At 41.5% G+C, this 288,358-nt stretch overlaps 3 protein-coding genes across 8 annotated transcripts; 2 read left to right on the top strand and 1 right to left on the bottom strand.

Annotated features, from left to right (window-relative positions):
* The first annotated feature begins 17,365 nt into the window (after positions 1–17,365).
* p2rx2 (purinergic receptor P2X, ligand-gated ion channel, 2) lies at positions 17,366–107,991 on the top strand. Of its 4 annotated transcripts, none has more exons than XM_063034471.1 (13): positions 17,367–18,290; positions 40,708–40,855; positions 42,771–42,842; positions 55,645–55,720; positions 58,495–58,588; positions 60,815–60,895; positions 68,129–68,270; positions 73,218–73,327; positions 80,677–80,767; positions 92,102–92,167; positions 99,005–99,082; positions 103,970–104,100; positions 107,295–107,991. In XM_063034471.1, exons 1-12 carry the CDS (start codon positions 18,064–18,066, stop codon positions 104,063–104,065), a joined length of 1,281 nt encoding a protein of 426 aa, XP_062890541.1. In that variant the 5' UTR covers positions 17,367–18,063; the 3' UTR covers positions 104,066–104,100; positions 107,295–107,991. The 4 variants fall into 4 exon arrangements, 3 of the variants coding, with proteins under 3 accessions (XP_062890541.1, XP_062890540.1, XP_062890542.1); XM_063034470.1 differs by having other exon boundaries at positions 17,369–18,290; positions 103,970–104,088; XM_063034472.1 differs by lacking the exon at positions 17,367–18,290 and adding an exon at positions 19,838–20,046 and having other exon boundaries at positions 103,970–104,088.
* Positions 107,992–124,116: 16,125 nt separating this feature from the next.
* pole (polymerase (DNA directed), epsilon) lies at positions 124,117–259,343 on the bottom strand. 3 transcript variants are annotated; one of them, XM_063034149.1, is made up of 49 exons: positions 259,224–259,343; positions 255,778–255,913; positions 254,507–254,587; positions 253,016–253,060; positions 252,537–252,629; positions 252,280–252,434; positions 248,088–248,226; positions 247,330–247,410; positions 246,684–246,791; positions 245,433–245,543; positions 245,120–245,205; positions 243,808–243,927; positions 241,042–241,174; positions 239,870–239,983; positions 236,298–236,510; positions 234,576–234,683; positions 216,775–216,903; positions 214,176–214,278; positions 209,115–209,261; positions 208,682–208,827; positions 206,489–206,637; positions 204,404–204,496; positions 203,163–203,307; positions 202,626–202,783; positions 201,794–201,989; positions 197,828–198,042; positions 197,215–197,317; positions 195,271–195,351; positions 194,749–194,871; positions 193,748–193,966; positions 183,447–183,653; positions 179,705–179,848; positions 178,602–178,742; positions 169,286–169,439; positions 161,668–161,774; positions 159,281–159,457; positions 157,660–157,883; positions 155,956–156,176; positions 154,147–154,351; positions 150,041–150,214; positions 144,760–144,885; positions 143,299–143,431; positions 140,389–140,578; positions 137,435–137,566; positions 133,515–133,708; positions 131,887–132,087; positions 129,635–129,763; positions 125,634–125,723; positions 124,117–125,318 (listed from the first exon to the last, which is right to left on the bottom strand). In XM_063034149.1, the coding sequence occupies exons 1-49, from the start codon at positions 259,286–259,288 to the stop codon at positions 125,205–125,207; spliced, it is 6,858 nt and encodes a 2,285-aa protein (XP_062890219.1). In that variant the 5' UTR covers positions 259,289–259,343; the 3' UTR covers positions 124,117–125,204. The 3 variants fall into 3 exon arrangements, with proteins under 3 accessions (XP_062890219.1, XP_062890220.1, XP_062890221.1); XM_063034150.1 differs by having other exon boundaries at positions 129,635–129,760; XM_063034151.1 differs by lacking the exons at positions 255,778–255,913; positions 259,224–259,343 and adding an exon at positions 255,112–255,417.
* A 5,904-nt stretch (positions 259,344–265,247) lies between these two features.
* On the top strand, positions 265,248–284,682 carry pxmp2 (peroxisomal membrane protein 2). Its single transcript, XM_063034612.1, has 5 exons — positions 265,248–265,404; positions 270,194–270,310; positions 275,336–275,498; positions 281,619–281,738; positions 283,281–284,682. Exons 1-5 carry the CDS (start codon positions 265,298–265,300, stop codon positions 283,347–283,349), a joined length of 576 nt encoding a protein of 191 aa, XP_062890682.1. The 5' UTR covers positions 265,248–265,297; the 3' UTR covers positions 283,350–284,682.
* The last annotated feature ends 3,676 nt before the right edge of the window (positions 284,683–288,358 follow it).

The following is a 288,358-nucleotide window of genomic DNA, read 5'->3' as shown; positions in this document are numbered from 1 at the left end:
CTGGAGCTGTTGGAGCCTGTGATTTGCAGTTTGGAGATCGTTTGGGTGTTCCAGCGCTCTGCAGTCTCTGAGAGGGTCGAGCGCAAGTCTCATGGTGAGGAGACTACGGGGGCGGTGGTGGGCGTAAGCCCATGTTTGACTCTTTTCGCCGATTAAAGCTTCCATCGTTTGTCAATGAAAACGATGATGGAGATTGAAACATCGAGGCAAATGCAGAGGGTGAGAGCCAGCTGCCTGCCTTTTGATGGGTGGTGAATGGCTCTGCTTCCAGAGAGCGGGGAGTCTGCTACTCTGCCTGGAGAATGTTACCCAGGTTTTTTTGCATCTTGGATATGGATGTAGACTTTTTATCCATCTCATAGTTTTTTTATATTCTCTGTTTATTGCCCGAACTTTCTTTCTTGTTTGTTTTTGTGCACGGGAGGGGGATGGTCCTGTTCTGTTTTTTGTGTGGGGAGGGGGATGGTCCTGTTCTGTTTTTTGTGTGGGGAGGTGGGATTTTGGGGTTGATGATGATGCGGTCGTTCTTTTCTTTCTTGGTTTGGTGGCTATCTGGAGAAGAAGAATTTCAGAGTCGTATACTTTGATAATAAATGAATCTTTGAAGTTTATAAAGACAAGTTGCTTAGGGCTGCAACCAGCACAGGAAAATGTTTTACAGGTTTCAACTAAAGGTAAGTAGCACGAGACACCAACCTCGGTTTCTCGACTCCTGCTCTTGAGATGTAGTTGGAAGAGGAGGGACGAGTATCCTCCATTCAGAGAAAGGCAGAGGAGGGGGTAGGGGGGATTTCTGCGAAACCAGGATTCGAATCTAGCTGTAAGGATCCGGATCAATTTCAACAACAGGTCTTCTGTCTCTCACATGGTTTCTCTTCTCCTCCTCATTAATGTACTCATGCGCCATTGCCTCAGAGACTCTGACACCTCTGTCGTCTATGTAGCCAGATTCTGAAATTACTCTTTGTGAGCTCATATACATAAAATTATTCCAACACATAATAATCCGTCACAACCAGGGGTTGCTTTTTAAAAAGCGTTTTTTTTTCAATTAGTATGTGGATTGCATTTTCTCAAGTATGCAGTGTCCCTTGGATCATTTGTCTTTGGACTGGCTCTGGGTTTTCACTTTGTGTTGCAAAAGGTGTCTCGTGGGATCATGGGGATTGTTGAGCTCTCTTTGTACTTACCGCTTTTATTCAGTTTAGGGTAATTGAATTAGCATGATATGTTTAACGTCTTTGTCTTTGGGGGTTATTGTTTCATCTGGACACCAAGGCTGTTGGATTGGTCCTGCTTTCCTATGTGCTCCAGGGTGTATTTCAGAGGGTCTTACCAACCCCTCTTTGCTCAGTCATTGTGGATCCTTGTCTGGTGAAACACTGACCGAGTTCTTCTATGTATCGTGAGTGCTTTCAGTTCGTCAAGGTTCTGCATAGTTTGCTTGAGTCCTTGTTAGTTTTTCTGGCTAACTTAAGTAATAAATCTTCTGTTTTGTTTGAATTGCCAATGCCTCTGGGATTCCTGCCCTCGAGTTCACTGGTGACCCTGACATAGCCACAACACCGGGGCTTCCCTTCATTACCAGCTACTCAGCTCTGAGATTTCCAGCATCTGCAGATTGTCCCTTGTTTGTGGTTCAGCTGTGAGTACATCACATTGCAACTAACTCACTAACATTTTGCCCTCTCGCAGACGAAGGTGACACGGAATCGTAGGTAGCAGACTAGTGAGAAACAGTCCGACTGGCTTGCAAAATATGGTACTTAATTCCTCTGCAAAGAGCATGATGCCGGAAGATGCCAGGAAATAACTTTGCTCCACAGCCAAATTTAAACTCCAACTTAGATTCCAAGAATCTGCAAATAAATAAGAATCTGTTTAAATTGTGCTGGTTGCCGTGATGGTGTGGGAGGGGAGGGTGTAAATACTTCCTGCCCTGATTAGAATCCTCTTCCAAACACCCACCCCATCCACTAGACATCCTTACAGCTCATAGACAAAGTTCAGCAGGGCATTTTCTGGAGATGCCGGTGCAGGTCTCTCTGTTCTGAAATAGACGGGGCCCACAGCAGGAGCAAACAGAATTCTAGGCTGATCATCGAACAGGGTAGCTGTGGATTTGAGCGCATCATCATCAGCCATTCTCTATCGGTTTCCTGCTCTATTCAGTTCCCGACGAAGGCACACGGGAGCCTGTCTCCTTGTTTCTGTCTCGGTGTTCACTCACTTCCTCGGCACTCTCCCACAATCAAGTAGCACTTATTCCTCCTCAGTGAGGTGGGCTTTGAGGTGCTCGATCAGGCTAATGTGGGACCTTGTCTCTACCACAGGAAGTGTGTGTAATGGTTGGGTACTAGGAGAGACATCACAGCCTTCTCCTGTTTACCCAGGGTTCCTCCCTCCTCCCCAATAAAGTTTTCATCTCCCCCTCCCCTCTTCTTCTATTACCCACTCTGGCCTCTTACATCTTCCCACCTGCCTCTCACTTCCCCTGAATCCCCACCTCTTTCTCTTTCTCCCATGGTCCACTCTCCTCTCCTATCAGATTCCTTCCTCCCCAGCCCTTTATCTTTCCTACAGCCCTGGCTTCACCTATCAGCTTCTACCTGTCCTCCTCCCCCTCCCACACAACCTTTTTATTCTGGAATCATCCCCTTCCTTTCCAGTCCTGAAGAAGGGTGTCGACTGTTAATTCGTTTTCTTTAATGCTGCCTGACCTGCTGAGTTCCTCCAGCATTTTGTGTGTGTCTTGCTTTGGATTTCCAGCGTCTGCAAACTTTCTCATGTTTAGAATTATCTTTTTTCCATTATCACAGTTCACTGTGGATTATATGTCTTTTCAAGAAAGCTTTGAGAACATCTTTGAATTATTTCTCTGTCCTCTCCATAACTCCTTGCTCATAGTTGGACATTGGGCGTGTGGGATACATTGACGACAGAGGGTCATGAACATAATGATAGGGATGTTGGCCTAAGAGAGCATCTGAACATCAAGCTGCTCTGTGCAGATGACACCAGTGTGCATGTTGCTTCTGGACATTGTCAAATCATTCATATAAGAGAATCGTGCTTCACAGTATCCACGAAACTGAGCTCCTCTACCAATCTGCTCCTGCTGTAAACAAACAAACAAATAATTAAATAAATATTGCCTCCAAACCCACTGTTCATTAGACTAAGACTGCTTTACTCTCTTTTATGAACATACTTTTCTTAATCAAAATTATAAAGATTGGAACATGATGTGTTTTTGATCTGAATAGATTTTAGATGCAATTACTGAGAACTTAGTAAGATTTTGAAGCATTATTAAGCTACTAAAGAATCATCATCATGATTATATGCTGTCTCGTATTACATACGCGATCATGGTCTCATGACCATGATTGATGTTGGAAAATGTTTCTATAAAAGTGGTTTGCCATTGGCTTCTTCTGGGCAGTGTCTTTACAAGATGGGTGACCCCAACCATTATGTAACAAAATACACTGATGAAGGTAGAGCAGTGGATGTAGTGTATATGGATTTCAGTAAGGCTTTTGACAAGGTTGCCCATGCAAGGCTCATTCAGAAAATAAAGAGGCATGGGATCCAAGGAGACCTTGCTTTGTGGATCCAGAATTGGCTTGTCCACAGAAGACAAAGGCTGGTTGTAGGTGGTTCGCATTCTGCATGGAGGTTGGTGACCAGCGGTGTTCTGCAGGGATCTGTTCTGGGCCCCCTCCTCTTTTCAATTTTTATAAACAACCTGGATGAAGGAGTAGAAGAGTGGGTTAGTAAGTTTGCTGACGACACAAAGGTAGGGCATGTTGTAGATAGTCTGGCGGGTTGTGGTGTCAGAGGCTACAGTGGGGCATCGATAGGATGCAGAATTGGTCTAAGGAAGTGACAGATGGAGTTCAAACCAGATAAGCAGGATGTGGTTCATTTTGGTAGGTCAAATTTGAAGACAGAATATAGTATTAATGGTAAGATTCTTGGCAATGTGGAGGATCAGAGAGAGCTTAGGGTCTGTGACCACAGGACACTCAAAGCTGCTGCACAGGTTGACAGTGTTGTTAAGAAGGCGTATAGTATGTTGGCATTCATCAATCATGGGATTGAGTTCAAGAGCTGTGAGGTAACGTTAGAGCTTGGTCAGACCCCACTTGGAGTACTGTGCTCAGTTCAGGTCGCCTCATTACAGGAAGAACGTGGAAACCATAGAAAGGGTGCAGAGGAGATTTACAAGGATGTTGCCTGGATTGGAGAGCATCCCTTATGAGAATAGGTTGAGTAAACTTGGCCTTTTCTCCTTGGAGTGATGGAGGATGAGAGGTGACCTGATAGAAGTGTATAAGATGATGAGAGGCATTGATCATATGGCTAGCCAGAGGCTTTTTCCCAGGGCTGAAATGGCTAACACAAGGGGCCATAATTTTTAGGTGCTGGGAAGTAGGTATATAGGGGAAGTCAGGGGTAAGTTTTTCTCACAGAGAGTGGCGAGTGCGTGGAACGCATTGCCAGCGACGGAGGTGGAGGCGGATACAATAGGGCCTTTTAAGAGACTCTTAGATAGGTACATGGAGCTTAGTAAAATAGAGGGCTATGCGGTAGGGAAATTCTAGTCAGTTTCTAGAGTAAGTTACATGGTTGGCACAACTTTGTGGGCTGAAGGGCCAGTAATGTGTTGTAGATTTCTATGGTCTATAATCAATTCTCTTTAGAGATTGTCTGCCTGGCATCAGTGGTTGCATAACCAGGACTTGTGATTTGCACTAAATGCCATCCACCACCTGCTCCCATGGCTTCACCTGACCCTGATTTTGGGGGGTGGGGGTGGCTGAGTAGGTACCACACCTTGCCCAAGGGTGACACCTGCTTGCCAGCAGAGAGGAGGAGTGCCTTACATCATCACCCCACTACCCTTAATAAGGAGTATAAAATAACATTGAACATATCTTTTTGTGAAGCCCATTTCCTGTTAAAAAAAAACGACAGCTGGAAAAAATAGCTTTTTTTTAAGGTGTAGTGTAGTTACTGATTAATGCGACAGTATGTTTGCCACAGAGAATTTGCATGTGTATTGTGGTATTCACATAAACTTTAACGTGACCTTTCACCAGTTAAAGTTTGTTTGCTCTTGAAAGGCAGTTGCAGTATTAGAAAACAACGTTCAACACAGAAATCCCTTTAATTTTTTTTTATATAGAATAGTACAGCACAGTACAGGCCCTTTGGCCCACAATGTTGTGCCAACCCTTAAACCCTACCTCCCATATGACACCCCCCGACCTTAAATTCCTCCATATACCTGTCTAGTAGTCTCTTAAACTTCACTAGTGTATCTGCCTCCACCACTGACTCAGGCAGTGCATTCCATGCACCAACCACTCTCTGAGTAAAAAACCTTCCTCTAATATCCCCCTTGAAATTCCCACCCCTTTCCTTAAAGCCATGTCCTCTTGTATTGAGCAGTGGTGCCCTGGGGAAGAGATGCTGGCTATCTACTCTATCTATTCCTCTTATTATCTTGTACACCTCTATCATGTCTCCTCTTATCCTCCTTCTCTCCAAAGAGTAAAGCCCTAACTCCCTTAATCTCTGATCATAATGCATACTCCCTAAACAAGGCAGCAGCCTGGTAAATCTCCTCTGTACCCTTTCCAATGCTTCCACATCTTTCCTATAGTGAGGTGACCAGAACTGGACACAGTACTCCAAGTGTGGCCTAACTAGAGTTTTATTGAGCTGCATCATTACATCGCGACTCTTAAACTCTATCCCTCGACTTATGAAAGCTAATACCCCATAAGCTTTCTTAACTACCCTATCCACCTGTGAGGCAACTTTCAGGGATCTGTGGACATGTGCCCCGAGATCCCTCTGCTCCTCCACACTATCAGGTATCCTACCATTTACTTTGTACTCTGCCTTGGAGTTTATCCTTCCACCTCACACTTCTCTGGTTTGAACTCCATCTGCCACTTCTCAGGCCACTTCTGCATCCTATCAATGTCGCTCTGCAATCTTTGACAATCCTCTACACTATCTACAACACCACCAACCTTTGTGTCATCTGCAAACTTGCCAACCCACCCTTCTACCCCCTACGAAAAATAGAGGTCCCAGAACAGATCCTTGTGGAACACCACTAGTCACAATCCTCCACTCTGAATGTACTCCCTCCACCACGACCCTCAGCCTTCTGCAGGCAAGCCAATTCTGAATCCATCTGGCCAAACTTCCCTGGATCACATGCCTTCTGACTTTCTGAATAAGCCTACTGTGTGGAACCTTGTCAAATGTCTTACTAAAATCCATGTAGATCACATCCACTGCACTACCCTCATCTATATGCCTGGTCACCTCCTCAAAGTACTTTATCAGGCTTGTCAGACAACACTAGGAAATTTTCTTGCATAAAACAGGCTGGATAGATTATGGCAGAGAATTAGTTTTCACCAGCATATGTTGTGAAGTTTGTTGTTATGCATAGTAAATTACAGTAAGAAGTATATAAATATAGTTAAATCTAATAGGTAGTGCAAAAAGAGAAAACGATGAAAAAGTAGTGAGGTAGAGTTCATGGGTTCAATGTAAAATCTCCATTCAGAAATCTGATTGCAGAGAGGAAGAAGCTGTTCCTGAATCACTGAGTGTGTGCCTTCGGGCTCCTGTACCTCCTTCCTGACAGTAGCAATGAGAAGAGGGCATGTGCTGGGTGATGGGGGTTGTTAATGATGGATGCCAACTTCTTGAGGCTTCGCTCCTTGAAGTTGTCTGGGGTGCTGGAGAGGCTAGTGCCCATGCTGGGCAGCATTTGGAGCGGGCAGTGCAGTGAGGGTAGCAGAGTGATAGGGCTTTGGCTCAACGGGCTTAGGTGGTAACAGGACGAGGCGAGGTAGATTTACCTGTGTTAATCGCGGAAAGGAAGTGTGTGTGTGAGGCCGGTGTTCTGTGCTCAGTGTCAGATGTGGGAAGTCCTGGAGTCTCCCAGCCTCCCAGATGGCCATATCTGCACCCGATGTGTCGAGCTGCAGCTCCTAAGGGACCGCGTTAGGGAACTGGAGTTGCAGCTTGATAACCTCCGTCTGGTCAGGGAGAGCGAGGAGGTGATAGAAAGGAATTATAGGCGGGTGGTTACACGGAGGCCACGGGAGACAGACAAGTGGGTCACAGGCAGGAGAAGAAGGGGAAGAGTCAGGTATTAGAGAGTACCCCTGTGGCTGTACCTCTTGACAATAAGTACTCCTGTTGGAGTACTGTCGAGGGGGACAGCCTGTCTGGGGAAGCAACAGTGGCTGTGCCTCTGGCACAGAGTCTGGCCCTATGGCTCAGAAGGACAGAGAAAGGAAGAGGATGGCAGCAGTGATAGGGGACTCTATAATTAGAGGGTCAGACAGGCGATTCTGGGGATGCAGAAAAGAAACTCGGATGGTAGTTTGCCTCCCAGGTGCCAGGGTCTGAGATGTTTCTGATCGCATTCATGATATCCTGAAGTGGGAAGGAGAACAGTCAGAGGTCGTGAAACTGACTACAGGGAATTAGGAAGGAAGGAGAGAAGCAGGACCTCAAAGGTAGTAATCTTGGGATTACTGCTTGTGCCACGTGACAGTAAGTATAGGAATAGAGTGAGGAGGAGGATAAATGTGTGGCTGAGGGATTGGAGCAGGGCCAGGGATTCAGATTTCTGGATCATTGGGACCTCTTTTGGGGCAGGCGTGACCTGTACAAAAAGGATGGGTTGCACTTGAATCCCAGGCAGACCAATATCCTGGTAGGGAGGTTTGCTAAGGCTACTGGGGAGAGTTTAAATTAGAACTGTTGGGGGGTGGGAACCGAACTGAAGAGACTGGGGAAGAGGCAGTTGGCTCACAAATAGAGAAAGCTTGGAGACAGTGTGTGAGAAGGGACGCACTCAGACTGACGGTGTCTAATGCAAGGAGTACTGTGAACAAAGCGGATGAGCTTAGAGCATGGATCAGTACTTGGAGCTATGATGTGGTAGCCACTGCAGAGACTTGGATGGCTCAGGGACAGGAATGGTTACTTCGTCGGGTTTTAGATGTTTCAGAAAGGACAGGGAGGGAGGTAAAAGAGGTGGGGGCATGGCACTGTTCATCAGAGATAGTGTCATGGCTGCAGAAAAGGTGGACATCATGGAGGGATTGTCTACAGAGTCTCTGTGGGTGGAGGTTGGGAACAGGAAGGGATCAATAACTCTACTGGATGTTTTTTATAGGCCGCCCAATAGTAACAGGGATATTGAGGAGCAGATAGGGAAACAGATCCTGGAAAGGTGTAATAATAACAGAGCTGTCATGGTGGGAGATTTTAATTTCCCAAATATCAACTGGCATCTCTCTAGAGCAAGGGATTTAGATGGGGTGGAGTTTTTTAGGTGTGTTCAGGAAGGTTTCTTGACACAATATATAGATAAGCCTACAAGAGGTGAATCTGTACTTGAATTGGTATTGGGAAATGAATCTGGTCAGGTGTCAGATCTCTCAGTGGGAGAGCATTTTGGAGATAGTGATCATAATTCTATCTCCTTTACAATAGCATTGGAGAGAGATAGGAACAGACAAGTTAGAAAAGCGTTCAATTGGAGTAAGGGGAATTATGAGGCTATCAGGCAGGAACTTGGAAGATTAAATTGTGAACAGATGTTCTCAGGGAAAGGTATGGAAGAAATGTGGCAAATGTTCAGGGGATATTTGTGTGGAGTTCTGCATCGGTACGTTTCAATGAGACAGGGAAGTTATGGTAGGGTACAGGAACCGTGGTGTACAAAGGCTGTAGTAAATCTAGTCAAGAAGAAAAGAAAAGCTTACGAAAGGTTCAGAGAGCTAGGTAATTTTTGAGATCTAGAAGATTATAAGGCTAATAGGAAGGAGCTTAAGAAGGAAATAAGGAGAGCCAGATGGGGCCATGAGAAGACCTTGGAGAGCAGGATTAAGGAAAACCCCAAGGCACTCTACAAGTATGTGAAGAGCAAGAGGATAAGACGTGAAAGAATAGGACTTATCAAGTGTGACAGTGGGAAAGTGTGCATGGAATTGGAGGAAATAGCAGAGGTACTTAATGAATACTTTACTTCAATATTCACTATGGGAAAAGACCTTGGTGATTGTAGTGGTGACTTGCAGTAGACTGAAAAGCTTGAGCATGTAGATATTAAGAAAGAGGATGTGCTGGAGCTTTTGGAAGCATCAAGTTGGATAAGTTGCCGGGACCAGATGAGATGTACCCCAGGCTACTGTGGGAGGCAAGGGAGGAGATTGCTGAGTCTCTGGCGATGATCTTTGCATCATTAATGAGGACGGGAGAGGTTCTGGAGGATTGGAGGGTTGCGGATGTTGTTTCCTTATTCAAGAAAGGGAGTAGAGATAGCCCAGGAAATTATAGACCAGTGAGTCTTAATTCAGTAGTTGGTAAGTTGATGGAGAAGATCCCGAGAGGCAGGATTTATTAACATTTGGAGAGGTATAATATGATTAGGAATAGTCAGCATGGCTTTGTCAAGGGCAGGTCATGTCTCACGAGCTTGACTGAATTTTTTGAGGATGTGACTAAACACATTGATGAAGGGAGAGCAGTAGATGTTGTGTATATGGATTTCAGAAAGGCATTTGATAAGGTACCCCATGCGAGGCAGATTGAGAAAGTAAGGAGGCATGGGATCCAAAGGAACATTGCTTTGTGGATCTAGAACTGGCTTGCCCACAGAAGGCAACGAGTGGTTGTAGACGGGTCATATTCTGCATGGAGGTCGGTCACCAGTGGTGTGCCTCAGGGATCTGTTCTGGGACACTTACTCTTTGTGATTTTTATAAATGACATGGATGAGGAAGTGGAGGAATAGATTAGTAAGTTTGTTGACGACACAAAGGTTAGAGGTGTTGTGGATAGTGTGGAGGGCTGTCAGAGTTTATAGTCGGACATTGATAGGATGCAAAACTGGGCTGAGAAGTGGCAGATGGACTTCAACCCAGATAAGTGTGAAGTAGTTCATTTTGGTAGGTCAAATATGATGGCAGAATATAGTATTAATGGTAAGACTCTTGGCAGTGTGGAGGATCAGAGGGATCTTGGGGTCCGAGTCCATAGGATGCTTAAAGCAGCTGCCTAGGTTGACTCTGTGGTTTAGAAGGTGTACGGTGTATTGGCCTTCATTAATTGTGGAACTGAATTTAGGAGTCGAGAGGAAATGTTGCAGCTATATAGGACCCTGGTCAGACCCCACTTGGAGTACTGTGCTTAGTTCTGGTTGCCTCATTACAGGAAGGATGTAGAAACCATAGAAAAGGTGCAGAGGAGATTTACAAGGATGTTGCCTGGATTGGGGAGCATACCTTATGAAAGCAGGTTGAGTGAACTCGGCCTTTTCTCCTTGGAGTGACAGAGGATGAGAGGTGACCTGATAGAGGCGTATAAGATGATGAGAGGCATCGATCGTGTGGATAGTCAGAGGCTTTTTCCCAGGGTTGAAATGGTTGCCACAAGTGGACACAGGTTTAAGGTGCTGGGGAGTAATCACAGAGGAGATGTCGGGGTAAGTTTTTTTACACAGAGAGTGGTGAGTGCGTGGAATGGGCTGCCAGCAACGGTCGTGGAGGCGGATACGATAGGGTCTTTTAAGAGACTTTTGGATAAGTACGTGGAGCTTAGAAAAATAGAGGGCTATAGGTAAGCCTAGTAACTTCTAAGGTAGGGACATGTTCGGCACAACTTTGTGGGCCGAAGGGCCTGTATTGTGCTGTGGGTTTTCTATGTTTCTATGATGGAGGTGACTGAGTTTACAGCTCTCTGCAGCTTACTGCAGTCCTGTGCAGTGCTCCCACCCCCATAGCAGAGGGTGATGCGGCCAGTTCGAATGCTCTCCACGGTACATCTGTAGAAATATGTGAGTGTCTTTGGCAACATACCAAATCTCCTCAAACTGCGAATGAAATATAGCCAGTGTCACACCTTTTTTTGTACCTGCATGGATATGTCGGGCCCAGGATGGATTGTTGGAGATGTTGACACCTGGGAACCTGAAGCTGCTCACCCTTTCCACTGCTGATCCCTCGATGAGGACTGGTGTGTGATCCCTTGCTTTGCCCTGTATGAAGTCCACAATCAATTCTTTGGCCCTACTGACGTCGAGTGCAGGGTTGTTGCTACAACAGCACTCCACCAGGCGATTGGAGTTGAAGTGGCAGATTGAAAACTTCCCATCAGAACTGGGAAAGAGGAAGAAAACAATTTTCAGTTGTAGAGAAAATGTGGGTAGGAGGAATAAATAGGAAAATGGAATATCTGTGATAGGATAATTCAGAATTTCAGCGGGGATAACTAGTGGTTGATGCTCTCTGACATCAAATTTCTAATGGTGGCGGTAATGCACCATTAAGCTGGATGCCAACCGCCGTAAAACAAGATACAGACAGACAGAAATTTCTAAATGGACATTGAACCCACGACCACTACTCACTACTTTTTTTTTCTTTTGGCACTATTTATTTAATTTAACTTTAAATATATATATATATACTGTACCGCACTTCTTTAATTATTGTGTATTGCAATGTACTGCCGTACGTACCTGCAAGCGGTTAACAGCACGAGAGAAGACGTGGGAGTGGATTGAGTATCAGAGCGCACTTTCTGTTGGGAATTCAATGCAGTTCATCACCTCCTCGGCCCTGTTCTACTGAATATCAACATTACTTCTCAAGGGATTCTTATCTGTTAGGTCTCATGCAAGATCGAATTAAACTCGGTTTAAGATTTTGCAGCAAAGTGCGCTGGACATACAGATGGGCAAACGTGAGTTATCTTACAGGAATTCAGTTATTCAGATTAGCGAGCTCTGCTTACCATAGGAGCAGGCAGGATAAGTACTTTCCTTCCTCAGAAATTCCCGACCACGTAAACTGAGAAGGAACTGATTCCAGAAAGCACCACAGTGGCTGGGACGATTCTGGGAAGTGTGCTATTTATCTGTTACTGAGAAATTACATGAAATGTGGGCATCTCCATTCACCAAAGCAAGCAGCAAGATTGCTCCGGAAGACAGGGTCACCAGGTGCAACTCCGAAACCCTACTCTGTTGATGCTTCCTTATTACCAGCAAGGGCCGTGTTGTAGTGGAATTATACCTGTTGCACAAAATGCTGATTGTGATGTTCTGCCCCACCCGTTCTTTACATTTTTCCACAAAACAGAAATTTCCGAGGGGATTTTGAACGGAGGTACGAATTTGGGATATTAATGATCTGTACAGTTCCAAGGAACTCGTTAAATGGCGGTAAATATAACAGTGGTCAGAAACAGGCCCTTCGGCCCATCGGGACCATGCTGACCCTTTCTTCCCATCTACACCAATCCCATTTGCCAGCACTTGAACAACACCCGTCTATGGCTTTTTACGGGGAATGGGATTGGACAGGAAAGTGGGGAGGTTCTAGAAATCTCATCGCTGATTGGTTGTGTGGCAAACTTAAATTCTTGAAACTTGGGTTGTTTAATACAATTTAATAGCGTTAGGTATTTCTATATTTATTTATTCAGTGATTATTATTATTATTAATAGTAGTAGTAATTCATCTTGGGGGTAATGAAGGTACCGCAATCCCCTCCTGAATCCTTCTCACATTGCAGTTCAGTAGGTGGCGGTAATGCACCTTTTTAGTTGGCCTGCCTGCCAACCGCCAATAAAAAAAAACCAAGAAGAAAACGGGGAACCAGAATGAGGAATAAATTTTCCCACTTCCTTTTCAGTCCTGATGGAGGGCCTGTGGAGTGTAGACTGTTTATTCCCCTCCATACATGCTACCAGCAAGGGCCATGTTGTAGTAGGAGGCTATGCCACAGTCGGGGAGGGTGAGAAGTGGTGAGGAAATGACCGCTAGGCTGATTCAGTGTGCTGCGTGCATGTTGTGGGAGGTCAGGGACACTGACGGTGCCTCTGGCTCCTACACCTGCGGAAAATGTGTCCAGATTCAGCTTCTGAAGGACCGTGTTGCAGCACTGGAGAGGCAGCTGGATGACGCTAGGTTCATCCGGGAGAACGAGAGCTTTCTGGACAGGACCGACAGTGAGGTCGTTACACCCAGGATACCGGAAGAGAGAAAGAGGACGACGATGAGCAAGGAAAGGATGCTTGAAGTACAGGAGACCCCGGGAGATGTGCCTCTCGTAAACAGGTTCTCCCTCTTGGAAGCTGTCGGGACAGAAGACAGTGCCAGTCTCAGAGGCGGACGGGTCTGCGAGTCAACAATTGGCGCTGAGGCAAAGCCGAGGAGACAGATGTCAGGCAGAGCAGTGGTAGTAGGGGACTCCATAGTGAGAGGTACAGAAAGGGGTTTCTGTGGCAACAGGCGAGATTTAAGGATGGTGTGTTGCCTCCCTGGTGCTGGGATCCAGGATGTCACGGACCAATTGCAGGGAATCCTCAAGAGTGAAGGTGAACATCCGGAAGTGGTGGTGCATGTCGGAACAAATGACGTGGGGAAGAAGAGGAAAGACATTCTACAGCGTGACTTCAGAGAACTCGGAAGAAGGCTGAAAAGCAGGACTTCCAGGGTGGTTATCTCCGGTTTGCTTCCAGTTCCCCATGCTGGAGTGGTCAAGAACAGGGAGATAATGGTTCTGAATGTGTGGCTGAGGAACTGGTGCAGGAAGCAAGGATTTACATTTTTGGACCACTGGGGTATGTTTCGGGGTAAGGATGAATTGTATGAAAGGGATGGGTTGTATCTTAATAAGCGGGGCACCAGCATTCTGGCAGGCAGGTTTGCCTCTACAACACGGGTGTGTTTAAACTGAGTAGTGGGGGAGGGGGCGGGGGAGGGAACGAACTGGAAACATAAGGATGGAGATAAAGAGAAAGTGAGAATAAGAAAAGTTAAGAATGACAGCAGAATCAACAGAGCAGAAAGCTCAAGAAGGGATAGTACAGTATGGCCAAGTGATATAGGAACTGATATGGGAGGTGAGGGGAGTAATGAATTAAAAGTATTGTATATGAATGCACGGAGTATAAGAAATAAAGTGGATGAGCTTGAAGCACAGTTGGAAATTGGTAAGTATGATGTTGTGGGAATAACAGAGACATGGCTTCAAGTGGACAGGGCCTGGGAAATGAATATTCAAGGTATACGTCCTATCGAAAGGACAGACTGATGGGAAGAGGGGGTGGGGTGGCTCTGTTGGTGAGGAATGATATTCAGTCCCTTGCGAGGGGGGTCATAGAATCAGGAGACATAGAGTCAATATGGATAGAACTGAGAAATTCTAAGGGTAGAAGACCCTAATGGGAGTTATCTACAGGCCCCCAAACAGTAGTCTAGATGTAGGGTGTAAGTTGAATCAAGAGTTAAAATTGGCATGTTGCAAAGGTAATGCTACAGGTGTTATGGGGGACTTCAACATGCAGGTAGGCTGGAGGAATCAGGTTGCTACTGGACCCCAAGAAAGGGAGTTTGTGGAGTTCCTCCAAGATGGATTCTTAGAACAGCTTGTACTGGAGCCTATTAGAGAGAACGCAATTCTAGATTTAGTGTTGTGCAATGAACCGGATTTGATCAGGGACCTTGAGGTAAAGGAGCCATTAGGAGGTAGCGAACATAATATGATAAGTTTTAATCTACAATTTGAGAGGGAGAAGGGAAACTCGGAAATGTCAGTATTACAGTTGAACAAAGGGAACTATGGTGCTATGAGGGAGGAGCTGGCCAAAGTTCAATGGAACAATACCCTAGCAGGGATGACAGTGGAACAGCAATGGCAAGTGTTTCTGGGAATAATGCGGAAGGTGCAGGATCAGTTCGTTCCAAAGAGGAAGAAAGATCCTAAGGGGAGTAAGGGGAGGCCGTGGCTGACAAGGGAAGTAATGGACAGTATAAAAATAAAAGAGAAGAAGTATAACATAGCAAAGATGAGTGGGAAGCCAGAGGATTGGGAAATTTTTAAAGAGCAACAGAAGGTAACTAAAAAGGCAATACGCGGAGAAAAAAATGAGGTACAAAGGTAAACTAGCCAAGAATATAAAGGAGGATAGTAAAAGCTTCTTTAGGTATGTGAAAAGGAAAAAAATAGTTAAGACCAAAATTGGGCCCTTGAAGACAGAAGCGGGTGAATTTATTATGGGGAACAAGGAAATGGCAGACGAGTTGAACAGGTACTTTGGATCTGTCTTCACTAGGGAAGACTCAAACAATCTCCCAGATGTAATAGTGGCCAAAGGACCTAGGGTAATGGATGAATTGAAGGAAATTTATATTAGGCAGGAAATGGTGTTGGATAGGCTGTTGGATCTGAAGGCTGATAAGTCCCCGGGACCTGATGGTCTGCATCCCAGGGTACTTAAGGAGGTGGCTTTAGAAATCATGGACGCATTGGTAATCATTTTCCAATGTTCTATAGATTCAGGATCAGTTCCTGTGGATTGGAGGGTGGCTAATGTTGTCCCTCTCTTCAAGAAGGGAGGAAGAGAGAAAACAGGGAATTATAGACTGGTTAGCCTGACGTTGGTGGTGGGAAAGATGCTGGAGTCAATTATAAAAGACGAAATTACGACACATCTGGATAGCAGTAACAGGATTGGTTCGAGTCAGCATGGATTTACGAAGGGGAAATCATGCTTAACTAATCTTCTGGAATTTTTTGAGGATGTAACTATGAAAATGGACAAGGGAGAGCCAGTGGATGTAGTGTACCTGGACTTTCAGAAAGCCTTTGATAAAGTCCCACATAGGAGATTAGTGGGCAAAATTAGGGCACATGGTATTGGGGGCAGAGTACTGACATGGATTGAAAATTGGCTGGCTGACAGAAAACAAAGAGTAGCGATTAACGGGTCCCTTTCGGAATGGCAGGTGGTGACCAGTGGGGTACCACAGGGTTCAGTGCTGGGACCGCAGCTGTTTACAATATATATTAATGATTTAGATGAGGGAATTAAAAGTAACATTAGCAAATTTGCCGATGACACAAAGCTGGGTGGCAGTGTGAAATATGAGGAGGATGTTATGAGAATGCAGGGTGACTTGAGTGGGCAGATGCATGGCAGACGCAGTTTAATGTGGATAAATGTGAGGTTATCCACTTTGGTGGTAAGAACGGGAAGGCAGATTATTATCTAAATGGAGTCGTTAGGAAAAGGGGAAGCACAACGAGATCTAGGTGTTCTTGTACATCAGTCACTGAAAGCAAGCATACAGGTACAGCAAGCAGTGAAGAAAGCTAATGGCATGCTGGCCTTCATAACAAGGGGAATTGAGTATAGGAGCAAAGAGGTCCTTCTGCAGCTGTACAGGGCCCTGGTGAGACCACACCTGGAGTACTGTGTGAAGTTTTGATCTCCAAATTTGAGGAAGGACATTCTTGCCACTGAGGGAGTGCAGCGTAGGTTCACAAGGTTAATTCACGGGATGGCAGGACCGTCATATGTCGAAAGATTGGAGCGACTGGGCTTGTAGACTCTGGAATTTAGAAGGCTAAGAGGGGATCTTATTGAAACATATAAGATTATTAAGGGATTGGACACGCTGGAGGCAGGAAGCATGTTCTCGCTAATGGGAGAGTCCAGAACCAGAGGCCACAGTTTAAGAATTAGGGGTAGACCATTCAGAACGGAGTTGAGGAAAAACTTTTTCACCCAGAGAGTGGTGGATATATGGATACTCTGCCCCAGAAGGCTGTGGAGGCCAAGTCTCTGGATGCTTTCAAAAAAGAGATGGATAGAGCTCTTAAAGATAGCAGAATCAAAGGTTATGGGGATAAGGCAGGAACTAGATACTGATTGTGGATGATCAGCCATGATCACAGTGAATGGCGGAGCTGGCTCGAAGGGCCGAATGGCCTACTCCTGCACCTATTGTCTATTGTCTACCTGATTTGCTGAGTTCCGCCAGCACCTTGTGTGTGTCTCTCCTTTAATTCATATTTTCTTTAAAGGCAGACTTTGTTCTCAGAACAATCCCGTCTACCCATTGTTCCCTACCACATTCACCTGAAGGCGCTTCGACTCTATCATGATTTCCTGCCACCCACCTCACTAGGAGTAATTTAAAACAACCGGCATTTTGCTTGCAAAGCAGTGAATCTTTTGTATGCATCTGTGTGTGTGTGTGTGTGTGTGTGTGTGTGTGTCGGTAGCCAGGCGGGGGAAACCGGGCCCGAAGCACTCGGGACAAACTCACTCGGTCACAAGTAACACACATCAAAATTGCTGGTGAACGCAGCAGGTCAGGCAGCATCTCTAGGAAGAGGTACAGTTGACGTTTCGGGCCGAGACCCTGGGGGTCCCTGGGGGTCTCGGCCCGAAACGTCGACTGTACGTCTTCCTAGAGATGCTGCCTGGCCTGCTGCGTTCACCAGCAACTTTGATGTGTGTTGTTTGAATTTCCAGCATCTGCAAAATTCCTCGTGTTTGCGGTCACAAGTAGGATGCCCTATCCACAGCCAGCTCCGAGGATCGGGATCGAACTCGTGTTGCTGGAGCTGCCAGCCTCCACCCGCCCGTTATCCACGGCATGGCTGCAATATAATAAACAACTCGGCAAAGCCGTTCAGGTGGAAGTCCAGTCGCTGTTGTGCTGCGAGACTAGCGGCATTGGCGCTGTCTGAAGAACAAACGAAAGTACTGTGTAATGGATCAAGCGGCTGTGGGATGTCCTGCGCAGGCCAGGAGCCCGGGCGGAGACCGGCTGAATCCTGAGCTGCACATACTCTGCAGATCCATGCAAACGAGAGCTGACATCATAGAACTATTCCGGGTTCGAGGTGGTGAGCAGATCTGCTTTCACTAAATTGCCCGGGGACAGAAAGGCAAATTTGGACGAGTACGTGCAAAGTAAGATTAAAAACTGTTTTCCGCACAAATAGGTAAGATCTATATCGAGATTGGGAACTAAAAAAAAAATTAAAATGGAGATTCGGGGAAACTAAATGCGAACTGACCAAAGTCCCTCGTTGCGACTTCTCTTGATACTGGATGAAAACAACAGTTGAACCCTCCAGGGTATCCATGTAAATTGCGAGAATCTGGCCGGGCTGGTGGAGAATGTGGAAGTAACCTGTGTTCAGATGTCAATCGCCCTTCAAACTCAGCGCCAGTGTGCAGCTGGAAGAAGGATAAGAGAGGTTCGTTTCGCCAGAGCCCATAAACCGAACACCATGGGTTACAACTCAGTGTGTAATATGTGGTCAGAATTTTGGAGTTACGAAACGCAGAAGGTTGTGGTGGTTAAAAACCGAAATATAGCAATCATCTACAGAATTTTCCAACTTGCCATCGTGATGTACTTTATCGTGTAAGTATACTGTGGAATTCGGGCTGGTCGCATTAAGTTTGAACGGAAGAAAATGACGTTAGCACCGCGGTTATTTTGCACAACTCTCTTGTTTTCTTATTTTCTGTTCTGACGAAGGTTTTCTACCTGAAACGTTAACTTGGTGTCGATTTCCATTTTGTCCAACTTTTCCCTTATTTTACATTATCGAGGCTTCTTTTTCGCCCGGTACAATCGGGTTTCTGTGGCGTAGATCCGTTCGTAAAGTGGCACTTTGATAAAACTTTGGTCATCCTGGGGTTGTTTTGGATTTGGTGTCAGATAATTTCCGACCACACACACACGCACGCACAGCTGATCTTCAAGGTAAACAGTAATACCGCGATGTTCATTTGAGTTGCCGGGAGCCGATGGGGGGCAAATTGACTCCTTGAGCGGTAAATCCTGGGACACGTAGAACTGGATACAACTTCTCAGATTAAACATTGAGTTTCATGAGTAAGTTTAACGGAGCGGCGACGTGATCTTGTTTATAGCTCTTTTGAACGCGGCCATCTTGTGAAATATTCCCAAACACCTCAGAGAAAAATATTATCTGGGTTGATATCCGCGGCTTGTCAATTTACCAACATTACCCACATATAGGGACTATCAGTTTGCCCGGTGCCTGTGAGGTTAAAGGAACAGAGGGAGAGCGGGTCAGCAACTTTGATTTCCTTGCTGTTATTATTTCGGTGGAACTATCCCGGGTCAGCGCGGGATTAGTGCAATTAGGCAGAAAGCATGGGAGCATCTTTACTTCCTTAGGACTCTGTGAAGACAAACTTCTTATAGATCTGTAGTGGAGAGCATACTAATTGACTGCATCACAGCCTGGTATGGAAACACCGATGCCCTTGGACGGGAATTCCTACGAAAAGTAGTGGATACTGCCCTGTCCATCACGGGCAAAGCCTTCCCCACCGTTCAGCACACCTGCACCGAGCGCTGTGGCAGGAAAGCAGCATCCATCATCAGGGACCCCCACCACCCAGGACATGCACTCTTCTCGCTGCTGCCATCAGGAGGAAGGTGTAGGAGCTTCAGGACTTAACCCAGCAGGTTCAGGAACAATTACCCCTCAACCATCAGGCTCTTGAACCAAAGGGGGTTACTCAACTTCACTTGCCCCATCATTGACATCTTCCGACAACCAATGGACTCACTTTCAAGGACTCTTTGTCTCATGTTCTCGAAGTTTATTGCGTAAATATTTATTATAATTCTTTCTTTCTTTTGGTATTTGCACAGTTTTTTGTCTTTTGCACACTGGTTGAAAACCCAAGTTGGTGAGGTCTTTCTTTGATTCTATTTATTTATTAAATATGACCACAAGAAAACTGAGATTCCCGGTCTTTCGGGAAAGCTATGTGGACTGACTAAAGTCCCTCGTTGCTATTATCTTGATACCGTACGAAAACGTTTTGAAGACAAGAGCTGAAGCCTCGAGGATGTCGATGTAATTTGCATGAACCTGGTCGGCGCGGTAGAGGATGTGGGAATAACCCGCAGTCAGGTCTCGCTCACTCTTCACATTTGACAGTGACAGTGTGCAGAGGGTAAGAGGTTCATTTCGCCAGAGCCCGGTAGGATTTAACACCATGCGTTGCAAAGCATTGTCTAATGCGTGGGCAGACTGTTGGAGTTACGAAACGACAAAGGTAGTGGTGTTTAGAACCGGCAATATAAGATACATCCACAGAGGCTTCCAATTTGTCATCATAATGTACTTTGCCGTGTAAGTATATTCTGGAATTCGGTGTGTTTGCATTAAGTTTGAATGAAAGATAATGACGTTAACACAGCGGTTATTTTGCATGACTCCCTTTTTTTTCACTCGGTTCTGACGAAGATTCTGTACCTGAAACGTTAACTCGGTGTCGATTTCCATCTTGTCTTATTTTACGTTATCGAGACTTTTTTTTCGCCCGTTACAATCGGGTTTCTGTGGCGTGGATCCATTCATAAAGTGGTACTTTGATAAAACTTTGGTCAACCTGGGGTTATTTTTAATTTGGTGTTAGATCATTTCGGATTCCCACCTCACCCCCACGCTGCAGACAGCCTGATCTTCAAGGTAAAACCGTACCACCGCGATGTTCTTCTGAGTTGCCGGGAGCCGATGGAGGGCAAGTTGTCTCCTTGAGCGGTAAATCCTGGCACCTGTACAACTGCATATAACTTCTCAGATCAAACAGAGTTTCATGAGTGAGTTTAATGGAACTTTTTTATAGTTCCTTTGAACACGGTCATCTTGTGAAATATTCCCAAACACCTCCGAGAAAAATTATAAACTGGGTAGATATCTCGCAGCTTGTCAATTTACCAACACTAGCCAGATCTAGGAACTATCAGTGTGCCCGGTCCCAGTGAGATTGAAGAGTCAGAGGTGGAGAGATCAGCTACTTTAAATCCCTCGCTGTTGTTATTTTTGGAGGACCTGTCCTGGCCCAGTAAGTGCAACTAGGAAGAAAACACGGCAGCACCTCTACCTAGGAGTTTGTGAAGATTCAGCATGGCATCTAAAACTTCGACAAACTTCTGTAGATGTGCAGTGAAGAGTATACTGACTGACTGCATCACAGCCTGGTATGGAAACATCAATGCCCTTGAAAGGAAATTACTACAAAAAGTAGTGGTTATGGCCCAGTCCATCATGGATAGAGCTCTCCCCACCTTTGAACACATCTACACTAAGTATTCTGGCAGGAAATCGGCATCCATCACCAGGAACCCCCTACCACCCAGTTCATGGTCTCTTCTTGCTGCTGCCATCAGAAAGAAGGTACAGGAGCCTCAAGACTCACACCACCAGGTTCAGGGACAGTTATTACCCCTCAACCATCAGGCTTCGGAACCAAAGGGGATAACTTCCCTTGCCCCATCATCAAAATCTTCCCACAACCAATGGACTCACTTTCAAGGACTCTTCCTGTCATGTTCTTGTTTCTTATTGTACTCGAACAGTTTGTTGTGTTTTGCTGACTAGTTGAATATCCAAGTTGGTGCAGTCTTTCATTGATTCTATTATGTATTTGCTAAATATGCCCACAAGAAAATGTGGCGATTTGGGGTCTTTTGGGAAAGCTAAATGTGGACTGACTGAAGTTCCTCATTGCCCTATTTATGTTGATACTGGATGAAAGCATTTTGAAGACAGCAGATGAAGCCTCAAGGGTATTGATATAACTTGTGTGAACTTGGCCAGGCCTGCAGATGATGTGAGGGGAACCTGTATTCAGATCTCAATCGGTCCTTCAAACTAGAGAACACATCGCAGTTTAAGTGATGATGTCGTAACGGGGGTGTTGATGGTTTACCCAAATGCAAGACACAGACACTGAAGTACTAGGAGCAGGACTAGGTGTGTCAAGAAAGTAAGGGAAGTGGGGAAGAAATGACGCTGGACAAGACATAGGCCGTGGACGAGACTAGGATACAGGGCCTGGGCTAGGACTAGACTAGGAAAGCAGGACCTGGATGAGGAACTAGGAACTTTGAACCTGGACGAGGACTCTGAGCCAGAGACTGGACAGGGATCCAGGACCTGGGTCTTGACTTGGGCTCGGACTTTGGATCTAGGCAAGGACAAGACGCAGCTACAGGATGTGGCATGGCTACAGGACTGAATGTGGCAGTCCTGCACAGGATGAGGCACACGGACAGGATGAGAACCTGAAGCCTTGTGGTCTTGGCAGAGACAGGAACACAGGGACATGAAACACAGAGCCGGGACCCCTCTTAGGGAGCAGGACATAGAGCCGGGACTCATACACAGAACACTGAGAAACAGATCTCCACTCAAGGTAGCAGCAAACGGCTGTACCTACCCAGCAGAGGCGAGGACACTAAGAGACGGTTCCCAATACAAGGTAGCGGCAAATGACCCGACCTACCCAGCGAAGACGTGGACACAGAGAGAGTTCCCAACAATATAACAGCAAATGGCCAGACCCACCTTGCGAAGGCGTGGACACAGACGGTTCCCAACACTAGATGGCGGCAAATGGCCAGACCTACCTAGCGAAGGCAAGGACACAAAGAAACAGTTCCAAACAATGAAAGACAGTTCCTTATCTAGACACAGCAAGGCTCTGGTCTTGCTCTGGTGGTAGAACTTGATAGCGATACAGGCAAGGCTTCAGGCAAAGGGTGGCTTCAGAAGGAAGGGGAAGGGAACAGTCCAGCAAATGAAGATGAACCAAGGAGCTATTTATGTAGCCAGCCCAAAATGTGAATCAGGTGCCTCAATTAGAGCACCCAACAGAACAAGGGAAAACTGGAAAGCCTGGAATAAGGAACGATGGACCGGACCGTGATCTGGAATGCAGATTTCACGGACTGGACCATGACAGAGGAATATGGTGACATATATGTATTTTGGTAATAAATTTATTTTGAACTTTGAAATAGCCCCTTCATCAGAAATGGGGAAGAGAGAAAGCTAGTTAGTTCCAAGTTGCAAAGAGGATGGGGAGGGGTGAATAATGACATTCTGATAGCGTTAGGGTTGCTGTTAGTGAAGCAGATTTGATATTGCAATTCTGCCCCTTTGTCTTGTGCTCTAAGCAAAAGAAAAAGGGCTCAATGGAACAAGAGAAAAGCTAGGTGAAACCTACCGGTGTGTAATCCACAGCAGAGGTGGAACCATTCTGAAACCAAGAAGATGGCAGAGGAAGTGGTTAAGTGAGCTATGCTAACACTTAAAAGTTAGATAAGACATAGGAAAGACTTAGAATGAGATTGGCCAAACATAGACAAGTGGGACGAGATTATAAGGGCATATCATTCAGCCTGGAGTTCCTGCTTCTATCCTGTATGACTCCAGGGCTATATGAAATCAGAATCAGGATCAGGTTTAATATCACCGGTATATGACATGAAATTTGTTAACTTTGTGACAGTAATACAATGCAAAATATAATAATCGAAAAAAAACTGAATTACAGTGTGTATATATACAAACGTTTGTATATATATAAATATATAAGAGGTAAATTAAATAAGTATTGCAAAAAATAGGAATAAAAAGGAGTGAGGTAGTGTTCAACGTCCATTCAGAAATCTGTTGGCAGAGGGGAAGATGCTGTTCCTGAATCATTCAGTGTGTGTCTTCAGGCTCCCGTACCACCTTCCTGAAACATAGAAAATAGGTGCAGGAGTAGGCCATTCGGCCCTTTGAGCTTGCACCGCCATTTATTATGATCATGACTGATCATCCAACTCAGAACTCTCCCCCTGCCTTCCCTCCATACCCTCTGATCCCCGTGGCCACAAGGGCCATATCTAACTCCCTCTTAAATATAGCCAATGAACTGGCCTCAACTGTTTCCTGTGGCAGAGAATTCCACAGATTCACCACTCTCTGTGTGAAGAAGTTTTTCCTCATCTCGGTCCTAAAAGGCTTCCCCTTTATCCTCAAACTGTGACCCCTCGTTCTGGACTTCCGCAACATCGGGAACAATCTTCCTGCATCTAGCCTGTCCAATCCCTTTAGGATTTTATACGTTTCAATCAGATCCCCCCTCAATCTTCTAAATTCCAACGAGTACAAGCCCAGTTCATCCAGTCTTTCTTCATATGAAAGTCCTGCCATCCCAGGAATCAATCTGGTGAACCTTCTTTGTACTCCCTCTATGGCAAGGATGTCTTTCCTCAGATTAGGGGACCAAAACTGCACACAATACTCCAGGTGTGGTCTCACCAAGGCCTTGTACAACTGCAGTAATACCTCCCTGCTCCTGTACTGGAATCCTCTCGCTATAAATGCCAGCATACCATTCGCCTTTTTCACCGCCTGCTGTACCTGCATGCCCACTTTCAATGACTGGTGTATAATGACACCCAGGTCTCGTTGCACCTCCCCTTTTCCTAATCGGCCACCATTCAGATAATAATCTGTTTTCCTGTTTTTGCCACCAGAGAGGATAACTTCACATTTATCCACATTAAATTGCATCTGCCATGAATTTGCCCACTCACCCAACCTATCCAAGTCACTCTGCATCCTCTTAGCATCCTCCTCACAGCTAACACTGCCACCCAGCTTCGTGTCATCCGCAAACTTGGAGATGCTGCATTTAATTCCCTCATCCAAGTCATTAATATATATTGTAAACAACTGGGGTCCCAGCACTGAGCCTTGCGGTACCCCACTAGTCACAGCCTGCCATTCTGAAAAGGTCCCATTTATTCCCACTCTCTGCTTTCTGTCTGCTAACCAATTCTCTATCCACATCAATACCTTACCCCCAATACCATGTGCTTTAAGTTTGCACACTAATCTCCTGTGTGGGACCTTGTCAAAAGCCTTTTGAAAATCCAAATATACCACATCCACTGGTTCTCCCCTATCCACTCTACTAGTTACATCCTCAAAAAATTCCATGAGATTCGTCAGACATGATTTTCCTTTCACAAATCCATGCTGACTTTGTCCGATCATTTCACCGCTTTCCAAATGTGCTGTTAATCACATCTTTGATAACTGACTCCAGCAGTTTCCCCACCACCGACGTTAGGCTAACCGGTCTATAATTCCCCGGTTTCTCTCTCCCTCCTTTTTTAAAAAGTGGGGTTACATTCACCTTCCAATCCTCAGGAACTAGTCCAGAATCTAATGAGTTTTGAAAAATTATCACTAATGCATCCACTATTTCTTGGGCTACTTCCTTAAGCACTCTGGGATGCAGACCATCTGGCCCTGGGGATTTATCTGCCTTCAATCCCTTCAATTTACCTAACACCACTTCCCTACTAACATGTATTTCGCTCAGTTCCTCCATCTCACTGGACCCTCTGTCCCCTACTACTTCTGGAAGATTATTTATGTCCTCCTTAGTGAAGACAGAACCAAAGTAATTATTCAATTGGTCTGCCATGTTCTTGCTCCCCATAATCAATTCACCTGTTTCTGTCTGTAGGGGACCTACATTTGTCTTTACCAGTCTTTTCCTTTTTACATATCTATAAAAGCTTTTACAGTCAGTTTTTATGTTCCCTGCCAGTTTTCTCTCATAATCTTTTTTCCCCTTTCTAATTAAGCCCCTTGTCCTCCTCTGCCGAACTCTGAATTTCTCCCAGTCCTCAGGTGAGCCACTTTTTCTGGCTAATTTGTATGCTTCTTCTTTGGAATTGATACTATCCCTAATTTCTCTTGTCAGGCATGGGTGCACTACCTTCCTTGATTTATTCTTTTGCCAAACTGGGATGAACAATTGTTGTAGTTCATCCATGCAACCTTTAAATGCTTTCCATTGCATATCCACCGTCAATCCTTTAAGTGTCATTTGCCAGTCTATCTTAGCTAATTCACGTCTCATACCTTCAAAGTTACCCCTCTTTAAGTTCAGAACCTTTGTTTCTGCATTAACTATGTCACTCTCCATCTTAATGAAGAATTCCACCATATTATGGTCACTCTTACCCAAGGGGCCTCTCATGACAAGATTGCTAATTAACCCTTCCTCATTGCTCAAAACCCAGTCTAGAATAGCCTGCTCTCTAGTTGGTTCCTCGACATATTGGTTCAAAAAACCATCCCGCATACATTCCAAGAAATCCTCTTCCTCAGCACCTTTACCAATTTGGTTCACCCAATCTACATGTAGATTGAAGTCACCCATTATAACTGCTGTTCCTTTATTGCACACATTTCTAATTTCCTGTTTAATACTATCTCCGACCTCACTACTACTGTTAGGTGGCCTGTACACAACTCCCACCAGCGTTTTCTGCCCCTTAGTGTTACGCAGCTCTACCCATATCGATTCCACATCTTCCTGGCTTATGTCCTTCCTTTCTATTGTGTTAATCTCCTCTTTAACCAGCAACGCCACCCCACCTCCTTTTCTTTCATGTCTATCCCTCCTGAATATTGAATATCCCTGAACGTTGAGCTCCCATCCTTGGTCACCCTGGAGCCATGTCTCTGTGATCCCAACTATATCATAATCATTAATAACAATCTGCACTTTCAATTCATCCACCTTATTACGAATGCTCCTTGCATTGACACACAAAGCCTTCAGGTGCTCTTTTACAACTCTCTTAGCCCTTATACAATTATGTTGAAAAGTGGCCTTTTTTAATGCTGAAGGTAGCAATGAGAACAAGGCATGACCTGGTTGACGGGGGTCCTTAATGATAGTTGCCTCCTTTTTGAGGTGTTGCTCCTTGAAGGTGTCCTGGATGCTGGGGAGGCGAGTGCCCACGATGGAGATGACTGCGTTTACAACTCTCAGCAGCTTACTTTGATCCATACGAGGTGGCGATACAGCCAGTTAGAATACCCTTCACGGCAATTCAGGTTATGGTTTTGTGATACAGAATCACACAGTGAAGAACACCAAAAAGGCCATTCAGCCCTGCAGAGTTTTGCTAGTATTTATCTTTCTGAGGTTCATGCCTCTCTCTTCTGTTTATCCTACAGCCATAACCTTTAATTCCAGAATCTTTCACATTTTTCTCTCATTTCCTAATAAATAGGGTGATGCTGAATGCCTTGCCTATCACCTGTGTTAGCAGATTCCTCATTCTAATCACTTTTGGATTTAAAAAAAATCTCTCTCAAATTCCTTACTGACATTACATTTAAGGCCCTTGTTTCTTTTAATTATTCAAAAATTGAAACACCTTTAAGTCTATCCTATTAAACTATTTTAAATTCTTAAAGACATGTATCAGGTTACACCCCAGACTATCTCATTCCTTTAAAAAAGCTTCAGTCTGTTCAATATAAACACAAGAGATTCTGCAGATGCTGGAAATCCAAAGTAACATTCAAAATGCTGGAGGAACTCAGCAGGTCAGGCAGCACCTATGGAAATGAATAGACAGTCGATGTTTTGGGACAAACCCTTCTTCCGGACTGGAAGGGAAGGGGGAAGGTAACAGAATAAAAAGGTTGGGGAAGGGAAGGAGGCTAGCTGGAAGGTGATAGGTGAAGTTAGGTGGGTGGGAAAGGTCAAAGGCTAGAGAAGAAAGAATCTGGTAGGAGAGGAGAGTGGACCGTAGGAGAAAGGGAAGGAGGAGGGGACCCAGGGGAAGTAAAGAGTGGTGAGAAGAAGTGAAAGGTCAGAGTGGAAAATAGAGGGGGGGGGTGGGAATTTGTTTGCTGGAAGGAGAAATCGATACTCATGCCATCAGGTTGGGGGGTACCCAGATGAAAAGTGTTTGCTCCTCCAGCTTGAGGGTGGCCTCATCTTGGCACAAGAGGAGGCCATAGATCGACACATCAGAACAGAAATGGGAATCGAAATTAAACTATTTGGTCCCGCTTGCAGTGGATGGTGCCGAGGTGCTTGACGAACTGGCCCCCCCACCCCAATTTACAATGGGTCTTACCAATGTAGTGGAGGTCACATCAGGAACACCGGTCACAATAGACGACCCAGGCATATTCACAGGTGAAGTGCTGCCTCACCTGGAAGGACTGTTTGAGTCCGTGAACGGAGGTGAGGGAGAAAGTGCAGCACTTAGGCCACGTGCAGGGATCAGTACCTGGAGGGAGTTTAGTGGGAGGGTAGAATAGACAAGGGAATCAGAGAGAGAGCGATCCTTGCAGAAAGCGGAGGTGAAGACATGTTCAGTGATAGGATCCCTATGGAGATGGCAGAAGTTGCGGAGGTTAATGTGTTGGATGCAGAGGCTGACAGGGTGGTAGGTAAGGACAAGGGGGACTCTATCATTATCACGGCTGCGGGAAAATGGGGTGAGCGTAGATGTACGGGAAATGGAGGAAATGTGGATGAGGGCAGCATTAATAGTAGAGGGAGGGAAACTCCATTCGTTAAGGAAGGAGGACATCTCTGATGTCCCCCTTCTTCAAAGAACAGGCTTCCCTCCCTCTACCATCTCTGACGTCCAACGATGGAAAGACGCATCCTGGGAAGAGATGCAGTGGAGGCAAAGAAACTGAGAAAGGGAGATAGCACTTGTACAAGAGACGGTGTGAAGTGGTAACCATGGGAATCAGTAGGTTTATAAAAGTTGTCAGTAAACAGTTTGTCTCCAGAGATGGAGACAGGGAGATCAAAAAGGAGGAGTGAGGTGTCAGATTTGGACCAAGTGAATTTAAGGGCAGGGTGGAAATTGAAAGCAAAGCTGATAAAATTGACAAGCTCAGCATGGGTGCCTGAATCAGCACTAATGCATCGTCAATATACAAGTGGGGAAGGCTTCAGACATAGACTGTTCTACTTAACTGACGAAGAGGAAGGCATAGCTGGGACCCAAGTGAGTGCCTGTGGCTACCCCTCAGGTGTGGAGAAAGCGGGAGGAGCTGAAAGAAAAATTGTTTAGGGTGAGGACCAGTTCTGCCAGATGGAGGACGACAGGGTTGGGTGGAGATTAGTTGGTTCTTTTGTCAAGAAAGAAGCGGAGGGGTTTGAGGCTTTCCTGATGGGACATTGAAGTATATAGGAATTGAACAGGCAGGGTGATGATGAGGCAGTCGGGGCCGGGAAATTGAAAGTTACTGAGGAGATCGAGGGCATGAGAAGTGATGTCAGTGGGAAGGGGACTGAACCAAGGGAGACAGAATGGAATCGAGATATGAGGACACGAGTTCAGTGGGGCAGGAGCAGGCAGAGACAATAGGCCTACCTGGACAGCCTGGTTTGTGGATCTTGGGTGGGGTGGAAGCGAGCAGTGTGGGGTAAGGGAACCATGTATTTGGTGGGAGTTCTCCAGAGTAAACAGAATTATAAGTAGAATTTAGAGTTTTCATAGCCAACATCATCCTTGTAAACAACAGGAATTCTGCAGATGCTGGAAATTCAAGCAACACACATAAAAGTCGCTGGTGAACGCAGCAGGCCAGGCAGCATCTCTAGGAAGAGGTACAGTTGACGTTTCAGGCCGAGACCCTTCATCAGGACTAACTGAAGGAAGAGTGAGTAAGGGATTTGAAAGTGGGAGGGGGAGGGGGAGATCCAAAATGATAGGAGAAGACAGGAGGGAGAGGGATGGAGCCAAGAGCTGGACAGGTGATAGGCCTTGTAAATCTTTGTAATCCTTGTAAATCTTATTTTGCACATTCTTCATTGTCTGTATGAAACCCAGAAAAATATATTTTACTAAATGTTACCTATACTTCAATAATATAGTCAACTAAAGTAAACCTCCTTTTCTTCTTTGGTTCTTTTTCTCTGTAAATTGAGCTTTTGTATTATTTGACTTTTTTTTTAAGCCTAATTAACGTGCTGCTCAACCTTAAGTAATTTGCTAATATACATCTCAAGATCTGTGTTCACCTGCACCCAAATTAGACCATTAAACAGTGCTTACAATGAAGTGCAATTATCTGAGGTATTTCAAAGAAGTGTATGCCAGGAAGTTTAATATTATGTGTCTCCCAACATGCCATTGTAACTATGGAAACCACCCAGTAATGAGATATGTGTATCTTCTTCGTATCGTCTAGCAGAATGACATTGAGCAGGACATTAACTGATTTAAACATTAGGTCATTTCACTCATTTGAAAATCAAACTGGTGTGTGGAATTCTTATTAAATTGATATGTAATTGGTCTTAATAATTGAAGCATTAATTGAAAAATGTTCCAATTGCTGCCATTTTGCCCTATATGATTACCACAAGAGAGCCTTAATATCTGTGCAAATGGAAATTGTACCTGATTCTTAAATATTTAATGGCATAAAAATCAAATTATCCTGATCACAGTATACAAAAGCATTATAGGAAATTGTTTGTTAGCTAACGTAGTAGCCATCGGCCCAGTTATATAAAAAAAGGGATAACATCCTTATAAAACAGCAAACAAATTTCCTCTGTAAACTTATACATTTTATCAAACCTTTGGCTATGATAAAACTCACAATTTTGTGCTGAACCCTCTACTTGCCTATAGTCCATTTCCCTCCGTTCTCGGCATGTTCATATGCTTGTCCAAGAGACCTGTTGAATCTATCTCTACTACCATCCCCGACCCTCCGAGAGGACCACGACTTTGTCATAGGGTTTGGAGGCTTGCGTGCCTCAGTGACCCAGAGGGCTCTGTTGCCTGGAGTCAGGACTTTGTGTGTTGACTCTTGGGAGGGTCACCCATGCCAAACAGGTCAAAGGGTAGAGGCCAGTCTAAGAGTGGTCCACCAGTCCACCAAGCTGGGAGATTCAGCTCAAGGCTAAGAACCCTGACTGGTAAAACAGAATTATTATGGAAGCGGCAATGAACAATCCTCCTACATCTGAGTGCGACAGTATTCCTGAGTCTCCACCCGGGACTTGCATGACCGACGGTAATGAAAACTGAGAGGAAGCTATTGACGTGATGAAAGAAGCTCCAAACACTACCAGAGATGGAGGACCTTCAATGCTGCCCCAGATGGCAGCGGTGCAGTGGGCAGCAAGTACCATCCCTGGCAGTGCACTTCAGACTCCTTTCCTGTAAAAAATACGAGTTTTCTATTAAAAAAAAACTTGCCTCACACATTCCTTTGAAATCCTCCCCTTTCACCATAAATGCATGGCCTGTAGTATCGGATGTTTGAACCCTGGGAGGAAGATATGGGCTGTCTACTCCACCTATGCCATCTGAGAAAGCAGGCCTAGTTTGCCCAGTCTCTCTTTATAAGACAAGTCCACTAATCCAGACAACATTGAGGTAAATATTTTCCAAATCGTCCCCATAACCTCCACAGATTTCCTGTAATGGGGCGATTGAGATTGAATACAATACTCTCAAGTATGGTGTAACAGTGTTTTACAAAGCTGCAACATAATCTCCTGACCCTTGACTAACAATGGCAGGCCTGCCATTTCCATTTTTATCATTTCATCAACCTGTGCAGCCACCTGCAAAGAAGCTATGGGCATGGACCCCAAGATCCTTTTGTACTTAAACACTGTTAAGGATCCTGCGTTATTTGTGTGCTTTCCCTCTACATTTGATTGCCCAAAGTGCAACACCCCACATTTGCCTGGATTCAAAGATTCAAAGTACAGTTACTATCAAATTATGTATACAGAATACACCTCTGAGATTCATCGTTCCACAGGCAGCCACAAAGCACAAACACTGAAAACGCAGACAAAAGAACAAATTGAGCCAACGGCAAAAAGGAAATGAACTACATGGAGCATACCAAACGTCAAACCAGGATGTCACCTGCCATTTCTGCATCCACATGTGGAACTGATGTCTATCCTGCTGTGTATCATTCACACTGTCCAGAATGCCACCAGTCCTTAGGTCTGATTAGCCTTCCCATCCACATTTTCATCCAGATCATAAACAGCAGAAGCCCTTGTATGGGTTCATGTGGACACCACTAGTCACAGACCTAGAAGCCAGAAAATAAAATGCAATGCACTGATTCTGCTGAGCAGTCACGAAAAGGAGCTGTGTTGGAAATGTCCCTCAGAAACAGTGATTCAACACAATCCATTGGCAACGTTTATCTTTTATTTGATTGGCAATTTTAATCCAGCCATCTCTCTCCTATTCTCTATTCCTTTGTTCTACGTTTCCCTAACAACCACTTAATGTGTTTCTTTAATGTGGTTATCATCCCTGTTTCAGAATCAGAATCAGGACCTGGTTTAATGTCATTGGCATATGCCATGAAATTTGTTGTTATGTGACAGCAATACAATGCAATACATAATAATTAAAACTGTGGATTACAGTACCATTTTCTATTCTTGTTTCCCTCTCATGCTTTCTCTTATTACCTGTGCATCACCTCCCTCCATCCCCTTCCCTTTCTTCCATGGTCTTCTGTCCTCTCCTATCAGATTCCCCCTGCTCCAGCTATTTATCTCTTCCACATATCAACTTCCAGCTTTTTAATTCACCCCTCCCCCTCCCAGTTTCATCTATCACCTGCCACCTTGTACTTCTACCTCACCCCCCCCCACCTTCTTATTCCGTCCTCTTCCCCCTTCCTTTCCAGGGTCTCGGTTGGAAACGTCAGCTGTCTATTCCCATTCATGCTGACCTGCTGAGCTCCTCCAGCACATTGTGTGTATTGCTCTAGATTTCCAGCATCTGTAGTACCTCTTTATAAATAAAGAAAGTTAAATTAAATAACTAGTACAAAAGTAGTGAGGTAGTGTTCATGGGTTCAATGTCTATTCAGAAATCTGATGGCAGAGGGGAAGAAGCTGTTCCTGAATTGTTGAGTGTGTGCCTTCAGGCTTCTGTACCTCCTTCCTGATGGTAACAATGAGAAAAGGGCATGCCCTGGGTGATGGGGGTCCTTAATGATGGACGCTGCCTTTTTGAGGCATCGCTCCTTGAAGATGGTCCTGGATACTATGGAAGCTAGTGCCCATGATGGAGCTCACTGAGTTTACAGCTTTCTGCAGCTTATTTTCATTCTGTGCAATATCACCCCCGCCCTCCAACCGCCCCACCCACGCCAGACGGTGCTGCTGCCAGTTTGAATGCTCTCCATGGTACATCTGTAGTAATTTGTGGGTGTCAGTCAGTAAAGGAGTGATTTCTGTGCAGTCGCCGGCCTATTTACAGCCAGTCATGAAGGGAAGGAAAAAGAAAATTGAAAGGCTGTGCCAATTTTCCAATGTTAAACTGCATGTTTGAAATATCCAACATTTTTAAAAATCTAAATTGGCTTAGTTGGAGAAGCTGGAGAGTGGCAGTAGATGACTGTCTCTCTGACTGGAGGTCTTTGACTAGTGTTGTGCTGCAGGGATTAATGCATTGTTGTTTATCATCTATATAAATTATTTAGATGATTATGTGGTAAACTGGTGATAATATGGCATGAGAAATTCTGCAGGTGCTGGAAATTCAAAGCAACACATACACGAAATGCTGGAGGTGCACAGCAGGTCAGGCAGCATCCATGAAAATAAATAAACAGTCGACGTTTTGGGCTGAGACCCTTCATCAGAACTCTTGACAACATGGTAAATTTGCGGATAAATCTGGGGGCAAATTGGACTATCAAAGCCTGCAGCATGAACTCAACCAGCTCGGAAAATGGTCTGAAAACTGGCCGCTGGAATTTAATGCAGACAAGTGTGAGGGTGCCCTCAGACATAGGAACCTGATCCATAATCCTGTGCAAATGACATCACTGGATAGGGCTATAAAGAGCTTTTAGCACGTTGGCTTTCATAAATCAGGGCACTGATTACGGGAGATGGGATATCATGTTGAAGTTGTGCAAGACATTGGTGAGGCCTAATTTAGAGTATTGTGTGCAGTTCTGTTCACCTACCTGCAGGAAAGATATTAACAAATTTGAAAGAGTGCAAAGTAAATGTACAAGGACGTTGCTGGAACTGAGTTATAGGGAAAGGTTGAATAGATTAGGATTTATTCCCTAGAGTGCAGGAGAATGAGGGGAGAGCTTAAAGAGATACAAAACATCATTTGGGTATAGACAGGGTAAATTCATGCAGGCTTTTTCCCCTGAAGTTGGATGAGACTGGAACTGGAGGTCATAGGTTTAGGGTGAAAGATGAATTCTTTAAGGGAAATCTGAAAGGAAGCTCCTTCACTCAGTTGGTAGAGTGAGTGTGAAAAAAGCTGTAAGCGGATGTGGTTCAATTGTAAAAGTTAAGAGAAGTTTGGATAGGTACATAGATGGGAGGAGGGGTTTGGAGGGATAAGATTGGCTTTTGGGTAGATGGAACTAGCCGCGGGGCTCCAAACCTGACATCCATGAACCCCTCGGTGAATGCTATAAAAATGGCTGAACTAGACAGAAAATCAGGTTGGTATGAACTAGGTGGAGCAAAGGTCCTTTTTATCTATGATCTAGTTCTCTGTGAATCTAAATATTGAGAATTCCCATGAAAAGAAGAGTTTTCTGATGCATCGAGGTTAAATGTCATCATTGTGAACCCCAACTTGAGTTTTGACTTGACGGTTGAATGCCAGCTTTAATTCCTGATCTTGCCCGCAAGCCATTTCCAAGTTGGAAGGTAACCACTGTAGAGGTATCGACAGGGTGAGTCTTATCTTGGTATCTTTGTTGGCTTTCAAATAAAATGAAGGAGAAGGAGATTTGGAAAAATGCTTTGCTTCTGTTACATAGTGATTTTAAAAATATTTTCCTCTGTGTTAGGCCAATTTCAAAGTGCTGACTTTCACTCTAAAATGTTTTCAACTTCTAAGGGTCTTTTATTAATGCACTGGTGGTTCCTTCCAACATTTCCATTTTGTTAGGAGGATGTGGAGGAAAAATGTTTTTAAATGTTTTTATTGTGAAGCAACATCAGCCTAACTGCAACCGACAATGTCCTAAAGTACAATGTTTCTTTTTTCTTTTCTTTCTTATAACAACATAATGAAAATCAAATGAATGTATGTATAGTAAACAAGCAAAAAGCAAAGGAAACCCTACCACCCCATCTCCATTCCCCTTCCCAGCCCTCCCCTCCCCTCACCCCTCCTGTATGTGCTGTTTAGGTCCTACCACCCCCCACACTTAGTTCAGCTGTCGGTCTCTTCTAAATACAACAGTAATGGTTGCCAGGTTTTTTCAAGTTCCTTGAGTCTGTCCTTGATAACGTATCTTATCCTCTCTAGATGCAGAGTATCCATTAATACAATCAGCCATTGTCTGAGTGATGGAGTTTCTTCCTTTTTCCAGAACATCAGTATGAGTTTCTTTCCATTAAGTACGCCATAGGTCAGGAGTTGTGGCTGGGTAACCTGGAATTTATTTGACCTCGCAGAAGTTCCAAGAGTTATTAAAATGGGGTCTGGTATTGTCTGAACCTTTAGTACCTTCGATAGGACCTCAAATATTTGCATCCAATACTCTTGTATCCTGGGACATAAAGCATAACTATGTAACAAATTTGCCTCTGAAGACTTGCATTTCTCACCCATTGGGGACACCTCTGGGAATATTTTATGAATCCTTACTTTTGAGTAATGTAGTCTATGTAGGATTTTAAATTGTATTAAACAATGCCTGGCATTGATGGAACAGGAGTTAACATACTCCAAAGCCTCATTCCACATAACCTCCTCTATCTCTGTATCCAAATCCTTTTCCCACTCTTTTTTAATATTATCCATTGTTGTATAGCAATTGTTTTGTATGGCATCATACAGATAGGCGATCATGTGTTCTGTCCCTAAACATGATCTTAAATGACTATCTAATTTATCAGGTTCTGCCGTCTCAAAACCAGAAAGATGTGATCTTATATAGTGTCTTAGCTGGAGATATCTTAAAAAATGATGCTTTTGCAATCCGAATTTGTCCTGGAGCTGCCGAAACAACGCAAAAATCCCTTGTATGTATAAGTCTCCAACGCTGTGTATCCCTAATTCTCGCCATGCATCAAAGGCCCCATCTATACTTGAGGGGATGAAAGAGGGGTTCGCTGATATAGGTACAAGAAAAGATAGGGTTGTGAGTTTCAAATGCTTCCCCATTCGTCTCCACGTCTCTATGGTGCTATGGATAATGGGATTGCCTCTATAACAGGCTTTATTTAACCAAATGGGGGACATAATGATTTCCCCTATGGAATATGGTAGGCAATCCTCACGCTCCATCTCCAACCATCTGGGAAGTACAACCGTATCATCTATCCAGTATGCTATATGGCTAACGTTAGCAGCCCCGTAATAAAAAATAAAGTTCGGTAGTGCCAGCCCCCGACTAGTCTTATTCTTGCAGGGATGTTTTCTCCTAATTCGATGGGCTTTATAATTCCATATAAAAGGTAGAATTATCAAATCTAATCCTTTAAAAATGGTTTTGGTAAGATAGAGGGGCAGGTTCTGAAATAAATAGAGCAGTTAGCAGTTGGGGAAGAAAGATCATCTTGACTGCATTTACTCTACCCACTAAAGAAACTGGGAGTGTCTTCCAAAATTCTATTTTCTTTTTAATCTTTTCAATTAGAGGGGTAAAATTTTCTTCAAATACTTTTTGGTTATTGCAATTCCAAGGTAAGTAAACTTCTCAAGGGTTATTTTGAATGGAAATTGTTTAAGCCCCTCCTGTTCTTCTACTCGGACCGGGAAGAATTCACTTTTCCCCCAATTAATCTTATACTCCGAGAAAGTGCCAAATAAATTGACTACTTCCAGCAAAACTGGAATAGTAATATATGGTTTCATTACAAACAACAAAACATCGTCCGAATGAAGGAAATTTTGTTGATAGTATATTCTGTATTATACCCACAGATTTCGGGGTGAGAACGTATAGTCTCCGCCAGTGGTTCCAGGCCCAACGCAAACAATAAGGGACTTAATGCACAGCCCTGTCTTGTGCCCCTGTGCAAACTGAATGGTTCTGAGAGGGTCTGATTAGTTAGTATTTTAGCACTAGGGTTACTGTACAGTAGCTTAATCCAAGTTATAAATTTGTCTCCCATTCCAAATTTTTTGAAAACTTCATAGAGGTATTGCCATTCCACTTGGTCAAATGCTTTCTCAGTATCTAAACTTAATATTGTATGGTCTTCCTTAGGATGTCTTGGGGAATGCATTATATTAAGAAGGCGCCTGATGTTATGGAAAGAATTCTTTTTAAGGAATACCCTGTTTGATCTGAGTGCACCAATTTATTTACCTGTTGACTGAGTCTCCTTGCCAGCGTTTTAGCCAAAATTTTCTGATCTGAATTTAGCAGTGAAATCGGCCTATAAGATCCTACCTCCTCTGGGTCTTTGTCCTTCTTCGGAATAAGCGTGATAATGGCCTTGTTCAGGGTTTGGGGTAACCTGCCAGTTTCAAACGACTTTCTATACGTCCTTACCATATAAAGTGCTAATAAGTCACTAAACTTCTTATAAAACTCATTACCTATTCCATCCGAGCCTGGACTCTTGCCATTTTTCAGGGATCTTATTGTTCTTACTATTTCGTCATTTGTAATCTCTGCTTCCAAAGCCTGACACTCCGTCAGATTGAGTGAAGGTAACCTACAGGTATCCAGAAATGTATGCACGCTCCTCGTCAGGACATTAGATCGAGATGCATGCAATTTTTCATAATACTGACGGAATCTTTGATTAATGTTTTTGTGTGACATCAACGGAGCGCCCGAGTCTGATTTGATGTTATGAATGGCCCGATCACTTTCCAATTTGCGTAGCTGTCTTGCCAGCAATTTGTGCAGTCTATTACCAAATTCAACGAAATTCTGTTTCGTAAACATAAAGGCTCGGCACATCCCTTCTAAGAGTATTTGGTTAAGTTTGTATTTTAATGCTGAAATTCTGTTGTATTTTTCCGCGGGTGGTTGTCGCGCATTCCCTGTGTCTAGTTTACGTGTTTGTTCTTCTAGTTCTATTTGTTCTGTTCTACTACGTTTCTTTAGGGAAGACTGAAAAGAAATGACACATCCTCTAACATAAGCTTTAAATGTTTCCCATAGTAGTCCTGGGGGTGTTTCACTATCATCATTTGTATGAGGAGGAAAAGTGGAATTAGTAGACCGATGCACGGCAAGGATGACAGAGAGAGGCACAAAGAAGGAGGCAAGACTGACAAAATTATAACCTTCCATTATATTGCAGAGGCCTGGCCATAGCAAGAGCTAGAATCAACTGCTGAAGCTACCTGTAGTAGTCTGTTAGCTCACCTTTCCACTTTTCCTTTAGTCTGTACAGATTGTAACAAATGTACTAACAAACAGTACTAACTAATATCTGTTTGTTCTTTCTTATTGTGGTTTGGCATGATTTTTCAGTTTTCTTTGTGCGAGTAGGGGGGTTGTGCAATTTTTTTTGTGTAGGGGTGTTGATCATGTTGTGGGTCGTTCAATTTTTTCTCACATGGGGATGTTTTGCTCATGTTGCCATTTGCAAGATTTGTTTTTTTTTCGTGTGGGGGAGGGTTGATGTTTTCTTTTGAGCAACTTCCGTGGTTTTCTTTGTTCTGTGGTTATCTGGAGAAGTTGAATCTCAGAGCTGTATGCTACATACATACTTTGATAATAAATGAACCTTTAATACAGACTGTGACAAACTTACTAACTAACGAACAGAACTAACTAATGTCTGAGGTATTCTGAAAGTAGTTATTGGGGAAGTTTCAATTGACTACCCATCCAGATATCACTTGAAAAACAAATTAATTGTACCCAATAGTCTAGCATGATCTTGTGCATATAATTTGCCTATCCAATCAACTTTTTGGGTACTCAGTCATTCCACTGAAAATTGGCAGAAAGTTGTTTAAAGAAATCAATGCATCTGTGAGACTACAACTGCAATTGAGAGATAACTAAATTTTCCAGGCAGTGAAAGGTATGACTGACGTTGCTTACAGAGACCTGCAGAGACTTTTTGCCAAAATATATACCGTTGCAAGTATTACTCTGTGGACCTTTAATAAATTCAATGTTATTTGCAATCATGAATACAGGAAACTTTGTCACATGGTGTGAGCAGAATTATCTGCAGCTTAATGTGAAAAAGACTAAGGAGCTGGTGGTAGACCTGAGGAGAGCTAAGGTACCAGTGACCCCTGTTTCCATCCAGGGGGTCAGTGTGGACATGGTGGAGGATTACAAATACCTGGGGATACGAATTGACTATCATCTGGACTGGTCAAAGAACACTGAGGCTGTCTTCAAGAAGGGTCAGAGCCGTCTCTATTTCCTGAAGAGACTGAGGTCCTTTAACATCTGCCGGACGATGCTGAGGATGTTCTAAGAGTCTGTGGTGGCCAGTGCTATCATGTTTGCTGTTGTGTGCTGGGGCAGCAGGCTGAGGGTAGCAGACAACAACAGAATCAACAAACTCATTCGTAAGGCCAGTGATGTTGTGGGGATGGAACTGGACTCTCTGACGGTGGTGTCTGAAAAGAGGATGCTGTCTAAGTTGCATGCCATCTTGGTCAATGTCTCCCATCCACTACATAATGTACTGGGTGGGCACAGGAGTACATTCAGCCAGAGACTCATTCCACCGAGATGCAGCACAGAGCGTCATAGGAAGTCATTCCTGCCTGTGGCCATCAAACTTTACAACTCCTCCCTGGAGGGTCAGACACCCTGAGCCAATAGGCTGGTCCTGGACTTATTTCATAATTTACTGGCATAATTTACATATTACTATTTAACTATTTATGGTTCTATTACTATTTATTATCTATGGTGCAACTGTAATGAAAACCAATTTCCCCCGGGATCAATAAAGTATGACTATGACTATGACTATTTCAGATATACTGTGTATTCTATCTACTGTGTGTGTATGCACAATATCAGTTCATTCTAATTATTTCAGCTCTTAAAATATTCGGATAATCTATTTGGATGCTTTTAAAAACTGAAAGCAATACAGAGAAAAGCATGCTATGTTGCACTTGAAACGTACATCCAAAGAAACCGGGTCCTTCTCTAGCCTTGATTTGCATATCTAAATTAAATAGATTAAGAATCAAGAAATGCAAAACTCGTGTAAATAGGAATGAAGATGTTTTGCTGCTCACTGGGGTCAGAAGAGTGGCAAAACCTGGTACAAGTGCAAGGAAGGTAGACAGAGGACAGACACACACAATTAGCCTTTCTGCGGGATTCCGTAAAGGTTAATTTGCTGCTTGAGTCGATGGTGAGGAAGGCAAATACAATGTTAGCACTCATTTCAAGAGGACGAGAATATAAAAGCAAGGATGTAATTTTGAGGCTTTATAAAACACTGGTGAGGCCTCACTTGGAGTATTGTGAGCCCTTTTTGACCCTTATCTAAGATATTGGAGGGGGTTCAAAGGATGATCATGAAAACGATTCCAGGATTGAAAGGTTTGTCATATGGAGGGCATTTGATGGCTCAGGGCCTGTACTCACTGGAATTCAGAAGAATGAGGGGGTGACCTCATTGAAACCTATCGGATGCTGAAGGACCGCGATAGGGCAGATGTGGAGAGGAGGTTTCCTGTGGTGGGGAAGTCTAGGACCAGAGGGCAGAGTTGAGGGGCATCCTTTTAGAATGGAGATGAGGGGGAATTTCTTTAGCCAGAGATTGGTGAATCTGTGGAATTAGTTGCCACAGGTGGTTGTAGAGGCCAAGTCACTGGGTATATTTAAGGAAGGGGTGATAGGTTCTTCATTATTCAGGGCACGAAGGGATACAGAGAGAAGGCAGATTGGGACTGAGAGGGAAAGTGAATCTGTCATGATAAAATGGCAGAGCAGAACCAATGGGCCAAGTAGTTTAATTCTACTCCTATATCCTATGGTTTTATGCTTGGTGAGAACAAAGTTGGTGCAGAAACAAAGAAAACCAAGGTCTCTTTTCAATGTTGTTGGACCAATAGTACTTGGTATTAGGATAATCCGTAGTCATTGAGTCATAAAACACAACAATATTACTATTCAGCTGAGAAATTAAAACCCTTTTCCTGGAAGAATAAAGAATTAACTTGCAAAAAAAAAACTGCTTGATTTAATACTCAGATTAATAATTGTTTCTGATTTATACAGGTATGTTTTCATCATCCAGAAATCATACCAAGATAAAGAGAATGCTCCTCAAAGTTCAGTCATCACCAAGGTCAAAGGGATAGCAATCACAAATTCCTCTTTTGAAGGTGATGTTTGGGATGTGGCAGACTACATTAATCCACCAGAGGTAGGTGTACTTTCTGCTTCCCTCTCTCACTTCATCTCCTTATCTGCTCATCACCTCTGGTGCTCCTCCCCCCTCCCTTTTTTCCATGGTCTTCTACCCTATTCCTTCTCCAGCCCTGTATCTCTTCCACCAATCCACTTCCCAGCTCTTCACTTTACCTCTCCCCTTCTCCCGCTCACACCTATCAGTTGCCACCTTCTCCTTCTTCCTCCCCTCTCCCTGCCTCCTTACTCTGACTTCTCGTCTTTCTTTCCAGTCCTGAAGAAGGGTCTCGGCCCAAAACGTCGACTGTTTCCTCTTTTCCATAGATGGTGCCTGGCCTGCTGAGTTCCCCCAACACTTTGCATGTGTTACTTTGTGTGTGCTGCTTTCTGTTCAAGGCAGGTCGTGGAGCTTCTCAGTTGCTGGAATGGGGATCATGGTGCTTTCTCTGCCCTAGTGAAACCTAGTCATTGTTGGAAGAAACTGGATCACCCAGCATTCATGTTTTCAGATCTTGTGTGACGCCAAGTTGATTTTATCTGCAGTGAATTGCTAAGCGGTTGTGGCATCTGTGAAACCAGACTGGGCATAGCTGGTCAGATTTGATCTATATGCAGATGTGCATGGAATTATGTAACAAGTTGAGGACCACACTTACTAACCAAAACTGAACCTGCCACTGCATGAGAATGGTTGATAGTGAGCCACAAAAATGAAGGAGGAGCACAGTACCTTGTCGCTTTAGTGCGGCAAATGAGAGGGGAATAATTCTAACCCTACTGGCGTATTTCTGAAGATAAAATACGGTGGCATAGTGGTTAGCACAGCCCTTCACAGTGTGGGTGATCCTGGTTCAATTCTTGCCGTTGCCTGTAAGGAGTCTGAACGTTCTCCCTGTGACCGCATTGGTTTCCTCCGGGTGTTCCGGTTTCCAAGAGCCCGGTTAGTGGGTTAGTCGGTCGTTATAAATTGTCCCGTGATGAGGCCAGGATTAAATCGGGACATTGCTGGGTGGTGCACTTCAAGAGGGCCAGAAGGGCCTATTCTGCACTGTACTGCAAATAAAATAAATAAATAATATATGTGAAATTCATTATAGTGTGGTCCACCAATGCTGGGCAGCACAGAAACGTAGCATAGCATCGCAGCAGCGGTGATCACTGATTGGGGTTCGATTCTTTCTGCTGTACCTTCTCCCCGTGACTGTGGGTTTCCTCCGGGTGCTCTGGTTTCCTCCCACATTCCGAAGTTGCACGGTTAGGGCTAGTGAGTTGTGGGCTTGTTACGTTGGCACTGGGAGTAGCGGTGACATTTGTGGGCTGCCCAGCCCAATCCTCACTGATTTGATTTGACGCAAATGACGTATTTCACTGTATGTTTTGATGTACATGTGACATATAAAGATAACCTCTCTCTTTAATGATTGCGTTTTCGGCACCTCAGTGTAACATGCTGTGGCCTTGGCCTCACTAATCGCACCTTGCCACGCTGTGGGAGCTTCAATAGAGCAGGATACTTAGAGAACAGACAATCACGGTGAGGGTAGAATGGTCAAACACAACCATCATTTAGTCCTCCTTCACCAATATCCATCTCAGCCTTTTACGGAATTAGTCTTGGTTGCCACATAGAGGGGGTCTTTATTGTCTGGCAGTCTTTCCTAGGAATGGCCCACTAGTGAAGTGGCCTTTGTGGGTTCCTCATGCACATGAAGAAGTATGAACTCGAGACTTGTGCTTCATTTAACACAGAGCTCTGGAGGCCTGCTTTGTGTGAGCTTGTCATCCAGCAGCGAGGGACCCGAACTGGTGTTGGTGTTGCATTCAATTTGAAAACATGTTCCCATAACTCACATGGGTCCATTTCAATAGTGTTGATAATATCCAAGTTCACCAAAGGCTCAGAATTAACTCTACAATCATTTTCATTCCAGGGTCAAGATACTTTCAGCATTACTGTGCAGACTAAAACAACCCCTTATCAGAAAATGATCACTTGTCCTGAGGTAAGAGTGATGGTCAAGCTAAAAGTCAAAATTCACTATCAAAGTACCATATACAACCCTGGGATTCACTTTCTTGCAGGCATTTACAGGAAAATAAAGAAACACAATAGAATTTGTGAAAAGCTGTATATAAACAGGGACTGACAAACAACCAATGTGACGAAAGAGACAAATCTCGCAAATAAAAAAAATGCTGAGAACATGAGTTGAAACGGGTCCTCAAAAGTGAATCTGTGGGTTGTAGAAACCAGTTCAGGGTTGTGGTGAGTTAGGTTAACCACGCCACTTCAGGAACCGGGTGGTGGTAGGGTAATAACTGTTCCTGAATCTGGTGGTGGGGATCTAAGGCCTCGGTACTGTTACGTACCCCGTAACTGGGTTGCCAAACCAGCAGAAATGGATCACTCAGTTGGAGTCTGGATTACTAGAACTAAGAAAGTTTTATTAAAGAAACAAACAACACAGTAATCGAAAGGATAATAAATGCAATGGTTCAGCAATGATAAACACACATGTGCACAGAATTAAGATAACAGGATTAATCAAGCTCTATCGTTGTCTAGGGGTAAATGACCAGTTTCAAAGTGACACAAAGTCCAGTTCAATTTAGTTCAGTTCGCAGTAATCGTTGCCATGGCGATGGACAGTGTGGGGGGGAGGGAGAGAGAGAACGAGAACGACTGATCATTCAGAACGGCTTCCACTCACAGACCTGCGATATTGCTCACAAGCAGCTTTCCGGGCGGGTCCTTTGTGATGTCACCTGAGGTCACCAACTGTGACCCCTCCTCCGGATGCGGTCTATCCTCTGCAGTGAACCCGGCACCCAAGCAAGGGCGGACACCCACCGGGTTCCGGATGATCGTACCTTTCCACCCTGTGCGTTTGTGGCCCGGTACTTCCCACCGACTCGTGAGAGGCGCACCGCTTCCAGGGTCTCGTTACCTCGAGTGTCGTGTGTGTCCTGCCTTAGCGAACCTGTCCCTTTTTATCCCCCTGCTGGGGTATCGCCTGTCCATCACTTCAAACAGTTCAGGGTTCAAAGGGGGAGTCGCTCTAGACAGCTCTCTCTCCCGTCCCTTCATTACATATCTCCAGATTGCCCGTCCATCACTTCAAACAGTTCAGGGTTCAAAGGGGGAGCCGATCTTGACAATACCCAGACTGATGGCTCCTTCATTAACATCTCCAAATGCTGCTTCATTGTTCCTTATCTCTCCCTCCCCTGAGGACAGGTGGCAGACCACTGCTGATGCCACTGGTGTAAGCCCAGGCCAGCAAGCATCTTAATTTATGTGTATTCTCGTCACAGTACCTCCTGAGAAGAGAGCATGGCCTGGATGATGAGGGTCTGTGGGGGAAAAAAAGGAGGGTTTAAACTAATTTGGCAGGGGGATGGGAACCGGACTGATAGTGCTGAAGGTGAGGTAGTTGGTTTACAAACAGGCAATGTGCAGTGAGGAGAGGCTGATGATAGGGCAAGATTGCAGTCAGCAGGATGAGTTGTAATGTAAAAGGTGGACAAAATCGAAAACGGTGAATACAGGACTGAAGGTGTTGTATCTGAATGCGCACTGTATACAGAATAAGGAAGGTGAACTTACAGCACAGTTACAGATTGGCAGGTATGATGTTGTAGACATCACTGAATCATGACTGAAAGAAGATTATAGCAGGGAGCTTAATGTCCAAGGATACACATTATATCGAAAGGACAGGCAGGAAGGCAGAGGGGGCGTGGTTGCTCTGTTGGTGAAAATGAAATCAAATCATTAGAAAGAGGTGACATTGGGTCAGAAGATGCTGAATCATTGTGGATAGAGCTAAGGAACTGCAAGGGTGAAGAGACCCTGATGGGGTTGTATACAGACCCCCAAACAGTAGTAAAGATGTAGTCTACAATGGGAGATAGAAAATGCATGTCAAAAGGGCGGTGTTACAATAGTCATGGGGGATTTCAATATTCAGGTAGATAGGGAAAATCAGGTTGATGCTGGATTTCAAGAGGGGGAATTTCTAGAATGCCTTCAAGATGGTTTTTTTAGAGCAGCTTGTTGTTGAGTCCACTAGGGGTCCGCTATTCTGCATTGGGTGTTGTGCAATGAACCCTTAGGTGCAAGTGATCATAATATGATGAAATTCACCCTGAAATTTGAAAGAGAAAAGCTAAAGTCAGATGCATCAGTATTACGGTGGAGTAAAGGGAATTACAGAGGCTTGAGAGAGGAGTTGGCCAGAACAGATTGGAAAGAACACTGGCAGGGATGACAGCAGAGCAGCAATGGCTGAAATCTCTGGAAGCAATTTGGAAGGCATGGGATAGGTACATCCCAAGGAGGAAGAAATATTCTAAAAGCAAGATGACACAATCATGACTAACAAGACGGGTCAAAGCCAACATAAAAGCTAAAGAAAGTGTATATAATAGAACAAAAATTAGTGGGAAATTAGAGGATTAGGTAGCTTTTAAAAACCAACAGAAGGCAACTAAGATGTCATAAAGTAGGTGAAGATGGAATATCAAGTCAGGTCAAGTCACCTTTTATTGTCATTTCGACCATAACTGCTGGTACAGTACACAATAAAAACAAGACAACGTTTTTCAGGGCCATGGTGCTACATGAACAATACAAAAACTACTCTGAACTACGTAAAACAACACAAAACTACACTAGACTACAGACCTACCCAGGACTGCATGAAGTGCAGAAAACAGTGCAGGCATTACAATAAATAATAAACAAGACAATATACACAGTAGAGGGCAGTAGATATGAAAGTAGGCGAGCCAATAATATTAAAGAGGATACCAAAAGTTTCTTCAGATACATAAAGTGTAAAAGAGAGATGAGAGTGGATATCAACCCGCTGGAAAACAATGGGAGGACAGAGAAATGGTGGATGAACTGAACAAGTACCTTGCATCGGTCTTCACTATGGAAGACACTAGCAGTATGGTGGAAGTTCCAAAGTTCAAATACATTTATTATCAATGTATGTACACTTTATACAACTTTGAGATCTGTTTTTGTTACAGGCAGCTATAAAACAAGGAAACCCAATAGAACCCATTAAAAAAAGACCATCAAATACCCAATGTGCAAGGGGAAAGAAGTGCAAATATTAAAGTAAGCAAATAGCATTCAGATTTGAAGTTCACAAAAGTGAGTCTGCACCTTGATAGTTGCAAGCCACAGCCAAAGTTCAGTACAGCAGTGAGTAAACCTCGCAGACCATCGAGCTGAAGTCCAGTGCAGAGTTGAGTAAAACTCACGGAGCAGCAGCTGAACTGGTCATCCGTTGCCTCTGGCCCAGACACCCTGACCTTTTTCAATCTGACCCGGTGCTTAAATCGTTCCAAGCTCGGGCTATTCCTTGCACTCGGACTCAGGCCGTGTCACTTCGATACGCTCTCAGGCTGGTGCCCTGCCGCCTTAATTCAGCCCATTCCCAACTTTTCCAATTTGACTCGGCACTTAAATCGGTCACTCGTTGGGTCTTTCTTCGCTCTCAGGCCCTGCCACCTTGACTGTCCATCACCTCTGTTCTCCTTGCCTCGGCTCTGCCAAACCAAATTGCCTCCGCCCAGACTCGGCTGCTCTGATTCAGCCTGCACACACTGCTCCACAACCGTACTGCTTCCTGGAGATTTCAGTCCCTACCGCGAAAATACCAGGTTGTACAGGCAGTTCAAAAGCTCAACTCCGACCAGGAACTTACAGGGTTACTGTTCGCAGTGATCGTTCAACAGAAAAGGTGTGATTAGTAAAGTACTTAGTTGTTTTCTTTCGCAAACAACAGGAATTCTGCAGATGCTGGAAATTCAAGCAACACACATCAAAGTTGCTGGTGAACGCAGCAGGCCAGGCAGCATCTATAGGAAGAGGCGCAGTCGACGTTTCAGGCCGAGACCCTTCGTCAGGACTCCTGTGCCTCTTCCTATAGATGCTGCCTGGCCTGCTGCGTTCACCAGCAACTTTGATGTGTGTTGGTAGTTGTTTTCTTTGTTTTCTTTGCCATCAGCAAGTAGTCACTGAGCTTTTTTTTTCCTTTTTTAATCTTTTTATTAATTTTCAAGTTCATAAACATAATAACAATAGTGATACAGAGAGATTGGAATTACCTTATTGTTAATAAACATATACAAAAAAGTCTACAAATAGTACAAGTGTTATAGACATCCAAACTCTTGCTATAGTTAATCATGAAGAAAAAAAGACATAAAAAGAAAAGGATATCGCAAAGAAAAACACCAAAAAACAAAAAAAAACTAAAAAAAAGAACTAATAGCTAAACCCCAAAAAAAAGCAAACGAAACAAAACAAGACTGAACCAATATATTAGATCAAATACATCCATTAATGTCGTCAACTCTGCTCCTCTATTCACAGAGGTCAAACTACGTCATATGAAAATGTTGAATGAATGGCTTCCAAGTCTCTTCAATTTTAACCGAAGGATCAAAAATGACACTTCTGACTTTTTCTAAATTTAAACATGATATATTTTGGGAAAAGGCACTGAGTTTCACTGGTACCGTCTTAAACCGGGTTGTCAGGGGTCAGGAGTGTGTGAAGTTACCATCACTGGAGAAAAGGCTCTTAGGCAACTGAAAAGTCTGAGGGTAGATAAGTCACCTGGGCCAGATGGTGTACACAACAGGGCTCTGAAAGAGGTGGCTGAAAAAATTGTGGAGGAATTAGTAACAATCCTTCAGGAATCACTAGATTCTGGAATGGTTCCAGAAGACCGGAAAATTGCAAATGCCACTCCACTCTTCAAGAAGGGAGAGAGGCAGAAGAAAGAAAATTATAGGCCAGTTAGTCTGACCTCAGTGGTTGGGAAGATATTGGAGCCAATTATTAAGGCTGAGGTCTCAGGGTACTTGGCGGCACATGATAGAATAGGTTGCAGTCAACATGGTTTCCTCAAGGTAAAATCTTGCCTGGCAAATCAGTTGGAATTCTTTGAAGAAGTAACAAGCAGGATAGACAAAGAAGGTCCGTTGTGTACCTTGTTTTTCAGGAGGCCTTTGACAAGGTGCCACACATAAGTCTGCGTAACAAGGAAAGATTCTAGCATGGATAAACCAGTGGCTGAATGGCAGGAGGCAAGGAGTGGGATTAAAGGGAACATTTTCTGTTTGGCTACTGATGACTAGTGGTGTTCACAATGGTCTGTATTAGGACAGATTCATTTTACGTTACATGTCAATGATTTGGATGATGAAATTGATGGCTTTGTGGCCATATTTGCTGACGATACAAAGGTAGGTGAAGGGGCAGGTAATTTTGAGGAAGTAGAGAGGCTGCAGGAGGACTTTCAACAAAGTAGAAGAATGGACAAAGAAGTGGCAAATGGAATACGATGTCAGGAAGTGCACTTTGATAGAAGAAATAAAAGTGTTGACTACTTTCTAAATAGAGAGAAAATACAAAAAACTGAGGCTCAAAAGGGCTTGGGAGTGCTTGTGCATGATTCCCTAAAGGTTAATTTGCAGGTTGAGTCTGAGGTAAGGGAGGCAAGTATGACCTTAGCACTCATTTCAAGAGGACTAGAGTATAAAACAACCTTTCTCAACATCTTTGGCCTGGAGGAGCTCTTGAATTAATTTTCAAATCAGCTCACAGTACGTTAGTTAGCATGATCAGTAAGTTGTAGATTAATAATCCAAAAATAATTGTCAATGCTTTTTTGAGTAGAGAATGAATTTTTAGCCAACCTTTCTTGAAAAAAAGAGATAGTTAAGCTTAGCTTGCCCTTCTTGAAATTAATCTCTTTATTTCCCTTTCATAAATTTTAGAAACTCATAAGGCAAAACATTATATATTTCTCAATTCTGGGTCGAACTTGAGATAAGCACACATGGATTTCAACTTCAACTGAAATGTGATTATTTCTATCCTTGCTCTTGATGGTTGTTGAACAAAGAAAAGCTTGCTCACACATGTAAGAAGTTGAAAACTGCAGCAAAATGTTCATTGTTTTCCTATGAATGGCAGGATACTCTCCTTTCACAGAAATCCAGAAGTTGTCCCAGGGCAGGTCAGTAAATCTCATCTTGAGGGCATGATCAGACCGCAGCTCACAAAGTTCTTCCTCCTCTCTCAAAGTCATGTTCTCAGGCTGAGCAGAAGATTCAGGGAAAGGGTCCCTCACCCAGTCATACACTTGTGTTGAAAGGGAGGAAAATACTTTTCAATTTTGTTCTGCGGTTTTTCCAGGTGGTTTTCAATAAGACTCGAAACTTTCTGATATCCTTCCTCAGTCTCAAGCCCAAGCAGCAGTGGAAACATTTCAAGATTTCCTTTAGCAACATGATTTTTTCAAAGATTCAGTTTCCTTTGAAATCCAAGAATCTTGTCACTTAAAGTCAAAACATTTTCTCCAGGGCCTTGCAGGGTCTTGTTCAACAGATTCATATGATGAAAAATGTCTGTTAAATAGGCGAGTTTCTGCAGCCATTCTTCATCTTCAAAGTACTCAGAAAAATCTGGCTTACTATTTTCTGAAAGTTCTGCAATTCACCTTTCAGCTCAAACACCCTGTTGAGAACGTTTCCTCTGCTAAACCACCAGATTTCTGTACATAGCAGGAGACTGGTGTGCTCTTTGTTCAGGTTCTCACAGTTTTTTAAACATTCTCAGTAAACTGATCTTAAAGCTACTAAAAAACTAGATTTTTGAGTCTTTTTACTGACAGCAACTTTATTTTCAAAAGCTTTAATCTGTTTGTTTTGAGATTCCAATAGTCGTTTAAAATAACCAGCACTTTTATGTGTCATATGGCTGTGATTTGTCATTAAGTGTCTTTTCAGTTTTGCTGGAGCCATTGCTACATTTGTAAGTCGTTTGCCACAGACTAGTCACAATGGAATAGGTCCACTTGAATCACCAGTCCACATAAAATCCATTGATAAGTAGATTTCATTGTAAAGATAGACTTTTGTGTTCGTTGTTGCACTAGTGCAGTGAAATGACTCAGAGGATTGTAATTCTTCATCATTAACCTTATCAGAATTGTCCGTAGGCCTAGGGCTAGAATCCTCCTCTTCCATCTCACACCTCCTTTTCAAAAATAGCCACACTGGACCATCTTTAGAATGAAAATTTCTCTCCAATTTTCTACTACACCGGTAGTTTGTTCACTCTCATAAGTCAGTCGGTGGCACGTAAGGGGAAGTGCGGGGAGGTAAATTGGGAGGGAGAGGCTGACATCACAGCCCAAGTTGGGCGAGTCCATTCAATGCTCAGAAAACACACTTCACGCTTCTCAACAGCCTACCGTCCTCCCTTCCTTGCCATACAGCATTCACCAATTACCAGCCCACCATCCTCCCGTCCGTCCCTGCAATACAGCACTCACCAATTATCTATGGTCTCAACCAAATAAACACGGTCCAACTGCGCACTGCCGCACTGGCTCAGCGACCTCCAATGAGATTGCTAACAGGGATGCTCAGTCACTGCCCACCACTGTGAGCACTAGCATCACACGCTGCGCGGAGTTCAAAAAGCTATGTTTATTTTCAACTGTTTCCTGTGGCAGAGAATTCCACAGATTCACCACTCTCTGTGTGAAGAAGTTTTTCCTAATCTCGGTCCTAAAAGGCTTCCCCTCTATCCTCAAACTGTGGCCCCTCGTTTTGGACTTCCCCAACATCGGGAACAATCTTCCTGCATCTAGCCTGTCCAATCTCTTTAGGATCTTATACGTTTCAATCAGATCTCCCCTCAATCTTCTAAATTCCAACGAGTACAAGCCCAGTTCATCCAGTCTTTCTTCATATGAAAGTCCTGCCATCCCAGGAATCAATCTGGTGAACCTTCTTTGTACTCCCTCTATGGCAAGGATGTCTTTCCTCAGATTAGGGGACCAAAACTGCACACAATACTCCAGGTGTGGTCTCACCAAGGCCTTGTACAACTGCAGTAGTACCTCCCTGCTCCTGTACTCGAATCCTCTCGCTATAAATGCCAGCAAACCATTCACCTTTTTCATCGCCTGCTGTACCTGCATGCCCACTTTCAATGACTGGTGTATAATGACACCCAGGTCTCGTTGCACCTCCCCTTTTCCTAATCGGCCACCATTCAGATAATAATTTGTTTTCCTATTTTTGCCACCAAAGTGGATAACTTCACATTTATCCACATTAAATTGCATCTGCCATGAATTTGCCCACTCACCCAACCTATCCAAGTCACCCTGCATCCTCTCAGCATCCTCCTCACAGCTAACATAAATATCCTTTGTTTTCATAAATATCCTTTCAGTGCACTTGGTACAAGACAAGGGTCAGCCAAAGGACAGAGTAGTGGAAAGAGCTTCAACAATAATCTCCAGAATTTCAGACACTAGCACGGGTGTGCACAGGAGGGGATGCGCTTATGCAGAATTTGGCCTCTGTTGAATTATCCTGTTTCTATCTAGTCTTGTATCTCTGCTAGCATCTGGCTGACCCCGACCTGTACTATTCTTACAGATTTTATTCGATGTAAACAGGACTCCAGTTGAATATACCCTTTTCCCAGTTTAGTATCGGCTCTGTATTCTAAACGCAATTGTAGACAGAAAATGCATTCATCCTACATCAGTCAGCTCAGACAAGTGATAAGTTACCTCAGATGCAACCGTTAGCTAGCTAAGCAGTACATTAAGTTAAAAATGTTGCCAGTGAGAATAGTCATTCTGCCCATGTTCCCCAGTGGTTCCTCTTCAACTCTCTGTCGTTTCCTCACTTGAAGCACCGGGGAAAGCATCCTGTCTGGATACATCAAGACTTGGTACGGCAACTGCTCTGCACGTGATCGCAAGAAACTGCAGAGAGCCGTCTGAGGTGTTGGTGAGGCCAAAATTGGTGTACCGTGTGCAGTACCTCCAGGAAAGATGTAAATTAGGTTGAAAAGTACAGAGAAAATTTACAAGGGTATTTCCGGGTCTGGAGGACCTGAATTATAAGGAAAGATTAGGACTTTATTCCTTGGAACATAGAAGGTTGAGAGGAGATTTGACAGAGGTATACAAAATTATGAAGGGTATAGATAGGGTAAATGCAAGCAGGCTTTTTCCCACTAAGATTGTGTGAGACTACAACCAGAGGTTATGGATTAAGGGTAAAGGGTGAAAAATTTAAGGGGAACATGAGGAGAGGCTTCTTCATTCAGAGGGTCGTGAGAGTGTGGAATGAGCTGCCAGTACAACTGGTGCATGAGTGCTTAATTTCAATGTTTAGGCAAAGTTTGGATGGGTACATGGATGGGAGGGGTATGGAGGGCTGTGGTCGCGGTGTAGATCGATGGGTGTAGGCAGATTAAATGGTTTCAACATGGACTAGAAGGGCCAAACGGCCTGCTTCTGTGCTGTGCTTTTCTATGCATCTATGACTCTAGTTGTGGACACAACTCAGCACATCATGAATCCCAGCCTGCTCTCCATGGACTCTGTCTATACTCTCACTGCCTCAGTAAGACAGTGACATAATCAAAGACCCCAGCAATTATAGTAAACATCAGGATAGCGGAATGCTCCTTGTGTGGGAAGTGGGAAGGCGGCGAGACCTCCAGTGTCCCTGATGACTTCACCTGCAAGAAATGCATCCAGCTGCAGCTTCCAACACTCTGCGTTAGGGAGGTGGAGCTGGAACTGGATGAACTCCCAGATCATTCAGAAAGCTGAAGGGGTGATAGGTAGGATATATAGAAAGGTAGTAACTCCCAAGGTGCAGGGCACAGGAAACTGGATGGCAGTCAGGAAGGAGAAAGATGGTAAATAGCCAATACAGATTACCCCTGCTGCCATCCCCCCCTCAGCAACAGGTATATCACTTTGGATATGGTTGGTGGGGGTAGGGGATGGCCCAGCAGAGGAAATCACAGTAGTCAGGTCTCTGGGACTGAGTCTGACTCTGTGACTCAGATGGGAAGTGGGGAGAAAAGGTGAGCTGTGGTGATAGGGGACTCATTAGGGGAACAGATAGGAGATTCTGTGGACAAGAACGAGATTCCCAGCTGGTATGTTGCCTCCCAGGTGCCAGAGTCCAAGACATCGCGGATCAAATCCTCAGCTTTCTTAAGTGGGAGGGTGATCAGCCAGAGGTCGTGGTCTGTGTAGGTACCAATAACAGCAGTGAGAAGAGTGACGAGGTTCTGCTAAGTGAGTTCAGGGAGTTAGGTGCTAATTTAAAAGACAGGGCCTCCAGGGTTGTGATCACTGGATTGTTACCTGTGCCACATGCAAGTGAGGCCAGAAATAGGAAGGAATCGAAAGGTTGAGCACAGTGTGACTAGTGTCCTGAGCTGCATATATTTCAGTGTAGGAAGGAAAGACAGATGAGCTGGGCATGGATCAGCACTTGGAATTATGATATTGTAGCCATTAGTAAGTCATGGTTGCAGAAGGGACAGGACTGGCAGCTCAGTATTATGGGGTTCCATTGTTTTAGATGCAACAAAGAAGGGGGAGTGGTGTTGCTAGTCAGGGACAATGTCATGCCAGTGTTCAGTCAGGACAGACTGGAGAACCTGTCTACTGAGGCTTTATGGGTAGGACTAAAGGTATGACCACATAGATAGATTAACAGACCACCCAACCGTCCGTAGGATTTAGAGGAACAAATTTGTAGAGAGATCGCAGACTGTTGCAAGAAACATAGGAGTTGTTATAGTAGGTGATTTTAACTTTCCACATATTGACTGGGACTCTCATATTGTAAAAGGACTAGATGGGATAAAGTTTGTCAAATGTGTTCAGGAAAGTTTCCTTCATCAGTACATAAAAGTCCCACTGAGAGAGTGTGTGACACTTGATCTGCTCTCCGGGAATGAATCAGGGCAGGCGACAGAAGTTTGCATAGGGGGACACTTTGCATCTGGTGATCATAATGCCATTAGATTCAAGGTAAGTATGGACAAGGATAGGTCTGGGATTCTAAATTGGAGAAAGGCCAACTTTGATGGTATCAGAAAGGATCTGGCAAGTGTGGATTGGGACAGATTGTTTTCTGGCAAAGGTGTTTTTGGTAAGTGGGAGGCCTACAAAAGTGAAATTTTGGGTGTACAAAGTTTGTGATATGTCTGTCAGGATAAAAGGTAGAGAAAACAGTTTTAGGGAACCTTGGCTTTAAAGAGATATCGAGGCCTTGGTTAAGAAAAATATGAGGTTTATAGCAGGTACGAACAAATGAGGTGCTTATGGAGTATAAGAACTGCAAGAGAACACTTAAGAAAGAAATCAGGAGGGCTACAAGAAGGCATGAAGTTGTCCAGCAGACAAGGTGAAGGAGAATCCTAAGGGCTTCTACAGATATGTTAAGAGCAAAAGGACTGCAAGGGACAAAATTGGCCCCCTGAAATTGTATGCGCCCTAGCAGAGATATTTAAGTCTAGGGACGTAGTGCACAGTGAAGAAGACTATCAGACCATGCAGTGGAATCTGGACCAGCTGGAACAATAGGCTAAAAAATGACAGATGGAATTTAATGCAGACAAGTGCGAGGTGTTGCACTTCATTTGAACAAACCAGGGGAGGTCTTACACAGAGAACAGTAGGGCACTGAGGAGCATGGTAGATCAAAGGGATCTGGGAATACAGGTTCATAATTCATTGAAAGTGCAGCACAGGTAGATAGGGTCGTAAAGAAAGCTTTTGCCTTCATAAGTCAAAGTATTAAGTACAGTAGATGGGATGTTATGGTGAAGTTGTATGAGATATTGGTGAGGCCTAATTTGGAGTATTCTATGTGGTTTTGGTCACCTACCGACAGGAAAGATGTAAAGAAGGTTGAACGAGTAGAGAGAAAATTTACAAGGATGTTACTGGGACTGGAGGACCTAATTAAAAAGGAAAGATTGAATAGGTTAGGACTGTATTCCTTGGAACATAGAAGATTGAGGAGAGACTTGATAGAGGTATACAAAATTATGAGGGGTACTGATAGGGTAAACGCAGGCAGGCTTTTTCTAGTGAGGTTGGGTGGGACTACAACTAGAGGTCATTACAACTAGAGGGTGAATGGTGAAGACTTCACTCAGAGGGCCATAAGAGTGTGGAATGAGCAGCCAGCACAAGAGGTTCATGCGAGTTTGATTTCAATGTTTAAGAGAAGTTTGGATAGGTACATGGATGGCAGGGGTATGGAGGGTTATGGTCCTGGTGCAGGTGGATGGAACTAGGCAGTTTAAATGATTCGGTATAGACTAGATGGACCAAAGGACCAGTTTCTGTACTGTACTTTTCTATGATTCTATAAAACTATTAAATGGTCCCCTAGTATGATAAAATAGATTTATGAGTGCACAGTCTCCCTTGAGAAAGCCATTTATCTTATAGTCCACCTGCACTGCACTTTCTCTGCAACTGTAACACTTTATTTTGCATTTTGTAATTGTTTTACCTGGCACTACCTCAATGCACTGTTGTAATAAAGTAATATTGAACATAGAACACAGTTTAGACCCTTTGGCCCATTAAGTTGTGCTATCCTTTAAACCTACTGCTCAATCAACCTAACCTTTCCCTCCTACACACCCTCCATATGGATGACATCTGTAATGATCAATATGCACGGCATGCAAATCAAAGTGTTTAGCTTATCTTATTTCATTACACACTCTTTATTATAGTGCTCTGAGTTTTTCTTCAGATGATAACATTTTTGAATTTTTCCAATGTAATTAGCTATTTTAGAATGTTAATTGGAATAAGTGTTAATTGGTGCATTTTTAATTTGCGGTCTTCTCTTTCTGGTTTAAAAGAAGTTTCTTTAACAAAAGTAGTCAATTCTTGTTAAATTGTTTCCTAGCACTATGATGTACCTGGATCGAACTGTACGAATGACTCAGAATGTGTGTCTGAAGAAATGAATCCTTTTGGAAACGGTACCGTATCAAGTGACATGGTTGTGGGAAAAGGATGGTATAGAGGGAGAAATGAAATAACCTGCAAAACTATTTTAGCATTATACATTATTTCTTACTTACTTACTGCCTGTTCCACTGCTTGCATTTAGGGGCAGCAATGAAGGTCCTCCATCTCTAGTCACAAACCAGAAAATATCTCCAGATGCTGGAAGTCCAAGCAACACACACAAAATGTTGGAGGAACTCAGTAGGCCATGCAGACCTATGGAAAAAAAGTACAGTCGATGTACTTATTTTCCATAGATGCTGCCTTGCCTGCTGAGTTCCTTCAGCATTTTGTGTGTGTTGCCTCCATCTCTGCTGGCGTTCAGAGTTTCCTTCATCATTGCAGCAGCTTCTTCTCAGTTTTTACTGCTGTCGGTCACGCAGTCCCGGGTGGAGACTCAGGAATACCGTCGCTGTCAGATGTAGAAGGATTTTCATTGTTCTTTCCATAACAAGTTCGTTTTAACCAATCAGGGTTGTTACTCCCGAGCTGAGCCTCCAAACCTGAAGGACTGGTGGACCACTCATAGTCTGGCCTCTACCCTTTGACCTGTTTGGCATGGGTGACCCTACTAAGAGCCAAAGCACAGCTCTCTGAGTCATTGCGGCACGCAAGTCTCCAAACCCTATGACAAGGTTGTGGTCCCTTTGGAGGATTATACATTGTAGATGAAGAAATAAGACTTGATTTTTCAGGAAATACTGGCAGTTTTGCAAAGAACCATTAGTGTATCCCCATGAAAATGCCAGGAAGTTTAGGATTTTGATGCAGGTATGAATAAGTTGGAGGTCCCATTCTCCCAGCTGCCTTCTAGCAGTAGTTTCATGACTATGCTGTCCAGTCTGAATCCTCACAGAGGACAATTTTGGAACAAGTCCCCAGCACTTGTAGTGGAGAATCCATTCTTAGAGTCAACAAGGTAGAAGGTACATGCTTAAATTTATTGATTTTTTTAATGCGTTCATTTTATATTTTAAGTCTTTTAAAATCGTTCAACAATTAAAATCTTCAGCATGATTATTAATGTTTATTTAAACATTTTGCACTCCTACGACTGGGTAAAACAGAATCAAGTGGCCAAGCCAGATGTAAGGAGTATTTTTTAGCATTTCATGAGCAGAGCTATTCTTGTTCCCCACTACTGGAAGAACTGGCTTTGCCTCAGGGACATCATTCCTGAGGTTGGAGCCTGTCTGTACTTTCCATCGCGTTGCCCTGGGACGTCTTCATATGCACAAGTCTTTATAGTTTTAGCAGGGAGCTCACTGCTGATTGCAAGTTTTAGATGATGATTTCAAGTTCCTAGTTGTGTGGAAGATTAAAGCCAGGACTGCATTACATCGCAGGCTTCAGTGACATGGTGCTCTGTATTCTAGTTAGTTGATCAGAAAGACCTTTTGCCCTCTCTCCCCAAAAGTCATATCAAATTCTGTTGACCAATTCCTAATTTGTGTCAAATTCCATTCAGTTAATGCCCGTGTCCTTGCTGTCCAATATTGATCACCGGTTTGACAAAACCTCACTTACCATCATAGTTTTCCTGCAGACTAACAGATTCTGAGATCTTTCTCATTCTTGAGTTCCAGCCTCTTGCAAGTTCCATCTCACAACCTCACCCCTCAAGGACACCTTCTACCGTGGTGTTATAAGATGACTGAGTGGTTCCTGAGTACAATAATATGGACACTTGACCTAACAAGCTACCTTGTTACGATCTTGCCCCTTGCTGTCTACCTGCACTGCACTTTATTCGGGATTTTGTTATTCTTTTATCTTGTACTACCTCTTTGCACTGTGTGATGATTTGATCTGTATGAACAATATGCAAGACAAGTTTTTCACTGTTATCTTGGTATATTTGACAATAATAAGGCAGTTCCATTTCTAATGGCAAAGCATTATTCTTTCAGCTGCCTAGATTTAAGTTGTAGATTTTCCTTGCTATAAGACCAAAAGATATAGGAGCAGAATTAGGCCATTTGGCTCATCAAGTCCGCACCACCATTTCCTCATGGCCAATCCATTTTTCCTCACAGCCCCAATCGCCTGCCTTCTCCCTGTATCCCTTCATGCCCTGACTAATGAAGAATCTATCAACCTCTGCATTAAATATACATAAAGACTTGGCCTCCACAGCTGCCTGTAGCAATGAGTTCCACAGATTCACCACTCTCTAGCTAAAGAAATTCCTCCTCACCACCGTTCTAAAAGGATGTCCCTCTACTCTGAGGCTGTGTCCTCTGGTCCTAGAGGGTCCCACCATACGAAGCATGCTGTCCACATCCACTCTGTCTTTCCAAATCTCTCTCATTGAGATGCATCTTACATTTTATCTCTTTGAGAAGTTTTATCATGCCATGTAATATTTTCTTATTTGATTCAAGAGTGGCAAATTTCTAAAATTTGTGACCAGTGAGGCTTGGAAATATGAAAGATATAATAAAATCTATATTGTTGCTCTTATCCATCAAAACTAGCCCAGATTTCAGTTCTTAGTGTTGGGATTGGGGGTGTTATTATCACTGTTTTTATTCACCCCTGAAAACTCCAGGTTCTGCCAGCCTGATTTACAAAGACTGGCATCAGGTATACAAAGGAAAGTCAGGAACCGGATTATCTTTAGGGCTTGGTCTCCATTGAACCAATGAGTTTCCTAAGTTATTACTTACCAAAATAAATTGTTGCAATAAACAGGATAAAGTTTCAATTGCTTTTAATCATGTTTACAATCACTCTTCCTGCACAGGGGTAAAGACGGGGAGATGTGTAACTTTCCGTGACTCAATAAAGACATGTGAAGTCCGTGCCTGGTGCCCAGTCGAGAATGCAGCGTCAACGAGGTTTTTATAAAACTCTTGCTAACTACTGCTTGTTACCACCACCGTTCTTATGATTAGCTATCTGTAGTGTTACAGCTATTATTAGGCAACTACTGCCGATATTAACGTCAAGTAACTTTGGCTGGGGGTGACAGTATGCATAAACACAATAAATTACTGGAAAGAATCAACTGGTCAGGTAGCATCTGCAGAAAAAAAAACAGAGAAAGAAAGAGCATGTTGAAAATACACTCTAAACTAATTCACCTAACTAACTAAATAGTTAGTTAATAAGCTGAGCAAGTGATACTGCAGTTCAGAGTGATCATATCTCAGCAAATGTTGCCTGCTCAGGGGACTTCTTCTAAGGAACTATAAGGAGCCTGAACTTCACACATTGTGACACATCAAGAAGGACAGGGCTCCAGTACTGTGCAAAAGTCCCAGGCACGTATAGCGTCGGGGGCAAGCTAACGTAAGGGGTGGTACAGTAGCGTAGTGGATAGCTCAACGCTTTGCAGTACTGGTGTCCTGGGTTCAATTCCCGCCACTGCCTGTAAGGAGTTTTCACGTCCTCCCCATGACCGTGTGGGTTTCCTCCGGCTGCTCTGGTTTCTTCCCACAGTCCAAAGAAGTACTGGTTGGTAGGTTACAAACAAGAGAAAATCCGTAGACGTTGGAAATCCGAGCAAGCCACGCCAAGTGCTGGAGGAACTCAGCCGGCCAGGCGGCATCTTTGGAAAAAAGCAAACAGTCGATGTTTCAGCCTGAAACGTCGACTGTACTCTTTTCCATAGATGCTGCTTGGCCTGCGGAGTTCCTCCAGCATTCTGCGTCTGTTGCCCGGTTGGTAGGTTAATTGGTCATTGTAAATTGTCCCGTGGTTAGGCTGGGATAAATTGAGGGTCTGTTGGGCAGCATGGAAGGCCTGTTCCACACTGTATCTCAATAAATAAATAAATATAGCTGGGGTGCTAAGACTTTTGAACAGTACTGTATATTTTCTTCCCAAATACCAAATAACACTGAGCTAATACAAAGCTAATTATCCTAATTTCTGTTTCCCAACCACCTTCCTATTTTAACCAATGTACAGTACTGGTTATGCGACCACTGATGCCAGGCAGACAACCTCTGAAGAGTATTGGCAATGGCTGGGGTCACCCATCCTTCTAAAGACACTGCCCAGAAGAAAGCAATGACAGATTGTTTCTGTAGAAAAATTTGCCAAGAACAGTCATGATCACAGAAAGACCATCATGAGCCATAATACACAGCATATAACAACTGAATGAATAGTACTGTGCAAAAGTCTTAAGCACCCTAGCTATCTATATGTGCCTAAGAAATATCATGTTCCAAGAGGTAGTCCCATAGCATAGACTAAGTTCCACAAGTTTGACCAGACTTGAAGAGAAGCAGGTGGAGGGATCTGTGGGGTAGCAATGGAGAAGCTTTAACATTTACCCTTCTGTAACAGGTACTGAATTCTTGCTCTCTGAACGGAGGTGAGGACTGCAGACAGGATGTGCCTCATACCAGAGGCCATTCCAGAGTGGAGAGAAAAGTCATAAAGGACAGCATAGTTAGGAGAACAGACACTGTTCTCTGCAGCAAGGGGGGAAGAGTCCTGAAAGCTGTGGGACTAGAATTAAGGACATCTCCTGGGTTGGAGAAGATCTTGGAGTGGGAGGAGAAGGATCAGTTAATGTGGTCTACCGAGCCTCAAAAGGCATGGGTAGCATGAGGCCAGTTTTGCTGAGCGATTAAGAACAACTCGTGGAAAAATTAAAAAGCAAAACTAAAAGGGTGAACTCGCAGATACTGCCTGAGCCACATGCAAATTGGTATATAGGATTAAAGGACTAAGCACATGTCTGAAAGATGGTTAAAGGATCCCAGGGAGTGGTAGAATTCCAGATACAGTTGACTGAGAGCACTAGACTCCAAAACTAGTGTCTTCAACTTCAATATGGGCATTTACAAAAGTAAGAAGGTAGTTTTCTCCAAAGTGAACTGGGTCAACAGGCTAAGGGATTGGTCAGTGAATGAACAATGAATGGTGCTGGAAAGGTGGTGCATGGCACATCATCAAATTAAAACTCTGATTTAAAGATTAATATGTGTGATCACAAATTTGGTTTGATTTCTCATGATCTCCATTGCCTCCATAAAGAAACTGCTAAGCTTTTCTATTGGATCTTCTTCAGCTTTTTAAAAACTTTGTTTTTCTCCATCTTTTTGTAGGATCTCATCACTAAAAGGGATTGAGAATTTGACATTGTTCATCAAAAACAGTATACATTTCCCAAGGTTTGGGTTTTCAAAGTAAGGTGAAAGCTGTTCCTTCATGCTCAGGGTATACCATGTATTTAAAGATCATTGATTACACCGGACAACAGGTTCTTTCAAAAGTATTGCTTCCTCAGAATTTTTTGTTTTGCTTATGATAGACCACTTGAAGCTGAACACAAATTTTGGAATAATTGTATCACATAGGGATTTGGAGAAACAAGAAATTAAATTTTATTGAATATAATGTGTTTAATTGCATTTTGATGCTCAAGCTTTGCAATAGTTTAACAAGCTAAATATGTTCTGTTGATGATTTTCGTTTGTGCTCAGTATGTGAGGCTTCTCACTTAAGTGTCCAACGATAATCAGTCAGCATTGATGGATTCCAGTTGCCCCGATACCATTTCTCAATGACTGCAATGTCCTGGTGAAACCATCACGGTCAGTGCCAAGATTTGCAGGGAGAAAATCTAAATGGGAATGCAGAAAATGAATCTTTAGTGACACATCGCCCTTCATGGTTTTGTATGCTGGAAGCATGTTGTCAACCAGTTGCATGTAGTTTGCTGCTCTGTAGTTGCCAAGAAATTTTCAACAATACCCTTGAATGCCTTCCATGCAATTCTCTCTAGTCTCACTAGAAGTTCTTCGAATTGCCAGTCATTGATGATCTGTTTGATTTGTGAACCAACAAAAATGCCTTCCTTAATCTTGGCATCAATTATTCTGACTTGAAATATGAATTGAAATAGTAAATATAGGCGATTTCAAAGAAGTGATGGATGATAGGGAAATTTCATCGTAATTTTCATCATCAGCAGTCCAAAATCCACAAGGAATGGGTTCAGGAAGCAGAATAGTTGTTGTCCAGTGTTGTCTTTCTTTTATGATCTGGAAAGGCACAGCAATGGTATGTTAACTTTACAGATTTTAACGGAACCTAATTGAATGCTATTTGTATTTCTCACACATTGCCTAATGTACAGCTGAATTTGATATGTATTTGAGCTTTCATTGGGATTATTGCTGGGAATTTCCTCTGGATAACTCTGATATGCTACTGAAACTTTGAAAGATTAGTGGAAATGTTGGTACGAGTATATCTGAGGTTTCTCCTGAAGTTCAAGTGGATAATTGGCAGACTCCCTCAGACAAGTTAACACCCAAAGCATTAATTTATTTAATAACATTACTGAAGAGTATGTGTATTTGTAGAACTGACGGTCATAAACATGTGAAAGGGTACCACTAAGGTTTACGTATGTGCGTTGCCAACAATCTTTCCAAAGCGCTCAGGTATGACCCAAGTGCAGAGAAAGAGAGAGAGACACACACACACTGAAGCTGGTTGACAGGTCACTGACTTTAATGAGAACCATTGCGGAATTTAAAGAAAAAGAAAAGCAATAAATGCTAGGCCGATAGAGCCATTAGCTACCAAAACTGAAACTTAATGCCAGCTCCGCGGCTGGAAACAATAACTAAACACTAAAGGAATACCGTCCCTGACAGCATCAATCCAGCTGGTAGTCCTTGTTCCCCGCACAAGGCCAAGGGTAAGCAGGGAGCGTAAGTGTTGCTCAGCAAGACTAGGAAGGAAAAGCAGGGGGTTAAATACCACCATAATGAAACAGTAATTGGCTGGAACGCGCGTTCTCATGAGCGTGACTGCCAAACCAGCCCACCTGTGCGGGTATGTAGACTCTGTCGTAGAGTCCATGGTCATGCCAAATCTTGAGGGTATGTAGGTGAATAAAGTGAGTGTATACTTATGTACATTCAGAGAATATTAGTGCTCCTTACAAATATATATATACGTATATGGTATTTTAGATTAGATTAGATTCAACTTTGTTATCATTGTGCCGGGTACAGATACAAAGCCAATGAAATGCATTAGCATCTAACCAGAAATGCAAAGAATAGTGTTATTTACAAAATAACTGCGAATAAAAAGTAAATGCTATAGCACACAAATATAAAAGTACTGAGACGGTACAATATGGGTGCAATACTGCTTAGCGCTGTGTTGTGAGGTTCAGCAGGGCCACAGCCTCAGGGAAGAAGCTCTTCCTGTGCCTGCTGGTGCGGGAGCGGAGGCTCCCTACAATACTTATTCTCTCCCCTCCTCAGCGTATCTGTAATTATGGTGACAGGCTGATGTCTGTTGAATGGTAACAGGCCAATTATGTTGTCAGCATATCAATATCTGCAGTTGCTAATTGTGGCAGAATCCCAATCCAGTTTCTCACATCTTATTCACAGCTTACCCAAACCTGTTTCAGTCAAATTAGTAAATATCACCCCCTTCTGTAACCAGATCCTAGACTTCTGGATCAACAAACTGCAATCAGTAAAGACAGGCAGAAACACCTCTGCCACAATTACAGTAATGTTACCAGTTGTGTCCTCAGTCCCCAACTCATGATGACATGGCCAGATTCTGCTCTAGCTCCATCTACAAGATTGCAGAAGATACCAACCATAGTGGGCCTTATCTCAAATAACAATAAGTTGGAGTACAGGAAGGGGGTAGGAAGCTTTGTGACCTGCTGTCATGGCAACAACCTTAAATGTCAGCAAAAGCAAAGAGCTACTCATTTACTTCAGGAATGGTGGGTGGTGCACATGTCCATATTGTAATCAATGGGACTGAGCTTGAGGGGGTTGAGAGCTTCAAGTTCTGAGGAGTGAACGTCACCAATAGTCCGTCCTGATCCAAACACATAGATGCCATGGACAAGAAAGCTCACCAGCGTCTCTGCTTTCTCAGGAGACTAAAGAAATTTGGCATGCCCCCATCAACCCTTACCTGTTTTTGTCAACGGACCATGGAGAGTAGTCTAGCTCGATGAATCATGGTTTGGAAAGGCAACTGCTCTGCACGTGTCTGTCAGAAACTGCTCAGCTGTGGACACGCCATTCAAACCAGCCTCCCCTCCATGAGCTCTATCTATACTTCTTGCTGCTTGCATAATCAAAGACCCCACCCCCCTGGAGATCCTCTCCTCCCCTCTCTCATCAGGCAGAAGATACAAAAGCCTGAAAGCAGGTCCCACCAGACTCAAGGTTGGCTTCTTCCCCACTGTTCTAAGGTTATTGAACGATTCCCTAGTATGATAAGATGGACTCTCGACCAGTGTGTGTCTCAATAGGGCTTTCCCTGTGGCTGTTGCATCCTGTCATTGGTTTTACCTTGTACAACCTCAATGCACTGATCTGTATGAACGATATGCAAGACAACTTTTTCACTGTTTTTCAGTACATGTGAAACCAATTACAATCTTTAGATCATACCTAAGATAGTTCTTATCTGTACATCACAGTTAAACAGTATCATACTCACCTAATCCGTAATGGATTGTAGTATTTACATCCTCATAAGGCATAAATTAAGTCCTTTTAGCCAATTAAGTCAATACTGTTCTCACAGAACTCTCATCAATTTCACTTGGGAGCTTGATGATAGAGGAGGGAAAAATTCAGTTTCACAGTGACTAGTTTCTATGGCTGTAGAAAAGGTGGACGTCATGGAGGGATTGTCTATGGAGTCTCTGTGGGTGGAGGTTAGGAACAGGAAGGGGTCAATAACTTTACTGGGTGTTTTTTATAGGCCGCCCAATAGTAACAGGGATACCAAGGAGCAGATAGGAAAACAGATCCTGGAAAGGTGTAATAATAACAGAGTTGTCGTGATAGGAGATTTTAATTTCCCAAATATCGATTGGCATCTCCCTAGAGCGAGGGGTTTAGATGGGGTGGAGTTTGTTAGGTGTGTTCAGGAAGGTTTCTTGACACAATATGTAGATAAGCCTACAAGAGGAGAGACTGTACTTGATTTGGTACTGGAAAATGAACCTGGTCAGGTGTCAGATCTCTCAGTGGGAGAGCATTTTGGAGATAGTGATCATAATCCTATCTCCTTTACAATAGCATTGGAGAGAGATAGGAACAGACAAGTTAGAAAAGCGTTCAATTGGAGTAAAGGGAATTATGAGGCTTTCAGGCAGGAAATTGGAAGCTTAAATTGGGAACAGATGTTCTCAGGGAAAAGTACAGAAGAAATGTGGCAAATGTTCAGGGGATATTTGTGTGGAGTTCTGCACAGGTACGTTCCAATGAGACAGGGAAGTTATGGTAGGGTACAGGAACCGTGGTGTACAAAGGCTGTAATAAATCTAGTTAAGAAGAAAAGAAAAGCTTACGAAAGGTTCAGAGAGCTAGGTAATGTTAGAGATCTAGAAGATTATAAGGCTAACAGGAAGGAGCTTAAAAAGGAAATTAGGAGAGCCAGAAGGGGCCATGAGAAGGCCTTGGCGGGCAGGATTAAGGAAAACCCCGAGGCATTCTACAGATATGTGAAGAGCAAGAGGATAAGACGTGAAAGAATAGGACCTATCAAGTGTGACAGTGGGAAAGTGTGTATGGAACTAAAGGAAATAACAGAGGTACTTAATGAATACTTTACTTCAGTATTCACTATGGGAAAGGATCTTGGTGATTGTAGTAACACATCACAAAAAATGCTGGTGAACGCAGCAGGCCAGGCAGCATCTCTTGGAAGAGGTACAGTCGTCATTTCGGGATGAGACCCTTCATCAGGACTAACTGAAAGAAGAGATAACTATCTGCCTGGACTGCTGCGTGACCAACTCTTCTTTCAGTTAGTCTTGCAAAGGGTCTCGGCCCGAAACGTCGACTGTACCTCTTCCTATAGATGCTGCCTGGCCTGCTGCATTCACCAGCATTTTTTGTGAGTTTTGCTTGAAATTCTAGCATCTGCAGATTTCCTCATGTTTGGTGATTGTAGTGATGACTTGCAGCAGACTGAAAAGCTTGAGCATGTAGATATTAAGAAAGAGGGTGTGCTGGAGCTTTTTGAAAGCATCAAGTTGGATAAGTCGCTGGGACCGGATGAGATGTACCCAGGCTACTGTGGGAGGTGAGGGAGGAGATTGCTGAGCCTCTGACGATGATCTTTGCATCATCAATGGGGATGAGAGAGGTTCTGGAGGATTGGAGGGTTGCGGATGTTGTTCCTTTATTCAAGAAAGGGAGTAGAGATAGCCCAGGAAATTATAGACCAGTAAGTCTTACTTCAGTGGTTGGCAAGTTGATGGAGAAGATCCTGAGAGTCAGGATTTATGAACATTTGGAGAGGTATAATGTGATTAGGAATAGTCAGCATGGCTTTGTCAAGGGCAGGTCGTGCCTGATTGAATTTTTTGAAGATGTGACTAAACACATTGATGAAGGAAGAGCAGTAGATGTAGTGTATATGGATTTCAGCAAGGCATTTGAAAAGGTACCCCATGCTAGGCTTATTGAGAAAGTAAGGAGGCATGGGATCCAAGGGGACATTGCTTTGTGGATCCAGAACTGGCTTGCCCACAGAAGGCAAAGAGTGGTTGTAGACGGGTCATATTCTGCGTGGAGGTCGGTCACCAGTGGAGTGCCTCATGGATCTGTTCTGGGACCCATGCTCTTCGTGATTTTTATAAATGACCTGGATGAGGAAGTGGAGGGATGGGTTAGTAAGTTTGCTTATGGATAGTGTGGAGGGCTGTCAGAGGTTACAGCAGACGCAAAACTGGGCTGACAAGTGGCAGATGGAGTTCAACCCAGATAAGTGTGAGGTGGTTCATTTTGGTAGGTCAAATATGATGGCAGAATATAGTATTAATGGTAAGACTCTTGGCAGTGTGGAGGATCAGAGGGATCCTGCGGTCCAAGTCCATAGGACACTCAAAGCAGCTGCGCAGGTTGACTCTGTGGTTAAGAAGGCATACAGTGTATTGGTCTTCATTAATCATGGAATTGAATTTAGGAGCTGAGAGGTAATGTTGCAGCTATATAGGACCCTGGTCAGACCCCACTTGGAGTATTGTGCTCAGTTCTGGTCGCCTCACTATGGGAAGGATGTGGAAGCCATAGAAAGGGTGCAGAGGAGATTTACGAGGATGTTGCCTGCATTGGGGAGCATGTCTTATGAAAGCAGGTTGAGTGAACTCTGCCTTTTCTCCTTGGAGCGACGGAGGATGAGAGGTGACCTGATAGAGGTGTATAAGATGATGAGAGGCATCGATCATGTGGATAGTCAGAGGCTTTTTCCCAAGGTTGAAATGGTTGCCACAAGAGGACACAGGTTTAAGGTGCTGGGGAATAGGTACAGAGGAGATGTCAGGGGTAAGTTTTTTATTCAAAGAGTGGTGAGTGTGTAGAATGGACTGCCAGTGGTGGAGGTGGATACGATAGGGTCTTTTAAGAGACTTTTGGATAGGTACATGGAGCTTAGGAAAATAGAGGGCTATGGGTAAGCCTAGTAATTTCTAAGATAGGGACATGTTCGGCACTTCTTTGTGGGCCAAAGGGCCAGTGTTGTGCTGTAGGTTTTCTATGTTTCTATCTAAGGCCAGGAGGTCATTCATTTCCTGTTGCTTTATCACAATTCATGTGGTTAATCTGTACTTCTGTTCTATTCATTTACGATGCTCTGATATCTTTATCTTCTGGCCTGCCTAAAACAAGCAGATGTCCCCAGATTCATTTTCTTGGAGACAGAAATGGATGGGCAACAAAGGATAAAGCCACTCTAATTCAAAATTTATTATCAAATTATATATACGTCACCATATACAACCCTGAAATTCATTGCCTTGTGGGAATATCCAATAAATCTATCGAATAATAACCATAATAGAATCAATGAAAGACCACCCAACTGGGGCATCAACCAGACTGCAGAAGATACCAAACTGTGAATATACAAAAAGAAAGAAATAATATTAATAAATAAGCAATAAAAATCAAGAACATGAGATGAAGGGTCCTTGAAAGTGAGTCTGGTTGTGGTAACATTTCAATGATGGGGCAGGTGAAGTTGAGTGAAGTTATCCCCTTTGGTTCAAGAGTCTGATGGTTGAGGGTTAGTAACTGCTGAACCTGGTGGTGTGAGTCCTGAGGCTCCTGTGCATTCGTCCTGATGACAGCAGCAAGAAGAGAGCATGTCCTGGGTGGTGGGGATCTCTGACGATGACATGTAGATGTGCTCAGTGGTGGAGAGGAGTTTACCCATGATGGACTATATAAAAAAAAGGAATTACTGAGATTTTGTTAGAGTTCTTGTTGTTGGCTTCACAGAGCAGAGCACAATTTTAGACATGAAAAGATGTTGAATTTATTTTCAATTATCTTCCAATTTACAATGCTATGAGCAGTATTGAACTTCTAATGTTATCATATTTTTTTTCTTTTTTTTATTACCAGAGGAAACATTCTGACAAATGGAGGCTCACGGTATTTGAGAAAATGCATGTTTGATGAAGTGGCCAATCTCTACTGCCCTATTTTCCCACTCAAATCCGTTGTTGAAAAATCTGGGATGACTTTCAACAGCATACTCCAAATGGTATGACAATTTATGTAAACTCTTTTTTTCAGTTTAGTTTTCGTGAGGATACTGCTTTATATTTTTTTACCTTCTGGAAGCAAATGCCAGAACTTTGACTATTCACTGCCTTTCTGACCCATACTACCTCTGATAGTAGGTATCACTATACTCCAGATATCTGTGCCCTTTCCTCTTTGAACTCCTGCTATGTGACCACCTCATTCATTTTAAAATTGATATTAACTAGACAACTATACGTTCTCCAGTCACCAACTTCTTCATTTCAGTTCAATTCAATTCGTTTTGATTATTTATTTATCTATCTATTGGCCTACAATGTGAAGTAGGCCATTCTGGCCCTCTGAGCTGTACCCCGATTTAATCCTGGCCTAATCACAGGACAATTTACAATGACCAATTAACCTACCAACTGGTATTGTCATTCAACCGCCAGTGAATACAGCCAAATCAGACAGCGTTACTCTGAGGTCACGGTGCAAATCGCAGTACCAACAGTCATACACAGCACAAAGCACACATAACACATATAAGATAGAACTATACAACCACTCAATAAAAGACACCGATCTTAAGCTTTCCAAAATCTGCAGATGACCACGACAAAGCTTGTCTTTTGACGAGCGAATACTGGCGGGTGTGGGGGGGGGGGGTTGTGCGGGGATACAGCACCATCTTCGGCCTGGACATCGCACCACACTGCCCCTGATGGCACCAGCTCCTCTCCCTGGCAGCTGTGAACAGGCAACACTGTGGCTTGAGGCCCAGTCCTTGCACGTACAAGATAGCAAGCAGATATAGTATATTAGTAAAATACAATCACTTAAAATATATATGTATGTAGCATGGACCCTGAGTCCATTGTTCTGCCGAGCAAATGTGAAGGTGTGGGGGTCGCCCATAAAGTCCATCTCTCAGATTGACTACCCAAAATGATATACAAGCCAGAACTACAAACAGGAGGTTCAATTTCTCTCCCCCCAATAAATCCAACTCCGATTCATTTGACCTCAGTGGTGTCCAGTCTCACTGTACAAACTAAAGAGTTTGTGGTATCAGGGCAAGTGTCTAAACTTGGATTGAAGACTAGTTGCTACCTAGAAGACCGAGGATTAGAATAAACATGTTTTATTTTGGAAGGGTTTAATTACTGCAGTGTCCCAAGGACGAGTTTTTGGCCCTCATTTAATTACAGATGATATTAGTAATCCAGCGGAAGAGGCATGGTGTAACGTAGCTGATGCCATGAAAATAAGTTTGTAGGTGAGAGGGCATATTGTGATGAGGATAAAATAGGTTTGGTGATTGGGTAAGAACTTAGCAAATGCAATTTAAACAAGAGAACATCTGCAGATGCTGGAAATCCAAGCAACACACACAAAATGCTGGAGGAACTCAGCAGATCAGGCAGCAACTATGGAAAAGGGTGAACAGTCAATGTTTCGGGCTGAAGCCCTTCATCAGGCCTGGAGAAAAAAGATGAGAAGTCAGAGAAAGAAGGTGGGGGAGGGAGGAGGAAGAAATACAAGGTAGAAGGTGATAGGTGAAACTGAGAGAGGGGGAGTGATGAAGTAAAGAGTTGGGAGTCATCTCTCCCAGTTTCACCTATTACCTTCTTCCTCCCCTTCCCCCCCCCACCCCCACCTTCTTACTCTGACTTTTCGTCTCTTTTTTCTCCAGTCCTGATGAAGTGACTCGACCAGAAATTTTGACCGTTTACTCATTTCCATAGGTACCGCCTTGTCTGCTGGGCTCCTCCAGCACTTTGTATATGTTGCACAAATGCATTTCAGTATGGGAACAAGCGAAGATATGCACTTCTAAGTGGGAAGATATGCACAAGGGCGGCTACACTTCATTAGGAGTTTGAGGAGATTTGGTATATCACCGAAGACATAGAACATAGAATAGTACAGCACAGTACAGGCCCTTCGGCCCACAATGTTGTGCCGACCCTCAAACCCTGCCTCCCATATAAGCCCCCACCTTAAATTCCTCCATATACCTGTCTAGTAGTCTCTTAAATTTCACTAGTGTATCTGCCTCCACCACTGACTCAGGCAGTGCATTCCACACACCAACCACTCTCTGAGTAAAAAACCTTCCTCTAATATCCCCCTTGAACTTCCCACCCCTTACCTTAAAGCCATGTCCTCTTGTATTGAGCAGTGGTGCCCTGGAGAAGAGGCGCTGGCTATCCACTCTATCTATTCCTCTTATTATCTTGTACACCTCTATCATGTCTCCTCTCATCCTCCTTCTCTCCAAAGAGTAAAGCCCTAGCTCCCTTAATCTCTGATCATAATGCATACTCTCTAAACCAGGCAGCAGCCTGGTAAATCTCCTCTGTACCCTTTCCGATGATTCCACATCCTTCCTATAGTGAGGCAACCAGAACTGGACACAGTACTCCAAGTGTGGCCTAACCAGAGTTTTATAGAGCTGCATCATTACATTGCGACTCTTAAACTCTATCCCTCGACTTACGAAAGCTAACACCCCATAAGCTTTCTTAACTAACCTATCCACCTGTGAGGTAACTTTCAGGGATCTGTGGACATGTACCCCGAGATCCCTCTGCCCCTCCACAATACCAAGTATCCTGCCATTTACTTTATACTCTGCCTTGGAGTTTGTCCTTCCAAAGTGTTCCACCTCACACTTCTCTGGGTTGAACTCCATCTGCCACTTCTCAGCCCACTTCTGCATCCTATCAATGTCTCTCTGCAATCTTCGACAATCCTCTATATGATCTGCAACACCACCAACCCTTGTGTCGTCTGCAGACTTGCCAACCCACCCTTCTACCCCCACATCCAGGTCGTTAATAAGAATCACGAAAAGTAGAGGTCCCAGAACAGATCCTTGTGGGACACCACTAGTCACAATCCTCCAGTCTGAATGTACTCCCTCCACCACGACCCTCTGCCTTCTTCAGGCAAGCCAATTCTGAATCCGCCTGGCCAAACTTCCCTGGATCCCATGCCTTCTGACTTTCTGAATAAGCCTACCATGTGGAACCTTGTCAAATACCTTACTAAAATCCATATAGATCACATCCACTGCACTACCCTCATCTATATGCCTGGTCACCTCCTCAAAGAACTCTATCAGGCTTGTTAGACACGATCTGCCCTTCACAAAGCCATGTTGACTGTCCCTGATCAGACCATGATTCTCTAAATGCCCAGAGATCCTATCTCTAAGAATCTTTTCCAACAGCTTTCCTACCACAGACGTAAGGCTCACTGGCCTATAATTACCCGGACTATCCTTACTACCTTTTTTGACACTCACTAATTTCAACAGATGTACCAAAGAGAGCATTTTAAATGGCTGTATCACTGTCTGGTATGGGAGTAGGTGAGGGAAGGAACTGCTGCACAGACTTGAAGGAAGCTGCAGAGAGTTGTAAATTAGTCAGCTCCATCATGGCCACTAGCCTTTGTGGAATCCAGGACATCTTCGAGGAGAGATGCCTCAAAAAAAGGCGGCGTCCATCATTAAGGACCCCCATCACCCAGATGCCCTCTTCTCATTGGTACTATCTGGGAGGAGGTACAGGGGCCTGAAAGCTCACACTCATTGATTCAGGAACAGCTTCTTCCCCTCTGCCATCAGACTTCTGAATGGACATTGAACCCATGAATACCACCTCGCTACTTTTTTAAAATTCTATTATTGCGCTACTTATTTAATTTAACTATTTTTTATCTTCCATGTTTTTCTTCTATTATTATGCATTGGATTGTACTGCAGCCACAAAGCAAACAAGTTTCACAACGTATGCCTGTGATATTAAACCTGATTCTGATTCTGTGAGAGAGATCTCAGGTAAACTATCATCTAAGTGGAGGGGAAGCAAAGTACATCCAGGTGTTCACCTGTGTGAATTGCAACAATGCAGCAGGCAGGTGCAGCAAGTGGGGAGGAAGGTAAATGGCACATGGGCCTTTATGACAAAGAGGATGAAGTTTAGAATAGGGAAGCATTGTTACTATTGTACAGTGTGTCACTGAGCCACACCCAGAGTACTACATCCAGTTTATGCCCCCTTATTTAAGAAAAAAATATAGTAGTATTGGTGGTGCTCAGCTTTTAATTTCCTTTGGAGTTTAGAATGGGGAAGCATTGTTACAGTGAGTTGTCGGGACCACACCCAGAGTATTGTGCCCAGTTTTGGTCCCCTTGTTTAGGAAAGGATGTAGTAGCAATGGTGGTGATCAGCCTTCAATTTTCTTTGGAGTTTAGAAGAATGAGGGGTGTTCTTACTAAAACATCTAAGATCCTTGGAAGGCAGTGGGGGATTCTCAGGCAAGGTGACAAGATTAGAGTTCGGTCATTTAAAATTGAGGTACGGAGAAATTTCTTCGGGCAGAGGGGCAGTGAATCTCTGCAGTGCACGCAGCAGAGACAATATTATTGTATAATATTAAGGTGGAAAAAAACTGCAAACGTTCAGAAATTGAGGGCTCAGAAGAGGTGATGAGGCCTGGGGCAGGACAGCCATTATCATATTGAAGTACAGAGCAGGCTCGAGGGGCCGAATGGTCTACCTCTGCTTCTATCTTGTTCAGCTCTAAATTTTGAGGGATTGGATGGCTGTATTTTGACAACTTTTTTTTTGGGTGTGTGTGTGTGTGAGAGAGAGAAAGAAAGAAGAAATGAGGGAGGGAAAGAGATGGGAGGGAGGGAGAGACTGAGAGGGAGTCCTTCACAGGGAGGTGTCATGGAGAACATCATCAATTTTATGAAAAGAGTGTAAATGGAGCAGTGGTCTGTTCCCACAAAGTTTATGTTTAGGTGTTTCCAGTCTTCCATGCAAGCAGCAGGAGACATATATCACAGGTTACCCAACCATCAAAATCAAATGGGAGATCTGTACTCTCTTTACACTGATGCAATAATTCCAATTTTCCTTTAATTGTTTGTTTCTGTGCACCACAGGGAGGAATTCTAGGAGTAATTATAAACTGGAAATGTGACCTGGATAGGGCGGCTTCAGAATGTAAACCTCAATATTCCTTCAGAAGTCTCGATATAGGATATAACTTCAGGTCAGTTCCTCCTTGGTTTACAGGTGCTTGCTGTAATGCAGGGATTGCCAGCCCAGGGTCCACAGACCCCCATGCTTAATGGTATCGGACCATGGCATGAGAAAGGGTTGGGATCCCCTGTTCTATTTTGTGTCCATTTGTGTTACGTTACTACGGAAGAGTTAAGATGCAGATCAAATGAATAAATAAAAGAGGTTCTGCAGGTGCTGAAAAACTGGAGTAACACATGCAAAATACAGGAGCAACTCAGCAGGTCAGGCAGCGTCTACGGTGAGGAATAAACAGTCAACGTTTCAGGGTGAGACCCTTCTTCAGGACTGGAAAGGAAGGGAGAAGAAGCCAGAATAAGAAGGTGGGGGTGGGAGGGGAAGGGTTGCAAACTAGAAGGTGGTAGGTGCTGTGCGAGCAAGTCTGGGTGAGCACGTGGCAGGGAGCAGCAGAGAGCACAAGGGAGGGGCAACGAGTCTCACTGAACTTCCATCAAAGAGAAGGTTTAAACTTCTTCTGGAGTAGCTTTTGTTAAAACCGCAAAGAGCCTGGCTAGATGGATTAATGTGTGCAATGAAGATGAGGACATTACTGAAGCTGTAACTAATTTGAAGCAACAGATTAATGTAAATTGGTGTGCAGTGGTTGGATCTAAACTACCTTCTACATGTAGCAACAGCAAGTGAGATAATGAACATGAAACTTAAAAAGAGAAGAGTAACATCTCAAAAGAGTAGGTATGTAAAGATGTGGTTCTTCAAACTCATTACTGCCTTAGACAGTTCATGTTCTAAATGTGAGCAAATGGGGTGGCATGGTAGCATAGTGGTTAGCACAACGCTTTACAGTACGGGCGACCTGCGTTCAATTCCCACCACTGCCTGTAAGGAGTTTGTACATTCTCCCCGTGACCTCCGGGTGCTCCAGTTTCCTCCCACAGTCCAAAGACATACCAGTTAGTATGTAAATTGTCCCGCGACTAGGCTAGGATTAAATCGGAGGATTACTGGCTCAAAGACCTGGCTGGTGGCGTAGTGGCATCAGCGCTGGACTTCGGGATGGAAGGTCCTGAGTTCGAATCCAGCCGGCTCCCCTGCACGCTTTCCATCCATGCTGGGTTACGAGCTGGTGATCTCTTTGGAAACTCACCCGGTAGAAGGCAATGGCAAACCACTGCTGTAACTTGACTGGTACACGGTTCCCTACTATGTCAAGAGAGGCGTGGAGGGAAATCATCCACTAACCAGAGAAACTCCAGATTTCCTACTAGCTCAAAGGGCCTGTTCTGCTCACTATTTAAATAAATAATTTCTTCCTTACTGTAAGCTCTGATAGGGTGGGGCTGAGTAAAAATAACATGGAGAAGTCTGCAAAAGCTCACTAGGTTAGGTGGCACCTAACAGACAGAATGGCAGTGATGACGTTTTGAGTTAATAAATGGAAGAATCGGAAGGTGTTTCCGAAAAAGCTTTACAAGAGCCAGGAAAAGGGGACCAGAAGAGAGAGAAGAGAATATGACTGCAAGGAACAGAGATGATGACTGGATATTGGCACAAAAATGGTTAATAATTAGAAACGTTACAGAAATAAATGGTTAAAGCAGGAGAACAGCAATAAGGAGTTGGAGCCTGTGACATCAGACAGTGAGGATAAAGTCAAAAATAAATTTGGCTAGTTACTAAGGTTTCACTTTGTCTATTTGTACCTAAAGCATAAGGCCAACCATCCCCCTCCCCAACACTTTGTATCTATCATTCATTCTATGAGATTTCTTGTTTTGTGGATGTCTGTGAAGAGTAAGAATTTCAGGTTGTATACTGTATACATTCTCTGACATTAAATTAAACCATTTGAACTTTGTATCACTCCATTATCTTCAGTAAGAATAATAGATACATCTTACAACAATCATCGTCATCATCATCATCAGGTGTCATGCCCAGTTTGAGCTTTGACTGCCATGGCTTGCACACTCCTGTTTCGGGTCAAGTGGATCAATTCATTGATATTCATTTCCAGTTCTCTGGCTGCTGTCTCCATCATCATTTGTCTTTGTCTTCCTCTTGCTTTCTTCCTTTCAATCTTTCCCATAATTACCATGCATTCTAACTCCTCTTTCCTAATCACATGTCCAATGAAGTTATGTTGCCTTTTCATGATCTCATACATTACTTCTCTTTTTATGTTTGCTCTGTTCATGACATCCTCATTAGATATTCATTCGTCCATGATATTCTTTGCATCCTCCTCAAAAACCACATCTCTGCTGCTTCAATTCGTTTCCTCATGTTACTAGATATTGTCCAACATTCTGAGCCATATAACATAACTGGATAGACATAACATTTCAGTACCCTGAGGTGGATTGTCATGCCTAGTTTAGTATTGGGCAATATACTTTTCATTCTCATAGAGGTGTCTTGCCATCCCTATTCTTCTTTTGATGTCCAAGTCACATCTGCCATCTGATGTCACCCAGCTTCCTAAGTAGCAAAAGTTCTTTACTTGTTTTATGTCTTCCCCATTTATTCTCAGCCTGCAGATAGAATTCTTCTTCTTTTTGTATATCACCATACATTCTGTCCTTTTGCGATTGATAGATAGACCCATTTTTGCACTTTCTTCCACAACTATATCAATTAAGTTTTGTAGTTCTTCCTCCGTACTTGCAATTAACACAGTGTCATCCGCATATCTGAAATTATTGATGTTTTCACCGCCAACTTTGATTCCCAAGCTGTCTCTTATTTTTTGTAATATTGTTTCACTGTACACACTAAATAAATCAGGGGAGAAAACACACCCTTGTCTAACGCCTCTCTTGATTTTCGTAAACTGACTCACTTCTCCATCTATTCTTACAGTTGCAATTTGTTCCCAGTACAGATTTCTGATTAGGCGGAGGTCTTTTGAATCTAGATCTAGAGTTTCCTGTAATATTTCAAATAACTTATTGTGCTTCACTTTATCAAATGCTTTTGTGTAGTCAATAAAACAAACAAACAGATCTTTTTGCATTTGAATAGTTTACAACAATAGCACCTGAAAAACTAATAGAATCTGGTAAGGGATGATGTTGTTGGGGAAGAGATTCTGCTTTGATAATTTGGTCTATATGCCTAAAATGCAGTCCCCTCAGCCTCAGTATCTGTATATTGTCCATCCAAACTTTACCCAGAGCCTCAGGAACTGAGCAACATTTTGAAATGTATTTTATAAATAAAAATCTATTTAGTTTAAAAACTTTCTGCTATACATTAAAATTTTCTGTCTGTGTGTGCCTGAAATTGCACTTGTTCTAAAAAATGCAGTCCCTTTAGTCTCCACATTTGTATATTCCCAATGCAAACTCTGCCCAGAACCTCACCAATTGAGTAGCATTTATATACAGTGTATATACAAAAACAACTCGTCAGCATCATCATTATGTGCCATATTGTACATGGACGTTCATGGTCTTTCCATGAACATGATTGTTCTTGCCAATTTTTTTCTACAGAAGTGCTTTGCCATTGTCTTCTTCTGGGCAGTGTCTTTACAAGATGGGTGACCCCAGCCATTATCAATACCCTTCAGAGATTGTCAGCCTTGCGTCAGTGGTCGCAGAACCAGGACTTGTGATGTGCACCAGCTGCTCATACAACCATCCACCACCTGGTCCCATGGCTTCATGTGGCCCTGATCGGGGGTTGATGGGAGGCTAAGCAGGTGCTACACCTTGCCCAAGGCTGACCTGCAGCCAGTGGAGGGAAGGAGCACCTTACACCTCCTTTGGTAGAGATATATCTCCACCCAACTACCCAACAAAACAAATCAACTACTTTGTTTAAATATCCCTGCTATACATTGAAATCTTGCAGATTTAATTTATGCATCTGAAAATGGGCTTGGCCACAAAAGTTAAGCATTTTAAATCAGTGTCAATCCAGTTACTGTGAGGTACCCAATTATAAATGTTGGAATTTACTTTTAAAGAATGCAAATATTTTTGGTTAGTCTAATGCACGTTACCCAGTTATTAAGAATCAAATTTCAAAAAGTTTTGAATGATATTCTTTGAAATATAGATAGTATGCTTGGGTCCAGAAATCCCGACTTTAGTTTTTATGCCTTCTTGCAAGCAATCAGAATTAGCAGAAACTCTAAAATACAATTAATTCATCCTTGTATAGGGCCAGTTTTGCAGCCTAAATTTATTGCAAAAAAAATGGAAGCTTAAGTTTCATGGAATATAATTTCCAGTTTTTCAATAAGATACTGGAAGTTGAGTGTTCTTCATTCCCAGACTTTTACCAATGCACTGCTTGTCACTTTCCCACATCTTACTTTCTGATCAGCGACAAACTCAGTCTGTGTCTATCATGCACAGCACTGTTCAATAACACCCCTCTTAATGCTGCCTCCCATTTTCAGCAATACTGTCACCTTACAATTCTGATTCTTTTTCCAATACATGGCTCAAACCTTCCTTTCTCTCTAAACGTCTATGTTAAATTCCCCATGACTTCTACCACCCTGCAGTTGTGTTTTCTTAAGCTGTCTAACTTTATTCATTCACGCCTGTATCAACATGCCTGTTAATTTGCCCACATTCCTGCATGTTAACTAATCATGAAATATTTAGCTACATTGTGTTCACATCTGCTTCTGGCAGTGGTGATTAAATTTGTTGTCAGTTGTTACGTACCCCGTAACTGGGTTGCCAAACCAGCAGAAATGGACCACTCATTTGGAGTCCGGATTACTGGAACTAAGAAAGTTTTATTAAAGAAATAAGCAACACAGTACTCTAATAGTAAGGATATAAATGCAACAGGTTAGCAATGAATAAACACACATGTACACAGAACTAGGATAATAGGGTCAATCAGCTCTATCGCAGTCTAGGGGTAAAATGTTCAATCACAAGTGACAGAGTTCAGTTTAGTTCAGTTCGCAGTAATCGCCGTCGTGCCGTTGGGGAGAGAGAGAGCGAATGTTGATATTCAAATCGGATTCAACAGACCTTTGATATTCCTCGCAGTTAGCTTTCGGGCGAGCCCTTTGTAATGTCTTCTGAGGTCACTGACTGTGACCCCTCCGTTCCAGATATGATCGTTCCTCTGCAGTGAACCCGGCACCCAGGCAAAGGCGGACACACACACCAGGTTCCCGCCGACTGTATCTTTCCACCCTGTGCGTCTTTGGCTGGTCCCGTGATCAGTCCTCCAAAACTCCCACCGACTTGTGGGGGCACACTGCTTCCAGGGTCTCGTTACCTCGTGGTGTCATGTGTGGTGTCTGTTGCCTTAGCGAACCTGTCCTTTTTTATCCCCCCGCTGGGGTATCGCCTGTCCATCACACTTCAAACAGTTCAGGGTTCAAAAGGAGCCGGTCTTGACAATACTCAGACCGGTGTCTCCTTCCGTTAAACTCTCTCGTCTCTTCATTAACATTTCCAAATGCTGCTCCATTGTCTTACTTATCTCTCTCTCCTGAAGACAGGTGGCAGATCAACTGTTGATCCCACTGGTGCAAACACAGGACAGTTAACATCTTAGTCTATGTGTACTTTTGTAACCCTCTTTCATCACACAGTCAACTCCAGATCATTTCTCAGCTAAGGCTTTGTAAGGCACTGGTCAGACCGCACTTGGAGCATTGTGAGCAGTTTAGGGCCCCTTATCTAAGAAATGATGTGCTGGGATTGGAGATGGACCAGAGGAGATTCATGAGAATGATCCTGGGAATGAAAGGGTTAATGTACAGTATAAAAAGCAGTTGATGGCTCTGGGCCTGTACTCACTGGAATTCAGAAGAATGAGGGAGGATCTTATTGAAGCCTATCAAATATTGAAAGGCCTGGATAGAGTCGGCATGGAGAGGATGTTTCCCATGGTGGGGGAATCTAGGACCAGAGGGCATAGCCTCAGCATACAAGGATGTCCCTTTAGAACAGAGGTGAGGAAGAATTTCTTTATCCAGAGTTGTAACAAGAGAGCTATAGATGGTGGTGAAAGTGTGGAGTAAGGTCTAGAATTAACTTGGACTTGAAATCAACAAAGAAAATCCAAGGGCGAAATCACGAATTGTAGTACTAGAAATAGAACCCCTACAATTGAGCACTGAGTGCTCAGTACGAGGCCCTTCAGAACAGAGATTCCATGAAAGAATGTGGCAAGCAATAATTGGCAGTCTGAGTCTTAAAGGGACAGTGGCAACTAACCACACTCTGGGGAACTGGAGCGCAAAACTTGATTTCTGGCAGTGTTCAGTCAGGACCATGACAAGAGAATGGCGAATCTATGGAATTCATTGCCACAGACAGATGTGGAGGGCAAGTCATTGGATATATTTAAAGTGGAGGTTGATAGATTTTTAATTAGTAAGGGTGTCAACGGTAAGGGGGAGAAGGCAGGAGAATGGGGTTGAGAGGGATAATAAATTAGGTATGATTGAATGGGAGATCAGGCTCGAAGGGCTAAATGACCTTATTCTGCTCCTATGTCTTTATGGTCTCATTTAGTCTTACGGTTGATCGAGGCATAATCCTACCTTTATCTGCTCAGTTTACTAATCTATCAACCGGTGAAGTCTGCTTCTCTGTAACAATGTCAAAACTTGTATTAAATCTCACCTTGCTCATCATTGCTATGATAGGGTTCAATAACGACAAGAGTCAGAGATTTCGGCAACAATATGAGATGCTGAAATCTATGCCTCTCAATTTTCTTCATGTAACATGAATTACATTTGTAAGGAAATCTTCTGTGGAGCCTATGTAATTCTGTGACATATTTCCTCAAGTGATCTTGTGAGGGTGTTTCCCCTCACTGGGAAAAGCCCTGAATGGAGTGGGGTGGGGGCTTACTCTCAAAATAAAACATTTCTCAATTAAGAATGAGGTTTGCAGGAATGTTTTGAGAATTCATATCTTCGGAATCCTCTAACCAACAGTGCTGGAGGTGTCAAGCCAGAGCTAAATTGGTAGATTTTGTGGAGAACAGGAAAGTCAAGAGTTGTGTGGATTAGACAGGTGGAGTGGATACCAGGGACAGATTAGCTATGCTTTTCTCAGAACTGCAGAGCAGGCGATTAATTTACGAATAACTCCTGTTGAAATTGATTATACTATTGTGTACGTATGATATTCAGAAATGAACACAAACCAGCAATTTATTTTCAGTTGTTCTTTTTTCTCCTGATGAATTTATAGTAATCACTTTAAAATTTGCACAACCACAAATTCAAAGATTATGCAACATATTGTTACTAATTAACTTTGTCAAGCACAACTAAAAACATTCAGGTGTGATTTCAAGCAAACTCTGTCACCATAATAAACTCTCTTCTCTTCTTGCAATTTTCCATCTGACTGATAGAAAAACGAGGTACTTCATGGAGAACGGTACTGAATATAGGACCCTAACGAAAGTATTTGGGATAAGAATTGACGTTATTGTTTACGGTGAGGTAAAATCAATTTTATATTCTGAAGTATTATTGAATAACGTAACTACTTACATATTATTTGACCTCTGCAGAAAGACGGTTACACCGATACTCATATGATTTGTTCTGTGAATAAGTTTGGCTAAAGGTTGGTGCTTCAAAAAGATCCCATTGATGCTTCTCTCTATTTCAACATCATTAATTTATGCAGAGTTACGCGGCAAATAGGATTGGTGTAGATGGTCAGCATTGATGTGATGGGCCGAAGGGCCTGTTTCTGGGCTTTATAACTTTATGACTTCAATTGCTCCTTTGTTTCAGTAGCCTGTCCGATTAAATCTCTATCTCTATTCTCCTTTTTCCTGTCTAAGGTCCTTGGGTGTATCTGTACCAACCCCATCCCCAATCGCTGTCCTGATGAAGGGTCTTGGTCCGAAATGTCGACTATTTACTCTTCTCTGTAGATAATGCCTGGCGTGCTGAATTCTTCCAGCATTTTGTGTGTGCTGCTTTGGATTTCCAGCATCTACAGATTTTCTCATGTTTGTCACTGTCAATCTTTTCCCAAATTTCATGTTCCACTGTAAAATTTTAAACTAGTGATGATAACACATAACTTTGAACTGGTCTAGACCAGGGGTTCACAACCTGGGATCCACAGACCCCTAGGTTAATGATAAAGGTCCGTGGCATAAAAAGGGTTGGGCACCCCGGTCTAGGTAGTACAGGTGCTGGGATGATGCTTTCCTGTGGCTGGGGTTTCCAGAACCAGGTTCAGTTTGAAAACAGGAGGCTGACCATTTACAATTGAAATGTGATTTCTTAACCCAGAGGGAAAGCAATCTTTGATTTTCTCTATTCAAGAGGACTGTGGCAGTTTTGTCACTGAAGACTTCAAGGCTGAAACTGATAGATTTTTGGATAAGGAAATCGAGGAATATGGGGTTGGTGCAGGAAAGTGTTGTTGAGGTCAAAGATCAGCAATGTCTTATTGAATGAGATTTTGAACGGTGGAGACGGCAGGAAAAGACTGAAAGAGCCTCTGTCTGTTTCATTTCTTTTGCTCTTACTCACAATAAATGGGCACATGCCTCAACTTTGTACTTCTTGAACTCCCTAACTCTCTTGCTTTTCACCTGCTTGACCTATTTCTACAGAAAATCATGGACACTGGAAGTAATGGATTTTTGAACTAATCATTATTTCACTGGCAAGTTCAGAAACCAAGTACGATAAATAAAAGTCAAACAATGACCTATGATTTGTACTTTGGATATGAATCCAATAGAAGTATGTGTAAGAGAGCTATTCAGACTACAATGATATGGACTATCGTTGTAGTCAGTAACATGTATTGGCTGCCCTGGAACTAAAGCGTTATTTCCTAATACCGTTGCAGTTTAGTTGTGTTCTTATTTTTGGATGACTCTATTTAAAATGAAATAATATTAAAATATCTTGATTTTTGTTTACTTAGAACATAGAATACAGAAACAGGCTGTTCGGCCCACAGTGTTGTGTTGAACCAATTAAATTAGTAATCAAATGGCTAACTAATCACTTTCGCCTGCACATCCTTCCATTTTCCTCACATTCATGTATCTATCAAAATGTCTCTTAGAAGTTCCTAAAGTTTCTGCCTCTACCGTCGCCCCTAGGCACCCACCACTCTCCGTGTAAGATAAGTTGCCCCTCAAATCTCCATTGAAATTACCCCTTCTCACCCAAAATGCATGCCCTCTGGTATTAGACATTTCAACCCTGCAATAAAGGTGTTTCTGTCTCCTCTATCTATGCCACTCGTAATCTCATAAACTTCTATCAGGTCTCCCCTCAGCCTCCGTCACTCCAGAGGAAACAGCCCAGGTTTCTCCAGCCCTTCATGATAGCACCTGCTCTCTAAACCAGACAGTATTCTGGTAAACCTCTTCTGGCCCCTCTCCCAAGCCTCAACATCCTTCCATTCGTGGCCAACCAGAACTGTATGCAATACTCCAGATGTGGCCGAACTAGGGTTTTATAAAGTTGCGACTTAACTTCCTGACTTTTGAACTCAGTGCCTGGACTAACAAAGGCAAGCGTTGCAGATGTCTTCTTAACCGCCCTACTAACCTGCACAGCCACTTTCAGGGAGCTATGAACTTGGACCCCAAGATTTCTCCGCTAATCAACACTGTTAAAGATCTTGCCCTTAACAATGTACTGTCTCTTTACATTTGACCTACCAAGTTGCAACACTTCATATTTGCCTAGTCAAGTCAGTCAAATTTACTTATACAGCACATTTAAAAACAACCCACGTTGACCAAAGTGCTGTACAGATCAGAGCAGAATAGCTAAAATCACAAATACAAGAGAAACAGACATAACCAACAAGGCACACAGCTTATCGGCACAAAAGAAACAACACAAGGGCCTAGGCACAAGCCAAAAATGAGCCACATCAGGAGGATTCAAACGCTAGTGAATAAAAGTAAGATTTGAGCCTGGATTTAAAAGAGTTGATGGAGGGGGCAGATCTGATAGGGAGGGGAATGCTGTTCCACAGTCTAGGGGCTACAGTAGCAAAAGTGCGGTCACCCCTGAACTTAAATTTAGATCGGGGGACAGCCAGGAGCCCCAAGTCAGCCGACCAGAGGGATCTGGAAGTAGAATAACAGGTTAGACCGTCTGTGATATAAGGGGGGCGGGGCAGCCCATTTAGGGCTTTATAAACAAACAGGATTTTATTAAAGTCAGTTCTGAACCGTAGTGGCAGCCAGTGGAGGGAGGCCAGGATAGGAGTAATATGGTCCCTCTTCCAGGTACCTGTCAGGAGCCTGGCTGCGGCGTTCTGGACCAGTTGCAGGCGGGACAGGGACGACTGACTAATCCCAGTATACAGGGAGTTGGAGTAGTCCAAGCGGGAGGATATAAGGGTGTGGATGACTTTCTCGAGATCTTTGACCTTGGTTAATCTCCTTATGCCAGTTCTCCATCCATATCCGTAACAGATCTATATCCTGCTGTGTTCTTTGCCAGTCTTCTATGCTATCCACAACACCACCAATCTTCATATCATCTGCATACTTACAAACCCACCCATCTATATTTTCATCCAGGTCATTCACAGTACATACATCACAAACAGCAGAGATCCCACTACGGATCCCTGCAGAACACCACTAATCACACACCTCCAGCTAGATCAAGTCCCTTCCACCACTACCCTCTGTTTTTTTACAGGCAAGCCAGGTCTGAATCCAAACAGCTGGTTCACGATGGATTGGGACCTATTAAAATGATTAAATATTAAATATTTTGCTATTAAAACTTTAAGTATTTGACACCAGCTGCCCTTTCCTAATAAGAAGCGTTCTTCTGAAGAAGAAGCTAATTTTCTTGGCATCTGATAAAATATGATATCTAGTATTAACTCACAAGGATTTATGGATGTGTATCCTTTGTTAGCTACCTTTAAAGAAAGGTATGTCCTGCTCTGCATTACCAGATTCCTTACTTAATTAATTCAATGCAACTGAATTTTACATAGACTCACAAAATATTTCACATCAATTGAATTTTCTTGACGATTTGTTGCTCTTGTAATTTAGGAAATAAGCATGACTTAGCACACAGTGGTGTGCTTAAATCATCAATAATGGCCTCTTCTGCTTTTTCTGTCAGCTTTTGTTTTAGCTCCTTTCCTTGGTTTGTTCAAACATGCAGACAGTAATCAAAATTCAGTCAACATCTGAGCTGACTTCACAGTTTACGTCTAACTTACCCTGTGCACAATTTTTGTGAACAATATGTGACTCCTACACTGACAATATAGGCCGAATTATTACATCATAAGTGTCTGTTGCTGGTTTTCTCTGGTTAAACTCAAAAGAATATTTGTAAACATATGGTAGTCCCTTGGCTCAGCTAACCAGCAATTTAGTTGAGTGTCACAAACACAAGAAAATCTACAGATGCCGGAAATCCAAAGCAACACGCACAAAATGCTGGAGGAACTCAGCAGACCAGGCAGCATCTATGGAAAAAAGTAAACAGTTGCCATTTCAGGCCAGGACCTTCATTGGTGCTCTTGGAGGGCCGCAGAGATCACAGAGGGGGAGCAGTGAGAGAGGGTTTCACTGAACTCCCGTCGAAGGGAAGATTTAAACTTCTTATGGATAGGCATCTCTCAACGAGACTTCACAGTGGTAGCAAAATCACCAACAGGAGAAAATCTGTAGGTGCTGGAAATCCAAAGCAGCACAAACAAAATGCTGGAGGAACTCAGCGGGCAAGTCAGCATCTGTGGAAAAGAGTGACCAGTGGACATTACAGTCCGAGACCTTTCATCAGGACTCAGTTTAGTTTAGCGTCCCTGCCAGTTTGGTGCATTAATTTCTCAGTTTCTTAACTTTCAAAGAAAATGAAACTCAGAGTGAAACTGTGTTTGTCTGCAAAGGTATCTGTGTTACAGTTATTGGATTTCTGCTACATGTAGATACTCTACAAACCTCAAGCCTAGAGTTACATAACAGGAACACTATGTAACTGTGTTCTCAGCATTCTTTGCAAAGAGTAGTACAAACCTCAAACCTCATTATAGTACTCTGCTGTTCGCAAAGAGTTGCTATTATGCCACTGCCTCGTCCACATATTTCCTCCTGTGTGTTCCATTTAAGTGTAAGCTAAGACAAGGTCACACACCCATCAAATTTACTGCTTCTCCAGTGTCACTCATACAGTTAGAGACAGGTGAAATCTCCTTCTCAAACTCTTCAGCAAAATATCCTGGCTTTTAGTATAATGTAATGAATATTATTCATTATGATGTTGCTTTCCAATCTTCTATTTGCAATGTGGATGTGGATAAGTAATTCAATAAATTATTAAAACACTCAATCATTTTCACAACCATATATTGATTCAGTATCTTTATGAAAAAGTTTATCGTCACTATGACTATCCCCTGTCAGTTCAATGTTCAAAGTTCAAAGTAAATGTTATTATCAAAGTACATAAATGTCACCACATACAACCCCAAGATTTATTTTCCTGCAGGTACACTCAGCAAGTCTATAGTATAGTAACTATAACAGAACCAATGAAAGATCAACCAGGGTGCAGAAGACAACAAACTGTGCAAATGCAAATATAAATAAATAGCATTAAATAACAAGGGCATCAAAGAACAGGATAAAAAGTCCTTAAAGTAAGATCATTGGTTGTGGGAACATCTCAGAAGATGGGCGAGTGTGTGTAGTTATCCCCTTTTGTTCAAGAGCCTGATGGTTGTGGGGTAGAAGCTATTCTTGAACTTGGTGGTGTCTGCCCTGAGGCTCTTGTATCTTCTACCTGATGGCAGCAGCGAGAAAAGAACGTGGCCTGGCTGGTGAGGATTTCTGATGATGGATCAATTGATGAGAACAAAAAGTGTATTCACCTCAGCCAGGGGATGTATCCCACCTCCATCTACCCTGCAAAATCATCTCAGTTTTCTGTATTATTCAATGCTAACAAACTAGAGAGAACAAACTTCTAGCCTCTCAATTTCCAATAGGCAAGAACCAGTCTACTGCAAATATATGCAAACACAAGGAATTCTGCAGATGCTGGAAATTCAAGCAACACACATCAAAGTTGCTGGTGAACACAGCGGGCCAGGCAGCATCTCCAGGAAGAGGTACAGTCAACGTTTTGGGCCGAGACCCTTCGTCGGGACTAACTGAAGGAAGAGCTAGCAAGAGATTTGAAAGTGGGAGGGGGAGGGGGAGATCCAAAATGATAGGAGAAGACAGGAGGGGGAGGGATGGAGCCAAGAGCTGCAAATATATCCTCAGGAAAGAAGACCAAAATAGTTACAGTGTTCAAGTTTGGTCCAGAAAAAACACCATGTGTTGGAGAATTGGTTGTTCAAGGTTTATCATTGCATGTTACCCAGACACAAGATGAAGTGCTGTTCAAGATTGTGTTAGGCTCCATAATTACAATGCTGGAGACCACAGATGGGAAAGGGATGGAGATGGAGGTTGTATTCCTATCGACTTTTGTAGTGGCTGTATCCAATATAAGAAGTAGTGGATACGGCCCAGTCCATCACAGGTAAAGCCCTCCCCACCATTGAGTACATCTACATGAAACACTATCGTAGGAAGTCAGCACCCATTATAGGAGGCCCTCGCCACCCAGGACATGCTCTCTTCTCACTGCGGCCATCAGGGAAAAGGTACAGGAGCCTCAGGACTCACACCATCAGGTTTAGGAATAGTTACTACCCCCTCAACCATCAGGCTCTTGAACCAAAGGGGATAACTTCACTGAACATTTGCCCCATCATTGAAATGTTCCCACAACCTATAGGCTCACTTTCCAGGACTCTTCTCCTCATGTTCTTGACGTTTATTGATTATTTATTTATTATTATTATTTCTTTCTTTTTGTATTTGCAGTTTGTTGTCTTTTGCACACTGGTTGAACACCCAGTTAGGTGTGAATGCCCAAAATTTTGATTTTGTTATGGTTATTATTCTCTGGATTTATTGAGCATGTCTGCAAGACAATGAATTCCAGAGTTGTATATGGTGACATATCAAGTCAAGTCAAGTTTATTGCCATTTAACTATATACAAACATTTGTACATGCATATAACATATATAATGTATATGGAAATGAGACAAAGTTTTATCGAACCAGGGTGTAAAGCACATAACACACAATGACTTATGAAGGTAAAGTCTACAGATGAATCACACATAAATAACAAACTAAAGTGCATTAATATTAAATATTGTAAGGTACGGAATAGATTAACCAGTGACACTTCGAATACGGTTCAGCCGGGAGTTCAGAAACCTAATGTCCTGGGGGAAGAAAATTTTTCTCATCCTGACCGTTCTTGTTTTTATGCATTGTAGTCTCCTGTCTGATGCTAGAAAGTCAAAGAGAACACTGGATGGATGGGTGGGATCCTCAACAATACTAGGGGCCCTGCATAGGCAGCATTCCTGATAAATGTCCACGATGGATGGTAGGGAGACCCCTATGATCCTCTCCGCTGTTCTCACAGTCCTTTGTAGGGAGTTCAGGTCAGATGCTCGACTGCTCCCATGTCAGATGGAGATGCAACTTGTCAGGATGCTCTCAAAGGTGCTCCTGTAAAATGCAGTTAAGATAGGGAGGGGGTGGGTGCCTTGCTTGCCGCAAAGTATATGTGCCTTGATAATAAATTTACTTTAAACTTTGAATTAGGGTGGCACCATCCTCCACATTGTTCCTCATCCACTTCTGCCACCAATATCCCTTAAAATGCCTTTGTTCCATCCTGACTAATCACATCCCCATTTTGTTTTGAGTCATTAATTTGACATGTCTGGTCTTCATTTGGAAATGTTTTGATTTCTAGTCTTGCCATTCTTGTTATACTTTATTGTAATCCAAGGTAGACAATTTAAATTAATTTGGAAACACCCACATTATCTATGCAGCAAAGTATCTTTAAGACTTAGATTACATCTCAACTCAGCTTTCTTCTCCAGGTTGAATAAAATTGCTTTAGCAACAACATATTTTTATAGATAATTGCTTGGAAGGAAATACTAGTCAATTGGCGTGAAGCAGAATTTTATCCACTCCTTACAATAATATTTTGAGATGTTAGACCTCTTTTGTTTGAGAGCAATGTTACACTCCTGATTTGGCAGTTTTACAAGTCTCTCTGCCATGTGAGTGGAATTGGGAAATGACTGGAAGCTGTTTTTCAATCAGAAGTTCCCAAGGTTGTGTTGCTCTTGATTTCAGTGAAATTGGCCAGCAGCAGGTGAGATAACCTAGCTTTGCCTTGGCGTGTCAGTGACCAGTCAAGTCGTAGACTCAAAGTTTGTTGAAGCCCCTGTCCATGCAATGAGGTGGAATGCCTTGACAGAGGATGACAAAGTCAAAATTGTGCTCATTTTGATAAGTGATTTATTTTCAGAATTTTTAACTGAAACACGTTTACATCACATCAAATGCAAAATCTGTCATGGGCCAATGTAATCGAGCAGTGTTTAGGGAGAGCACAGCATTAAAAATGCTTTAAAATCTTTCTTTGATACAGATTAATAACACGATACAAATAATATATTCCAGGGTGTCACCTAGTTTGGACTAAACTTATCACATTTTGGCTTGATATACCAAGTTTCATTTAGTTGGTTCATTTCTGGCTGTTGACAAGTTTATGAAATTGCATAAAATCCAGACTTTCCGTTAGCCACCAGAAGTAATTAGGACTTGATCTCGGAGGTTCTGCACTCATGAAGTATTATTCAATTAACTCAAATTCCTACTGAAAACACATGGGCTGGTGTGGATGTCAGAGAAATATTTAGAAATAATAGCAACATTCATCAGCTCTCTAGTTGGCTATTTAGCAATTTGTTCAAAGTTTGAAGTTCAAAATAAATTTTATTAGCAGAGTACATATATGTCACCAGATACAACCCTGAAATTCATTTTCCTGCTCGCATACTCAGCAAATCTATAGAGTCATAACTATAATGAGAACATGAAAAAACTAGAGTCCTTAAAGTGAGATCATTGGTTGTGGGACATCTCAATGGATGGGCAAGTAAGTGTGGTTATCCCCTTTTGTTCAAGAGCCTGATAGTTGAGGGGTAGTAATTGTTCTTGAACCTGGTGGTGTGAGAGCTGAGGTTCTTGTACCTTCTACCTAGTTACAGTAGCAAGAAAAGAGCATGGCCTGGAATGTGGGTAGTCCCTGATGATGGATGCTCTTTTCCTATGGCAGTTTCATGTGGATCTGCTCAATGGTTCGGAGGGCTTTCCCTGTGCTGTACTGGGCTGAATCCACTACCTCAAGGACATTGGTGTTTCCATACCGGGCTGTGATGCAGCCAGTCAATATACATCTATAGAACTTCGTCAAAGTTTTAGGTGTCGTGCCAAATCTCCGCATAGTTTGTTAAAATACAACAGGAAATCTATCCAGTGCAATAAAAATCTTTCACCCAACATTTACGATGGCTCTAAACATGGATCATTGAGCGGTACAGAATGGGAACAGGCTCTTCGGCTCATTAGATTTGTACCACCCATGATGCCAAATTATACTAATCCCGTTTGCCTGTACATGCTGTATATCATTTCATTTCCAGCATATTCGTGAGCCTGTCTAATTGCCTCTTAAACACCACTATCATGTCTATGTTTTTTTCTCTCTTTCAACTTGTACTCATATGTTTGTATTTGTTGTGCAAGTTATGTATTATTTATGTTAATTTATGTTTATTATATCTGTAATGTATTGCAGAAAGCTTATTTTCATGGTGTTTATATCCTATGATAATGAACTTGAGCCTGAGGCTTCCACACCACCCTGGTATAATGTTTCAGGCAGCTACCACTCTGTAGAGACAAACTGTGGTAAATGAAAAAGGATCTGGTGGTTTCCGGACATGAAACTTCTTAGGGCACTTTACATGGGTGTTATTAAACAATTTATTATTAACAGTAAGCACAAGAGATTCTGCAGCTGCTAGACATCCTGAGCAACACAACAGGTCTGTAGACGGCAATGAACATTCAGTCGATGTTTTGGACCAGATGAAGGGTTGTGGCCTGAAACATTAACTGTTTATTCCTCTCCATAGAAGCTGCCTGACTCGCTGAGTTCCTCCAGCATTTTGTGTGTGTTATTAACAATAACTGTTTATTAATTAAAAATACAATTTACCATAAGACATAGGAGCAGAATTAGGCCCTGTGGCCCATCGAGTTTGCTCCACCATTCAGTCATGGCTGATCCTCTCTTCTCTCCTCCTCAACCCCAGTTCCCAGCCTTCTCCCCGTAACCTTTGATGCCATGTCCAATCAAGAACCTATCAATCTCTGCCTTAAATATACCCAACAACCTGGCCTCCACAGCTGCACGTGGCAACAAATTCCACAAATTCACCACCCTTTGGCTAAAGAAATTTCTCCACATCTCTGTTTTGAAAGGGCGCCCCTCTTTCCTGAGGCTGTGCCCTCTTGTCCTAGACTCTCCCACCATGGGAAACATCCTTTCCACATTTACTCTGTCGAGGCCTTTCAACATTTGGAAGGTTTCAATGAGATCCCTCCTCATCCTTCTGAATTCCAGAGAGTACAGAACCAGAGCCTTCAAACATTCTTCATATGATAACCTGTACATTCCTGGAATCATCCTTGTGAACCTCCTCTGGACCCTGTCCAATGCCAGCACATCCTTCCCAAGATGAGGGGCCCAAAACTGTTCACAACAGTCAAGGTGAGGCCTCACCAGTGCCTTATAAAGCCTCAGCATCACATCCTTGCTCTTGTAATCTAGACCTCCTGAAATGATGCTAACATGGCACCTCACCACCGACTCAACGTGCAAGTTAACCTGTTACTGTTTAATTGTTTGTTATTAACTTCAAACGTTAAAACTAGTGTATTTAACTGAGAATAGAGAGTAGTTGCCTGGACACCCTTGAGCTGTTTTATCACTTTCAGTGTCATCTGAGTCCATTGCCCAGTCCAATGTGTTGTATTTTCTTGCAGATTCTTAATAATAGGAAATTATATGTTAACCTGCCATTTTAACAGAATGTCAAGTTCTCGAATTTCTATCTTCCTCCATACATAGGTGATCATTTTCAGTGGTCAAAGTTCCATCTCTCACCTTCGAAGGCAATGCCAAGCAAAGCCCAAATCTCCAGACCACTGTGTTAGAGCATATTCTGAACTTGGGGCGTACAGCAAAATATTAACTTCAGCAACCAATCTTCAGGTCTGAATATGGACTGTAGATTAAATGTAAAGTGCAGCTCCGGATAGTAGGTTCCCAGAGATGCGAACCACAGTTCATTGGAAAAGCAGACAATGCGAGCTAACATTCGTTTTGGTTGTCTGGAGCGTGGGTGTGAAGAAGAATGTGTGAAAGATGTACGCAGTTCAAAGGAAGCAAAGTAGATACATTGCAAATGCAGAATTGTCCTTTGATCTTTAGCATATAAAATATCATGTAATATTGGGTGGACTAGGCCTCTTCCTCCAAAAGGGTCTCAATATGATACCTGCTCTGCCTCATTCTGTCAAATAAAAGACTACTTCAGATCTACAAGCTCGGTCTCTCCGGTGACTTTGTTCACACGAAACGCGCTGTATCCAAGATCTGTGTGTCGATGGGTTAGTGAAGCACCAACCTAATAACTTCTGTTCCATACTTTAAAACTGCTATGGTGCCATGTTCAAAGTCAGAAGCTTTCTAATTAGTGTTCATCATTTTAATTCAAATGTAGTAAAAAGTGGAAATAACCAAATTTATAATTAAAATAAATTTAAAAACTAAAGTATTTCACTTTCCATTTTAGGCAGGAAAGTTCAGTATCATTCTACTGGTTATTAATGTTGCTTCAGCCCTCACATCAGTTGGGATTGTAAGTACCTTTGTTTATATATAACACTGATTAATTACGGTATGTGCGGTATCGTTTGAAATCATACTATGTACATTTTTGCAGTGCCAAGAATTTCATATTGAAGTGGGATTATTTAAATTGGACTGGATTATTACACCTGTGTAGTAAATATCTTTATACAAACTCACTCTGGGCTGATGCAGAGTTCCAAGGGGTCACTTCATTCCCCCCTCCTCTACCCACTTGGCTTCAGCTATCAACTTTGACCTTGTATTCCTTCCCCTCTCCAACCCCCATCCCTCCCCTTCCCCCTTCTGGCCCCCTTCCCCCTCGTCTCTCTTTCCAGTCCTAATGAGGGGTCTCGGCCCAAAACATCAGCTGAGTTCTTAGAGCATTTTGAATGTGTTACTTAAGATGGAGATGGTGTAGGGTTAAGTGATAGTCACTGAGAGGTTTGAATGATCTTACAGTTAATTGGTAGTTCTGCGGAGTGGTGGTGGGGTAGTTCGGCTTGCTCTAGTTTGCGTATCACAACATTCCAGACTTCTGAGCCTGTGCATTGCAAGGTGTGATTGGTAAAAGAGATGTCAGAGCATCTGATCCACTGCTGGATCCCTGGACTCAACACAGGAGCCTGGGCAGCTCCTGATCACAGTGAGCTCAGGGGCAGGATGAACATCAGTACTCTCTTCTGAGCTTGTGTATAAATGGCCCATTCATTTGAATGGGATTATAACCTTCATTAAAGTGGTAAGAGGGGCAAAGGGTTCTCCGACTTTTATATCCATTAATATTTATGCTTTTAATTTGAAGTTATGCATATTGTCTTGTGAAATATTATTAAACTAATTTATATCTAAACTATTTTAATGTTAAAATGTCTTTCAACTGCTTCTAAGTGTCTGATAATCAGTTTCCTGGAGGTACATGGACACGTGTACTGTAGACCAGCTAAAAGTAGATGAACATGCATTCAGAGAAATGGTGTAGGAAGGACGGCTATAAATGGCAGGGCAATTCGGGCCACTTCATGGGAAGGATAGGATCTCTACAAGCCAGATGAGCCACATCTCAATTTCCTCACAGGACATTTTTGCTCGTAACTCTGCGAAGGTATAAAGTAGTGGGAGAGGACCTGAGTTATGAGGAAAGATTGAATCGGTGAGGACCTTAGAATGTAGAAGGTTGAGAGGAGGTTTGGTTGAGGTATACACATTTATGAGAGGTATAGATTGGGTGCATCCGAGCTTGATTTCAACATTTAAGAGAAGTTTGGATAGGTTTATGGCTGGTTCAGGTATGGAGGGCTATGGTCCTGGTGCAGGTTGATGGGAGTAGGCGGGTTAAATGGTTTTGGCACAGGCTAGATGGGCCGAAGGGCCTGTTTCTGTGCTGTACTTTTCTGTGACTCCATGACTCTGGCTAGGATTTGGGATGGGAACCAAAAAGAAGAATTAGGAAAGAGGGAAGCTTGGCTGAAAATAGAAAGAGGTTTCGGTGAAGTGATTTTCAGGAGGGCAAAGATCAAAGGAGTTGGCAACCATGGGGTTAACAAAACCAGAGTGATTCAGGGACAGAGCCACCCCTCTATCCCTACCCAAACTGATTCTGCATTTTCAAGCTGATTCCTCATCACCGCAGTAGCCTGATTCTTTATTTGACAGCCTCACTCATTTCAGTTTTCTTATTGCCTATCCTGAAAATATTACATACTCCTAAATATTCACTCATTTGTTCTACCTCAGGCCAATTATGGCTTGAGAACCTTGCAGCAGAGCCTTTGGATTGTTGAGAAAGTGCTGCAGTTAAAGACAGGCATCGTCAGTGAAAGACAAAATGAAGTAAAGTCTGGCCCAAAGAAAGATTTGAATCATTAGATTTGGTTTCTGCCAAATGACTCTGCCTTATGAAACAAGTACATTTCTGACCACTCATTTATGGGTTTTTTTCCCTGATCTGAGCACCCTCTCATCTGCTCACACTGGAGGTACAGCATATAAACTCACTGGCAATTTTATGAGCTGCAAGAGTGGAACTCAGTGGGAGCCAAAGTATAAAGCCCCGACTCCGGCCAATATAGCTCTCCAGAGCATCTAGACATGCAAGCCTCCAAACCACAGGAGGGCAACACTGTTGTAATGTGTGGATACTTGTGTTGATTTCTTACTTGAACCAGTCTGCCATTCTGCTCTGACCTCTCTCGTTAACAAAGCGTCTTCACCCACCGAACTGCCACTCGCTGGTTGTTTTTTAGTTCCTTCTCTGTAAACTCTAGAGACCGTTGTGTGTGAAAATCCCAGATCAGCGTTTTCTGAGATACTCGAACCACACCATCTAGCACCAACAGTCACAGTCACTTAGATCACATTTTTTCCCCCATTCTGATACTTGGTCTGAACAACTGAACCTCCTATGTCAGCTTGCTTATACGCATTGAGTTGCTGCCATGTGGTTGAGTGATTTAGCATTTACATTAACAAACAAATGATCCTAATAAAGCATGTAACCACTGTCTTACTACTCTTCTTAGAGTTCACCTGAACTGGAATTGTAGGAAGTTAACAATTATGATCACCAGCCTGATAAGACCACAAGATAAGTAGGGCAGTACTCACTCGTTTCAAATCTCCACCCTCTCGTCAGCTCCGGGCTTAGTTTCAGCTTCACTTTCTACAGTATCCACAATCGTGGCAAAGGTATTTCCTTTAGCTAGAGAATGAGTTTGTGACCCAGTTTTGATCACTCCTTTACTTACTGTCGGTGATGTAGCATTGCATTTCTTCCCACCACACTAGGTGTGCAGCAATCTCCACTTGCCTTTCAATAAAATCAACAATGTCGGCAAAACTAAGATTACGGTCGTACCTTTTCTGCAGCTCGTACATGGTCGATCTCCATTCTTTACTAAGTTCATTGGACAATTTATCTACAAACGTACAACGATCTTCATATTAGCAGGCACGTTCAACTCATGCATGTCTGCATGTCTTCCATGGCTTTGCAACAACTTCTAAGAGAAAGACTGTAGTCTTGAAGAGCTTTCATGTCCTCTGATTTGATATGTGGCCAAGAAAGAGTCTTTTTCCACGTTGGCCACAGCGATCATCTGCTCATCACCAAAACTTTCCTGTAGTAAATCTTGGGCCTTTAGATACCCTTGCTTTGGTCAGGCCTGCTGACGACTTTTGACAAGCTCTCCAGGAGTGTACTATTCAAGAAAATGAGATGGTAACCAAAATCCTCAGTCTTACTTTCAATGCTAGTCATGAATTCCCTTATAAGTGAATGATACTGCAACGGATCGCCGTCTTAGATTTGAATCTCTCTTTTGGGCAGAGATGCAATGAGTTGTTGTTGCATGATTATGCTTGTTATTTCCTTTCCTGTCCTTCTGGACTCCAGCATGGCATTTAGATCTAAAATACCAGTGTCATCGCACTGTAAGTAAATGTTCTTTGAAGTACCTTGTGCTATTGTATATGGGCTATGTTCAGAGTACCATCAGAAGGCCTTTTTGGTACAAGCTGAGAATGAACGACCCCTTAGGGTTCAAACTCGTGGTTCATAGACTTTTAATTCTCAAATGTATCCATTTTGACATCGATTATGCTGGATTTTCTCTGGTCCATGTCAACATAGGACCTCTCACCAGAGAGCTGCTCTGCTGGAGCACGTTTCTCACTTGAAGCCCTTAGCACTTCCAATCTGGCCATCTCGGCTGTGATTTCGTCTTGCAACTTAAGCTCCTTCATCTTCCTCCAAAACTTTTCCGCCTCTTCTTCCTGGCTTCTTCGAAGTTGGTTTGGTTGTTCCCCTAAGGCTTGCTTATCCCTGAATATCTGATGCCTTACGTATCAGTCAGCTAAAGCAGCCTCCATTCTGATGTGTACCGATGTGATTTTAGCCACACGAGACATCCATCTGCTACCAACAGAACATGCACCATGCATGTCAGACACACTGTCCGCAGCACCTATGCCGTCCTGTGACTGTTCAGTTGTCACAGCTTGTTCTTTGTCTTCATAAATATTTTCGTTTCCCTCAGGGGACTGACCTTCACATTTTTTTTTAATCACTCTCTCAGCCTCAAGGTTGCTGCTTCAAACTGAAATAATTTTGTCTTCCAAGTGCACCAAACAGACAAAGCAATGGCACCTGTTATATTTACTGAGGGAGTTCTTATCCATGGATCCTCGCCAGATTTTACGTACCACTAGCAGCCGACTGTAATCAAGTGCTGAGATACTGCACGATGTTGTCTCCAAACAAGAAACAATGCATCTTGATGCATTTCAAATCATAGTCGGGGACTTCAACAAAGCTCCTTTGAAGAAATCCCTGCCCAATTACCATTGGCATATAACCTGTAGCACCAGAGCTTTCAACACACTGGACCACTGTTATACTAAGATAAAGAATGCCTACCATTCCATGCCCAGACAGCGCCTTGGGAAATCTGATCATTTGGCTGTTGTTCTCCCACCAGCATACAGGCAGAGGCTAAAGAGCAAAGCTCTAGAGATTAGGACAACAAAGAGGTGGTCACAGGAGGCAGAGGAGTGGCTCTGGGATTGCTTTGGTTCGGTGGACTGGGCTGTATTCGAGGACTCTTTTGTGGATCTGAATGAATACAATATGGTAGTCGTGGACTTTATGAAAACAGTTGTAGATGAATATGCCCCCACAAAATCATTCAGAGTCTTTCCCAATCAGAAGATCTGGATGAACCATGAGATTCGCAATCTGCTGAGGGCCAGATCAGAGGCATTCAAGTCTTGTAACCAAGAAAGTTACACGAGGCCCAGGTATGGTCTTTGGAAAGCCACCTCACAGGTGAAGTGGCAATTCCAGGCTAAACTTGAATCAACAAAGAATGCTCAACAGTTGTGTCAGGGCTTGAATGTCATCACCTTTTATAAAGTAAAATCAAATGACACAGGCAAGATCAGGGCTTCACTTCCAGATGAGCTCAATGCCTTGGCTTCTCACTTTGACTGTCAAAACATGGAGAAACCTTCACAAACTCCCAGAGCCCCTCATGACCCTGTGAGGCTAACCTGAGTAGCCTTCTGGAGGGTGAGCCCCCAACAGGACTTGGCCCAAACGGGGTAGCTGGCCAAGTGCTAAAGACCGTGCTGATCAAATGGCTGGAGTGTTTTTCTGAGACCTTCAACCTCTCACTTCATCGATCAGAGGTACCCACCTGCTTCAGATAGGCTTCACATATAACGGTGCCTAAGAAGAAAATGGGAAACTGCCTGAATGACTATATATAACCATATAACAACTATAGCACGGAAACAGGCCATCTCGGCCTATCGTCCAGAAGCACTTGCATCCACAGTTCTGACAGGTTGTTGATGAAACATATCAACTCCTGCCTGAGAAGAGACTTGGATCCATTCCAATTTGCCTACAGAAACAATAGGTCCTCAGCAGATTCTGTCTCTTTGGCTCTTCACTCAACTCTGAAACATCCAGACAGCAAAGATACATACTTTTTTTATCGACCACAGCCCAGCATTCAATATCATCGTCCCTTCAAAGCTAATCAATAAGCTTCAAGACCTTAGCCTCAATACCCCCCTGGGCAATTGGATTCTCAATTTCCTCACTTGCACACCCCAGTCATTTTGGGTTGGCAACATCTCCACAATCTCATCCAGCACAGGTGCCCCACAAGCCTGTGTGCTTAGCCTTTTGCTCTGCCTGCTTCACGCTTGTGACTGAGTGGCTAAGCACAGCTCCAATGCCATCTTCAAGTTTGTTCAGTCATAGGACACATCAAAAGTGGTGATCAGCATGAAGGAGGGAGATATAAAATCAGGCTGAATGGTGCCACCTCTTACTCAATGTTAGGAAGACCAAGGAGCTGATTATTGACTTCAAGAGGAGGAAATTAGAGGTCCATGAGCCAGTCTCCATCAGGGGATCAGAGGTGGAGAAGGTCAGCAATTTTAAGTTCCTTGATGTTATAATTTCAGAGGACCTGTCCTGGGCCCAGCACGCAAGTGCAGTTGCGAAGAAAGCACATCAGGGCCTCTACTTCCTTAGAAGTTTGCAAAGTTTTAGCATGACATCTAAAACTTTGACAAATGTTTATAGAAGTGTGGTGGAGTGTATCTGGACCGGCTGCATCATGGCCTGGTATGGAAACACCAATGCCCTTAAGTGGAAAATCCTACAAAAAGTAGTGAATACGGTCCAGTTCATCGTGGGTAAAGCCCTCCCCACCATCGAGTACATCTACAAGAAGCACTGTCGCAGGAAAGCAGCATGCGTCGTCAAGTACTCTCTCCACCCAGGACATGTTCTCTGCTCACTGCTGCCACCAGGAAGGAGGTACAGGAGTCTCAGGACTCATACCGCTAGGTTCAGGAGCAGATTATTATCCCTTAACCAACAAGCTCTTGAACCAGAGGGGATAACTTCACTTGCCCCATCATTGAAATGTTCCCACATCTGTGGACTCACTTTCAAGGATTCTTCGTCTCATGATCTCAATATTTATGGCTTGTTTGTTTGTTTATTTATTTATTTATTCTGTGCGTCTGCATAGTCTGTAGTCTTTTGCACACTGGCAGAGTGCCCAACTTGGTGTGGTCCTTCTTTGATTTTGTTATGGTTATTATTCTAGTATGGATTTATTGAGTATATCTGCAAGAAAATGAATCAGGATTCTATATGGTGCCATATATGTACAAACAGTACTTTGATAATAAATTTACTGTGAACATTGAAAAATAAAAGATATTTTACGCGGTTTTCAAGTGTTAACCTGTGAACTACTAAATTTGCTTGTTTAGTTTTCAGTGTAAATACTTGGAGTAATTAGTTTGTCTTCCCTGCATTTAGGCGTCATTCCTGTGTGATTGGATTTTGCTGTACCTCATGAAAAAGAGTGATGTTTACAAAGAAAAGAAGTTTGAAGAGGTGAGTGGTCAAATATAAAAATTACTATTTTCTGTGGTGTGTAATTAAAAATAGTGCTTGTGTGCCTCTAAGCCAGGGATTCTGCAGTTGTCCATTTCTGCTTTGGTCAGATATCAGGAAGTGTTTGTGATCAAATTGGCTTGAACTGACTGAGTTTATTGTTAAGAACTAATATTTTAGTGACCATTGAGTAGCATTTTAATTTGCCAGCGTGATTAGATAAGCTTTAGTTGTCGTATGTAAATTGAAACATACAGTGCAATGCGTAGGTGGCAGCCAGTTAAGTCCATGAAGACTGTGCTGGGCACAGTGCACCAGTGATGCTAAGCTTTCTGCGTCAACATAGCACATCCACAACGTACTGACCCTACAACGCATTTTTTGGATGTAGGAGGAAATTAGAACACCTGGAAGAAAGCCATGTGGTTGCAGGAAGAATGTACAAGCTCCTTACAGATGGGTGATCACTACGTCACCAAACCACCCTCGCTAGAGAAATGTAGCTTTCCAGTTGAAAAATTACTTGAGCTTATAGATTACCCACAACAGACAGGTAGCTCACAATTTAATAGCCCACAGCTAGATTCAAATAACCAGGAGATTTCTGCCTGTGGCAGGAAATGTTCTTCCTTAAACCAACTGCAAACGTTGGAATCTCCTGCTAGAGTGGGTCACTAGCTGTGTGGAGCAAAAGAACTGTGGATGTTTGGGGTTGAGATACTACATTAAGACAAGGAGCTGAGAGGAGAAGTAGTTAGTGTAAGAGGAGAGTGAGGGTAGTGGGACAGGAGCCAGAGGTGTTTGGCGGACCAAGGAGGGGGTGAAAGATGGAAGGATGGTGGGCAGATCAAGCTAGGTGGGGGGGGGTGGAGGAGGGAGGGAATTTGGAGAAAGAGTCATATGGATGGTAGATGGAGGCGGACAAAAGGAAAAACAAATAGGGAGGGGAGTCTGAAGGTAAAAAATAGCTGGGAGGATGAAAAACAGGAACATAAGGGGTAACACATACACAATGCTGGAGGAAATCAGTTCAGGTAGCATTTATGGAGGGGAATAAACAGTTGAAATTATGAGCCAAGACACTTCATCGGGACTGTTTAAACTGGAACGTGGGAATGAGAGTGGCGGTGCTGTTAACCGGATGAAGGCAAACATACAAATGCAAGACGCAAGTGCTGATTAGTCGGTACTGTTGGGAGGTGAGTATTTGGTTGTGGTGGAAAAAAATCAGTGTATTTAGGCTAGTGGTGTAACTGACAGGATGTGAACTCAGTTACTGATCTTGAAACAATTGTACAAGTCTGCTGTATTTCACACTGCTGGTCTGCTGTCTTTAGACTCCTAATACTGATTGGCTTCTGCTGCTTTTTGAATGCAAGATTCCCTGTGAATTCAGATTTCCATTTTATTTTTTTTTAACTCCACATCACAATTCCCATTTGTTTATGAAAACCATGCCCTCCCTTCCTTGTTGTAGGCCTAATGGTTTCTCCAGAAAGCCACAGTTCCTGCCCCCTTTCCCAAATCAAAGGATCAGGCCAGCTTTAAATTATGCAACACTGCTGAATGCTGTTCACCCAAAACATTAACTCTGCCTCACTTGAGCTGCTGCCCGACCTACTGAGCATTTTTAGCACTTTGTCTTTATCTCAGATTTCCAGCATCTGCAATTTTGGTGTCAGAACAGTGCAAGTTAGATTTAACTGATGCTAGAAAACAATAGTGGCCTTCTGCTGATGTGTAGTTGGAGGCTGGCTGTACCTATGGATCTCTATTTGTTCATTTCAGCCCAGTTTAGTCCCTGACACTCTCCCCCCCCACCAAGACAATTTTGACAATGCATCTGTAGAGCTGTTGTCATCTTTCACTGTTCACCATACAATAAGATCTTTGACTGAAGCAACACACACAAAAAATGCTGGTGAACACAGCAGGCCAGGCAACATCTATAGGAAGAGGTAGAATCGACATTTGGGAATGGGATGTGGAATTGAGATGTGTGGCCACTGGGAGATCCTGCTTTCTCTGGCGGACAGAGTGTAGGTGTTCAGCGAAACGGTCTCCCAGTCTGCGTCGGGTCTCGCCAATATATAGAAGGCCGCATCGGGAGCACCGGACGCAGTATATCACCCCAGCCGACTCACAGGTGAAGTGTCACCTCACCTGGTAGGACTGTCTGGGGCCTCCTCTACTGTCACACATTTTAATTCCACGTCCCATCCCCATTCTGATATGTCTATCCACGGCCTCCTCTACTGTCAAGATGAAGCCACACTCAGGCTGGAGGAACAACACCTTATATTCCGTCTGGGTAGCCTCCAAACTGATGGCATGAACATTGACTTCTCTAACTTCTGTTAATGCCCCACCTCCCCTTCGTACCCCATCCCCTATTTATTTATTATCATTATTTTTTTCTCTCTTTTTTCTCCCTCTGTCCCTCTCTCTATAACTCCTTGCCCATCCTCTGGGTTTCCCCCCCCCCAACCCCTTTCTTTCTCCCTAGGCCTCCCGTCCCATGATCCTCTCCCTTCTCCAGCCTCGTATCCCTTTTGCCAATCAACTTTCCAGCTCTTAGCTCCATCCGTCCCCCTCCTGTCTTCTCCTATCATTTCGGATCTCCCCCTCCCCCTCTCAAATCTCTTACTATCTCTTCTTTCAGTTAGTCCTGATGAAGGGTCTCGGCCTAAAATGTCGACTGTACCTCTTCCTAGAGATGCTGCCTGGCCTGCTGTGTTCACCAGCAACTTTGATGTGTGTTGCTTGAATTTCCAGCATCAGCAGATTTCCTCGTGTTCGAGATCTTTGACTGATCAAGCTTTCAGTGCATAGACAAATAACAGGCCATTAGCTTACCAATGGGAAGTCAGGAAACAAACTCCAAATTTTGCTACAACCAATTGCATAGCAAGACAGAAATACTGTGTTTATCAGAGAGAGAAAGAATGCCCTATATTTTGAAATAGTACAGTAAATATATCAATGCTAGTAATTGTAAAACTGCACTTAATCACTGCTTTGGGCAAGAACAAATTTTCACTGTCATAAACTCTACAATCACAATTAATCACCTGGGGCAACTGATTGAAAATCTCTCCATCTCTTGTAAGTAACTAAGCAAAGATCTATACAGTCTTCATGCAGTGCAGTCACCTTGGCTGGTTGTTTCACACAGACACTACCTCTATGCCTCCACCTTCAGATGAACGGTAAAAGTCTGTGGGTTCTTGATTACTTTTGTGATTTGCTTGTCTGTATGACTTTTAAGTCCTCCTCTTAACTTGCCAATGAAAAATTGCATACAGAGGGATCTCAATGCTGAGGTGCATTCTAGGATGCACAGGAGCACAATAATTAGTGATGTAACCTGGGGTCCTGGGTGATTTGAGTCTTTCAACATCAAAGACCCTTACCTAGGCAACCCAGCCAGGGTTGACCAGGCCCCGGCTTGTGTCCCCTGCAGCATTCACCCATGGGTCAAACCTCTTGATCCATAGCCCCCTGGTGGCTCTTTTCTTTGCAGCCCCAATAGAGCCGAGGGCTGTAGGTTCTGCAAAATCTCTGCACCCCACCTCTAGAGGTACTGGTTCAGGAAATGGGTCAGGTAGACATGCAGATACAATCAGCAAGTGGAAAGGCAAAAATTAAATGGGATTTAATTGCAAGATAGTTGCACAGAAGGAAAGTAATCTTTCAAGTAATTGTACAGTATGCTGGTGAGAGACTACATGTGAAGTACCCGGAGTACTAAGCATTGGTTACATCTCCATCCAAGGGAGAATATAATTCTGACAAAAGATCTTTGACTTGAAGCTCCAGCTCTGTTTCTCTTTCCACAGATTCTTCCCAACTGGCTGAATGTTTCTGACATTTTGTGTTTTTGTTTAAGATTTCTAGCATCCGCATTTTCTTTTACACTTCTGAAGAATGTAGTTATTTTGGAATTGGTGTAGCATTGATCCCCAGGTTTGATTCTTGGGACGTAATGCTGACCCACTGAGTAGAGACTGAATAAGACTAATTTGTACTCACTGGAGTTTGAGGAATTCTGAGCCGATCTCATTCAGACATAGAATATTCTGAGAGGGAGAGACCAATATTCTGAGAATGTACACTAAACGGTTGTTTCCTCAGCATGGAGAATTTAAAACCAAAATAAATTGGAAAGTCTGCTCAAAGGGTTGTAAATTACTGGGTTATTTTTAATCCAAAAAAAAACCCCGAATACAAAATGACAACAGTGTGTAGGCAGACATCTTCAATATTCAGCAATATGGGGTTTCAATGACATACGATCTAAAGTTTAAACAATTAGCTAGAGTGTTATTGTCATTGTTGAGAACGAGATTGCAGTGCTACTCCATTCTGTGCAAAACAGTTCAATTACTAAAAACGCAATGACTAAATTTAAAATAACATCTGAGCTATTTAGAATGGCATCCAAGTTACTACTGAACTAAAAACAAACAACACTCAAACTAGGAGAAATAGTGGCTGCCTCATTCAAGCACTGTACACACCCAAGTTATAAAGTACAATCATTCAACATAAAATATCATCAAGAATCAAAGCTGAAATTTAAAAAGAAACACTGAAATCAAAGGAAGGTCGCTGCCCCATTTAAACCAAATATTGTACACGCCCATGTATTTAGACTTTAGTAAAGACAATGGGTGGGTGGGGGGCATTATCAGTTGCACAACAGCCCTAGGAGAAAAGTTATTTTTCAGTCTGGATTTTGAAAATACTTAAGATCTGAAAGTAAAAAAACTGAAGTTGCAAATATAACTTGCACCAAGATGTTCTTCCGTCCATACCTGGTATGATGGTTCTATTTGCGTTTAGTACATAGGGATATTCATGAAACTTTATTTTTAAACTACACAGGTAGTCAGCGAAGAAGTTAAACAGGCAAATGATGGTCCTGGAACTGCAGAAAAGGAATCGATGACAGGAACTTCACGAGATGACACAAATTGTTGATTTAGATAACATTACCAGCAATGGTACGTTGCAGGGTAAGGTACATCGAGGTGGAATAACTCTTGGGCAATCAAATTAAACAGATAGATGACATTGATTTTTTGTTTACAGAGTGAACATTGTTTTCATGTTTTCTCCAGAGTCTTTGTATAGAGAGCCATCACCCACCTGTGTCTTGGACACAACCTAGTTAATCAAAGGCAAACAGGCCCTTCCCCAATTGTATGCTGACATCAGTAACAAATGTGACAATTCAACTACAATGCTACCGTCATTTGGTCCAATACAATGCAAGATACGTTTAGGCATTTTGTTTTAAATAACTGGATTTGCAAACTGCCACTGTCGACTGTTTAATATCGTTCTGGTGGCCAAAATGGCACTGTCCGAAGAACAGATCACTTGGTCAAACAAGAAAAACTGCACTAACAAACCTACTCACTAATCAATACCACTGGAGATTTTTTTTTAAACTAGACATTCCCTTTCTCTTGTTAAGAGCCAATAAATTACTCCAGGCAATTCTCTCCAGCTCTAGGAACTGATCAGATAAATCTTGGTGGGAAAATGGAACAAATGGAACCTACAATAGTGGGATAGGTTCTTGATTTGCCAGGGCACCAAAGGGCATGGGGAGAAGGCAGGGGAGTGGGGATGACTGGAAGAATTGGATCAGCTATGATTGAATGGCGGAGCAGACTCGATGGGCTGAATGGCCTATTTCTGCTCCTATATCTTATGGTCTTTAATTCCCTCGTTCCCAGTCAATAACTGATCCAGCTCCACCTGGTTTCTACTTAATCTGTTAAACTGGAGTGGGTCTTTCAGCTCCAAGTCTATACATCTCCAAAGTAAATGACTATTGTTCTTAATACCATATAACTAAGGTTTGTTAAACGAGAAAATATTCTTACAGCTTTACTCTTGACCTTTCAAAGGCCACTTTTATCAGACCCTGTAAAGGAACAAAAATTGATCACGTGTCCCTGATGTGGTCCATCTGTCTTCCAAGTGACAGGTAACATCAGATGACATATAACAAATAATACCTTAATGCAACATGCTATCTGTTGGGTATAACACTTACACCTAGGCAATAAACCCTCTGTGCATTGTGTACAACAGAGAAAACTTTTTTCTTCATGGCTGGTTCCTGCAAAGACACCCCAATGCAGCGGTTCCCAACCTGAGGTCCATGGTATAAAAAGGTTTGGAACCCCTGCTCTAATATGTATTTATTTATGCCTTCTCAGTTCAGCTAGTACCCACACAATAACTCAAGACGAACATTTAAGTAAGTTGCTATCATTCAATAGGTGTCAATTTAAGACAGTGCATAGAATGGACAGTGATAACATTTTCATTATGATGGATCACTGGGCATAGATAGGGCAGAGGGCATCTGAGAATTTTCTTTTCCACCTGGGGATGACCACAAACTGGGACATATTGCCTGAGTTTATATAGAGGCAGATATTGTTACATTTTTAAAAAGGTATTTGGACAAACAGTTGAATAATGAAGGTGAAGGTTGCTACGGACTACATGCTGGTAAATGTTGTTATAAATGGATATTTGATAACCAGTATTGATGTTGTGTATCCGGCCCGGCTGGTGGCGTAGTGGCATCATGCCGGACTTCAGGACGAAAGATCCCGAGTTCGAATCCAGCCGGCTCCCCTGCATGCTTTCCATCCGTGCTGGGTTACAAGCTGGTGATCTCTTTGGAAACTCACCCAAACTCACCCGGCAGAAGGCAATGGCAAACCACTGCTGTAACTTGCCTCGTACGCGATTTCTGTCTACGTCACAGCGGCGTGGACGGAAGTCGTCCGCTAACCGGAGAAATTCCGGATGTACCTTTCCTTTCCTATTGATGTGGTGTGGTAGTCTAAGAGCCCACTTCAGCACTGAACGACTCTTTGCTGATGACAAAGGGGGAAAAGTACAGATGTTTAAAGGCAATGACAACCCTGTTGATTTTGGATTTCATGTTTGTATACTCAAAGGGCTGACTAAGACTATGTTTTATCATAAGATCATACTCCTATAAAGGATTATTTGTAGATTATTGCTTAATTTTTACATGGAATCCACCCTTTCATTTTTAAAGAACATTTTTAATCCTTGAAATCCTCAGAAGAATGTTTATGGAAGTTGGAAATAAGGGAAAGGTGGTTGTGGAATAAGAACATTTATACAGTTTAGCTGACAATGAATGTACTGCAGTTACGAAGTTTCTTGCTGCTAAGGATGAGTGGGCAAGTGTGAAAGTTTAGTGCAGAAATACATCAGAGCAATAAGAATCAGTCTTGGGATAGCACCAAGTGAGTTCATTTGGCTGTTTGAAAGCCTTTGATTACTTCCAGTACTCTTAATTACTATCTGTTGAATCTTTTTTTTTGAAAATATTGCTATCTGTATGCTGGTTTAGAGCAAAATTAAGCTTGTTTGTGATTCTTCTCAGGAGAAACCAGCTTAAAAGTCACCATGGGGCTCACACATGAAAGCAAGCCACCAGATACCTGAAGCTTGGCATGAGTCTCAAGACGTATAAGATTTCTTTTAAACAACTGATCTGGATTGCACATATCAGAACTTCTACGTGTGTAATTTCAGTGTTTTCTCATCTTGCAAGCATATCTTTTTTCTCTTCTTTGTACTTCCTTGACACCTCTTTTCTGAATTATGTGATCCATTTATTGGCTGCCAAATCTTCTGTCATTTTCTTAATCTAATGCAATAATGACAGAAGACAGTAAAACTAACCCTTTGAGGTCTTCTAAATTGTGATAATATCAAAATCCAACTTCATGAAAATCCCTTTCAATCAGGGCCGCTTGGCTTCTGCGTCAAGTGACCATGAAGTCCCAATCATCACCCAATAGTTAGACTTTTGCAGTGTTCAGTATGGTAATAGGGAACAAACAAAAGAGCAGGGCAGACTGGCATGCTTTTTATATATAAAAATATAAACAGGCACAAGCACAATAGGATGGATTATTTCCTTTAACACAGTAAGATTCTAATGTTAAAGCAAGGTGAATGGTTCTTAGCTTTTGCTTGATTATGTAGTAAAGAGATAAAAATACATTTTCATATTGAAAATTAAAAATCAAGAATTAATTCAATGTAATAAGTTAAATGGCACCAGTAGATACTGCAGACCCAAGCAACTTCTTCCAGTTCTTCCACGTAACAGCGTACTTCTCTTGTCTTTCTTTACAAGGTGGTTGTGGTTCTGTTGGAATCCGTGATCTACAGTTCAAACTACAGTTCTTTGCAAGTGGCGGGGTTTTTGGACCGACCGTGCGGCCTAGCACTTCGCTACCTCCTGGAACGGCCTGGAAGACGCGCACCCTCGGGGCTGGGAGGTCAGAGGTCGGGAGCGGCCCCCCCCCCCGGCGGGCGACCTGGTTCCTCGCCTGTTTCGCTGGCCGAAGTGCGGTGGAAGACTGAAGCATCGGGACAGCAAGCAGTGTACCGGCTGATCGCTGGCAGCTGTTGGAGGGAGACCCCTGTACCCGAGCAATTTTCCCCCCCTCCCCACTCTTTCGGTGGAGAAAGAGCCTGTCGGTCTTCAAGATGGGGGTCTTGGAGAAGTGATGTGGAATATTGTAATATTGGAACAGTAAATTGCTGGTCTCAGCTCTCAGGGTTGCAGGAGTGACCTCTCTTCCCCCCGCCCCTCACTGGAGAGGGGGAGAGAGCCTGTCAGAGATAGCAAAGTGCTGGTTTGTGAACTGTAGTTTGATGGACTCTGGATCAAGGACTCTTTGGTGCTTCCGCTGCTTCTCGTGTGGTGGGGGGTTTGATGCATTTGCTGCTGTTTATGCAAAGGGAGGGGTAGCTTTGGGGTTTAGAGGTTTCTGTTATGGGGTTTCTTTGTTTCATGGGTGTCTGTAAATTTCAGTTGCTGTAAGCATACACCGATATTAAATGTTCTTCAAATTTTATTTTACAAATAAAGTCTAATCGCTTTCAGTTCCTGCCACCTCCACACAACGTTGCAACCGAACCACACGCCACACTTAACTACTTGCGTATCCCAGTTGCAGCCCAGTCACACTGGGCCAAATCCTTGAGGGGAAACACTCCAGCTTCAAAAGATGACGATTTGCTGGAGATCAGTAACCTCACAGCATTCAAATAATGCTTTTAAATTAATATATTTTTTACATAATCCAGCTCTATTAATAGTATAAATCACAGATCAATGTCACATTGAGCTGTCCGTGAAAAGAGAATCTCCATGAGCATTTTGGTTCTATCACATATAATTCCTATAGAGCAGGGGCAGGGGTTACCAACCTGGAGTCCATGGAACCCTCAATTAATGGTGGGGGGTCCTTGGCATAAACAAAGGTTAGGAACCCCTGCTTTAGAGTGAACACAAGTTCGGAAAACTTCTTCTATTGCAAATGAAAATGGAAAATGTAGGTTGAGAAATTGGTTTAAATATCTTGCAATAATAGATACTCACAATTTAGCAGGAATTCATGTTACCTCCAAAATAGATAGGGCCGGAAAACATAGTTGTTCGTTCATAACTTAAGTATACAGTAATGATGTTAATCCTTCTATAATGCTGATTTAATGCTAGTGCAGCCACACATTAAACCAGGGGTTCCCCAACCTTTTCTATGCCATGGACCAATACCATTAAACAAGGGGTTCGTCGCCTCCAACTTGGGAACACTTGCATTATACACTCATAGGATTCCTGAGGGTTCAGTTGCAGAAAGCATCAACCCTTGCATCATTTATAGGAAATTAAAGTTTTATTCCTCCTCCCCCACCGCCCCAAGGTTTGGTGGTGTGTATTAGAAACCACTATCAGAATCACTCTGGTCAGAACCTGGGGGGCACATTTATTGTACAATGGGTGATTCACTGTCTAACTTCTGAAAGCTTCTCCACAAGACACAAGCAAGTCTAAGTGGAATATATTTGAATTCTCAAACAAGAGAAAATCTTCAGATGCTGGAAATCTGAGCAACACACACAAAATGCTCGAGGAACTCAGCAGGGCAAGCAGCATCTGTGGAAAAAAGTACAGTCCAGCCACCGACCGTACTTGTTTCCATAGATGCTGCCTGGCCTGCTGAGTTCCTCCAGAATTTTGTGTGTGTATATTTGAATTCTGAGGGCTTGCATAGATTAATAAAGCAATGCTGGAAACCTGATATCCGGGACTAAGTTGCTCATTTGACTGGCTCCCATTCAATGTCCTGAAAGCTTCTTTTTCCTCTAGATGTGCACCATGCCTGCTGTGCACCATTACAAAATGCATTGCAGCAAATGCAAGGCTTTTTCAACAACGTCTGCCTCAAAGGATGCTGAAGAAGCACAAGAACAACTTCACGTGAAAGTTCCTTTCCAAGTACTATACTGTCGGAAATAAACCTCCATTATAAATTGGGTTCAAACCCTGGGGCTTTCTGCCTAACAGAATTATGCAAGTATCTTTACCATAAAGATAAGTCAGGAGTCTTCCTTCACCACCTCAAAGGCAGCGAATGTTGGCTTTGTCAATCGCACTAACAAAATGGTGTGCGTGGGGGAAGATTGACTGGAGTCTGTTTGGTGGAGATTGGTGAATGGTGGCTGTTGCACAGGCGAGAATGGCATGGGAAGCCTAGAAAGGAGACTGCAATGCATTTGTAGACGTGATCTCGGAAGGCACTGGGTAGGTGAAATAAATATTTAGAATGGAAGATGGTTAAAAGACATTAGGATATTAGGAGATTAGTGCCCATAGGTCACATAACCTCTGACCTGATCTTGTATCCACAATATTATGTGATTGCGCTAATTAAATTTGATCAATGGTGATGGGGCATTGATGTCAAAGGTAGGTGTTGGAGACTCAGTGTCTGGCAACTGTCTGGCATGCTAGTTACTGTTTTCATCCTATTGCCAAATATGGTCTACATCTTGCTGCATACAGGTGTGGACTGCTTTAGTGCAAATAGAATTAAACATTATGCAATCAACAAATATCTTCTTCCAGCATGATGATTTTCAGATAGTTCGGGAAAGAAGCAACGTAAACGCTGAAATGGGTTAATTTTTAGTGCTGTTCATAAAAGTGTTTTTGTTGCTTGAAATACAGACTGCTGACCTGTCAGCTATGTGTTTTATTCTCAGAAACTTTTCTGGTTTCACACCACTTCCTCTCTGACAACTGTCTAAACCAGACCATTTACAAACATGGGGCAAATGCTTGCCTCAGAATGAATTTCCAGCATATTCATACCATCATGAAGAGTGCCTACCTTCAACTTCACGACAATGCCCAACTCCACCACTGCATCAACCTTATTGTTATTGAAACCCTCGACTATGTTACTATTCTAATTCCTTATTGATCAGCTCCTTTGTTCAATTCTCTATAAACACATGATCATTGAAGTTGCCCACATATACAGTTAAACCATACAACCTGGAGGTTGAGGATGAAAATATCTGTAAGGGAAAAAAATTATCAAAGTTTCGTTTCTCAGTTTCAATGTAGAACGCACTACCACAAAAAAGTTGCATCAAAAAACACAAATGCATTTCAGGGGAAGTTAAGTATGGGTCAAAATACTGGTGCATGACACACCATAAGTCTCAAGAAGATCCTCTGTATTCTCCAGCCAAGAAAGAACTTCGACCATGCCCTACTCTTTCAGAGGCCAATTCCATCATCAAGCCAGCACTCCATTGGACCTCTGAAGGGACAGGAAATACAGGAGACCAAAGACAACTTGGTGCCATACCATAGAGGCAAAAAGATCCTGAGCCACAATAGAGAAGATGGCTGAGGACCGACAGAGATGCAGGACCTTCATTGCTGCCCTAAATACCAGTGGCGTAACAGGCAGTAAGTAAAGTAATAAAGGGAAGATAAGGGATTCACAGCGTGGAAAGTGGTTGATATGGAGGATAAATATCAAGAAAGATCTATTGCTCAAATTGCCTTGATACAAAAGGTTTGCAAACATTAACAAAATGCCTACATTTTTACTGGATACAATTGTTCAGTGGAATACAAGCTGAGCGCAAACCAAACTAAAAGAACGAATATGTCCCAAAGTAGTAAAATGTTAATATTTTATTTGCATTGCACTGTAAGTCAATGAAAAAATATTCAACTGAGAATAAAAAAATATTCTGATCATTCAAGTGTAGTACTTCTTGCTAAAATTAATCCCAACAAAAAAAAATAATATTCTAATTACAATTAAAACTCAAAGTAAATTTATTATCAAAGTATGTATACTTGCACAGCCTTGAGATTTGTGTCCCAACAGGCAGCCATAAAACAAAGAAACCCAAAAAAACCCATTAAAAAACTGTCAAACACCCAATGTGCAGAGAAAAAGAAACAAATCATGCAAACAAATTGCATTCTGAACTGAAGTTTACAAAGCGTTTGTCCATGAACCCTTAGTTCAGCGCAGAGTCGAGTAAACGTAGCGGAGCAGCTAACTGAACGAACCCTAACCCGCGCCTCGAGCCCTAAAGCCCTGACCTTTTCAATCTGGCCTAGAGCTTAAATCTTTGTCCAAGCATCGGTTCAGTCACTTCAAAATGCTCTGGGGCCTGGATCCCGCTGCCTCTATTCGGCCTGTATCTGACCTTTCCGATTCAGCCCGGCACTTAAATCAATCGAACCTCAGGTCTTCCTTGCTCTTGGCGACACTTTATTCTCGCCTCATTTCTGCCACATCAAACTGCCTTCAAATGGATCTTACAGACTATTGCTTGCGATGATCGTTTTAATTACTCTCTGCAGCTTATCTGCACAATAACATGGGAACAGATGGGAGCCAGCACAACAACTGAAGAACTTTACATAGTTAAACTGCAAGCTAAAAAAAAAGAATTTGGTTCTCTAATAAATAAAAATAAGCTATTTTCAGTCAGACTCAGAAAAAGCATGCAGAAACTGGATTATCTCCCCACTGATCTCTCTCTCTGTATATAGTGAATTGCTTATCGGCCGCATTCCTCCTTTGCTTATCCAAGCCTTCCAGCAATCATAGTTAAAGGTACAGGCAAAATCTAACCAAGTATACCCGAAGTACTTTTGCATTCAAACATATTGCAATTCCTCCACTCTTCAGATGAATACAAGATAACATTAGTCCACCAGATATCAGTGTCATTTTTCTTTTGTTTAACCAAACATTTCTGGTGATTTTCAAGCTTTTCTTAAGCAAGCTCTGTTCCCTCTAATCAGCACAGGTGCGTAGGTGTGTGTCTGCGCAGTAACTGAAATGCTCCCATGCACATACCCTTTGTTGCCACGCAGCTGGAATTTTCTTCTATATAATGTCAATATAAAGTGCTGTGCAGTTTTCAGGCCATGTAAACATTTCCTACTCAGAGCAATTGTTGATCCACGTAAATGTAAAAAAAATAGAGAGAACATTGCATGCAAGATCAGAAGGGCAGGCCACAAACATATTTAAAAGATTGACATTAAAGATTACAGAAGAGGAAAGAATAGTGCATGGGCTGCTAGCCATAAAACTAATTGCATAACTATACCACACACAGAAAATGCTGGAGGAACTCAGCTGGTCAGGCAGCATGTATAGGAATGAATAAAAACTGATGTTTTGAGAGCCCTGTTGGCAGCTGATATCGTTATATCATTATCTTAACATTGTCTTAGATTGCTCCTACCCTGTTTACTTAATTGTCTCCTACCAGTCTTTTTTTTGAAACCTTATTATAATGCTTTAATACTGCTCTACTATGGCTGGGAAAAGAACAAATCTTCTGCAAAAGAAAGAGAAAAAGATGAATCCCCAGTCACTTTGGATTCAATCAATGACTTCCTTAAACGGCAAAAATCGGAATTTTCTGAGGAGTTTCAATGACTTAACGGCAAATTGGATACAATTCAACAAACTTTATCTGAGCATGAGAACGGTATTCAGGAAAATACTGTGAAGCTGGTGACACTTGAAGAAGACGTTGATGATATAATTAAACTCTGCAAAGAGTTATCTTTATCCAATGATAAAATGATGAAAAGGATTATCAGTCTAGAAAATAGAAACAGGAGAAATAACTTGCGAATTCTGGGTCTTGAAGAATCAATTGAAGGCGCTGACGCTATGAAGTTTTTGCAAACTTTCTGAAACAGCTATTCCCTGCTTTATTCACTTCTGAGCTGAAGCTCTATCAAGCATATCGCTCCCTGACTTCGAAGCCATTGCCATCGTCGGCGAGACCCAGATCGGTCATTCTAAGTTTTCATGAATTTTGTATTAAGGACCTTTTAATTTGCCATAGCCATCGACAAGGAATGATCGATTTCCATGGTTACAAGGTCAGATTTGTGGAAGACTATTCGCCTGAAGTTATGGCTGGTCGCATGAAATATAAAGAAGTTATGTCGGAATTTTATAATAAAGGGTATAAACCATCCCTTCAGTTTCCTGCCTGTCTGAATATTGTCTTGAAGAGCGGATTGCAAAAAAGAATAAAGTTGGTTGAAGAAGCAAAAGAGTTTCTGAAGGATGAAGTCTAAAACTGTTATATTTCTTAATTGATCAGATTTTTTCTTCTGTTAATATGAACTTGAAATAAGGTTTCAATAAGCTTACGTTTTGGCTGTTCATATATTGTCTTTTGTTATATTCTTTTGATACTTTTATATCCCTTTTTGAGGCTTTATTTTAATACAGCTTTCTTTGAATTTGTTTAAACTGATCCTTTAATATTTTTTGAATACTGAGTTATTTTTCTTTTTATGTTGTGTCTTGGTAGGGACATAATGACCTGGTAGGATCAGAGTTTTTGTCAACAGGAATATTTTTGGGGAGGGAACTTAGTTCTTAGCTTGCCAACTGCCTATTGGTCAGCTTTCTCGCTTTGGCTGGGTGCGGGGGCCTATTTCTCTCTGGGTGTTGTGTTGGGTTGATTATATGATTGCTTGCTTGATTACCTTACCTTAAGGTTTCCTTTCTAGTTTTAATAACTTATAGCCAGATCTTTTAATTACATGTTGATTGGTATTTAAAATGGTTCAAAATATTAACGTATTTAGTTTGAATGTGAAAGGGTGAATCACCCCATTAAACGGAACAAAATGTTTGCTTATATTAAAAAATTAAAAGCACCCATTATTTTCTTACAAGAAACATACATATGCAGCCGTGATAGCATATGTTTTTTTACTCGGCGGAAGGATATGCAATTCCATTCTTCGTTTAATGCAATATCACGTGGAGTTTCCATTTTTGTAGATAATAGTTTCCTTTATTCAGCATAAAGTTGTTTCGGACCCTAATGGTTGATTTTTTTATTGTATCAGGGAGTTTAGACAGTAAATTAATTGCTTTGCTAATGTATATGCCCCCAACGTAGACAATCCAGGAATTTCTGAATGTCTATTTTCATTTTTGCCAGATTTGTGTACTTACTCTCGTGATGGGAGGAGATTTTAATTGCTGGTTTGATCCAGTATTAGATCACTCATCTGTCAAACCAGCCACACTTAATAAATCAGCTTTGCTAATTCAATCCTTTCTAACTAAATGTGGTATAGTTGATGCTTGACATTTTCTCTATTCAACAGACAGGGAGTATTCTTTTTTCTCTCATGTTCAGCGTTCTTATACCAGGATTGATTTTTTTTTATTGACAGTCAAATGATTCCATCAGTTCGATTGATCGAATGTAAAGAGATTGCTATTTCTGACCACTGTCCTGTACTTCTATCTTTAAATCTTCTTGGTCCTATCTCTATGAGTAGATTTTGGCGATCTAATTTAACTCTGTTATCTGATGAGGACTTTAAAAAAATTATGGAGAATCAAAGTACTCTTTTTTTCTGAAGAAAATACATTGGAAGAGATGTCTAGTCTTATTATATGGGATACTTTTAAAGCATACATCCAGGGTCAAATTATTTCTTATACTGCAAACATCATTAAAAAAGTTAACAAAGAGAGAAATAAACTAGCTAATCAATAAAAACAACTGGACCATAAATATGCTTCAGTACCTGATCCTAAAACCTATAAGAGATGTATTGAAACTAAAACTAAATATGATCTTCTTTTAACGTATCCAATTGAAAGCCAACTTTTAAAAGATAGAAGTGAATTTTATATTCACGGAGATAAAACTGGTAAGCTACTGGCTAATCAATTGAAGCCATTTATAGCCAAGCGGCAAATCAAAGAAATACGTAAAATTAATGGGGACATGACAACTGACCACCTTGAAATTAATGACTTTTAGGGAATTTTATTCTAAATTGTATAGTTCTGACTCTGTTAATGATAATATTGCAATGAATAATTTTTTAGATCAATTAGATATTCCCAATCTTTCGATAGATGGCCATAGGCAATTGGATCAACCCATTTCCCAGGAGGAAATTGCTCAGGCTATTTGAGAATTGCATTCTGGGAAATCCCCAGGACCCGATGGATTCTCTGGAGAGTTTTATAAGGCTTTATCCTCCTTGCTTATACCACACTTAAGTTCCACCCTTACAGATTCCTTTAAGGCAGGAAGATTACCGCAGTCTTTTTACGAAGCTTCTATTTCGCTCATTCTCAAAAAGAATAAGATTCCTACTGAATGTTCTTTGTATAGACCTATCTCTTTATTCAAATTTGATACTAAAATTTTCTCTAAAGTGTTGGCTTGCAGACTTGAAAATATTATATCTTCTATAGTTTCGGATGATCAGACAGGATTTATTAAAAATCGATATTCTCATTTTAATATATGGCATTTATTAAATGTTATGCACTGCCCATCTAAGGAAATATCGGAATGTGTGATATCTTTGGATGTAGAGAAGGCTTTTGACAGAGTTGAATGGAACTATCCATTCACATCCTTAGAAAAATTTAATTTTGGACCTAATTTTATTCATTGGATTAAATTACTGTATCTATCTCCCTCCACTCAGGTTCTTACTGATTTTCAGAATTCTAAACCCTTTAAACTGCAACGTGGAACTAGACAAGGTTGCCCTTTGAGCCCTCTGCTTTTTGATTTAGTATTAGAACCCTTAGCAATTGCTTTTTGAGAGTCTAAAGAGATTACTGGTATTTTAAGGAGAGGTACTATTCATAAAGTGTCACTCTATGCTGATAACTTAGTGATTTTTATATCTAACGTTACAACCTCCTTACCATTTGTGTTCCATTTACTGACTAATTTTAGTCACTTCTCAGGATATAAATTAAATTTACATAAGAGTGAACTGTTTCCTTTAAACAATTTAATACCAACTGATATTAACCTTCTTTTTAAAATTTTAAGAAAACTATTTACGTATTTAGGAGTAATAATTACTAAGAATTATAAAGATTTATTTAAGGAACATTTTTTTTTTAAGTTTAATGAATTATGTCAAAAAAACACTTTCTAATTGGTTGCCTCTCTATTACTGAATGGCCAAATTAATTCTATTAAAATGAATATCTTACCTAAATTTATATACCTTTTTCAAGTTGTGCCTGTTTTTATTCCTAAATCTTTTTTTGACTCTTTGGATTCAATTCTTTCTTCCTATATATGGAAGAATAAAAACCTCGTATAAATAAAGCTCACCTTCAAAAAACCAAACAGAACAGAGGCTTTGCCTTACCCAATTTTAGGTTATATTATTGGGCAGTTAATACATGAAATATTACATTCTGTTTATATTACATTAACCATGAGAAGTGCCCTATATGGGTTTCTTTGGAAGTCAACTTCTGTTATGAAATTTTCCATTATTTCTTTACTTGGATCCTCGCTTCCTTTATCTTTAAATAAACTAACTGACAATGTGGTGGTCAAACATACTTTGAGGATTTGGTTACAGTTTAGAAAACATTTATGTTTATTGAGATTCTCCCCTCAGGTCCCATCTTTTCTAATTGTATTTTTAAACCATCTTTAATTGACTTATCTTTTTAAAAATGGGATAGATTGGGTATTAAACAATTTCAGGATTTGTCTGATGGAGGGAATCTCTCTTCTTTTGTACAACTTTCAATGAAATTTAACCTTTCCAATACTTACTTTTTCAATACTTACAGATTAGAGATTTTTTAAGATCTCAATTACATACATTTCCTACAAGTCCAGGTAAGAATATAATAGATACATTTTTCAATCTGAAACCCTTTGATAACAGTTCAATATCTTACATTTATGGTCTACTGTTGGGACTGAAAAAGGCCTCTTTAGATAAAATTGGGAAAAGGATCTACAGATTTTCATATCTGAAGACAGCTGGAAGATTATTTTAAAATTGACTAATTCTTCATCATTATGTGCTCGTCATTCTTTATTACAATTCAAAGTGGTACATAGAGTTCATATGTCGAAAGACAAGCTCTCTTGTTTCTATGCAAATATTTTCCATTACTGTGATAGATGTACCAATGGAGTGGCCACGCTAATGCATATGTTTTGGACAAGTCTGAGCCTTGAAAAATTTTGGAAAGATGTATTTCAAACTTTTTCTGTACTTTTCAATATCAGTTTTAAGCCCAATCCTTTGACTGCCATATTTGGTATTGCTGAGGACAGTGCTACAAAATTGAAGCCATCTAATTTGGGGGTATTGGCCTTTATGTCTCTTATGGCCAGGAGAGTGATCTTGCTCATGTGGGAGGCTGCCCCGCCCACTCATGTTCAATGGCTATCTGATTTTACGTTGTGCCTTGATCTAGAGAAGATTCGTTGTTCGATTTCTGATTCTAAACATGATTTTCTAATACTATAGGGACCCTTTCTGAATTATTTTCATAATCTTTGAACTATTATTATTATTATAGTATCATATGGTAAGGTACTTTTCTTTTTTTTAAACCAACCAGCTCATTTTGGTAGTGGGGGTAGATTTTTTTTACGTTTATAAATAAAATACAATTATTTTATTTTATTTCATTTCATAATTCAATCTTTTCTTCTACATGATTGATTTGGAATATAGAATACTGTGGGATACTGAAGCTCATGGAAGAGAGAAGGAAGCACGAGAAGGACACATCTAGGAACAAGGAATTGGACCAACAAATAAGAGGAGAATGTGCAAAAGCTAAAGAACAATGGTTTATCAAACAATGTGAAAAGAGAGAGACCATGGACATGTTGCATCATTCAAGGAATGTGCACAGGGAGATTGCAGAGATGACCAACTAGAACAAGAAACAACCAAGGACTGGCATTATTCAAGACAAGGACAGGAACATACTCTTTGAGAATGACAAGGTGGAAAGTAGATCGATGGAATACATTAGGGAATTATACTACAATGCTAGAAATGATCAAGTGAGTGAGAAGAACACGGAAGGTCCGGAAATTTTGGTAGTGGAAGTAAGAGCAGCCATTGGGAAGTTAAAAACTGGTAAAGCTTGTGGTGCAGATGGTATTACAGCCGAAATGTTGAAATGCCTTGGCGACTCGGAGGTTGAGGAGATCACGAGGCTTTGCAATACAATCTACTCAACAGGAAAGTGGCCAACAGATTTTGTGGTGTCGGAGTTTGTCATAATCCCAAAGAAAAGTAAGAGCACGAAATGCTCAGACTTCAGAACTATAAGTCTTATAAGTCATGCCTCCAAGATCTTATTATTAATACTTCTAAGCAGAATAAAAAGGACAGTTCTTAATGAAATTAATGAGTGCCAGAGTGGATTTATACCGGGTAAGGGTAACCGTGAAGGGATTTTCAATTTGCGAATGATTGTGGAACGAGGCCTAGAGGGAAAAAAAAAAGACATTTACATGAGCTCTAGGAAGAGGTGCAGTCGACGTTTCAGGCCGAGACCCTTCGTCAGGACTAACTGAAGGAAGAGTGAGTAAGGGATTTGAAAGTTGGAGGGGGAGGGGGAGATCTAAAATGATAGGAGAAGACAGGAGGGGGAGGGATAGAGCCGAGAACTGGACAGGTGATAGGCGAAAGGGATACGAGAGGATCATGGGACAGGAGGTCCGGGAAGAAAGACGGGGGGGGGGGGACCCAGAGGATGAGCAAGGGGTATATTCAGAGAGACAGAGGGAGAAAAAGGAGAGTGAGAGAAAGAATGTGTGTATAAAAATAAGTAACAGATGGGGTACGAGGGGGAGGTGGGGCATTAGCGGAAGTTAATGTTCATGCCATCAGGTTGGAGGCTACCCAGATGGAATATAAGGTGTTGTTCCTCCAACCTGAGTGTGGCTTCATCTTTACAGTAGAGGAGGCCGTGGATAGACATGTCAGAATGGGAATGGGATGTGGAATTAAAATGTGTGACCACTGGGAGATCCTGCTTTCTCTGGCGGACAGAGCGCAGGTGTTCAGCAAAGCGGTCTCCCAGTCTGCGTTGGGTCTCGCCAATATATAAAAGGCCACATCGGGAGCACCGGACGCAGTATATCACCCCAGCCGACTCACAGGTGAAGTGTTGCCTCATTTGGAAGGACTGTTTGGGGCCCTGAATGGTGGTAAGGGAGGAAGTGTAAGGGCATGTGTAGCACTTGTTCCGCTTACACAGATAGGTGCCAGGAGGGAGATCAGTGGGGAGGGATGGGGGGACGAATTGACAAGGGAGTTGCGTAGGGATCGATCCCTGCAGAATGCGGGGGGGGGGAGGGAAAGATGTGCTTAGTGGTGGGATCCCGTTGGAGGTGGCGGAAGTTACGGAGAATATGTTGGACCTGGAGGCTGGTGGGGTGGTAGGTGAGGACCAGGGGAACCCTATTCCTAGTGGGGTGGCGGGAGGATGGAGTGAGAGCAGATGTACGTGAAATGGGGGAGATGCGTTTAAGAGCAGAGTTGATAGTGGAGGAAGGGAAGCCCCTTTCTTTAAAGAAGGAAGACACTTCCTCTCTTACCACCATTCAGGGCCCCTAACAGTCCTTCCAGGTGAGGCAACACTTCACCTGTGAGTCGGCTGGGGTGATATACTGCGTCCGGTGCTCCCGATGTGGCCTTTTATATATTGGCGAGACCCGACGCAGACTGGGAGACCGCTTTGCTGAACACCTGCACTCTGTCCACCAGAGAAAGCAGGATCTCCCAGTGGCCATACATTTTAGTTCCACATCCCATTCCCATTCTGACATGTCTATCCACGGCCTCCTCTACTGTAAAGATGAAGCCACACTCAGGTTGGAGGAACAACACCTTATATTCCGTCTGGGTAGCCTCCAACCTGATGGCTTGAACATCGACTTCTCTAACTTCCGCTAATGCCCCACCTCCCCCTCGTACCCCATCTGTTACTTATTTTTATACACACATTCTTTCTCTCACTCTCCTTTTTCTCCCTCTGAATATACCCCTTGCCCATCCTCTGGGTCCCCCCCCCCGCTTGTCTTTCTTCCCGGACCTCCTGTCCCATGATCCTCTCGTATCCCTTTTGCCTATCACCTGTCCAGCTTTTGGCTCCATCCCTCCCCCTCCTGTCTTCTCCTATCATTTTGGATCTCCCCCTCCAACTTTCAAATCCCTTACTCACTCTTCCTTCAGTTAGTCCTGACGAAGGGTCTCGGACTGAAACGTCGACTGCACCTCTTCCGAGATGCGCTCCCTGGCCTGCTGCATTCACCAGCAACTTTTATGTGTGTTGCTTGAATTTCCAGCATCTGCAGAATTCCTGTTGTTTGCATTTACATGTGCTTCCTGGATTATGAAAAAGCTTTTGACCGAGTCAATCATGAACAGCTGGTCAATTGCCTGAACTCATTGGGGCTGGATGGGAACAATGCTTGACTGATTGAGAGTCTGTACTGGCATCAGAAGGCTGTAATAAGAACTAGTGGTGGGAATTCACCGGAAGTTGAGATCCAAAAAGGGGCTCGCCAGGGCTGCATTATCTCCCCTTTATTATTTAACATTTACTCAGAGGTAATCTTCAGGGTGTTGAATGATGAAGCTGATGTCCAAATTGGTGGAGTGATGGTGAAAAACTTGAGGTATAGTCATAGTCATACTTCATTGATCCTGAGGGAAATTGGGTTTCGTTACAGTTGCACCAACCAAGAATAGAGTATAGATATAGCAATATAAAACCATAAATAATTAAATAATACATAATTTATGCCAGATGGAAATAAGTCCATGACCAGCCTATTGGCTCAGGGTGTCTGACCCTCCAGGGAGGAGTTGTAAAGTTTGATGGCCACAGGCAGAAATGACTTCCTATGATGCTCTGTGTTGCATCTCGGTGGAATGAGTCTCTGGCTGAATATACTCCTGTGCCCACCCAGTACATTATGTAGTGGATGGGAGAGATTGTCCAAGATGGCATGCAACTTGGACAGCATCCTCTTTTCAGACACCACCATGAGAGAGTCCAGTTCCATCCCCACAATATCACTGGCCTTACAAATGAGTTTGTTGATTCTGTTGGTGTCTGCTACCCTCAGCCTGCTGCCCCAGCACACAACAGCAAACGTAATAGCACTGGCCACCACAGACTCATAGAACATCCTCAGTATCGTCCGACAGATGTTAAAGGACCTCAGTCTCCTCAGGAAATAGAGACGGCTCTGACCCTTCTTGTAGACAGCCTCAGTGTTCTTTGACCAGTCCAGTTTATTGTCAATTCGTATCCCCAGGTATTTGTAATCCTCCACCATGTCCACACTGACCCCCTGGATGGAAACAGGGGTCACCGGTGCCTTAGCTCTCCTCAGGTCCACCACCAGCTCCTTTAGTCTTTTTCACATTAAGCTGCAGATAATTCTGCTCACACCATGTGATGAAGTTTCCTACCATAGCCCTGTACTCAGCCTCATCTGCCTTGCTGATGCATCCAACTATGGCAGAGTCATCAGAAAACTTCTGAAGATGGCAAGACTCTGTGCAGTAGTTGAAGTCCGAGGTGTAAATGGTGAAGAGAAAGGGAGACAAGACAGTCCCCTGTGGAACCCCAGTGCTGCTGATCACTCTGTCTGACACACAGTGTTGCAAGCACATGTACTGTGGTCTGCCAGTCAGGTAATCAATAATCCATGACACCAGAAAAACATCCACCTGCATCGCTGTCAGCTTCTCCCCCAGCAGAGCAGGGCAGATGGTGTTGAACGCACTGGAGAAGTAAAAAAACATGACCATCACAGTGCTCACTGGCTTGAACAGGTGGGCGTAGACACGGTTCAGCAGGTAGACGATGGCATCCTCAACTCCTAGTCGGGGCTGGTAGGTGAACTGGAGGGGATCTAAGTGTGGCCTAACCATAGGCCGGAGCAGCTCCAGAACAAGTCTCTCCAGGGTCTTCATGATGTGGGAGGTCAATGCCACTGGTCTGTAGTCATTGAGGCCACTGGGGTGCGGCACCTTCAGCACAGGGACGAGGCAGGACATCTTCCACAGCACAGGAACCCTCTGGAGACTCGGGCTCCGGTTGAAGATATGGTGAAGGACTCCACATAGCTGAGGGGCACAGGCTTTGAGCACCCTGGTGCTGACACCATCCGGGCCTGCAGCCTTGCTTGAGTGGAGATGTTTCAACTGTCATCTCACCTGTTCAGCTGTGAAGCCCACTGTGGTGGTTTCGTGTGGGGGAGGGGTATAGTCATGAGAGCAGGGTGGGGGACTATGAGGAGGGGTAGAGTGGAATATGCGTTGGTTGAGGGGACAACAACAGATGAATCATGTGGGGGATGGGCAGGGGCCACAATGTCAAATCTGTTGAAGAACAGGTTAAGTTCGTTGGCCCTGTCCACACTGCCTTCAGCTCCTCTGTTGCAAGTTTGTCAGAATCCAGTGCTGGTCCTCATCCCACTCCAGACCTCTCTCACGTTGTTCTGCTGGAGGTTCCACTCAAGCTTCCTCCTATACCTGTCTTTAGCCTCCCTGATCCTGGCTTTCAGGTCCCTCTATATTGCCCTCAGCTCCTCCCTATTTCCATCTCTAAACACCCTCTTTTTAGCATTCAGGATGTCCTTAATGTCCTTTGTTACCCATGGCTTGTTATTTGAATAATAAAGGATAGTTCTTGCCAGAACATTGCAGTCCACACAGAAGGTATGCAGATGATTCAGTGTTGTTAGCTGAGACTGAGGACGAGTTACTCAGAATAGTAGATAAGATAAATGCTGAAAGTGAACGATTTGGAATGAAAATAAATGCAGCAAAGATGAAGATGATGGTAGTATCACGGAAGAAAGAAGTCCCCAAAATCAGTATCAAAATTAACGGCGTAGGCATAGAGCAAGTCAAGAAGTTTGTGTACTTGGGACAGATGGTCACAGAGGATGGGAAACGTGATACAGAAATTAGACGAAGAATTGAGATTGCAAGATCAATTGCTTGAGTGAGTGACAATGCTATGTGGCAAGAGGCTGGACTTCGGGCTGTGTTGTAGAATTTGGAAATGCTACGTCTGGAGCAGTCTGTTGTATGGAGTCGAATCGTGGACCTTATGCAAGGAAGTGCAACGACGACTGGAGGCATTTGAAATGTGGTGTTTAAGGAGAATGCAGAAAATTAGATGGGTGATGCAGGTCAGTAATATGGAAGTGTTGAAGAGAGCGAGGAGAGAAAAGGAGTTGCTGAAGAATGTGCAGAAAAGGAAGCTGGAATATGCTGGACACTTGTTAGGAGGTGGTGGACTGCAGAAATTGTTATTGGAAGGGATGATACAAGGAAAGAGGGAAAGAAGGCGGCAGTGAACCACTTGGTACGATAATGTGAGGCAATGGACTGGGTTGAGTTATGCTGAGGCCAGAAAAAGAGCGCAAGATCAAAGATGGAGGTGCATAGCCGCCAACCCTGGATTCGGGACGGCACCCACTGACTGACTGATATTGTGATCATATTACTGAGATTTAAATGTAATGTAATTCGTATTATTTACTTGTATCCTTATGAATTTTGCATTTGTATTCAGGCAATTTATATAATATCAATAAAAATATTGAAAAAGAAAAAGAAAACTGATGTTTTGGGCCTTTCTTCAGGACTGGAAAGGAAGGGGAAAGACACCAAAATAAAAAGGTGGGGGGATTGCATAACTATACAATTGTGCTCAAATCAGTCATGGAACCTGAACTGGCTTGAAAAAAATTAAACCAAGTGCAATTTTTTGTTAGCTGCTGCTAGTGTATACTCTTTATTCACAATGCCTACATGGATAATTTAGTACTTAGTTTTATTATTCCTTTAGAAATAAATGCTAAGTCCATTGTATTTCAAGTCAAAAAAGTGAAACTGAGAATTATTAAAAGGATAAAAGGAACTTATTTTGCAGCTTAGTCATGAAAAATACATTTGTGAATTACAGAGCAAGTTCTATAATACATTGTGCATTTCAAAAATATACAAGATCACAAATTAGGATATCAGATACTTCCACAAATGCTGCTGACTCTCAGGAGTTTAGCTGATAAGTATATTTAAATCAATTTTCAACAGTTTTCTTTCAGCTTCTGTTATAAAATTACTAAAGGATTGACACTAAATATGTACAGTACTTACAGCTAGCATAGAACACTTACTTTTCAAGCAATTATAGTCTACACTATTTGGAAATGTCTCTTTCATTTCCTGCTCACGATGCACGACTGTTCCTTGATTGTGTTTTTACAAACCTGTGTTAAACATTTTGGAAAAAGAAACACCTTTTATGAATGTTGTTCAAAACTTGATGAAATTTGTGCGAGGTTTATAAGCTGATAATCGCACAAAATTTTACACACTTTGTCAATTAAACGTATAGCAGGGACAAAGTCCAGGAGTTGACCTCTTCAGTTTGAGACAAGCTTCATAAATTGATTATCTTAACTGGAGAAGTTTATGAAACTTAAACCCTTTCAAACATTGCGCAATACTAGATAGTAGTTCCTTTTTGGACGTGTAGCTTACATCCACAGATATGAATATGAAATGTAAGTTATAGAACAAAGTAAATTTTAATTTATTAGTATCAAAAGGGTGCACCAGGATGCAATTGTGTCTTTCAAAAAAAAATGGTTTCAGCTAACCTTTTTGTGGCACTGTTAGAAACTTCCCTATAGGAAGAAATTGTTTTCCTTGGATTGTTCAGCAAGTCAGCTGCTGTCACGGAGCTGGGATAGTGCATTAGTTGCCGAGAAAAAAAAACATTTAACAATGCTTCAATGGACTACAAGCTGTGATGCCCATCATTTTGTTACATGCCAGCCTTCTATCTTATTAATTCTTCTGTCTTCAGGACTTCAAGTGTATATTCATCTTAAACATCCAATCAACAGTCTCCATCAGGAAGGGCATGTTGTAATGTCTTGCAATGTTCCTAAATACCTGGATTTGCTCCATAAATCCCTGTATGTACATACATAGAAAAACAAAAGGGACAAATTAGGCAAGTCTTTTTGTGTTCCATGCCAGCAGGGATGGTGATGTTTTTTGATGGCTAATCTTGTGTCACTGTTTTGATCTTTACTAAGTTTCAGTTAGGCTAGTGTTTGCAGATCTGAGCAAAATGAGTAAACTTCCGAAAGACAAAAACAAAAGTGAAACAAAGAAGTAGTAAAGAAAGGGAAACAATTTTCAACCAATATCAGAAAAAAAAATTCCCACTGTAAAATCAAGCTTATTCAAACACACCAGAAGATACTGGTATGGAGTGAAACCTACCATCATAGAAATAGTCAAATCAAAGTCCCGGGCACAAGGACAGTAGATAGGCATGTTAGCTTCTTTGACACCTTTACATTTCGAACAAACCTAAAGATACAAAAAGGAAATTAAATCATTACATTTTTCAAGTTTATTCCAAGCAAGCAAACTTTATAGTTGCCATTCTATATCAACAAATAGAAAAGTACTTTAACTTGGAAGATGTGGCAATTCACTATTTAGATTCATTCATTCATTATGTGCTTTGTCATAAGATGTGGGCGATCATGGTTTTGACCATGACTGCTCTTGACAAATTTTTCTACAGAAATGGTTTGCCATTGCCTTCTTCTGGGCCGTGTCTTTACAAGTTGGATGACCCTGGCATTACCAATACTCTTCAGAGATTGTCTGCATGGCATCTGTGGTCGCATAACCAGGACTTGTGATATGTACCAGCTGCTCATACAACCATCCATCACCTGCTCCCATGGCTTCACATGACCCTGATCGAGGGGCTAAGCAGGTGTTACACCTTGCCCAATGGTAACCTCCAGGCTAGCGGAGGGAAGAAGCGCCTTACATCTCTTTTGATAGAGATGCATCTCTACCCTGTCACCCTATTATTTAGATTACATATCAATACATACATTAAAATAGCACAGGTGGTTAAGATAGAAAAATTAAGCAGATTAATAAGTTAATATACACAGATTTGCAACAAATACCATAATAAACACAGTTCCCCAAAAAATAAATTGTACCAAATGAATCTGAAAAACACAGATCTGGTCAAGACATAAGAGAGTTCGCAGATGATTGATATCTGGAGCAACACACACAAAACACTGTAGGAATACAGCAGGAATGCAGAAAAATGTACAGCTGCTGGTTCAGGTCAAGACTCTTCAACAGTATTGAAAAGAAATAGGGCGGAAGCCCAAATAAAAGGGTGGCTGGAGGGAGAGGAGCACAAGCTGAGGGCTGATAGGTGAATTCAGATGAGAGGGAAAAGATAGGAAGGTCACGTACAGGGAAAAGAGAAATGATGTGAGAAGCTGGGAGATGATAGGTGGAAGAGGCAAAGGGATGAAAGAGAGGACAGTTGATCATGGAGTAAAGGGAGAGAGGTGAAAGACCAGAGGGAGGAAAGTGTAGGTGATGGGCAGATTGTGAGGGTGGGGGAGAGGAGGAGAGGGGGTAAAAGAACCAGAGGGATAGAGGGAAGGCATAGGGGAAAACAGTGAGGTGATGTTATCAAAAATTAGAGAAATCAATGTTGGTGCCATTAGGTTGGAGACTACTAAAACAAAACATGAGCTGTTAGTCCTCCAATCTACATTTGGCCTCAACGTGGCAATAAAGGAGGTGTGGAGTACCAACTCTTTCTCCGCTACATTGATTCCATTGCATTGGTGCTGCTTCCTGTAACCATGATGATGACAATTTCATCAATTGTTATTGAAAACAATTGGATATCTCTGACACCTTGCTCTCTTTTCTTGATCTCAGTTTCCATCTCCCTTTTCACAAACCCACTGACTCCCACAGTAACCTTGACTACGCTTCTTCCCACGCTGTCACTTGCAAAGATGCTATTCCCTTATCTCAGTTCCTCCATCTGCACTGCATCAGTTCTCATAATGAGACATTTCATTTCATGATATATGAGCTGTCTTCTTTATTTTTCCTTCAGAAAATGGAGTTCCCGTCCATTGCTATCAATGCAGCACTCACCCGCATCTCCTTCATTTCCCACACATCAGCCTTCACCCCATCCCACCGTTCCTCCTCCCTCCCAAGACATAACGGGTATAGAACTCCCTTTATCCTCAACTACCACTCCCAAGATTCTGCATTCAACTTATCATCCTCTGTACTTTCCACCTTCTCTAACGAAATCCTACCACGAGGCACATCTTTTCCTCCCCTCTCTGTGCATCCTTCTCCACTGATTCCCATCCAGGCACTTATCCCCGTAACTGTGCTATATGTTAGACCTGTCCCTACACCCTCACCATCAATCAGGGCTCCAAACAGTCCTCCAGGTGAGGCAGCACTTGTGAATCCATTGGGTCTTGCATTGTATCCAATGCTCCCAGTAAGGCCTCGTCTACATCAGCAAAACTCGATGCAGATTGGAGAAATGACTTCACCGAGCATCTGCACTTTGCCCACCATCACAACTAGGATGTCTTGGTGGTCAGCTATTTTAATTCAGCTTCCCATTCCCACACTGACATGCCTGTCCATGGCCTTGTCTAGTGCCCAGTTAAAGACAGATGTAGAATGGAGGACCAGCACCTCATACTCTGTCTTGGTAATGTCCAACTTGTCAACATCAATACAAGTTTCTCTAATTTCTTAATTTCTGGCAACTACTCCCCTTACTCACCCGCCGCCCCTCCCCCCCATTTTGTGGTCCCACTACCTTTTTCTTTCTATGTCCTCATGACCTGCCCACCACCTGCACCTTCCTCTGATTTTCCAGGTCCTTTCCTTTATTCCATGGTCTACCTCCTTCTCTTCTCAGATTCTTTCTTTTATAGCCCTTCGCCTCTTCCACCTGTCACCTCTCAGCTTCTCACATCATTTGGTTTCCCCTCCTATCTCCCCAGCTTCCTACCTTACCGGTCACCTGCATTCACTCATTACCTGCTAGCTCATGCTCCTCTTCTGGCCTCTTTCTTTCTAGTCCTGATGAAGAGTTTCAGCCCGAAACATTTACTGTCCATTTCTCTTCACTATGCTGCAAGGTCTACTGCTCTCCTACACCATCTTATGAGGTTGCTAAAGATCTGGTCAAGGTCTGTAGAGTACTTTTCAGTACACTTGTCAGAGCCAAATTACTGAGTTTGGATGATGACATGCGGATCAGGACTGGTATTGGAACTATTCATTATCATCATTATGTGCTATGGTCTTTCCATGACATGATTGCTCTTGGCAAATTTTTCTTCAGAAGCGGTTTGTCATTGCCTTCTTCTGGGCAGTGTCTTTACAAGACGGGTGACCCCAGGCATTATCAATACTCTTCAGAGATTAACTATCTGCTTGGGGTCAGTATTCGCAGAACCAGGACTTGTGATATGCACCAGCTGCTCATACGGCCATTCACCACCTGCTCCCGTGGCTTCAAGTAACCCTGATCAGAGGGTGCTAAACAGGTGCTACACCTTGCAGGTGACCTGCAGGCGAGCAGAGGGAAGAGACACATCTCCACCCCGTAACCCAGATTGGAACTATTAGTGTTTCTAAATTGTATCCAAGAACTGATCTCAGGAACCAAATGTTCAGAAGAAACAAACCAGGGAATTGGGACAATGGGTGTGAAAATTAATTACATCATGACCTGTGCAAATGCATAAATGGACAGATAATAGTAGACAAAACTTATTACTGATAAATCTAACACACAGGGGTAAGCTTTCATTGCCAAAATAATCAAATGGAAGGTCTGAGGACTTTTTGATCCATTGTAAACTGCTCTGGTCTGATCACTTTTACACATAGTTATCAAGATGCAAGTGAAATGTTCAAGTTCTGAAACTGAAGCAAAGAACCTGATGTTCTTGAATATTCAAATTGAGTTAATATTAACTAAATTTGAATAATCTAAGAACTTCCATTTCAATATCATAACTATTTATTGCAATTCTTACAACGGGGTATAGGCCTATTGTACAGCATTTCAGCAGATCTTTTTTAATACACTTTTAAACATTTAAAAAGTAAGCATTTTAAAATTCAGGAAATTAAGATTTTCTGTTTTCCATGTTGATTTGCTTGCCGATATTACCACAAACCACAAATATTAAACTACTGCTTTACCATCCCATTTTTATATTTGTGAATGTTACACAAGATTTTCCTGTGTCTGATGTATGTCATTAAGGAACATATGTCAATATGACAGAGGTAATCTTTTACAACTTATATGAATGACCTGGATCAATAATACAGTTTTACTCAATAGCTGGTGCTATGTAATGGTTGGAGAATGTGGATGATGTGCATACCAAATCCTGAAGCGTATAGGCCATCATTTTCTTTTTCAGTGCTTCAACCAGTGCCATTTCTATAGCATCCGAGTCATACGTGCCCTGGCAGTTAGTGCAACACCACTTGGGTAATAATGTGCCATCCTGCTGAAAAAGCAAAAAATATAATTGATTAAGGTTGGTTGGTTGTTCGTCCATCGTTGACGTCGATGAGGACCTCGACACCATTATGATGGTGTCGAGACTAGTGTGTGATTTGGATTTAAGTGAGGGAGAGTTGCGCTCTCTCTTCCCAATTCCCATCTGGATCCAGTGGCAAGACAGAGTCTAGACGGCTGGAGATGGGACTAGGCGCTGTGGATGACCAGGACGTCTTCTGTGTCTTGTCCTGCTCTACACGTTCCACGACGCTTGCAGAGACCGCCTTCGTGACCGTTGGACCTTCCATAGGTCTCGTCCGCTCAATCCACCGGAGCCTGTCTTCACATGCTGGGATAGACAACTCCCTATCACACCGAGGGTTTGAGACCCGTCGGCTACCCTCACCTGGTTTAGCCGGCTTGTCGAAGCAGTTGCCCGGGGTGTGGCCGCTGTCGCATGCAAACAGCTACGGGGAGCCACAGGTGAGAGCTGAGTGCCAGGTGGGGACCAAAGGTGGACTAACCGCCCTGAAAAGGACACGACATGTTCCCCCACCTGAGGTGCTACCCCTCCCTGACGCCCCATACCCCATGATTAAGGACAAGTTCCATAAACTCATAGACTGACGCAATTTTAGAAATAAAGTTGTTGGTTTTATATTGTAGAAATATTTCACAATCTTAAACAAAATCATGGGAAATAGACAATTAGTTGCATAATCAGCTTCAAATATTAATAAAATATGGCCAGTGATAGAAAACTAATTTATTCACAAGAAAAATTCAAAAAATTTCAAATTATGAACATATGTTGTACATAATTCAATCCATCCTTATGGTTTTTACAAAGATTTGGAAATGAGCTATAATTGTGTCTTGCATTTATTTTATTACAAACACACTTACCTTAAAAAATATCATTATTTAGTGTTTCTGGCATTTTTTGTTCATCCCTCGCTACACTGCTGAACCACACATGTCCTCTCAAGTTTGCTCCACCATTTCATAGCTGGGGCTGTAACTCGTTCATTTTTGATTGATTCACTGTTAATTGAACCAATAGTTCAATCACTATTGATGAGATACAGCATGGAGTAGGCCCCTCTGGCCCTTTGAGCCATGCTGCCTAGCAACCCCCAATTTAACACTAGCCTAATCAGGGACAATTTACAATGACTAATTATTCTACCAACTGGTGGGTCTTTGAACTTTGGAAGGAAATTGGAGCACTCAGAGGAAATCGGAGCACTCAGAGGAAATCTTCACGATCAAGGGAATAACGTACAAATTCCTTACAGGCTGCGGTGGGAATTGAACCCTCGTTGCTAGTACTATGAAGCGCTGTGTTAACTACTATGCCACTATGCTGCCCCATTTGCTTTATGTCCTTCACCATCACTTGGTTAAAACTCTGGAATCTGTCTCTGACAACTTTGAGGGTACTCCCACAACTCAAGGGCTGTAGTTCAAGGAGGAAATTGAACAGCATCTTCTCAAGGGTAACAAGGGATAGGCAATTAAATACAGGCTCAGCCTGCAAAGCCCATATTCCTCGAATGAATAAAAAATTATTGCTTCTTAGTGAAAATGATGAGCACAGAAAATATTCCATGTGACAGAAACGTTTCAATGAAATAAGATCAATTCCTCAGTTGTAATGTAGCAGTGTAGCCCAGTACAACAGGCTGCCCTTCATACTGTCCACTGACAATTCACTAATGTCAAAGGGACAACAAAATCCTATTTTCTACCATATTTATGACAGGTTATGTCATGTTTAGACTCAATGCTCCCTCCCCTCTTGAAATACTGCCAAAAATGATAAAACCACAAGGATACGAAACGGCTTCCTCCCACAGGCAGTCAGACTGCTAAATAGCTGCTGTACCTGACTCTGCTTTGGACACTTTTAACTTGCAATGGACACTTATAACTTGATTTTAACTGACATGTGGCTGTTGTGTTTTACTATTTATTGTTATGTTTATTATTTAGTGTTGCGTTTGTTATGTTATGATTGCACTGCTCCTGGGAAACGCTGTCTCATTCTGCCCTGCAGAGCTGATGTATGGTTAGAATCACAATAAAGTTTTTTGAATCTTTGAATCTTGAATCTTACTCCTTACTAACCTGCAAGATGGAAGGGTCTTTGCAGAGGTCCAAATCTCGGCAAAAGTTACAATTCCTGCAGATGATCTCGGGCACTATGTAGGACCGGCAAGGGTCCTTAAACTGTGCTTCTTCAGAGAATTCCCCCACATCGATTAGACGCAAAAGATCCCGTTTCAATTTGTTAACCTGATTGGTTATGTTTGAATCCAGAGACAAAATCTGTTTGAAGACAACAGTGCATTAACAAACATAGCTTTTGTACACATAACAAACAGCAGCCAGGTTACTTATTTATAATAAGAGGGGGATTACTTATCCAAACTTTATCCTTCAGAAATGATTAAAGATGTAAGGGAATGGGAAGTTTTCTGTGAACAATAAGATCAGATACCCAAGAACAGCAGTCAGATGAAGCATGACCCCTATATTATACATCAAACCTAAAGTACATGTTAAAAATGTTATAGAAATAACATTTCTAGGGGATACAAGAATCAGTATTGGTATTTTTGCTGATTCATAATATTTCAGATTCAAAACCCCTTTCAGAGATCTAATTGGAAATTGTCACTCTTTATTTTGTATTGAGAGGTGCCTGGCTTAGAGAGATGTTAAATTTGCCCTCACAGATTAATGTTACAAGATATTTTGGCATTATTTTGGAAGCTAAATCTTTGAGTTGTGTACATATTGGCTGGTACTTTTTTTTTCCAAATTTACTTGCCTTCAAATAGGATTTCACGTTGTGAAGTTACTCTAAAACTATTTCCCTAAAGGGAAAATGATGCAAGTTCAATTTAACTGATTTACTGGTGGATGGCAGGGGAGCTCCATGGCCTCAGTTGTAGCGAGGACTAGGCCTCAAGCCGTGGTGTCTCCTGTTCACAACTGCCCAGGAGAGAAGCAGAGTCATTGCACTCCACCAGAAGCGATGTGGCGCGGCTTCCAAGCTGGAGTTGATGCTGCCCCCTAGTGTTTGTTTGGCAGAAGACAAGCTGCATTGTGTTCAACTGCAGAGTGCTGCAACATTCATGGACTCAGGGTCCTGGACTATATCTTTCGTGTAACTGTTGGTACTGTGTAATGCACCTTGGCCCCAGAGTATTGCTGTTTTGTTTGGCTGTATTCATACATAGTTGAATGACAATTGAACTTGAACTTTGAACCTGCTAACCATTTACAACTGCCCTGCAGTTCATGGTCAAAGTGTTTTGTTAATTCCAAGTTTATCTACTGTCTGAATTAAAAATTTCTCCAGTAGGAATTTGAACAATAATTCAGAGAAATGGATTACTAACCCAATCATTAAATCAATATGTTACTGAATGCAAGTGGACAGCTACTAGAGGAAAAAAAACAATTTATAGGACTAAGGAGAAAGAATGCTGGATTGGGAGATTGCTCTACCAGCGACTAATCTGACCATCTTCTGTACTGTAAGAATTCTGTGATTGCATAATAGATTCAAAAGAACATTATGACAGAGTTTCTGTCCAGAGAATAAACATTTATGTTCATCCGCAGTGAAATGAAATTTATCTAAAATGAAAACGCACGTTTTAGTTTCGCAACCTTCCTTCCAAAATAGCAAATCTAAAATAACATTTATACCACTCGAGGTAAATTTGCAGCTCCATTTGCCTCACCTTGCAGACTGATTTGATGAATTCCAGAGCTGGATTATTGAATGGAAGATAGGAGCCCGGCAGAACTGGGAACATCTCAGAGGATTCAGTGGAGTGCCTGTTGCTGCTCACCTTCTTCTGAATCTTTTGGGTAATAGTGAAGAAGTTCTGTGTGAGCTCATTAGATACATATTCCTGAGAGAAGGTGATCAACCCTGCAGAATTGAAGAGTAAAAAGACATCTTTTGTACGCCCACCACATTGCATTCTTATGATAAGATTCACATTCTCATATGCTTAGCTAAAAAGACTTCTCTAAAGTACTTTAGAAAGTTATTGGTGACTACCTTAAATTAATTGATGATATGGGTTGCTTCACGCTGCTCTACACCCAGTGGTTTGTAGAGAATCACTGGCTAGCTACAGCAGACTCGCGCCCGACTTCCACACTGGCGTTGTGCAATATCAAAGTCAGGAAGGAAGTGGGAGGTCAGACAAAACTGCAGTGGCTGACATTCTGATTGGAAAAGTAAGTGGAGTAAGAGTTTTGGTTTCATTAGCAAATTGTAAAATTAGGCAGCTCTATCATGGATACCAGCCTCCAGAGTATCCGAGACATCTTCTAGGAGCAGTGCCTTCGGAAGGTGGTGTCCATCGTTGTGGATCCCCACCACCCAGGACATGCCCTCTTCTCACTGTTACCGTCGGGAAGAAGGTACAGAAGCCTGAAGGAACCCACTCAGCAATTCAGGAACAACATCTTCCCCTCTGCCATCCTATTCCTAAATGGACATTGAACCCATGAACACTACCTCACTACTGTTTTTATTTGTTCTTTTGCGCTATCTATTTTAACTTCACTATTTAACAGACATATTGTAATTCAGTATTTTTCCCTCTATACTTATTTATCATGTATTTCATTGTACTAGAAACAGAAAAACTACAGCACAATACAGGCTCTTCAGCCCACAACTCTGTGCCAAACATGTACTTACTTTAGAAGTTACCTAGGGTTACCTATAGCCCTCTATTTTTCTAAGCTCCACGTACAAACTGTTGCCATAAAGTCAAACTATTTCACGACATATGCCGCTGATATTAAATCTGATTCTTAACGTACGTAGTTAATTTAGCATAAACGGCAGTTTAAAATTTATAACAATTTTTGATCATAAACTATTTAGCTCCTTCTAAACATTTTAAAATCTGTCAAATGGTCAGCGGCATTTAAATACAATTTCAAGGCCTTTGCCTCTGGATCACTATGATAGCATTTTGACAGTTTGCTGCTATCAAAATGTCAGGAGCTACTGCTTGAGGTCACGTCTGCCCAACATGACGACCATGGCAGTGACTCTAAAAGTACAGCCAAGTTGGCAGGTTCATCAGAAGGAAGGATGAGGTACAAGCCAGTACAATGATCATAGCTGAGCTGTTCGCACCCTCTCTGTGATGTTGTATAGCCATAAACTAGGTAACAGTGTAACCACAAAGGTTCCATAAGTAGGCCTGACAACAACCTGAAATCATTCTTCCATTAAAACGAAAATGTTTGCGGCCGGATAAAGTATTCTTTAGACAGAAATCTGCTGAACACCTTCCAAATAGTGCCTTCAGAAATTTTACATGCAGCTTAGATGGGGTGTAGTGCCTTGGTTTAACACTGGCTTAACATCTCAACTCATCAAACTCAGCACTTCTTACAATGCTGCTTCCCGGTAGAACAGCATTGGCAGATCAGCCTGGACTTCATATTTCATTTGTGTAAAACAGCAGAGGCAAATGTGCTGTCATTTTGATGCATCTTGCATTAATAATTGAGAGCTAATAGAGTGGAAACCACTACAAAACAGAATTTACTTTGATTCCTGCAGAAAATCTTCATTTCCAAGGTGCAGGTAAAAAAAAAAGCATAATTCTGCAATAATAAACACAAGAGGTTCTGCAAAGTTCAAAGTTCAAAAGAAAATTTATTATCGAAGTCACCATATGAAACCATGGGATTCATAGGTTTATTCTCTTGCAGGGATACTTAATAAAACTGATAACCATAATAGAATTATGCAAAAGATAAATGGTACAAATACAAAAAGAAAGAAGAAAAAAATCAGCAATAAATATTGAGAATATGAGATGAAGAGTCTCTGAAAGCAAGTCCACAGGCTGTGGGTACGTGTCAGTAATGGGGCAAGTGAAGTTGAGGGAAGTTGACTCCTCTGGTTCAGAAGTCTAATGGTTGAGGGGTAGTAACTATTCCTGAACCTGGTGGTATGGGTCCTGAGGCTCCCGTACTTTCTTCTTGATGTCAGCAGTGAAAGAGAGCATGACCCGAATGTTAGGGGGTGATGGATGTAGCTTTCCTGTGATAATGCTCCATGCAGATGTGCTCAATGGTGGGGAGGTCTTTACCCTTAATGGACTGGGCTGTATCCACTACTTTTTGTAGCAGTTTCCATTCAAGCGTATTTATCGGTGTTTTCATACCAGGCTGTGATGCAGCCAGTCAATATACTCTCCACTACACAGTGGTGATGGAGATTATGGAGGAGATGTTGCCAATCAGAGTTGACTTGGGGTCTGCAAGTGAGGAAATCAAGGATCTAATTGCATAAGGTGGTATTGAGGCTAAGGTTTCGAAGCTTATTGATTAGTTTTGAGGGGATAATGGTACTGAATGCCGAATTATAGTCAATAAAGAGCATTCTGAAGTATGCATCTTTGCTGTCCAGAAGTTCCAGGGTTGAGTGAAGAGCCAATGACATGGCGTCTGTTGTAGACCTGTAGTACTGGTAGGCAAATTGAAGCACATGCAAGTTGCTTCTCCGGCGGGAGTTGGTATGCTTCATCACCAACCTCTCAAAACACTTCATCACTGTGGATGTAAGTGCTACTGGCAATAGTCATTGAGGCAGGTTACTATGTTTTTATTAGGCACCAGTATAATCGAGTCCTGCTTGAAGCAGGAAGGTACTTCAGACTGCCTCTGTGAGAAGCTAAAGATATCGGTGAACCATCCAGCCAGTTGATCAGTGTTGGTCTTTAGTACTCGGCCAGGTACCCCATCTGGATCGGATGCTTTCTGAGTGTTTACGATCTAAAAGATGCTCTCACATCAGCCTCAGGGACTGAAATCACAGGATCATTGGGGGCTGTTCATGAAGGGTCCTCCATGTTTTGACAGTCATAACGAGCTTAGAAGGCATTGAGCTCATCTAGAAGCAAAGCCCTGTTGTTGCCTACGTCACTTGATTTGCCTTTATAAGTAGTGATAGTATTCAAGACCTGCCACATCTGTCAAGCACCCGTTGATTCAAATTTAGCCCAAAATTGACACTTCGCCCATGGGAGGCTTTTCAGAGATCATATCTGAACCTGTTGGAGCTTTCTTAGTCACTATCTGATCTGGCCCTCAGCAGATTGTGGATCTCATGGTTCATTGGGGCTGCTGGCTGGGAAAGACTGAACGATTTTATGGGGAACACTTGTTTACAATGCTGGAAATCCAGAGCAACACCCACAAAATACCGGACGAATTCAGCAGGTCAGGCAGCATCTATGGAGAGGGATTCCCCTCCACAGATGGACTGACCTGCTGAGTTCCTTCAACATTTCGTGTGTGTATTCCTGTAATAAGTACAGCCTAAAATGCCATTACATGGCTCATATTTAACATAATTTAAAAACTCTTTTAGATGTATTCAGCCATAAGTAACAATATCTGTCTTTCTAAAACTGCCCTGTCTTAATTCATTAATTAAACAATTTGCCACCAATCGTTTATTTTTGATTTCTGACATAATTCAAGAGATATTCTGATCTTCAAAATTATTTCAAAGTTACTTCAAAATTATTTCAAAAGCTAAAGAAACATGCAGAATGATATAAAATCTAATGCTTCACTACAAGCAGCAAGAGTTTTATGTTTTAAAATTTCCTACCTGCTGAAGTACCGGTTTCTCCTGCCGGATCTTGCGAGATTTGGCTGACTCCTCGCTGCTTGATAGGAGTGCACCCTGGGGCACTGCGTCTCAGCTCTTCTTTCATGCTGTGGTACACTGCTACAATATATGCTGTAATAATAGATTCCATTATAGTGAGGTATATTAGATTGTGTAATGAGTGATAAGCAACTCTAGTTAAGTGATCATTTGACTATTAACAACAATATAAACTCTGCAGTATCTGAGGTGGAGAACAGTTATTTGGATTCAAGGTGGCAGACTTCAATGTTGAAATAAACATAATACACAGGAAACAAGGCAAGTCTCTTCAGGATAAAACATCAGGGAGATGTTTAAATTATTTTCATTCTGATCTGATAACAAAAATTGTACCATAAGTTATACAATAAAAATGGATCAAATGAAACCACACAATGTCCACAAAAATTTTAAAAACTCATATATTGTAGATACTGTTCAATCAGCAAGGAAAACTCTAAAAATCGGTTTTTTTGTTCTAATTGTGTTCTTTCTTGTAAAAGCTGGGCAAATTTTATGCTTAATTTACAGATTTATTATGAATGCAACTTACAAGATGCTATGCGCCTGTGATGCTGCCACAAACAAGTCTTTTCGTTGCTTCTCTGTGTAAACATATTGTGTATTTGACAATGAATGGGCAGAACAGATGAGGCAGATAGGGCTCATCAGTCGTGGTTGACAGCTGAACTCGGGAGAAGGAAAACTCTGATCTTAAACCTCCGTTTTCCTTGCAGCCATATCCACCCATGGGGAAGGTTTCGGGAGTAAACTCAGAGGAAAAATCTGGAGCTGGAGTCCCTAAGGCAGCCCTACGTTAAGTTCAATGCTGACTGGCAACTCCTACGACATCACTGGTGCCAAACTATTGAAATCTGCCATTCCTTTGGGTTCATCAGCTATGTGTAGAGGGGGAGCCTGCTGCATGGGCATCAGCTTTCTCTTCATATTGGTTTGCATATTGTGTAGACAGCTAGAATGCAAAATCCATGGTCAACCCCAATCAATGGGAAGAACATTCCAATAAACCAGAGAGCAACAGTAACAGCAAAACTATTTCTGCTGTAACCTGCAATGTCATAACCTGGTAAATCCCTCACTAAGTTAATAAAGTGCTAGGCATCCATGACCCTGTTCAATGAGGGGGGTTGAAAATAGCACCTAGGTTCCCTTAAAGTGAATGTCAAATTCACTGAGCTGCAATACAAGAATTTATGATAAGAGAAGTATCTGAACTTAGGGCACAAGGTTCTGTCTAGAACAAGAGAAGTCTTTAAAGTGACCAAAATCCTGACAAGTCAACCCATTAGACATTTAGAAGTGGACTTCGGTCAGTAGAAGTTTGAGAAAGATGTCCGTTTAACTTCTAGTTGACCATATCCTCATCCTTCCATACTATTAGAGATTGTGGGATCTTTCTTTAAATCAACTTTAATAAAAAGGCCATGAGCCGAAGGTGTGGCACAGAAAAAGTCTCTCTGTCCACAAACAAGATGTAGCCAAGGACATAATTTATGTTAATCATTCTCTTCATAGCCTGTTTGTGCAATTTCAGAAAAGGAAGGACTTTTAGGGAAACTGAACATATGACAGTAATGTCAGAATAAAACTGACTACAAGCTTATCATATATGGTTGACTCATGCCATTAATTGAATGTTTGTCTACTGGATGAAGACATTGTACCTAATCTCTAAATGTGTAAGAATGCCTTGTTTTGTACAATTGTTGAATGCATCAGAAGAGATGCATAATGAGATGAAAGGGTCCCTCTCTCTTCTGCATATAAATATGCAGGTAAACTTGGGTGATTCCTTGCTCCACATCACTCTCCATTTCCTTGGATGAGTGCAGCACCAATAGCACTTTAAAAGCTTGATACATCCAAGACAAAGTAGCCCCAGAACTGGCATCCCATTCACTAGCTTCAACAGTCACTCCCTCCATCTTAGCAAGCAAGGACTGTTGAGCATTACACTATAGGTTACACTCAACGTTAGCTTAGGCTAACACTCTGCAAATAAATGTACGTCCACATTGAAAAACAGAGGGTTCCAGTGGCATGACTTCATCCACTGTGATGAAGTGCTTTGGGAGGTTGATGATAAGGTTGGAACATCTGGACAGCAAAGATGCATACATCAGGATGCTTTTTATTGACTACAGTTCAGCATTCAATGACTGAAGTCATAGTCTCTGAGACGTAATTCATTAACTAAATCAACTTAGGAGTAACTCATTCACAATGTAAATATAATTAAATGCATACATCCAAAAAGTAACTTTTGGACTGCATATAGCGTGTTTGTCTTTATTAATTGAGGCATCAAGCTCAGGAGTCAGGAAGTTACATTGCAGGTTTACAAAACTCCAGTTAGGCTGCACCTGGAGTACTCCATGGAAATTATGAAAAGGGTGCAGAAGAGATTTAGCAGGATGGACAAACTTGCTTTTTTTTCTGGAGCGGTGGAGGCTGAGAGGAGATCTAACAGAGCAGAGGTTCCCAACCTTTTTTATGCCATGGACCCCTACCACTAACATGGGGTCCGTGGACCCCAGCTTGGAAACCCTTGTGATAAAGGGTTATGAGATTATGAGAAGAATATATAGTATCTTCCCCACCCCCAAGTCAATATGTGTTGGGTATGCATTTAAAGTGAGAGGAGGAAGTTAAAAGGAGATGGACAAGTTTTTTTTTTACATAAAGAGTAAATACGATGCCTGGGTTTTGTGGTGAAGACAAATATGATAGAGGGATTCAGAAGGCTCTTCGATGGGCACATGAATGGGCAGAGAATAGTTGGATATGGACTTTGTGTAGGCAGAAGGGACCAGTTTAGTTAGGAATTTAATTGCTATGTTAATTAGTCCTGTACTCTACTGTTCTATGTGCTATTGAGAAATGCAAATTACCTGAGACAATCATGAGGAAATAACTCTGGCACGAAGCATCCTGTGGTAGATATTGCATGATATTCCAGTTATTATCCAAAAGGTCTTCTACATCACTACTGCCTTCATCGTCCTCTGAATGAACCTCTTCAATATCACTGTCACTGTTTTCATCACCGTCAAGTCCCTCTGCTTCCTTATTACTCTCAGCCTTTGCAAAACAGAAATCATCACACAGATCAGTTTTGTTATAAAAGCAAAAACCAGAGTTATTAGCAAAGCAAACTATTTAATGCTGCACTCACTACCATCTTCTTTGGCGGCAGAGTTGAAACTGTTCCATAATGGGCACAGCCATCCTTATGAACTCTCACTGATTAGAACCCTATTTCAGGGACACGGTTGGTGTCCTTTGTCTTTGCTTGCTGATCAATAGCAACTACTTTGGGACCTCAACTATCTAACAGGTAAGTGCAAACAAGGGAGTTGTAAGTGTAGATATTTTGCTACTGTACTGCCCTCGATGACGTGCTGTAACATCAACTAGACAGTCAGCCAAGCTTCATTCAAAAGTGTCATGACAGTCAGGAACTGGCCTCCTAGCTCCTTTGGTTTATTGCACTCAATGGCATAACATAGTGAATAAGGAGTGAAATATCAATGCTTCTGCCGGGGAAACAACGGGATGGCTTTAGGTAGAAACTTCGGATAAACCTCTGGCTTACAGCCAGACAATGTGCTTTTATATTTTCTACTTCCTGGCTGCATAGGAAGTAACCTGATACAAATCTGAAACTGCTTATTAAAATAAAAGCTGAATGAACGCATAAATCAATTGCTTGAAAGGCAGAACAGCTGATTTCCAGGGTGAGCTGCATGGAACTGTGTCACTGGCCTTGTGCACTCACTGTGGTAGATGTGGTTATGGGATTTTGCATAATCAGCATTTGGGTGACATCACTAAAATGTAGTGATGCAAATTCAAGGCTAATAAGAGTAAAATCAGATGCATCACTCAGGACTGATCAAGGCACCAGGTGTATATACACGTAGTAACAATGCTCTTGGGACATTTGACCTTCTACATTTCCCCAGCACCACCAATAACCATAATCAAGCTGAAAAGGCTACACAGTCTGGTACGCAGTCAGGTGAACAGTAAGCAGCTCGCTGTCCCAGTGACAAGACCTTGTGGAGGCAGGGTATTCAACTGGTCTCACAGCATGAGGGAGAAAGCTGTTATCCAGTCTGGAAGTCATAGTCCTGATGCTCATGTACTTCCTTCCCGACGGTAGTGGGTCAAAGAGATTGTGGGATGGGCGGTAGGGATCTTCAATAATTCTTCGGGTCCTTTATCTGCAATGCTCCAGGTAAATGTCACAAAATGGGAGGGAGACCCCCAATGACCCTCTCAGCGGTTGTCATCAACTAGTAGGTGCCACAGGGATAAATGGTGGGACTGCAACTACTTACAATCTATATTTATGGCAAGGATGAAAAAAGTGTAATGTAAACAAATTTGCTGATATAAATATGGATGGGTTTGCATGTTATCAGGAGGACATGAAGAATGAGCAAAGAGTATAGAGTTGTTAGGTGAATGGGCAAGATGTTAGCATAATGTGGAAAAATCTGGTTATCCACTTTGAAGGAAGAATGAACAAGCAAGTTGTTATTTAAATGGAATTTGGCTATAGAAAGTTGAACCATAAATAGATCTGTGGCTCCTGGTACACGAATTACAAAAAGATAGTGTATGGATATGGCAAATAATTCGGAATATACAAGGTGGCACAGTAATGCATTAAGTAGTGCTTCACACCTATTTTAGCCAGGGTTCAATTCTTGTCTCCAAAGCTGTTTTGTATGGAGTTTGCATATTTTACTTGTAATCTTATACAAGTTTTTCCACTGGGTGCTCTGTTTCCTTCCACACCACAGATAGCCTGATTGGTGGGTTATTTTGCTACTATAAATAATCACCCAATGAGGTGGAAATATTCAATATAGGACTGATGGGCATGCACAAGAGAATAGATTACTGGGATACAAGTAGTGCAATGGGATTGCTTTGAGAGCCAGTATAAACTCAATGGGCCAAATGCTCTCCTCAAATATATGAAAGTTCATGGAATGTTGGATCTTCATACCAGGGTACAGAATATAAAATTAAAGTGAAATTATGATACAATTTCCCAGGGTGTTGTTGAAACAACATTTGGAATATGGTTTTGGTTTGCATATCTGAGAGGGTATGTACTTGCACTGGAGCAGTGCAGAGAAGGTTTACGGAGTTGAATCTGGGTTTGAGCTTTGGTTGATATCCACAGCAATGTGACTGACTCTTAAGCATACTCAAATGTCACCCAGTTTTAGGAAATAAGGGACAGACTATGCTAGCCTTGCTCATGACACTTGAACCCTAGAAATGAATATGTTTCAGAACACAGCTGAAGCACTTTGTTAGCAACCCCCCATGAATCATCTCCTATATAAATGTCACGACTCCAAGTGATTTGTGGTTTTGGTTCCTGATGTGCTTTCTTGTACCAATTGTAAGCCCATAAAATATCGTTATCCTGTGCACCATGAGATCCAGCAGCGTAGTTATAGGTCTTTTCCTTGAGCTTTTTATGAGTCATCACATGTGTAATGGGAAGATGAAGTATACCAATTATATTAATTAATGGTGGTATGAATGCAATAATTCAATTAGAAATAATATTCAGCCTTGAAATCCATTTACTGTTTCAATTCATCATTGATCAGAACCAACCTTTTAAATAATCCCAATGACAATTGAGTAAAAGGTTTCTGGAAGTTGCAATCACTTATTCTTTTATCAATATATACAGATGGACATTTCAAAATCAAATTGAATAATACATGACCTGCAAGGACCATCTAATAACTTTAGATTAGACCACATACCTCTCCATTGAGATTGTCAAAATGAATTCTTCCCTTAATACCTCCATAATTGGCTGGATCCATCCAAAGCATGAACTCCCAGCAGCGAGAAAATGAGATGGAGAGGGAATGAAAAATCTCACGGGAATGAATGCTGCAATTTTGAGTTTTTTAAAAAAAAAGAGAAATTATATAATGTATTTTTCCACAAATGCCATAGAACCTCCGATTGCTAAATTAGGACACTAATTCCAAAAGACAGAAAATATAAAACAAAGATCAATCAAATTTCCCAGATCCCTCTTCTAGTGACATGAGCTCAAGACCAGTACTCAGCTTTTCTCTAACCGAGTCTTATCTATAGTGAAATATGAAATCAGTACATCAAATATGAAACTACAACATCAACAACTATTTGAAAAACTGAATAACATCCAAGAAGCACCACGGTGCTATTACAGTTCGGGGTGGAGTCTGCAGTTCAATTCTGGCACCTTCACTAAGGAGTTTGTATATTCTCCCCATGAGAGTGGGTTTTCCTCCAGGTGCTCTGGTTTCCTCCCACAACCCAAAGACATACTGGTTAGTAGGTTAACTGGTCAATGTAAATTGGTCTGTGTTTAAGCAAGGGTTAAATAGGTATGTTGCTGAGTGCTTTGGTTCATTGGGCCAAGACAGCCCGTTCCATGCTTTTAATCGATAGATAGATAGATAAATAAATAAATAAAAGCAGATTTATTGAATCGTTACCTGGGCATGTCTAAATCAAAGAAGAAACTTGTAATTGTACAACAATTTACTATATGCCCCAAATAATCTGATGAATTGAGTATTGTCACTGCCGAACAGGTAAATTGAGCAGAAAACTTGGATATATTATAGGTTGGCAATAAAAGGCTAATTTTAGTAGTGGTGTTTACCGGAAGATATTTTAATCTAGTTTGAAGAGAGCTACAAAATCTTTTACATTTATCTGAACAGGAATTAATGCCTTGTATTATGATGTCACTTAAAATTATTAGTTACTTCAGATAAGTCAAGCAACCTTCCCTTTCACATCCAATTGCAAGCAAAGATTCTGTATTTAAGACCATTGCTTGTTTTGAAATAACCGATTCAGAAGAAAGAGTTATGCCAATAAACAGTTGAAGCCAATCATTCTGAACAGCACAGCCACAGATGCTAGGAGCTTGGTGGCTGGGTGTAGCAATAAGAATTTGCCATTGATTTTGACCAGACATAAAGCACTACTATATAGATGCTCAAACAAGAAGAATGAAAAAAAAAATCAAAAAAGTATACATGTACTTTTCTGGTATTTTCAGAGCAATACAAATATAAACTTCCAATCTGAAATAACATGTTTTTTTTGGAAGGGAAAAAAATCCATCTCTGCTAACAGGCAACTGCTTAAAGCATGTTCTTCCATGTAACTTTTGAAAACTCATCATTGTTAATTAAAAAGCCTATTTGCATTATTACCTTTTTGTGATATATTCCACGTATCCTATTGAATCCTCAATACGTCGCTTTTTGGTGCACAGTATTATACGGTTGAAATTGGCATAGATCACAGATGAACCCAATCTTTTGAACTCTGCTACCAGCCTATGTGATTGAAAAATATCAAAATAACTTTTAGCCACCTTGCATGTACACTTGATGGGTAACTTGTTTCTTAACAATTTTACCTTTTCACTTTATAGTGCAAGTTGAAATTCGTACTATAGTTCAACACTAACGTAGGAACAGTGACTTATTGGATTTTTGTATATATTTCTTATGCTAACACAAATTGAATATTTGAACTCATTTGAACTAACTTGTTACATAACCTCTTTCACTAACTTGTTATATTTTTGCCAATTAACTAATCTATTGTAATCTCTTCAGTTCAATTTACCAGTTGCTAAAATATGCTTCTTCTCTTTATAAAATCTGTTTTTCAGTTAAGGTTGCAGAGGATGTGATAAAATATTAATCCAGAAATTCTGGTAAAGGGTGTTTGTCTGATTTTTACCAATGAGTGAATATATGTGCAAAAATTTCTCTAGATTAGAATAACAGGAAGCTGATACTTGCTTTGGAGGTGGTATTTATCACAGTGCACAAAAGGAACCTCAAAGGAAATACTGTACTGAAAAGATTAACATGATATGTTGCTACAAATCTTCCATGTTGTGGTGGATTGTCAGTTAAGAATTTACAAGAAAACGAAACAGCAATAAGAAAATAAAATACAAAAGAAAAGTTTTGTCGCTGTACACCTTCCTTGCAGATGCAGGATGCATTAACCTAAATTATTCAAAAATCAAAATAGCTGATACTCGAAAGGATGCCAAGTTTTCCTTACAATGCAACTCTACCACCATCTTTTTTTTAAACAAAAGCTAAATACTGCTAGTATTATCTCAACTTACTTGTGCAATGATCCATGAAATCAAATGACAAAATATATTTTTTCCTCATAAGGGTTAATACATCCTGCAAGGAAAATGTATGACAACAAAACATTTTTTTTCTATTTGATTTTGTTATTGTTGTCTTGCTTTCTTGTAGGTTGTTAATTCACAATCCACCAAAATATGGAAGATTTAAGACCATAAGATATAGGAGCAGAATTAGGCCATTTGGCACGGCGAGTCTGCTCTGCTACTTCATCATGGTTGATCCATTTTCCCTCTCAGCCCCATTCTTTTGTCTTCTCCATGTAATCCCTTCATGCCCTGACTAATTAAGAATCTATCAACCTCTGCCTTAAATATATCCAATGACTTGGCCTCCATAGCCGCCAGTGGCAACGAATTCCACAGATACACCACTCTCTAGTTAAAGAAATTCCTTCTCATCTCCATTCTAAAAGGACACCTTTCTATTCTCAGGCTGTGTCCTCTGGTCATAGAATCCCCCTACCACAGGAAACATTCTCTCCACATCCACTCTACTGAGGCCATTCCACATTCAATAGGTTTCGAAAAGGTTACCTCTCATTCATCTGAATTCCAGTGAGTAGAGGCATGGAATCATTTTTATGAACCGCCTTTGAATCCTTTCCAATGTCAGCACATCCTTTATTATCAAAGGGGCACAAAACTGCTTACCATATTCTAAGTGAGGTCACATCAGTATTTTATAAAACCTCTATATTACATTCTTGCTTTTATATTCTTTTGAAATGAATGCTAACATCTCATTTGCCTTCCTCAGCAATGACTCAACCTGCAAATTAACCTTCAGGGAGTCCTGCACAAGGACTCCTTTGTTGCTTTGCACCTCAAATTTTTGGATTTTCTTTTCATTTTGAAAATAGTCTACACTTTTATTTCTTCTACTAACGTGCTTGACCATACACTTACCAACACTGTATTCCATCTGCCACTTCTTTGCCCATTCTCCTAATTTGCTGAAGTCCTTCTGTAGCCACTCTGCTTCCTCAAAACTACCTGCACCTCCACCTACCTTTGTATCATCAGCAAACTTGGCCACAAAACCATTAATTCCATCATCCAAATCACTGACATAGAGCATAAAAAAGTGAAAGAAGTGACCCCTGTGGAACACCACTAGTCACTGGCAGCCAACCAGAAAAGGCTCCCTTTATTCCTACTCTTTGCCTTCTGCCAATCAGCCAATGCTCTATCCATACTAATACCTTTCCTGCAATACAATGGGCTCTTATCTTGCTAAGAAGCCTCATGTGTGGCACCTCGTCAAAGGCCTTCTGAAAATCCACATACACAACATCTACCGATTCCCTTTTGTGTATCCTACTTGTTGTTTCTTTAAAGAATTCCAATAGATTTGTTAGGCAAAATTTTCCCTTATCATGTGCCTCCAAGGAGCCCGAAACCACATCCTTAACAATTAACTCCAACATCTCAACCACTGAGGTCAAACTAACTGGCCTATAATTTTCTTTCATCTGCCTCTCTCGCTTCTTGAAGAGTGGAGTGGCATTTGCAAGTTTCCATTCCTCTAGAACCATGCCAGAATCTATTGATTCTTGAAGGATAATTATTAATGCTTTCACAATCTCTTAAGCCACCTCTTTCAGAACCCTGGGTTGAACACTATCTGATCCAGGTGACTTAACCATCTTCAGACCTTTCAGTTTCCCCAAGAACCTTCTCCCCAGTAATGGCAACTTCACACTTTTACCCGACCTTTCAAACTTCCAGCATACTGCTACTGTTTTCCACAATGAAGAAAGATGCAAAATACTTATTCAGTTCACTTGCCATTTCTTTGTCACCCTTTACTACCTCTCCAGCATCATTTTCCAGTGGCCCGATATCTATTCTCACCTCTTTTACACTTTATATAGAAGAAATTTTTGGTATCCCCTTTAACATTATTGGCTAGCTTACCTTCATATTATGAATTTTTGATTGTCTTCTGTTGGCTCTTAAAAGCTTCCCAATATTCAAAGTTCCCACTGATTTTTGCTGTATTATATGCCCTCTCTTTGGCTTTTACGTTGGCTTTGACTTCTCTTGTCAGCCACAGTTGTGTCATCCTGCCTTTGGAATATTTCTTCCTCTTTGGGATGTACAGTATATATCCTGCACCTTGCAAATGCTCCCAAAAGTTCTAGCCATTGCTGCTCTGTCGTCATCCCTGCTAGTGTTCCTTTCCAATCAATTCTGGCCATCTCCACTCTCATGCCTCTGTAATTCCCTTTATTCCACTGCAATACTAAAATATCTGACTTCAGCTTCTCCTTTTCAAATTGCAGGGTGAATTTTATCCTATCTTGATCACTGTCCCCTTTATCTTAAGCTCTCTAATTAATTCCAGTTCATTGCACAACATCCAATCCAGAACAGCTAATTCCCTAGTGGGATTGACCACGAGCCATCTCATAGGCATTCGAGAAAATTCCCATCTTGGGATCCAGCATGAACCCAGTTTTCTCAATCTACCTGCATATTGAAATCCTCCGTGACTATCACAACTTTATCCTTTTTACATGCATTTTCTATCTCTCATTCTAATTTGTAGACCATTGGGTTTTTTTTTACTACTGTTTGGAGGTTTGTACATAGCTCCCAGAGTCTTTTTAACCTTGCAGTTCTTTACCTTCACCAACAGCAATTCTATATCTTCCAATCCTGTATCATCACTTTCTAATGGTTTGATTTCATTTTTTACCAATGGAGCCATACCATCCCCTCTCTGTCTACTGCCTGTTCTATTGCTACAACATGTATCCTTGGACATTACGCTCCCAGCTATAAGCTTCTTTCAGCCACAATTTATACTAATCTGTAACAGGGTTACATGTTCATTCTACCTTATTCTGTATACTGCGTGCATTCAGATATAACATCTTCAGTCCCGTATTCACCCTTTTTGATTCTGTCCACCTTTTACATTGCAACTCATCCTGTTAACTGCAATTTTGCCCTTTCACCAGCCCCTACTTGCTAACAGGAAAGGCTGATTTATAGCAACATACCTTTAGCCATTTTAGTACTTCCTTTGAAGTTCCTTTTGTACACAGTGCTACATTCTACCTCGTAAGCAAATATCAGCTTCCTATGATTCTAGAATAGTTTTTGCACATATTTTTGCTCATTGGCAAAAATCAAATAGAAACTCCCACCACTAGAATTTCTGAAATTGACATTTCCTTTTACAGTTTATTCTGATATCCTGTACTCACTGTATAACATGCCCTTCAAAACTACATGAGGTACAATTTTGAACAATAACTTGATGAGACACAAGTGATCTTTATTTATAGTGTCAATTTCCATTATCACTGGGGAAAATAAGAGTCGACACCAGTCAAGCAAATAAATGTGAAATAGAATGCAGAAAGTACTGAGCAGTTCTGGTGTAATCAGTATAAAGCAGTGGTCCCCAACCACTGGAATGCGGACCGGTACCAGGCCGCAAAGCATGTGCTACTGGGCTGCGAGGAAACGATATGATTTGGTGATATGAAACGATACGAGTCAGCTGCACCTTTCCTCATTCCTTGTTACGCACTGTTGAACTTGAACACACCCCTCCCCCCCACCCCGTCAGCCAGTCCGCAAGTATATTGTCAATATTAAACCGGTCCACAGTGCAAAAAAGGTTGGGGACCCCTGGTATAAAGAGAAATAGAGCTAACATAATCAACTTGCATCAGCTAAATTTTAATGTGGTTTCTCTCTCCACAGAGGCAGCCTGACCTGAGTATTGCCAGACAAAAGAAAATCTGTAGATGCTGGAAATCCAAGCAAAACACAAAATTCTGGAAGATCTCAGCAGGCCAAGCAGCATCTATGGAAAAAAGTATAGCCGACGTTTCGGGCCAAGACCATGCTAAAGGATCTTGGCTCGAAACATCGACTGTACTCTTTTCCATAAATGCTGCCTAGTCTGCTGAGTTCCTCCAGCAATTTTTGTGTGTTACTTCAGTATCGCAGAAATCTATGTTAAATTCTGGATTTCCAGCATCTACAATTTTTTCTTCAGCTTAAGATATTTATATGTTGCTTGCTTCAGCTTGTGTTAAGTGAACTTCAAGAGCCAATATACTGCACAAATTGATTCCTCATCATTAACTGCACCAATTAGAAAACATTCTATCACTAGAGTCCTAGACAGAGAATAAAGTGTCCATTTAGTAGGAGCTTTTAAGGAACTCGTAAAAACTTTAAACTTAAGCATTAACAATACTACAGCCATCAGAAAATGCTGAAAAGCTTAACTAGGCTTATATTTCACTCTTTAGTGTCCACTCTCCCACATCATTCTTTTATAAACTTACTGCAGAAACAGCTTCTTCATCATGTTTTGAAGCGTGCGATGCAGCGCGGGGTCATACAGCAGTGAAGAGGGAGAACGCAGCCAACGATAAAAGTGCATTACTTGGTTATCAGCATACATATTCTGATAGTGGGTGATCTCCTTAACCCAGCCTACAACCATACTCTTCAAAATTCTGCAACAATGAGAAGCAAGTACTCATGAGTTATAAAGCAATGTTTTATGAAGCCCATAATACACAGCACTCACACCCATGTTTAACCATTCTACAGAATGACATAACTAAGTAGACCTTAGCTGGTAGGAGGGGGAAGAAGGGCAAAGTAATGTGTTGGCACAAACTTTCCATTGTTAGATCTGGAGATGCTGTTGCCCAGAAGCTTCCTTGGAAGTCAAAAATGATGCACAATTGTTGTGCTTCTAGCCATTTTATTAGATGTTCATAGTATCAGTCAGCCTGCACCAGTAAACAAGGCAGAGAGGTAACAAAGGAAACATAACTGCAAATAACTGTAACAAACTTGAAGTGAAAAGGCTGCAACAGTGGGATGCGAGCACATGCTCTTCTTTCTTACAACAAACCAGTTTGGATTAAAAACAAAACTGTTTAGCACAGCGGTCCCCAACCACCGGGCCTCAAAGCATGCGCTACCGGGCCGCGAGGAAACGATATGATTTGGCGATAGGAGTCAGCTGCACCTTTCCTCATTCCCTGTCACGCCCACTGTTGAGCTTGAACACACGCGAGGTCATTACCACGCATCATCCATGTCAGCATGGGAAGGAGATCAACTCCTCGAGCTTGCAAATGACGGTGGGCTGAAAAGTATGTTTGACATAACATCTCTGCCGACATTCCAGATCAAAGTCAAGGCTGAATATCCTGAGATAGCCACGAAAGCACTGAAAACGTTGCTTCCATTTCTAACATCATATCGCGGTGAAACAGTGTTTTCTGTGATGAATGCAATGAAAACTAAATTGTGGAATAGACTGGACATCAGGAACCCCCTTCACGTATCGCTGTCTCCCATCACCCCTCAATAGGACCGTCCTGTTGCAGGGAAACAAGCCCAGGGCTCCCACTGATTCAGCGATATTGGCGTGTTGCAATGATTTTATATGTTTATACGGGGAAAATATGTGCTGTGTGTTTAATATCCAAACGTTACTTAAAATGTTATGACGCTATTGATTTGTAAGTGATTTATATAACCATATAACAATTACAGCACGGAAACAGGCGATCTTTGCCCTTCTAGTCCGTGCCGAACGCTACTCTGACCTAGTCCCACCGACCTGCACTCAGCCCATAACCCTCCATTCCTTTCCTATCCATACAGTTGTCCAATTTTTCATTAAATGATAATATCAAACCTGCCTCCACCACTTCTACTGGAAGTTCATTCAACACTTACTTCAAGCTCCCCTGTCCTCCCCTGATAATTGACTTATCACTATACTCACGCGAGGAAAATATGTGCTGTGTGTTTAATATTAAATTCGTTAGATAAACCCTTTTAGAAACGAAATTGATTGTATTAGCCACTTATCACCTATATTCCGGTCGTGATTAACACCCCCCCCCAAACAGAATCGCCAAAAACAATGCGTAGAAAAAAATCGGCACATACAGGCATGCGCACTGATGCCCGCGCAAGGCTTCATGGTCATTGTAGTCTCTCGTGGTAAACACAACGTATTTGACTGCTACTCTTGTCCGTTGGCAACCTGACCCCCCCTACCGGTCCGCGAGAATATTGTCAATAATAAACCGATCCGCAGTGCCAAAAAGGTTGGGGGCCCCTGGTTTAGCAAGTGGATCACACTTCATTTTTGCAAAGAAACTACAGAAATGGAGAATCAAGTACAGTGGATTCCGATTAATTGGGCCATCAGTTAATTGGGGCAGCCATTTATTTGGGGCAACTCTTGAAGAACAAAAACTCATTCAAGAAAATAGCTGGGATTCTCTTTGTTTATTTGCGACACTATGCTGCTTAATTGGGGCAGGAGACTGTTGCTAAACAGGTTCTAACTAGCGTCAGTTGTGTGCACTAATGTGGCTGTTAAGACGCTACACCGTGCTTAGTGAACGGTTTTTAAATAGCGTCAGTTGCACGTGTTTGTGCTCAGAAACCAGTGATGTTTGTCACTGAAAGTTGGAAAGAAATAACAGTAAGACAATTCCAAACTGCTTTGCCCACATCAGTTTCATGCATTCAGGCTTGGAGATGCCAGAAACAGCCAGTAGTGATAATGAAATTACTTCATTACTTCAGCAAATTTTGAGCTGCAAAAAATTTCGATAGCCGTGAAACAAAAAAAAACACCATGGTACTCGTTCGAAGGGAACATCAAACACCCAGCGCGCAAGAGAAAGAACAAAATAGCACAAACAACAAAAATGAGTGCAAAAAAAATATAAAACCTCAAACCACAAAGTCATTGAAACAGCCCAGGAATGTTCAGTTTAGTTCCGATCAGTTCAATTTAGTGCTGTGCCATCCGTTGACTGCAGGCTGTAGTGTCAGCCAACTCTGATCAAAATTGCTCAAAATAGAATTTTTTAAAAAAGGAGTAACCAGAAACACACACAACATAAACTACAGAGTCTAATCCACAAACCACTTTGATTAAACCTTGCTCAAGACCCAAAACTTCAGCAGCATTGAGAGAGTGAGAGAAAGAGAAACAGAGAGGTGCACACACACACACACAGACGGAGACAGACCCAGTCAAATGCAGGCACCTTCTTCCAGGAGCAGCAAGTGAAAGAGAGAGTCAAACGCAAGCAGACAGCACTGAACACCTGCTCGCCTTCTGCTCTCATCCTCATTGATTTCAATCTTGTTTGACACTTTCATCGGTGAGAAATGGCGTCGATCATGGGCTCATGCCCCGTGTCTCCAGGCTTCCTGGCCTCTAGGCTGCATACTTTGCTCAAAACCTCATTAGATTCCCTTGGAGACAGCAAAGCACCAGATCGCTCAACTGGCCCGAAAACACATCATCAAAAAGTAAATCACAGGTTCCAATAGTAGCAGAATGATATTTGAAAGAAGCAGTAGAATTTAAAAATATCATCTTGAATGCCACAATGAAAATAAAGATTTAAAGGATGCCATTGTCAACAGCATTGGATGAAAGCAGTCCATCCATTATTTGTACTAGGTGTCTTCACTGATTTTGTTCATTCCATATACTCGATGAGTTCCTCTGTTGATAACTATTAGAGACTAATACACTATCTTATAGTACTTTGGTACTATTAGTAGCATTCTAATTTGTTCTGTGTTTCATTCAATACATACATTAATTTGTTACTCAGTTTATCTTTTTTTTTTTAATACCTTTTTAACCATTTCTATGAAACTTCAGCTAATTGGGACAGCCACTTGATTGGGCCAAAATGTACAGGTCCTGATGTATCCCAATTAACTGGAATCCACTGTATATTACAAGTTACTAAAAGTCTACAGACCAACAGACAATTAGACAAATATAAAAAACAAGTCTAAGGAAAGTTGAAAGTACTAGGAAAAACATAATATAGTCAACAAACTACACCCAAATCCAACATCATCAACCTGCTCTGAGCACCACAAGCAGAGACTCAAATAAAGAACCCACCTTCCAGTGAGGGAGGGGTATGAAAAACAACAGGCCCAAAATAACATTTCATCAGGGTTCATCTAACTCAACTTCCAGCAACTTTTCTTGATATATGTTTAGAATACAGTCCTATATGCTTCAAAGCCACATATACAGAAAAGAGCAATGTAGAGAGCTATGTTTCAGTACCCCAAGGCAAATTGTTAAAATAAACAGTGGTTAAGTAGTAATCCACTGGGAGAATCTGTCAAACTTCTCAATCCCTAATGACTTACAATCACCAGTGAATTTCAGGCCAGTTGGATAGGGAATGCCACACAAGAACAAACACTTAATGAACATATTACGGGAGAGTTTGAACTGTAACACCAATGGCACTAATTTTCTCTAGAACAGCTGAATAGGAAATACCTACATTCTTAGTGTAAAAAATAAAATCAATGCCCAAACTCCAATGAAGACTATCTGCTGACAATTTTCTCATACAAATACCTGAATGTGTGTGAGCACAATGCTGTCTCATCGTAACTGGCCAACGCATTAGCTGCTTGGTTACCAGCCATCATATCTTCAAGCGAAGCTTGCTGGATAACATCAAAGCTGACACCCAAGCTGGATGCTCCCTCCATATCATTGATGTGATGGGACTGCAAGATCGTATTCACAGCCAGGTTCTGAATATCCAGTTCAACAGAAGCTATATAAGAGAGAGTGTATTAATTTGAAATCTCCAAGGAAAATATCAGAAATTTACAAGACAGAAGGCAGCCATTCAAGCCATTATGTCCACGCTAATGAAAAGAAATACCAAATTCATTTTGAAGCTTAGTCTGAGCTTTGTTGATCATAGCTCAAAATTCAAAGCATATTTATTATCAAAGTATGTATAAATTATACAACCTTGAAATTCCTTACAGGCAGCCACAAAACAAGAAACCCAAAAGAATCCATTAAAAAAGACCAACAAATATCCAATGGGGGGGGGGGGGAGGGAGGGAGGTGGAGAGAGAGAGAGAGAGAGAGAGAGAGAGAGAGAGAGAGAGAGAGAGAGAGAGAGAGAGAGAGAGAGAGAGAGACAGAGAGACAGAGAGACAGAGAGACAGAGAGACAGAGAGAGAGAGAGAGAGAGAGAGAGAGAGAGAGAGAGAGAGAGAGAGAGAGAGAAAGAAAAGAAAACAGAAATCGTGGCAACAATAAAAGCAAGCAACAGCAACCAGAAGGAAATTGAGTCCATAGATACCAAGCCTGGAGGAGTGAAGCACACCAACTACTCACCCAAATGATTTATAAAATGTAGCATACGCTTTGCTTTCACTAACCCCAGTCAGTAACATACAGAGTCCCAACCATACTCAAAGTGATTTCTTTCTCCCTGAAAGCTTAGTAATAGCTTCCCATAACTTGTCTGGAAAACCCCCAAGTACTGACTATTTGTGTCCACTCCCAGTTCAAAATCAGTAACAAGTTGAGAAACCGTACTTTTGATTCCAAAGTCTAAGTTCGTCAATTAAATCTGAAGAACTGCAAAGAAAACTGATCATTGTGGAACATTCCTATCAACCTTCTTCCCCTGCAGATAAACATCTTTGTTCCCCTCTCTGCTCTTTATCCAATAGCCAGCTAGCAATCAAACCTGGTACGTTTCTATTAATTGTAATCTTCTCTAATCTTATTCATTGGCTCTTATGGGGTACTTTAAATCATTTACGTCTATTGTATCCTCCAACTGCTCTGCTGCCCACTCAAAAAAAAAGTTAATAATTCTGCTCAAACTAGATTAGCTCTTTTGAAGTCCATGCTGACTCAGTTGGTTCCTCAGCTATCACAATTAAACACGATCTATATGCATGTATTGTAGGTTCAAGTGAGATAACTCACTAGACTCAAAGTCAGACCAATTACATGCATTGATGAACACACTTGAGATGACTACCACGTGGAAAGGGAATGCTGCCATCAGCAGTAGTAGTCACCTCATTTTACTTTGAGGTTGCTGTACAGAACAATAACTAAAATAAACAAATTAGGTTCCAAAATATATTCTGCATTTGCAACTGTACTCCAGGTAGCCCTACATACTTCTAATAAAATTAATTAAACAAATAAAAAACTATTTAGATTTTTTTCCTGCAGTTTTCAATGCTTTACCGAGTTTGCTTTTTTCCTTCATTTGAATTCCTGTGAGAGTCTCGGCTTCAGAGAAGGAGAAAGAAGTGAATAATATGCAGAACTAAGCAGCACAGAAGTAGTTGACATTGTCTATGGGAAGCAGTGTTTATTGCGGTTCAGCAGCCCATGTACCTGTGGAGTAACGCCCCGGATTATTGATCTCAACTGTTGACCTTTCATCAAATTCCATCACCAGACGATTATCATCTGCCTCTTTCCCTCCTAAATCAGGCCGAGATGTTGGGGAAAGCCACAACAGATGGTTGTGTCGTCGAAGATGTCTGGAAAAGAAAAGGTCTGATCCAAAAGTGGAGATGTCATCTGGGAGATTTCCAATGGGTATGTGGTAGTATCTGGAATGGAATTAAGCATTGGTAGCATTAGTACTGAATAACATTTGCTTATTTGTTGACAATATACTAAAGTAATCTTCAATTTTTATTCATTAGAAACTGCCCAGATATAATGCCCATTGTTGTTAGGGTCTTCGGTAAAAGGGAAAAATATAATGCACTGGGACCTAGCAGTCACTTTGATTTACACAAGTGAATAGACTTTACTTTCTAATGTTCTTTCCAACAAATCACATTTTCTATGGTTTAGCTATGAGCTGAAAATGTTGCACCTATTAGATATAGCTGGAGAATAACTCTCCAAACTCTCCACAGTGCAATGTGGCTCATTACGGAACTTGCTTTTACTTGCTAGCATCGGTAATTTGTATTGGTAGATGCAGATGCACAAGACCAGTTTAAGATTACATCAAACTGTCACAAATAGGTGGTTGAGAAAAGCCATATCTTTGTGTAGATGTTCATGAAAACGATTCCAGGATTGAAAGGCTTGTCATATGAGGAGTGTTTGATAGCTCTGGGCCTCTACTTACTGGAATTCAGATGAATGAGGTGAACTTATTGAAACCTATCAAATGTAGAAAGACCTTGATCGCCTGTATGTGGAGACGAAGTTTCCTATGGTGGGACAGCCTAAGACAAGAGGACACAGACTCAGCATAGAGGGGTGTTCTTTTCAGAGAAGAGGAGTAATTTCTTCAGGCAGAGTGAATCTGAGCAATGATTTGCCACAGGTGGCTGTGCAGGCCAAGTATTTGGGTATATTTCAGGCAGAGGTTGATAGATTCTCACTTAGTCAGGGCATGAAGGGATACAGGGAGAAGGTAAGAGATGGGGGCTGAGAGGAAAAATAGATCAGCCACGATGAAATGGCGGAGCAGACTCGATGGGCTAAATTGCTTAACCTGCTCCTATATCTTATGATCATGAACCCAAGTTACACCAAAAGGGAAACCAGCTGTTTTCTTCTTTTCCAGAAGCAACAATCTGGGAACAATAACTTCACCAATATTATTCATTATCCTCAACAAAAGCTAAGGAATCTTTTGCTGGGGGTTGTGGGAACTTAAAATATTACTCCTATTTAGACCATCAGACCATAAGACAAAGGAGCAGAAGTCAACCATTCAGCCCATCGAGCCTGCTCCGCCATTTTATCATGAGCTGATCCATTCTCCCATTTAGTCCCACTCTCCCGCCTTCTCACCATTTAGATGCATATTCAAATAGAGATGACCCAGTGGGTAAAAAACAGTAGAAACCTTGGCTGATTAGTTTCCTTTCTAAATCCTGGAATACCGTGGTAATTGTAGATCCCATTACTCTGTTCTGCCAAAAGCAGGACAGCGCAGAGATCTGTACTGGCATGACATTTGGATAGAAGCCACATACAGATCTTAAGCCTTTATTAAAACTGGACAGGAACCAATTTAACATACATGCTAAGTTGTCAAGCAACTTTTAGAAGCTGAAAAGTTCCTACCTGGCCATTTCAAATGCCTTAGACAAAATGCTATCCAGACTGAGGTAGTGTTTAATCATTCTACGGACACCATGACGCTGCCAATCTAATACTCCATAGCTAATGTCATCAATCACATTAACTGGCACTAATGGGAAATCATCCAGAATTGGCATTCCATTCGTCAGCCTCTTCAGGTCCCACTTTGACTGGACAGCTATGAGAGTTGGACCTCTTCTTTCATCCTGAAAAAGAAGAAATACTATCAAGTTTCATCTCACTCTTTAAACACTGCTAAAATCTAAATGGATATGGGGTCAGATCCACTGAAATGCAATCAACAGAAATTCACCCCTTCTCAGTCAACCAATCACCTCTGGCTCCTGCACACTGCTCACGCTGTCTTCATAATAGCGGCTGTCTCCTCTCTCTGCACTCAATCCCGATGCAGGGTTTCAACCCAAAACATTAACAAATCCTCCCCACTCCACCAGCTGCTAGTCAACCAACTGAATTCTCCCAGCAGACTGTTTGTTATAACAGAACAAGGAAAACATATAATTGTTCTCATCCCTATTAACAGGAATTGGCAAAGTATGGAAAGGCAACAGCACAATGCAGGTAATAAATTTTTTGCAAACAACACAACCTGAGGGTATTCCAAACAACAGGAATTCTGCAGATGCTGGAAATTCAAGCAACATACATCAAAGTTGCTGGTGAACGCAACAGGCCAAGCAGCATCTATAGGAAGAGGTGCAGTTGACGTTTCAGGCCGAGACCCTTCGTCAGGACTAACCGAGGGTATTCCACATCTCTTGGTGGTGTTAAATCACAACTGACAGACAGAAGTATAAAAAGCCAAATGATTTGGCCCTGCCAATTTTTATAATCATAGGAATAATGAAATGAACACGATGACAGATATGTCACTGAACAATAATCACGAGGCAAAGTAGATCTAGTCAAGAATGAGTGCAAAAGCAGCAGGCTAGAAATCTGCAGGGTATTTAAAAGTTAGCCCTGATTTTAATCACGATAACAGCCAGTGAGAAAAACTGTCGCACTAACAAACCTCAAGAGTGCAATTACAAAGGAATTAATGGGTGTATAACAGAAGATGATAAGATTAAAACCTGCCCTCAAAAAGCTCTTTTTCTCAGTAGCAAATCAACTAGTAAGTCACGAATTATGATGTATGAAATTGCTAGCATATTTCAATAGCAGTTTCATGTATTAATTCACAATATTTTACCTTCCTCATTCAAAGCCTGAAAGTACAATTTCAATGGGTGCATATCAAACTAGTTTCACTAATTTAAACATTGAAATCTTATCATTAAAAAATAGAACACTAAATGAAAAGATAATTGAAAATAATTTCTACGAAACTGAATGAGCATTTAATCAAAGTGATTCCATATACTTCTTCCAAATTCTAGTATTACACACCTATTGTGTGTAATTACTCTGGTTTAAATTTCAAAAATCAACTTCTATTCAGACACTCAAAAATTATTAAATGGTGCTCAGCTAAAAATGACACTAACAAAAGCCTGAACATAGATTTTGTACCATATTTTGCAAGCCACACATCACTCTTTCAGTACCACAGTTTGCCTGCAGACGCAGAAGTCATTACCTTGTAGCTCAGGATAAGCCGCTGAATTGCTCTGTAGACTTGCTTTGAATCCTTTTCTGCTCGAACTTCAAACGTGTGTTTATCAGGTGGCAGCAGTTCTTCATCCAATTTCTCCAGCATAGCAGTCCTCTCAGCAGCATAAAGATTGTTCAAATTTGGCATTTGATTACTACGTACCTATAACAGAATCAAAATCAGAATCAGGTTTATTATCTCCGGCAGGTGTTGTGAAATTTGTTAACTTATCAGCAGAAGTTCAATGCAATACATAATATAGAACAAGAGGGAAAAAATAATAATAATAATAGTAAGTAAATTTACCAGACAGAACTTCAGGATTTGTATCAATACATCTAAACAAAAGCCAAAACCTCATTAATTCAGCCATCAACAGGTACTATCAATAAAGGTTTTGTAAAATTGACATATGCTATACTAATTTGTTGAATTTCTGTATTTTATATCTGTAGAAGATTATATATTAATAAAGATTTTAAAATGAAATGAAAATTGACATATGCTAGATAACTGTTTCATAATTTTCATCATGGAATTTTTGTTATGTCAATGGCCATTGTTAAATAAATGTTCCCATCCCTTTAATGAAAATGAGACTATATGACATCTTTGTTGCCATATAATGTAGCACCACCTTTGATTAACAAGCAGAACAGGTATAAAGCAAGCATAACAGACAAAAAAAAAAACATTATTGAGAAAATTGAAAACTCTACAGGAAACATGAGATTATCCGGATGCATCACAGCTTAGCATGGCAACTACTCTGTCCATGATGACAAGAAACCGCAGAGTTGTGGACACAGCTCAGCACATCACGGAAACGAGCCTCCTCTCCATTGACTGTACCTCTTGCTGCATCAGTAAGGCAGCAAGCACAATCACGAACCTCACCCACCGTCGACGTTCCCTTTTCCCCTTCTATCACACAGAAGATACAAAAGCCTGAAATCAAGTATCACCGAGCTCAAGGACAGCTTCTAACCACTCTGACAAAAGTAGTGAACTGTCTCCTAGTATGACAAGATGGACAGTTGACCTCAACATTTACCTTGTCATGGCCTTGTACCAAATTGTCTACATGCACTGCAGTATTCCTGTATTGTAACACTTTACTCTGCGCTCTTATTGCTTTCCTTTGTGGAACCTCAATGCACTGTTGCAATGAATTAATCTGTGAGGAAGGGGTACAAAACAAGTATCCCACTGTACACAAGTGCAAGTGACAATAAACTAATTTACCAATTAAACAAAATCAGAATTATTATTACTGACAAACTGTATGTCATAAAAGGGTGTTGTTTCGTGGTGGTGCATAGATATAGAAAAAAACTATAAGTTACGAAATAAACAAACCATGTCAAAAATAAAGGAATAATGAGGTACTGTTCATGGACTTCAATGCAGAGGGGAAGAAATTGTTCTTGAATCATTGAGTTTGGGTCTTCAAGCTCCTGTACCTCCTCCCTGATGGTATGAACAAGAAGAGGGCATGTCCCTGATGACGATTCTTCATGATGCATGGTGGGGAGGGCTGTGCCTGTGATGGAGCTGTCTGAATCTACAACACTTCGCAGCCTTATGTAACCCTGTGCATTGAACCCAGTCAGAATGCGTTCCACCATAATCTATAGAATTTACAAGAATCTTTGTAGATACAGTAAATCTCTTTAAACTCCTAACAAAGTAGCGCCACTGGTATGCCTTCTTTGCAATTACATCAAAATGCTGGGCCCAGGATAGATCCTCCGAGATGTTGACGTCCAGAAAGTTGAACCTGCTCACCCTGTTATCCTCACACAAATACAACATCTTTCACAAAATGCATGAAAAATAAAATAACCTCTACAGCAACTTCTCTTAGAATACCCCTCAGCCAGGACTACCAGGGGAACTTTGCCTGTCATTAAGTAACACATTTGACAATATTGTATAGTGGTTATCAATGAAGAGTTTTATGGCCAAAAGATACTAGTGCACCTCCAACTCATTAACTCCATTGCATGGGCAAAGATACAAGAGATTTTGCAGACGGCAAAGCAATACATGGCAATTAAGGTCTTCTCTCAGCAAGATGGTTTCACTCCTGATTTCTCATGTGCTCTACTTTGGTGTATAGTGCCTCTGTCAAGGCTCATCATGCCTTCATTGGTCACACACACATGCACTTGGGTGAAAATGGAATTTTCCTTTCCCTTTTCCAAACCTGCAAAGGCCAATTGAGATCAACCAGTCTTAGAATGAGTTATTTTAGTTATATATTTTTTTAAAAAAAAGAACATTAGTTATTTTACGATGCACATATTTCCTCTCAAAGTACACAATATAGCCAAATTCTCAATGAAACTGAATTTCTTGAAGGTACTCACGGTGTCGAGAACAAATACAGAAGCTTTCCTTTGAGAAGGTATGAATAGACCAAAGAGAGCCTTATTCCCCTGAGCATTGTGATAGAAATAAATGTGCCGAACACTACCTGCAAAAGCAAGGAATGAGTTACTGTACAGACAGTTATTAGTGGATTTAACCAACTCACAATAAGTGAAGCCCAATTCCAAAATTACTTTATCAATGGGTAGGAAAGGTTTGTTGTCTGGGCATCTGTATAACCGTGGATCTTCTACAGAACGTATTCAATTTGCAAATTACATTGTGGTTGATTTGTACTTGGGTAAAGGGGATGGTAATGGGGTAAGAACTAAAAGATGGGTACACATTAAAATTGAGGTATTATCTGAAATTGCCAAACTCCAAAGATGAGACAATGTTCCTTAAATTTACACTGACTTTCATTAGAACTTATTTGCAGCAGAAAATGAAGAGGTCACAAATGGAGCTGTTAATAAGTGACAGGAAATTCAGGGTCACATATGTTGACTGAATAGAGAAATTTTACAAATCGGTTAACTAATTTGCATTTAATCTTCCTAGTGTAAAGGAAATTTACATTGAGGTCAGCAAGCTGAAGGTATTACAAGTAAAATGCTGGAAAGAATATCTGGGCATTGAGAGAGTAGGAAACTGTGACAGAACGGGCAATTGTTGCAGTATCTACAATTGTATGACAAAATGTTAGATGGAGAGGGTAACAAGGTTTTGCAGGGTATTGCATTTTCACAATACCTCGAAGCAGGCGTGTTTGATATGGTATTGTGTTAGGTGCCAAGATTACCTGGTAAATAGTGAGAATGAGAAAAAATAAAGATAACCTATCATAGAAACATAGAAAACCTACAGCACAATACAGGCCCTTTGGCCCACAAAGTTGTGCCAAACATGTCCCTCCCTACCTTAGAAATTACTAGGCTTACCCACAGCCCCCTATTTTCCTAAGTTCCATGTACCTATCCAAAAGTCTCTTAAAAGACCCTATTATATCCGCCTCCACCACCGTTGCCGGCAGCCCATTCCACGCACTCACCACTCTGCGTAAAAAACCTACCCCTGACATCTCCTCTGTACCTACTCCCCAGCACCTTAAACCTGTGTCCTCTTGTGGCAACCATTTCAGCCCTCGGAAAAGCTTCTGCCTATCCACACCATCAATGCCTCTCATCATCTTATACACCTCTGTCAGGTCACCTCTCATCCTTCGTCGCTCCAAGGAGAAAAGACCGAGTTCACTCAACCTGTTTTCATAAGGCATGCTCCCCAATCCAGGCAACATCCTTGTGAATCTCCTCTGCACCCTTTCTATGGTTTCCATATCCTTCCTGTAGTGAGGCGACCAAAACTAAGATCATGGGTCTGTGCAAAAGAGAAGACTATTCTGGAAGCGGGTCAGACATGGATGAGATCCTGTATTATAATCATTCCCATATTTTCTGGGATTGCCCTAAATTAAGTCTATATTGGGAAGGTATTCATAGAACATTAGTTAAGGTACTTAGGACCCAGATACCTCTGAACTTTGAGACGTTCTATTTGGGGCATGTATTGTTTCTTGAACAGAAGGAAGATATAAAGTTGCTGCAGGCCCTTTTAGCGGCAAGTAAGAAATCAATCACTAGAAAGTGGCTAAATCCAAAACCACCTACATTAGAAGATTGGCACGAAATTATCTTGGAAATATTTAAAATGGAAAAGTTGACTTACTCCCTGAGAATTCAAAAAGAAAAATTTTATCAAATCTGGAATAAATGCATTGAATATATAAACCCAATGCGAGCAGACTTTAGATGACTCTCCTAATGATTTATACTACTCTTCTCATCAACACAGTAATATTGCTAACGTAAGCACCCCTAACCTAAATGTTTACTGTTTTAGTTTTTTTTTGGAAAATAGAGAATTAATACAAGTAAAGGAAAAGATTTGGGTAAGGGATAAAAAATGATAAAATTAAGTAAATAAGTACATAGCGATTGGATAATTATGTTTGGGGGCAGGAGCAAGTATGAACAAGTTAGGATATAAACACCTACAATGGTTGTTACATAGGCTTACATACAACATTTTGGACCAGAAGAAATGTTCCAGAAGAGATGTATGGAAAGTATTACTAATCCACTATTATTACTATTTTTCTTAACAATTAATACCATTACTTAGCCTAATAGATTAGAATTTCCACTGTACATAATTATCTATTTAAGTGTCTAATTTCTTTTTATATCATCTCAATGTGTACTTAAGAATGTATAAATAATTATAGTTTTATACATATAAAAAAATGGAAAAGGTTATACATGTGAAAAAGTACATGATACTTGTGAATTCCTTATCCAAATAAAAATAAAATTTAAAAAAAAAGAAAAAAAGAGATCCTGTATTATAAAGTCCCCTTGGTTAAGGAGATATTGGAAACATGAGCAAGGAAAATAGCTTGATCAAAACAAATGCAGTCAAAATTGAGAAAGTGGGAAAACAAATCCTTATAGGATATAGGGTAATCAATATTTCATGCTTATTGCAATGCAACATGCTCCACTGATATTGCTGGTGAATCACGTAACTCACCAACCAAAAAGTTCTACAAAGCCATTGGATACTTCTGACAAACCATTCAGTTAATAGAAACAAATTAGAGCTCCTCAACTGAAAACTGAGCTCATTTCCTGCTATTTAAATATCTTTTAAAGCATAGAAATCTAAATTTGGATTTCCCCTACTATTACTCGATGGAACTTTAAAGATCTACTGTTGTTTGTCTTTGCATTACTACCTCAAGTATGTGACTGAAGAGTAGACATCTTCAAAAGCTGCATTTGGGTAATGCATTAGCTAAACTCTTAATAGATTCAGCAATTTTTACAAAACTAATTTAGTCAGTACAGTTCTGAAATCACTTTGGATATGGAAATCAATTCATCATGTGTTATTAAATTTAAATTTCCCCAAGGTGTTATCCAAATTAAATCTCCCGCAACAGCAATATATGGGTCATTCCATTAATTCCACACAGAAGCACATGTCAAAAGCTTGAAAGAAGGCCGAGACCATTTTTGATATTGGTAAGAGTTGGCAGAGCAAGGTGAAAGGAAAAGATCATATCTGGAGAAGCTATTTATCTTGGACAACTGAATATAAGCTGACTCGTGAAAAAGACCAGAGACAAGGATTGTGGTCATGAATGACTCCTTCTTGAAGCGGCGAGGAAGAGTGAAGCGTCGAGTGAATGCGGTGGGGGTCAGCGATGGCTCCCAACACAGATGGTCAGCAGCCAGATCAGCAACATTAGGACCTGGGTCGTGGTCACTCTTTACAGAAGGACTGAGCTCATGCGGCTGCTCTCCTCGTATGCAGACAGAAATAAGTTCCTGATATTCTGAGATTTATGTGATTATTTTACTGTACTTTATATTGGTTTCCTTCAGTTTTTTTGGTGCTTTCTTTCTTGTGGTCGATTGGCAGGTGGGTGATGTGTTAATTTTTGTGTGTGGGGGGGATTGGGGGTTTGACGCTATTGTCACTGTTTTTTTGCTGTGGGGGGGGTGATTTTGGAGTCTGCAAGTTTTACTTCTTTTCTTTTTGTGCTGGGGGAATGGAGTTGATATCTTTTCTTTCATCAACATCCGTGGTCTTTCTGTTTATTAATATCTATCTGGAGTAGACAAATATCAGAGTCGTATTGTACCTGCATACGTTGACAATAAAATAAACTTTAGAACCTCTTTTTTTGAATGACTGACTGCATTTAAATTTTTATCTATTAATTTTTAAATTTTATTCCAATCAAATTTCATACATCTTTCTAATTATAACAATATAATTACTCAAATATTAAAAATGAATTATATTATAAGCAAACTACTTGTATTAAAAGAACAAATGCCACTTTTTTATTTTTATTTTTTACTGAGAGATAGAGCTTGGAGTAGGCTCCTCCAGTCTTTTGAGCCACACCACACAGCAATACCCCAGCCTAATCATGGGACAAATTACAATGACCAATTAACCTACCAACCGGTACGTCCTTGGACTGTGGGAGGAAACTGGAGAACCTGAAGGAAACCCACGCGGTCACAGGGAGAACAAACAAATTTCTTACAGGCAGCGGCAGGAATTGAACCTGGGTCAGCTGTACTGTAAAGCGTTGTGCCAACCACTACACTTCCTAGTGCCACCCTTCCTAGCTGTCAAAAATTAACCTAGTCACGTAACTTAACACATCCGTATCCCACAAAGAACAAACACATATTAAAAAGCTTATGCTGCTTTCAAATCTGAAATGAATAATTAAAGCACTCATTTTTAAGATGGTAACATATTCCAGAAGGGTCAAAGAAATAACTTTCCAAAATGTGGTGGTAAAATTGGAAACACTGAGAAAAATAAATTCAGAAAATGTCTATTTCAAGTACCTCAATTCCAAGCTGGAAATTGCTTTCAATTTTGCCTTCTGAACAATGGTTACTTTAAAGGTCAAAATAAATCAGTACCGATGAAGAAACAGCGATTTCATTCACATTTACCAGTTCAAGAAATACAGGAGGTTATCATCAAACATCATAATTTCAAATGTTTCTAACTCTCTGCATGTGTGATAGCACTGCAGTAAATGTGTAACATTGATTATGGGAAATGTGCTGGAGTTACATGAACTGCTCAGTATCATTTTCACTTTGTTTGTAGTGAGTAAACAATAAAATTTGTGAAAAAGGATCCACTGTTTTCCCAGCGTATATGACGAATAAACTCCTCGAGCTTCCAGCCAGGTACAGGTATCAATTATAACCGACGTTTCGATGACAAACTGCCATCTTCATCAGGGATGATGCATGGGAATGCCTAGTCTGGTGGTATTTATACCCCCGTAGTTCATCCTCCTGATAGACTAGCTCTCATTCAATCAAGTTTCTACTATACCTTATCAGGACTACATCAGTGGAGAAGATCAAGCAATCTGAAAACTACCACCAGATACCACAGAGGAGGTAACGGTAGAGGTCTGCATGGCCCTGAAAAGAGCTGTTTTGCTGATACTTAACATTACAAGATGAGAGCGACTGGCTCCCCCCCCCCCCCCGGCACTATGGCAAAACCAAGCCATTATGACTTTACCAGCGAACAAAGGAAATGCAATAGTCCTGATACCCTTGGAGGAATGCCACAGGACAGTCCAACAGATTCTGGACGATCCTGCCTACAGAGTTCTACAGCGGGATCCCACAGATTCGACTGAGGATGACCTCTGATTTATTGAAGAAATCCAGCCTTCAGTAGACATATGCAAGACACTTCTGCCTCAGGCACCAGTACCACCAAGTCTTTATGGGCTCTCTAAGATACACAAGGAGGCTTTCCCCCTTGAGGTCTATTGTCAGTGGGATAGATTCTCTGATCTTCTACCTCGCTAGGCATTAAACAACCATGCTGTCTCCCTTTGTTGGGGGCTGTGAACATCACATCATGGATTCAATGTACTTTGTTAAAATGATAACCAATATCCAGCTAAACCCGAAGTCAGTTTTGACATGGTATCCCTGTTCACGAAGAGTTCCCATGAAGGACAGCTTGGTCCTCCTGCGGTCAAGGTTTAAAAGGGTTCCACTGACCTTTTTGAACACACCCTTACATTGATGTGCTTCCTCTATCAGGAGAGCAACTATGAACAAACAGACAGGGTGGCCATGGGATCTCCCTTGTCACCAGCTATTACTAATTTCTACATGGAGAGCATTGAGGAGAGGACTCAAGAGTTCATTGCCCTTACACCCCAAATGCTTCTTCAAGTACGTCGATGACACCTTTGCAGTGTGGCCTCATGGACTCCAGGCACTCTAATAGTCCATGACCTTCTTAAGCAGAATACATCCAAATAGTCAATTTAAAATGGAGATGGAGAAGAACGGTTGCCTCCCTTTCCTGGATATTCTAACACAATGCAAACCGGAGAGTAGCCTCAGACATAGTGTCTATTAGAAACCAACTCACATGGACTTATACTTCAACATTAACAGCCATCTTCATGCTTCCCAATGTAGAGAGGTTCCTTCTAGTTTGATTAACCGTGAAAAATCTATTTCCGACCCAGAGAGTCTCCCTGAGGAAATAAGACGATTACGCACAACATTCCTTCGGAATGGCTACAAGGAGAAGGAAATCAATTGGGCCCTTAAAAGGGCTGACGGAAAAACCAGGAAACCTAACAATGAGGAGGAACCAACAGAAATTCTGCAGATGCTGGAAATTCAAGCAACACACATCAAAGTTGCTGGTGAACGCAGCAGGCCAGGCAGCATCTGTAGGAAGAGGTGCAGTCGACGTTTCAGGCCGAGATCCTTCGTCAGGACTAACTGAAGGAAGAGTGAGTAAGGGATTTGAAAGTTGGACGGGGAGGGGGAGATCCAAAATGATAGGAGAAGACAGGAGGGGAAGGGATGGAGCCAAGAGCTGGACAGGTGATAGGCAAAAGGGGATACGAGAGGATCATGGGACAGGAGGTCTGGGAAGAAAGACGGGGGGGGGACCCAGAGGATGGGCAAGAGGTATATTCAGAGGGACAGAGGGAGAAAAAGGAGAGTGAGAGGAAGAATATGTGCATAAAAATAAGTAACAGATGGGGTACGAGGGGGAGGTGGGGCCTTAGCGGAAGTTAGAGAAGTCGATGTTCATGCCATCAGGTTGGAGGCTACCCAGACGGAATATAAGGTGTTGTTCCTCCAACTTGAGTGTGGCTTCATCTTTACAGTAGAGGAGGCCGTGGATAGACATGTCAGAATGGGAATGGGGTGTGGAATTAAAATGTGTGGCCACTGGGAGATCCTGCTTTCTCTGGCGGACAGAGCGTAGATGTCCAGCAAAGCGGTCTCCGAGGAGGAACCCTTTTCTACTGCCTGTCTTCCCTATATTTCCACGGTTTCTTGAAGGTTCGCCAGGATTCTGAAGAAATACCGGATTAATACCATCCACAAACCTGTAAGGAAGCTCAAATCGCAGCTTCTGCAGGTCAAAGATGACCTGGGATTCAGGTTGGCTGGCATTTACAGGATTCCCTGTGAATGCGCAACAGCATATATGAGCCAGATGGGAAGCATGGTGGAAATGCATATTAAGGAGCACAGGAGGGGTATACATTTGTGTGTTACCCAGAGAAATCGGCAGTAGCAGAACTCTGCATTTGCAATGGCCATAGGATTTTCTTTGATGGCACAAAACTACTGTGCCACATCAATGGTTTTTGGGACTGCTTGGTAAAGGAAGCCACTGAAATAAAACTAGAGGAAAAGAATTTTAACAAAGACGAAGATCTCACTCTAAGTAAGAACCGGAATTCAATTGTAAACAAGGTGGGAGAGCGGAAACCTGATTAGATGAGGACTAACCACTCATGAAGGACAGACAATGGGGGTATAAATACCACTGGACTAGATATGCCCAGGCATCATCCTTGATGAAGATGGCAGAGTCTGTCATCGAAACATCGGTTATAATCGATACCTGTACCCGACTGGAAGCCTGAGAAGAGTTTCTTCGGAATAAAAATCATACTAATTTTCCTGGTATTCTTGTAAGACGTTCCAACATCGGACAATAGATTATTACCTGGTTCCAGGTAACTAAACTGTGCTAATGAACACATTTCCAGATGCTCCAAATCAAAGTTATCCGTTTCTCGTCCTGCTAGATGGAATGATAATTGCCTATTGACCACGCAAACACACCCAAGCTGGACGAGAGCACGAAAGAGAAGAGGAACCTAGGATTAAAGAGGAGAAAAGCCATCTTAATATTGCAATATATCTTTTCAAAAAACAAAGTGTCTTGATATCAACGGAATTACCGTATAACAATCAACAAGAAATCAAATACTTGAAAAACTAAAGACTATGGGAAATGGAATCTAAATAAATGGGGAGCAGTACAGATAAATCTATATGTTAGGTTGCTTCCTTTGGTGCAAAGTAGCACGATCATTGGAAAATATATTCACATATGCTGAGTTCTGCCCTAACGTAGCACTTAACCTATTTTCTCTTAGTGTTTTAAACAAAGAGGTCCAAAGTTAATTTTTTTAGCGAGTTAATATGACCAAGGTCAACTCAAGGAACTGTTGTGGTTAAAATGCTAAAGAAATCTCGATGGTAGAACCTACGAAGGATAATTCCTCTGAATTTGTAAATATTGTATTAGATGTGCCTAAGATTTTTGCACAGTACCATAACTTCAATTACTTTTAAGTTATAATGCACATTATGAATTGAGACTGGTTCTTGTTTGGATTAACCCATTATATTCGCATATGTGTGGGAGAGTGGAGGTACGTCTCTACCAAAGGAGATGTAGGGTGCTCCTTCCCTCCACTCGCCTGAAGGTCACCCTTTGGCAAGATGTAGCACCCGCTCAGCCCCCTGATCAGGATCATGTGAAGCCATGGGAGCAGGTGGTAGATGTCGTATGAGCAGCTGGTATATAACACGTCCCTGTTATTCAACCACTGACACCAGGCAAACAATTTCTGAAGAGTATTGATAATGGCTGGGGTCACCTGTCTCTGGACACTGCCCAGAAGATGACACTGGCAAACCACTTCTGTAGAAAAATTTACCAAGAACAATCACAGTCATGACACCAAGATCACCTACATCATATAACACGGCACATAGTGATGATAGACAGATAGATATTTTATCGATCCCAAAGGAAATTACAGTGTCACAGTAGCATTACAAGTGCACAGATATACAAATATTACAAGAGAAGAAAGAAAGAATTAAAAAATAGTTACCTCATTGCGGTCATGGGGTGGGGGGGGGGGATGTCATCACTTCCCCAGCTATCGGTTGACTCACTTTAGAGCCTAATGACCAAGGGTAAGAATGAGCTCATATAGCGTTCTTTGGAGCAGCACAAGGTGGCATGCAGAGAGTGAGAAGCATTGTCCAGAATTGCCAGGAATTTCTGTAGGGTCCTTTGTTCTACCACAGCCTCCAGTGTGTCCAGTTTCACTCCTATAACAGAGCCAATCTTTCTAATCAGTGTATTTAGCCTGTTGGCATCACCCGTGTTGATGCCATCACACCAGCACACCACCGTACAGAAGATTATACAAGCAACAACAGAAGAGGCCTGCATACTCCAAAGGACCTCAGTCTCCTCAGGAAGTAGAGTGACTCTGGCCCTTCTTGTACAAAGCCTCTGTGTTGGTGCTCCAGTCAAGTCTGTCATCCAGGTATATCCCCAGGTACTTGTAGATCCTCTCCACCAACAGCAACAGGGAGCAGTGTAGGCTTAGTCTTCCTTGTCCAGCACCATCCCCTTTGCCTTATTGATGTTGAGCTGCAGCTGATTCAAAGTCCTCCACCAGGGCCCTGCATTCATCCTCCCGACCTCCCTTTATACACCCAACTATTGCTGAGTCATCAAAGAATTTCTGCAGATGACAAGACTCAGCGTTGTATCTAAAGTCCAAGGTATTCAGGGTAAACAAGAAGGTTGATGATGATGACGATATTCACGCAAGTCCAGAATACTCCCTAACAACAAGCACAAAAGGTGTCGAGCTCATCAGGGAGCGAACCTCATTGCCATTTACAATACTATGCAAAAGTCTAAGACACATGCGCTATATATATGTGCCTAAGACTTTTGCACAGTACTGTAAACTAAATAATTCACTGCTATGGCTTCTATTGCATCATATCCTTCAAGACATGTATAAAAGTGAATGTCCCTTTACAGCTTGGATAAAAAGGCTAAATATTTGAATAGAATGGATTTTAACTGAAATAGCCAGTGTGATTGAAATGAAAGACAAAACAAGTGAGATACCAACACACAAGTTATGAACACGAGGCAGTCATTCAGCACCCTAAGCATGCCCCATAACATACTAAGGTAATAGCTCATTGCCTATCTGACTGTAACTTCAACTCTGCATAATCCATTAATATCTAATAGCTAATCCTTTTGTTCTATCAGTAGCTATCCAACCTTGCCTTAAAGTGTTCACAGACTCTGTCCCCATCCGGAGCATGGACTCCAAAGATTCATTGGTACATTCACCTCATCCACATTAAAGACTACTCTTTTTCTCCCCCAAGCTGTCACAAACACAGCTTCCCCAATTCCCAAGTTCTGCATTCTCCCAAAAGGAAAAACTCACTCAGTATTTAGCATGGCAAGACTCCTTAGGATCTTGCCAGTTTCAATCTAGATTCTTCTCATTGTTCAAAAATTCAACAAATACAACCAACGTCTCACATTTTCCTCACAGGCTAACATGCCCAATTCTGGTATTTGTCTAGGAAAATGTCTGGCATTTTGACACTGCAGTTAGCATCGCTATCTCTCAATTCCAGGGAGCTGGGTTTAATTCTCACTCCAAATGACAACTGTATGGAGCTCAGACACTCTCTCTGGCTGTGCAGGTTTCTTCCCACACCCAAAAGATGTGGTAGTAAATTAAGCAGCTATTATGAACAACCCCTTGGTGGAGATAAATGGGAAAAATATTTGAAAAGAGTTGAAGGGATGTTGAAGAATAAGTTACAGGTGCAAAAGGAAATAAGGAAGGACTATGCTGGGATCAAGAATCAACCAACAGAACAAATGGTTTCCTTCTGTGTTGAAATGAATAAACAAAACCCTCTTTAAACTATTTCAAAGCACATACGTCTTCCATCAACCAAGGAGACCAATACGCTACATAATGCCCCAAACATGAACTTACCAGTGCTTTAGGTAACTGGGGTGTATGGGGTGTCAGACAGGGGTAGCACCTCTGGTGAGGGAACATGTCCCGTCCTTTTCAAGACGGTTAGTCCACCTTTCGTCCCCACCTGGCACTCAGCTCTCACCTGTGGCTCCCATAGCTGTTTACACGCGACAGCGGCCACACCCCGGGCAACAGTTTCGACAACCAGGTGAGGGTAGCCGACGGGTCTCAATCCCTCAGTGAGATAGGGAGTTGTCTATCCCAGCATGTGAAGACTGACTCCGGCAGATTGAAAGGACGAGACCAATGGAAGGTCCAACGGTCAAGAAGGCGGTCTCTGCAAGCGTCGTGGAATGTGTAGAACAGGACAAGACACAGAAGACGTCCTGGTCATCCACTGTGCCTAGTCCCATCTCCAGCCGTCTAGACTCTCTTGCCACTGGATCCAGAAGGGAATTGGGAAGAGAGAGTGAGGCTGACGCTGTGCAACTCTCCCTCACTTAAATCCAAATCACATGCTAGTCTCGACACCATCATAATGGTGTCGAGGTCCTCATCGACGTCGACGATGGACGAACACAAGTAACTGAAATATTATCTCAAGCAACATACATCAAAGTTGCTGGTGAACGCAGCAGGCCAAGCAGCATCTATAGGAAGAGGCGCAGTCGACGTTTCAGGCCGAGACCCTTCGTCAGGACTAACTGAAGGAAGAGTGAGTAAGGGATTTGAAAGCTGGAGGGGGAGGGGGAGATGCAAAATGATAGGAGAAGACAGGAGGGGGAGGGATAGAGCCGAGAGCTGGACAGGTGATAGGCAAAAGGGGATACGAGAGGATCATGGGACAGGAGGCCTAGGGAGAAAGACGGGGGGGGGTGACCCAGAGGATGGGCAAGAGGTATATTCAGAGGGACAGAGGGAGAAAAAGGAGAGTGAGAGAAAGAATGTATGCATAAAAAGGAGTAACAGCTGGGGTACGAGGGGGAGGTGGGGCCTAGCGGAAGTTAGAGAAGTCAATGTTCATGCCATCAGGTTGGAGGCTACCCAGACGGAATATAAGGTGTTGTTCCTCCAACCTGAGTGTGGCTTCATCTTTACAGTAGAGGAGGCCGTGGATAGACATGTCAGAATGGGAATGGGATGTGGAATTAAAATGTGTGGCCACTGGGAGATCCTGCTTTCTCTGGCGGACAGAGCGTAGATGTTCAGCAAAACGGTCTCCCAGTCTGCGTCGGGTCTCACCAATATATAAAAGGCCACATCGGGAGCACCGGACGCAGTATATCACCCCAGTCGACTCACAGGTGAAGTGATGCCTCACCTGGAAGGACTGTTTGGGGCCCTGAATGGTGGTAAGGGAGGAAGTGTAAGGGCATGTGTAGCACTTGTTCCGCTTACACGGATAAGTGCCAGGAGGGAGATCAGTGGGGAGGGATGGGGGGGACGAATGGACAAGGGAGTTGTGTAGGGAGCGATCCCTGCGGAATGCAGAGAGAGGGGGGAGGGAAAGATGTGCTTAGTGGTGGGATCCCGTTGGAGGTGGCGGAAGTTACGGAGAATAATATGTTGGACCCGGAGGCTGGTGGGGTGGTAGGTGAGGACCAGGGGAACCCTATTCCTAGTGGGGTGGTGGGAGGATGGAGTGAGAGCAGATGTACGTGAAATGGAGGAGATGCGTTTAAGAGCAGAGTTGATAGTGGAGGAAGGGAAGCCCCTTTCTTTAAAAAATGAAGACATCTCCCTTGTCCTAGAATGAAAAGCCTCATCCTGAGAGCAGATGCGGCGGAGACGGAGGAATTGCGAGAAGGGGATGGCGTTTTTGCAAGAGACAGGGTGAGAAGAGGAATAGTCCAGATAGCTGTGAGAGTCAGTAGGCTTATAGTAGATATCAGTGGATAAGCTGTCTCCAGAGACAGAAAGATCTAGAAAGGGGAGGGAGGTGTCGGAAATAGACCAGGTAAACTTGAGGGCAGGGTGAAAGTTGGAGGCAAAGTTAATAAAGTCAACGAGTTCTGCATGCGTGCAGGAAGCAGCGCCAATGCAGTCGTCGATATAGCGAAGGAAAAGTGGGGGACAGATACCAGAATAGGCACGGAACATAGATTGTTCCACAAACCCAACAAAAAGGCAGGCATAGCTAGGACCCATACGGGTGCCCATAGCTACACCTTTAGTTTGGAGGAAATGGGAGGAGCAAAAGGAGAAATTATTAAGAGTAAGGACTAATTCTGCTAGACGGAGCAGAGTGGTGGTAGATGGGAACTGATTAGGTCTGGAATCCAAAAAGAAGCGTAGAGCTTTGAGACCTTCCTGATGGGGGATGGAAGTATATAAGGACTGGACACCCATGGTGAAAATAAAGCGGTGGGGGCCAGGGAACTTAAAATCATCGAAAAGTTTAAGAGCGTGAGAAGTGTCACGAACATAGGTCGGAAGGGATTGAACAAGGGGTGATAAAACAGTGTCGAGGTATGCAGAAACGAGTTCGGTGGGGCAGGAGCAAGCTGAGACAATAGGTCGGCCAGGACAGGCAGGTTTGTGGATCTTGGGTAGGAGGTAGAAACGGGAAGTGCGGGGTGTGGGAACTATAAGGTTGGTAGCAGTGGATGGGAGATCCCCTGAGCGGATAAAGTCGTTGATAGTGGGGGAGACAATGGCCTGGTGCTCCTTGGTGGGGTCACGATCGAGGGGTAAATAAGAGGAGGTATCCGCGAGCTGTCGTGTGCCTCGGCAAGGTAGAGGTCAGTACGCCAGACTACAACAGCACCCTCCTTATCAGCGGGTTTAATAATAAGGTTAGGATTAGTGCGGAGGGAGTGGAGAGCAGAGCGTTCCGAAGGAGTGAGGTTGGAATGGGGACAAGGTGCGGTGAAGTCGAGATGGTTGATGTCCCGTCGGCAGTTGGCAATAAAGAGATCCAGAGCAGGCAGAAGACCAGAGCGGGGTGTCCATGAAGAAGAGGAGGGTTGAAGACGGGAGAAGGGGTCATCGGTGGGGGTGGAAGAGTCCTTGCCGAAGAAGTAGGCTCGGAGACAGAGACGGCGGAAGAAAAGTTCCGCATCGTGGCGAACACGGAACTCGCTGAGGTGTGGGCGAAGGGGGACAAAGGTGAGGCCCTTACTGAGAACAGAGCGTTCTGCCTCCGACAGTTGAAGATCGGAGGGGATGGTAAAGACCCGGCACGGATGAGAGCTGGGATCAGAGGGGGGAGGGGGGAGGCTGGGGGTGTCAATGGAGAGGGGAGGGTTGGGGTGAGAGGAAGATGGAGCCTCTGAGGGCCCAGGAGCTGACGGTGGGATCTGAGGAAGACGGGGCTGCGGAGTGGTGGTGGGGGAAGGGGAGACGGGAGTCACAACAGCAGCACATAAAGACCCGGCCTGGAGTTCAAGGCTGGAGTCGCAGTTGGTGGTTGCGTAATCGCTGTGAAGGTGTCCATGGTCGTTGCTGGAGTCCGGGTTTTGAATATGCCCTGAGGTGTTGGAGCCGCCGAGATCAATGGCAGGCGCCGCAATTGAAAGTTCATGCCTGCTAGCGTCGGGGCCGGCAGGCTCTGGAGTCCAAAAAATTATTATCTTCCTACTTTTATACTTGATTTTCCCTCCCAGAATAAAACCCTGCCAAATACAACTAGTTATCAATCTCCAGGCAGAATACGCTTTACAACTACTCTCTGGCTCCTGTGGGCAAGCCAATTCTGAATCTACACAGCCAAGTTTCCAATGGATCCTATGCATCATGAATTTCTGGATGAGCTTACCATGGGAATCATGTCAAATAAGTTACTGGAATCCTTATCTGCCAATCACCACCGCTCTACCTTCACCAATTTGTTTTATCACCTCCACAAAAAAGACTCAAAGCGACCTATGATACATTTAAAAAAGCTTTGCCATCTTCGGTATGTGCAAAAATTTCCAGAGATATTATACACTGATCTCACATTTGTCAAAGTCCTTCTATCTGGTGAGCACAGAAGCAAAGTACTCATTAAGGCCCTCCCTTACCTCCTTTGATTCATGGCATATACTTCCCCCTTTATCACCAAGTGGTCAGAGACCCTCACTTTAGTTATCCTCCTCTTCTTAATTCCTATTCACAAGGCTTTCTCAATGTCTACTTCTAGTCCTCTAAGTCCCTTCTTAAGATCCCTCCTGACATCCTCATAACCCAAAAGCTCTGTCTGATTTTTGTTTCCTTCATCCTGACTAAATATTCCACCTCGTCAACAATGGAGCTGAGAGATGATGGCGCCTAACGGCACTCCTTTGCCTACATCTTCGGAAACAGCTCTATTTCTACCTTAAATATCGTTATTTTTCCCCTTCAGGGTTCTTTTGAAGACCCTGACCTGGAATTACATGCAGACTTCCATTCTTTGCGGGAATGGGACCCATTCTTGGGGTTCCACGACTGGCCGTTAGTCGACATGCTAAAGGTTTGGCCTGAGAATCTTGATTGTGTTCGGAAGCCTCAGATCTTGGGACTCTGGAGATGGGCGGATTGAGGGTCAGTGTCATGGCAGGAGACTCGTGTGTCATTGGGGAAGCCGGAAAATCTTTCGCCGTGGGCCCAAAGACCCGAGGTCATTGCGATCTTCGGACACAGAGCTCTAAAAAAGCGACGAAACAGACTTTCAACATCATAAACCAGCACGTTGCTGTTATGTCTCCCGCTCGCTGTGAAAATGGGGGACACCTCCCTCTCCTTTGCCAGGGAGAGAGAGAGAACCTTTGGTTTGTCGATTGTCGGATGAAATGCGAAGCTTTTGGGGTAACCTTGGTCTGTGTCTTTGCTATTGCTTAGCACACGCTTAGACTTGGTGATGGTACCAATGAGTGCTTTTTTTTGCCGGTGGGGGGAGGGGAGATCGTTGCTCGCTGCCGCTTACACTCGGAAGGGAGAAGTTGGGGGCGGGACTTTGGGGTTCTCCTGTTTAACTGTCATTCATTCTTTGGGGCACTTCTCTGCTTTCGTGGAAGCTTGCGAAGAAAAAGCATTTCAGGATGTACATTGTGTACATTTTTCTGACATTAAGTTTGACCTTTGAAGCTTCATCCTACCATCTTTTCCCTGGCTCACTGGGATAAACCTATCCAGAATTCCATCCAAGTGGGCTCTAAGCAACCTCCATACATCTGTTCTCAATTTGTACCTTGCTTCTGTTCTTTTGCAAGCTGCAAATAAATCAGCAAATACTTCTGCCTGTCATATAAATTTACTTAGGCTAATCTCTGTGCTTCGAGATGAAAGATATTTCAAGAATGCTCTACAGTTTGCACACGAAATTGTGCATACGAAAGTTAACTGTGGGAGCTCGGGCATGCCAACTCTCTCAGAAGGCAAGCAGATCTTGATTTATGAGATACAATTAGTCTTGGATGACCAAATCCAAATTAGACTAGTTTAGTTTTTCACTAATTTCAGTTGGATAGAATATCAAAGTGGAAAAAGCTATAATTCAGTATATCACTACAGTTGTATATTGATCAAGACTGCTCTAAGTGTTAGCATTGAAAATAAGCCCTTTTCCTTACAACTTTTAGTCCTGAAGCCCTCAGAGAAATCTGTCCTCATTTGTCCCTCTTGCACATCAGCAGCCTGAATCAGTCCATTCTTGGTGGTTGTGTCTTCAGCTCTAGACTCCTAAGTGTCTTTGCCTCTCTCTTTTAAGATAGTTTCTATAATCCTATACTTACGTCAAATCTTTTGGTCACCTGATTCAGTCCTGATGAAGGGTCTCAGCCTGAAACATCGAGTGTTTATTTATTTCCATAGATGGTGCCTGGCCTGCTGCGTTCCTCCAGCATTTTGTTTCTGGTACTATAACACAGCAGGATCATGACTGATTTACTCCAACTCCTCTTCTGTGCCAGATCCCCATGGCCCTCTATCCCATAACTTTTCATAAATTAATTTTACCTCCATTTTAAATAGTTTTAATAAGCTAGAACTCTTTATAGTAGAGAATTTCAGAAGTAAAAGGATTCCCTAAGGATGTTATCAAAAAGATGACTCATTCATTGAAGTTCTATTTTAAGAAAAAAAAACCCATGCCGCAACTGGTGAAGGACTCCCTAAGGATGTTATCAAAATAATATGACTCATTCAGTGAAGTTCCATTTGAAGGAAAAAAGCCTCATATTGCAACCATGAAGCCCAGCCTCCAATTTAAAAAAAAGCCTGCCTTTCATCATTTATTCACACCTGTGTTTCATAGACTCCTTCAATATCTGGAGCAGAGAGGTCTGCGTTGATCTCATTGATGTGCGCCTGGTACATGTCCTCTGGCACGGAATATTCATAAAGATTGTAAATAATGTTGGAACGGGGAAGGATTCGATTGACCTGTTAATAAAGAAGGAAGTGAATTTCAATAAACAGATAAAAAAGTGACAACATATGTAAATGGGAAATTTATAGACAAGTGGTTACTTTTAAGCAGTGGTCCCCAACCTCCGGGCCACGGACTGATACATCACCGCGAAGGATGCAGCAGTGCAGTGGTGGCTGGAACGCACCCAGCACATCTTTAAGAAAAAAGCCGAAATGAACAAGCTAATTAATTAGCTGCTGCCCGGCACATAAATGTCAGCCCAGATCAGAGGCGATTGCCGATTGTGTCACCTCTGATCTGGGCCGACATTTACGTGCCAGGCGGCACCTAATTAATTAGCTTGTTTATTTTGGCTTTTTTCTTAAAGATGTGCTGGGTGCGTTCCGGCCACCACTGCACGCTTCGCGGCAATGTATCGGTCCGCAGCCCGGAGACTGGGGACCGCTGCTTTTAAACTTTCCCACTAAACAGTGATATAGCTCATCATAAACAGACATGAATATATAAGTTTTAGTCATTCAGTTGATAATATATCTCCCAAGCAGCTGCATGATAGAGGACTCTGATCTACAGGACCGCATCCAGACACATACAGAGAAACAGACATCAAGTGCTGCTGGAAAATCATCAACTTGGTGAAAAATGCCCTTTGGTCACCCAAAATGTGTTAGTCTGCCAGCACACTGGGATGTCCCCAGACTCGGAATGCTGCTGACTGGCACATTCAGGCTGCAGGAGTATGTGCCACGGGGAGCACTAAAGCTTGGTGCAGGCACCACAAGAGCTCAGGAGGGGAGGACTACAGTATAGTTTTGTTCCACTGCTGAAAGGGAAGGGGCCGGGTTGAGAGAGGAAGTTCCTGAATTACTGTAGTAGCATAAGAGCTACATGAGTGGCAACACTGATACTGGCTTTAAGAAATACCATTGGTGGGAAAAATAAGATTTGCTCAAAAACAAAGTGATACACTTACTTTTTTGTAGACAGCACCATCCTCCGTTTTAGGAATTCGTTGATTTACATAAAAAACTCGTGGGATGTTGAGTTTAATGCAATGCAAATCACTACCAACAACAGCCCATAGTTTGAAGAGACCCGGCTGACTCGTTTCTGCAATCTGAACCATGGGAAGAATAATTTACTCAAGTGTTTTAAACTTTACAATAGTTCAAATAGAAACTAATTTCAAAAGCCTCAAATGCAAAGATTATAAACAAGCACAATACAGTGGTAAAAAGTAATGCAATTTAGCTTCAGTCAACTTGGGAAAACAAGTCACTCATAGTTAGAGTTTGTTATATATATTTTTAAATCCCTAGAGTTTTCACAGAAATGTTCACAAAAGGTCACACACAAATGAAAACAAAAGATTCAATGTAAGTGTAGGATTAATTATAGGAAGCATCTTAAAGGAGAGAGGCAGGTACATTTAAGGAGTCTAGAGCTGAAGACTCAACCACTGAGAATGGACTGATTCAGGCTGATGATATGCAAGAAGAACAAATGAGCACAGGTTCCTCTGAGAGCTGAAGATCTAAAGATAGTAAAGAAAATACACACTGGAATTAAGGAGATTGAGGGGGGGATCTGATTGAGACATATAAGATTATTAAAGGATTGGACAAGATAGAGGCAGGAAATATGTTCCAGATGCTGGGACAGTCCAGTACCAGAGGGCATGGGTTAAGAATAAGGGGTAGGTCATTTAGGACAGAGTTGAGGAGGAACAACTTCTCCCAGAGAGTTGTGGAGGTGTGGAACACGCTGCCTCAGAAGGCAGTGGAGGCCAATTCTCTGGATGCTTTCAAGAAGGAGCCAGATAGGTATCTTATGGATAGGGGAATCAAGGGTTATGGGGACAAGGCAGGAACCGGGTATTGATAGTAGATGATCAGCCATGATCTCAGAATGGCGATGCAGGCTCAAAGGGCCGAATGGTCTACTTCTGCACCTATTGTCTAAACGAGCTTATTTAAACTAATGTTTTGAGCAGTATAGGTCAATATACAGCTGCAGTGATCCCTCGGGATCAATCAAGTATATCTATCTATCTATATTTACAGGATGTTCCAATGCATGAGCTGAATTGACTAGAAATGCACTGAACTGTCAAGCAGTAAAAATAGAAATCAATCAATCAAGATTTCATTAGATAAGCTGATTGGGGCAGTTAGCTAATGTGTCTAATCAAAAATAAGTCAACAATACTCAAGAGTACAAAAACAAGATATCCCAAGGAAATTGAAAGGAGATTATAATAAATGCAGTGAATAAAAATTGACTTGAGTGTTTAAGGGCTGTACATAATAAAGTTAACAAATATGGTAGCTTTAACTGAAATTATGAAAGTACTTGAGATAATTGTAGAAATAAAAGTGGATATAATGTGTACTGATTTTTGGAAGTTATCCTAAGGTTAGAAAAGTTTAGGTATTTTCGAGGGGAAATGCAGTCACAAGGGTGAATAGTCGAAACAAAAAAACTAGGAAAAATGAATGAATGAGTGCATTCTGAATCAAAGACATCAGAAGTGGTTTACGTTAAGTATGAATGCTAGGTCTAATTACAATTACAATTAGATTAATAGCACAAAAGAAGCTTGCAAATTTCTGAAGGCAGACAGCTGCAAACAACTCCAGATTCAATCATGGATTAATGCAATGACCTCATAGACTGCAGAGGCAATAAGGTGATTGAGGTTTTGAGCATCTCACTATACAAATAAAAACATTAGAGAGATGGATTAGCTACCAAAGTAAATTCAATGGGATTGTGCCAGGAAAATGAAACAAGTTATTATAACAAACACAATATAGGGGGCAGCATGGGAGCATAGCTGTTAGGCACAACTGTCAGTGACCCGAGTTCAATTCCCGTCGCTGTCTGTAAGGAGTTTGTACATTCGCCCCATGACCCCATGGGTTTCTTGCAGGTGCTCCGGTTTCCTCCCACATTTCAAAAGACGTACAGATTGGTAGGGTAATTGGTGACATGGGTATAATTGCACAGTGCAGGCTCATTGGGCCATCCTGCATCACCAAATCAAAATAAAAATAAACAATACACTGTGCACCTGTACTGAAGAAAAGGCTACCAGGATTTTTAAAGTTTTAATCTTATGCACATTTGCATTAGATGAAGATGGATTCACAATTTCTCAACTCCCACTAATAACCATTGTGGGTAATAGAGTGCCATTACCCTTACGAATGGGATTCCAGGAACAAGAGAGCCAGAGGTATCAGTGTTAAAAGAGATCATGGAAAAAAAAAGAGCTACTACAGTACTGCTATGTCAGAATCTTGGCATAAACCCCACTCTCTCTCTGATGCTACGTGTTGCGCAAATAACTTGGGGCTGAGCTCAGATCTCTGACAGTAAGCTCTGCAGCAATGAAATGATCAAAGTGATGAAATGGAGCACTAAAGCAACATACAATTGCTACCGTGAGAGCCCGTGATCGCAAGTTCAGCATTGAGATTCAGGGCTTAGAGTTGTGTCCTGACAAGCTTAATGATTGTTGAGAGACCAGAGTGACTGTATAGATTATTGATTCTCTCACCATCTCCTGTTAGATTAATAGAAGCTGCTCTCTCCCACCTATACATTTGGCTGCAAAGATTGGAACTAGTTCCTTTATATTCACGTGTACAGAAATATTATGAAAAGCTTTAATTTGTATGACATTCAGATCAATCATTCCATACACAAGTACAGCTAGGAAATACAAAGAGAAAGACAAAGCCTTCACCATTAGATTTATGAACAAGTCCACAAACACTACCTCATTATGCCCCTTTTGCAATATTTGTGACTTACTGTAATTTTTATGACTTGCACTGTACTGTGGCTGCAAAACAGCAGTTTTCATGACATACATCAGTGATAATAAACCTGATTCTAGCATTACAGTTACAGAGAAAGTTCAGCGCTGGTAGTACAAGAGCTGTGACAGGTAGACTGAGAGATCAAGAGCTCATCTTTATCATACAAGCATCTTGTAACAGCAGGAAAGAAGCTATCCTTGAGCCTGGCGGTTCATGCTTGAGCTTTATCATCATCTGCTCAGTGATGGTGGTGGTGGTTGGGGGAAGAAAACAGAACGACAAGGGTGAAGAAGGTTATGTTACCTACTTACCCAAGGCGCAGGAACTTCTGTGGTAAAGTATGGAGATCTATCTGTAGTTAATAAGCTCAGTGGTCAACTAGTTACAGGTCTGTGTTTAGATTAAAGGATCAAGAATTGTAATAAATCAACAACTCTTGGTTACACCCATCTTCAACCATGTTAGAAGAAGGCGTTTCAGTGTGAAGTCTATTTGGGCAGCACAGTGATGTATTTAGGAAGCTGCTGCTTCACAGTGCAAGAGTTCTGGGTTTAATGTAGGTGATTGGTAGAATCTGGTAGAAATCAATGAGAATGTGGGGAGAATAAAATGGGAATCATGTGGGATTAGTGTAAATAGATAACTGATGGCTACTGCAAACTGTTGGGCAAAGGTCCTGTTCCCCTGCAGTACATCTCTATGACAGTACAGATGCTTGTTGGTCTCCAAGGGAATGGATATTTGAGGCAGAAGATGTCACAGGGCTAAGCCAAACACCATGGTACCAAGAGAATAATGCTGATTGCTCAGGAAATTTTTCCACAGATGTGATGGGCTGTATTGTTCTTCAGTCTGTAAATCAACTTCAATCAGCAAAAAAAACATTACCTGTACAATCTGCCATGGCATATCTAGAATGGTGCGGGCAGTCCGACGTAGAAAGCTACTGAGGCTGTTTGCTGGGCCATCCCGAATGGGTCTCCCTGGTGCAACCACACCATCATCCAGCTTCCTTCTCTTCCTGCGTGCTTTTCTCTGTTTTGCCTGGAGTTCCCATTTTTTCTTCTGGTACCTTAACCACACTAACCGCTCATTCTGTTTCAAAATACAGCACAATATGAGTAAGCCTTCTATTAAATTACAAGGATTCTTAAGTACTTTCATCCTACTTCCACCAAATATATGACAAACTCAAAACACTCATATTCTGCAGACTTTGACAGTGAATACTTCCAGTTCCATTCCTTCAACAATAAATCTGTTTTACACCATAATTCAAAGCACACGTATGAAAGAGATTTACAGTTCAAATAATGATCACAGTTTAGGAGTATTGAAAAAGCGTATCCACTTCACTAACACTGGAAATAATATTTTTTTTACAAAATACAGCAGGAAAAAAGCAACAGGTTAGGCTGCAAACATGAAAAGTAAAAGACAGTTACTGCTTTACACTAATAACCAATCTAATTAAGTTATTGGATTAGAATCCAGAGGCCTGCATTACTGACTCCAGGAAACACAAGTTCAAATTCCTTGGCAACTCAGGAATTTAAATTGTTTGAATAAACAAATTATCTTGATGACCATGACTCTTATCACTAATGCTAGTAGGTAAGGAAATCTGTATGGGCTTACTAAACAGACAAAAATGTGATGTCAGCCTTTAATTAATGTGCCCTTACACAATAAGTCATGACCAACCCACAAGCAGAAGAAATCTATTTATCCTCATCAACCATAAGCATCCACAATGTTTTTCCCTCCTGAGGTGCCACCTGTGATACAAAATATTAGCCGCAATTTTAAATTCCCAATATTAAAAAGCTACAAATGCTGGAAACCGAAATAAAAACAGAAAATACTGGGAGGCTCTCAGAAGGCCAGGCAGCTTTTGTGGAGAGAGAAACAGACTTAACATTTCAGTTTGAGGTCCTTTCATCATAAGACCAGCTGAGTGCATCTTGATTTTAATTGCAACAATATGACTTTGTAGCAGTAACAATGGATAGAAATTCACTACATAAGTAGCACTTACATCTGATAAATAGAGGCTAATAATAAAATGAAAAGCACTAAAGAAACACTTCAGGAAATTGATCTTGCAATGCAAAAGCTTTTTACCAGGACTTTACCGTACACAAGACAGCAATCAAACCTATTTCTAGGTTACTTGGTAATTATGCCAGAACAAGCAAGCACGCGCTCATTACAGATGTTAAAATGCCAGTTTAAAAATAATCCTGGAAAATGGCTATTTAATGCTGCAAATAAATTGAAGCAAGTTAAAAATCAAGTACTGTTATTAGGATGTACCACAGATAGTCATGACACATTCGTACACACGTTTCACCAGATCTCTAATGCTAACGAAGCACTGGAAGGTCTACATGAAGCCATCAGTGAGCTACTGACTACACATCCTGATTGCTTTGTGGTGATTGCTGGTGACTTTAACCACACCAGCTTAAAGACTGTGTTCCCCAAATTCCGGCAATATGTGGATTTCAAAACCAAGGGAAACAACACACTGGACTTGGTTTATACCAACACACCACGGGCAAACAAAGCAGTCCCCCGCCCCCACCTTGGCCACTCTGACCACATATCTGTCATCCTAACACCAGTATATAAACCACTGCTTAAACGTGTGAGAGCAGAGAAAAGAGAGATAAGGGTCTGGCCAAAAGGAGCAGTCTCAGCACTACAAGACTGCTTTTTGCACACAGACTGGGGCATATTCAAAACAGCAGCCTCCTACGATGAGAATAGACATTAAGGAGTATGCGGAGGCAGTCATCAGCTACATAGCCAAATGAACGGAGGATGTCACTGTGATGAAAACCTTCACCGCACGTGGTTATAAAAAGCCACGGATGACAACAGAGCTGCGTTCACTACTGAAGGCCTGTGACACAGCTTACAGATCGGGGGACAGGAGTGTTTTGCTCAGCCAGGTCTGCGCTTTCACTAGGGATCAGGAAAGCGAAAAGGGCCTATGCGGGCAAAATACATGGACACCTCTGTGACGCAGGTGACACCAGATGGATGTGGCAGGGAATTAAAGCTCTGACAGACTACAAAATCAGGCAAAAAACTGATGACAGCAACGCCTCTCTTCCAGACAGGCTTAACAATTTCTTTGCACGCTTCCAAGCATCAAACACTACAGCAAGGGGGAGCGCCAGTCCCTTTTTACCATCTGACCAGCCGGCTCCAATCATTGATGCAGAGCAAACACGGGGGACCCTTGCCAGGGTCAACCCATGGAAAGCAGGAGGTCCCGACAACATCCCTGGACGTGTGCTCAAGGAATGTGCTGATGTATTAGCAGATCTCCTGACAGACATTTTCAACATCTCCTTTAGTCAAGCCATTGTCCCCAGATGCTTCAAAACCTCCACAATCATCCCTGTAGCAAAGAAATCAGTTGTAGCCTGTCTGAATGATTACCGTCCCGTTGCCCTGACACCCACAGTGATGAAATGTTTTGAACAGCTTGTCAAGCCTCATATCACAGCCAGCCTCCCCTCATCGCCGGATCCTCGACAGTTTGCTTATTGTCTAAATCGCTCTACGGAGGATGCAATATCCACCACACTGCACATAGTTCTCTCTCACTTGGACAACAAAGACACTTATGCCAGAATCCTGTACATTGATTTCAGTTCAGCATTCAATACCATCATCCCGCAGAGACTAGTGGAGAAACTGTCGCTGCTTGGCCTTAACACTGCCATGTGTTGCTGGATTCTGGATTTCTTGACAGAGACCACAGTCAGTCTGTGTTGGCAGGAACATCTCTGAATCCATCACACTGAGCACTGGATCCCCACAAGGCTGTGTGCTTAGCCCATTGCTGTTTACACTGCTAACACATGACTGTGCAGCCAGATTCAAGGAGAACCTGATCATTAAATTTGCAGATGATACCACAGTGGTGGGGCTCATCAGCAAAAATGACGAAACAATGTACAGGGAGGAGGTCAAACACCTAGAGAGCTGGTGCAGTGTCTTGATGCTTAATGTCACCAAAACCAAGGAGATGATCATCGATTTCAGACCGCCTCAGCCTGAGCACACACCCCTCAGCATTAGCGACTCCACAGTGGACAGAGTGGAAAACATCAAGTTCCTTGGGGTGCAGATCTCGGACAATCTCACCTGGTCCAGGAACACCACTGGGATTGTGAAACGGGCCCAGCAGAGATTGCACTTTCTGAGGAAGCTTAAACAAGCATCACTCCCCACTAACATCTTAACTGCATTCTACAGAGGCATGGTTGAGAGTGTGCTGACCTTTAGCATCACAATCTGGTACTCCAGCTGCAATGCTGTCGACAAAAAAGCTTTGCAGAGGGTGGTTAGGGGAGCAGAGAAGGTTATTGGGGTCTCCCTACCTTCTGTCCAAGACCTCTTTCAGAGTCGATGCCTCCAGAAGACACGGTACATCATTAAAGACCCCTCACACCCTCTCCATGAACTATTTGTTCTTCTGCCATCAGACAAACATTACAGGAGCATCAAAACTAAACCCACAAGGCTACTAAACAGCTTTCTCCCACAGGCAGTCAGACTGCTATATAGCTGCTCTACCTGACTCTGCTTTGGACACTTTTAACTTGCACTGGACACTTATAACTTGATTTTAACTGACATGTGGCTGTGGTGTTTTACTATTTATTGTTATGTTTATTATTTAGTGTTGCGTTTTGTTATGTTATGATTGCACTGCTCCTGGGAAACGCTGTTTCATTCTGCCCTGCAGAGCTGATGTACAGTTAGAATGACAATGAAGTTTTATGAATCTTGAATCTTTGAATCTTAAAAATGGCCTGAGTGACAGGCTGACAGCTTATTGCTGAAAGAAATTATGTGAAAAATCTATACTTGATAGTTTCATGTTCACAACAGACTATACTACATAACTCCTACAGTAAATGAATAGTTCTTAAAATTTTTATCTCGATACATGAATCAAATTTGTAATCCAAAGTAATAGATTCTATATTCTCTTCTTTAATTGAAGCTAACATACTTAAAATGTAGATAAACACCATGAATATTTGTTACTCAATTATATTTAACAAGTGCGTTGGCATGTGGCCAAGTGGTTTCGGCGTCGGTCTAGTGATCTGAAGGTTGCTAGTTCAAGCCTCAGCTGAGGCAGCGTGTTGTGTCCTTGAGCAAGGCACTTAACCACACATTGTTCTGCGATGACACTGGTGCCAAGTTGCATGGGTCCTAATGCCCTTCCCTTGGACAACATCGGTGGCGTGGACAGGGGAGACTTGCAGCATGGGCAACTGCCGGTCTTCCTTACAACCTTGCCCAGGCCTGCGGCCTGGAAACCTTCCAAGGCGCAAATCCATGGTCTCACGAGACTAACTGATGCCTATATATATTTAACAACACATCTTTGAGAACGAGATGCTTGTCAAAAGAGTCAGTAAGACAGGTCCGACAACAGCAAAACGAAACTTCTGGGCACCAGTACAGGACCTGAACTCACTTGAAGAGCTGTATCCTTTTTAACAAAATATAAATTGTAAAACTTCCTCATTGTTTTCTGGTGAGGGGTAATGTTATAGAGTAATGAAGAATAGAGAGAGTGCAGAGGAGATTTTACAAGGATGTTGCCTGGATAGGAGGGCATGCCCTATGAGAATAGGTTGAGTGAACTCGGCCTATTCTCCTTGGCGACGGAGGATGAGAGGTGACCTAATAGAGGTGTATAAGATGATGAGAGGCATTGATCCTGTGAATAGCCTGAGGCTTTTTCCCAGGGTTGAAATGGCTAACACCAGGGGGCATAATTCTAAGGTGCTTGGAAGTAGGTACAAGGTAGGTCAGAGGTAAGTTTTTCCACAGAGAGTGGTGGGTGCGTGGAATGCACTGCCAGCGACGGTGGTAGAGGCGGATACAATAGGGTCTTTTAAGAGACTCTTCGAGGTACATGGAGCTTAGAAAAGTAGAGGGCTATGTGGTAGGGAAATTCTAGGCATTTTCTAGAGTATGTTACATGGTCGGCACAACATTGTGGGCTGAAGGGCCTGTAATGTGCTGTAGATTTCTGATTCTATGACAATTCTATTTCATTAAAGCAGTAATTGTATTTTTTTAATTGCAACAACATATACTTTTGTTATTCTTTGATGGCTCTAGTGAAGTCATCTCCATCACCTGTACTTACTTCTGCAAATGTTTAAAAACACAGACAAAAATATTTACTATCAAGTGAGCCATGGTCAGGTGTAATTCAATAACTCTCAATCAGTAAGAAAGTCATAAGTTCATGTCACAATGCACAAGGACCAATATCCGGGTTGACAGTGAGGTTCTGCATTGTTGAAATATGCTATCTATATAGAATAGTACAGCTCTGGATGGCTATTGAGCCCACGATGTTGTCCTAACATTGATGCCACCTATACTAAACATCCTCTTCCTGTGTATGGCCCATATCCTTCCGTTCTCTTCATATCCCTGCATCTATCTAAAAGCCTTGTAACCTCCATCAAACCGCCTGCTTCCACTGCTACTCATGATAACCTATTCCAGGTGCAAATAACTTGACTTTAACACCATCATTAAATTTCCACCTCTAACCTTAAAAGCACACCCTCTGGTGTTTGACCTTGGGGAAAGCTTAGACAGTTAAACGCTAAGGGTAATAATACCAAATTAGACCTGGTTTGCTTGAAAAATCTGGACATAAAAGGTGAAATACAATGAAGAACAGATTTGAAGCTTTGACAGTGGAACACACGCCAAGCTAGTTGGAAGTTCAAAAAAGGCAGTGGTGGATGTGTCTAATGAAAAAGAGAAGGAAGAATGGATGAAAGTCTGGATCTAATGAAAGAATGACAGAAAAAAAAATCACACCAAAGAACAGCAGCAAACATAAAACTTTGAACAAAAAGGTCAAGCAGAAATGTAGGAAAGTGAAAGAACAATGATTAAATGGAGAAATTGAAGAGGTAGAAAAACTGAAAATTCTGGGGATAAGTACAAGAAGGTGAGAAAGCTCACGGGTGCTAATTATTGTACATCTAGCAGGTGTTTGAAGGCAAAAGATAGAAAAAGCAGATATATGGGCTAGATAGTCTGAATACATTGCCGACTTGTTTGAAAATATGAGAGAGAAGCCAAAAATTACTAAGAACGTGGATGGCCCACCAATTATGAAACCAGAAGTTAAAGCAGCAGATAGGAACATGAAAAAGAATAAGGTACCAGGACTGGATGGCATTGTTATAGAAATGATTCAAGCACTGGAAGATGATGGGATTGAAAGACTGACAGAGTTGCTGAATGAAATATATAATAGTGGGGAAATAACTGAGAAACTAAGCAAGTCAGCATTTATTGCACTGGCAAAAAAACCTAAAGCACCTGAACGCAAGTAACAGCGAACAATTAGCTTGATGAGTCATGATGTGAAAGTCTTGTTATGAGTCATCATGATGAAAGCAAGAAAAAGTATGAAAGCAGAGACTGCACAAGAGCGGTGCAGCTTCATTACGGATAGTGGAATGCGAAATGCAATCTTCATCGTTAGAATGGTTTGTGAGCATGCCAAAGAGGTCTAGAAAGACCTGTATCTATGTTTCATCAAATATACCAAAGTTTTGAATAGATGAGACATGAAGAGCTTATAAAAATCCTTCAGCACTTGGACATCGATGGGAACGATATCAGAATCATTAGAGATTTATATTGGGAACAAAGAGCAGAAATGAGAGTTAAAAGTGAGACAAGTGATTTTGTACAGATAGAGGAGAGTCAGACAGGGTTGTGTTCTCTCACCTGACCTACTCAACTTTCATAGTGAGAAGATTCTAAGAGAAATTGTAAACGCACCTTCAAGCATTCGAGCAAGATACTAAATAACAATTTCTATAAAGCATAAACCTCAGTGATGTGGTGCTATGTTCATTCCACACTACCATATGGAAGCGAATGTTGGACAATATCACAGCAAAATAAGGGAAGACTCGAGGCTGCAGAAATGTAGTTCTAGAGAATGATGAAAATATTGTGGAAGGACAGAGTAACAAATGAGGTAATGTTGCAAAAAACCAGAAAAGGAGAGAACTGATATCATCAATCAGGAAACGGCAGTTGGAACAGGAGAGAAAAGAGATGCTCGAACATCTTGCAGTGGCGGGGAAAATTTATGGAAGAAAAAGTCACAGTTAACAGCGCAAGATATCCATGCGTTACATCAGGGAATGGGCAGACAAAAGTTTTGAAGAGATTATTAGAACTTCTCAGATTAAAGACCATGATCGCCTTTGTCAAACAACATGACACATCATGATTTATTTATTTATTGAGGTGCCGCATAGAAGAGGTCCTCTGGCCCTTTGAGCCACACTGCCCTGCAACCCCCGATTTAACCCTAGCATAATCACGGGACAATTTACAATGACCAGTTAATCTACCAACCGGAACATCTTCGGACTGCGGGAGGAAATCCACGCAATCACGGATAAACTCCTTACAGGCTACAACAGGAACTCTGGGGAAAAGATTCTGACTGTCCACCCTATTTATGCCTCTCATTATTTTAAAAATCTCTATCAGGTCTCCCCACAGCCTCCAGCACCCTGTCGTGAGCAACCAAAGTTTTTCAAACCTTTTCTTAAAGCTCATAGTCTTTAATCCTAGGAAATCTTTTCTGCACCCTTTACTGTCTCCACGTCCTTCACATGATGGGATGACCAGAAATGCACACAATACTCCCAAGTGCAATCTGACTGACGGTTTATATACTGGCAGCGTGACTTCCTTACTTTTGTACTCAGCATCCCCACCAATGAAGACAAACATGCCATACAGCTTCTTTACCATCGTATCCACTTGTGTAACTACTTTTTGTGAACGATGGACGTACCCTAAGATTTCCCTGCATGTCAATGCTATTGAGGGGCCTACTATTAACTGTATTCTTTCTCCTATCACTTGGCCTCCCACAAGTGCAACATATCAGACTTGCCCAAATTAAACTCCACCTGTCACTTCTCTGCCCATTCCTGTAACTGATCAATATCTCACTGTATTCTCTGATAGTCCTTTGCACTGTCCACAACTCCACCCATCTTGGTATCATCTACAAGACCTGCTAATCCACCAATCTACATTGTCACCTAAATAGTTCATATACATCACAGACAACAGAGGTCCCAGCTTGATCCTTATTGAATGCCATTGGTCATGGATCTCCAGCCAGAATAGCATCTTTCCACTCCTACTCTCTGCATTCCAAGGGGAAGATAGTTTCAAATCCAAACTTGCAATTCACCCTGGATCCTGTGCATCTTCATGCTCAGGATCAACCCAAATTTATCAAGTACCTTATTAAATTCCATGTAGATAATGTCCACTGCCTTCCCCTCAACAAGCACCTTTGTGACCTTAAAAAAACTTAAGTTTGTAAGGCATGATCTGTCCCACACAAAGTCACAGTGACTTTCCAAATGTACTTAAATCCAATCCCCCAGTATTCTCTCCAATAATCTTCCTCTCAGTAACGGGAGGCTGTATGACCTACAATTACCTGAATTATCCCTATTTCCCTTCTTGAACAAAGGCACAACCTTTACTATCCTCCTGTCCTCCAGAACCTTGCATGGTGCTTGTGAGGAGATGAAAGATCTTTGTCAAATTCCAGCAATCTCCTCACTTGCTTCTTCCAATATCTTTGGAGATATGCTATCAGGCCCTGGGGATTTATTCACCTTAATGTTTTCATAAAACCCAGCAATCTCAAAAATTCCCAGCACATCAGCATGCGCCATTCTGGTTTCACCACCCTTCAATTTCCTCTCCTTGGTAAATACAAGCATAAAGTATTCATATAGTATCTCAGATTTGACTCCAAGCACAAATTCCTTCCTTTATCCTTGAGTGAATCTACCCTCTCCTTAGTTATTCTTGTTTTCTTAAAACAGATGTAAAGTTTCCTGGACTCCTGCTTCCCAAGGATATTCCTTGGCCTCTATTGGCCTTCCTAAAGTCCTGCTTGAGCACTTCCCTGCTATCTTTATATTCCACATGGGCTCAGTCTGATTTTAGCTTCCCAAACTTTAATTGTGCTTCCTGATTGAATTTAGGACATTTTGGGTCATCCAAAGCTTCTATATCTTCCCAGTTTTGGTGGAGAATTCAAACTGTAGGACCCGACTCCCCCAAATATATGCCAAATATGCTATAACAAAATTTTGAACAATAGTCAATGATATATCCGTTCCCAGGTCAATATTCATTCTTACATGAAATGCCCTAGCTTAAACTTAAAACAAAGTTTGCAAAAACTGGCAAGAAATAGTGAAAACACTCACTACTTTTGAGAATATTTTTTATAAAGTACAAGAACAATCCATGTCAACATAAAATATTACTGAACCACTGACCCAAACACAAACAGAATTTCAACCCATTGTTTTGGGTGGAGTTGGCAGAATGACTGAACACTAAGAGGTCAAAACGCCCAACAAAGCAAAATATACCGAAAAGAGGGGAAAAGGACATCCAGACCCAAGAAGTGAACTGCAAGAAGGTTACAATCAAAAATAAACTTTAGGTCCTGCCTTACATAATTTTCCTTAAGGGCAGTGTGGTAGTCACGTGGAAATAGAGCAAACACCAATGTAATTTATGCTAATTTTTCAATAACCAATTCATGATTATTCTGGAGATACAACATTAGATTCTCAGATTAATACTCAAAACAAATAAATTGGCTGTTGCTTTTGAGTAGCCCAGACAGCTGGCTCAGAAATTTCTACATATACTTCTGGGTGCAAAAATGCAAGTTGCTCTTGTGCAGATGAACATAGATTTCACAGGCAAAAGGCATGAGAAAATGTTTTTAAAATGGTGTAACAGAAAGCTACCTATTATGCAAACCCATTTTTATTGCTGGATTTTTGATGGCAGATTTTATCAAATGTCTCAAATGATTCAGATTTAATACAAGGTTTGAAAAAAAAAACCATTTCACTTTTATGTCCTAACTACATGAAATAGTCTAGTCCACGTAACATATGCTTCCAAGTTAACCCAAATTGGTTCAAACCCAATCTGCTACTTTATAAATTATTAGGAACATTCTTACTAATTGGCCATATAGTCAATTCACACCCAGCTTTAAAAAGTCGTAATCAAGGGAGAAAAATGGTTACCTTCGTCTCTCCTAGTGGTGGTGGCGGTCCCAATATCTCTCTCCAAGACTGTGTTAATTCCAGATCTTGGGATCCTTCTTGGCTCTCTTCATTCCCACCACGCCTTCTTTTGGTACTGATGGGGATAACCGGCTGTGGTCCTTGCTTTGCATTTCCTAAATCTTCCAGATCTTGAATCTCTGAATGCTGACTGCTTGTCCCACATAGATTGGATGTCACCTGAAGAACATTGGACTATTTTCAGGAAATTTTCTATTAGATCTATTAAAGACATGCACACAGGTCCCTCTGATCCTAATGCAATTTTTTTTTCCAGGTTCAGAACATGCACGTGTTTCCATTTATGGAAATAAACAAAAATATTTTTTTCAAAAATATATTTATATTGAAAGAAATAAAAAGAAATTGAAACACGAGGGGGGAGAGGGGAGAGGGAGAGAGGGGAGAGGGGAGAGGGGAGAGAGGGGAGAGGGGAGAGGGGAGAGGGGAGAGGGGAGAGGGGAGAGGGGAGAGGGGAGAGGGGAGAGGGGAGAGGGGAGAGGGGAGAGGGGAGAGGGGAGAGGGGAGAGGGGAGAGGGGAGAGGGGAGGGGAGGGGAGAGGGGAGAGGGGAGAGGGGAGAGGGGAGAGGGGAGGGGAGAGGGGGAGGGGAGAGGGGAGAGGGGAGAGGGGAGAGGGGAGAGGGGAGAGGGGAGAGGGGAGAGGGGAGAGGGGAGAGGGGAGAGGGGAGAGGGGAGAGGGGAGAGGGGAGAGGGGAGAGGGGAGAGGGGAGAGGATGAATGATGGTAATGATACAAAGGTAAGTAGTGGAGATTCTGGAAAAGTAATAAAAACAGAAAATGTTAAATGCTTTCAGTCACTCAGGGGGCAGCAGTGATTTAAAAACAAGAACTAAAATTACAACTAGATGTCCCGACGTGACAAAGATTTAGAATATGACTTATTTTAGAACTCAATATCATTTCTCTTCACTGTTCTGTGAAGGCAACTGGAGACAACATACCTGCCTGACTCCAGTGTTTGTGAAGAGCTCATTGATCTTCTTTTGTTTGTAAACATCATTTTTTTCCAACAATTTCTTATGAAGCCAATCAGGATGCCGTACCCGTGGAACAGGATTCTTCACCTAAAGGGAATAAGGTTTATTCATCAGACTAAACATAAAATGCATCAACATGTTTTCAACAGTTAAGAATGGTAGATGTAAATGTACCCTTGGTCCAACAGTAGGCATCCCAAGGCAGGGGGGAAAAAAAGACAATCTCTGCAAATTCTTCAAAATGCACGGGAGAGGCAGACAAACAACATCCCCAGTATTGAGGCTCTAGTTGTATAGTCAGCCAGCTATATTGAGCAGTTCATGTTATTCACTTAAAGAACCCACAAATCTGGAGTGGATACAAGTCATCCTTGATCCCAAAGGATTTCCTAAGACTATATTTTTGTTAGACAAACACTCTGCTACAAATTTCTAGATATATACAATTTTCAGTCATTTGAAAGAAAGAATAAAAAAGCTACTAACCTGCTGAAGGGCTGCAGGGATGGTGATAATCTTCTGAATAGCGTTGCCAAGACGTTCAATGTAATAATCCCAGTCAAGAATCTAGAAAAACCAGATTGATACTTGCATGTTGTTAAATTTAACTTGTTCTCCAAGTTAACAACAGGCCTATCATACTGCAGTTCTGACACTCATTCTGATTGCTGATCCTACTATCACTATTCAGCAAGTAAACCAGCACCATTGTACCTGCCAAGAGAAGGATTAATAATTTGGGTGTACAGCCAGCAGCAGTCACTTTTTCACCATTTGTTCAGAGTTATCCTGAGTTATTCAGAGTTCAGACTCTTCTTTTATATGCCAAGTTATCAATTTTTCCCCAACATTTTGGGCACATTCCACAATTCCCAAGTACCTCCTCGCCATTAACTCAGAATCTGGAAGAATGCTTTGAAATTATATTCACTTTTGCAAGAAGCAACATCCTAAAGTTCTTTTTTAAAAATAATAATTCATTAGTGAGCTTTCTTCAAAAATAAATTGCTTCCTTGTTAATTCTTTATATAATTTTAAATCAACCCAATGAGATGTTCACATATTAAATTTAACCGTTATCTGTTTGGTCATCATATCCAAATCCCCTCAATTTGGGGTGATATATTTGCACTTGTCAATGGATTTTCATGTCTGGTACAGCCATGTTAATGCAATATTTCCAAAACTCAAATAAGAACTAAATGATCAGTGGAAATAAAGTATAATTTTGCCAATACTTTTTGTATTTGTTCCATGAATCAGCAGCTTTCCTGCCCATATTTTGCTTTTGCCATCAAAAACTAGTTTTGAAAGGCATGTACGCAGACTTGAGCACTAATGTTAGGCGACATGGTCTGGAGGGACAGCTCCACCATGTTGTGAATTCGTGGCTGTACAGCTTAAGAAAGTGTGGCGTAATAATATTAAAAATATGCTGAATAAAGTATGAAGTGGCAGGACATTGCATCTGGGATGCAATGTATCAGGAAGGGAGGAAACTATGTGAGCATTTTTATCCAGAATGCAGTCAGCAAACTGTGGCTTTTGCATGTAACTCCAAACTTAATGGTCATGAATCTCAGAAATTCACTCCAACTATTTTTTTTTTACAGCTGCACAGACCAACCATTGCTCTGAGCAGGAAATTTTTACACGGCCTGAAAACTGCATCACTTTAAATTTTTTTTTGTAATATGCACACGAGGAATATTCAGAATGAAAACTAAAAAATCATACTTTTAACTTTATTAATTGAAGGGTATAATGAAATATAGTATAACAAAGAAAATCTTTCACGTTTCATAAACTTACTTATCTTCATTCCAGCTGTGTGGCAACAAAGGCTATATGCGCAAGGACATTTCAGTTACTGCGCGGCCGCACACCTGAGGGAGCAGTGCTCCCCAAGGAAGGAATCTAATGACTTTGAGCACAAAAAACTCAAGGATTGCGGGTGAACACAAAGTTGATGTACAGCTCCAATCCAACTCAAAGGCAGACATGAAGGACCCATGGGCACATGTTTACATTCTAATTCTAATATTTTGTCTTAGCCCCATTAACAAACTTAAAAGTGGTTATATTTAAAAAGTGAATGCAGCAGGTTTAAACTTTGCTTTGCTCAATTTCATTTGGTAGTAAATAAATGCTTACAGTGAAGATCAAAGTCATCTTAATATCTTAAAGCTGTGAAACGTTTAGGTTTCAAAACGTTTCAATGGTACATTTAATGTCAGAGAAATGTATACAATATACATCCTGAAATGCATTTTCTTTGTAACCATCCACAAAAACAGAGGAGTGCCCCCAAAGAATGAGTAACAGTTAAATGTTAGAGCCCCCAATGTCCCCCACCCCAGCTTCCCTCCCTCGCGTGTATAAGCGGCAGCAAGCAATGACTTATCAAAGGGATTCTCCAGTGAAACATACTAATCGTATATCGAGGTCCTGCAATGAAGGACTCTTCAACCACTTCCTCAGATAGTGCTTTCTAACACTTGGCTCTGCCTGAAAGATGGCCAGTGGAATTGCCCTGCAAAAGAGTAGAGTTTTCATTTATACTCAGCCTTTCACATCTTTAAATGTCCCAATGTTTTAAAACAAATGAATCTCTTTCCACTGATCACAGAAAAAGCAAATGAATAAATTGCTTTTGCTGATTTTAGTTGGTAAATGAACTCTCTAACAAAATGTCAGTTTTTCTTTTTAAGTTCCACACGACAAGCTTTACTTTTCTGACAGATGAAATAGTTAAGAATGTAACACTCAGCACAAAATTACCAAGGATTAATGGGGACAAATAAGATTCATTTAATACCCAATATGTGACATTTTCCAGTGTTCTGTAAAACTCAAAGTTTCTCCATTCATTGCTCTGTCAACTTATCAGTCTAAAACATTCAAAATACTTTTGAATTCAATGAGGGTTGTGAGTTTTTTTAAAAAAACACTTTCAATGCACTAATACCGTATAACCAGTTCAAGCAAAAGATATAGAAAATTCATATAAATTTACAAAATGGTGAGGACTTCTTTTTCTTACCTTTCTGTCACTGGGGATCCTTCTGGTTTCTTGGAGATGACAAAACGACAACTCAGTCCTGCGTCTTTCACCATTTGATCCCCAAGAAATTCTGCAAGCCGTTTGGCAGTACTGATTGAGGTGGACTTTTGCTCCCCATAATCTTCCAACTTACGAGACATTGATCGATTCTCAGAGATCAGTTCAAATAACTCTGTGTCAGGCATGTTTGCTGCCTACGAGACAAAACAATGGAGTAAGTCTGAACAAAGCATCTACAACAGCTTCTTTCTCACTCATTATCACATTCCTATTTGGTAAAGAGTCGTTTCTTAGCTCTCATCGGGTGTCCGTATTATTCAAGCAACATTTATAAAATCGTCCTTATCCTTCAAAAAGCATTTTAAAACTGAAGACCAAAAGGTACCATTTAAATGCAAACTATTTTTGCAACAGATATTTTGTAATTCAATGGGTTTTTTTTTTGCACGCCACAGTTCCCGAGAAGACACTAGATTGCATAGAGGGAGAGAGTTTAAAAGTAGTAAGCTGGGACACTTGGCACATTTTGCATGCCACAGTTCCTAAGGAGATGCTGGACTGCATATAATTAAGTACATGGCAAGGGCAAATAAAAAGTTGGGTTTAAGTGGAGTGGCCATTGCATGAGTGGGGAGTCGTGGCTTTGGCTCATTGAAACTATAGTGAGAAGAGGCATAGGCCGTAAGTAGATTTTTTTCTATTGCTTATTCTTTCCTTCTTAATGAACATTTAGAGCTGTGGGCATGCCAGGCAGAACAGTGGAATGCTCCTCTTGCAGGATGTGGGAAGGAAGGGAGACCTCCAGTGTTCTTGATGACTACACCTGCAAGAAGTGCATCCATCTGCAGCTTTTAACAGACCGCGTTAAGGAGTTGGAGCTGAAACTCCATGAACTCTGGACCACTTGGAAGGCTGATGGGTTGATAGACAGGACATACAGGGAGACAGTTACGCCCAAGTTGCAGGATACAAGTAACTGGGTGACCATCAAGAGGGATAAAGGGGATAGGCAGCCAGTTCAGAGTAGCTCTATAACCGTTTCCCTCAACGCTTCGGATACTGCTATGGGAGATGGCCAAGCAGAGGAAAGCCATAGCAGTCAGGTCTCTGGCACTGAGTCTGGTTCTGTGGCTCAAAAGGGAAGGGGGAAAGAACAGTCTTGCTGTAGTGAAAGGGAATTTGTTGGTTAGGGGAACAGAAAGGAAGCTCTGTAGAATGTATCTGGCAAGTATGGTGGGGCACGCTGTTTTCTGGCAAAGTGGGAGGCCTTCAAAAGTGAAATTTTGGAAGTATAGAGCTTCTATGTGCCTGCCAGAATAAAAGGCAAGGATAACAGGATTATCAGGAAAACCTTGGTTTTTGTGAGATATTGAGGACCTGATTAAGAAAAAGAAGGAGTTGCCTGGCAGGTATAGACAGGAAGGAACAAATGAAGTACTTAAGTACAAGAAATACAAGAGAACAATTAAAAAGCAAATCAAGAGGGCTAAAAGAAGACATGAGGTTGATCGAGCAGACAAGGTGAAACAGAATTCTAAGGGCTTCATATATTAAAAGCAAAAGGATAGCCAGGACAAAATTGGTCCTCTAGAAACTCAGAGTGGTAATCTGCATAGAGCTGAAAGAGATGAGGAAGATCTTAAGTAAATGGATTTTTTTGTGCATGTGTATTTACTCAGGAGACAGACACAGAGTCTATAGAAGTGAGTCAAAGTGGCATCAACTACATGGACCCTATACAGATTACAAAGGAGAAGGTGTTTGCTGTCTTGAGGCAAATTAGGATGGCTAAATCCCCAGCGCCTGACAAGCTATTCCCTTGGACCCTGTGGGAGGCTAGTGCAGAAACTGCCAGTGCCCTAGCAGAGACATTTGAAACATCCCTGACCATGGATGAGGTGCCAAAAGATTGGAGGGTAGCTAATATTGCTCTGTTGTTTAAAAAACGCTCTCAGTATAAGCCACAAAATGATAGGCTAGTCAACTAGACATCAGTAGAGAGAAAGTTATTGGAATGTATTCTAATGGACCAGATATAAAAGTATTTGGATAGACAGGAACTGATTAGGGATAGTCAACATTGATTTGTGCATGGCAGGCGGTGTCCAGCCAATCTTACAGTTTTTTTTGAGGAAGTTGATGAAGGCAAGGCAGTGGATGTTGTCTACATGAACTTTAGCAAGCTCTTTGACAAGGTCCCGCATGGGAGTTTGAACAAGAAGGTTCAGTCGCTTAGCATTCAAGACAAGGTAGTAAATTGGATTAGACATTGGCTTTGCAGAAGAAGCCAGTGCGGCTGTAGATGGTTGCCTCTCTGACTGGAGGCCTGTGACTAATGGTGTCACAGGGACTGGTGCTGTCTCTATCGTTATTGGTCATCTACATCAACAACCTGGATGATAATGTGATCAACTGGATCAGCAAATATGCGGATGACATCAAGATTGGGGTGTAGTGGACAGCGAGGAAGACTATCAAAGGTTGCAGTGGGCTGAAAAATGGCAGACAAGGTGAGCAGCATGGTACTGAGGAGTGGGGTAGAACAGAGAGATCTGGGAATACAGACCCATTATTCTTTAAAAGTGGCATCACAGGTAGATAAGATCGTAAAGAAAGCTTTTGGCCTTCATAAAATCATGTATTGAGTATGTTATGTTGAAATTGTATATGATGTTGGTGAGCCCTAAATTGGAGTATTGTGTCCAGTTTTGGTCACTTAACCTCAGGAAAGATGTAAATAAGATTGAAAGAGTGCAGAGAAAATTCACAAGGATGCTGCTGGGTCTTGAGAACCTGAGTTGTAGGGAAAGGTTGAATAGGTTAGGAACTTATACCCTAGAATGCAGAAGATTGAGGGGAGATTTGATAGAGGTATACAAAGTTATGAGGGGAAAGATATGGTAAATGCAAACAGGCTCTTTCTATTGAGGCTTGGTGAGACTACAACTAGAGGTCATGGGTAAAGGGTGAAAGGTGAAATATTTAAGGGGAACATGAGGTGGGAGGAACTCAGCAGGTCGGGCAGCATCCGTGGAAAAGTTCGGTCAACGTTTTTGGCCGGAACCCTTCGTCAGTCCTGACGAAGGGTTCCGGCCCGAAATGTCGACCGAACTTTTCCACGGATGCTGCCCGACCTGCTGAGTTCCTCCAGCGTGTTGTGAGTGTTGCTTTGACCCGAGCATCTGCAGATTATTTTGTGTTTATGAGGTGGGAGCTTTTTCGCTCAGCAGGTAGTGAAAGTGTGGAACAAGCTGCCAGCGCAAGTGGTAATTTCAACATTTAAGAGAAATTTGGATAGGTACATGGATGGCAGGGGTATGGAGGGCTATGGTCTGGGTGTATGTTGACGGGACTAGACAGATTAATGGCACAGCAGACTAGATGGGCCAAAGGGCCTGTTTCTATGACTCTATGAGTTTAACTCCACAACAGCACCCTTGGAAATTAAAACTCCCATGCAAAGCACCACTCTAGAACTTTGGAGCTTGCAAAGAATTAAATGTTATTTGATGCAATACTAGCCTTTGGTTAGTAAATGATCAAAGAATTATTTGTAACCTGAAAAGAATTAACAACTCAAAGAAAATCTAAAAGAGTTACAGGTTACTAAATTATTGTTTTCTTCAAGTGTCCCATAGGAGTTAATATCTGTGTATACTGTTTATGGTAGTAGATGAGTCCTTTAAATTCACCAAAAACATCGCAAAGACTTAATCCCTCATCATCATGTCTTTAGAAAGGATTCCACCTCCCCAGTCTAGTTATTTCTTTCAAAGATTGTGCTGGCCTGCCAATTGCTGTTGAGTTGTGTAACCATAAAAAAAAAAGTTAATGCAAAACATTGCTTGCAAGTTAGAATGTAATACAAGTTATTGAAAATGTACTAGCTTCCATCCAAATGGGGTCACAATGCTGAAATCACTGCTTCAGTACCAACTACCATACCTTGCTATAGAGTACATCCAGCCAGTAATCAGCTACTTTGGCAACTGACGCATACACTTCCTCCAAAGTAGTGCCTTTCAGAAAGGCCTCAAACACAGAAGACTGAAAAATCTTGATGAGCTGCAATTCTCCGCGACGCTTCACTTCAAAACCTTTCAGTTCAGCTAGTGAGCCATCCTCATTAAAGACTGCATATCTGCCATGAACATATTAATCAATCAATATCACTCATAAAAACATACCCATGGCATTGGCTAGTAACAAGAATACAGTCCAAATAGGTTTTCTAGCTAAATAAATATCTTTCAAAGAATGGATTTATCAACCAGACCGTCTTTAGTGAAACAGCCTCAAGGGAAGGCATGACTGGGCTACAGGCCTCAGTAAAAGTTAAAGGAGCAAACCACATATGGGCTGAAACTAGCCTTGATAAAGCCACCTTAAGTGTATCTCTATCTCTATCTTAGAAAGGTCCATAGTAATAAGTGAGGATCAAGCTGCTCTAACTTACTTCCCAGGAGATGGTTGTAGATCGAGGAGAACCCCCAAAATTACACAGGGAATATGCAAACTCTACACATACAGTGCTGAGAGCAACATCGAACTGGGTTGCCGGAGCAGTGAGACAGGAACACTACCTGCCAAGCTACTGCGCATCTTTAAAAGCAGGCATTATTTCTTACAACTTTAGTAATATGGTCGTTCTTCTCAACAACAGAGTTTACATTATGATATCTATTTCTCACACAGTGCAGCTGAGCAGTGACATTAAAAGGAAGGCTGGCAAGTGTGGAATGACACTATAGCTAATAAAAAAAAAAGCAACAGTCACCTCTTCTTGAGTTTTTTTCCTTCCTCTTTGGAAGCCGGCAGAATCATAGCTAGATATGGACCATCAACTTCAAAGAAAATGCTGTTTTCTGAGCGCGTTTCATAGGTCAGTGTTGCAGGGTCCATCAGCTCTTGGTATTGTTCATTGGTGAATCGCTCCTGTAACAGCAAAGTGTTTAAGTTCAGCTGCAGCAAAACACACTACCGAGTTCAGCCATGTTACATATCTGGTACATGAAATGAACAACTGGAGATCACACAGCCATCTCTTCAAATAATTATTCAGTTTATGCTAAATTATTCCCTTAAATAAAAACTACACACAAATCCATGAAATTACAATATACCCTTGGGTATTAAAAACAGTCTCTGTAAATTGTTTTTAAATATTTCATATGAGGATGGGTACAAAGCCTTCTGACTCAAACCACACAAACTGTTTTAACAAAAAACCAAACACAGATAAAGTGTAAGACTATTATTTGGTGTTTTTCTGTCAGTTATTCAGTTACTTTGTTATTCAGTGGCTTCTACTTGCCTTCACCAGGATATTTAACATGGCACCAGGATAAGAGATTGTCACTTTGGGCTTTTTAGGATTGTTCGACTTGATGACAAAGTTTTCCGGGAAAGAATTAGGAAGGACACACCAAATACCATCAGTGTCCAACTCCAAGGGTCGCCTGTGAAAAGAAACAATTCCTTTGTGTTCTTTTTTCTTAAGTAGAAGAGGGCAATTTAAATTTTTAAATTCAATGCATAACACATTTTGCTCAGAAACATGCAGGATATTCCCCTTGAAACTCAAAAATATATAGTACTGTGCAGAAGTCTTAGATATAAAAATGAAAGGGTGTTGGGAATGGTGAGGCTGGAGTGCCAAGTGAGCGGAGTGGGACAGGTGGCAGAGGAGTGCCAGGTGGGGGGTGGTACGCGTGCAGACACACCCAGCCCTGAGACACCAGGCAAGGTCATTTGAATCCAAACAATTGGTTTATTGATCATTGCAGAATGTTTTTCTGGTGCCTCCCACTCTCTTCCATTTTTTCCAACCACAACTACTTACTCCATGCCCCCTTCCCACTCTCAGTTCACAATAAGACACTTAGAATCAGGTTAATCATCACTCACATATACCATGATATTTGGATTTTTGCAGCAGCACAGTGCAATACATAAAATTACTACAGTATTGTGTAAAAGTCTTAAACAAGCTATATATGCCGTATATGCCTAAGATTTTTAATCAGTATAGTACCAATTTTTAATTGTACCATTTAAAAATTAATTACTGAAATCATCAGTGCTCCTTTGATCATGCACTCATATGCATCACTCATATTCATGCTCCCCCACCACCCAATGGGTTAAATCTTCTGTTCTACTTATATTTCATCTTGAATGTCCCAGCATTTTTCTCAAGAATTTCTGGAGAATCTCTAGACAGCTGGAGAATAGTTCTACTCCCATTGCTTTAAATAAGCAAGCATTATTGATGAGAATGCATATTAATATTTCATTCCCAACATAAAAATAAAAAATACAAAAAATTGGAAGGGATTTTGGCAGACAACACATAGCTCAAGTGAGTTTACATATCATACTTCTGTGTTTGCACATATAGGAAGTGGACAATTCAATACTTGTTACAAACAATTTAAGATACCATGATACTCACTATGATTTGCTGCAATTTGGCAGATAGCAGGGGGGAAAAAAGGAGGAAGATTTAAGGAAATACAAATTAACTAGGCAATCCACTTTCCACAATCTTCTTACCCAATCTGCTCTATCAGTTCTCTTGCCTGCATGATAATATTGGCACCAGTGTGACAGACAATCCCAGCCATTTCCATGGAATACCAACGAGCCCTGTTAGAGAAAACGTGTCATGAAATTTGTTAACTCAGCAGCAGCAGTACAATGCAATACATGATAATACAGAAAGACAAAAAAGTAAATCAATTATAGTATATATACTGTATGTATATTAAATAGTTAGATTAAAATCATGCAAAGGGGGGAGAAGCTGTTCCAAAATTGCTGAGTGTGTGCCACCAAGCTTCTGTACCTCTTTCCTGACAGTAGCAATGAGAAGAGAACATGTCCTGCGTGATGGGGGTCCTTAATAATGGATGCCGCCTTTCTGAGGCACCGATCTTTGAAGATGTCTTGGAAACTACAGAGGATAGTACCTAAGATGGAGCTGACTAAATTTACAACTTTCTGTAGCTTCTTTCAGACCAGTGCAGTAGCAACACCCCCACCCCCCCCCCCGCATACCAGACAGAATGCTCTCCACTGCACATCTATAGAAGCTTTCGAGTGCTTTAGGTGACACACCAAATCTCTTCAAACTCCTAATGAAATATAGCCACTGGCTTGCCTTCTTTACAACTGCATCAACGTATCACTGGATCTAAATGCTGTAACTTCTTCCCTGACACTACTGAAGGAGGGATCAGAGGGCGGAGCAAAGTCAAGATGGCGCTAAACGGCGACTCCTTTGCTTGCATCTTTGGAAACAGCTCTATTTCTATCGTTCACATATCTTTTTTCCATTTTCGAGGTTCTTTTGAAGACCCTGACCTGGAATTACACTCTGACTTCGGTCCTTTGCGGGAATGGGACCTGCTCTCAGAGCCTCATGACCGGCCGCTTTTTGATATCCCAAGGACACGGCCTGGAAGACTAGCACACCTTCAGGTTGCCGGATTTTCATGGCTCTGGAGACAGGCTGATTCAAGGTTGGTGCCCCTGACTGAGGTGTGGCGGGAGAACACGGAACATGGGGAGTAGCGGGTTAGCTGCCGTGGGCTGTGCATCCAGACACCTGAGCCCTGGGGCCGACTCTCTGGGTGCAAAACTCGGGAAAAGCGACACAACAGACTTAACAGTACAAAACAGCAAGTTGTTGTCATGTCTCCATTTTCACTGTGAAACGGGGACATGGGGGAGGGGGAGGGGGAGGGGGAGGGGGAGAGGGAGGGGGAGAGGGAGGGGGAGAGGGAGGGGGAGAGGGAGGGGGAGAGGGAGGGGGAGAGGGAGGGGGAGAGGGAGGGGGAGAGGGAGGGGGAGAGGGAGAGGGATGGGTTGAAATTGCCATGAATTTCAATGGGTGAAAACCTTTGCACTAGCAAAAGAAAATAAGTTGACAACTAGGATTCTAACATCAAATGGATATCAAAGAGATCTTCTCAGTTAACTTGCAACATCTTCCCCACATTAGAGGCAACGAGGCATGATTTCAACATCACCTAAATTTGGGTTACATTATTATTATTGCTCATGCAGGCAAATTATCATATGAGGGACATATTCAAGATGGTGGCTCAAATTGTGAGAGCATTTCTATGCCACAAATTAATTTGCAAATTTAGAGATTTAACAGACTTATGGCTTGTTATTTCATAAATGCCTGAAAAGATCTGTGATGAAATGCCATTCAGAGTTGGATTCTGACCTCGGTGCTATCTGTCTGGAGTTTGCATCTTTTTTCGGAAACAGTGTGGGGATTCCCCAAAGTGTTTTGGCTTCCTACCACATCCTAATGACATGCTAGTTGCTGGTTACTTCAAATAACCCACAAAGAATGCTGGGGTTGGGATGAGGAGTGAAATTAATGGTAAGCATGAGAGAATTGACAATAGCCAAAATAATCAGGAAGTTGCTCCAAGAGCCTGCATCGGCTTTGTGGGCCTGGTGGCTTCTTACTATGTTTTTATCTTCTGAAACATTGCAAACCTAAGCTGCACCCTCAGAATAAGATACCACCAGCTGATATTCCATGCATTTTCTGTTGGATTTTAGTTGTAATAAGTCTTAATGCAAGCACTCATGAATTGTTTCCAGTTGGGTACTAACCCTTTGCGCATGACATAACCATAGAAGGAGTTTAGAATACATTTGTGTGCCAGCTGCAGGGACTCGTACAGAATCTCCATGTTCTTACAACGTTTGATCTCTGTAGCATCTCCAGACTCAATAGCAGCAGACAATTTCTTTTTCCACACCTAGAAAAGTTCAATAGAAATCAGTGATGGTCAAAAGTGGCAAAATTCAAAACTAACATTTTCACTATTGCCAATGCAATATTAAAGTGTTTCACAAATAAATCTTTGAAATGGGGTGGATTATGGAAGAAAATCTGGCAAAACTGTGGGCCTCAAATAAGCATGGTCTGAAAGGCATCTCTCTGAACATCACTAAATTATATGTTTAAAACATTGGAGGAAGGATTTTAATTTAAAGGTCATCAATGGAAAGGTGATACTTGCAACAATAGTTTCTCTTGAGATCAAAACTTAAGTCAAATTAGCCAAGAAAACACAAAAAATCCAAGAACTAGATCAAATATAGTTAAAGGACTGCTACAAAGGCAAAGTAAGAATAGGAAACTGGAAAGAAATTGATTGCGGATGTTCCAAAGTAATATCAAATGCAGTGGATTCCAGTTAATTGAGACATATCAGGACCGGTACATTTTGACCCAATTTAGAGGCTACCAAGGTTTCATGGAAATAGTTAAAAAAGTATAAAAAGACAAACTATCATTTAACTTAGTAACAAAATATGCGTTTGAATGAAATACAGAACAAATGAGAATACTACCAATATCTCTACAGTATTATAATACTGTGTATCAGTTTCTAAAAGTCAACAATGGGAAATTCAAATGTACGCTGCTGTGTATGTTGTGTCCAGGGAGGGGTGGCACCTCTGGTGAAGGGGCTTGTCATGTCCATTCTGGGGCAGCTCACTCACCTTTAGACCCCGTCGGGTACTCAGTTCTCACCAGTGGCTCCAAGTAGCTGTTTGTATGCAATGGTGGCCACACCCTGGTACACCCTTTCGACAGGCTGGCTAAACCAGATGAGGGTAGCCAGTGGGCCTCATATCCCAGTGAAATAGGAGCATGCCTATCCTAGCACTTGAAGTTAGCTCTGGCAAACTGGGCGAATGAGATCTGCAGTGAGATTCAATGGCCAAGAAGGTGGTTCTGCAATGCTTCATGTAGAACAAAGGGCATGTTAAATTCCACAAGTAGTCATGATTCTCCACGGCAACCAAAGACCCCATTTTGTGACAACTACTCATACCACTGGACCCGGATTTCCAAGGTGGAGAGTGTGGTACTGTCCCAATGCAACAGTTTTTCCAACTTTAAAACCTCTCCCGCACAGGTTTCACTGTCATCATCGTATATGACAACAAACAACACGTTGCTGTGTTCTTTTCATTGACTGTAAATGAACAAAATTAGCACAGGCACCTAGTGCAGATAATGGACTGCCTTAATACAATGCTTTTAATGATTGCATCCACCAAATCTTCACTTTCAATGCAACTTTCAGATTTTTATTAATACAGTACCTTCAAATCCTTCATAATTCCTAACTTGAAGTAGTGAAATCATTTCATTTTCACTTTCTGGCATCTCCAAGCCTGAATAGTTCTGAATTGTCTTGCTGCTTCTATTTCTCACCAACTATGACAAAGATCACTGATTTTGTGAGCACAAATACGCAAATGACACTACTTAAAAACATTTCTTGACATATGGTGCAAGGTAGGCCCTTAGAGCCACACCACCCAGCAATCCCCCAATTAAATCCTAGCCTAATCATGGGACAGTTTACAATGACCAATTAACCTACCAACTGTCTTTGGAATGTGGGAGGAAACCAGAGCACCTAGAGGTAACTCACACATTTGTGGGAAGAATGTACAAACTCCTTATTGCTCTAAGCATGGAGTAGTGCCTTAACAGGCACACAAGTTTACGCAACTGGTGCTAGTTAGAAATTACCTATCAACAGTCTGCTATCCCAATTAAATGACAGTGTCCCAAATAAACAAAGGGAATCCTGGCTATTTTTGTGATTAAATTTTGTTCTTTCAGGGTTGCCCCAAATAAGCGGCAGTCCTGATAAACCGAAGGACCAATTAACTGGAATCTATTGTACTCCCAAAAGAATTCTTTACAGACATATCAATAAACTGATTGAGCATAGTACAACAACGAATGATAAAAGTGAGAAGAAAAAAGGTCCTTGCCTTATGTGAGCCCTTAAATTCATACCGCCTGTCACGGAAAGCTCGCACTGTATCTACATAAAAGGAATTTTCACGCTGGCAAATTGTGGTTACTCGTTCCTCTGTTCTAGTGATATGAATTTTCTTGTAAGCTTTGCGACAATAGTCTGAAAAATACAGACAGAAGTGTATCAATTATCAGACTGTGCCACAAGTTACAGAACAGAAATTGAGCAAACATTGGAAAGACGTTGAAAATATTTGAACAGGAGTTCACCAGCTTGACTGATTTTGACCGGAGAAGCTTTGGCATGGTGCTATTAACCTCAGCAGCTGGGTCAAAGAGATTGCCATCTCTTTCTTACTTGCGTTTGTGCATTTACGAGAAAATGAAAGCATTCTAAACTGAAAGTATTCAGACATGCACAAATATGCAGTAAATAAAAAAAAATACCTGCCAATCTCTTCTTTTCATACTTTGCCTGTTCTTCACGAGACAGCTCATGAAAAGCTTGTGGTTGGCCATTTGGAAAAGCAGGAGGAAACTTCTCAGATTCAAGCTGCTGTTGAATGCGATGGTACTCACTGCGTGAGGCAGGCACTGCAAAGGCAAAATACAAGATTTTGTATGCTATTTTAAATAGCTTAATTAATGTAAATTAATACCTTGCTGAAGATTGAAGGATTGTCAGTTTGTGGTGAAATATGCAGTTCAGAGGAACACATCAATATCTACTTTTGAGTTGTCAGATACATTCTAATTCAGTCTTATTTAGCAAAGTGGCAATGCGACTAACATGATGGTAGGTCATCTCCACACAAAGATGAATCTTTGCATAAAGGAGACCGACCATCATGTTGGTAGCATTGATGAGTCTATGCCCCGGCAAGACAACATGGGTGTCTATCTCCCTTAGGTTGACCGAGGAGATTGAGGGTAGATATAGTAATCCTTTGTGTGGGTTCTCACACTACACACTGTAGGCCTGGACAGCCAGATTGTTATACGGTGATTACTCAAAATGGAACTAAGCCAGTCTCTGTATAGACATTAAAGTTGCCCACTAAGAGAAACTTGCATACTATTTGAAGAGCACTATTTCATTGGTTCAGCTAGCACAGGACATGGGAGATCTTCTTGCCCTTGTTTAACCTTACATCGCAAGATGTAACATTAACACTACCACAGCATTCTCTCCTACCCATGTACCACTGTGCCACTATCTCAGATGGGTCTATTCAGCCAGTGGGACAGGGTGTGATGGCAGCAACCATTATTTTGCACCAAGGTGCTTCTACCCCAATTAAGACATCATTACCACCACCCCCCCCCCAATGTCTGCGAGGATAGTTGTACTGTGGAGAGCATTCTGACAGACTGCATCACTGTCTGATATGGAGGGGCTACTGCACAAGACCGGAAGAAGCTGCAGAAGGTTGTAAATCTAGTCAGCTTTATCTTGGGCACTAGCCTACAAAGTACCCAGGACATCTTTAGGGAGCGGTGTCTCAGAAAGTCAGCATCTATTATTAAAGACCTCCAGCACCCAGGACATGCCCTTTTCTCACTGTTACCATCAGGCAGGAGGTACAGAAGCCTGAAGGCACACACTCAGTGGTTCAGAAACAACTTCTTCCCCTCTGCCATCCGATTCCTGAATGGAATTTGAAGCTTTAGACACTACCTCACTTTTTTTTAAATATACAGTATTTCTGTTTTTGCACATTTTTTAATAATCTATTCAATATATGTAATTGATTTACTTGTTTATTTATTATGCTTTATTTTATATATTTTTTCTCTCTCTGCTAGATTATGTATTGCATTGAACTGCTGCTGCTAAGTTAACAAATTTCACGTTACATGGCCGTGATAATAAACCTGATTCTGATTCTACAAAGTCAAAAACTCAAAAGATCTGGGGGTAAGTTGAACACATTCAAGTTCAGTGCCTCGGTCTACATTAGGTGGTCTATCAATCTTATCCTTGTTCCATTTCAAATACTGTTTCTACAAAATAAAATGAATGACTTTCTTGGTCATTTTAGAAGGTATTTATGAGTCAACAACACCACTATGAGTCCCCTGTCTCGCACAGGCCAAACAGCAGAGGATAGCAATTTCAATGACTCGACCCCTCCATCAAGTGCCTTTAAGCTTTTCACAACACTGGAAGTTAAATTCTAGATGATTTAATCTATTCAGTTCTAAGTCCACAGATACCAAATTGGGATTCGTACTCATGACCTCAGACTGTTAGCTCAGCTTTCCAGATTAGTCCTGTGATTTAACCATTGCACCTCCATTGTACTTTGCTGAAGTAGGAAGGGCAGATCACCAGTGGCTTCACTTGGGTCATTTTGCATTATCTTGGCATCTGATCTTCTATCAGTTATGTTCAAATCTTACCATACAAGACGATAATCATCCACACAGTGTGAGGGGAGTATTTTGGAACACTACCCCAGATTTGTTTTTTCACAGAAAGATATTCGAGTTTTATTGTAGTACTTCTTATGAAAAATAAGCAGGACTTGAAGGGTATGCTGTTCATCATTGGAAAGGTTAATCATAAGACCATAAGATAAAGGAGCTGAATTAGGCTATTTGACCCATCAAGTCTTCTCCGCCATTCCGCTATTTCATCATTTCCATTTTCCCTCTCAGCCCCAAACTCCTGCCTTCCCCCTGTATCCCTTCATGCCCTCTGGTTAAAGAAACTCCTACTCATCTCCATTCTAAATGGACGTCACTCTATACTGAGGCTGTGTCTTCTGTGCTTAAACTCCCACACCAAAGGAAACATCCTCCCCACATCCACTCTATTGTGGTTTTTATGGAATTCTATCATGGAGGCCTACCATGGAGTTTTTCTGCATTGAACTTAGACAAAGAGGAAACGTTTTTTGTAACTTCCAATCCGTTTTTCTGGGACCTTAGAAAATGAACCCATTCTTTCTGTAAATGAGCTTTGCAGCTTCACTTCACAAGAAATGATCCACAATATTTGGTGTTGGGTTACACAAGCATAATGCAATAAAAATCCTTCCTGATATGACCTTTAATAATATGCTTTTCTGATCTTTCTAAGTATGCCAACATAATTTTAAATCATAGCTTTATAGTAATGACTAAGGCTGTATTATTCCATTTAATTCAACAGGTGCAACCTATCTTTGCATGATAGAAAGCAGCGCCACGCTTCATAATAATCAGCGGATAACATTACTTATCTTCTCTTTGCCTATCCAGCTAAATGTCCTTGAGATTTCCTGCTTTAAAGATGGCAAATTCATGATACTACACTCATTTCTGGAGCATCAAGACAGTAAAGACTACTGTTAAGACTATTGCTTATTGACTACAGCTCTGACTTCAATACTATTATTCCAAGCAAACCTTTCTACAGTTCACAATCAGAAAGGACGGGCAGCAGTACTACCGCCACAATTATTTTCAACACTGGTGCTCCACGAGGTTACATCCTCAGCCCCCACCCTGCTGCCTATACAATCACGACTGCGCGGTCAGATTCTGCTCTAATTCTATCGAAAAATTTGTGTATAATACCACCACAGTAGGCCATATCTCAAAGTTGGATTACAAGAAGGAGACAGATAGTTGAGTGACCTTGTGTCAAGACAATAATTTTTCCCTCAATGCCAGCAAAAAAACTTCAGGAAGGAGGTTGGTGCACATAGTCTTGTCTACATCAATGGTGAGAGGTCAAGAGGGTTTTGAGCTTCAGTTTTTTTTGGAGTGATCATAACCAAGAGCTTGTCCTGGTCCAACCACATAGACATTACCACCAAGAGAGCTCACCTTGCATTGTACTTCCTCTGTAACAGTAGCACTTTGTTCAGCATTTTGTTACTGTTTTACCTTGTATTACCTCAATGCACTGTATAATAAATTGATCTGCAAGAATGGTATCAACAGGAATTCTGCAGATGCTGGTAATTCAAGCAACAGACATCAAAGTTGCTGGTGAACGCAGCAGGCCAGGCAGCATCTCTAGGAAGAGGTACAGTCGACGTTTCAGGCCGAGACCCTTGGACGAAGGGTCTCGGCCTGAAACGTCGACTGTACCTCTTCCTAGAGATGCTGCCTGGCCTGCTGCGTTCACCAGCAACTTTGATGTGTGTTGCAAGAATGGTATACAAGTTTTTCACCTCACTCCATACATTTGACAATAACAAACCAATTTAGTGGAAGTCCTCTCAACCTATTCATTTCAAAAGGCCTCTTTCCATTTAGGCATGGCTTCACATCATCTGCTTCAGCTAACAGATTAACCATTCTTCATCAAGAAGTTTCTTAAAGTACAGAAACACATTCTGTTAAAAAAAAAAACCATGAAGGACAATTTGGAAAAAATCTTTCTGCAGAAATCACTAACATTTTTCACAAATGACTTGTGTCAACTAATAACCAAAAGAGTGAAGAATGTTGGTAAATCTATTTGTGGTATTAAGAGGTCTTGATTTATATTTGAGGTGAAATCAGGAGAGAAAAGTGGCAACCTTTCCTTGCGTTCTCCATGTGCAGAAAACATTGCTGGGATAGCTTAAGCTTGCAAGGATTCAATAACATTTGTGACAAAGAACAATTTACCTTTGATACCATAACCATTTCCAAGTGTATAATATACAATATAGCCAATGATGTTAAATCATAACTCCAGCACCACCCTAAAGGTCTGTCTGCGCCCCAATATAATTGCACGTTTGACAGTTTTCTAAGCAGCCTTTCAAGGTAGCACAACCCTATCACTGGACCAGATACTGTGATAACTTTGACTATTGTTGAAACATGCCCAAAAACTACTCATTATTTAAACAACATGTAAATTAAGCTTCAACAAGTAATGGCCCTAAAGATTGACTTTCTTCTCTTTCCATACAGTCTGCCTGATTGGCGGAGTTCTTTCAGAATCTGTGTTTTTGTTCCACATTCCACTAACTCCAGTTTTAGTTGCTTTCATCTTAAAAAGACCATTTTCTCCCTTTTACAATAAAATGATCAATTCCTGCAATGTTGACAAAATCTTCTCCATATTTCCTATCAATATTGTTGGAGGCCACTTCAGCCCATCTAGTCTCTACTGGCTCACAACAATCCTATTTCCCCAGTGATTTTCACTGTCACTTAATCTCAAAGTATTTTTACTAACTTCCCTTTCCCACCCCACCACTGCATCTACCACTCATCTAAACAACAATGTAGTGGCCAGTGAACTTACTAACCCACTTCTGGGGTGTGGCAGGAAAATGCAGCAACACCACGTGGTCACAGGGAGAATTTGCGAACTCCACACAGACAGCACCGGAATTCTGGATTGGCTGCACCACTATGCTGCTCTTATCTCTATTACTGTGATAACAAATTTTGCAGCAAATTAACAACATGACAAAACGACAAAATGAAAAACTATTCCAAATTATTATAGGACACAAAAGGTATCAAAGGGATGGGGTATTACTTACTCATTTCCAGATGTACAAATATACTCACTGAATTCTCCTCTCCAAGTCCATGTCATTTTGCGCTGGCAGTTTGCACCAGGTTTGTTAAAATCACAGGCTGCACAGGTAATTTCATCCACCATGGCAGATGGCTGTAAACAGAAATCAAAAATTCCAGGGTGTGAGACAATAATCAATAGACACAAACTGAAATTTTACCTGTCTTTAACTGATTAAGAAACTAAATCAAGCAAGCCACATACGCTGGAAAGCTAGCAGTGGACACAAGTACCTGTGCATGAAAATGTGAACGGATAGTCAGGAAATAGTATACAGTTTTAAATAATTAGAAACCATTTGGTTTTAACCAAAATATTAAAATTGAAGGTGGTTGATCTCTGGTCAGCGAGGAACTTAATTTGTTTTAAGCCAACATTTGGAAAATAGATTTTATATTTGATTTGTTTCAAGGTGAGGGATAATACAGCAGAGCAGTTGCCTTTCATTGGGCTATCAAACAATGGGGGGGGAGGGAAGAAAATCAGGAGATTCCAACATAGTTTCAAATACAGCATTTCACAACATGCCAGATCCAAAGCCCCACTTCAAGGGCTGAAGTTTTAATCTTTATTTTCTAAACTACTATTTAAAGCCAGCACGGAGTGTACAGCTGGTATGTGTGGGTCCAAGGAACATCTTTCTTCTATTCATACAACTAGCTTTCCCCATTTTGTTTTCTTCCTGCTGATCTAAAGTGGATAGGATTTATCCTTGGCCATTGATGGTTGATCTCATTTTATTGTTGTACTGAGCAGAAGTGGGTGAGGAGGTCATTTGTCCAGTGAATCGTGTGAAAAATAAAGTGCAAAACCAGTCAGGATTTGCTCATAAGGAACTGTCTTTCAAATTCATCCACCACAGGCTGCTGGAGGAAATTATTATTAGACCAGGGCAATATCTTTCATGTACTCTCTCCATCTGCCCATTATTGTTCATTTTTCTTTGGTTCACCATTCACTTACCAGTCCCTGTGCATTCACTCAGTTGCCAGTTTATTAGGTACCTCCTGTACCCAATAAAGCAGCCACTGAGAGTTATGTTCTTGGTCTTCTGCTGCCATAGCCCATCTACTTCATGGTTTGAAATGTTGTGTGTTCAGAGATGCTCTTCTGCACACCATTGATGTAACGTGTGATTATTGAATTATCGTCACTTTCCTGTCAGCTTGAACCAGTCTGGCCATTCCCATCTGACCTCTCTCATTAACAAGGCATTTTCACCCACAGAGCTCATTGGATTTTTAAAAATTTTCTACACCATTCTTTGTTATCTTCAGAGTTTGTTGTGCGTGAAAATCCTTAAGAATTCAGCAGTTTCCGAAATTTTCAATCCACCCATCTGGTACCAACAGTCATTCCATGGTCAAAGTCACTTAAATCACATTTCCTCCCCATTCTGATGTTTAGTCTGAACAACAAATTAACTCCTTGACCATATCTGCATGTTTTATGGATTGAGTTGCTGCCACGATTGGCTAATTAGATATTTGCATTAACGAAGTGTACCTAATAAAGTTGACACAGAGTGCTCATGTTCTTGTGTATAAGACGATAAACTCTACTCCAAGAAATTCTGACATCTTTCCTCTCCACTTTCAGTCCCGATGGATGAATGGAGGTCTTCAAACCTGAAATATCAGAAATTACTTTCCCACCCCTCTACTGCTAGCCCCCACAGCTGCTGCTAGGTGGAGTTCCTCCAGCAGATCATTTGCCACTCCAGATTCTAGCATCTGCAGTCTCTTATGAATCAATCTTCCATAACTTGTGTAATTAATATACATTTAAACCACTATGTCAACTTTTAAACAAACAAAAGATTCTACAGACACACTTTTTTTTCTTATTTCTAGCATAAAATGTGGCTATAATTTCCTTTTTCACCCCCATTTTCAATCCGATTTGCCACATTAAGTTTCCACAGTAACATTATCAAAGCTTGTTTACCGGGACAATTGAGATCCACTTTACCGGACCACCTCACTCAATACCTTGAGAAGAGTACCACTTGGGTAAAGTTACCAGATACCCGACTATAAATCTGTAAAATAGGATGTAGGTAACTAATCAGACTGAAAAATAGCGATGTGATGCTCCACAGGGATAATACAGTCAATAACAAATCTAAGAAGGAATTCAAGAATGACAGCTTCCTCAAAGGGACAGCAAAAAGGTAATAGCAATTAAGGCAAACAATAACAGCAGATGTAATTGAAAGCTAAACAATTATTTAAAATGCTAAAGTAGACAGGCAGTAAAGATGCATGTATGGGGATGGGGGTGAGGGTGGGGATGAAGTTGGAGGTGACTTCCAGAAGGCGATAAGGCAGCTTAGTTCACTTTGGCCAAAAGGTTTGTCATGCTGCTGCATGTGGAATGGGAAAACTGAAAGGTTCAGGTATTCATCTGTCAAAATTGTTAACTATGTTGCACAACAGGGAGCAGTCATCAGCAGCAATTGGGAGGAACAGTTAGGCAAAATGATTAGTAGGCAGATGAGAAACTCTGAAGATCGATTTGATAATTTGGTGTTCATCGGAAGGCAGGATCCTTTATTCTTTCCCTGGCTGAACATTACATCAACCGTACCTGTAAGCGGTTGGTCAGAATGATGTTTGGATACATCGCTCCAACATCCAAATGGTAAATGAGAGGACATTCAATTCTGTTGGGAACTTCTTTCAAACAGTTCAGTTTCTGTTTTATTTCTTCACATACCTGGAGGAGAGAAAGTGAACAAAACTGAAATTGAGCACAAGTCACTTAGTAATGACGATAATGCAAGTTAACCAATTTGTGGATTGTTCTCATTCCTCTTAAGAACGATCTGTCAAAACAAAACAGGGAAGTGCAGTGGGCAGGACAGACAGTAGCAGGAGAAGCACAAGTGGGCTGGGAAGCTTATCTTCATTTACTTCACTGCAAGGAGACTTGCAAATAAGATAGTTGACCCAAGAGCACAGAGCAGTGCACGTGATTACAATATTACTGCAACCACAGACATATGGCTGAGGGAGGAGCAGGACTGGCAGCTCAATGTTCCAGGAATAAAGGTTTTCGCCTTGACAGGAGTGGGGGACAGGGAAAGAGGAGGAGCCACTGACTGCTAATCAAGGAAAGCATTATGGCAATACTCAGTGAGGATATCCTGGAGGGACTGGCCAACAACGTTAGATGGGTAGAACTTAGAAATAAGGAAGAGGTAAGTAAGAAAATAATAAAAATTAAGAATATAGAACAATACAGCACAGGAACAGGCCCTTTGGCCTACAAAGTTGTGTCAAACCAATTAAGTTATCAAATGGCCCACTAATCTCCTCTGCCTACACTTTTACCTTCCATTTTCACACATTCATGTGCCTATCTAAAAGTCTCTTCAGAACTGTCTAATGTATCTGCGTCTACCACCACCCCAATCAGCGCATTTCAGGTACCATCACTGTGTGTGAAAAAAAAAACTTGCCCCTAAAATCTCCAATAAAATTATTCCCTCTCACCTTCGATACGTGGCCTCTGGTATTAGACATGTCAACCCTGGGAAAAGGACTTTGTCTATCTACTCCTCTCATAATCTTATAAAACTCTATCAGATCTCCCCTCAGCCACAGCCACTCCAGAGAAAAATAAGCCGCAGGAGTAGAATTAGGTCATTTTGCCCAGTGTCTTCTGTCATTGCATCATGGTTACTTTATTATCACTCTCAACTCCATTCCCCTGCTTCTCTCTGAAATCTTTGACACCCTTACTAATGAAGAACCTATCAACCTCCACGTTAAAAAAAAACAATGATTTGGCCTCCACAGCTGTCTGTGGCAATGAATTCCACAGATTCACCACCCTCTGGCTAAAGAAATTTCTCCTCATCTCAATGATTTGGCCTCCACAGCTGTCTGTGGCAATGAATTCCACAGATTCACCACCCTCTGGCTAAAGAAATTTCTCCTCATCTCAATGATTTGGCCTCCACAGCTGTCTGTGGCAATGAATTCCACAGATTCACCACCCTCTGGCTAAAGAAGTTTCTCCTCATCTCAGTTCTAAGTGATCATCCCTCTATTCTGAGGCTGTGCCCTCTGGTCCTAGACTCCCCCACTATCGGAAAATATAGCCACTCTATATAGGCTTTTCAATATTCAATAAATTTCAGTGAGATCTCCCTCATTCTTGCAAACTCCAGCAAATGCAGGCCCAGAGCCATCAAACACTCCTCATATGTTAACCCTTTCATTCCTGGAATCATTCTTGTGAACCTCCTCTGAACCCTCTTAAATGGCATCACATCGTTTCTTAGAAAAGGGGCCCAAAACTGCTCACAATACTCCAAGTGCAGTGTGACCAGTATCTTGTATTCCAGTCCTTTTGAAATAAAAGCTATCATTGCATTTACCTTCTTTACCACCGAATGAACCTGCAAGTTAACCTTTAGGGAATCCTACACAAGGCCAAACAAGTCCTTTTGCACTTCTGATTTTTGAATTTTCTCTATTTAGAAAATAGTCTACGCCTTTATTCCTTCTACCAAAATGCATGACCATACACTTCCATACACTATATTGAATCTGACTCTTCTTTGTCCATTCTTCCTTCTTCCCCTGCTTTCTCAATACTACCTGCCTCTCCACAATTTCTCCGCCCATAACTGCAACTGATCTATATCCTACTATATTCTTTGCCAGTCTCCTACACTATGCACAAAATCATAAAACCATCACATCATCAAACTTATCAATGCACTCATCTACATTTCTATTTAGGAATGTGTATATCTTTCTATAGAAGCAGCGTTTAGGTTATGGTTAGAGATAACGGGTGCTTTGGAATTTCATGGAAATTTTTTGGAAATGATGGGAGTGTGTTTTCGTGTTGTGTGCCTGACACCAGGGTGAGCTGGGTCTTTTTGTACTTCAAGAGATGAAGGGAGAAGACACTAGAGAGAAGAGGTCGTAGGACTTGACCCGGAGCAGGGCCATCATTCGGCGAAGCTTAGGGAGATTGAAGGAAGATCGGCGAAGGGGAAACTGTGAGCTCCAACTTGTGCATCTTAGACTGTTTCATTAAAATGGGCCCTTTTCTTTTTTTTTTGCTTTTTCTTTACTAACCCTTCAGACAAATTAAGAATTATAAAGCTAAATGGTTTAATTGTATGTGGTGTACTGCCTGTTATTTTGTGGTGCTAATTTGTAACAGGGTAACACACACACACACACACACACACACCACCAATCCACTACCCTGTCTTCTATGGGCAAGCCAGTTCTGAATCCAAATGACCAATTCAGCATGGATCTCATGCATCTTAATCTTCTAGATGAGCCTCTCATGAGGGACCTTGTTAAGTGGCTAAGAAAGTACGTAATATTTGATCTGCTAATGGAGAATGAGACAACGTAGGGGATGGAAGTTTGCACAGGAGAACACTGCATCCAGTGATCAGAATGCCATTAGTTTCAAGGTAAATATGGAAAAAGATAGGTCTTGTCTGTGGGTTGAGATTCTAAACTGGAGAATGGCCAATTTTAATGGTATCAAAAAGGATCTAGTAAGTTTGAACTGGACAGGCTGTCTTCTGGCAAAGGTGTACTTGGTAAGTGGGAGGCATTCAAAAGTGAAATTTGAATAGTACCAAACGTATATGTGCCTGTCAGAATAAAAGGTAAATATAACAGGTTTAAGAGAACCTTAGTTTTAAAGAGATATTGAGGCCCAGGTGAAGAAACAAAAGGAGGAGCATAGCAGGTATAGACAAGTAGGAACAAATGAAATACTTGAAGGGTATAAGAAATACAACAGAACATTTAAGAAAAATATCAGGGGGGCTAAAGGAAGGCATGAGGTTGCCCTAGCAGACAAGGTGAAGGAGAATCATAACGGATTCTACAGATATGAAAAGAGCAAAAGGATTATAAGGGACAAAATTGGTCCTCTGGAAGATCAGAATGGTAATTCATGTGTGGAGCCAAAAGAGATGGGGGAGATCTTAAGCAGATTTTTGTTGCATCTGTATTTACCTGCAAGGTGGACACAGAATCTATAGAGGCAAGGCAAAGTGGCAGCAAGGTCATGGACCCCATAGAGATTATGGTGGAAGAGGTGTTTGCTGTCTTGAGGCAAATTACGGTGGATAAATCCCTCAGACCCTGTAGGAGGCAAGTATAGAAATTGCAGGGGTCCTAGCAGAGATACTTAAATCATCCTTAGCAACAGGTGAGGATTGGAGGATAGCTACTGATGTTCTGTTGTTTAAGAAAGGCTCTAAAAATAAAGCAGGAAATTATAGGCTAGTGAGTCTGGCATCATTCATGGGAAAGTTATTGGAAGGTATTCTAAAGGACCAGATATACGAGTATTAGGATAGACGTGGATTGATTTGGAATAGACAGCATGGCTTTGTGCGTGGTAGGTTGTGCCTAACCAATCTTACAGTGTTTTTCCACGAAATTACTAGGAAACTGGATGCAGGGAAGGCTGTGGATATTGTTTGCATGGACCTTAGCAAGTAATTGAGAAGAGGTCCCAGATGGGAGGTTGGTCAAGAAGGTTCAGTCACTCAGCATTCAAGATGAGGAAGCAGATTGGATTCGACATTGGCTTTGTGGGAGAAACTAGAGAGTGGTCGTAGTAAATGGTTGCCTTTGACTGGAAGCCTGTGTCTAGTGGAGTATTGCACGGACTGTTGCTGGGTCCGTGTGGAGGACTTTTGGCCAAATGAGTCAGGTAAATACCTTTGCGAGACTATAGAATTGTGTGCATGTATTGCTTAATGCCTGGATCAGCAGAAAATTCTGGTGTTGTCCTTTAGCATACTGCTGTAGACATTAAACCACGTGATGTTGATCTCTAGCCTACAGCTGTACACCACGAGGCTACGAGACTTAGGTGATTTTTTCCTCCAGTTTGCTTAGAACACCAAATATGGATATGTTGAACAAAACAAACCGATTAGAATCAACCATAAAGAGGGTGTTAGTACTGACTGTAAGCAGTCGTTGCTCTCTGGAGGGATGGCTCCCCGTGTCACATAAATAAAGAGTCTCCTCACCAATACCTGGGTCTGAGTCTTGTGTGGAAAAGGAAGTTCCCTAACAATTTGGCAACGAGGTTGGGATCCCTATATATGGGATCCAACGGAGCACCGACTGAGTAATTGGCCCCTCAGAAAGGAATTGAAACCCTACCCTTGAGATTTCCCTGAAAGATGGGAATCAAGACTAGGTGCAGGGTGAGGCATGAGTAAAGTCATCCCTGACTGCCAGTAACCAGATCCTGAGTTCTAGCAGGAACAAGGAGGAAACTGGGAGAGGAAAAACATACCTAACAGACAAAATATTTTTGTGATATTTAATGGGACCCAGGTATTTGTATATGGGAATCAGCTGACTATGAAGTTCAGTTAGTACAGAAAATAGAACACAATACTAATAAAGAAAAATAAAAGTATATGTTAAAATGGGAAATCGGGCCGCTATGTTCCTGACCAAACCAACCCAATCAGAAAAGAACAAGGACCTCCCCATGAACAATGCCCAATCCGATTACAAAGGCCCAGATTAATAAGGACACAGAGAAGAAAATTGTAAATACAAGAAATACAATTGTTGGGTGACCCCCCCCCCCCAGGTTCACCCACCAATAAGGTTTGGTTGGAAACAGAGGACAGCAGATACTCTGTTACATTTTCCAGCTATTTATATGGAGGTTATTGAACTGGCAGTGAGATTGCACCGGCTGCTACCCTGGACCGGAACCCAACCCATGTGCCTGATTCTTCTGGAACTTATGGGCAGGGATGGACACTCCATTCATGGAGGGTTGAGTTTCCACCAGACAGAGGAGAGGGGATGCCCAATAGCACCACAAGGGGAGGAACCTCTCAATTCCCCTGGATAATGGTGGGCAACGTCCCCATTTTAAATCCCCAGACCACAGCTGAGGAATGCAATATGATCAGCGACAGCCCTGATCCACTAAGAAAACTGTAGTGTTTCATAACTGGCTTTCTCAGACACGTGAAATATTTAACCCACTGCCCGGCAATTTAAGGAACCGTGTTATATATGGAACTTCATGGGATGGGGCCGTGGCCAACTTCCAGTCCACTATGCTAATCCTGAGGGAGACTGGCAACCAACAGTCAGCGAGGATGCCCAACAGGCGATGGAAATGTGGGAGCACGAAATTAAAGCCCCCATCCTTGCCACAGCCCGACAATATGGGGACTTCAGAGAATTACCCAGTGCATGTAAAAGAAAGGACAGACCATTACTAACTTCGTAGCTCGATTCAAAAACACTTGGGAATCACATGCAGGAGTACTCCTGGACCAGCAAAATGCCCCCTTGTCTGTACAAACCTTCCTTAACTGCCTCCAACCTGAGATCGCCCATGCCTTTAAGTTGACCAACCTGAACTGGCAGACCCAGCAATGGAATGTGATAACCCAGACCCTGACCAACATGGAACGAAATGGGTTGTTGAAGATCACTGGAGAAAAGGGGCAGTACATGCAAAAAAAAAGGGAGTGGAAGGCAGGAGCTTGACCAAGGCCCTGGGACAAGAGACAGGACATATGCAGGAATGTGGGTGAAAGCGGCATTTGGCCAGAGTGCCGAGGTGGCATGGAGGGACAGGATAGGAGAGGGTAGGGAGAAAGGATGACCAGCAAAAATCCCTGGGGACTGACACCTTTCACTCTGCGTAACTTCTTCAGCCCCCAACAGACAGGCCACGAGAGGAAGATGATATAAGCAGCTATGATCAAGCTCTCTGAGATCCCTCAGGAGGATGCTTTCCTGGAAGTAAAAACAGCTAAGAAACAAGTACATGAACTGATTGATTCCGGCACCACTATATCGTCCTTAAGCCCCTCTGTGGCATTGCCTCAGAGTACTGAGACTACAAAAACCGTGAGGATAGGGTCTCCATGACAGATCCATTATCGCAGCCCATAGAAATTAAGAGAAGGCAGAGGGATAGAGGAAACATTTGTTATAGCCAATAACTCACCCATTAACCTAATATTACGCCGTAATCCATTGCACTCCTGAGGGATTGTACCTCAAGCTAACCAATGAAAAGGTACCTGAGCTTCGCTTTATAAACCTCCAAAAAACAGGACCCACAGAAAAGCAGGCAGTTTTATATGCCTGGGATATAGAGCGGCTCCCCTGGGGAAACCGACTGTGGCAGGAATAATGATGATAGTGGGGGACTGGGGATTCTTGGGAGAGTTTGTAAATACCTACAAGTTGGCAACTGCATTGCACTGTCCTGCCGCCTTCCAAGACCCTGATCGTGATGATGGTTATCGTAAAAAGACTTCTAAATATGGGGGTACATTAGGGTGCATTTCCTTTAGTGGGGCCATGGTTTTTGGCCCTCAGGGACTAGCTGCCAAAGTCCATTTAGACCCCGGCCTTTTCCATGCTCAGACACAATTATTCCTAGAGACAAAGACACCACTAGTCTCTTTAGCCCTGAAACCTCCTTTCATGTCAAAGGACTTGGGCCCCATGGTGAAGAGAATAATAGTTGACCTGCCCCTATTCTGGGAACCCAGCGTACACTTCTTGAACCCCAAAATTGGCGTTACTTCCATGCAAGCCGAAGGGACATCATCTCATCATCGTCCCCTGCCCCAACTTCAATGGTCAGGGCCTGCTGACAGCCACCAAGTGAACCCAGAATTACGGGCTCACCATTAAAAGTACGTCGGCCTTGTCAAGACAGTAACCCCCCCCCCACCCCGCCCCATGGGGTGACTCTGAAGCAGACTAGCCACCTACTCTCCGTCAGATAGAACCAGCTATCGGAGGATGCCCTGAAGGGCATCAGGCCAGTGATCGAGACCATGATACAACGAGGGCTTCTTCGGCCCACTCAGAGCCCTTGCAACACACCTATTCTGTCAGTCCCTAAACTGGGAAGACCAGAGGAATGGTGGTTCATACAGGACCTACGGGCCAATAATCAAATCGTGTAACTGATTTCACCCATTGAGCCAGACACCAAATGTTATACTAGCCTCCTTCCCCTCCCAAAGCTGCTGGTACACTGTAGTCGCCTTGTGCTCTACCTTCTTCTCCATCCCCCTTCATGAAGGCAGCCAGTACTTATTTGTGTAATGGCAGAAGTACGTTTGGGACCTATTCCCAGCTATTGGACTCTGGGAATAATGCGATTATTCAGCTACTTAATACTACATAGTTGAATGTATTTATTCTGACAATCTCAGCAGGACTGCACCTGATAGGTAAACTTGTCTTGCAAATGTCTCATTGAAAAAAATGGCCTCCAGCTACGTTAACTTCTGCAGTAGCACATTAGGTTCCAGTTATAAATCAAATTTATGGTTTGTTCAATGCGTCAAGTTTCAATTAAATTCAGAGCTGTTAATATGAATGAGAGTAGGCACCTGGCCAAGTGGTTAAGGCATTGGACTAGCGACCTGAAGGTAGTGAGTTGGAGCCCCAGCCGAGGCAATGTGTTGTGTCCTTGAGCAAGGCACTTAATCACACATCGCTCTGCGACGACATTGGTGCCAAGCTGTATGAATCCTAATGCCCTTCCCTTGGACAACATTGGTGTTGTGGAGAGGGGAGACTTGCAGCATGGGCAACTGCTGGTCTTCCACACAACCTTGCCCAGGCCTGCGCCCTGGAGAGTGAAGACTTTCCAGGCGCAGATCCATGGTCTCGCAAGACTAACAGGTGCCTTACTTTAATACGAATGAACAGCTATGAGAGAGGGGAGTGTCTGGGGTCCAATGACTGATCAGAGGTCATAATTTTGAATGGTATCAAAGTAAAATCAGTATATTCTGAGGTATATACTGCAGAAAGGCATGCAAAGAATAGGTCTACCATCACACGGGCTCCTAAGCCTTCCACCAAGAAGCAAATGATGACCTTTCTAGGCATGACGAACTATTGCAGGCACTTAGGTCCCTGAATACTGGACTTTGGGAGTCTTCGATACAAACTGAACAGAGGAAATGGAATACGCTTTCACCACAGCTCACCAAACAGGCTATAAAGTGATGTTGCTAAGTAAACCTAACCTTTTCTTCCAAAAAGCACCAGCTCTAAATCCTTCTACCTTAGTGCCTCTCCCTGGTGCTCGCAAACCCCATCATTGCCCGAAAGTAGTAGAGATAGTCACCCCGCCCAGCCGATCTGTTACCTATCCCCCTGGATAATCCAGATCTTATTCTTTTTACAGACAGCTCCTCCTACAAGCCCTGTCATCATACAATCATGGCAGGCTATGCAATTGTCACACCCTTCAAGACACTGGAGGTAGCAGCCCTTCCCCTAGGCACATCCACTCAGGCAACTGAGCTATGTGCGTTAACCTGGCCTGTATCTTGGCCGCCGGGAAGACCGCCAGTATCTATACCGACTCTCATTACACCTTTGGGGTTGTACATGATTTTGAGCCCTATGGAAAAATAGGGGATTTATTACCTAACCTGGGAAGCCTATACTACACGCCAGTTTGATCGTTAATCTGCTACAGGCGGTGCAGGTGCCAAATAATTTAGTAATAATCGAGTGCGACTTACACATTCATGCTATGGATCCCACAACACAGGCAACGCAGCAGACTCCAAAGGTGTGTGGCACCACCCTGATGGGCGGCCAGTTTGCCCCCAGAGTCTCCGACACGCCCTTGTTCACGCAAGTCATGAAAGGAGGCATGTAGAAAAAGGAGGTATTATATATCTGGTATCAAAACCATGGTTTGCACCTGGTCTAATGGCAGTGGCCGAGCACACAGTACAAGGTTGCGAAATCTACCGAACATATAATAGAGAAATCACCCATTACATTTGACTATCTGCCCCTCGCAGAGACTCCTTTTGTCAACCTACAGGTTGACTTTGTGCACATGCTGGCTAGTGGGGGGGTGGTTTAACTGTTTGCTAGTAAGAGCTGATATATTTTCTTAGTGGGTGGAGGCCTTTCCGACCCAAAAAGATGATACCAGAATTGCGGTCAAGACCCTTATGAGGGATATCATTTCCCCGCTTTGGGGTCCCTTACCAAATCAATAGCTACAGGGGAACCCACTTTACTGGGAAGTTGACTGAGGAATTGAGTCAGGCTCTGGGTTTCGGCTGGGAATACCACTTCCCATATCAATCTCAGCCCACTGAGGTGGTGGAAAGAATTTACAGGGTACTAAAAGATACGCTGGCTGAAACATGTCAACAAACTGGGTAAAAATGGCCCAAGGCGCTGCCTATCGCCCTGTACACCTTACGAAATCAGGCCAATCGAACAAATAAGTTGATCCTGTTCAAGGTCCCAATGGGATGCCCCACATTTGCCAGATCCTGACCCTCACTAGAGGGGGTAACAGCCCTCTAATTTGGACAGATGAAAAGACTACTGAAGCAGTGAACCCCTTAGGAAAGGCCATTTGAATAAACCAAAAACAAGTAGAGGTGGTACTACCTCCGCTGGGAGAAGGAAACATATCCTTTTATGCCTGGTGGCACAGTACATGTCAAAACATTAAAAAAAGATTCTCTCCCAGGTGGAAAGGACCATACCAGGTACTCCTCATCACTTGAGACCCTCCTGCTAATACTGACAGGACTGAAGGGAATAGTGGGGGTGGGAGGGGGAACAGCACACCTGCTACCTAATACTTCCATGCTTATGGCTTATGATTATGCTAGCTTTGGAAGGAACTCAGCAAAAAAAATATAGAAGTAATCACAGCTGAAGTAGTTTGCAGAATGGGACAGCCTTAGATTTTATACCCGCTGAAAAAGGAGGAGTTTGCTCAATCATAGGACAAGAATGCTGCACCAGTATCCAGATGAATCTGGGAATATCGCCCATCTAGCTGACCACATACAGAAAAGCTCAGAGCAAATTGGGAATGTGGGTGAGGGAATCCATGATTACAGCCCAAAAGGAGGGTGGTGGCCCCTTCACGGATCCCTGGGTGGGGTTGGGGGGCAACAACTGCATATTACAGCCTAATCTTGCTCTTAATAATCGCGAGGTTTGTTTATTAAAATGCATGCTGCCCCTCCTGAACTCTTGCCTCTTGCGTCCGGTACCCTCTGGGAACGATATCTTTCCCCAGTTAACCAGGGGATCCAAGCTACCGAACAAGAGACAGACCAGCAATCCAGAGTATGATGAGGAAGCCTGCCTGGTCATGCATCCCTTCCGCCCTTCAAATGGACCCCTTTTTCCCCCAAGGATCAGAATGACCAAAAAGTAAGGGACTTTGGAGCATTTTGGCCAACTGGGTTGGGTAATACCTTTGTGAGACTATAGAATTCTGTATCTGTATTGCTTAATGCCTGGATCAGCAGAAAATCCTGGTGTTGCCCTTTGGCCTACTGCTGTAGACTAAAGACTACATGATGCTGACATCTAGCCTACAGCTGTATACCATAAGGCAATGTGACTTGGGTGTTTTTTCCCTCTAATTTGGTTCAAACAATACCAAATATGGAGAAGTTAAACAAACCACACCCATTAGAAACAACCATAAAGAGGGTGCGTGTATCGATTGTAAGCGGAGCCGTGGCTCTCTGGAGGAAAAGCTGTCCATGTCATGTAAGTAAGGAGTCTCCTAACGAATACCAGGGTCAGTGTCTTGTGAGGAAAATTAAATTCCCTAATAGTCTGTTGTTGTTTGTCGTGAGTAATCAATGATCAGGATGATAATGTGGTTATTTAGATCAGCAAATCTGTGGTTGATACGTAAATTGGACAGTGAGGAAGACTATCAGAACTTGCAGTGTAATCCAGACCAGCTGGGAAAATGGCAGATGGAATTTAATATAGACAAGTAAGTAGGAGTGCTGCAGAACAAGGAATCTGGGAATACAGGTACATCAGGAAAGTAGTATCACAGGTAGGCAAGGTCACAAAGAAAGCTTTTGGCACATTGGCCTTCAAAAATTAAAGTTACTTTATTGTTGCCAAACAATTGATACTACAACGTACAGTCGTCATAGCAATATTTGATTCTGCGCTTCCCGCCCCCTGGAGTACAAATCAATAGTAAATATTAAAAATTTAAATTATAAATCATAAACAGAAAATGGAAAGTAAGGTAGTGCAAAAAAACCGAGAGGCAGGTCCAGATATTTGGAGGGTACAGCCCAGATCCGGGTCAGGATCCACTCAGAAGTCTTATCACAGTTGGAAAGAAGCTGTTCCCAAATCTGGCCGTTACGAGTCTTCAAGCTCCCGAGCCTTCTCCCAGAGCGAAGAGGGACGAAAAGTGTGTTGGCTGGGTGGGTCGTGTCCTTGGTTATCCTGGCAGCACTGCTCCGACAGCGTGCGGTGTAAAGTGAGTCCAAGGACGGAAGATTGGTTTGTGTAATGTACTGGGCTGTGTTCACGATCTTCTGCAGCTTCGTTCGGTCTTGGGCAGGACAACTTCCATACCAGGTTGTGATGCACCCTAGAAGAATGCTTTCTACGGTGCATCTATAAAAATTAGTGAGGGTTTTAGGGGACAGGCCAAATTTCTTTAGTTTTCTCAGGAAGTAAAGGCACTGGTGGGCCTTCTTGGCAGTGGACTCTGCTTGGTTGGTCCAAGTATGAGTGCAGGAAGTGGGATGTTATATTGAAGTTGTATAATACATAGGCGAGGCTTAATTTAGAGTATTGTGTGCAGTTTTGGTCACCTACCTGCAGGAAAGATGTAAATAAGGTTGATAGATATAGGGAAAATTTACAAGCAAGTTGCTGGGACTGGATGACCTGAGTTATATATAAAAAAAATTATAGGTTGGGAGTTTTTTTTCCCCATGGAAAGTAGAAAATTGAGGGGGGATTTGATAGAGGTATACAAAATTATGAGGGGTGTAGATAGGGTGCATGCAAGCAGGCTTTTTCCACTGAGGTCAGGTGGGACTACAACTAGAGGTCATAGGTTAAGGATGAAAAGTTTAAGGAGAGCAAGAGGGGAAGCTTCTTCACTCAGAGGGTCATGACAGTGTGGAACAAGCTGCCAGCTCAAGTGGTGCATGCAAGCTCGACTTCAACACATAAGAGAAGTTTGGATAGGTCCATACCCAGCTATGGCCCTGGAGCAGGTCAATGGAAGTAGGCAGTTTAAATAGTTCAGCATGGACTAGATGGGCTGAAGAGCCTGTTTCTCCACTGTACTTTTCTATGACTCTAAAATCTATATAGACAACATCCACAGTTCTCCTTTCATCAATCACCCTCATCACCTCGTCAAAAAACTAAATCACATTAGTAAGACACAACTTGCCCCCCATAGAGCCATGCTGGCTCTCGCTAATTAGGCCATGGTTTTCCAAATGCCCGTAAATCCTATCCATAGGATTTCTCAATAATGTTCAGTACTAATCAACAACCTCCAAAACCTGGCCGGTACTAATCAACAAGCTCCAAAAGAGGACCTCTGCAGCTGGATCTTTGACTTCTTCATCGGGAGAGCACAGATAGTCGGGATCAGAAATAACATCTCCTCGCATACGACCAACATCGGCACATCTCAAGGATGTCTGCTTAGCCCACTGCTCTTCTCTGTCTGCACCCATGACTGTGTGGCTAGGCACAGCTCAAATCCCAACTATAAATTTACCAATGACACCAATATCGTTGGCAGAATTCCAGACGGTGATGAGGAGGTGTACAGGAGTGAGACAGATCAGCTAGCTGAGTGGTGTCAGAACAAGAATCTTGCATTCAACGTCAGTAAGTCCAAAGAATTGATTGTGGACTTCAGGAAGGAGAAGTTGAGGACACACTCACCAGTCCTCATCGAGGGATCAGCAGTGAAAAGAGCAAGCAGTTTAAAGTTTCTGAGTCTCAACATCTCTGAAGATCTATCCTGGATCCACCACATTGATGCAATTACAAACAAAGCACAACAGTGGCTATTGTTCATTAGGAGTTTCAGGAGACTAGCAAATTTCTACTGATGTACCATGGAGAGATTTTAACTGGTTGCATCACCGTTTGATATGGAGGGGCCACTGCAGAAGATTGGAAAAAAACTGCCTCATGGGCACTAACTTCTCCATCATTGAGGACCCACATCACTCAGGACATGTCCTCTTCTCACTGCTATCATCAGGGAGGAGGTAGAGAAGCCTGAAACTACATAGTCATGCGATTCAGGAACAGCTTCTTTCCCTCTGCCATCAGACTTTTGAATGGATATTGAACCCAAGATCATTACCTCACTATTTTTGTCCTCTTTTTGCACTATTAATTTAACTTTTTTTGATATATGTAAGTAAGTTTTTTTACCAGTATGCATTACAATGTACTGCGGGCGCATAATGACAAATTTCACGACACATGCCAGTGATATTAAACCCGATTCTGATTCTGCACTGATGTTACAACACAACAAATTTCATGGCGTAAACATGAGAAAGTCGCAGATACTGGAAATCCAAATCAACACACACAAAATGCTGGAGGAACTCAGCAGGACAGGCAGCATCTATGAAAATGAATGAACAGTCAAGGTTTCAGGCCGAGGCTTTTCTTCAGGATTGAAAAGGAAAGGGGAAGACGCCAGAATAGAAATGTGGGGAGAGAAGGGGGCTAGCTGAAGGTGATTGGTAAAGACAAGCAGTGGGAAAGGTAACAGGCTGGAGAGGAAGGAATCTGATAGGAGAGTGGACCATACAAGAAGAGGAAGTGATAGGCAGGAAAGAAGAGGTAAAAGGCCACAGTGGGGAATAGAAATGGGGAAGGAGAGGGAATTTATTTTTAAACAGAAGGGAGCAATCAATATTCATGGCATCAGTTTGGAGGCTACCCTGAAGGAATATAAAATGCTGCTCCTTCACCATGAGGATGGCCTCATCTTGGCAGAAGAGGAGGCTATGGAACAACATGTTGGAATGGGAATGGGAATTGGAATTAAAATGTTTGGCCACCGGGAAATTTCGCTATTGGCGGATGGAGCAGAGATTTACGATGAAGCCGTCCCCCAATTTACAATGGGTCTCACCAATGTAGAGGAGGCCGCATTGGATGCGCCGGACACAATAGACAGTCCCAGCAGATTTGTGGGAGAATTGTTGCCTCACCTGAAAGGACTGCTTCGGGCCTTAAATGGAGGTAAGGGAGGAGGTGAATGGGCAGGTGTAGCATTTAGGCTGCAAGGATAAGTGCCAGGAGGGAGATTAGTGGGGAGGGGAAAATGGACAAGGGAATCACGGAGGGAGTGACCACTGCCAAATGCAGAGGGGGGGAGTAAATATATTATTAGTGGTGGGATCCTTGGAGATGGCAGAGGTTGCGGAGGATGTGTTGGATGCGGAGCATCATGGGGTGGTAGATAAGGAACTCTATCCCTGTTAGATAAGGAACGCTATCCCTGTTAAGAGGGCACAAAAATGGGTAAGCACAGATGGAGGAGATGCAGGTGAGGGCAGCATCAATAGCACAGGGAGGGAAAGCTCATTCTTTGAAGGAGGTCATCTCAGATGTTCTGGAAAAGAAAGACGCGCCCTGGGAACAGAGACAGCGGAGGCAAAGGAACTGAGAAAAGGAACATGAGATGGGGTAGGAAGGAGGTACGGTCAAGATAACTGTAGGAATCGGCAGGTTTATACAAGGTGTCTATTGATAGTTTGTCTCCAGAGATGGAAAAAAAGAGTTCAAGGAAGGGGAGGGAGCTGTCAAAAATGGACCAAGTGAATTTAAGGGCTGGGTGGAAGCTAGAGTCAAAGTTGATGAAATTCACAAGCTCAGCAAGGGTGCATAAGGCAGCACAATGTAGTCGTCAATGTAGCAGAGAAAGAGTTGGGGAGTAGTACAGGGCAAGGCTTGGAATATGGACTCTTCTATGTAGCCAACGAAGAGACAGACATAGCTGGGGCCCATGTGCGTGCCCATGGCTACTCCTTGAGTCTGGAGAAAGTGGGAGGAGCCAAGGGAAAAATTGTTCAGGGTGAGGACCAGTTCTGCAAGATGAAGGAAGGTGGTGGAGGAGGGTATTTGGTTAGTTCTTTTGTCCAGAAAGAAACAGAGCGTTTTGAGGCCTTCCTGATGGGACTCATCCTGACTGAACATCCATAGTGAAGATGAGGCAGTCAGGGCTGGGAACTGAAAGTTACTGAGGAGGTCGAGAGCATGAGAAGTGCCGCAGGTGTAGCTGGAAAAGGACTGAACCAAGTTGGGTAGAATGGAATCAAGATACGAGGACATGTGCTCAGTGATCGGAGCAGACATGGACAATTGGCCTACCTGGACTGTCAGGTTTGTGGATCTTGGATAGGAGGTAGAAGCAAGTAGTGCGGGTTAAGGGAACTATGAGTTTGGTGGCAGTGGATAGTCTCGATTTCATGATATAAGCATAACTCTCCTCTTAACTCTCCAACCTTCACATTCTTCTCCTTGGTGAATACCAATAGGAAAACATTAATTTAGGATCTCACTTACATACACTAGCACCAAACAGATTTCCATTTTGGTCCCTGGCCTAGGTATTCTCTTGCTTCTGTATACTGGGATTCTCTTTATTCTTGCTTGCCTAGGCCATTTTGCCCTCTTTTCATCCTCATTTCTTTTTTGCTCCATCATACATCTCTTATAAACTTCAATGAACTCACTCAATATCAAATGCCTAAACGTGACAAGTTTCCTTCCTGGAAACTATAGTCCGGTGAGTCACATGTCAGCGGTAGGGAAGTTATCGGAGAGGTATTACACTTGATTCTGATTCTCTCCAATAACCATCTAACAAGACATAGATTACTTTGACTTTGGCATGGCTTTTAACAGGATTCTGCATGGCAGACTTGATTAGAAGGTTAGGGCAAATGGGATCCAAGGCATGTCAACAAACTAGATCCAAAATTAGCTTGGTGATAGGAGGCACAGGGTAGTAGTCAAGAAGTGTTTATCTGACGAAGTATATAACCAATGATGTATATAGGCATTGGTGTTGGAACCATTGTTGTTTATCACATAAAAATAATTTGGATAAGAAGATTGGTGGACTTAATTGCAAAATTGGTTAGGTAGTAGATAGTAAAGAAGGTTGTGAAAGAATACAGAGAATAAATCAGTTGGAAAGTTGAGTGGAGTGATGACAGATGAAATTTAATTCATACACATTAGGTTAAACACTAACAGGAAAAATGCAGGGACCTCAGGCATTTTGATATACAGTGGGACCTTAGGGTGAAAGCTCATAGCTTCCCGAAAATAAAGCATTCACTATACTTGTCTTCGTAGGCTGAGGCTTTGAGGAGAAGAGTTGAGGTGCCACATTGCAGCTGTGACAAAATATTGGTCAAGCTGTACTTGTTCAGGACTATGGGAGTTATAAGTATATGGTAACAATGGTGCACAAGAAATTCAAAAGGAAGGCTTTACAAAGGAGAGTTTGAATATGCTGCGTTTATTCTCTCTGGATTAAAGGAAGCTGAGAGATGACCTTATAAAGGTTGATAAAAACTACATAACAATCTACTCTTTTCCAAGAGTGGGAGATTCTAAAGCTTGAGGCTATAGGTTTAGGGTGCAAGGGGAGAAATTTATCTGCTAAGGGACAGATTTTTCACACAGTTTACATTGAATAATCTATGGAGGAAATGGTGGAAGCAGATGCAACAACCTTTAAAAGGTATTTTGACAGGTCCAAGGATTGGAAAAGAGTAGAGGTTGAAGCCTAACGTGGGCAAAGAAAGAAGTTACAACTGACGTGGATGAGTACAGCCAAAGAGCCTTTTTGGCACGCCATACATCTTTATGATTCTATGTTTATTAAAAATGCAATGTGTACCTACTACATCTGTACTGCTGTTGCTAAAATCAGCTGTTCTAACAGCAGATCCCAAAGATGAACAAAGGCAACATGTGCACAGGAGCACCAATAGCAATAGGTTTCCCCACAAATCACACACTATCCTGATTGGGACATATATTACTGTTGGGTCTTAATCCAAGAACTCTCTGCCTGACAGCACTGTTGGTGTATATTCCCCAGAAGGACTGCAGAGGTTCAAGATGGCATTTCAACACCAAACTCAAGGTCCAAAATGAGCAATAAATGCTGTCCACCAACGTCACCCAGATCTTGAGCAAGAAATATGAACAAATAAAAGGAAAACTGCCAGGTTAGAGTATAAGTTGGCTGATAAATTTTATCCAGAAATAAATCCAAAATAGGTGAAGAGATTAAGCTGAAATTAATAATAATGATTAATTTTTTTCTAGAGATTTGATAATTGAAGAATGCTAAAGTAGTAAATAATCTGGCAGGTAAATTAAGAACAGCAAGCAGATAATTTAAGAATTCAAAATACTTTCATTCAAAACAAGCCCAAATTTTTACTCAAAAGAAAGTTGAAATTGAAATATTCCTTTTTTTCTTTCGTCTAACTACAATATGTACACAATTATACCGTTTACCTCTTGGAAATTGATAACCTGCTCCATTGGGAGCTTCTCCTCCTCCTCAATGGCATGTTGCATTGTGCGCTCCACTCTCTGCAGCAAAAAGTCAAACGCTGCTGGGTTCTGAAAGGCAAGTCAATGAAAAAAATTCACAATTTAAACAATTCCAATAGTCTTATCATTCTTAGTATATTTATGCTAAATTCCCAATTAGTAATGCCCAAGTTATGTATAAAATTGACAGCACCTCATTTAAAAAGAAATTAGTTTCCATCCATGGCCAAGATATAAAGTAGCAGTCTTTTTCAAAAAAACTCAACCAACAAGGTTCTCAGAGGTGACAGCTGGGTTGGAAAGAACATAGGTCTCGCTTCTGATTTTACTTTGATACCATTCAAAATTATGACCTCTGATCAATCATTGGACCGCAGACACTCCCCTCTCTCATAGCTGCTCACTCATATTAACAGCTCTGAACTTAATTGAAACTTGACGCATTGAACAAACCATAAATTTGATTTATAACTGGAACCTAATATGCTACTGCAGAAGTTAACGTAGCTGGAGGCCATTTTTTCAATGAGACATTTACAAGACAAGTTTACCAATCAGGTGCAGTCCTGCTGAGATTGTCAGAATAAATACATTCAATTATGTAGTATTAAGTAGCTGAATAATCACGTTATTCCCAGAGTCAAGTGTCAGAGCATTTTTCTCAGAGAATTCCCCAGATGTGCCTTGGAGAAAAACAAAATACCCTGCCTTCAGTTTTACACAGGTCCATTCACCGCTGCTTGATCTTGGAATCCAGCCCCAATTTAACACCTAAAATGTTTTGTGGGTTATCCAGGCTTATAGTGGAGCACTTGACACAGTCAATAGAACTGCTCTGACTTGGAAATAATTAACAGTAACATTGTCTAGTGATGCCACCTCTCTTTAAGCCCAACAAATCATCAGCTTTCTATAGGAAAAGTAAAATGGGAAAAGCACATGGTGACAAAAGAAGAAATAGCAGGGTCTGGAAAGGCAGCAGCAAAGTACTCCTGAAATGTACTAAAAACAGACCCAACCCATCCCACCAATTTTAGACAGTTAGCTGACTTTAAGGATGGTAGATATGCTGAAATAAATTAGAACTTCTTACAAATGGAACATGGTCCATACAGCCTTGTACCTGCTGTCAAAACCCTGCAACTGTGTAAAGCTGAAGGGAAGTAATTTTTCCAAGGCGCATCTAGAAGAATTCCCTGCAATAAATGCTCCCTAACATATGGGAGCTTTGGGACTGTATAAGTAAGATTATTTAGCAAGTTAATAGTACATAGCTTCCATGTGCAAGTGAGAATTTGAGGAGATACCATAATGTAGTCACCGAAAAAAATAGTGGTTTGAGTGCATATTAACCAGCACAAAGAAAGAAAAGGAAAGTGGTATCAAATCCGAAGGCATAGATACCAAATGGATCAGCCAGTTGGGCCTGTTAACATTTGGACTCCCTAATATCCTCACAGCACAAAACAGGAGCAGTGAAGAATCTACTTCTCATCCCTGCTTAATGAATCAGATCACAGCTTCCCATATGTTTTACTTCATCTGATGAGAGATACAACACACATGCAACTGTTCATCCCAGCATTTTTTGCCGGACAAAATTCAGATTTCAGATAATCCTCTTAACTTTGAATGTGTGTGCCCAGAGAGTTACAATAGGAGGATTAATTCTCAAATACACACCATTTTAAATCGGCACGGTATGTCACTGCGAAAAACTCCTGATTCCAAAGCCTCAACGTGTCCTCCTACATACGTCTCCGAGTCAAGCACGTGACCATCACTTGTCAGCTTATTAAAGACCTGTTCCTGCTTGTTTGGGAAGATGATGTTGGCATGAAAAGCCTGGACCATCAGGAGGGCCTCACAAAGTGTTCCAGACCCCTTTCTTAACACCTAGAACACAAAGAGCTTATTACCAAAAGTAGAAATGCAATTAATTGCATCTCAAAATGTATGAATGTTTACCATGGGGAAAAAAAAACAAGCACATTGCTTCATGTAATTAAACAATTGAACTAAGTCACATTTAAAAGTTCACAAGCTTCTTTACTGGCATTACAAAACTCTGGGGCCATCTTGTGGTGGAAATATGCACTGGGAGACCAAGCAATGACCACAGCAAACATCAGCTAAATACTCACACATCTTGTACCGACTGTTCATTAATCAACTCGATTTACTTACTTTACTACTGGACACCATTAAATAAAATGACAAAATATGTCACTTTAATAATTTCAATTCTATTGGTGTCTAATGAATTTTTGGAAGTCTGTTGAATTTTAACTGTATGATGCATTTTACTGCATGTTTCAATGTACGTGAGATAAATAAACCTGAATCTGAACCTTTGCATGAAAAGGGTTTTTTTTCCTTCTCAGCATCCAATTTCCAATTTAAGCCCACCTTTTCACCCATATTCCAATGGCAGACGACAGGTTCCTGTACGGCCATAATCATACCATACAAAATACACCAATCAGATTAACATTCAATAAAGCAAAAAAAGGCGGCAAATTGGAAGGCCACCAGAGTTCTGTAGGTAACCTAGGACAATGGCACACACCTACGATGCTTTAAGTTTAATTTTTGTCTTTGTGTTTCCTGGCATTCTTTGTGATAACAAGCTGACTAACAGGCAGTCAGTGGTGCGCTTGATCTCCCATACACAGGTTTTCCTGCTAACAGAACTCTCATGTTCATCAAAATGGTCCTTGAATGAATTAATCAACAATAGTAACTCTGGTTTACTAGGTTTTATGTTCTGTCTGAATTCCTTAAGATTCTTTGAATCAACACACTTAACTCAAAGTATACCTTCTTCAGCCATCATTTCAAGGCTTGTAATTTTTTGATGAATTTATGAGGACTTAATGCATGCATTAAGAACTTGGATGGAATATTAAATTTGTCTTCTTATATATTAAAGTCATCTAATAATAGCTATTTTAACTTTTTTTTGCAGCAACACACCAAAGACTGACCAATGGTTATGACCCATTTTTGGCATTTCCCTTATTGGTTTGTTCTGCTGCATAGTGTATAATTGGCAAGTCTCGACTTTTTTCTCCTGTTCTTCATGTTTTAAAGAATTATTTTGTCACCTCCATGATGAAGTACACTGTGTAGAAGTAGAATTCAACAGGGTTCTGATGTATTTTTGAAGTCTTTCTAAAATTACAGAATAATCTAGCATATCTAAAAACAAAGTTTGGAATTGAAGAAACAGTACTTCATGTTACCTCTGCACCTGCTGTCATTCAATTTCATGTTTAGCTGCTGTTCCACATTTCATTGCTGTCTCGATTTAAAAGGGTCAACATCCCATTCCCAATTCAACCCATTTTATTTTATTTATTTGGAGACATAGCGTAGAACAGGCCGCTCCACCCAGTAACCCACTGATTTAACCCCAGCCCACAGGACCATTTACAATGGCCAACTAACTTACTAACTAGTATGTCTTTGGACTATGGGAGGAAACCAGAGCACCCGGATGAAATAAACATACACACACACACACGAACAACATACAAACTTTCTTACAGTGGACACAGAAATTGAACCATCTTTATCCTGTTATATTTGGACTATAAGTTATTACATTGTCTGCATATCACAGCAATAAGTGGCATTCTACTAATTCGTACTGAGACAATCAGATGCAAAGGAGCATAGCACTGATTACTCACTTTTGTTTCCCCATGAGTCTCACCAAGCCCAAGTCTCATCACATAAATATTTCACAATCTTGACTGCAGGTTCTAATTATGTATTATTATGATGGTAAGAACTCACTGCTTTGCCCACTACTGATGCCATGGGAGATGTTTTAGAGTGGGAATTTTTTCCTCATCTTACTAGAACTAGCTGGCTATTGCCTTGCTGTTTTCAACACAATAGCTGAGATCTTGAGTACCAGCACAGTCAGGATACACCCCAGTATGAATAATGAGCATGAGAGAACGCTACTTTGCAATATCGCTCCTTACCTCACAAAGGTCTTGCTTCAGTCTGTAGTTATGTCTATAATAGTTTAATTGCCACCAGTGCCTCCTCAAAACATTGATCAATCAATTCTCCAAGATTTGCTTCTTTAATTAAGTTCTATCTTCGCTTTATTTTCTTAGCATCCTCTGAGAACTGTACATGCTATTAAAATCACTTTTGTATTCTTCTTCTTCTTCATGTGCCTTGCGCATTACACGCTTGGGCGATCATGGCTCTCCACATCAAACGATCCCTCGCAGCGTCAATGATATCTCACACACTTAGATCTGTTAGTTCTTTCACAGTGTCCATATATTTTCTTCTTTGCCTTCCTCTTCCGCGTTTCCCAGGCATACGGCCTTGTAATGCAAGGCATTTTATTTCTCCCTTTCTGATGACGTGGCCCAGGAATTTAAGTTTCCTCTCATTTAATGTTCTCATTAAAGATCTTTTTGTATGGGCACGTTGGAGTATGGTCTCATTAGTTACCCTATCTCTATAGGATATTTTCAGCATTCTTCTAGGAAACCACATTTCTGTTGCTTCTAAGTTTCTTTGGAGTTCTGGTGTTATAGTCCATGTTTCGGAAGCATACAGCAAGATTGACCAGGTGTAACATTTTAGTAGCCTAAGCCTTGTTTTCATAGAAGTGTGTCTGTTGGCAAAAAATGGGCTTCATTTTTTGGAAGTTGGTTTTGGCACTGGGAATTCTTCTTTTTATTTCTACTTTACTTCTAGCATCTTGTGATATAGAACTACCAAGGTAATTAAAGCTGGTCTTTTGTTCAATCTCTTGGTTACCGATGCACAATTGGCAGTTGGAAGTATCCTGCTGTTTTGATATTACCATACATTTGGTTTGTTTGTTTGTTTTTTTTTACAGTTGATGGTTAGACCAAAATCTGCACTTGTTTGTACTACTTTGCCTAGGAGGATTTGTAGGTCGTCTGCAGCACTTGCTTTAGTCACCCCATACCACTTTGTATTATCACTCTCCAAATGTTATCAAAACTAAAAACATTAACTATTCTTCTATTCTGAGAAGATTCTTTTAATCCCTTCATTAATATATCATCAGCTTCAAGTAGCACCGCGAAAGGAACCCGTTGTCTACATTTCAACCTCGCTAGAATCTCATACCAAAAACCACTAATAAAATTCAATCACAAGAACAGGCACAGCTCAAGAATTTTTAAAAGACTGGAACAGCAACTCCTGCAACAGAAAACAAGTTTAAAATACGCCAAATTTCATAAACCTACCTCATCGGGTTCCATTGGAATGATTGTACACAAGGCAAAAATGAAGGGATGTACATACTTCATGTACATGTAATAAGTAGACACAGCATCAGACACTGAGTAAGTAGCTAACGTCTGAAACAGAAAATAGGAATCATTTGATATTCCAGGAACCCCTCCTGATACATCTTCTTGCTAAAACTGTCAATCTTAAATCAAGCTCAATATATATCTATATAATTATTTCCTTCAACATCAGTTACATTGCAATTTTAGACATGTACAATTGAAAGGTGTAGAGTAATAATTCATCGCATGTTGAAGTTGCAAGCAAATTTGAAGTCTTAAGACTGTATTCCCGATTATCTTTTTGAAGTTGTGAGAGAAGTGTTTCCTTTAAAACAATTAACTCCATTCAGATCAGCAAGAGTTAATGCAAGTAACTTGGAGAATCAATTAAAGAATCCAAGGAACATTGCATAAAATTGGTAAATAGCAAATATACTCATTAATTCATCAGCCCGACATTTGTCAGGGAGAAAACGTTAGTTGCTATTAGTAAATATATTAGATTAAGGCACAGAATAATTCTTGATAAGCATGTTAACATGGCTTTGTGAAAAGGAAATGGTTTCTGACCTATTTATCAAAGCTCCTTGAAGGGACAATGTGCATTGTGGATAAAGGGGAACATATGCTGTAGATCTATGGAATGCATTTGACAGGCTACAACATCAAATGTTACTGTGGAAAATACTAGCTCGTGGTATAAAAGGCAAAATTTGATGGTAGATGGGAGATAGACAAATGAGCAGGAAATAGAAAGTAAACTTAAATCAATCTTCTTCTAGTTCACAGAATGTAATAAGTGGTCATAGAGTGACGAAGTCATACAGCACTGAAATCTGACACTAAGATGTCCATCTACACTAATCACATTTTCATGCATTTGGCCACATTTTTCTATTCCTTTCCCATCCATTTACCTATCAAATGCTTTTGAAACACAGTGATCGCACCTACTTCTACTAGAACATTGGTCCTGGTACCTACTACCCTCTGTGTGAGAAAAACACGCACCTTACATTTCCTTTAAATATTTCCCCTCTCAGCTAAAACCCAAGTCCTCCAGCTTTAGGTTCCCTTACCCTTGGAAAAAAGACTGGGACCATCTATTTTTCTGTCATCATTACCTGTGGTTCTTCAGTGGCCATTCGACACATTTCTTCAGGATCCAGTTCCACAGGGTCATAGCCCAGTTTGGCTTTGGCTGCAGCTTTCAAGTTCTGACTACCCACAGGCAGGTAACTGTCTCGTTTCACCCATCTGACATGAAAAGAGCAATCATGACACATCAGTGCAACCCAAACCCAGATAGAAAGAGAAATTACTGTTCAGCAGTTCTCAAACCCATTCTCCTGCTTTCTCACTGTAACCTTTCATGCTCTTACTAATCAACCTCTGCTTTAAATATACCCAATGACTTGGCCTCCACCGCCACCTGCAGCAATGACAAATTTGTACATCTAATTAGTATGCAGTGTCAAGAAAGTTAGGGCATTTATTGGCATCAATTTTGCTCCTTAGTTTGCACTTCAGAGCAAAATACTAACTTCCGAGCCTCAAATGAATCTTTGTAGTCATGCTTGCTTTTTTTTTCTTTATTTGGAGATTTAATGCTTAAGTGGAATATATGGATATTTTCACATCTATATATGACCACATATATCTACAATATAAATACTTCAGTTGCAAATTTTATCAGCTTGCTAGCTTGTACAAGGATCCCTCCCAGGGCTCGAGTCATCTAACTCTGAAATTACACTTCGTTTCTGGAGGTTTGCCTCAGGCACACTGTCTATAATGAATTTATTCACAAATCAAATTGGAAAGAAAGCTGCTCTGTTCTCATCTAATAATGCTTTCATTTCAACAATAATTTACTTCTCACTGATTATTTATCTAGACCTGGCTTTTCTGGTTCATTTCAAAAGTCTGGAAGTTTCACCTCCTGAAACATGCCTGGACTGGTTCAAGGTGAACGAGTGGATGGTGATTCTTAAATCATTTAAATATGTTAAATGTTGTCAACAGTGAAGAATGCTCACAAGTTCTAAATTCCACTAACAATTTTTGACATCAAGTTTGCTACAAATCTTTTCTGTTTGCCAGTGTTAGCATGATCTTGACCACAGTTGAAGATGAGTATTGATTAGTTACCCTATTCAAGGTTTTGAATCTAGGCATTTCCACAACTATCCATTAGGGTTCTCTCTCTCTGCACAATGGAGCTAACCCTGTTAATAGACAAAGACATAAACCTATTATCTCCTTGTGCTCCGTTTCATTGTTCCTTTCCAAATTTTTCTCTTCAACTTAACAGGTGCTTGCATTGTGATGGTTTTATTTTGAGTAGCTAGCATGCATGTGATATGCAAAATTCAAGAAACCAATTGTTTCATCAAAACACTCTGTTCACATTTGCCTTAGGATTACTTTCTTCCTTTTTGATGGGCCTTTTTTTTTAAAATAAACATATGGTTTTAATTCCCTTTGTCATCTTCATCAGTTTTCACAAGCAACTTGGCAAATCCTTTCATCTTGGATATAGAACAAGTTGTTAACAGTTATCTCTTTAGGTTGTATAAGGCATTGGTAAGGCCGAATCTGGAGTATTGTGTTCAGTTTTGGTCACCAAATTAAAGGAAGGATATTAATAAGGTTGAAAGAGTGCAGAGAAGGTTTACAAGGATGTTGCCGGGACTTGAGAAACTCAGTTACAGAGAAAGGTTGAATAGGTTAGGACTTTATTCCCTGGAGCGTAGAAGAATGAGGGGAGATTTGATAGAGGTATATAAAATTATGATGGGTATAGATAAGAGGGAATGCAAGCAGGCTTTTCCCACTGAGGCAAGGGGAGAAAAAAACCAGAGGACATGGGTTAAGGGTGAGGGAGGGAAAGTTTAAAGGAAACATTGGGGGGGAGGGGGGTTCTTCCCTGTATGGAGGGATATCGCTCGTGTGCAGGTCAGTGGGACTAGGCAGAAAATAGTTCGGCACAGCCAAGAAGGGCCAAAAGGCCTGTTTCTGTGCTGTAGTTTTTCTATGGTTTCTATGTATCTCTGTGATTTAGGACCTTCCAAAATGTGGAATTTTATCTACTCTATATTCTGTCAATATGAGCTAAGTATGTGAAACAAAATTATATTCTTCCCAGCTTTCAAAGAAGGCCTTTTGCTACAATGAGTAACATGAAGTCATTTTGTGCTCCTGCCTCTTGTTTTAGCTTGGTTGTGGCTTTCCTCAATATATAGTTGTGTGGATGGCATTTCTTGGGAAACGCAACATGTAATCACTTGTACATTCTAATGTTAAAGGTTCCCTCAAATTCTATCTTGAAAGGAATGAAAACCTTGACTATTTTTTTCAGAATTGGTCCTTTTAGTCTTCCATGGACATTGTTTAATGTTTCAACGAGTGAGATCATCTCCCTTATTGAAGGGGATTTTTGCAGTTTATCAGATCAGATTTCAATCAAATACATTTATTGTTCCCCCCCCCCACCCCTGTCCAGAGTTGCTGTGTGGCTCCAGCATTTTATTCTTCTCTGTATTTCATAGGTTGTTTAATTTATGTCTTTACATATAATTGGAGTGCTCTCTTCCTTCTGTAGACACTATTGCAAAGAACTGTGCAAGATTCAGATCAGTCAAAATTTTAATAGTAATGGAATGACAGAGTTACTGCTCACAAAATCAGAGATTAGCTTCCTCAAACTCAGACAAGAACTCTAACGGAAGTCAATGAAGAAGGAATGAGTACCTGGAAGCAAGCTGAAAAAAAAGCTTGCAAACTAAAAGTTCAAGGGATAGAAATATTTTCTATGTGTATATTAACTTGACAATAGCTACCATAATAAAGCTGAATTTAATCAATCTTTCAATTCCAACATTTTGTACCTGTAGCAGTCCATGTGAATGCTCTGACTGGCTTTGAACTCTCCCTGACTGTCTTTCTGAAAGCCAATCTCTCTGTACATGTTGAAACCATGCACCGCTGCTCGTGTCTCCACAAATGGCCTGGAAAATAAACCAAATTACAAGTCTGAAGCCACCTTTCCTCTCCCCAGTGCAAAATAACATCACTGCTACAGAAGTGATTGGTGCATTTTGCATTAATCTGCAATGATTCTGACATCTAGTGACAACAAAGGGTACTGCAGGAAGGAAGACAAAAGACAGTGCTATGTATTTTAACTGGACAAGCAGAGAAACAATTACTATGAATTGAATTGAATTTATTTATATCTTACATCTGTCCCACAATGTGAGGGAGTGAAAATCTTTGCATTATGACTCCAGCGCAATGTACTGACATGTGAACTTATAAGTCTAATGGCTTGTAGAAAGATGCCATCCTGTAGCCTGTTGGTCCTGGCTTTAATGCTGCGGTTACGTTTGCTAGACAGAAGCAGCTTATGGTTTAAGTGACAGGTGTCTCCAATGATCTTGCAGGCCTTCTTTATGCACCTACTGCTGTAAATGTCCTCTATGGAGGGAAGTTCACATCCACAGATGCACTGGGCTGTCGGTACCACTTTCTGCAGTGCCCAGCGATCAAAGCTGATGCAGTTCCTGTGATACAGCCAGTCAGGATGCTCTCAATAGTGGCCCTGTAGAAGGTCTTGAGGATCTGGGGGCTCCTGCTGAACTTCTTCAATCGCCTGAGGTGGAAGAGACGCTCTTGTGCTTTTTTTGCCACACAGCCGGTGTGTACAGTCCAGGTGAGATCTTCGATGATGTGTATACCAAGGAACTTGAAACTACTCACCCTTACAACTGCAGTGCCACTGATGTTGATCAGGGCGAGCCTGTCTCTATTCCTCCTGTAATCCACAATCAGCTCTTTTGCTTTTTGGACACTGAGTGAGAGATTGTTATCTTGACACCACTGTGTCACAGAGTATTAACCTCTCCTCTGTAAGACCCAAAATTATGCAAAAATATCTGAAAATCTCCACATGTATTTAGTGCAGTGCAATTTGCTTCTTAAATTTCATTTTAGTGCATTAAAGTGGTGATTGCTGCAACAAATTAGAATCTTCAAAGTAACTCAAAATCTAGGTACAAGAGACTATCCATATCTATTAAGGTAAAGAACACTGGAAAGCCCAGTGGCATTAAATCACTAAGCATATTTGAAAAATCACTTGTTTCAGAATCTGCAGTTGCAGCCTCAGTCAATGCATAATGAACCACACAGAAAACTCACCAATCAAAAGAGTCTCCATTATAAGTTACAAATATGTTAGGCTTAGTTTCTTGGATGTGCTCAAACCATCTCCGGATTAAGCTCGCCTATATAAAATAGAAAGTAAAAAATGATAATAATAATGACAGATTTATAGTAATAAGCAGGGGAATTCTGCATAGTGATGAAAACAAAAACCTACTCCATTGAACTGAGAGGCCATTCTCAAATGGTATCATATTGTACAGCTGAACTATTGAAAAGCATTGCATTATTCAACATTAACACTCAAAATCACATATTAATAATTCATCAGTTAAACAGATTTCCCCACCTCATCTGGCTCATTAAACACACAAAAAGGACCCTCATATTCTGGCTTTGGTGTGAACTCAAAATCCTCTATGTCTTCAGATACAATTTCCCTGTTTGTAATCAAATAACCCTGAAAATAGAAAAATAAACACAATTCTTAGGATAGCTGAAATCTTACATAGGTGCAATGTAGTTAATAAGATTCATATATATGCATATCCTGGTAGATAAACATTTCAACATTTTAATAGATCTCATGAAAATACTTACAGGACAGGTTCTTAAAATTTTGATCAAAGTGAACTTTAAAAATGATTTTACGAAGAGAATAGAGAACAGTAAATTGTAGAATAGGCCCAAGCAGCTAAAGGGGTGCATATGAGACCAATGTTGGAGATAACAAGATTTATGATTGAAGACTGAAGTGGCTGAACTAACCGAATTACACCGATAAAGTGGTGATAAAAAGACTTAAAAGATTAAAACAACATTCACTGGTAAGCATAAAAAGTAGGGAGAGGTATGGTGGCTGAGTGGAATAAATTATACTAGAGGATTTCAATGAATGGAGGATGGGGATCCAGCCATGAAAGCAATGCAAAAACACAACAACTACTAGAGGAAATTGGCAAGTCAAGAGCATCTGTGAAGGCAAAGGATTAGTGAACGTTTTCGGTTGAGGCCCTGCATCAAGACAGGCCATGTAGAGGTGTAGAGGAGAGATGACCAGAACACAGAGAACCTGCTGAGCTTTTCTAGCAGTTTGCTTCTGCGCTGAATTACAGCATCTGCAGTCTTTTGTGTCTCCAGTGAAACAATCAGGTTCTAGAAGTGGTGGTATTGTACAAGCAGAGACACGCTGTCATGGGATAATGTTGAAGAGAAATTCAGATTGTCCCTATCACGAAGGGGTTGAGGTTAGATGTTCAACCCTTACCAAACAGAAATGTGTAATGTTTAATTCAATCTGAGATAAAAACCAAGAGGATATATGAAATAGATAATAAGGTCATATTTCTAAGGCGGGGCTAAAGAGAATGATTTCTATCTTTCCAAATTTTTACTAGGTTTAACTGAACATTTATGCTAATAAACAGCATTTAATCTGTTTTATTTCATTTCATTAATAATTATTTTCCATGACTTTAGATTTGATATCAACATTTAAGGTACAAAATGTTTTCTAAATATTGCAATAACGTGATCTTGCTATTCTAAGTCAGTATTTACAGTTTCATAATTTTTTAAAATTACAAATACCCAAACAAACCTGTCCATCAATCATATATGAAATCATCATAATCTGATCATTTTCAGCATCTGGAAATTTTAATGGTAGTTTTGTGGTTTCAATATCAAAAGCCAAAACAATGGGATCCTGAAAAAAAGTATAAAGGTAATATAAATATCCATTCCATATAATGAACAAATTACCCAATGATACAGGATGAATAAAGACTATAACTTCGGATACATCATTTGCAATTAGATTAAATTTTCAGAAAAAGATCTCTAAAATGGAATAACACCGAAGATGTTGCAGATTAAAGATTTACTTTGCTCATCAAATCCAATTCTGGAATCTTGTTTCTTTAAGAATTAACTATATTCAATACTTGACTGACAATATTTGTCAAAGGCATTTACAATGGATCTGTAACGATCATAGACCCATGAACACATTTTGTAACTAGAGGTCATTTTTATGTTTTGCATAGTAATGCTCCCATAAAGCAAACTTCATGACAAATGTCAGTGATGATAGCCCTGATTTTGCTTCTATTATATCAGTGAAAAAAGACAAAACTAGAAAGCTTGTTTGTTCAGTATTTACTAAAAATTGCAGGTTTACTAAAAACAATTAACCACATTATAAAACAAGAATTTAAGTTAATGCGTAGTTATGCATTACTTACTGGGCGTTCAACCAAGTCATCTCTACGCACAATCTCAGGAGGATAAATACCACCACGTATTTGAATGTTATACCAATGTGCCTAGAAAGACAATAATATTGGAACAGAAGAACATAGGAAAGAGGATCAGGCATGGATTTTGTGGTCAAGTCGATTCCATTATTCCTCAAGATCTTAATCAATCACCAAGCCATTTTTCTGCACTATTTCCAAATTCCTTTAAGATTCAGAAAATAAAAGGAAGCAGTAATTTTCAAAAAAAAATGTGGTGAAATTGAAACAGGACAGAACAGACTAAATTACAGAATAATCTCACTACTTGAACACAACCTGACAACTTTAAGCCACTTCTAATAGCCAGGGATATTATTTCACTAGTGGAGTAAGTCTAACAACAGAATCCTATCCCAAATAATCTGGAATTAAGAAGAGAAAGCTACTACAGGCTTAATCTTAAATATCTGTTCAGAAAAATTGCAAGCCACATGGAGCTTCAGATACAGATATCCTTTCATACAACTCCTGGCTACTCAAACTGAAGGATCAGAAAAGTAGGAACAGATAACCAGCTAACTGCTTGATTGCAGATGGCACAAGATTTGGGAATACACCAATGCGTAGAATGTAACAAAATTCAGAGCAGTCATGAACCAGGTTTGGTTTCAGATTCAGTTAATAGTTTTTCATTACAATAGAGATAACACAGGTCTTATTGTAAGTTAGCCATTGTTATATATTAGGCCAATCAGTATACTTACCACCTGAATCTTCAGATCAATGGATACCCGGACATGATAAGGTACATCATATTCTCGAATGTCAATAATGTTTTCCATCTGATCAGAAATTTTTTTTGATGTTTCTTCCTCTTCTGTCACATTTCCTCCAGCCAAGGCACTACAATGAGAAACAGATATCAAATATATGAAGAAATGACATGCATTCTAAAAAAATTGCACAATAAATTAACAAAAACACATTTAGATAAAATGTTTCAGCAATTTACTAATGAACTACACACAAAGCACAACACTTATTCCCGGAATTATCTAAGTATTGGTCACCACTGACTTCCGATTTTAGTGCGGAACATTTTTCCCTAACCTCTTTGGCATTTTAGAAATCAGGATAGAATGGGTGTTAATTAACCAGGTTTCTTTCGGAGAGAAAACAAGAGAAGAAAAATCATGAGCTTTTGAAACCACCATTCATCGTTAGGGATATAACAATGCTAACCACATACATGCTTCATTATTTTCCCTCTCTAATAAGTAACAAAATCTTGCTTCCTTCAAAACTAGCTGTGACATTAGTTTAGCTGCTTAATACTGAAATGTTGGAACAGCTCCCCATTCCTACTACCAACTTCACAGTTTCCTTAAAAACAGAAAAAACTGCTGTAAAATAGATACTTTGCATTTAAACTAAAAATTAAAATATCTTTAGTAAACATTGGCAGTTCAAAAGAAAACTGTTTCAATTCATTTCAAAATTTTTTAAAGTAGCTTTTTAAAAATCCTAAACAAATCTGACTCCCCAATATTTCACTCATCACCAAGCATTAGTTTGAGCCAGATTAGTTTCAACTATTTCTTGAAATAAGACATTCCATAGTCCAAAGATTGATAAACAGGAGGTTTTACCCATTAATTCTCTGTCAGCTTCACAATTCTTACACTGATTATCGGTCAGCTTAGACTACGATGTTCGTTCCAACAAGATAGGTTGGACTATTTTGGAAGCCGGCTTAACAGTTGCCCAGCCAATATTTTAAGGAAAGTGTTACTCTTTCTTTTTAATTTTTGTTTATAATCATTCACATTCCCTGTGCATTCTTCTCACACCGTGTGCTCAGCTATATACAACTGTATCTTCCACCTGGCCATTACACAAAACTAATCTACATTTTCCTTACGAACCGAATTCAAAATCACAGGAGCAAGAGTGGGCCATTTGGTACCATTTATAGCATTTTGCACTTAAGAACATTCTTCTCCATCAGCACTAATACCCTATATTGCCCAGAAACCTATCAGCTTTGGCAAAATTTGATTTCATTTTGATGCCTTCAAAATGGCTGAGGTATCACACCCTCCAAGACACAGAATTCCAAAGATTCAGCATCCTCAAAGTGAAGGGCAACTTTTTTTTTTTTTTTTAAACTTAAAAGGCCTCCCACTAATTCTCAAGTTGTGCCCCCAGTCCTAGATATCTCAAGCAGGGAAAATTTCCTCCACGTATCATATTCCATCTCACTAATGCATAATCAATTGCAATACAAATTCCTTTCATGTTAATTTCTCTCAGCATAAAGGTTGTCATGTCAATTGCTCTCCCAAATGTTGGCTGTATCTTCACTAGTTTTCAGTTACTTGTGTCTTCCGCTCTACTCAAAAGCCATCTATAAATTTGCAGATAACACCACTGCTGTTGGCAGAATCCCAGATGGCAACAAGGAAATATACAGGAGCACGAAAGATCAGCTAGTTCAGTGACGTCACAACAGCAAGCTTTCATTCAGCAACAGCAAAACCAAGCAACTGATGGTGAACATTGGGAACTGGAAGTCAGGAGAACACACAGCAGTCCTCATTGAAGGCTCAGTGATAGTAAAGATGAGCAGTTTCAAGTTCCTAGGCATCAACATTTCAAATGATCTATCCTGGGCCCAGCACATTGATGCAATCATGAAGGAGGCATACTAGTGGCTATACTTCATTTGGGGCTGCAGGAGATTTAGTATGTCACCAAAGACTCCAGCAAATTTCTGCAGATGTGCCGTGGAGAGCATTCTGACTGGTTGCATCATCGCCTGGCATGGAGGCTCCAATGCACAGGATCAAAACAGGCCGCAGATGTTGTAGATTCAGCCAGCTCCATCACAGGCACAATCCTCCCCACCACAGAGGACATCTTACAAGGCTGTGCCTCAAGAAGACAGCATCCATCACTAACTATCCTCACCGTTCGGGCCATGCCCTCTTTTCAATACTTTCGATGGGGAGGAGGTACAGGAACCTGAAGGCACACACCCGATGTTTTAAGAACAGCCTCTTATCCTCCACTATCACATTTCTGAATGGTCCATGAAAACTAACTCACAATTTCTCATTTATGCTATTTATTTATTTTTGTAATTCATTCGCAATTCTTATGCCTTGCACTGCTCCCACAAAATAAATTTCATGACATATTAGTGATAAACTTGATTCTGATACCCGAGGTTCCTTTAAATGACAGTATGATGCATTCCCTCAGCATTTAACAAATACAGTGTATTCCAGTTAATTGCTCCAGCCGCTTATTGGGACAACTATTAAAGAACAAAAACTAAATTGAAAAAAAGCCAGGATTTCCTCCATTTATTTGGGACACTAATTGGGGCAGGAGCCTCTTGCCTAGCAGCTTTTAACTAGCGTTATTTGCGTGGCCATTAGACACTACACCATGCCTACAGTGATTAGTTTTTACATAGTGTTAGTGTTTATGTTCAAAAATCAGTGATCTTTGTCACTGATAGCTAGCAATAAATAAGCAGCAAGACAATTCAGAACTGTTTAGCTCATTGCAGTTTCGAGCATTCAGGCTTCAAGATGCCAGAAATTGCCAAGAGCGGAAATGAAACAATTCCATGGCAAATGAATAACTATTAGGAACTAGTACAGTTTTTATAGTACTGTAAAGTTATTGGTAGTGCTCTAATTTGTTCTGTATTTCATTTAAATACATAAATGGTTACTCAGTTAAATGATAGTCTATTTTTATACCTTTTAATTATTTCCATGAAATTTCGGCTAACCGGGGCAGCAGCCGAATTAGGCCAAAATGTACATTGGGTCCCAATTAACTGGAATCCACTGTACTCTGATTTACTGTGATTTGCACCAACATGGATGATGTTACTTTTTATACATGATATTCCATACTTATACTTGAAGGCAAAGACAAGTGATGATGGAGACAGCAGCCAGAAAATTGGAAATGAATACCAATGAATTGATCCACTTGACCCGAAACAAGAGAATGTGGGCCATGGCAGTCAAAGCTCAATCTGGGCATGGCACCTGATGATGATGATGATCCATCTCCCCCTTGGATGCCCACTCATTCAGCTTATCCATAACCCTTTGGTTCCCTCAGCAAAATCATTTGGATAAAAAACGAATAACTGGAGTCCAGGCACCAATTCTCGCGATTCTGAACTCATCACAGTCTGCCACCTAAGAATGATTATTTATTCCAATTTTTAACTTTGATAACCAATTCTCAACACATGCCAATATATTACTCTCCGTTTCCTGCACTTTATTCTTGCTGACCAACTTCCTATGCATGAATTCATCAAAATCCTTCTAAGAATTTAAAAATATCACATCAGCTCCCCCTAATCTATTCACTCAGTCATCCAGTCAAACACCGGCAGATTATTCAAACCTGATGTGCGTTGTATAAATCCACTTTGAATCTGCTCAATCCTATTATTTATTACATTCTTTTATACACATCCTAGCATTTACCGGCTAACTGACATTAAGATAAAAGGCAAGTCTCCATTCGCTCTCTTTCTCCTTGCCACCATCCAATCTAATGGAATATCTCCAGAATTTATAAAACACTTTAAAGCTCAGGAGTATCTATTTACCAAACTTTAAAGTTGCTCAGTTCTGTATATTTTTATTCAAAATTAACTATTCTCTAAGAGTTATAGTAGCCAAAAAAATTATCTTTTCTTAAGACAACACAAGAATCAAGCAAGCAAGAACTGAAGCAGTTGTCACTTGTATACGAAGCACTTAACATGCTGATAATTACCTGACAATCTCGGCATATTCTGTTATAAGGTCTTACAAATATCACAAGCATTATGTACTGCAAGACTGCAGAAAGTGGGATGCTAACAACAGCATTTTCATGTAGAAAACAACACAAGACCATAAATTATGAAATTACCTTGCTAACATAACCGTGTAGGCATCATTTGATTTCTCCTTCTCTTTGTTTTTCCTCACTGCTGGAAAAATTTCTTTCCGAACTTTCATTAGTTCATCAACTGTGTTAAAGGCAAGCTTAATGTAGAGTCTCTTCAAGCCAACTAGATGGTTAGGCTGTAGAACAAACATATTTAACAGTAATGTTACACCATCCAAACATTATTTTTCTACCTCCAAAAACAAAAAAAAAAAGAAAGCAGTAACAGCACAACTTACCAAATCCAAATCCTCTTTTGGAACAGTTGTTATTTTACTTATTTTGCCCTGAAATTTCTTAGACAAGAATGACGAAACCTCTCGCTCACAGCCCTGTTTTATTAAAAGAAATTTCCATGTTACTTTCTCACTACTTATTCTATTATTACTTATTATTACCATTTATTTCATCTTTTGTTTTCAAATCTTTTTTTAAGATAATTACATTCCTCTCAATGAAGGTAGTAATTGTCCTTAAATAATAATTACGGAAGTAAAGGTTATTTTTTTGTTTAAACATATTGTCCAAACACATTAGCAGTCTAATCTCAACTAGTATTCTGCAAGAAGCATTTGAGTTGCATTAATAAAACAATAAATAAAGCATATTCAAAATAATTACCTAAACATTTGGACTGAATAAATGCAAATAATGAACGTGAGACAAATCAGGTTTATTTTCATCTTTTGTCTAGGTTTCGAAATGACTTTTGACGTACCTTTTTCGTGGCAACATAGAAGTAAGGTTGGAAAGGCAGAGCAACCTGAAGAGAGAAAATGATAATAAACTAACAATTGGCATAATATCAAAAGATAAAACAAGGGCCGTTGTTTCTAAATGGAGTTTCGTATGATATCTTAATGTCAAAATTAGTCTAAAGTAAAAAAAAAATTCCTGGTAAATAAAATCTCCAAAAAAGAAAACCATGTTAAATTACTCAAGAAAGAAGCTGTACATTCTGTGCATTTTATAGCCTATACACTGCAAGTTTAATCATTGTGAGGCCCCCCCCCCAATACCATGAACAGGCCATAGAGATAATGAACAGTAAAGCTGAGAAGAACAAAAGTTATTGAGATAGAGACTGCAGAACACAGGATTTTGGTAGGGGTGTCAAACATGGGACAAGAAAAGTGGGAAGTGCTGGAAACACAGCAAATCAAGAAGCATTCTGCTGGAAAATCAGTGAATCAAAATTTTAACTAACGGAATCTCTCCATAAATCCAGCTTTATTGAGTATTTCTATATTTTTTGTTTTATATCTGACTTTCACCATTTATGTTTTTTATTGTTTTATGGCATAAATTGTAACTAACATTTCATGTTGAAACTTCCACTATAATATCAGAAATCGCTAACACTTTCATTATGCTGTAGTAACAACTGTTAGCAGAATCAGATTGATAGTATGCTAATTAATATTACATATACAATCAGTTCATATTAATAAATCTAGATTAGCAACTAGATATAAACCACAATTGAAGCTATATGTTTAATAAGTAACGAAGCCAATAGGAAGACCAGCCATAATTTCAATGAACAGCAGAATGAACTGGAAGGATGTCGTGATGTACTTTTTGTGCTATCCAAATGTTATACAGCTAACTTACTTCCGGCTAAATATGTTGAAATGCATGGTTAGAGTTGCAAAATGGTGAACAAATTCCTTAACAAATATAAAATCATTGAAATATAATTAGGCTTGCACACACACAACTAATATAATCATACTACTGAGGGTTTTCAGGGTAATCAAAAACAGTGTAACTTGGAAGTTGAGGCGCAGTGTACGAGAGCCTGGAGTTTATGCTAGGACTACACAGCATTAGTTAGACCACAGGTAAAATACTCCCTCAGTTGCAGTCACCATATTACAGGTAAAATGCATTTGGAATTATGCAGTTTAGAGTTGGAGAAGGAATGAGGAAAAAAATAAGTCACTGAAAGAATGGTAGGGTTTGCAATTCTGCTGGAAAGGGCATTGGAGGCAGAAATCTCATCACACTAAGAAAGTACTCAAATGTGCATTAATAAAAGTTACATTGAAGTTACACACCTCCTGATGGAAGATGTTGATTACAATCAGACCAGAAGATCAGCTTCCGCACCATAATTCATTGGACAGAGTTACAAATATCTTATTGTCCACGTGTACACAGTCGTGAGACAGAAGGTGCAAGTGCCTTTCCAAATATTGTTACAAACCTTAAATCTGCTTCCATCCTCCTCAACAAAATAATAATCCACAACACTGATCATTCTCTTGTCTTCATCTAGGATTTCAGCCTGCAAACCAAAATGCATACAGTTGGTTTGATAAACAGGAAGATTTTGTTTTTGATACACTAATTTCCTGATAATGAACAAAAGTCTTTAGGAAGGGTAAAGACAAGCGAACACAAACCGGTCCTCATAGAGGGATCACAAGTGGAGAGAGTGAGCAATTTTAAGTTCCTGGGTGTCAAGATCTCTGAGGACCTAACCTGGTCCCAACATGTCATTGCAGTTATAAAGAAGGCAAGATTAAGATTAGATTAAAGTCTGTCACGAGCCTTGTGGCCCATCAGGCTGGTGCTTATGCCGGTTTCCGTGGCGTGAAGCGATCGAGAGTATGAGACTCCTCCCCAGATAGGAGGCCAATCTGTCGCAAGGTTAACCCCCAGCATTTTGCCGGTACCCACTCTCAGCTGGGTGGACTGGAGCATTGTGTGGCTAAGTGCAAAGAAGGCAAGACAGCAGCTATATTTCTTTAGGAATTTGAAGAGATTTAATTTGGCACCTAAAACAGTCAAAAACTTCTATAGACGTACCATGGAGAGCATTCTGACTGGCCGCATCACCGTATAGTATGGGGGTGGGGGGGGGGGCTACTGCACTGGGCTGAAAGAAGCTACAGAAAGTTGTAAAATTAGTCAGCTTCATCTTGGGTACTAGCCTCCGTAGTATCCAAGACAACTTTAAGAGCCATGCCTCAGAAAGGCAACTGCATTAAGGACCTGCACCACCCAGGGCTTGCCCTCTTCTCATTGTTACCATCAGGAAGGAGGTACAGAAACCTGAAGGCACACACACAGTGATTCAGGAACAACTTCTTCACTCAGCCATACAATTCTTAAATGGACATTGAACCCATGAACATTATCTCACTTTTTAAAAATATACAGTTATTTGCTTTACACCATTTTAAATCTATTTAATACAAACACATATACTTACTGTAATTGATTTACTTTTTTATCTTTCTATTGCATTGTACTGTTGTTGCTAAGTTAACAAATTTCACGACACATGCTGGTGATAATAAACCTGATTCTGAAAAGTTACATTGCTCCTTCTATGGCCACTAATATTACTCAGTTATTAAAGTAAAATAACCACACTGCTTGTATTAATCACATGTCCACTATCAAAAAGCCCAGGGTTATGGGTGGCAATTATTTCTCATATAAGTAACTAAATTCAAATAGGTAACCAACTGGGTGCATGTTGATTAGCCAGCCTGTTTTCTCTCCTGGATCTTTGAGGCGTTCAAACCCAAAACGCGCATCCATCTCATCTGTCCACTGACTGCGCTCCAGGCGCTTGAGTGCAGGAAGGGAGGAACCATCATCGCTGGAGAACAAAAACACAGAGGCATGGTAATATCTGTTATTAGCCATTCATTGCCTATCACAAGAAAGCAGTTGGTATCATTTTCCTTTTCAATCAAGGCATTATTTACAGCAGGGGTCCCCAACCTTTTTTGCACTGTGACCTGCGCATGTGTGTACCAGCCGATTTTTTTCTGCAAATCGTTTTTGGCGATTCTGTTGGGGGGGGTGGTGGTGTTAATCACGACTGGAATATAGGTGATAAGTGGCTAATACACTCAATTTTGTTTCTAAAATGAATTATCTAACTAATTTAATATTAAACACACAGCGCATATTTTCCTCGCATGAATATACTGGTAAGTCAATTATCAGGGAGGACAGGGGAGCTTGAAATAAGTGTTGAACGAACTTCCAGTAGAAGTGGTAGAGGCAGGTTCGATATTATCATTTAGAGGAAAATTGGATAGGTATATGGACAGAAAAGGAATGGAGGGTTATGGGCTGAGTGCAGGTCGGTGGGACTAGGTGAGAGTAGCGTTCGGCACGGACTAGAAGGGGCAAGATCGCCTGCTTCCGTGCTGAAGTTGTTATATGGTTATATAAGTAAGTCAATAGCATCATAACATTTTCAGTAACGTTTGAATATTAAACACACAGCGCATGCTTTCCTCGTATGAACATATAAAATCATTGCAACACACCAATATCGCTGAATCAGTGGGAGCCCTGGGCTTGTTTTCCTGCAACAAGACGGTCCCATCGAGGAGTGATGGGAGACAGCGATACTTGAAGGGGGTTCCTTGTGTCCAGTCTATTCCGCAATTTAGTATTCGTTGCATTCATTGCAGAGATATGTTGGAAATGGAAGCAACGTTTTCAGTGCTTTCGTGGCTATCTCAGGATATTTAGCCTTGACTTTGATCTGGAATGCTGGCAGAGATGTTATATCAAACATACTTTTCAGCCCGCCGTCATTTGCAAATCGAGGAGTTGATCTCCTTCCCGCGCTGACATGGATGACGCGTGCGTTCAAGCTTCACAGTGGGTATGTCAGGGAATGAGGAAAGGTGCAGCTGACTCTTATCATTTCATCGCGGCCCGATAGCGCATGGTTGGGGAACGCTGATTTACAGATCTGACTTGGATCTTGCATTTTAGTTCTTCATTGGCTGAAGAGCATTTTGGGATGCTACAAGATTATGAAAGGCCCTCAGATAAATATCAATATCCTACAGGATTTAAGTTAAGGAAGATACACTAAATTATATCAGCAAACGATGCAAGCTCATTAGCTTGAGACTTTAATTTAGATTTTCTGTATACAAAAACTGGCTGTCTGAAATGTATCTCAGCATTTTGTGCACTAACCAGTAGGGAGGCAAAAAGGATCATTTAAACATGAAAAAAGGGAAAGAAAAAGGAGGCTGAAATGGGAGATCATTAAAAACTGAATCTCAGTGCATGTGGCCAGAGAAGAATGTGGAGTTGTATTTGAAAAAAAGGAAAATAACTAGTTATAGGACCATAACACGAGGAAATCTGCAGATGCTGGAAATTCAAGCAACACACACGAAATGCTGGTGGAACACAGCAGGCCAGGCAGCATCCATAGGAAGAAGCACAGTCAACTAAGGGTCTCGGCCTGAAACGTCGACTGTGCTTCTTCCTATGGATGCTGCCTGGCCGGCTGCGTTCCACCAGCATTTTGTGAGTTATAGGACCATGAAATCTAGAGAATCATATTCACAAATTTTGAACCCCCCCCCCAAGAGAAATTAATGAAGACTATATAACTCAAGATGTACAAATAGTTGTAGTCAACCTTCACAAAGTCAGTGGTCAACCTATTCTGGTGAATATTTTCCAAAATCAGGGCATTGTATATATTTTAGAAAAGATGCCTAAGCACTGGAAAGAGTGCATAATACCTGGGACAAAGGGGTGCAATATGCTGAAGAGAAATTGAGATTTTTCTCCTCACAGCAAAAAATGGTTAAGCGGAATGGGTGGTCAGCATTACACAATACTGATGTACAGAAGGAAATACTTCCACAATCAGTTGAAGTGGTAACTACAGAACACAGATTTAAGTTAATTTGTCAAAAGAACAAACACAATTGTTATGGCTTGGAGCAATTGATAAGCCATTGTTCCAGACGATATTGAAAGCATTAAATTATAGTTAACAAAGAAAGAATCACATTAGATCATTAAAGGATAAAAATTAAAGACCAATGCAGAAGGCAAAGTAAATACAATTAGTTGGACAGTTCTTACAGAGAGATGATAAAGCATGGTGGGTTGAATGCCATCTGTGCTGTCATATGTGGCTTATTTTGTAACATGGTTAACTTTACAAAACCCTACGCTGTGCACCCTAAGTAGGTTAAGTTGAAACGTTTGCAAGCTAAAACACTAAAAGGATATTGACAGAGGTGCTGGACATCAGATAAAACGCTAATTCTCACTGGTCACATCACATTTCCTGGTCTACCTACTTTAATTCTCAATCAACACCATATTGGTCACTTGTTACTTTGTCGTAATTTAGTGGTTGACGCACTGTATTTTCACTGCACAATCCCTATCAATATCTTGCAATATCCCAATACACATTTCTGCATCTATAATTAAGAATGGTTTAACGCTTCAACATTGGGTAAAGTTCAAAAAGTTTATCACTTCATTAATTTTTCTTTAAAAAATCCACTGGGTTCCATACATATATGTTTTCAAACAGGATATATTTTATAAGTTCTGGCATCAAAATTTTGAAAGGTCCATGTGCCCACTGTAATTTTAATTGTAGTTTACAGTAATTTGTTATGCCTGCACTATAACACTGACACAAAACTAATTTCACGACTAATATCAGTGACAATAAATTGATACTGGTTCTGCAGGCAACTACATTTCAAACTATCAAAACAGTTTCACAAATTTTCATACTGCATAGAACTATAGAGGAAATGTGAACGATGTTTCATTTTCCCTCGTGGATACATTTTCTCTGGCGGAACACTGGACAACTTGTTTGCCACTACTTTCAGGAAAGTGTGCAGAGTCAACAAAAAGTGGGACTGGGGGCTGGAGGAAGCACGGGATGTCAGTGGAAGGGGGTGATTGGTCAGTTGTTTACCACCTCTGGTAAATCCCGGCTGGGACACAATCACAGCGCAGGGTCACGATCGAATTCAACCTCTGGCAATCTCATTGCAACGCGGGTTTTCCGACCAGACTTCCATCCTCCCGATACCATTGCCCGAAAGTTCAGAATCTGGTGGCGACGCACCGCTGACAGGCTGCGCCCACCCCGCTGTGAGACTTACGAGTAATTGCTGTCGGTGCCGTGGGCCCGCTCCGGTCTCAGCCTGCCGCTGTTCTGTAACACCATGACAAGCCACCCTCCGGCTCCCGGACTCCGGGACTCGGTCTCCAACAGAAGATTGGCGCGCTCCGCCAGCTCTCGCGAGACAAATCTCGCAACGCCGTGAAACTGCGCGGCGATTGGTCTGCACTGGGGACGCTTCTCATTGGATAATCCACAGTGATTACACCAACACTGTACCGTAATTGTCTGAGTAAATGAGCGAAAAGACAGAATGTATGGTGATATCCAAAAAGAAGGATAATTCTATCTGCAGGTTGAGAATAAACGGGGAAGACATAAAGCAAGTGAAGAACTTTTGCTACTTAGGAAGCTGGGTGACATCAGATGACAGGTGCGACTTGGACATCAAAAGAAGAATAGGGATGGCAAAAGACACCTTTACGAGAATGAAGAGTATACTGACCAATACTAAACTAGGCATGACAACCCGCCTCAGAGCACTGAAATGTTACGTTTATCCAGTTATGTCATATGGCTCAGAATGTTGCACAATATCTAGTAACATGAGGAAACGAATTGAAGCAGCAGGAGATGTGGTTTTTGAGGAGGATGCAAAGAATATCATGGACGAAACGAATATCTAATGAGGATGTCATGAACAGAGCAAACACAAAAAGAGAAATAATGTATGAGATCATGAAAAGGCAATGTAACTTCATTGGACATGTGATTAGGAAAGAGGAGTTAGAATGCACGGTAATTATGGGAAAAATTGAAGGGAAGAAAGCAAGAGGAAGACAAAGACAAATGATGATGGAGACAGTAGCCAGAGAATTGGAAGTGAATACCAATGAATTGATCCACTTGACCCGAAACAGCAGTGTGGGGCCATGGCACCTGAAGATGATGAAATGAGCGAGTAAACCAGAACTCGGGGGGGGGGGGGGAACCAAGATGATTCCGTTCATAACTTTTCCCCCTCATGTTTTTATGTTGTGCATTGACCCATTCTTCGATCTTGACTGTAATAATTTGATTTAGTAAATGATTTCTGTGATAACCTGACTGTTTCTGGGATACCTGTCTTTTGATGTTTTGCACGTATTCCTTTACCGATAACGTGCATGGTATTTCAAGCACAGACTTTGATATTGAACAAAGGCAGTCCATATCTATTTTAGAGACAAGAGATACTAAACCATAGATTTACAACAAAAACAAACAAGCCATGTGGCCAATTGTGTGTTGAGGCATTGCTGAAGCAATATTTTACCCAGACAGCTGGGGATACAGAACTTAGTGGGTCAAGCAGCACCTGGAGAGAGTCAATGCTTCAATTACCTTTGTGATTGAAGTTGATGAGGAAATCTGCTCTGTAATTACAGAATTTGCCATTTTATAATCAGTTTATAACACTTGCAATTTGTTTTCTGTTTACCTACATACCGTAGTCCATCGACAAACAGCTTCTTTGTTTGGACCACAGGTCAAAAGTAATAAATCAATCTCAGCTTTGCTGAAAGGTTATGGAATCAGAATGTTGATTCTTTTTTCCCCTGATTTCCCCTCAAATATCGCCTGCTCCAAATTGCCCGCAATTGCACCTTTATTTTCTGATTTTCTTTTCCATGATATACAAAAGTAAGTGCTAGTACTCCGCCCAGCTATCATTTAATAATTGTCTTTTAATAATTAATTAAATATATTTAGCATACAAATTTACTATTTTAATTTCACATTTCCAACACTTTCTTGCTTAGTTGAAAGGTTAACCTAGCAAATCAGTTCTCAAAATCCACACATTTTTCTGGTTTGAGTAATTTTCCCCATCAGTTGTCAAAATATTCCAGTGGTAATTATTAATTGATTTGAGGAACCTCATGGAATTTCTTTAGATAGGTTGCTTTCTCACGTGGGAAAATCTGGAACCAAATGTCCAGATTACTTTTTAAAAACTAAGGGATTACCCATTTAAGAAATTGCTGGGTATACACATTAAAGAGATGAAGTGAAATTGGAAGCCTTTGAAGATCTTTTTTACAAAGGGCAGTGGAACAAGAATCTATGAATATTTTAAGAAAGATAGATAAGTTCTGGTGAAAGAACATGCAAAGTTATTGGAGGTATGCAGACATAAAGTTACATTCGGATCCACTTTATTGACTAAATGTAATTCACATGATTACAAGTAAAAGACTAACTTCCTTACTGATCAGAGCAGGAGATAGCCCTAGACCAGATATTTTTGGGACCTTTTATGTTAAGCAAGGCATGGAAGCCTTTTAATTCATATTTTAAAAGGATGGATTTTTTTTCCAGGCAAAGAACTTAGATGAGACAGACAGAATGCAGTGAACTAAAATAATGGCAAAGCAAGGTTTAAAAAGAGGGACAATCTTTATAACAGAGAACCACAGAAGGAAAATTCACACATTTTGAGATAGATGAGAAATGTGAAGAAATCAGTTTAAACACCACATGTGCCACTATTAGTGACAAAATCAAATATTAACAAGTTTATGCTGCTGACAGTCCCATGGGAAGATAGCTTGGAGGAGGCCTTTGAAAGGAAGCTGTCCAAGTACGCAGGACTGGTCAGCAACTGTCAGCAGGCTGGATGGAGAGCGAGGTGTCTCCCAGTGGAGGTTGATTGTAGGGGATTCGTAGCCCGTTCTTTAGTTAGAGCCTTCAGCATTTTGGGCATTGAGGGAGAGAGGAAGAGGAGAGCCATCCGCAGTACCACCGATGCGGCAGAGAGGGCCTCAAGATGGCTGTGGCTCAAAAGAGGGGAGCCATGGAGTCATAAGTAGCTAGCCATCTGGACACAAGCTGGGGTCTGATCACCTGGAGGAGGTTGTATGATGTTGAAAGACCCAAAACACCCAATGATTCCAGGAACATCACTGAAGATGTGTCCAGAAGCATCAATAGATGTATGTACACAGCTGCTGAGGATTAAAAATCAAGATATTATTACCAATATTGGCACAACTATTCCATCATAAAAAGTGACATTTACACACTTTAATGTACCATTAATGAGAAACACTCTTAAATTTAGAACATGCTCTGTTGAAAGTCTGAGCTAATTAAAGTGTATTGATTATTACAGCTGAATAGGTTAATATTGTACAATTAAGTGATTGATTTAAAGGCCTCTGCTTAGACTGGATAAATGTGCTGAAGGCCACTATATCACAACCATATGTGGCAGGCTGTATATAAAAACACATATAAGGATTTGTTCAGTCACTGAACACCATAAAGTTAAAACATATATAGAAGTGGATTTATTGTAAATCCCTACCTGGCCCTATGTACTCCTGCTAGAAGAAGAGCAAAGCAGAACTAAAAGGTATGAGATATTGCAGTGGTATAGACAGTTGAGGGGTAAAGAAACAGTTAAATAGAGGAATTGAGAACAACAAACGGGACTTGGTCCACATGAAGCTGAAGGGACGTTGTGAACTGGGGTCACACTGACACTTGGACAGTTCATTAGTTTCAATATGGGAACATAACTGTAGTAATTTTCCACCTGAGACAGCTTTGCTGCCTGGTATCCCTGACATTGAGAAACATGCACAATTTTGAGCACTGTGTATGAGGAGCAGTCTGGTAAATTTTGCAAGCTTTAAGTTATGAACCAAATGGCTAAGGTGATTATGAAAATCAGTAGGAATTTGAAAGTATCAAGAAAAACAAGCTCATATATAGAAAAGGAGTTGGCTTATAGCCATGCAATTGGCTGTTAATTCAAAGCAATTCATGGAAAGTTTACAAAGAAATCTATAAAAAGGTGCCTCATCAGATGACCGGCTGTAATAACTCCAGAGTCCAATGAAAACCTCAAGTCTTAGACTTGGAGAAGAATGCAACTTCAAAACCTGGCCAGGTTCATCTAGAGTGGGCAATTTCTGAATAGAACTAATTAAATTAAGAAGTTGTGAAGCTAACTAAGAGTTGCATAACTAAAGAGTTAATGAAGTTCTTTTAGGTAATGTGTCCTTGAGTTACTCGAAATAATTGCAATTAATAAAGTAACACATTTTAATGGGCAAATTTATTGTATGATGTGGTTTGTCGTATGTTATGTTTAATTGAACACAGTGGCAGAAAGTGAACAGACAATAGACATCATGGCAGTTGCCAGAGTGGCCAAAATCCCTGCTTTTCTGGAGATTACAATGTGTTCCTAATAAAGCAGGTGAGGATGAGTAATACTGTTTGTCTACACTTCAGAATTTTCATGCCAGATTGGTAGGGCACATGTCGCTCATGACTAGGCCCAGCTTAATATAAACAAATACAAGCAGTATTTCTTGTTTAGTAATAATGGCAGGGCCCATTCTCAGTATTAAAGTAGAATATGTGGTACAACCAGTGCGATATTCCAAACGGCTGTGCATAAAATACCACAAGGAATTAAGTGTTGCTTATGCTACCAGGATGATATTCTAAGGAGGAGGAGAAAATTAAATTACCAGATGATGTATTCCAAAGATTATATTTGCATAATTTCAAGGTTAAATAAAGAAATTGTGCCCTCATCCAAAAGGTGATGATTTATTCGGGCCTGTGTGCAGACAGGAAGTGAGCCTAAATCGAGGGGAGCCTAAACTTTTACCAAAGTCTGGTTGTTTCAGGTAAGATCCATGATTTTGTCCAGTGTTCCACAAGACTTACACCACTTCTCCGACTATAGAAGGAAATCGAGGATAAGTTGAAAAGAGGACCAATGAAAACACAGTAAGCTGTGCAAGCGTGCTCACCAGTGAATGGCCTTTGGTATATTACAGCACCAACTGCATATAGAAACTGGTTTGCAATATTTCTGACTAGGAGGTTGCAGCAGTAATTAATCACATCATGGAGCCTGGCAATGACTGATGCACTGGGGGCTCCTTATGCACACAGATCAAAGAATGAGCTCCCGGCAAGTCGGCAATGCAAGGACAGGTAGTGAGAGTGTATGGGACTCAGGATAGTTCAGTGAAAACTGACAGTCGATTCCATGGTCAACACACAAAATGCTGATGGAATTCAGCTGGTCATGCAGCATCTGTAGAGGTAAATGGATGGTTGAGGTTTCAGGTCGCGTCCCTTCCACCGGACTTTCACACTTCTAGCATCCACATTCTTTATTGTGTCTCCTACTAGATTCCACGATGACCATTTACTCTTAATGCACGCGCCCCAATCATGTTTAAAAATATGTAACATTTGTCACAAACACGAGAAAAGCTGCAGATGCTGCAAATCCAAAGCGACGCACACAAAACGCTGGAGGAACTCAGCAGGTCAGGCAGCATCTACGGAAAAGTTGATGTTTCGGGCCAAGACCCTTCATCAGAACTGTAAAATCTGTGGCATTTTATCAGTGGATCCTGCAGTTGACGTGTGATACTGCCGATGAGAGTCATGATGTGACAACATAATTGCGTTCATTAAGTTCGCATAACGTTTATTTTAAAAAAAACTCGCCTCATTAGAGGAAAGATAATCCCAACAGCAGGATTCACAGTCCAAGGATAAGGATGAAATGAAAAAACTTTTTGATGCAAAGATGATTTATTGCAGCGCCTGCACTGTTCTGTGCACTTTGTGCAGTCCTGGATAGGACTGTAGTCCAGTGTAGTTTTTGTGTTTTTTCTTACGTAGTTCAGTGTAGTTTTTTGTATTGTTTCATGTAGCACCATGGTCCTGGAAAACGTTGTCTCATTTTTACTACGTTCTGTACCAGCAGTTATGGTTGAAATGACAATAAAAAGTGACTTGACTTGACCTGATGGTGAATCTGTTGAATTTCTACCACAGAAAGCAGATGATGCTAAATTTTGAAACTCATATTCAGTCAGTTAGGTGTAAATGCAGTTAGATATGGAGATATTCAAATTCGCACCGAATAGCAGAGACAGCTCATAAAGCGGACAGAGCTACTGTTGCTTCTAACTCCTGCGTTTTGTAGATCTGCCGAACCGCCGATGCTAATATTTACGGTAGTTGTTCAGTGATGTGTCAATCCGGTCGCGGCTGGCGAGTAGTCCGAGGACAGATCGCTAAAGCTAAGCTATGATGTCGGGACGATCCACACCCGACCGCTCTTTCAACCGACTTCTGCTGCAACAATACTTATTGCTGCTCAAGAAGTACCCAATATTGACCAAGTCAGTTACCAGGTAGGAATGTTTCAACCGGGACCTGTACGCACTTCCTGGGGAAGCGATGCGAGATGCAAAATCCGAGAGTTGGATCTGAGTGTTTATGGTCTCGTTTCTTATCCCAAAATATTCGCCTTCATAAAGCTGACTAGTATCTTCTTTTTATAATCAATAGTATGTGTTTTAAGAGCTCAAGAATGCGGGAATTTATATTTGTGAATAAAATTCGCCATGAAGCCGAATTGCTCGTTTTCTTGTAGTCGGCCACGAATTGTATACCAATGGGCAGGACTGGAAAATACATGCCTGGACCGCAAAATACCGCACTATATATCTTTAAAATGCTTAGTTTGATTAAACAGTTTGTCTTTTCTTTGGTTTAAGTATTAAGTGTTTTCTTTGTCTCTCCTTAGCACTCGATCTATTCACTATTCTCTCTTCTAAGTAAAGAGCTGGCGTGACATTTTGAAGTCCGTAATAATGACACAGTATTCAACGTTTTAGTTTGTGTTTCAGGCCATCTGAGCCAGGTGATCCAAGACCAAATGATAACACTTCCAGTAATATTTAAGCCAAATGTTGGCCTTGCTGTTGTAATACCATGTGTGTGTACAAAGGATAATCTTTAAATGTTTATTGTCTGCTGTCTCTGAATAGAGCAGACTTTTAATCCTTCCTCGGTCCTTTCTCCATAGACCTGGAAGTTAATAATATGCAGGTTTCCATTCAGTGATGATCTTGCACAGCTTTCTTAAGACCACACTTTGCTCCAAAGAGAATAACTTCAGCTTCTTAGTCTACCTTGTACCTGGAATACATTGTACCAGAAACATTTAAATTGGTTTTATTTGTTACTCTTGAAGTCTTTGCATCCTTCCTCAAGGCAAAGGAGGATGCAGTGCTCCAATTATAGCACAATCAGTTTGTCAAACTTGTTTACCATAATTTACCTCCTTGATTTTTGCAATTAGATTTCTTTTTATATTAAGGCCAGAGGTTTTTGTGAGCATCTCATTTCTCTTTTAATGATTTATGCATATGTAGAACCAATTCCCCTGGCTTTGGAACCGTGCTAGGCAGTCTACATTGCGTCTTTGTTATTTTTGCATCATCACTGCATGCTTCTTTTAAATTTCTGTCCATTCTGCCAGACTGTATTTGTTCTCTTACAGTCTATTGTTATCCTACTCACTAGTTACCACACTTTCAGTGGTCAAAGAACACTGAGGCTGTCTACAAGAAGGGTCAGAGCCGTCTCTATTTCCTGAGGTGACTGAGGTCCTTTAACATCTGCCGGGCGATGCTGAGGATGTTCTGCGAGTCTGTGGTGGCCAGTGCTATCATGTTTGCTGTTGTGTGATGGGGCAGCAGGCTGAGGGTAGCAGACACCAACAGAATCAACAAACTCATTCGTAAGGCCAGTGATGTTGTGGGGATGGAACTGGACTCCCTGACGGTGGTGTCTGAAAAGAGGATGCTGTCTAAGTTGCATGCCATCTTGGACAATGTCTCCCATCCACTACATAATGGACTGATTGGGCACAGGAGTACATTCAGCCAGAGACTCATTCCACCGAGATGCAACACAGAGTGTCATAGGAAGTCATTCCTGCCTGTGGCCATCAAACTTTACAACTCCTCCCTTGGAGGGTCAGACATCCTGAGCCAATAGGCTGGTCCTGGCATAATTTACATATTACTATTTAACTATTTATGGTTTTATTACTATTTAATTATTTATGATGCAACTGTAACCAAAATCAATTTCCCCCGGGATCAATAAAGTATGACTATGACTATGACTATGAGTATTTAAAGTTCTGTGCCATCAGAAAGTTTAGAATTTCTACCCACTCATTCCTATATATCAGTTGACAACAATGAATAAAAGCTTATCTTAATATTGTAAATCTGTGCTTTTCTTCTCGGTGATATGCTTCAGGAAGGAGAACCCAGCCTGGTTACGTTCCGCATGCGGCTTTAAAACAAAATCAAACAGGCAATCAACTTTAGCTTTTCGTTTTGAAAATATCTTTAAGAGTGCCATAATATGGTCCCAACATATTGATGTAGTCATAAAGAAGGCAAGACAGCAGCTATACTTTATTAGAGTTTGGAACGATTTGGCATGTCAACAAATATGTTCAAAAACTCCTATAGATGTACCGTGGAGAGCATTCTGACAGACTGCATCACTGTCTGGTATGGAGGGGCTACTGCACAGGACTGAAAGAAGCTGCAGAAGGTTGTAAATCTAGACAGCTCTATCTTGGGCACTAGCCTACAAAGTACCCAGGACACCTTTAGGGAGTGGTGTCTCAGAAAGGCGGCATTCATTATTAATGACCTCCCGCACCCAGGGCATGCCCTTTTCTCACTGTTACCATCAGGTAGGAGGTGCAGAAGCCTGAAGGCACACACTCAGCGATTCAGGAACAGCTTCTTCCCCTCTGCCATCCGATTTCTAAATGGACTTTGAAGCTTTGGACACTACCTCACTTATTTTAATATACAGTATTTCTGTTTTTGCACTTTTTTAATAATCTATTCAATATACATAATTGATCTACTTGTTTATTTATAATTATGTTTTATTTATTTTTTCTTTCTGCTAGATTATGTATTGCATTGAACTGCTGCTGCTAAGTTAACAAATTTCACATCACATGCCGGTGATAATAAACCTGATTCCGATTCTGATTCTGATATTGCCTGCAGAATATATGACTATAGAAGGAATAGAAATAGAAAGCAAAACTTAGCTTTTTTTCTACATTACAAAATGTAGGATTGGAGAATCTTTTTGTTTCTCTGTTGTACTGGTTTAAAAACACACTAATGGAAGATTCTCAACCTGTAAACAAATTTTATTGTTCAAGCCAGATAAATAACTGAAACTGGTGACTGTTTTGTGGCGAATACATGATTGTCAATATTACAGCTTGTACTTTAAAAAAATATGTATTTTTTTGAAATGCATAGTTTTTGATTGCAGATACTGAATCCAGATTTTCCACTTCACTTTTTTATGTCATAGATGAAACTTTTAAAAATGAGCTGTAAGTTAGGTTGCTCGTCTGATTATGTTATATTTATAGTATTAAACTAAATTATCAGTGAAGTTTATTAAGTTTGGAATTCTGGTGTTTGTCCAAAATTTCTTTGCAAGCAGTTGATGAACAAGAATATTAAAATCTAAATATTAATTATTTTTAACTGAAATATATATGTTTTGAAACTGCATTTGATCCTAAAGCAAAAAGCATTTTGAGTTTTACTGAAAGCTATGTTTTATTATTAACTTGAAGTCTCTAGAGCATACATGGACAGTTATTAACTGTAATTAATCATTTACTAAATGTCATGGACCATGTAATCAAATGATTGCACTACAGAAATAGAGTAAACTTGAAGATAGTTGTTACAACTGTGTATAAAAAGTTAGACTTGTGGCTCTAATCATGGAAATGCAGCTATATGATAATGAGCAATGTGTGGATATTGTTTTATTTTATTTATATACTCTTTGAATATGTAATTACAAGAAAAGACTACACATTTACTCCGAATGTCAAAGTTAGATACTCTTACATAAGTACAAGACACTGATCAAGTACATTGAACAAAAGTGTTGGAGGTTGGATTACTCTGTGATTGAACATACACCCAAGAAAGATTAATTATGCTTTTTTTTAAGGTGAGCGGATAAGAATCATGGTTAATCAGAAGCTTTGGCTCCAAATGTAGTAATTACTGAAAGCTAATGGACAGGTACAAAATGTAATTTAAAAAGACCATTGGAATGGTGGCCATTTTCCAAAAAGAAAAAAAACAATATGAAAGGAAACTACAAAGTCCTGAGTATTGCTTGGCAAGCAAGTGCTGGCTCTTAAACATGGTCAGCAGGGATTGTCACAGCATTTCAGCAGTCTATGGCATTAAACTGTGGACATTTTGCAAAGGTTTTGCATTCCTTTAAATATAAAGAAAGGTGATCTGAATAACACATACAAAATGCTAAGGAACTCAGCAGGTCTGGCAGTATCTATAGAGGGGAATAAACAGTTGTTGTTTCAGGACAAAACCCTTCATTGGGACTTGCTGTTTAATATGATTATTCCATATTGTGTATTATACTAATATGGAAATATTAGTGCTATTCTTTCATCATTTATGAGGGGAAAACCTTTGCATGGGTTGCAAAGTGACCCAACATTAAATTATTGACAGGATTGAAGAATGGGTTAAAATTGCGCACCTTACCAGTGATGCAAATATGCTGTAAGTGAATAAATAAGTTTTATAGGGTAGGTAGAGAGAGAAAAAAACATCTAGAGCGAGAATCTGAGAGGGCAAAAAAAAATTAGACTGGAGCCATTGAAAGCCTATGAAAGAAAACAATTCTCTACATAAAGTATAATAAAATCTGGAACTCTCCAAAATTATGATCAGTTAAAATTAATTATTGTTAATTAAAAATATAAAAATTGAGTTTTTTGTGAGACAAAGAGATCAATGGGTGAAGGATTCAAGACTGTAATTAAGATACAGATCAGCCATGTTCTAGCGGAACGGTGGAATTAGGTGTAGGGGCTGAAACACCTATGTATGTTCCTTACAATAGTAAAATGAGCGATAGTGTCTCACATGAAGAAAGTAAGAAAATATAAAATTAGAATTAAGAACTTGCCATCTCTCTTGTATCTTTCCGTTGCCTTCCAGTAGAAGACCTCTTCATTCCCCACTGGGAGAAGTGGAATTAAACTTCTAAATATGCTCAAATGTCTTCATTTTTTCACCCTTCCAGTGGCATTCTCTCAGGGCTTGGAAATGTTCTGTCTCAAGTTATGGAAAACCGAAGAAAGGATCTAAGTATAACAAAGAATATAACATTTGGAGGCCCTATCAGATTTGGAGTATTTGGGTAAGGATGTTGTGGAATCCTATTTTTCCTGATTTTTCAGTTCTACATTTAAGGAAAATGTGTATGTTTAATATGCTTCTGTGTTGCTGCACATTCAAAGGCTAAACTTCAAGTCAACGTTGACTCCCTCACCGAAGCACACAAAATAATAAGCTGTACTTTAAACATGCAGAACAGTAAAGCATTTGGTTTGCGTATTGCAGCTAGCAGAGTATATTGTACCCTCAGTGGTGGGATGTAGATCCCTTCCCACCAATTTTACCAACCCCCTGGCACTTTTCCTGCAACTATTGAAGGTGCACCACCTGTCCCCTCACCCCCTCTCTCACCAACATCCATAAGCCTGAACAGTCCTTCCAGGTGGGGCAGACATTAGCATATACCCCTCCAGCCTTGCCTATTGCATTCAGTACACACAATGTGGTTTCTATGTTGGCAAGACCAAGAACAGAACGGGTAACTGAGTGCCTGCACTCTGCAATATTATCTTGGGCTTTCAGTTGCATATCATTTAAAGTACCCTTCCCATTACCACACCGACTGGTCTGTCCTCTGTTTTCTTTACTGGCATGGTGAAGTCAAGGGCAAATTATAAAACAGTACCTTGTATTTGTCTTAGAGAGTCAGTGACTTAATGATATGAACATTAATTTTTCCAATTTCTGATAACCCACTCCTGCGTTCCTTTCCCACAAATACCAGTTTACCCTACTTCATACCATCTTTGTTCACATACGTATTTCATCCCTACCCTCTCATTACCAACTTGTTGCCCTTCCTTACCTGATACCATCTGTTCATCAGCCACGTATTTATCCACTTGGATTTCCTCTCTCCGATTCACTTTTCCTGTACCAACCCCCAATACATGGTTCCATCAGCCCTCCCTTGCATGTTTCCACCTATCACCTATCTCCCTCTGCCCTCCCTGTGCTCTCCCCCAAAGAGGGAAGATTATGAGGAACGGTTAAGAATTCTAAGTCTGCACTCCATTAAGTGTAGGAAAATGGGAGATGTTCTCACTGAAACATTAAAAAAAAGTTCTAATGGGACTTGACATATAAATGTAGAACTAATTGTTTCCAGGGCCAATGGTCTAGAACCAGGAATCACAGTCTCAAAATAAGGGGTCAACATTCAAAACAGAGCTTAAAAGAAATTTCTCATTGTGGTTAGTTTTTCTGGTTCTCTGTCCAAGAAGCATGTGAAGTCTCAGGTAATGAGTATATTCAGGACGATGATCAATGCACTTTTATACGTTAAAGGAATCAAAGGACATTTGGGTTAGTGCAGGAACTTGGCTTGGAGATAAAAGACAGACATGGTTCCAAGGGCCAGTATAGTCTGCTTCTGGTTACAGTTCCTATCTTCATTTGGAGCATAAAAAGATTAATGTGCAGAATGATCTCTACGATGTAAATATTTCAGGGAAATAGAAGATTTCCCAAGAAAGGGAGAGCAGGGTGAAAGAAATGGTATTTAATATGACTGTTTCTATCTCCCAAGTTTAAAGTACTTTATACAATTGAATCTCCTTTATTGAGCAACCTTGCAGTGGTTGCTGGAATGGTATTTGAACCTCAAGCCACTTTCCTAAGTTGGAATATGCACTGATGATCCATATTCCCTGAGAATGTACCAACATCCCTTTATTTCAACCAACAAAATCTTAAAAAATAAATCTGGATTCCTGCTCCGATTAGGATTTACGTACTTAATTCCTTTCCAGCTAAAAGCTGAAGTGCTACAATACTGCCAAAAGATTTCAGATCACTCAAGGAGCAAGTTCAAACTTGACATAGGAGTTGCTTCATAGTGTTGAAAATGAAGGGACCCAACAAATTCAAAGATTTCCAATCAGTATCCTGTCAGCGAGCAGAAGTATTGTCTTGTCATACTAAGTTCATAGCTCTCTGAAAGTGGCTACACAGGTTGATAGGGTGGTTAAGAAGGCTTATGGCATGCTTGACTTTATTAATTGAGGCATTGCATTCAAAAGTCAGGATGTTATGTTGCTGCTTTATAAAACTCTAGTTCGGCCACCTCGGGAGTATTGCATACAGTTCTGGTCCCCCCCACAATTGGATGGAAAGGAGATTTGAGAGGCAAGTTTTTTTACACAGTGTAGTGAGAACTTGGAACGCACTGCCTGGCATGGTGGTAGAGGCAGAAACATTCACGACTTTAAAGAAAACCACAAACACAAGAAGATCTGCAGATGTTGGAAATCCAAAGCAACACATACAAAATGCTGGAGGAACTCAGCAGGTCAGGCAGCATCTATGGAAAAGAATAAACAGCCGACGTTTTGGATCCAAGGGCTGGGAGGGAAGGGGGGCAGATGCCAGAATTAAAAGGTGGGGGGGGTGGAGGAGAGGGGAAGAGGCTAGCAAGAAGGTAATAGGTGAAGCCAGGTGGGTGGGAAAGGGGAAGGATTGGAGAAGAAGGAATCTGATAAGAGATGAGAGTGGACAATGGAGAAAGGGAAGGAGTAGGGGACCCTGGGGAAATAATAGGCAGGTGAGAAGTAAAAGGTCAGAGTGGGGTTGGGGAAATTTTAAGAGATAGGCACACGAATGTGAGGAAAATGGAAGGACATGGGCATTGTTTAGGCAGAAGAGATTAATTAACTATTTGATTGCTAATTTAATTGGTTCAGCACAACATTTAGCCTGAAGAGGCTGTTCCTGAGCTGGACAGTTCTATGTACAGTAACTGTGTTATTTGATAATTTATTCAGTTATTTGCTCCTGAGGTACTTAAACTATCAATTATTGCTCTGTGTCTCCCTGCCAAACCAATTTAATTCCTGAAATTAATTTTTCTTTAAATTTCCTGATAAAATCTAATAAGAAAGAATATAAATATATCCAACACACATCAAAATTGCTGGTGAAGGCAGCATGTCTAGGAAGAGGTACAGTTGACGTTTCGGGCCGAGACCCTTCGTCAGGACTAACTGAAGGAAGAGTTAGTAAGAGATTTGAAAGTGGGAGGGGGAGGGGGAGATCCAAAATGATAGGAGAAGACAGGAGGGGGAGGGATGGAGCCAAGAGCTGGACAGGTGATTGGCAAAAGGGATATGAGAGGATCATGGGACAGGAGGCCCAGGGAGAAGGAAAAGGGGGGCGGAACCCAGAGGATGGGCAAGAGGTATAGTCAGAGGGACAGAGGGAGGAAAAGGAGAGAGGGAGAGAAAGAATGTGTGTATATAAATAAATAACGGATGGGGTACGAGGGGGAGGTGGGGCATTAGCGGAAGTTAGAGAAGTCAATATTCATGCCATCAGGTTGGAGGCTACCCAGACGGAATATAAGGTGTTGTTCCTCCAACCTGAGTGTGGCTTCATCTTAACAGTAGAGGAGGTTGTGGATAGACATATCAGAATGGGAATGGGATGTGGAATTAAAATGTGTGGCCACTGGGAGATCCTGCTTTCTCTGGCGGACAGAGCGTAGGTGTTGAGCAAAATGATCTCCCAGTCTGCGTCGGGTCTTGCCAATATATAGAAGGCCACATCGGGAGCACCGGACGCAGTATATCACCCCAGCTGACTCACAGTTGAAGTGTCGCCTCACCTGGAAGGACTGTCTGGGGCCCTGAATGGTGGTAAGGGAGGAAGTGTAAGGGCATGTGTAGCACTTGTTCCACTTACACGGATAAGTGCCAGGAGGGAGATCAGTGGGGAGGGATGGGGGGGGACAAATGGACAAGGGAGTTGCGTAGGGAGCGATCCCTGCAGAATGTCGGGGGGGGGGAGGGATTAGATGTGCTTAGTGGTGGGATCCCATTGGAGGTGGCGGAAGTTACGGAGAATAATATGTTGATAGAGTGATTAGCAGCACTGGGGCTCCACAGGGGACTGTCTTGTCACCCTTTCTCTTCACCATTTACACCTCGGACTTCAACTACTGCACAGAGTTTTATCACCTTCAGAAGTTTTCTGATGACTCTGCCATAGTTGGATGCATCAGCAAGGGAAATGAGGCTGAGTACAGGGCTACGGTAGGAAACTTTGTCACATGGTGTGAGCAGAATTATCTGCAGCTTAATGTGAAAAAGATTAAGGAGCTGGTGGTAGACCTGAGGAGAGCTAAGGTACCGGTGACCCCTGTTTCCATCCGGGGGGGTCAGTGTGGACATGGTGAAGGATTGCAAATACCTGGGGATACGAATTGACAATAAACTAGACGGGTCAAAGAACACTGAGGCTGTCTACAAGAAGGGTCAGAGCCGTCTCTATTTCCTGAGGAGACTGAGGTCCTTTAACATCTGCCGGACGATGCTGAGGATGTTCTACAAGTCTGTGGTGGCCAGTGCAATCATGTTTGCTGTTATGTGCTGAGGCAGCAGGCTGAGGGTAGCAGACACCAACAGAATCAACAAACTCATTCGTAAGGCCAGTGATGTTGTGGGGATGGAACTGGACTCTCTGACGGTGGTGTCTGAAAAGAGGATGCTGTCCAAGTTGCATGCCATCTTGGACAATGTCTCCCATCCACTACATAATGTACTGGGTGGGCACAGGAGTACATTCAGCCAGAGACTCATTCCATCGAGATGTAACACAGAGCATCACAGGAAGTCATTCCTGCCTGTGGCCATCAAACTTTACAACTTAACTTCTCCCTTGGAGGGTCAGACACCCTGAGCCAATAGGCTGGCCCTGGACTTATTTCATGATTTCCTGGCATAATTTACATATTACTATTTAACTATTTATGGTTTTATTACTATTTAATTATTTATGGTGCCACTGTAACGAAAACCAATTTTCCCCAGGATCAATAAAGTATGACTATGACTACCATTTGGACCCGGAGGCTGGTGGGATGGTAGGTGAGGACCAGGGGAACCCTATTCCTAGTGGGGTGACGGGAGGATGGAGTGAGAGCAGATGTGCGTGTAATGGAGGAGATGCGTTTGAGAGCAGAGCAGGATTCCTCGTGTTTACGTATATAAATATATCCAGTTACTTTACTTCATTAAGAAAAACTGTTTGTCCCTTTTGTTTTCTATTTCAGATTGGTTTTCACGGGTCCTCTAAGTCACTACTTCTATCAGTATCTCGATAAACTGTTTCCATCCAATGTTCCTTACTCCCAAATAAAAAAACTTCTGCTGGACCGACTGATGTTTGCCCCAGCATTCCTTGCTCTTTTTTTTGTGGTGATTTCTCTTCTCGAGGTGGGTCCCAGTGTTTGTTATGATGCCAAATCTGATATTATTGGCAAGGGATAGTTAACTTGCAAAATCTGTAGCATGGTGTGGAGTTATAAAATTTGAGATGTTGAAGTTGTAGGCTCTTTTATAAGAGTCATGTCTACTCAGACTTTGGGCTTTGAGGAGAACTGGCACAGTTCTATTTTTATCCAGTGAAAACCAAAATAGTAAATCCTAAATGTAACACTAATCGATAACACTGACCAATGCATTCATCACCCTAACAACTTCACTTTGTTCTTGTAGTTACAATCCTCCCGGAGGATACATGAACTGTTTTTATTATGTATTTCCTATGTCATTAACAGAGGTCAATACCAAGCAATACCCAATTAATGTTAAGCAAATATTTAACATTTACCGTCCAGAATAGTAGTTCTGATAATGACAACTCAATGTAAATCCATATTTGGCCATTCTGGATGATAAATTATTTTTATTGACTTATTATGAAGAGTAACCTACATGCTTTAATGAATAAATCTGTTCCCCTATTAGAACAATATTTAATATACATTTTCTTATATATTTCCTATCCTCCCAAAACTTTTTCACCTAAAATATTCAGTGTGTGAAACCATTCATAAATTGAACAAGAAAACTAGCTTTCACCCATTGCTGTAGAGTTCTTCTTTTGCAATTACAGCTTGTTATTATCAAATGATGTTTACAGCTTCATTGCACAGTATCTAATTGTCAAATTACTGCAGTTCTTTGAAGAAGAGTATATACTGTGAATTAAGGAAAACCAGTGGGCATATATACTTGGGTTTCCAAAAAGGCATTTGACAGATGCCACATCAAAGGTTATCTCAGAAATAAAAGTTATTGGTCTAGGACATAAAATATTGGTGTGTATAGTGGCTGTCAGTAAGATCATAAGACGTAGAAACAGAATTAGGCCATCTGGCCCATCGAGCTTTCTCCGCCATTCAATCATAGCCGATCCTTTTTTTTCTCCTCAACCCCAGTTCCTGGCCTGCTCTCTGTAATCTTTGATGTCATGTCCAATCAAGAACTTATCAATCTCTGCCTTAAATATACCCAACAACCTGGCCTCCACCGCTGCATGTGGCAACAAATTCCACAAATTCACCATCCTCTGGCTAAAGAAATTTCTCCGCATCTCTGTTTTGATAGGGCGCCCCTCTATCCTGAGGCTGTGCCCTCTTGTCCTAGACTCTCCCACCATGGGAAACATCTTTTCCACATCTACACTGTCTAGGCTTTTCAACATTCAAAGGGTTTCAATTAGATTCCCCTCATCCTTCTGAATTCCAGTGAGTACAGACCCAGAGCCTTGAAATGTTCCTTGTATGATAACCATTTCACTCCTGGAATCATCCCTGTGAACCTCTGGACCCTGTCCAATGCCAGCACATCTTTTCTTAGAAGAAGGGCCCAAAACTGTTGACAATACTCAAGGTGAGGCCTCACCAGAGTCTTATAAAGCCTCAGCATCACATCCTTGCTCTTGTATTCTAGACCTCTTGAAATGATTGCTAACATGGCATTTGCCTTCTTAACCACCAACTCAGCCTGCAAGTTAACCTTCAGGGTGTTCTGCACAAGGACTCCCAAGTCTCTTTGTATCTCAGATTTCTGGATTTTCTCCCCATTTAGAAAATAGTCTGCAGATTTGTTTCTACTGAGAAAATGCCTGACCATGCATTTTCCAACATCGTATTTCATTTGCCACTTTCTTACCCATTCTCCTAACCTGTCTGAAGTCCTTCTGCATCCTGCCTGTTTCCTCAATGCTACCTGCACCTCCACCAATCTTTGTATCATCTACTAACTTGGCAACAAAGCCATCTATTCCATATTCTAAATCATTTATACACAGCATAAAAAGAAGTGGTCCCAACACTGACCCCTATGGAACACCACCAGTCACTGGCAGACAACCTGAAAAGGATTCTTTTATTCCCACTTGCTGCCTCCTACCAATCAGCCAATGCTCTAATCATGTTAGTAACTTTCCCGTAATACCATGGTATTAACTTGGTAAGCAGCCTCATGTGTGGCACCTTGTCAAACAGAATGTTGGTATAAATGGTCTTTTTCTCATTGGCAAGATGTGTGCCATGGATACTGCGGCTGAGGCATCAACGTTTTGCAGCTGTATTAATGATTTGAATAAAGACTGGAATGATTTAGTTGCTGAATTTGCTGAAGACACAGATGTACAGGAAATTAAATTGTGCAGAAGATGTGAGGAACCTACAAAAGGGATATAGGTTAACAGTGTGAGAAAAGATTCGGCAAAGAAAGTAAAATAGAGGGGAAAAAAAGAAGCTTGTGATTTAAAAATGAAAATTTACAAAGTTCTGAGAGGTGCCCAAGTAGATGAATTGCACTGGGCTAGCTAGTATGTAGCTATAGCAGGTAATTGGGAAGCCAATAAAATACTATTTTTTATTGCAATGAGAATTGAGTACAAAATTAGGGAGGTAATGCTTTGATTATAAAGAACATTAGTGAGACCATGCCTTTGTACTGTGTACAGTATTACAGGTCCACAATCCCTTATCTGAAATCCTTGGGGCCAGTTGCATTTCGGAATTCAGAATTTTTTGGATTTGAAACACCCCCCCACCCCCCTCCGATACCAAAAAACAGGTATGCTCAAGTCCCTTATTTAACCTGTCTCAGTGCGGTGGACTTTAGGACCCGGTGGCGCACCAAACCTATGCACATTCTCCCGTATACTTTAAATCATCTCTAGATTACTTATAATACCTAACACAATGTAAATGCAATGTAAATAGTTGTTATACTGTATTGTTTAGGGAATAATGACAAGAAAAAAAATTATTTCCAACAAAAACATTCAATAAAACATAAAAATATGCAGCTTCAAACGAACCAAATCAAACACATGGTAAATGACTTATTGGAATAAATGTAGAACGTCACTGTCACTGTAAAACTTCAGTAACTTGTCTTTCTGTTTATTTAAATCATATACAGTGGTAGTTCTGACACTATTTTCCTCAGTAAGACGCCGCACAGACACACCACAATCAAGCTTCTGCAATAACTCCACTTTCTGCGTTATTGATAGAGAAGATTCCTTCTCTTTATCTCATTGTTACCCATAGGGGTATCTGAAGCTCTTTTTGACATTTTCACAGTGAAATTAAACACAGAGTCAACAGTGAACACAAAATATCAGTGCACAGCAAATACACGTGTAACCAGTACGAGCACTGGGCCACTACTGACATCTGGCGGCCTCTGCTAGTGCTGCCACGTCACCCCTGAGTGACGTCAGCTGTTGGTGAAAAAAGCTTCGTTTTAGGAGCTTTTTGGATTTCAGAATTTCGGATAAAGGAATGTGCACCTGTACTCTCCTATTTAAAGAAGATTGTTAAAATGTTGGAACAGTTCAAATAATATTTGCTTATTAGACTAATAGCTGGAATGGGTGAGTTGTCTTTGGAAATACTGGGCAGATCAGTTGCGGACCTCAAAGAAGTTAGAAGGGAGAGAGGTGATTTTATTTAAACACAAGATCCTGAGGGGTCTTAACTGGTGAGCTTGCAGAGCATGTTTCTTCGCATGGAAGTATTTGAAACCTCTTTTCTCTGCAATATTAATGGGTCTTAGGAACTCACTTCCTTAGGACAGTGGAAGTGAAACTTTGGATAGGTTTAAAGCAGAGGTAGATAGTTTCTTGACAAAGAAGAGGGTGAAAACCTACGGCAGATAAATGGAAATGCAGAGTTGAGGTGACAGGTCAGTCATAATCTTTGTAAATGGTGGAGCAAGCTTGATGAGCTGAGTTACTGCCTATTAATTCATGTGGATGAGTGTTCAGCAAAGAGCACATTGAATTAAATTATTCTTTCAACAGACCATGATTGGAAGGATTTTAAATGAAACCTTATAATTTGGGCTATAAGCTTCAAATCAGCTGTATTAGTACATGGTGAACTAGTAGAAAGTTAATCCATCATATTTAATAATAATACAATATTTAGTTTAAGTTTTTTCCTCTGATTTGAGAAATTACGAGCCTTAGCTGATTTTCCTTTTGGTATTATCAAATTGCAGAACAAGTGTATATTATGCAGAATTCCACAGATTTATATTATCTGAAAAAAAGAGATTTTCAGTTGCTTTGGAATCTGAAAAACAAAGGAAGTCTGAATATCTGACACAGTTAATGAACTTAAATAATAATTCCCTGAATTTAAGCATAATAGACTAAACACGCCTGTGAACTAAACCATTATAAGCACAATGCAAGCAGTTTAATGATTAAACATGTTCTGTCACCAGAATAAGTTTTTTTTTGTTTTTTTGTCTATATACAGTATTTCAATGCAACAGCATGTTTCATTAAACAAAATTCAATGACCAGCTTAAATGATAGAAACTTCATGTGGCTCATTGTTTATCATAGTTGAACAGGTAAATATAGAGCACTTGGTTTTGAGACTGAGAACAATTCTATGTTAGATTTGCTGCACAGACAAATTTAGAAGTACTGTCAAAAATAATTCAACTAAGGAATAATGTATATTTAATATTATCCTCCAGCCACTGCAGTTGCTTGGCTTTATCATTCAAGGGTTACGAGAATTATGTGAACTTTAGGTTCTTTTGTTTATAAATGGATTAGAAAAGAGATGCATTTTTAAAGCTCGTATAGCAAAAGATGTGATTTTTTTTTTGGCATGCTTTGGAAGTTTGCACCCATTTCTAGTTGGAATCTTTCCAATGCTAAATTGATCCAGGTAGCTCCAGTCATTTCCATGTCACTTTTTATGTAAATGATGACATCATCAAGATTTGTGATGCCTATTAATGTCCTAACGATACATCTTTGATCAAAAGATTGTGATTTACATTCTTCATGTGGGCATGTGGCCAAGTGGTTAAGGCATTGGACTAGCGACCTGAAGGTCGTGAGTTCGAGTCCCAGCCGAGGCAACATGTTGTGTCCTTGAGCAAGGCGCTTAACCACACGTTGCTCTGCGACGACACTGGTGCCATGCTGTATGGGTCCTAATGCCCTTCCCTTGGACAACATCGGTGTCGTGGAGAGGGGAGGCTTGCTGCATGGGCAACTGCCGGTCTTCCATACAACCTTGCCCAGGCCTGCGCCCTGGAGAGTGAAGACTTTCCAGGCGCAGATCCATGGTCTCGCAAGACTAATGGATGCCTTTATTACATTCTTCATTATTAACTCACCATTTAGCAGGAAAAGAATCATGCTGAAAGCAGGGAAATCTGTGTGAATCAAACTGTCCTCCAGGATTTTTGTTATATGTTGAAATATTTAACTGCTTGGTTGCCAGCAGCGTTCGCAGTTCACAAATCCCTGGACTGTGAACAAATGGCAGCCATATTGCATGGGCTGTGTAACACGCATGGCCCCAGGCACAATCAGTTCAGCCATTCTCATTAGTTATCCCCCAGCACATTCATGTGCTGCTAACCCTTTAACAACATACCTGCCTACTTAGCAAGTATCATTCAGAATTCTGGTTTTAATATCCCTTAAGAGGACTAAGCCACATAATGATTCCTTTAAAAATGATGCCCCAGTCACCATTTATTTTTGGTAATTTGGCATTTCAGGTGCTTACTGAGCCTAACATAAATGAGTGTAATCTAATCTCTCTGCTGTATGAAGAGCCTTGAACAGAAGTAAACCAGGTTTAATTAGCTTTGGTGTTTTACATCATGCAACTGGCAGCATTTCTCTTTCAGTTATGGATGAATATCCATGTGTATCAGTGCAGTAAAGGTTGGCACTGCCACTTTGCTAGCAGCATCCAAATGAGAACTTAAACCAAGGCTTTGTCTGCCTGTTTCAGTGACTTCAGGTAGGAAACCATGGAACTACTTGAGGAAAAACAAGGAGTTTTGCGGGTGATCTGCCCAATATTCTCTCCTAATCAGAATTTTTTCCTGTCTTTGGAACTTTGTTGATGTGGAATGTTACCTTGCCTACTCACTAGTAAAAGTCACAGATTTTATAAAGTGTTTTAAGTTGTTTTTTAATATCAATTGTCTATAAAGGAGCAGAATATGTCAATAAAGTGATCAAAAATATTATGTCTGCAATAGGGAAAGAACTTGAAGGCGTTAAAGGACAAGATGAAGACTGGATACTGGATAGCACTGAAAATGAATTGGAAAGTTTGGACCATCTTTCAGTACATTAACATTAATTATGTGCCTGTTCAGGTAAAGTACAGTTACTGACTGGTATTGTTTCTGGATGATTTGCCTAGATGGTTCAGCACTGTCAACGTGTTAAAGTAGCCATTTTCAAGATGCACCTATATAATTAATCAGCCATGTTGCTGTTTAGAAAGGTAATGTGCTAGCAGTTTCATATTCAACATGCTTATCTTAAAACCCTTTAGTCAGTTTCTTGCATATTTTGGATTACTCAGTGGTATAATTCTGATGGAGCTGCAAAAAAAGATGAAACTGTTTTCTCCCACTCCTGCCTCTGTGTTTGCAGTTGGGTTTCAAAGGACTTGGTATTTTGTCTTTTGGTGTCTGTAGTATATGTTAATAATAACCAAAGAAGCTTCAGTAAAGATGCTTGTTGATGTTTCAAAAATTGGCCATGTGATTGGCAGTAACAAGGACAACTTCAGTTTACCAGGAGATATTAAATCAGTGAGGCAGAAAAGTGGCAAATCAGATTTAATCTTCAGAGGTATGGGAAGGTGTAACAAGACAAGAGAACACACAAAAAGTGTGAGGATAGTGAGAGTTTTGAAAGAAAAGAGGGTCAATGGAGTTCATATCCACAAATATTCATAGATCGGAAAAAACAATAAAATAATTAAAAAGATGTGTGGAATTCTATGTTTCCTTTATTTGCCAAAGAATGGAGATAAAGGGAAGTTATGCTTGCATATAAAATAAGGTAAGTCACAACATGAGTCCACAATTCTGGTCACTATGTTGCAAGAAAGTTTTGATTGCACTAGTGGGCACAGTGGTGATTCATAAGGATGATGCTATAATTTTTGATCCATTTACAGCAAAAGGATTGCGTAGCTGTGGAGATTGCTCAGGGAAAACACAAACCTTATTTTATTATTTTTGTCTAAGAACTTGATACATTTTTCTCTGTCTCTGACCAAAGCTGATTCAGCTGGGTAAAATCGAATTCTCTCATCATTGATCTCATTTACTGTTTGAGGTCACAATTGAAAGTATGTTAAAACGCACGCAGTGTTGCTGTTTGATATATTCAAGGTGGCACAACTTAAAATGTTTTCTTCCCAAATGCTCTCTTAACTATCGCAAACAAGACAAAACCTGCAGATGCTGTAAATCCAAGCAACACACATAAAGTGCCGAAGGAACCCAGCAGGCCAGGCAGGACTGCTGACGGATCTCGGCCTGAAACGTCGACTATACTCTTCTCCACAGATGTTGCCTGGCCTGCTGCGTTCCTCCTGCATTTTGTGTATGTTACTCTCACAACAATGTTTATTCCTATTCATGACTGATCAATTATGACCTTTAAATTCCTTTATTTTTCTATAATGCATAATGTAAATCTACCATAGAGATTCCAAAAAAATGGTGATTGGGACATAATTTTTAAAGAAATCGCAATTGTGGTTTAGTCTTCTTAAGCAATATTAAAACCAGTATTGTGCATTTCACTTTCCATGATATTAAGTTGCTTTTAGTTATTATTATGAATGCCACAACAATTGAAATGAAGTCTTTGTATGTTAATTGCTGTTTGTTTTGCAGTTCCGGGTGCTGTTTGCAAATTTGGTAGCCCTGTTCTGGTATGCATACCTAGCTTCAATCAGAAGATGATGCTTCATCATTAGTATTAATCACTAGCAGCTTGGAATAATTCCTTTTTCTTCGAGAATAACCTTGAAAGAAGACGGCAATGAATGGACATGGCCAAATCCTAATATAATTTTTCATATTTTCCCAAATATGTAATGGACAGATAACTCTTTAACTTGGAGAAAAGTGTTTTAGTGTAACCAAGCTGTGACATTTGCAGAATACTTAACTGTATTTTTAATTGCTGAATATCAACTAATTCTGCAAACTATTTTCTATGTTAGATTTTTAAGTACATTTGATTTTATAATATTGGTAGCATTCAATCAAGGATTTAAATTGTAATTGAAAATTGTAAAAAACTTAAGCAAGAATGTCATGAGTTCTATCTGCAATAACTATCTAATTTATACTATATTCAGAAATTTTATTTAATGTACTAGGGAATATTGGTTACTGTTTCTGGATATATCAATAATTTAATTGAACCATTATTTCAAAAGTTGGCAGATTTTGAGCAAACTAACAAGTTGATCGTTAATGTAATGATAGTGTACATACCTTTCTAATATGTTAAGAGAAATTAACTTGCCATAAACATATTAATACTGTGTTAATTGCCCATGATCACAATGGATGAATTAAGTTTGTCTTTGAACGGTAATATATAAAGAAATAAGAGCAGGTTTAGGCTGAACAGTCCCCTTAGCCTGCTTTACCATTGAATAAGATCCTGGCTGATTAGATCATAGTCTCAAAGCTCTCTTAACTCTTCATTCCTTAGTTAAAAATAAATCTCAGCTTTTAGCACTCTCAATGACTCAACATTCAGTACTCGAGTCGCTTGACAGTAGAGTGGAGAATTTCAAAGGTTCCCTCTTTTTTCATCGTTAAGGGGCCCACTGATTATTCTAAAAAGCACCCTTTATAGGCTCTACCATCAACAAAACTTTTTTTACAGGATCGATCCTTTTGAGCCTATCAGAATGCTGTATGTCACAACTGGGTAAACTCTCATTCTTCTAACTCCAGTGTTGTGGCCCAGTCTGCTCAATCTTTCTTCAGAGCCCAGCTACCTTATAGACATGGATTGATGAGCAGAACCTTCGCTCTACCATATGACCCCCTTCATCTAAATTTCAATATAGATTATGAATAATACACTTCCTTAATCACCTATTACTTTTCTTTAACACACCAATCAAGGGGAATTAATATTCTGCAGCCAGCTATTTATTTTCAGTTGTTCTGTGGCACTGGGTAACACAAAATACAATTGAAGATAATCACTGGAGAAAAATAAAGAATTTTTGATAAAGGCAAGACTTAGTGAGATTGAATGGTTTATATCCAAGGATAGATAAAAAGAAGAGTTTTACTGTTTTTTATGGTGTTCTGGGTTATTTTTGACTGGTAGGTTACTTATACATAGAATAAACACAAAAGATTCTACAGATGCTGGAAATCCCAACCAACATATACAAAATGCACCTATGCTCCATCCACCAGAATAAGTGGGATCTCCCGGTGGCCATCTACTTTAATTCTACTACCCATACCCATTCTGACATGCCAGTCCATGGCCTCCTCTACTGCCGCGATGAGGCCAAACTTACTTTGGAGGAGCAACACTTCTATTCCATATGGGTAGCCTCCAACCTGATGGCATGAACATCGTTTTCTTGAACTTCTGGTAATTGCCCCGCTCTTCACCATTCCCATTCCCATTTCCCTTTCTCACCTCATCTTCTTACCTGCCCATCACCTCCCACTGGCTCCTCACCCTTTCCTTTCTTCCATGGTCATCTGCCCCCTCCTATCAAATTCCCCTTTCTCCAGCCCTTTATCTCTTTCACCTGTCGGCTTCCCAGCTCTTTACTTCACCCTTCCCCCTCTCCCAGTATCATCTATCACCTACCACTTTGTACTTCTTCCTCCCCACCCCCACCCCCACCTTCTTGCTCTAACTTCTCATCTTTCTTTCCAGTGCTGGTGAAGGGTCTCAGCCCGAAACGTCGACTGTTTACTCTTTTCCATAGATGCTGCCTGGCCTGCTGAGTCCCTCCAGCATTTTGTGTGTGTTGCTTGTGTCACGAACCCCATGACGGGAATAAAGCACCAGCAGAGATAGAAAACACTTTGGAGTCCAGTATTGCTATAAACTACTAATATTTATTGGTAACTACACAATACAGTAATATAAATGTAGATAAATCAAACAGGTTAGCAATGATTATATATATAAGTAAGTAAATCAGTAAGTGTGGAAATATATGTATGTAAAACCAAGCTTCTTTAAGTCTAGGGGTAAGAAGATACAGTCTTACGATGATGAGTAAAGTTCAATTCATTTTGTGGTATTTAGTTGATTAGTGATGGAGAGAGAGGGAGAGGCTTGAGTCTTCAGGTGTGCAGATGCCGTTGATCTTCTCATCCTTCGAACTCCTTTAAAAGTCACCGACTGTGACTTTAACAAAGGGGACTGGTTTTCTGTGGTAGAGCTATCCCCCAGGCGAGGGTGGACACATGGACAACTCCCCACCAGTCAACCCTTTTCCTCTTTTCACTGCAGGAGCGATGGATCGATCCGCCTGATTGATCCTCCAAAACCCACTTTTCCTGCGGGCACAACAATGCTCATTCAGTGTCCAGAACATGTGTCTGAGGTCTGTATCATCTGATCTCCTATTTATCTCACCGTACTGGGTACCACCTGTCATTCAAATAACTCCTCCTTAATCTCTTTGTGAAGAAATACAAGCAGGTAAAAAGTCCTTGAAGAAGTATCAACAACCTGCCGAAAATCATAACATTGAGTGTCCATTAAATAACACCGCCTTTGGTCACCATAGCAACTTATGAGCTGCTCAGTGCTGTCTCCAACTCCAACTCAGTAGAAATCCGAAGTTACTTCCAGGGCTTTCCTGTTCCTTAAAGTGACAGTCCCACAGTTAGCCTTTGTCTTTCTCTCTCTTTCAAAAGCACAGTTCAGAGGGGTAATTCAGGATCCCATCACACTTGGATTATCAGCATCCGCATATTTTCTCCTGTTTGACTTTATTTTCTGTCTGGCTAGCCTCCACCCTAATGGCATGAATATTGATTTCTCCTTCCAATAAAAAAAACTTCCAACCCCATCCCCACTTCTAATCCCCACTCTGGCCTCTTACCTCTTATTACCCAGTCTATCAGCTCCCCCTGCATCCCCACCTCCTTCCCTTTCTCCTATAGTCCACTCTCCTCTCCTATCATATTCCTTCCTCTCCAGCCTTTTACCTTTTCCACCCATCAGGCCTCAATTATCACCTTCTATCTTTCCTCCATCCCCTCCCCCCATCTTTTTATTTTGTTATCTTTTGCCTTCCTTTCCAGTCCTGAAGAAAAGTCCTGGCCCGAAGCGTTGACTATTTAATTCATTTCCACAGATGCTGCCTGACCCGCTGAGTTCCTCCAGCATTTTATACGCATTGTTCTGGATTTTCAGCGACTGCAGAATTTCTTGTGTTTATGTTGGATTCTAAGCCAATCAGACTTTAGTAATAGAACTGGATGCATTTAATAGTTATAATTTTTAGGTGTTTCCAAATCTATCAAATCATGTTTCAGGTAGAGGTGATGGGGAGGGGGAAGGTGGGTGGGAAATTTCTCCCTCCCCCTTCCGTTCTTTTTTTCCCACTCTTCATTCTGGTTACCCTCTCATCCCTTTTCACCTGCCCATCACTTTCCTCTGGTTCCCTTCCTCCTCCTTCATTTATGTCCATGGCCCACTGCTCTCTGTTGTTAGATTTTCTTCATCAGCCCTGTACCTCTTCCATCAAACACCTCCTTACTTCTTATTTCACTCCTCTTTCCCCAACCCATCCACCTTCCCCCCAGCCCCCCGAACCTGGACTCACCTCTCTCTCACTTAACAGCTTGTACTCCCTCCCCTCCTCCCACCTTCTTATTCTGGCTTTTTCCCCATTCCTTTCCAGTTCTTAGCCTGAAACATCGACTGAATTTTCCTTTCCATAGATGCTGCCTGACTTGCTGAGGTACTCTTACATTTTGTGCGTGTTGCTCAAGATTTCCAGCATTTGCAGAATCTCTCACATTTACGTTAATATGATGCTCTTAGGTGTTCAAAGTAAATTTATTACAGAATGACATATATTTCACCATACGCAACCCTGAGATTCATTTATGAATAATAGTGGTTACTATGCACATCACAGTATTTACCGAACAATTTTCGAGTTAAAGCGGCAATTGTTTTGGAAATCTTTTAATTCTCCAGAACTAACATGGGATAGCTTTCATAAAAAGGATTTTCTTATTTTTTTAAAAAAATAATATTTAATGGTCAAATGTAAGAAAATTCTCACAATGAGTGACTACAGTGTGCTAGTGTATTGTTTTTGATGGTTTATTTCTTGACACTCCAAATAGTCTGTAGTGTGCAGCAGTAATTCAACCACTCAGATATCAGTTGGCTATTGCTCTTGTATTAGTCATGCCTTTTATTTGCAAAAGTGCAATCATCCCTATAACAGTAGGCTTCTAGTTCTTCAAATAATCACAGTGTACAACAGTGGTCTTCGGACGACTCTAGTCGTTGTATGGAGTGCAGCAACCAGAGATGACATTCCCATAGGCATACTTGACTGAATGGAACTGGAATCCCATCTCGAGTTCGATGGTTCCCAATGGTTTCTCCCGAGCCACCTCCAGTTTAAATTCTCCAGTTTTAATGGAGGATCAAGAACCAAGAACCAAGCTGCCCAAACTTTTCTCTTCAATGGCTGTCGGGCAAACCACCCCCATCCATGTAAAGGAGTTGAAAAGGTGAAAACAAATGAACACAGTTAATCACAATGAAGGTATGTCTATTTGTATAACTTTTATTTCCGACTTGTTGACGATATAAGGCGAACGTGACGGCTTTCCTCGCCTCACTCAGCGGATCGATCCCGCCAGTGCGCGGCTGCCTTCATTTAAATAACTGACAGCGCAGGCCATTTAGCCGTTGGCTGCGCGAGCTGGGTCCCGCG

This window comes from Mobula hypostoma, chromosome 27, assembly GCF_963921235.1.
Source record: "Mobula hypostoma chromosome 27, sMobHyp1.1, whole genome shotgun sequence".
NCBI lineage: Eukaryota > Metazoa > Chordata > Chondrichthyes > Myliobatiformes > Myliobatidae > Mobula > Mobula hypostoma.
Note: the sequence above shows the minus strand (reverse complement) of the source record. Positions and strands in the feature narration are given on the sequence as shown.

Bases quoted from the DNA above. Each gene is read 5' to 3' on its own strand.
- pole (XM_063034149.1), bottom strand. From the start codon at position 259,288: ATGGTGTTACAGAACAGCGGCAGGCTGAGACCGGAGCGGGCCCACGGC. The intron at 216,904-234,575 runs GTAAACGGTATA...TCTCTCCTCCAG, and splicing joins AGGTTATCAATTTCCAAGAG to GTATGTGAAGAAATAAAACA. The intron at 154,352-155,955 runs GTACATGGGCTG...TCTCTTATATAG, and splicing joins TCCGGGGCGTTACTCCACAG to CTTCTGTTGAACTGGATATT.
- p2rx2 (XM_063034471.1), top strand. From the start codon at position 18,064: ATGTCAATCGCCCTTCAAACTCAGCGCCAGTGTGCAGCTGGAAGAAGG. The intron at 60,896-68,128 runs GTAAGGTGAAAG...TTTTATTACCAG, and splicing joins CCAAGGTTTGGGTTTTCAAA to AGGAAACATTCTGACAAATG. The intron at 99,083-103,969 runs GTGAGTGGTCAA...TAAACTACACAG, and splicing joins AAGAAAAGAAGTTTGAAGAG to GTAGTCAGCGAAGAAGTTAA.
- pxmp2 (XM_063034612.1), top strand. From the start codon at position 265,298: ATGATGTCGGGACGATCCACACCCGACCGCTCTTTCAACCGACTTCTG. The intron at 270,311-275,335 runs GTAAGGATGTTG...TTTCTATTTCAG, and splicing joins ATCAGATTTGGAGTATTTGG to ATTGGTTTTCACGGGTCCTC. The intron at 275,499-281,618 runs GTGGGTCCCAGT...TGTCTGCAATAG, and splicing joins TGGTGATTTCTCTTCTCGAG to GGAAAGAACTTGAAGGCGTT.